The sequence below is a fragment of the Malus domestica genome, chromosome 17 (assembly GCF_042453785.1).
Source record: "Malus domestica chromosome 17, GDT2T_hap1".
NCBI lineage: Eukaryota > Viridiplantae > Streptophyta > Magnoliopsida > Rosales > Rosaceae > Malus > Malus domestica.
The window spans coordinates 5,513,927-5,795,620 of NC_091677.1; the positions used below are offsets into that span (position 1 = coordinate 5,513,927).

Consider the following 281,694-nt stretch of genomic DNA (forward strand, 5'->3'; position numbering starts at 1 on the left):
AACAAAAGAACCAATCAGAGCACATAACATGTAACAATATAGGGATTATCGTGAAATTTGCACTTTGTCACCCTTGTTTTTTGGTCTCAATTTCATATCTAAAATTATGATTTGCTCCCAAAAACTAATCTGACCGTTAAGTTATCTGTTAAAATATGACGTGGCAAACCTTTGGCCCTAATAAAAAAATTAAAATTAATCAAAAATGTCTTTCTATACAAACTGAAAACATAAATATTGAAAAGTTAAAAATTAAATATGAGAAAAAATATTTTTCTCTACCACTCTTATTCTCACACATGCAACCTCATGCAAGTCATCCGCACCACCAAACTCTCCCCCACCCCACACCAACCCGACCCACTCCAAATCTACACCAATGCAACCTCCTTTTATCTTTATCCCGGCGGGTACACCTCTTACCTGCGTCCATCCGCGCAACGAACATGTTTGTAAGGTTCATCTCCGTCGTGTTGTCGAAAACGCTACATTTGGCTTGACACATATTGTAGCCGAGTCTTGGGTACAAATCTAAAGCGGGTATGGATTGATTAGAAATGAGAATTGGATTTGGTAGTGGAATTTGAGAATCGAAGTGACAACGACTTGGTCGTAGCCAGTCCGAAATCGACTTTGGCTCAGTGAGTGCGTGGGGCGAGTATGCCTATAGAGTGAGGTGTTCAGATCGAATGGCGGAGATATTAGCGACTTGAGAACCGAGGATAGATGTTGTGCTTACTTTCTGAAAAAGGCAACGAATGAGAGGAGGGTAAGATTGTAGTGATAGTCAGAAAATACAAGTAAATTTTTTCTATTTTATAGTGTTTTTTGTTTAAATATTTTTTTTTGGATTTATCCACTTTTTTTTTAGGTATTAAACTTTTATTAATAACAAATCATAACTTTAGGTTAGAAAGTGAAGGGAAAGAATTAAGGATAATAAAGTGTAAATTTTACAATAAGTTGTGAAGTGAGAATTAACTAGTGTGTTACTCAGTTCTTAGCAAACTGTTTTCTTCCTTCTTGTGTTACTCCTCATTGATGGACCCAACCCACAAAGACTTTCACTTTCATCTCCCATCTTCCAAAAAGTCACTAGCAAACACTCCTCCTGCTCCCACAAACTTCCCCAACTCTGAGAATTGTGAGTTCTAAAGCAGCTCTGACAGGTTTATTTTTCTGAATTTTGTTCATTTTTCTTGCCGAATTACAAAAATTTATGAGTTTTTCTGTGTTATTGCAATGGTGGTGATAAAGTTAGTGGGTTTTGCTCTGTTGTTTCAGTAGACAAGTGTTTTTGTAGAGAAAAGCATGGCTTCTTGTTTTTCTGTTGTTTCCAATACTGGGTTCTTATCTATTCCCAACAAATTAGAATTTCACGGCGAAAAGTCCAAGTCTTTGGGAAGGTATAGAGGTTTTTGCCGTAGTTCATTTGCTTTTCGTTCCGTGGGATTTCGTAAATTGCGAAACTTTCAACATGGGTTGTTCTCGAACAATGAGCTTAGGCCACTGATGAATGGAAACAGTGGAGTTTGGTTAGAGGGATTGAATAGTTGTTGTAAATCTAGACATGGGTTGTGTTGTTACAATAAAATGGAGCCATTTACGAATGCAAATAGCGCGAATAAGCAGATCCATTTGGGGAAGAAAGGAGACACTAAGTTGAGGTCTTTGAGGAGGAGATTTTCTTTGAGATTGCGCCCGAGGTTGCGGTGGTTAGCTATGAGAGTGAAAAGAGTTACAATTCAGTCAGTGTTGAATGGTGTTGGGACTTTCTTGCGAAAGAACATGAGAAGAGTGACACTTGTTTCTTTGGTTTCTGTGATATTGGGGCTCTGCTATTTGTTTCTGAAGTTAACCGCTGTGCCCTCTCCGAAAATGGTTCCATATTCAGAATTGATAACAACCCTTCAAAATGAGTCTGTTACAAAAGTTCTACTTGAAGAGGGGTCTCGTCGGATATATTATAACACAAATTCTCACGTTGATGGGGGTACTCAATTGTCTGAGGGAGAATTGCCAAGCATTGAAGGTGAGAATGTGGCCGATAAAGTCACAAGTAATGATGGTTCTCGATCTAGTCAAGCACTGAATAGGAATGTTTTGAGAAAATTATCACCGACTCAAGCTTCTACGCCTGACTGGCAGTATTCGACCAGAAAAGTAGATCATGATGAGAAATTTTTACTTAGTTTGATGAGAGAGAAAGGAATTACATATGGCTCGGCTCCTCAATCAGTTTTGATGTCAATGAGGACTACTTTGATAACTATAATATCTCTGTGGATTCCTTTGATGCCACTGATGTGGCTTCTTTATCGTCAACTTTCTGCTGCTAATAGCCCAGCTAGAAAGCGGCGACCTGATAAGCAGTTGGTTGGATTTGAAGATGTTGAGGGAGTTGATGCTGCGAAATTGGAGCTTATGGAGGTACACTTCTCTTCTCTAGAATACATTAGATATGTTGCATGCTTTATTTCTATGCATCGACACTTTTTTGCTTTGCTAACTTGATTATGTAGTTGATAATGAGGTAACTTACTTTTCTTATCACAGTACCGTGGATATCCTTCATTCTGCTTGCTACAATTATGTACTCTGTGAAAGCTTGGAAGCTTTTGGCTTAAACACTTACTGATACAAGTTATAAACACTAGGAAGACATATTTATCAGTTCTTAGATAGAAAGATAGAGCATCACAGCCAAAACAGTGCATCTTTTGCTTGTTGTTGGAGTGTTCTGATCTCTGTGAGCTTGAAACACCAAAGGTTTGAACAAAATATATATACTACGGAGAAAGTTGTGCATTTCTGTTAAATATAAAGGCTGGTTCACATCATGAATCGAAATTTGTATCCAGAACAGTGCTGGGAAGGTATCCCAAGGCTTGCAACAAGTTCGATCACACATGGCGATGAGCCTTTCAGGGTGCATATCTTTTATTGAGATATAATCTTGTGGATGTTTCTCGTTTTATTCAGAGGTGTTAGACAAGTGAATAACATAAGTCTTGTATAACGGGATCTCTTTAAGCTTTATGTCCTTCTAAAGTTTATTATTGCCTCTCAGAACTATGATGTTTGTTACCTTGGTGGATTTTACGACCTGTTTGTATACGTGATTACAAACAAAGGCACTGAAATATATTCTTATTATTTAATTATTTATTCAATTTTCTTCCTTTATTTTCTTGACATCTTTCTTGTTTGTAGATAGTTTTATGCTTGCAAGGAGCTATTAACTACAACAAACTAGGAGCAAAGTTACCCAGAGGTGTATTGCTGGTTGGTCCTCCAGGAACAGGGAAAACATTACTTGCCCGTGCAGTGGCTGGAGAAGCAGGTGTACCATTTTTCAGTGTTTCTGCCAGTGAATTTGTGGAGATGTTTGTTGGAAGAGGAGCAGCTCGCATTAGAGACCTTTTCAATATGGCAAGGAAACATTCACCTTCAATTGTATTCATTGATGAGCTTGATGCAGTTGGAACGAAGCGTGGCAGAAGTTTTAATGATGAGCGTGACCAAACATTGAATCAGGTAATATAAGGTTCAATTCTGGCTTCAATCCTGCATTTCTCACATCCATTCAAAGTTTAAGCGGTCACATTCTGAATGTCTTCTGGAATTGTTAGTATATAATTTCATCTGTGGGCCATTATTTGTATTTCCAAACTTTTTGAAAATTGTCAAATCACTGTAGTTGGGAAGACTCTTTTGTTCTCTCCTGTTTGATTTTGTTTGATGGGAAAATAATATTGGTCCCCTCTAAAATCTTGCCAACTTTTCTTGCTTATTTACTGTGCGTTTAGCTTATACTTTCACCTTCAATCTTAGAACATTGAGTATTTCCTTTAATGTCCTTAGTTTTGTTTTCAATTTTCAAGTCTAAATAGCTATCAAGTATCAACACGTTAAATTAGCTTATTGTTTCGATTCTGCTGTTATGTACAATAGTAGAAGGCAGTATTAAGGATAACCACATTATTGTATCGGTAGATCTTAGATATGGATTTCAGTGAACATCTTGTCAACTGTCATGTATGTTTGAAATTTATTTTAATATCAATTCGATAATGTTTTTTCATTGAATTTTTTTTTTCTGTTCTTGTAGTTGCTGACGGAAATGGATGGATTTGAGTCAGACTCAAAGTTGATTGTTGTTGCAGCAACAAACAGGCCCGAAGTATTGGATTCTGCCCTTTGTAGGCCAGGCCGCTTCTCAAGAAAAATAGTTGTAGGAGAACCAGATGAAGAAGGAAGGAGAAAGATATTGGCTGTACATTTGAGAGGAGTTCCTTTGGAGGAAGACACTAATCTTATTTGCGATCTCATTGCTTCACTGACACCAGGTTTTGTAGGTGCTGATCTTGCAAACATCGTCAATGAAGCTGCTTTACTTGCTGCTCGTAGGGGTATACAGTACATCCAAATGATCTTTTGGTTTTCTGAAATTGTACACAGATCTCAACTTCCTATTAATCTATGGTCTGTTGCAGGTGGTGAAACTGTGGCCAGAGAAGATGTAATGGAAGCAATTGAAAGGGCAAAATTTGGAATTAATGATAAGCAACTTAGGCCGAGTACAATAAGCAAGGAGCTTGGGAAAATGTTCCCGTGGATGCCTTCTCTGATGGGAAAGAACACAAGGCAAGACGGAGTGCAAGGGCCTCTAGGATATCAAACTCTGAGCTGAGTATGTCCATACGTTCTAGTGATAGTGATATGAATGATACAAAACAAATTTTTGACGAGTTAGCAATTTTGATTTATATTCGTTATTATCATCTAATATATAAAGTCAATTAATTTGAAATGGTTAGTTTTTGGTATCCCATATATGAATGCTGAACTTACTCTATATCCGTGCTCTAAACTTTGTTCCGTCATGATCTGGCGAGTTCAGTGTCATCTATATCCATATGAGTGAAAGTTCATAGCTATAGTCATGTCTTGTCTATAGAAGCTCAAGTTCGTACACAGGAAAAATAGTTCACAGGAGCAAATATCAATTTTAGGTTGACATCAATCGATATTTGTATAAATGTCCAGACCTGTAGTTCATGGAAAATCGTCAACTTAAAAGATGTTCGACAGCAGTTCATTCTGAATCAAATCGTCATCCACGCATATCTATTCCAACTTCAGTGGTCACTCTGAAGGCGGAATAAGTAATAGTAACACTAACTTGTCCACATTTTCTTGGTTCCGTTGTTTTCATATTTCTAGAATCATCAGCTGTCTTGATTTTGCAATTTTACATCTTCTGTTCCTTGTACAAGGTTCCATTGTTAAATTGCTCTTTTTTTTAGTGATGATATCAGATTCTGTGACACTTTAAAGATACTGTACATGCATTGATAATTGGCATTTTATCCAAATGGCCCCTCAGATTTAAAACCAATAGAAGTGGTCTCTGAGATTGTCCACCATCAATCCTTTTGGTCATTTCGTGAGAAATCTCCATTAAATCGGAGGTATTTTTGTCAAATCAACTCCTCCCCTTGAACTAGTGGTTTCTTCAATTTAAAGGAGATTTTTCATAGAAGGAACAAAATGATTGACGGTGGACAATCTCAACGACCTCTTCTATCGATTTTAAATCTCAGGGACCAATGTGAGGATTTATGACAATCTCAGGAACCATTTTAAGCTAAAAAGCTTGGATAATTTGATATGTGTACGTAAATCTTGCTTATATCATGGGAATCGTGGAATCCATGAAATGATGGTTGGTGGGATGTCATTTTCCAACTAGGGATGTATTGCTAATCTTGTCAGCAACCTAAACTATGAGCAGGCCTATAGTTTCCCAGTTTATTGGAATAATGTGTGATTTTGAGTTTGACACCCACTAATATGCCATTTTGTCATGATTTTAAGATTCTCTTGGACTCTCTCATGTCTTTCAACTCAATTTTGTTTCTTTTTTTCTATGTGATAGTGAAATGATACCATGACCGTTTCCCAGAAGTCTGAATCTACACGACGAGGCTTCTCAGATGCAGGTCCGGCGCTGTATGAGAAACGATATTACTGCTACGAGTTGGACAGCCGATACAGGATCGTACTTGCACTGTCATGAACTTCGAAGAGGCGATCAGGTATCGAGTAGATTCCCGATGCCAAGATATTTCAAAGCATACCGTGATGGTACACATGAACTATGTTTCCAGGTTAGAGGCAGCATTAGGGTTTTCATTTTTGGATTCACCCGTACCCATAATATTGGTTGAAGCACATTGCTGTATCATTCCAATGTACTAAACTACGATATCTACAGGATTATAATTATTGACAATAAAAAGAAATAAATAAATGGAATATTTTATGGTTTGGAAACTTGAGACCCCCACCGTCCATGCGTTCCCCATGTTGATCTGAGAAAAGATGATGATTGATGACCACCGCAAGGCACTCCATCCCTCCTAAATGGACTCCTCCCGTTCTCATACACTCTCATCCTCTCCTCTTTTGTGCGGTCACAGTTAAGCTATGTCAACATTTTATATTGATTTTTTTATAGAGATAAAAGACAAAATAATCGTAATATAAAATGTTGACGTGATTTAACCGTGACCTCACAAATAAGAGAGAATGAGTGTATAGGAACTAGGAGGGCAGAGAAGCCAGGTCCCTCCTAAATGTCTTTGATTGCAAGTATTTGGGAATTTGAATCAAGGATGTGCTTTTATATTGCAATTTGCAGATTTAGATCAGAACGCCTGACCACATGACCTTTTCGACCACCTTCGCAAAATCATGGGATTCATGTATTTTGTGTATTTTAGTTTTGCTCGACTCCACGCTGGTCTCACCCATGTGAAAAAGGGCAGCCTTACCCAAGTTCCACTTTAGTTACTCCTAGTTATTCAAACGTCATCCAGAGACACATTGAGTAATTTGGAAGCAACATGAACATTTTATTCATATTCCTTCTGTTGAAGGAAGCCACACGATCTTAAACGTGGTCGATAGGGCGCCGGCGATTGTGGTGGATTGCCATGGAAGTAGACCTAGGAAGCAAAAATGGATCTGTTGCCCAGTAGAACAACCTAATGTAATGCGGAAAACAGAACCCAGATTTCCTAATTCCTATATGCACATTTTAATTCAACTAACTTACGAGCAATCCACCACAATTACAGATCATCCTATTTACAAGATTGTTGATGGATCAGCAAGCTTGCTGTTCCACAAAGCCGTTGTTTTCGCGTTAGATGATTGCGGCTTTAAGTCTCCTCATCAGCTCCTCCCTGTATTCAAAGGAAGAGTTCAAACCGGCGTTAGAATAAAACTGATCTTTTACTGACCTTCTACGCTGCGAATATACGAGTTTTTATCCGATTTTGAATTTACCTTGTGAGTAGTCTGTCTTGAGATGAAGCGGATAGGAGTCCCCTGTTCTCTTCAGCCCTCCTTAACAGGTACGGCAGCACCAACTGTATCGGTCCGAATGGCATGTACTTGCTTACTTGAAACCCTGAATTTTTCAGGCCGAAGGAGAGCGATTCTGCCATTCCGTACAGTTGCGCAAATTCGAGCTTCTGGTGCACCTTCCCGACCCCTATTTCATGTGCTTTTGCCATTGCCAGTCTCCCTACATTTGCATTCAACATTTCACGTCAGACATACCACCGATACAAAACTCTAAACCAATGTAGTGGGGCTTTTCTGCAAGTTTTATTTACCTGATTCAACATTATGGGTTGCAAGGACAACTGCATCAGAGCCATTTGCAATCCTCTCGAGCATGAACGAAGCACAGTCGTTGTAGCACGCGTGCGTGTCCTCAATGCAATCGTGGATAGGAGACTTATAGCCCAAGGAAGAAGCTAGTTTTCCTTCACTTGACATATAAGCTCCCCTCACCACTTTGAACCCCATTGAAACACCCATCTTATCTGCAGCCTTTGTTGCCAGCAACAATCTTTCCTTTGCATCTTTCAAGTAAGCTTGAATCGTCCCGTAAACAATTGGGTTATCATCTTTGTTGTAGATGATCGCAGAGGAGTAGGTCAAGTAATCGATGGCCGGTTGAATTGAAGTGTACTCTGCGTCAACGGATAGAGGCACATTGGCTTCTGAACACTTTTGGGACAGTTTTAGTAGTCTCTGGTGGACTAATTCAAGATCACGCTCTTCTTCCGGGGTCAAGGGCTCCGGCTTTTCGAGGGTATGGTAGAGAGGGCTCGATTCCGAGAAAATGGGAAACGTATCGCGCTTCCATGGAAGATTGAAAGACGGATCTTGCTGTTGCCATCTCAGCAAGTCACTCACTCGCCGAAGCAGATTGGTGGGGCAAATTGCAGTAATTTTCACAATGATAAAGCTCACCTGTTACAAGCCAAAACATCACTTTCAGTTTCAGTTACCATCGCAAATAAACTTCACGAGCAAGTGGTGAAGAAAAACAAATCACAACAAGAATTGCTTTGCTTGAAAGTGCTTTTTTGACGAGTCACCGTCAGAATCAAACTCAATTGGCGTACCAAGCTTTCACATGGTTTGCAAATTGCACTAATCAAGATTCAATTAGTGATAATTGCAAAATTAAACACTAATATTAAGAATAGTAAATGGTTGATTGATGTTGGAAGATTTGTCGGCAGCAACTAGGAAGCCAAATCAAATGTAAACAGCCCTAGACCTAGATGGAAGATTCAAGGTTGGCCAAACAACTCGGTGGTGCATGTAAAGAACCAAGTGGCACAAGTAAAAACCAACTTCGTGCTGCATGCAAACAACCAAATGGCATAAGCAAGAAAGTAGGACCCGCAATCCTACATGTCAACGGTATGGATTCAGACTTTTTGATCATATACCATGTCGAAACAATATTAACATTTAGTAACGGAATATTTTAGCCATTAAGTCTTATTATTAATTTTTTTTAATAAACGATATTACATATACTAGGAAGAGAGGGTGAATTAAGCATTACGGTTAATAATAATGCGGTCTAAACTCGTATTTGGTAAGAACTATACCTAATATTTCTTATTTATACATGAAAAAGAATATCATTAGACCATTACTAAATCACCTTAAGTCTTATTTTACATAAGAAAAATTAAACTCTAAGGCCTCGTTTGTTTGACCTCCTTAGCTAGGACTGGACTAGCTAGGACTAATAACCCATGTTTGGTGCAAGCCGGGATTGAGTTTAGTGGGATTAAGTCGGACTCGTGCCGACTAAATCCTTCGTTAGCTGGGCTTAGCGAGAGCCCCCGAAAATGAGGGGATTGCTAGTCCCGTTTCCCTGCTTCCCCTCACTTTGCCTCACCCCACACCTGAGAACTTGCCCTCCCACTGTCTTTCTCCCCACCTCCCTCTCATCTGTCCATAAGATCTCCAAGTCAGAGACCCAGAAAACCCAAAAAAGCCAAAAACCCAGAAAACTCAGAAATCGAAAGCAGATTCAACCCCATCTCCCACCTTCAAGCCACTCATGCATGCATCCCGCCGTCAACTCCTAAATTTTCATTTTCGTTTTTGCTCTTTGGTTTGATTTTAAGATTTGCAGGGGATTTTGTGAGAGGAATAGAAGAGGCAGAGAGAGATTTGCAGTGAAGAGGAAGAGAGGAAAAGAGGCAGAGGGAAGAAAGAGAGGGATTTGGACGGAAAAAAGGAAGAGGGAAGAGAGAGAGAGGGATTTGGACGGAAAAAAGGCAGAGGGAAGAGAGAGAGAGATTTGGACGGAAAAAAGGCTGAGGGAAGAGAGAGGGATTTGGATGGAAAAGGATGCAGTGTGCGGACGAAAACATGAGAGAAGAAGATGATTAAAACTGACCAAAATAATATTTCTAGAAAGGAAAATGATTATTTAATAATAAAATATTAATATATATAAATTAAATTAATGATAAAATATTGTAAATATAAAATTTAATAATATAATATATGAGTCCTGCTTTTTAATCCGACACAGCACCAAACGCTTCACTAAGTTAGTCCAGTTTAGTCTAGTCTAAGCCAGTCCAGCTTAGTCCCTGCAACTAGTCCAGTTCGAGACAGTCCGGTGCAACAAACGTCCCCTAAAGGTTAAAATTTTGACTCAGAACACTGGAATTTTTGGGTATACATCATGCTCTACGAAGGGCCCGCGTCACAGTTTATTGTTATAAACACGCAGTAAATTGGTTAATGAACTTCATTTTTAAGCTAAAAAAACTAACAAAAAATTAAAAAAAAACTTTAATTTTAATGAAAAATGACAAATAAAAGTATAGGAAATAATATCAAAGAAATGTAAAAATATAATTCTTTTTTGTTAAAAATGAATAGTTCCGAAATGTTTCATTAAAATTCCCTAAAAAAAAAGGTTCCGAACGATTAAATCATGAGTCGAACTTTAGAAGAGTTTCTTTAGCATTTTTCTTTTAAAAAAAGAGAAAAGAAAAACAGAATTTCGATATGATCAAAGAAAAGTCAACAAATCGAATCTTAAATCTTTTTATTATGGGGTGATGTGGAGAACTACTTACCGAAGAAGGTGGCAGGGATTTGGTGGATTCAGCGGTGTCTAAGAAGCCTTGCAAGTTCTTGTCACATGCCTCGTTGTCACCGGCGTACTCCAAAGCGTAAACCAGCATCCCTCTCAGCCCCGCCTCGTTTAGCTCCAGCACCGACTTTCCGGCGGCGACGGCATCTTCGCCGGCGCAAAAGTGGTCATAAATCGTGGACCGTATCATCCCCAAGATCACGTCTTTGATCAAGGGAGTCTGCATGAGCTTGGAACGCATGACCCACATTCCAACATCCACCATCGGTTCCACCGCCACCATATGGAGGTTCAGAGCCGCCCTCAACAGCCGTGACGTGGAGACCGAGGCAAAGAGCTTGTCCGCGTCATCAAAGCTGGAAAGGCTGGGGTCGGCGTCGATGGTGGTGGCTGTGGGGTGTGGTGCTTTTTCGGCATAGCCGATTGGCTGGGAAATGGCGGATATGGTGGTGGAGGAGGCGGAGTTAAGTGGCCTGACATTTTTCAGGAGTTTTGATGCTCCTGGGATTACACGGTTTGCCATTCAATGGTGGGTGTGTGTCTCGAGTAATTCACTAATTCTCTGGCTCTCTTGATCCTAAATCTCTCCTCTCTCTCTCTCTAGCACTCCCTCCCCCTCTCTCTAGAATTGTTCTTATACCTGAAGCTTGTTAATTATATAGGCAGTTCAGAGTTTTTACGGTGAGGTGTGACCTGGTGTCGAGTAAATCCTGTCAGATTGGATCATACGTGGCTCCACGGAATCCTCATCTATTTTTATTTTCATTTTATTTTTTGGTAGAATTTTTCTCAGGTGGAAAGTAGGATCTTTGTTTCTCCTTTCCCTATAATTAGGGTCTAAAAAGATAAGTATGATTGACTTGGCTAGTAACTAGTAGGATTACCAAGAACGAATCCGGATCATTTTTTGACGATTTTGAGAATTCATGAATCATATTCATTGTACATTATGTGATCATAAATGATTTTAAATATTTTTATTTAAAATTAAATATAACAATATCTGACAAAAACTAACTGCATGATATACGATGAACAGATTTATGAATCCTCAAGATTCTCACTAAGAGGATCCGGAAATGATATCCTCGCAATTAAGCTAGTCTTAAATGTAGGTGATTATCTCCATGCGAACTTCTTGCAATGTGTAAACCTAACTCCATTTTACCTAAATCATAGGAAAGAGAACTGAAATAACTTAAATACCTAACAGCTTGTTCGGCAACAATTTTCAGTTTTATAGCGGACTGAAAACATAAAACAAAATACGTTTTGGGAAGTTTAGAAGCCGAAAACTTGAATACTAACTATTTTTTTTTGCTAGTTAAAAAGAAACTATAACACGATGTTCACCTCTCTCTCTCTTTCTCTTTCTCTCTCTTTCTTCGAAAAGAGAGAGCCAAGATGAGAGATTTTTCAATGTGACCGATACATGGAGTGGTACATTACGTGTCATTATACAAATGATAAGATATGTGTGTTAAAAAGTTAATAACTTAAAAGATAAATTTTTCTACCACTTACATAAAAACACATGGTATACCACTCGTGTTTCATTCACAATTAAAAATTTCTCAACCGAGAGGAGCGGACAAAGGAGAGGATGTAGAGCGTATTTTAGTTTTGTGTGCTTTAGTTTTACAAAATGATATTTTATACTCATTTAGAGAAAATTGAATTCAAATGCAAAATGATGGATACACTCGCTAGAAAGTCTGAGATTTCTCAAATTTTATCATTTATACATATAGCAAAAATGCATGAGCTGAGTTATGAGAAGTAGAGCGATTAAGCCAACCGGCCTAACTGATTTTTATATTCAATTATTCCTTCTCTTAACCAGGCTGTTCATACTTTGTTCAATTATTGTGCTTCGATGAACTATACGTGATAAACTTCATTGCAGATTTGCTACATAACATGTACGAAATAATTATTCGATGTTGATTGGCCAAAAAGGAAGGGCATCTAAATCTCACCCACTATATTATATATTTGAACAATTCTTGATCATTACTTAACAATGAGTATGAAATTATACTCAAAACTCTTCGTGCTTGAATCATGGACTTTTGTGTATATTATACTACTTAAGGATGAATAGGAAATCCTACTCAAAACTCTTATTGTTTGAATCACAAAGTTTTATGTATATGATAAGAGCCATTCATATTATAAATCATTATGTAAAGATTAAATATGCAAAAATGGAATTAAAATTAAGATGGTTGAGTTAATTTATTGTAGCAAATACATAGACGGTTTGTAATACTTTTACTAATTCTGTTTATCTGTTTTGTACCATTCTATGACTAAGCGACCTTAGTTTTAATTAATTTTTTTTCAGATGCGATCTTTATTAAGTGATTCTAATATGAACAGTTCTAATCCTAAAAACGAAGTCCTATGAATCGATAACGAACAATTTTGAGTAGGAAATCATGCTCATTCTTTAAGTAGCCAAGTATTATATTCTTACCCAAGTTATTGTGCGAAATAATCTCTTCACAACTTAATGGCTGCACGTATAAATGAGAAGTTTCAAGTCTGAGTTTAATTAAAGATGAATTTTGTACCTAATCATTACTAACTTATTATGTAATTTCGCCAAACCACCCCGTGGTCATCCCGAGTACCGTCGTCGTATTAAAATAAAAAATATTATGAACAGCATAACTTGCCTCCTTGCCGTTCATATTATGTGTATATAACAGATTAAAAATTATATCCCAATACAACATAAGAGGAGCCAGCTTCAATTGTCTTTGAATTCTCTGTCAATGCAACTCGGAAAATGACTGCCACTATTTCAGCATACGTTGGAGACTTTTAAATTGTTCTTATGGGGCCATTTGAAACCCTCAAAAGTTGTATTATAATGGTTTTTTCTCCACCTTAAATATTTAAAGATTACTTGTTGTAAATAAATCCCATCATGTATCTATCACAAGAAGCAAGAAAACAAAACCCCACTTAAATATCAAATCAATTTGTTTAAATGTATTTTAACATTTCATCCAACCTCTCGCTTTTCCATATCAATACAATTATTTTTTTAATACAAAATCAAATGTATAAATGTATATAATTATTGTTCTTATGAAGCTGGTATAATAAGTTTCTACTCTTATCCATCCATAATTGATTGTTTAGTGTTGTATAATAGCTAAAGCTGTCGAGCATGACAAACACACTCTAAGAAGTATTTAAGAGATTATTTCAATGTGTTCAAAACAAGAAGCGGAACATCACATGATTATAACGTTGAAAGAAAGTGTTTTATTTTTCGAAGTGTCTTGCTAATATATAATATGTTATATATGCACCTTGTTCGAAAATCTCAACGTATCGTATGTTAGATTAATTAGTGGCTCCTAGATTATTGGGTAATCATCAAACGTCCACGTCAGTGTTTCGTGTCCTCCATCATCTTTCTCTCTCTCGCACGTAATCGGAGAGACTAAGAAAAATGTCCTGAAAATGAAAGTTCCAAAGACAGTCTAATGCACTACTACTCATATTATCTAAGTTAAGCACTTTTACAATTCATTAAGGCCTCGTTTGACACGTAATGTTAAAGTTTCAAAGACAATCTATTAAATCAGCACTCGTACAATTTACTGAAGCCTCATTTTGCATGCTGTATAAAGCATTGAATAAAATTAAGAATATGAAAGCGGTTGTTTGGTGCACTTTTGTACTTAAAAACCACCCGCTTAATTAACAGGTCAATCAAATTTTATATGGCTGATACAAGATAATTAGAACCCCCGAAAAGCTAGTATAATTAGTCTGGGGGCTAACCGAAAACAAGCTTGTTTCTCTCTTTAGTTTCACGCATCTGCTCCTTGACGAATCATCTCCATCTTGATGAGGCAGTAACGACTTCTCAGTCACTCCGTGAAACTACCATCACCTACGTCGTCAAGAACAATAAGGGAGGAACCCACTCCAATGAATCGATCAAGCAAGAATTATTTCATTTCTTTTACCAAAATCACGCAACTTCCATTCGAATTGTAAATTGTGAATTTATCATGCTAGTATGCAACTTTTTTCTCTCCCTCTCTCTAGGCCAAACTATTTGTTAGCACATGTAAGGGCCATTTTCTTATTAATGTGAGATTCATTCTCAATATGCCCCATCACTTGTGGCGAATTTACAAGCCTAAAACGTAGATAACACAACAGAGTGACGTGGAGTGCGTGTGGCCGTTTGACTTCACACGAGGACAATCTATTCTGATACCATGAAAAAAGTTGAGGTTCCACAATAAAACTGTTGACCCTAAAAACTACCAAGCTTACGTGGCGTGTAGGCCGAGTACTTAGTAAGCTAACTACGTCTTTCAGTTATATGCGGGGCGTGCCAACTCGTCGGCTGAGCTCGACCGAGGAGTAAAATTTGTTGATGTTGCGTTGGGTGCGCTGCTAACTTCTCGATCTTGCGACTGCGGCAGAGGAAGGAACACTATCGGCATTCGGGTTCTAGAGCTTGAAGACAAAGCTACTAATTCTGCGAAGTTCACAAATCGTCGGCGTCGGATTTGGTCACTGTGATTATATTCGTGAAAGTATAAGCACGCCGAATCGACACCAGAGTATAGGGATACAAATATTCAAAACGAATATACGTCTTGATTGTGAAAGTGGTTCGACCGTCAGAATGCCGAACTCTAAATCCTACTTGCGAATAACCAATCATAAACGACTCAGCGTTCAATGTATCGAGTACAATAACTTGTAACACCTCGCTTCGCTGAGAAGGCTAACGAGATGACCTCTGCTAATAAGGATTCGAAAATCCTTCTCGACCGAGACTTGGATAGATAATCGGTCGGCCCTGTTGCAGTGCTGTTTATCCAAACTGAAGATGCTCCATGGTGGGCTGATTCTACGGCGACAGTGCTGTTTATCCAAACTGAAGATGTTCGCCGGTTGCCTTCACAATGCTGTTTATTCAAACTGAAGGTATGTCGGCGAAAAGAGGAAAACAAAAAAATCTCAAGGCTGTTGAGAGGTTTCGCGTAGAGCGAGAGAATGCGCAGGGTAATTTATGTGTTGAATTTGAGGGGCTTGTTTCGATGTCTTCCCTCCCTATTTATAGCAGTCAACCTGTATTGAATTCCAATCACTCTCAGATTAGAACTCATTCTCATGATCCAACCTTATCTCGGCCAATCTTATTCCTACTAGGACTTTGAACATAACTCGTTATCAGACCGTATTCAATCTCAGCAGCCTAATCCCGTTGAAACTCCTTCTCATAACAAGATTCGTCCACATTCCCAATTTCTGATAGGATATGGCCAACTTCGACCGCGCGACCCATGGGCTGAATATCTCCCAATGACACCTGTACATGACTTCTGGGTTGGGAAAGAATCTAAACTCGGCCTATCCAACAATGGGCCGAAAAAGATCTAACTCGGCCCAAAATAATATTTTTGGGCCCAAACATTACCCCCTCGCTTTTGACGTCGTCGACCTATACTCCTTAGTTTGAGCCTCGACCTTGAAGAAGTGAAACTGACTCTCGGGAACTGCCACCATGCGCACTTATGAGACGTAATCCCACGATCTCGATTTCCAAATCGTCTTGCCACGTGTCAACCCTCTGGTTACCCTAACAGCCTTTAATCATGATCCTCGAAAGCATACGACCGTCGAAACGTCTCTCTTGCATTAAAACCGCCGTAACACGCCATCGTGCGTCCTCAATCCACGAAAACCTCGATCCTCTCGCCTTGATTTTCTGAACCTGTACAATGATTAGTATCTATCCCGCTTGATTTTACCCTTGATTTTGAAAATCAACCATTTAGCCTTCCGTTCCTAAATGTCTATAAATATTTGGATCTCTTCCATTCGTACCTTACGCTCTCTCAAACCTTTGAAATTTTCTTGCCGTTCTGTTTTTAAAACTTTTAAAAACCAGGGATTCTGAAACTTTCATCTCAGAAATTTCTAACCTTTATTCAATGGCTTCCTTTGTCTCAAAAATGTATTCTGAGTGCAACAAGTGCAAGGATTTCATCGATCAGCACGCTATCAAGACTCTGTGTTTTGAGGGTGAGTCAAACACTACTCACCAAGTTCTGGGCTCACTCTTCAAGGATATGGTGCGCTCATCCATCACCAACCTGTTCAAAAAATACTGTTTGGTAGGTTTGCTGCAAGGATTTGATTGGTCGTTGTGGTGCCAGACACAACCTTAAGGATCCTGGCCTTCGCCCAATGCGAATTGGGTGGCATGGGTCGTTCGAATGGAAAGGTTCTTCGGTGAAGAGTGGAAAACTCTTGGTATTTACAACGCTATCAAGTTCTCGACCATGGAGATTACAATGGATAAAGAGTTCCTCATGGTAGCTTTTAGCCTCTGGTGCTCGGCCACCAACACCATGGTCCTTCCATTCGGTCCAATGACTCCTACCATCATCGACATCTAGGCTATCATTGGGACTTCTCATTCTGGCATCCCGATCGACGCCACTCTTATTGAATACTCCTCTAACCTTGACCTCAAGGCGTTGTTTGACGATCGGGCCGTCGAGACATTGAGCCAAGAAGGTCAAGAGCCTTCAAAAGTTGATGTTCAGAAATTGCACAAAGAATTTTTTGAACTACAACACCCTTATCCTCCATTTTGCTGGTCGATGAGAGGCAAGTCTTTGGAAGGAGGAACACGAGGCCTTCCTGTTTTACTGGTATAACAAATTCATTTGTTGTACCAAGTCAAATAAATGCTTAGTCGAGAATATGCAGGTGGCGGAAAGCCCTGGCTAGTGGCCACTCTCTGGCGCTCAGCCTCGCCATCCTCGCTAACCTTCTTCGTTGCTTGGCAGAGACAACCCTTAACAAGATCAACCCGCACCAGAATGGACCTTTCTGGGTGTTCCAACTCTGGCTGCAGGTTTATTTCTCCACGCTTCGACCAGAAGTCTCCGACCTCTAATCTACTGTAGCGATCAGCCTTCAATTGGCCTCCCGACCAGTGCCCCTTTACTGAGCCGAATAAGTCTTTAAACACCTCTTCGGCCTGGATGTCATTTCTGATGACGAATTTTTAATATGTCTTCGTCAAGAATATCCTCGCTCCATCAGACTTCCCATATCGACTTAGAGTGACAGCGAGGATGCCGTTTTTCATCGAAACTGGGGGTCGTTCATGTTAACTCGCGACCTTCCCCTTGGTTGTGATGCTTATCGAGCAAGGTTGCCCATTGCCTTTACTTTCTTCTCGCTCCTTTCTGACCTGAGGGCACGTCTCTGGTTCTTCATAAAGGAAGTGTAGAGACGCCGAGAAAGAATTTCAGGAACGATGTAGGAAATTTCATCTTCGACCAAATTCTCTTGAATCTCTTTGCACTAATATCTTCAGCGACTGGTAGGAAGAATATATGCACGACTTTTTTGGCACTTCGGTCGAGGAAGTAGTCAATAAAATTTTTGGTGATCGGCCCAAGAAACCCTCCGCCCCTCAATCTAAAGAGGTGCCCCAAGGTATACCCATGATTCTACCTTTATTTTTTAGATATTTGAGTGATTATACTAACAGGATTTCGCTGTCTTTGGTGGTTGGGTACTAAAACAAGTGGACGTGGTCGTCCCGGCAGTGGTCAAGAAAAAATTGGCCCCTTCATCCAAGAAGACCAAAACCACCGCACCAAACCTACTGAGCAAACGGCTTTCCCTGGACACCGAGACAACAGGTGAAACTCCCCGTCCCCCAAAACGCATCAAGAAATTGGCGAAGAAAGGAGCTTGGGAGATTCATGTTATCTCCAGCCACACCACTGGGACGACCACTCAGAGTACCTCCCATCCCGTTCCCGTTACTCAGGCTTCGGCGGATAATCAGCCTTCTTCGACCAGCCCGGAAACCCAAGCTTAACCAATACCTAAGGTCCCTGAGGTCATGGTTGAGCTGGCTGTTGTCCCCTCGATTGACTTGCCTGCAGTTCCAAGGTCAACAAGAGTGCCCGATCTGGGGGAGACGGCCCATTCGATTGGGAATGATCTTTCTAAGAATCCAAAGCATTCGACGATCATTTTAGAAGAGGTACGATCATGGTGTCAAATCCCTTTACTTTTTAAGTAATAAAAAATGATTCACACTTTTTGTTTTAGGATGATGAGAGTGACGAGACTCTGCTGGCGAGTCGCTCTCAACCAACCCAAGCTCTTTCCGTTGATTTTCCCCCCGTAGTTAAGGTAGCCGACCAGGTTGATCCTCCCACGGCCGATCGAGGAAAGAGGCCTATGGTCGAGCCTGAAGCGATGTCAGAAACTCCAATTCACCCTCAGGACCAAGACCTAGGCATCCCTTCTCAAGAAGTGACCTCGACTTTTGTAAGTCTCGAATATTTTCTATTGTCAATTTGTTAGAACAAGTCTGAAACGAGAAAATATTAAATGTCAGGTGCCCAATTATTCATTTCACCAAAAATTTTATACGCCGAAAAGTGTTATCTATATTTCCTGGCCACCTCAGTGGTCATCGAACGTAGATAACCTTCATCGGCCACGTGAATTAAGAAGCAGTCTGAAACATTGGGATCGGCCATTAAGTTATTTAGGTTCGAGCAATGAACCCGAAGACATGGCCGAAGTCTCATCTCGGCAGGTTTAAAACAAAAACCTTCTTGCTATATTCTTTTGTGATCTTCCTTGCGCTTAAACTGTTTTCATGTGCAACCTTCATGGGAAGTCGAGTTTGATGCTCTTCTCTCAAGCACTTCTGGAGCGGCTGGTTCTTCGGCAGCTACGACTGAACCTGCCGAATCAGCTGCTCTTGTTTGGTTGCAAGAAGTTTTGTCTCTCTCAGCTTCACAAGTCTTCGAGCGTAAATGTCTTGATTTGTTGGGTGCATGCCTAAACGACCTTAGAGTTAATGGTCAACTGAGCGCCGAAGCTATCGTTCAGGCTATATCCACCTTGAAACGAACCTGGGAATCATTCAGTATTTTTTAGAACGCTTTTCAGGCTAACGATGACTTGAAAGCTGCAACAGCCTTTCAAGACACTATTCGTCCGAAGATCGACGCTTTAAAGGCGAAAAAGAGGCTCTGGCTAACATTGACCGTCAAATGGCTGAACTTGCAAAACAAAGGTCAGCCATTGCTTCTAAGCTTGTTAGGGACTTTGAGTCGGGCATCAAATCTTGCTTGACCGAATACACGGCGAACGTGAAGCGAGTCGAGCAGCTGAAGATGGACAAGAAGAACCGGATAACTGAGGTCATAATGGGCGAGGTGAGGTGGTTAGAGCTAAAGGCCATTCTTGGAACTCTTCTTCCTTCATCACCCTAGAGTTATTTGATTGTAAACCGACCTATCAATGAAATGAACTTAATGAAATAAAATGAGCTTTTATTCTTGCATCTCCCATGTGACTGGGTAGTATTTCTTTAAAAACTTTCCATTGATTAGCAACTTGTGAATAATACCGGTTCTATCTTTAAGACGGTATGCCCTATTGCCGAGGACTTTATGAATAATGAATGGCCATTCCCAATTCGACGACCATTTGCTGAACCTGGGGTCTTTAGTTCCTACGGGTAGTACGGTTTGCCAAACCAATTCTCCTTCGCCGAACGTTTTTTTTCTAACTCGCTGATTATATGCACGCTCAGCGATTTTCTTTTGAGCTGCTAATAGATTATAAGCATCAAGCTGGGCGTATTCCAAATCTTCTAGTTCTTGTCTCATGGCTTGATTGTATTCGGCACTGAACAAACTACTCTGTTCAATTATTCACAACGAGTTTACACTTAGCTAGACAGGCAGCATTGCGTTGTGTCCGTAAGTCAACGCGTACGGGGTCGTTCCGGTGGTTGTCCATGGAGAGGTTTGATAAGCCCATAATGCTTCGTTTATCCTTAAATGCCACATGCCTGACCTTTCCTTTATCATTTTTTCGAGAATACCAATAAGAACTTTATTACTTGATTCAGCCTGTCCATTCGCCTGCGGGTAGTATGGCATAGATTGCTCGAGTCGAATCTTTAGATTTACCGTATAGTCCTTTAATCTGTCAGATGTAAAAACCGTACCGTTATCTGTTATGATTGTTTCTGGCACGCCGAATCTAGTCACAATGTTTTCTTCAACAAAACTACAAACTTCCTTAGACGTTAGCTCGGCATATGACTTGGCTTCGACCCATTTGGTGAAGTAGTCCGTTGCAACAAGTATCCACACATGTTTGGCTGCACCAGAGGATTGTGTGATTTTACTGATAACATCCATGGCCCATCCTCGGAACGGCCATGGTTTGGTGACCGAATGTAATGATTCGGCCGGTACTCTCTGTATCGGCCCATGGATTTGACACTGTACACAACCTTTTGCGTACTCAATACAATCTTTCAGAATACTCGACCAGAAGTAGTTGTGCCGTCGAAGTAACCAACGCATTTTTCGTCCAGATTGGTGGGCTCCACAAATTCCTTCGTGCACTTCTGCCATTACTTGAGCAGCTTCTTACGGGCCGAGGCACAGTAATAGTAACCCATCCTCACCTTTTCGATACAACTCATTCTGGTATAATATGTAATTTGTGGCATGAACCCTTGTTCGTCGGTCGTGTTTTTCCCTGAGGTTATTAATATATCGCATAATCGTCATTCTCTAATCGTCGGGTGATGCTTCAACGGCACAAACCTCGATAATGTCTTTACGTTCTAACAATGACGGCAAAGACATGACTCGTGTACGAATCATGCCATCGTGTTGGAGAACTTGCCGATTAATCAAGGCTGAATGTTCCTGTCGTAACACAGGTATTTCTCGGCCTAATTTACCCCCCATGAGTTGGGCTCCGGAGGCTATTTGAGCCAGTTCATCGGCGTCAGTGTTATGGACTCGGGAAATGTGTTTAAAAGTTATTCCATCGAAGGATTCAGCCAAATAGCTGGCAACCATGCGGAAAGGCGTCAGAGTACAACTCATGCAATGAAAAGTCTTGTTGAGTTGATTAATGACAAGTTCGGAGTCACCAAGCACAAGGACACGAGTGGCTCGCAAATCGTGCAGCACGTCGAGGCTGATAACAAGGGCTATGTATTCGGCCTGATTATTTGTACAATCGAAATCGAGCTTGAGAGAGAAATATTAACGATTATGAGTGGGGGATTGAATAATGATCCCAACGCCAGCCGAGACTGACGTACTGGACCCATCAAAGTACATCGCCCAATAATTAACCCGTGTTTGTATCAGACTGATGTCAACGTTATTACCTTCTAATTCGTACGGGGAAGGGTGGTAAGCCAAAAAATCGGCTAGGGCTTGACCTTTGACAAATTTCTAGGGTACATATTACAAACTGAATTCGGAAATGGCCATCGTCCATTTGCCGATTCGGCCCTTGACAATCGGCCAAGTGAGCATGTAACGGATGACATCGGTTTGGGCGATGACCTGTGTGATTGACGGGAGCATGTAGTGTCGTAGTTTCGACGCAGCGAAAAATAAAGCCAGGCAGAGCTTATCGACAGCTGAGTAATTAATCTCTGGTGGGTTGAGGTTCCGACTAAGGTAAAAAATAGCCTGTTCTCGCCCGGTGTCATTATCCTGGGCGAGAAGGCAACCAATGGATTCTTTGGCCGCCGAGATATATAGCTTAAGAGGTTGACCCTATCGTGATGAGACAAGGACGGGTGGAGTCGTTAGAGAGACTTTAATTTGCGTGAATGCCTCTTGATGCTCGGCACACCATTCGAAGGTCTCAGATTCCTTGAGTTTCAAAAGCATGGAAAAGGCTTTCATTTTCCTGATCGAGTTAGCAATGAATCATCGGAGAAAGTTGATCTTACCAAGTAACGACTGTAATTATTTCTTGGTCGTCGGTGGTGGAGCATTAATGATTGCACGAGCCTTGTTGTCGTCCACCTCAATCCCACGGTGATGGACGAGGAATCCTAAAAAATTCCCCGCTGATACACCGAAAGCACATTTGGCGGGATTCATTTTCAGATTGTGTCGGTGCATGCGCAAGAATGCCTGACGTAGGTTATCCAAATGCGTCTGTCGTCGTGCTGATTTGACAATTACATCGTCAATATAGACTTCGACGATGGTACCAATTAAATCATGGAAAATACTGTTCATAGCTCGTTGGTATGTAACCATGGCGTTCTTGAGGTCGAAGGGCATGACGACCTATTCGTAAGTGCCGAGTGCCCCGGGACACCAAAAGGTAGTCTTGTGGACATCCGCCTCGGCGATGAAAATCTGGTTATAACCGGCATGCCCATCCATGAAGGATAGAATCTTGTGATGTACTGCGGCATTAATTAACAAATCGAAGATGGGCATCAGGTACTCATCTTTGGGCGTTGCTAGGTTCAGGTTACAAAAATTGATGCAGATACGGAATGTGCCATTTTTCTTTAATACTGGGACGATATTGGCTAGCCACTCGACCTATCGAGCGGTCCGAATAAATCCAGCCTGTAAAAGTCGAACTAGTTCATCCTTTATGTCGAGCTGTACTTCAGTTGAGAACCGGTGATGGGGCTGGCGGAAAGGCTTGCAGCCAGCTTTGATGCGTAGTTCATGTTCAACTAAGGTCCGATTGAGACTTGGCATCTCATGATAACTCCAAGCAAAACAATCTTTAAACTCGTGAAGTAATTGACGGAGTTCAACTTTCATGGTATGGGGTAATAACGCGCTAATAAATAACGGTCGAGGGTCGTTGGTTGTTCCAACGTTTATTTCCTCTAGAGGATCCTTAACTTGGGGCCGACTGTCTTCGAGTTCAGCCGGTGCGACCTGAACTTTATCTAACAATAGTACCGGGCCATTATCTTCCTCGGCCAAAAATTCGATTAACTTGATGCCCGAATGTGGGTGCTTGGAAATAGCATACCAATGGGCCAGCAGACATTTCATCGTAGATGAAATCGTGGCCCGTCGCTTCTCACTTTTGATGTCAGTCATCAGTGGTGGGGAGCAAATTGGCCAAACTGAGTCTCGCCGAATCCTGGTGGACCGTCTCGGCGTCTACCTCGATGGCTTTCTGGACTGAGATTCGAGTCAGCCGTCCATCTTCATTAAAACCCTGTAGGGTAATATAGCCGACGTGATCATCATAATAGCGGGCCTGAATCATGTTGGTTTCAAACGGTTGAGTATCGGCTCAGTGGACCACGACCGGTTTACCATCCAAAAAAATGAGAACTTGGTATAAAGAAGAAGGAATGCAGTTTGTTTGATGAATCCAATCCCTACCAAGCAGAGCATTATATTCGGTCTTGGAGTCGACGATAAAAAATGCGGTCATATGGTTGCGACCTGCAATGTTAACCTCGAGAGGGAGTACTTCTTTGGTCTAAGACTTGTCACCGACAAAGCTGCTCATGGTTATTCTTGAAGGAACGAGTTCGTCGTTGGATCGTCGTAATGCTTTCATGACAGATACAGGCATGATATTGACCGTTACTCCGCAATCGACGAAAATTTTAGAGATTGGGTAGCCTTCAATATGGGCCATGACATACAACAGTTTTAAATGCTGAAGATTAGCAGAGGAAGAACGAGGAAACAAGATGTCCAAGGCTGTTTTGAGTTTATCGTCGCCATTTGCTGACTCATCTTCAGTGGTAGTGATAAAATCAACTTGTGTTGCTTTCTCGGCAACCACATCACCATCCAAGGAACTTGGTTGGTGTGTAGTCAGCTGAAATTCAGCATGTAGAACATGGACCATGCTAATTTCCATATTTTCAAGGACGAAATGGCCCATTGGATCCTAGTCGTCATCTTCCGGGTTGGTGAGGACTATAACATTGTGTGTTAGAGCATTCTCGACCTGATTTCTGTGTGTCTCAACATGCTCTTGCACTTGTGCCATATAATCTGACCTCTGTGTCCTTTTGACTGTCGTCGTCGGGCTTGCATGCATCTGGTGTCTGACTCTGCTCCTGCCGCATCTTACGAACTCGTTCCTCATAGGTGATCCGGGCATTCCTAGTATCCAGGTAGGCGTCCAGACGTGCCACCTGATCTTTCTCATTGGTCGTTAAACCGAATAAGGATACGGCTGAAAAGATTTCGAAGTGATATCGAATGTGTTGAAGGTCTTCAAGAGAAAAAGGGAGTTCGGCTGTGTTAATGTCCGTGTATGGGTCGACCTCGAAGTCGAGAACCCTAGCTTCTCGAATGTGATGGAATCTAGCTTTCATCACTGGATCAGTGGTTTTTTGGATGATCTGCTCAGTATCGGGGCAAGTTAATGCCAGGTTAAGAGCTTCTTGGCATGCCTTGGGCAAACCATACAAATTGTTGGCATAATATTTTTTATGAAACTCTTTCATGTACTCCAAAGATTCGTCGAGGAATGGAGGGTGCAGATTCCGTAGAACTCTGATTAATGGTTCTCTCAAAGGTAACGGGGGTAGTTGGCTTTCGGCCTCTTTCTTAAATTGCTCGAAGCGAGCTTTCATCTCCCCAGGCTTAAGAAGGAGTTTGATACGCTTCTCGGACTCTTCAATGGTAGTTTCGAAGTTACGATTGGTTCCCTTCTACCCCTGTAACTCAGCAATGATTGTTGGGGTTGGCTGATCATCTCCGCTCCCTGCCGTCTTTTTCGGCTGCCATTTAGTGGCCGAAACAAACTGGGCCGCTTACCGTCGAGCCAAGCAATCTATACGCTGACGTTGACGTTTCTAAGATTTGGAAAGCGCGGTATACATGCCGGTGGGAGAATTATAGCTATATCAACGTTGGTCACGCGACCTAAAAGTTTTTGGATTCGCTGATGAGCTTGAGCTACTGGAATTACGAGAATAATAATCCTCGTTATAAAACTGTGCGTCGAAATCAAGGCGTCGTCTGACCGAGGTAGGGTCGTCCGTCCGTTTCTTAGGGCCGAGCTTATCGAATACTTTCTGGCGCTGACCTTCACTAAGTTTCTTTGAAGATGTCGTCGTGGTCATCGATTGTTGTCGTGACGTCGGCGTCTGCGTCTGAGGCAGTTTCTCCTTGGGCTTGGTTAAAACAACGCGTGCCTTACAATTGCTGCACAAAACTATCGGCCCGTCATCTTCTTCTTCGCTGGAGTCTGACATGGATTCAACTATGGCCGGTCCTGAGAGCTCGGTAGGTGGCGCATTGGAAAATAGGTTGATCTTGAGTTGAGGCTTGGAACCTTTCTTTAGGATGTGTTGTACTGGGGCAAACCCAACCTTTTCTTTCCCTTTGCTCTTGGGCAAACGGGCGTCTACTATGCCAACTGTTGCTGAAGGGAATGGATCTGTATCAACCGTCATGCGTTTTTCAGGAAACTTTAACTTGCCTTTGTCAATCCAGCTCTGGATATCATCACGAAATATGACACAATTGTTTGTGGCATGCTTGGTTGAGTTATGATATTTGCAATATGTCTTTCCTTTAAGCTCTTCGACATTGGGAATGTTATGCCCTGGCCGAAGTTTGATGATCTTCGCTGATAGCAATTGATCAAAGATTGCTTCAGCCTTTGTAATATCAAAAGTGTAAACTTTCGATGTTTTCGCTGTTCCTTCCGTGGCCGAGCGGGTTTTGGCATCCTTGGAATTAATTTGAGTCAATGTCTTGCATACGTATGGTTTATCTATTACTATCTCGGCCACGTCCACACTGACATATTGAGACTCCTCGTCTTCGGTCGATGTGTAACTGACCGTGGGGTTTTTGTAAATCGTCCATCAGGATGGGGATTTCGAGATCTTCTCTTCTCGGAGCAAATAATCATATTGCTCGACATGCTGGGCTAGTTCATACATATCCCGAAAGTTTACCCCTAAGAATTTCTTTTTGTATTCTACATCGAGGCCGTTCAGAGCAAGTTTAACAAACTCGACTTCGGGTAAAGGCACTCGGCACCAATTCCTGGCCGATTTAAATCTGGTAAGATAATCCATTGGTGACTCATCAGATGTTTGAGCCATCCTTGCTAATGAAGAAACTGACACTTCCATCCTTGGCCGATAAAACTGCTCGTGAAATTTCTCGACCAACTCCTCCCAACTTTGGACAGAATTAGGTGGGAGGTTGATATACCAGGCAAATGCTGAGCTGGTCAACGAAAAGTTGAACAACCGCAGCTTGTTAAAGTCACTATTAACATCTCCGCATTACGTGGTGAAACGAGCCACATGTTCTAACGAGGATAAGGATGATTCTCCAGCGAAAAGGCTAAAATCTGGAATTTTGAAACCTTTAGGATATTCGAACCTTTCCATATAAGCTGGACACGAATGGATGAATTTAGGGAACTTCGGCCCTTTTTTCATGGCCGAATCGATCATCCGCTGGACCTCGATCATATCGACGGGTGTTGCTTCCATTCTCTGGTCGGATCCATTTGACCTACTACTCGATCCTCCATTTTTTTCTAAGTCAATGGTCTTAGGCCGAGTAAACACCACTTCGGCCTGTAGGGAATTACTTTTAAATGGAAGCTGCGGAGCCTGATCAACAGGTTTCTCTTCGAAGACTTTACTAACTATTAGTTCGAGCAATCGGGTTTAGGTCTCTCCAGTGCTTTGTATTGCTTCAAGCAAACGGTTCATTTTATGGCCTACTGTCTGTTCCACTTGTCGGGATTGCTCATCAAGTTGTCTTCGAAGAAACGACCTAGTCGGAGGATCAGAACATTAGTAAGCTAACTACGTCCTTCGGTTGTATGTGGGGCGTGCCAACTCGTCGGTCGAGGAGTAAAATTTGTTGATGTTGCGTTGGGTGCACTGCTGACTTCTTGATCTTGCGACTGCGGCCGAGGAAAGAACACTTTCGGTATTCGGGTTCTAGAGCTTGAAGACAAAGCTACTAGTTCTGCGAAGTTCACAAATCGTCGGTGCCAGATTCGATCACTGTGATTATATTCATGAGAGTATAAGCATGCCGAATCGACACTAGAGTATAGGGACACAAATATTCAAAACGAATATACGTCTTGATTGTGAAAGTGGTTCGGCCGTCAGAATGCCGAACTCTAAATCCGACTTGCGAATAACCAATCATAAACGACTCGATGTTCAATGTACCGAGTATAATAACTTTTACACCTCGATTCGCCGAGAAGGCTAACGAGATGACCTCTGCCGATAAGGATTCGAAAGTCCTTCTCGACCGAGACTTGGATAGATAACCGGTCGGCCCTGTCGCAGTGCTATTTATCCAAACTGAATATGCTTCACGGTTGGCTGATTCTACGACGACAGTGCTGTTTATCCAAATTGAAGAGTTTGCCGGTTGCCTTCACAATGCTGTTTATCCAAACTGAAGGTGCGTCGACGAAAAGAGGAAAACAAAAAAATCTCAAGGTTGTTGAGAGGTTTCGCGTAGAGCGAGAGAATGCGCAAGGCAATTTGTGTGTTGAATTGAAGGGGCTTGTTTCGATGTCTTCCCTCCCTATTTATAGCAGCCAACCTGTATTGAATTCCAATCACTCTCGGATTAGAACTCCTTCTCATGATCCAACCTTATCTTGGCCAATCCTATTCCTACTAGGACTTTGAACATAACTCGTTATCAGACCGTATTCAATCTCAGCATTCTGATCCCGTCAAAACTCCTTCTCATAATAGGATTCGTCCACATTCCCAATTTCTGATAGGATATGGCCAACTTCGACCGCGCGGCCCATAGGCTGAATATCTCCCAATGACACCTGTACATGACTTCTGGGCTGGAAAAAAAAATCTAAACTCAGCCTATCCAACACTGGGCCGAAAAAGATCTAACTCGGCCCAAAACAATATTTTTTGGCCCAAACAAAAACTAATTGGCAATATGGAAAGTAGCGCAACTACTTATAAGCACATGCAAAGTCTTTTATCTCATCAATGTGAAATTGATTCTCAACAATCAGTACCTCAATATTCTTTTTCGTTTCTACAATTTCTTTGATAAGTATTCTTCTCTCTCTGGGTTGTTTAATTGACTGTATAATTTAGGTTGAATACAAATTAGGCAAGATTTTTTTGCATTTTACGCAAACGTTTTTAATTTATTTTTTCCAGAAACCCTTATGGCAAGTTTTTAGGGATGAAAATTAAATTTGAAATAGAAAATATAAAGAAACACTAGATATGGCTTGTCATGTTGTGTTCATGTGCGTGTTGGCTTGCTGTAATAGCTTCATATTCATGGCAGGCAGTGTGGGTGGGGCCTTTGCTGTGGAAGGAGGTTGTTGCTGGTGTTTATTTATTTATTTTTAAAGTCCAGAGACTCTTGTCCGGACAGTATAAATAATCAACATTTGAATTTACGAAACTTTAACGAAAAACTTTCAGTACTATTTACTTTAATGAAAAATCACATTTTTACCCTAAAAAGTTAAACCACATTTTTATAATAAAAAATCAATCCTTTATTTTGTTCTTATTGTTAAAACTCAGAGTTTTCAAGTCATTTTCATTAGTTTTCTATTTAATCTACTTAATGACTGAAAGAATAGTCATTATAATCCGATGCACATATTATCCTATCCAACTAAAATAGTGAGTATAGTTCAAGCTGTCAAACGAAGCTTAAGTGTTAAGTTTATTACAAAATGTATCGATGCAATCAAAATAGCAAAACCATATAACGTTAAAGAGAATTTAACTTAGGTTTTTGAATCGTGCCTTGGACCTAAAACTAAACTAACTTAACTAACCTGAAATGACACTCTCTCTTGTTTTTGCCATTACTAATTGAATTCTGTATGGAAATGTGACATTTTATTTTACTTTGAAAGCTCCATATGTTCAACTCAACGTCGATAAATTAGCCACAATTTAGCCTGCCAACACAATGCTCTAAATTTGTAACTAATTAGCTTTGTTATGAGAGAATGATTCAAACCTTAATCAAAGCAACCCTGGTCTTTAGGCTTTAACTCCAAACTTTGCTCAACACGTGTCAAGCAATGAATGAAACTGAAGAAGCTATAAAATCCCACTCACTAACTTCCACATTTCATCATCAAAAAAAAGTTGTACGCACTTTTCAGCTGCCTCAAATTTTCTTGTGTGTGTTTGTGTAGAAAGAGAATTACTTCATCAAGATGAACCAATCCCAGAACATGAGCCACCAAGCTGGCCAGGCCAAGGGCCAAGCTCAAGTGAGTCTAGAAGCAGCTGTCTAGAAAAGCAATTTTGGTCAATAGTTTGTTGGTCGTTTTGGTGGTTCATGATCATGTGTTTTTGCAATTTTGATATACAGGAAAAGGCCAGTGGCATGATGGACCAAATGGGCAATGCTGCCCAATCTGCCAAGGAATCAGCCCAAGGGGTTTGAACTTCTTATTCTTTTGTTAATTCCACGTACATTATGTCCCATTTTTGTTAAGGGATGATTTTGTATGAATTACATGTCAATACGTTTTGACATGTTATGTGCAATAACATCAACACCTTGTCGACATTGTATCGACAGTCTGTCCCTTAATAAATTACATACGTCTTTGCTTATTACTCGTTGCATATGCATGTTGTAATTGCATGTGTTTTTGCAGGCTGGTCAGCAAATGATGGAGAAGGCTCAGGGAGCAGCTGACTCCGTCAAGGATGCAGTTGGCGCCAACAAAAGAAGCTGAGATGGGGATCTCATCAGTCCAATTCCTCCAAAATTTCGTGTTCCCGTTTTTGTTTTGTGATTCTTTCTTTTTTGGTCCATCTTTTACTTAAACTTGCTGTTTGAAGCAAGAACAAGTTCTGATCATGCAACCACTTACTGTTCAGAGAACATTTTGCTAATAATCTCAATGATATTGTTTCTCTAGCACCAATGTTTCAGAGTGGTTATTTATTTACTTTTATTCCAAATTGATATCGAGAATCATTTCTACTTAACTGCAAATCACAATGCAACGCATACAAAAAACCAAGGAAAAAAGACATTTGTGTTGAAACCAACTACGTACTGGTTTGGTACTGATGTGCTTTTATAAAAAGTGGGTATAAAAAAAAGCTGAGCTCAAAAATATGTTCGGTAAACACTTAAAAACAGATTATTTTCACAGTTTTGGATGAAAAAAAACTGAAAACGTGAAGCAGAAAAAATAAGTTTATTCTCACATCACAGTAAAAGCAGTTTTTTTTTCAAAGCACAGTAATATCAAACCAGCTTTACATATGGCTTCAAATTTCTTCAAGACGATTAGCAAATAGAGAACCAAAAGCCTCCCTACAATGTTTTTCCAAAACCAAGCCAACCTTAACACCACCATCACCATTCTTGCTCGCTTGATAAGGTATCGCTCCTGTCCCATCTATCGAAACTATCTCGTGCTTCGTCAGTCTTCCCCATCCGAAATCAGCTGCACCATAAAAATCAACGGTGTGAACCGGAAATGGGAATTATTCTATCATTACTACTGGTCTGCAGTGTGTATAAATATATATAATTATTTTTTTAATACAAAATCAAATGTATAAATATATATAATTATTGTTCTTATGAAGCTGGTATAATAAGTTTCTACTCTTATCCATCCATAATTGAGTGTTTAGTGTTGTATAATAGCTAAAGCTGTCGAGCATGACAAACACACTCTATGAAGTATTTGAGAGATTTTTCACTGTGTTCAAAATAGGAGGTGGAACATCACATGATTATAACATTGAAGGAAAGTGTTTTATTTTTCTAAGTGTCTTGCTAATATATAACATGTTATATATGCACCTTGTTCGAAAATCTAAACGTATCGTATGTTAGATTAATTAGTGGCTCCTAGATTATTGGGTAATGATAAAACGTCCACGTCAGTGTTTCGTGTCCTCCATCATCTTTCTCTCTCTCGCACGTAATCGGAGAGACTAAGAAAAATGTCCTGAAAATGAAAGTTCCAAAGACAGTCTAATGCACTACTTATCTAAGTTAAGCACTTTCACAATTCATTAAGGCCTCGTTTGACATGTAATGTTAAAGTTTCAAAGACAATCTATTAAATCAGCACTTTTACAATTTACTAAAGCCTCATTTTGCCTGCTGTATAAAGCATTGAATAAGATTAAGAATACGAAAGCAGTTGTTTGGTGTACTTTCATACTTAAAAACCACCCGCTTAATTAACGGGTCAATCAAATTTTATATGGCTGATACAGGATAATTAGAACCCCCGAAAAGCTAGTATAATTAGTCTGGGGGCTAACCGAAAACAAGCTTGTTTCTCTCTTCGGTTTCACGCATTTGCTCCTTGACAAATCATCTCCATCTTGACGAGGCGGTAACGACTTCTCAGTCACTCCGCGAAACTACCATCACCTACGTCGTCAAGAACAATAAGGGAGGTACACACTCCAATGAATCGATCAAGCAATAATTATTTCATTTCTTTTACCACAATCACGCAACTTCCATTCAAATTGTAGAGTGTGAATTTATCATGCAAGTATGCAACTTTTTTCTCTCCCTCACTCTCTGGGCCAAACTATTTGTAAGCACATTTTCTTATTAATGTGAGATTCATTCTCAATATACCCCCTCACGTGTGGCGAATTTACAAGTCTAACACGTAGATAACACAACATGGTGACGTGAAGTGCGTGTGGCCGTTTGACTTCACACGAAGACAATCTATTCTGATACCATGAAAAAAGTTGAGATTCCACAATAAAACGGATTGACAATATGGAGACTAGCATAACTACTTATAAGCACATGCAATGTCCTTTATCTCATTAATGTGGAATTCATTCTCAACAATCATTACCTCAATTTTCTTTTTCGTTTCTACAATTTCTTTGATTAGTATTCTTCTCTCTCTGGGTTGTTTAATTGACTGTATAATTTAGGTTGAATACAAATTAGGCAAGATTTTTCTGCATTTTACGGCAAACGCTTTTAATTTATTTTTTCCAGAAACCCTTATGGCAAGTTTTTAGGGATGAAAATTAAATTTGAAATAGAAAATATAAAGAAACACTAAATATGGCTTGTCATGTTGTGTTCATGTGCGTGTTGGCTTGCTGTAATAGCTTCATATTCATGGCAGGCAGTGTGGGTAGGGCTTTGCTGTGGAAGGAGGTTGTTGCTGGTGTTCATTTATTTATTTTTTAAGTCCAGAGACTCTTATCCGGACAGTATAAATAATCAGCCTTTTAATCTAGGGAACATTAACGAAAAACTCCTGGTACTGTTTACTTTAACGAAAAATCACATTTTTATCCTAAAAAGTTAAACCACACTTTTACACTAAAAAGTCAATCATGATATTATTCACTTTACCCTTTATTTTGTCTTTATCATTAAAACTCAAAGTTTTCAAGCTATTTTTCATTAGTTTTCCTTTTAATCTACTTAATGACTGAAGGAATAGTCATTATAATCCAATGCACTTATTATCCTATCCAACTAAGTTCGAGCTGTCAAACGAAGCTTAAGTGTTAAGTTTATTACAAAACATATCGATGCAATCAAAATAGCAAAACCATATAACATTTAAGAGAATTTAACTTAGGTTTTTGATGCGGGACATGTTTTAACTAGCAAAAAATAAGAGTGAGACACTTGAGAAGCACAAATAGGACTTCCTTGTAATCTATACAACAACAACAACAACAAAGCCTTTTCCCACTAAGTGGGGTCGGCTATATGAATCCTAGAACGCCATTGCGCTCGGTTTTGTGTCATGTCCTCCGTTAGATCCAAGTACTCAAGTCTTTTCTTAGGGTCTCTTCCAAAGTTTTCCTAGGTCTTCCTCTACCCCTTCGGCCCTGAACCTCTGTCCCGTAGTCACATTTTCGAACCGGAGCGTCAGTAGGCCTTCTTTGCACATGTCCAAACCACCGGAACCGATTTTCTCTCATATTTCCTTCAATTTTGGCTACTCCTACTTTACCTCGGATATCCTCATTCCCAATCTTATCCTTTCTCGTGTGCCCATACATCCCACGAAGCATCCTCATCTCCGCTACACCCATTTTGTGTACGTGTTGATGCTTCACCGCCCAACATTCTGTGCCACACAACATCGCTGGCCTTATTGTCGTCCTATAAAATTTTCCCTTGAGCTTTAGTGGCCTACGACGGTCACACAACACGCCGGATGCACTCTTACACTTCATCCATCCAGCTTGTATTCTATGGTTGAGATCTCCATCTAATTCTCCGTTCTCTTGCAAGATAGATCCTAGGTAGCGAAAACGGTCACTTTTTGTGATCTTCGCTAGATACGGTCATTAGTGTGGATAAGTATATAAATGGATAGAGATAGGAAAGTAAACACAAGATGTACGTGGTTCACCCAGATTGGCTACGTCCACGGAATAGAGGAGTTCTCATTAATTGTGAAGGGTTTACACAAGTACATAGGTTCAAGCTCTCCTTTAGTGAGTACAAGTGAATGATTTAGTACAAATGACATTAAGAAATATTGTGGGAGAATGATCTCGTAACCACGAAACTTCTAAGTACCGGAGTGTGGTATCATCTTGACTTGCCTTATCTGTCTCATAGGTAGATGTGGCATCTTCTCTGGAAGTACTCTTCCTCCATCCAGGGGTGGTATCTGTAACTGGTGGAGATGCACAAGGTAATGTATCAATTTCACTTGAAGCTTACTTGTAGTTTCAGGCTTGGTCAAGCACGATACAAACCATGTAGTAGGAGTCCCCCAAGTCGCCCGGCTAGGGGATCTGCTGAAAGAGGTGACAGACAAGGTAAGCAATCAAAGCTCCGGCTGATTGTTCACATTCTCCCTATCTTGCAGGCAGCATGAAGGATAAAGAGAAGAAAAATGAGAAGAGATGATATGAGATACTTTTGCTTTTGAAGAAGTAACTTTCCACAGGCTTATTCTTGAACCGGGCTGGAGGGTTTTCTGGTTTCCTCCAGAGTATAAGGCCGACTGAAGAATTTGAGGGTCAAAACAAGTCCATCAAATCTAGAGTACGTTCGACCCTGCTGATATGGGATACTTTTGCTTTTGACAGAGTAGTGGATGTATCGGCACGTGTGCTGTTACGCTTGTCTCCACATGTTTCCTTGTATCTTTCTCACTTGCCCTATCTGTTCCTCAGGCAGATGCGGTATCTTCCCTGGAAGCATAAGATGTTGAAGATGAGTACTCGAGAGCAATGTCAGGTAAGTAATCAGGTAAGGGGTTCCAGGCAGTCAGTTCCTGGCTGGAAGCTTGATTCCAAGTGCTGACTGATTGCTCTCTTTCGCCTTGTCTTACAGGTAAGAACAAGGCCAAAGGAAAAGACAGGGAAAAAACATGATATGGGATACTCTTGCTTTTAACCCTGATGATATGAGATATTCTTGCTCTAGTATAGCTTGTTTACAAAGGTATTATCGGGGGGAAAGAAAGCTGAATATTTCGAAAGGCTTCGTTGGGAGTGCCCTCTCAGATAAGAGAAAGGGTTGAGCATTTTTGCAGGTCTGCCTGTCCGTTAGGGATGGAGGTCGACATATATAGGAGTCTCCCTAACATCAAGTAATAATGTTATTCTTTTACCCTGCTTGGTCATAGCACGGTAGTGGGAGCTGCCAGCTTCACATGTTTTAACTCTGTCAGAGCACTTTGAAAAAGTGGTCTGTGGTATCTGGAAAGCTGATGTTGCATGTGAAGATTACAGACAAGCTTTATCCAAGGAGATCTAGCTCCTGAGGTTGGGAAAGTGGTGCCTTTTCGGTTTTCGAACAAGCAATCTTGTCGGGGATCTGGCTCTCGAGATTCGGAGAACGATGCCTCTTCGATTTTTGAGAAAGCAATCCTGCTGGGGGTCTGGCTCTCGAGATTCGGAGAGCGGCGTCTCTTCGATTTTTGAGAAAGTATTCATGTTGGGAGTCTGGCTCTCGAGATTCGGAGGGCGGTGCCTCTTCGATTTTGGAGCAAGCAATCTTGTTGGGAGTGTTTTCTCGAATGTGAGTAAAGGTTGGGCATGTTTACTAGTCTACCTTGCCACGAAGCACAGAGGTTGACACACAGGGACTTTCCAATTATCCAGCAGTGGTACTGTTCCTTTACTTTCTCTTCGATTTTTGAGAAAGTAATCATGTTGGGAGTCTGGCTCTCGAGATTCGGAGGGCGGTGCCTCTTCGATTTTGGAGCAAGCAATCTTGTTGGGAGTGTTTTCTCGAATGTGAGTAAATGTTGGGCATGTTTGCTAGTCTACCTTGCCACGAAGCACAGAGGTTGACACACAGGGACTTTCCAATTATCCAGCAGTGGTACTGTTCCTTTACCCTCTCTTCGATTTTTGAGAAAGTAATCATGTTGGGAGTCTGGCTCTCGAGATTCGGAGGGCGGTGCCTCTTCGATTTTGGAGCAAGCAATCCTGTTGGGAGTGTTTTCTCGAATGTGAGTAAAGGTTGGGCATGTTTGCTAGTCTACCTTGCCACGAAGCACAGAGGTTGACACACCGGGACTTTCCAATTATCCAGCAGTGGTACTGTTCCTTTACCCTTGTGGGTAATAATATGGTAGCTAGACCTTCAAAATTTATGTGTCTAAACTTTGTTAGTGTTGTTTCTTTGCAATTCTTTTACCCTTCTTGGTCAGAGCGATGTAGCGGGAGCTGCAAGCTTCACGTGTCTCAACTTTGTCAGAGAACTTTGGCAAAGTTATCTGTGGTACCCATGAGTTACTGTTGCGTGTGGGAAGTGGGTGATTGAACAGTACGATTCATGTGTTTTCTACTTCGCCAGAAATCTTCGACAAAATGCCCATAATTTCCGCAAAGCTGAGTGTGCGTGTGACAGGTGCTGACAAGGCTGGAAAAGTCTTTGAGCATCCCAGCTTTTGAGAAAGCAAACGCCTCTTCGATTTCTGAGATCGACCCTCGTGGTCTCTGAGCAGCCCAGCTTTTGAGAAAGCAACCGCCTCTTCGATTTCTGAGCAGGCGCCTCTTCGATTTCTGAAGCTTCGTCGAGTGCAGATTTTTATAGGGGCTGACATTAAGTTCCAAAGCACACTTGAATATCCACCAGTAGAAGCTTCATTCTTGCACTTCTAAGATCTTGATTTATCCGACCTCTTCTCTCTTCAACACCTTTGAAAATGTCTGGCCCCTCCGACCGTCGTTTTGACTTGAACCTTGTTGAAGAGGCAGCCCCGCCTTCTCCAGACAACATATGGCGCCCATCATTCGTCTCCCCTACTGGTCCTCTTACCGTTGGAGATTCCGTGATGAAAAATGATATGACCGCTGCGGTAGTGGCCAGGAACCTTCTCACTCCCAAAGATAACAGACTACTTTCCAAACGGTCTGATGAGTTGGCTGTTAAGGATTCTCTGGCTCTCAGTGTTCAGTGTGCAGGTTCTGTGTCTAACATGGCCCAACGCCTATTTGCTCGAACCCGCCAAGTTGAATCATTGGCGGCTGAAGTGATGAGTCTCAAACAGGAGATTAGAGGGCTCAAGCATGAGAATAAACAGTTGCACCGGCTCGCACATGACTATGCTACAAACATGAAGAGGAAGCTTGACCAGATGAAGGAATCTGATGGTCAGGTTTTACTTGATCATCAGAGATTTGTGGGTTTGTTCCAAAGGCATTTATTGCCTTCGTCTTCTGAGGCTGTACCGCGTAATGAAGCTCCAAATGATCAACCTCTGATGCCTCCTCCTTCTAGGGTTTTGTCCACTACTGAGGCTCCGAATGATCCCCCTCCGGTGCCTTCTCTTTCTGGGGCTCTACCAACTACTGAGACTTCTCCTAAGTAACATTTGTGAAGGCTCCCTCTTGTTTGTTTATTTTGACTCAAGTATATGTACATATTTGTAACTTATCGGGGATATCAATAAATAAGTTTTCCTTCATTTCAACGTATTGTGTTAAATACACCAAAGCCTTCTTTGCTAAGTTCTTTGAATTTTCTTTTGTTGAAGCTTGTATGTTGAAGGTTTGTGAGTGGACCATGTAGGTTGAGGTAGTGTTCCCTTAATTTCCCGAGTGAGGAAAACTTCTCGGTTGGAGACTTGGAAAATCCAAGTCACTGGGTGGGATCGGCTATATGAATCTTAGAACGCCATTGTGTTCTGTCCTGTGTCATGTCCTCCGTTAGATCCAAGTACTCTAAGTCTTTTCTTAGGGTCTCTTCCAAAGTTTTCCTAGGTCTACCTCTACCCCTTCGGCCCTGAACCTCTGTCTCATAGTCGCATCTTCTAATCGGAGCGTCAGTAGGCCTTCTTTGCACATGTCCAAACCACCGTAACCGATTTTCTCTCATCTTTCCTTCAATTTCGGCTACTCCTACTTTACCCCGGATATCCTCATTCCTAATCTTATCCTTTCTCGTGTGCCCACACATCCAACGAAGCATCCTCATCTCCGCTACACCCATTTTGTGTACGTGTTGATGCTTCACCGCCCAACATTCTGTGCCATACAGCATCGCCGGCCTTATTGCCGTCCTATAAAATTTTCCCTTGAGCTTCAGTGGCATACGGCGGTCACACAACACGCTGGATGCACTCTTCCACTTCATCCATCCAGCTTGTTTTCTATGGTTGAGATCTCCATCTAATTCTCCGTTCTTTTGCAAGATAGATCCTAGGTAACGAAAACGGTCGCTCTTTGGTATTTCTTGATCTCCGATCCTCACCCCTAACTCGTTTTGGCCTCCATTTGCACTGAACTTGCACTCCATATATTCTGTCTTTGATCGGCTTAGGCGAAGACCTTTAGATTCCAACACTTCTCTCCAAAGGTTAAGCTTTGTATTTACCCTTTCCTGAGTTTCATCTATCAACACTATATCGTATGCGAAAAGCATACACCAAGGAATATCATCTTGAATATGTCCTGTTAACTCATCCATTACCAACGCAAAAAGGTAAGGACTTAAGGATGAGCCTTGATGTAATCCTACAGTTATGGGGAAGCTTTCGGTTTGTCCTTCATGAGTTCTTACAGCAGTCTTTGCTCCTTCATACATATCCTGTATAGCTTGGATATATGTTACTCGTACTCCTTTCTTCTCTAAAATCCTCTAAAGAATGTCTCTTGGGACCTTATCATACGCTTTTTCCAAATCTATAAAGACCATGTGTAAATCCTTTTTCCCATCTCTATATCTTTCCATCAATCTTCGTAAGAGATAGATTGCCTCCATGGTTGAGCGCCCTGGCATGAACCCGAATTGGTTGTCCGAAACCCGTGTCTCTTGCCTCAATCTATGCTCAATGACTCTCTCCCAGAGCTTCATTGTATGACTCATTAGCTTAATACCCCTATAGTTCATGCAATTTTGTACATCACCCTTGTTCTTGTAGATAGGCAGCAAAGTGCTCATTCGCCACTCATTTGGCATCTTCTTCGTTTTCAAAATCCTATTGAAAAGGTCAGTGAGCCATGTTATACATGTCTCTCCCAAAACTTTCCACACTTCGATTGGTATATCGTCTGGGCCTACTGCTTTTCTATGCTTCATCTTCTTCAAAGCTATAACCACTTCTTCCTTCCGGATTCTATGATAAAAAGAGTAGTTTCTACACTCTTCTGAGTTACTCAACTCCCCTAAAGAAGCACTCATTTCATGTCCTTCGTTGAAAAGATTATGAAAATGACTTTTCCATCTATCTTTAACCGCGTTCTCTGTAGCAAGAACCTTTCCATCCTCATCCTTGATGCACCTCACTTGGTTTAGGTCCCTTGTCTTCTTTTCCCTTGCTCTAGCTAGTTTATAAATATCCAACTCTCCTTCTTTGGTATCTAGTCGCTTATACATATCGTCATAAGCCGCTAATTTAGCTTCTCTCACAGCTTTCTTCACCTCTTGCTTCGCTTTTCTATACCTTTCACCATTTTCATCGGTCATATCCTTATATAAGGCTTTATAACATTCCTTCTTAGCCTTCACCTTTATTTGTACCTCCTCATTCCACCACCAAGATTCCCTTTGGTGTGGGGCAAAGCCCTTGGACTCTCCTAATACCTCTTTTGCTACTTTTCGGATACAACTAGCCATGGAATCCCACATTTGGTTAGCTTCCCCCTCTCTATCCCACACACACTGGGTGATTACTTTCTCTTTGAAAATGGCTTGTTTTTCTTCTTTTAGATTCCACCATCTAGTCCTTAGGCACTTCCAAGTCTTGTTCCTTTTTCTCACTCTTTTGATATGTACATCCATCACCAACAAGCGATGTTGATTAGCCACGCTCTCTCCTGGTATAACTTTGCAATCCTTACAAGTTATACGATCCCCTTTCCTCATTAGAAGAAAATCTATTTGTGTTTTTGACGACCCACTCTTGTAGGTGATCACATGTTCTTCTCTCTTCTTAAAGAAGGTGTTGGCTAAGAAGAGATCATATGTCATTACAAAATCCAAGATAGCTTCCCCATCCTCGTTTCTCTCCCCAAAACCATGGCCACCATGAAAACCTCCATAGTTGCATGTTTCCCTGCCCACGTGTCCATTTAAATCTCCTCCTATAAATAACTTCTCCGTCTGAGCAATTCCTTGCACCAAGTCTCCAAGGTCTTCCCAAAATTTCTCCTTCGAACTCGTATCCAACCCTACTTGAGGTGCGTACGCACTAATCACATTGATAAGTTCTTGTCCTATTACAATCTTGATTGCCATGATTCTATCTCCTACCCTCTTGACATCTACAACATCTTGTGTCAAGGTCTTGTCCACGATGATGCCAACACCGTTTCTCGTTCTATTTGTGCCCGAATACCATAGTTTAAACCCTGAGTTTTCTAGATCCTTTGCCTTATGACCAACCCACTTAGTTTCTTGTAGGCACATAATATTTATCCTTCTCCTCACCATAACTTCTACTACTTCCATAGATTTTCCCGTCAAGGTTCCTATATTCCACGTTCCTAAACGCATTTTGCTCTCTTGAACTCTACCCTTCTGTCCTAGCTTCTTCACCATTCCCCGTCTAATAGGATCAAAGTACTTCTTTTGTGTGTCCCGTGTAAAGTTGATAGGAGCATATGCTCCCAAACAACTTTGAGTGGAGTCGTTCGAAAAGAAGTTTCTATAGCCCCCTTGCTCATTTAACACTGCATCCGGGTGCCAATGGAGATACAGCGCCCATTGCTCACTTATCACTGTGCTCGGGCCACACAGCGCTCCACTTACGGGTGACGACCTAGCTTTAGCGCGATTTCGTTCTGGATTCATTTTCATAAGGATTCGACGTGATCATGGAGTGCCGTCTATCGACTACCTGACGCCCTCCCCCTCCTCCTTTATCCGGGCTTGGGACCGGCAATGTAAGATAAACTTACACGGCGGAGTTTTCCTTGTAATCTATGAAGAGACAAAACCATACTCTCCTTCCTTTAAAAAAAAAAAAATTACATATAGAGAGAATCGAGCCTTGGACCTGAAACTAAACTAACTTAACTAATCTAAAATGACGCTCTCTCTTGTTTTTGCCATTACTAATTAAATTCTGCATGGAAATGTGACATTTTATTTTACTTTGAAAGCTCCATATATTCAACTCAACGTCGATAAATTAGCCACAATTTAGCCTGCCAACACAATGCTCTAAATTTGTAACTAATTAGCTTTGTCATGAGAGAATGACTCAAACCTTAATCAAAGCAACCCTGGTCTTTAGGCTTTAACTCCAAACTTTGCTCAACACGTGTCAAGCAATTAATGGAACTGAAGAAGCTATAAAATCCCACCCACTAACTTCAACATTTCATCATAAAAAAAAAAGTTGTACGCACTTTTCAGCTGCCTCAAATTTTCTTGTGTGTGTTTGTGTAGAAAGAGAATTACTTCATCAAGATGAACCAATCCCAGAACATGAGCCACCAAGCTGGCCAGGCCAAGGGCCAAGCTCAAGTGAGTCTAAAAGCAGCTGTCTAGAAAAGCAATTTGGTTAAAAGTTTGTTGGTCATTTTGGTGGTTCATGATCATGTGTTTTGCAATTTTGATATACAGGAAAAGGCCAGTGGCATGATGGACCAAATGAGCAATGCTGCCCAATCTGCCAAGGAATCAGCCCAGGGGGTTTGAACTTCTTATTCTTTTGTTGATTCCACATACATTATGTCCGTTTTTTGTTAAGGGATGATTTTGTATGAATTACATGTCAATACGTTCTGTTATTGACATGTTATGTGCAATAACATCAACACCTTATTGACACTGTATCGACAGTCTGTCCCTTAATAAATTACATACGTCTTTGCTTATTACTCGTTGCATATGCATGTTGTAATTGCATATGTGTTTTTGCAGGCTGGTCAGCAAATGATGGAGAAGGCTCAGGGAGCAGCTGACTCCGTCAAGGATGCAGTTGGCGCCAACAAAAGAAGCTGAGATGGGGATCTCATCCGTCCAATTCCTCCAAAATTTCGAGTTCCCGTTTTTGTTTTGTGATTTTTTCTTTTTTGGTCGATCTTTTACTTAAACTTGCTGTTTGAAGCAAGAACAAGGTCTGATCATGCAATCACTTACTGTTCAGAGAACATTTTGCTAATAATCTCAATGATATTGTTTCTCTAGCACCAATGTTTCAGAGTGGTTATTTATTTATTTTTATTCCAAATTGGTATCGAGAATCATTTCTACTTAACTGCAAATCACAATGCAACACATACAAAAAACCAAGGAAAAAAGACATTTGTGTTGAAACCAACTACATATGGCTTCAAATGTCTTCAAGACGATTAGCAAATAGAGAACCAAAAGCCTCCCTACAATGTTTTTCCAAAACCAAGCCAACCTCAACACAACCATCACCATTCTGGCTCTCTTGAAAAGGTATCGCTCCTGTCCCATCTATCGAAACTATCTCGTGCTTCGTCGGTCTTCCCCATCCGAAATCAGCTGCACCATAAAAATCAAACCGGTGTGAACCAGAAATTGGAATCATTCTATCAGAACTACTGTCTGCAGTGTGTTGAGCATTCTTGAAACCCAAGTCTCTGCCCCATCCAAAAGGGTCTTGTCCAAACTTTTTATCACTTCACTGATTGCTTTCAAGGCCAGAAACAGGCCATCTTCTCCCAATAGGTCCTTTGTTTCCGCATCTGCTCGATGTGCTGCAACACAATTCCCAAAATAGGTAACCCGGAGAGGAGGGTCTAAGCGTGGCCTGCGGTCCATGCTAACGGCAAAGTACTTTATCTGTTTTGGTATCCTGCCCTCACGAAGCAACCCCATGTGTAGGCGCATGTTAGCGAAAATGTTGACAAATGCAATAGTTTCGAATCATGATCAGCTTGTTTCTTCTTCTCCTCCGCCATCATAGCTGCCATCACTGAACGTCTCAGCATTTGGATTTTCGCGCCTGTGAATTCGAATGTGCCTCGAATTGAGTCTCCTGAAATCTCCAAAGGCATTAAGCTTCTATTGTTTGGACCGCCCAATCTTAACCACTCGTTTAAGTAGATTGCTTGGAGCCCTGCAGGGTCCGTGATGACCTTTCTGTCATAACTTGGTGAGGGTGGCGATCCTTCTCCTTCCCCTCCTCCATGTTTGCATGGGTAACCCCATAAGTTAAAAAATGAAAATGCAGATAAGCCATCTAGGACAACATGGTGCGGGCTGATCCAATTGAAAACAGCTATTGGGAAAGACGGTTATTTGCAATGCCAGCACCGCAGCTTTTTCATGAGACACTGCCAATTGGAGTACAAGAGGATGGTACTCTTTGGCTTTAATGTCAAAGTTGTTGCTTGAAGTTAGACGGTGGAAATCAGTATCAGATTCAGCGATTGTGAGCGAAACTGCATCGCCTGTGACACAACTGAGAAGGGGTTTGGAGGAGTCTTGAGGCCAGGTGAGGTTTCCTGCTAGAGGGACAAAGTGTAAGAGTGCGATGGATAGAGAGGTTTTCAGTTTTGGAAGTATGGAATCGAAGAAGTGTGATGTGTCGAATGAAGGTATTTTGTAGAAAGGAGTTGAGGTGGTGGAAACCTTAGCCAGCGGATATCAAAGAAGGTTAGAGGAAGAGACAAATCCTCCGGGGCGGCCGAGTCCGGGGAGCTTGGTATTCGGAGCTATGCTACAAACCTCAACTACTTTGACTGAGGCTGGTTCTGCCATTGGAGATGGAAAGAAGCTTAATTTCGTGTACAACTTAAGTGAGGACCCTAATGGCTATATATACACACTTAGGAGGTGTATTCACTTAGGACTCTTGTAGAGTTTTAAAGACTTAAAGTTTTGAGGTATTCAATAATGAATTTTAAGGGGTGTAAGTATTATATGCTTTTTATAGACTTCGTTTGAGCAACAAGATTTTTATTCAATGTCACATATCACTAAATAATATAGAAAGTGAATAATTGTACTTGAAAATAAAATATTAAACATTATGAAAATTAACCATAAAGGTTAAAGCTAACATTAAATTATAAGTAACATTGAAGTCAAGTAACATACTTTCCTAGTCTTTGCAAGTTTTCAATGATTTTTATACATATTATAGACATGTCTTATAGACATGCATAGAACTTTCTATTGAATTTATTGAACTCTACAAAGCATGCGCTCACACAAAAGTCTAATTTTTTTTAACTCAATAGAAAAGTCTATAAAATTCTATCAAAGTCAGAGTGTATAATAGTCATTGAAACGTTCAAACTTTTCAAAAATATGGATTGAATACGGCCACTTGAACATTACCTTGTGGAGGAAGGAATCTCAAAAAAAAAAAAAAAAAAAAAATTTAAACAAGACAATATTCTCAATTTTAATTTATAAAGAGGGGCATATGACCAACGTGTCATGTCCTCTTATGGGGACTTACTTGTCCCTCCATTTACAATTAACAAATTTTTACTGTTCGTACATCATAATCAAAACCGTTCATTCTTTTTATCTTCATCTAAAAATAACATACGCAAAAAGTTATTCAATTTGAAAATCTTTCATTCATTTGTATACATAAAAACAAATTGATAGTTCATCATGAAAATGCTACTTGTTATTGAAATTGTTGAATGATTTAACATATATGGATGATCACTAAACGATCTTCAAATTGAATGATTTTTTTTGTAGATATAATATTTAGATGATGATCAAAAGAATGAGTGATTACCAATATAATGTTTAGGCAGTAAAAGTTCATTAATCGTAAGTGGAGAACAAATATGTCTTCGTAGAAGGACACAAGCATTATTCTTATATATAATTAAACTTACTTTTTCTATTTTTTTTTTAGGAAAACTAATGAAAAAGGCTTAAAAACTTTGAGTTTTAATGATAAAGACAAAATAAAGGGTAAAGTGAATAGTATCAGAATTGACTTTTTAGTGTAAAAATGTGATTTTTCGTTAAAGTGAACAGTACCGGGAGCTTTTCGTTAAAATTCCCTTCTTTTTTTTTATCAAGATAAACTTTTCTTTATCAAAGGGTTTAGGAGCGGAGTTGTATGCTTGAGGTTTTATTTTTGTGTTTGTTTGTGTCCTCAATAATAAAGTTAACTAAAGGTTTTTTTATTAGAGAAAAGTATTGTAGAAGCTTTTGATTAAAATTCTCTAATTATACGTTTCTTTCTTTGACAAATAATATATAATCTACATTAAATTTATCTAAGTTAAAGAGAGTGAAGTTCGAACTTGGGATGCAGGGAGTTGAAGAAGAAGATCTATCTACTAGAGCAATCCACCACTTACCTCTAATCATCTGTCACTATGCCCCTTAGGGAAAAGACAACGTTATTCAAGAAAGGAACCCGTATCCTATTATCCATGACATGAAGATTTAGAGAAATCATTCATTGAGATATTTTTTGAGGTACTTGGAACACAATGAATACATCATGTGTCATAATATAAGTAGAAAGAAACAAAAAATATATATATAACTACTTTCCGGTTATATCATGATACGTGGTGTACCTGCTTATATTCCGAGTACATAGAAAAACTTCTCTCATTTATATCCCTTAGATTCGCTATTGAATTCCATTTTTTTTTTGTCTATCTAAGTTGTTCCTTACAAATAGTAAGTTACAATCAGATGAAAAAAATGTTGTTTTACATCAACAACGCTTTAAAACACGAGAAGGTAAGTTTAGATGAAAAATATACAATATGTTGTACTGAAATTATTTTTATTTATTTAGTTATATAAACTCAGCAGAGGTCGCACTTGGTGCGATGGCAAGTGCCTTCGCCCATGAGCGGTAGGTCTCGGTTCGAGACTTGGGAACAGCCTTTCCATAAATGGGGGTAAGGCTAGCCGACATTCATCTCTCCCAGACCCTGCGTAAAGCGGGAGCCTTGTGCACTGGGTACGACCTTAGTTATATAAACTCAGCGATACTACTTGTAACAAAAACAAGGAAATATGAACTCATAGAAAACTTCATGACCTACTATGAATCCACCACAAAAGATTACTAAGGGAGTTTCCATCGTCGAAACCAGTCAAGCTCTTAATCTTCTCCAAAGCGCCTGCTTTGTCGTACAACCCTTGTAATGCATACACAAACCCTTTCCAGGCTTCCGTGACTCCGGTTCTACCGAGCGCCGGCAATGCCCAATTCACCAGCTCGCTAGGAAAGCCAGTATCGGAGAACAACACCTCAGTGATTGGTGAAATAGGAATCACTTGAATTCCAAGTCTAATTTCTTTTGCCTCTGCAGCAGCAAACCAAAGTCCGCTGTCTCTCTTGGTCGACCATAGAACTCCCACGACCCGATTTTCTTTTGCAAAATCTTGCTCGTAAGTTTGATTCTCTCCTCCCTCTCTCACATGCCACCACATTTGCGCTGCCTGAATTTCCAATGTGGTAAGCAATGAACCGGTGGCCTCAAGTTGCGGATCATTATACGCTTTCCCCATCAAAGCAGCTGCATAGTAAGCATTGACCGCCTCACTCGTGCTCTCTTGATTCCTCCCATCTGCGAATTCCGTCACTCCTCCTGCCCACGAGTGCAATTTATAAAGATCAAAACATCTCAGACGCGTATAATTTGGATTCGATTGCTTGTCCTTGTTGAGATAATCTGCCAGGAGTGAATAAGCTTGAGGCTTGTACTTCTCCCCCCATGCAGGGTCAATCTTTGCTAGCACTGAAATACCATAAACAAAGTACCCCAGATGGTAATGGTGATCGGAATAAAGACCAAACCCAAAATCGGCACCTTTATCAGTTGATCCTTGTTTGGTAACAAGTCCACCCCACTTTTTATCATACAAAAATCCATTGCCACTAAAAGTACCATCCAGCCACGGCTGGATTTTCTCTGCCAAGAATGTCCTAATCGCCGGGATCACATCGGGACAAGCTACCTCCTCGGCAATCAAAGCCAGCCTTGCTGCTTTAGCAACTAGTTTCCCATAAAAATATGATGCAGCAGATAATTCTGTTGAACTAAGAGCGTCTACATCTCGACGAAGTGCAGAAATGATTTCAGGGAACAAATCTATTTTGACACCTCCAATAGAATTCCAAGTGACCGGAATAGGCTTCGAGTTTAAAACCCACGTATCACCAACAACGCCAACCAAATTTCCATCAATGCTTTTGTATTTAAAATCTTGCAAAACAGTAGCATTTGACAGAAGCATAAGATGGAGAGGATGAGCTAGAATGAGCAAATCTCCACCTGTCTTTTCCCATTTATATGTCAAAGTATTGGAGTTTTCGAGCACAGCTGCACCGGAAGTTGGGTAAGAAGAACTGAATTGGTCAAGAATTGCCTCGGATTTGGGATCAGCATCTGGCATAACAGCAACTCGAATGTTCCCAGAAAAATTGTTAAAAGTTAATGACGATGCGCCGCTGGCAGTTAAATCAGTTGGGGAGGATGTGTATATTAGCCATGTCTGACCGTTTCCAAGCTTGATGATGAACTTGGTGTTTGAGCCACTCGCGGATGATGACGATACAATTGTATGAGAGGTTGATATAGAAACCGGTGTGGGTTGAGAAACAAAGCATGTGAGATAGGGGCTTCCACGGATGAGGAAGAAGCGGAGGTTGGAGGAGGGAAAGTCCAATGTCACACTGAGATCATTGAAGTCGGAGACTACATGGTGGTCGTTGTTTGGATCTGGGATGGTGGTGGTTTTCGAGCCAGATATGGTGAGGTCGGGTTGAAACGGAGTTGTGGATATGACGGTAGAGGTGTAGGAGAAAGACGGGTAAGCGAGAGATAGGGAGGAGTTGGATGATTTGATGGTGTAGGGATGGATATACTCAGGTTGGTCACCATTGTTGAGAACAAAGTTTTGGAAGAAAGAGTTGGTAGGGAGTGGAGATGAGAGGAGGTTTGGGGCGAAGAAGGTTGAAGGGTTGGGGACGATGGTGGATTGAGCTTCCGGGAAGAGGAATGGTTGGGAGGTGGACAGCGGAATCAAGACGGAAAAACAGACTGCATACACAACGAGAGCAAGAGAGCAAATGTTTGCCATGATTTGGTCGTAAAATTGCTGTGAATAAACGCATTTCAATCGGCCCTTTAATCATAGCCTGGTTCGGATGTGTTTCCATTTTTTAAGGGTTTCCATGTTTACGTGGGGAAGTTGAGAAAATCTTGTAAGATTTTTGCTTTTCTGAGCAATAATATCGGTTTTGGTACCTCCTCGTTTTGAAAACATAAGAAACCTTTTAAGGTTGTTTTGATTTCATAATGGAATTTGATACCGATCCTCGGCTTAGTTTTTCTTGGTTCTTCTTGCCTTTTATATTTAGCAGCCACCTTATCTAAATTATATCCAAAGGATAGGAAATTAAATTTTCCCAAATCTGTCTGATATTCTTCCTCATACTTCAAATATCAAACCTTAATTACATGGAAATATTTTGGGAGTGTGATTCTCTCCTCTCCAAATTCTTCTCCCTTCTAATCCCCATTTACTTGAACGATCGTAATTAAGCCACATCAATATCTTTTGTTGACTTTTTTATAGAGAACGAAAGACAAAAAAGAAAGTGATTGAGGGGAATGTAAGTGTCAGAATATAGAAGGGGGAGAATCCCACTCCAATAATTTGGGTCCATACACATTTTTCCGCGCTGTCATGATGCCAATGAATCTTGTTTTGCATAACCATGGCCCCCAGCTTAAATTACAACCGTCCGTTTTAACAAAAAATTGAGTTCTAGTATATATTGTAAAGTAGAAAATGATATATTTTGAAACCTAAGATAAGATTTCTATTTAATTACACCCTCACAAACCCTAATATTTTGTCATCGTTTATCTTCTTCTCCAAAAACGTAGTTCATATTCTTCCCTCAACAAAAAATCTCTATTGGAAATTTTCTCATGGAATTATATAAAAGCTGTCATTTGAAGGAGTAAAGTCTGATCATGTAATCACTTACTGTTTAGAGAACATAAGCTAATGATTTCGCTTGTTTTCTACCATAGCACCAATGTTTCAAGAGTGTTTGATATTTTTCAATCAGAAGAATGGACTTTTTTATGAATGTCTCAATAATAAATAGCACGTCGTTTATTTTTTATATGCAAATGAATTAGAACCCATTACTACTTAATTGCAAATCATATGTGACACATAAAAACAACGAAGACTGTAGACACTCGTCTTCAAGACCCTTAGCAAGTAGAGAAGCAAAAGCCTCCATGTAATGTTTTTTCAGTACCAACCCAACCTCAACACCACCATCACCATTGTTGCTATCCTGAAAAGATATCCTGCATGTCGCATCTGTCGTGGGGATTATTCTTCAACACGGAGCTGCAGTGTATTGAACATTCTTGACACCTGTCTCTGACACCTCCAAAAGGGTTTTCTTAAAAGTTTTTATAACGGCACTAGTTGCATTCAAGGCCACAAACATCCCATCTTCGCCCAATAGGTATTTTGTTTTTGCAACTGTTTGATGTCTTTCGATGAAGTAGGTTGGCGGTAGAGGAGGGTCTAAGCGCGACCGGCAGTCCACATGAATGATGAAAAATACTTTGTTCTGGTCTCCTCACACCTGACTAAGCAAACCCATGTATAGGCGCATGTTAGTGAAAATGTCGACAAATGCAATAGTGTTGAATGATCGGCTTGTTTCTTATTCTTTGCCATCACAGTCTTCATCACTGACCGCCTTAACGTTTCAAATTTTGCGCGAGTGTACTCGAAGGTGCCTCGAATTGAGTCTCCTGGACCTGTAACCCCCAAAGGCATTAAGCTTCTATTGTTTGGACCATCCAATCTCAACCACTCGTTTGAGTAGATTCCTTGGAGTCCGGCAGGGTCCTTAATGACCTTTCTATAGTAATTTGTCAAAGGTGGCGGTCCTCCTCCTTCTCCTCCTCCATGTTTGCATAGGTGACCCCAAATTTGAAAAAAGAGATTGCAGGTAAGCCCTCAAGGACGGCATGGTGCATGGCTAATCTAATCGAAAAACCGCCTTTGGGAAAGGTGGGTATTTGCAATGCCAGCACCAGATTTTTCACACTGCCAGTTGGGGAACAAGAGGGTGGTACTCTTTGGCTTCAATGTCAAAGTTGTTACCTGAAATTAGAAGGTGGAAATCAGAACCAGACTCAGTGATTGTGAGCGAAATTGCGTTGCCTTTGATATAACTGAGAAGGGGTTTGAGGGACACAATGTTGGAGGGTGGCGGAAAGCGAGTTTTTAAGTTTCAGAAGTATGGAACCGAAGAAGTGTGATGTGTCGAATGAAGGCATTTCGTAAAGAAAAGACTTTGAGAGGTGGAAACCTTAGCCAGCGGAGGTCAAAGAAGGTGAGAGGAAGAGACAGATCCTCTGGGTGGGTGGAGTCCGGCTGCGAGCTTGGTTTCGGAACTACACTTCAAACCTCAACTACTTCGACCGAGACTGCTTTTGCCATCGGAGATGGAAAAGAAGCTTAATTTAGTGTGCAGTTTAATTAAGTACACCAATGAAAATTATAATGTTTATTTGATGTTAAAAATGCAACAGCAGTTAATAATTTCAATGATATTTTTTTCTGTAGCGCCAATGTTTCATGGTAAGTTATTCATTTTTTTTATTCCTAGCAGTATCGAAAATAATTTCTACTTAAGCGCAAATCACAATGCAACACATACTAAAAATCAAGGAAAAAGCACACTTGTGCTGAAACCAACTACACAAGGCTTCGCATGTCTTCAAGACCATTAGCAAATAGAGAAGCAAAGGCCTCCATACAACGTTTTTCCAAAACCAAGCCAACCTCAACACCACCATCACCATTCTTGCTCTCTTGCAAAGATATCGCCCCTGACCCATCTATCGAAACTATCTCGTACTTCTTCGGTCTTCCCCATCCGAAATCAGCTGCACCATAAAAGTCTAGCCGGTGTGAACCAGAAATGGGAATTACTCTATCAGTACCACTACTCTGCCGTGTATTGAGCATTCTTGAAACCCAAGTCTCTGCCCCATCCAAAAGGGTCTTGTCCAAACTTTTGATCACTTCACTGATTGCTTTCAAGGCCACAAACAGGCCATCTTCTCCCAATAGGTCCTTTGTTTCCGCAACTGCTCGATGTGCTGCAACACAATTCCCAAAATAGGTTACCGGGAGAGGAGGGTCTAAGCGTGGCCTGCAGTCCACGTTAATGGCAAAAAGTACTTTATCTGTTTTGGTATCCTCTGCCCTGACTAAGCAAACCCATGTATAGGCGCATGTTAGGGAAAATGTTGACAAATGCAATTGTTTCGAATCATGATCAGATTGTTTCTTCTTCTCCTTCGCCATCATAGCTGCCATCACTGAATGTCTTAGCATTTGGATTTTCGCGCTTGTGAATTCAAAGGTGCCTCGAATTGAGTCTCCTGAACCTTTAACCTCCAAAGGCATTAAGCTTCTATTGTTTGGACCGCCCAATCTTAACCACTCGTTTAAGTAGATTGCTTGGAGCCCTGCAGGGTCCTTGATGAGCTTTCTGTCATAACTTGGTGAAGATGGCGACCCTTCTCCCCCCCCTCCTCCATGTTTGCATAGGTAACCCCATAAGTTAAAAAATGAGAATGCAGATAAGCCATCTAGGACAACATGGTGCATCGCTGATCCAATTGAAAAACAGCTATTGGGAAAGACAGTTATTTGCAACGCCAACACCGCAGCTTTTTCATGAGACACTGCCAATTGGGGTACAAGAGGATGGTACTCTTTGGCTTTAATGTCAAAGTTGTTGCTTGAAGTTAGACGATGGAAATCAGCATCAGATTCAGCGACTGTGAGAGAAAGTGTATCGCCTAAAACATAACTGAGAAGGGGTTTGGAGGAGTCTTGAGGCCAGGTGAGGTTTCCTGCTAGAGGTACAAAATGCTGGAGGGTGGCGGAAAGCGAGGTTTTGAGGTTCGGAAGTATGGAATCGAAGAAGTATGATGTGTCGAATGAAGATATTTCGTAGAAGAAAAGGATTTGAGGGGGTGGAAACCTTAGCCAGCGGAGGTCAAAGAAGGTGAGAGGAAGAGACAGATCATCCGGGTGGGCAGAGTCCGGCTGCGAGCTTGGTTTCGGAGCTACACGGCAAACCTCTACTACTTTGACTGAGCCTGGTTTTGCCATTGGAGATGGAAAGAAGCTTATATTGTGTGCAGTTTAAGTAAGGACACTAGTGGCTATAAATATACACTACAGAGGTTATTCAATTTAAGACTTTTCTAGAGTTTTACAGACTTAAGTTGGGTATTCAAGATTGAAAAAATTTTAAAATTCATTATTGAATACCTAACCTTCTTTTTTTTTGTACGTCGATATTTTTACACTAGAGATGGCAAATTCGATACCAAATTAGGTTGCTCATTGTGTGACTTAGCCAAACTCATCATCCCCTAGTGTAAAAATATCAATGTACTAAAAAAAAGAGTTAGGTATTCAATAATGAATTTTAATTTTTTTTTGAAGGTATTTCCATAGAATTGTAGAGTTTTAAAGACTTGGCATCTTGGGAGATGTCAAATTAAGAACATTAAATTTCAATTTGATGGCTGAATTGGCAATTTGACATATTGTTAATATTTTCCTTCCACCCGATATGCCAAAATTTATTGCTTCATTTATGTTTTTTTTAAATAAAAACTAGCATTTGCCTACACACTTTGTGTGTATGAACAAATTTTTTTTAGAAAAATGAGAAGGAGAGAGTAGGCATGGGCATGGGCCGGCCAGGCCAGGGATAGCAAATTCTAATGTAGGAACCGGACCTAACCCGGCCCAATCCACGGGTCCTTGATTTTTGTTTTTTTTGTTTGTTATATATATTAAAAAAAACAAAAAAAGGTAACATTTGCACATCCTAGCCCCAACAGATTCACTCATTCACATTTGCACATTCCCAGCCTCTGCAGATTCACAATCACTCATTCACATTTGCACAAATTCAAATTCATTCCCAAGCCCCAGCAGATTCACATTTGCACAGATTGAAAACCAAATACAAAGTCCAACATTGTTCGATACATTAAATCCGAGACATTCAAAATAACATCCAAGAGACATCTAAAGATCAAATCAACATACAAAATATCCGAGAGTCCAAGACATCCAAATTCCGAAGTCCAAAATCAAATAATCCAAAATAACATAGGGATGACATCCGCAATAAATTCCACATTAACATACGAAACCACATCCAACATCCAAGTTCCAACAACATTCCTCATTGAATATGTAAGGAAAAATAGAATATAGAGTTTATAAACATGACATTTTTAACGTCCAATACATATTATCCTCATTGAATCATTGAAATTTAAAGTTTATTCATTTGAGTTTAAAATATTACCGCAATTCATTTTCCTTTATTCGTTCGAGTTATTTGAGGAGGAGCTTCAATTTCAGGAACACTTGGTGAGATGGTTGAACTTGTAGATATAATATTTTCTCTTCTTCTTTTATATTCTACAACAAAGAACAAAAGAAGCACGTTAATTGTAAAACAATTAATATAAAGTTATAAACCAAACTAAAACAAAATAATTACCTTCTTCATACTCTTGATAAAATTCAAGCTTCGCCGAACTTGTTTTATACTCAATATTGCTAATTTGTTCACTTCTTAACCAGTTTTGGAAACATATCAATGAATGCACTGCTTGAGGAAGGAGAGATGATTTAAAAAGGTCAATTACTCTCTTTCTTGCACTAAATGCACTCTCACTGGCAACTGTTGGCACTTGAATTGGCAACACATCTTTCGTTATCAAAGCAAGTGTGGGATATGTACTCCTCCCTTTCAACTTCCACCATCTCAAAATGTAAAATGGTGAACCATGTTGTGCTTTCTCTAGAGTGTCAAGGAGATACATATCCACCTCTTTTGCAAACGCAATATCCTCAATGTCTTCTATTTCCTTCTCCCAATCATCCATCATTTGACTAAATATCATTGGATTTTCTGTTGGCACACTAGAAGATGATTGTTTTACCCTTGAACAAGTAGTGTCAACAACTAAATCTTCTCTATCTTTTTGTTGTGTTTGTGAACCGAAAGCTTGGTGAGCATATTCATCACACATCGCCTTCAACAATGTTTTCACTTGATTACTTTTCTGTTCAATCTCTTCTTCAAGAAGCTGTAATTGCTTTCTACACAGGTGCATGTAGTGCCTCAATTTGAATCTTGGGTTTAAGACAAGGGCAACTACAAATTTTTTATTCAAGGACTCAATTGAACCAAAATACTTTCGATATTTGGCTCTCATACTCATTGCCATATCACATAGCACCAACTCCACAGTTCTTTCAGTTTGCATATATTCAGGCAAAAAAAATATTTTCAATCTCGTTCTCCACAACAACGACATCATGAACAGCTTGCACTAACTTTCAAAGTTACAAGATAGAAGACCTTCAAAAATTCCACGAACACTTTTGCATCATCCCAATCTTCCTCCTTGGGTGGTCCAACCCTCCCTTTACTCGCCACTTATTCTCCTTCATCATTAAGCACCTTTTCCCTAAAATAGGTGGAGTATATATTGGCTTCATCATCTTCGTACATCCTTTCAAATGCTTTTTAAAACTTCAAGCAAGATTCTAGCATCATGTATGTGCTATTCCACCTAGTAGGCACATCCATAACAACTAGACCCCTACTATCCAACTTCTCATTCTCCACACATTTCTTGAAATAACTAAATCTTCGGGGACTTGATCTCACAAACTGCACGGCATTTCTAAGAGCATCCACACTTGTATCTTATATTTTCAACCCATCTTTCACTACCAAGTTGATAATATGAGCTAAGCACCTCACATGCATAAACTTGTCATTCATAATCATTTTACTATGAGGTCATTTCTGAATTTTACGAACAACATACTCAATTGCCACCTTATTAGTCGATGCATTGTCATATTAAGATACACATCACTTTTTCAATCTCCCAATCAACCAAACATTGCTCAATCAGCTTCCCTATTTCTTTGCTTTCATGACTTGAAATCAAACAAAAGTTTAGAATCCTTTTGTACATATCTATTCATCATCCACAAAATGAGCAGTTAGCACCATATAGTTCAAATTTTGTACACTTGTTCATGTATCAGTAGTCAATCTCACTCTATGCTTGTGTATCTCTTTTTTTAACTGATCTTTCATGGTATCATACATATTGAATAAATTCTTCACAATAGTTCTCCGAGATGGAACATGCAATTTAGGCTAAACTTTGCACATCATCCGCCTAAACCCCTCACTCTCCACACAACTAAAAGCTACATCGTCGATCACAATATACTCAACAATACCTTCCACTACCTCTTCTTGGCTCCATCCTTTAGCAACAAGCATGTTTTTAACGTCCCCAGAAGGTCCAGAACTGCCTAGAACCTTTTGCAACTCATCAATTGGTTTATATGACTTGCAATGTTTATTGATATGTTTAATGTAAGTACTAGTTCCACCCCCACTAGTATCACATACAAAAAGGCAGTTACTATGGTTATACTTAGCCTTCAATACTTGTACCTCCGCCATCTCTTTCTTTCCATCCTTTTCTACTTCTTGTATTTCCGAGACGGTACACTTAGTGACATGATCCGAAACCCAAGATCTCTCAGAAGAAGATCTCTCTAGTGAAGCTAATATAGTCAGTGGCGAAGCTACGTGAGGACGAGGAGTGGCGACCGCCCCTCCCCTCGTCGGAAAATAAGCCTAGGAGTGCTGGTTCAGCCCCTCCACTCTCGTCGGAATTCGTGGCACCTGTAAAAATTGGTTTTGATCGATGCACTGTCTTGGTCGAATTTGCAGAGGAAGAGCAATAATTTGGTTGGATTTGCTGAGGAATGACGAAGACGGAGGGGAGAGGTTGGAGGATGAGGACCCCCCGATTATCTGGGCAGGTTCTGCTGGCTGGGTTTAGTTGCATAGTCAACAGCGACTGGCTACAGCTCGTGAAGAAGAAGAAGAGTTTTGCTTTATCTTTTTCTCTTTTAAAGCTTAACACGCTGTCGTTTAAAGGGCTTGGCTTTAATAAAACGCTGCATTTATTTTTCTTATTATTATTTTTTAATATCTTTTGGGGAAAGGCTGCACGGTTGTTTGTTTTCCTTTTTCACTTCCAAAAGCCCCACAAACTCGTCCCACCCACATGTCTATTATATATAAAACTAGTGCCCTAATAATTTTGTTTTATCCTAAAACCAAAGAAACTCGTATTAATTATAAACGTAGCTGTTATTATATTAAAAACAAAAAATTGTTTGATAATTATTTCGTTTTTACTTTTTTTTATGTTACTGTTTTGAAAACTAAATTTGTTGTACTTTCTGCTTACATTGGCTTTGATATTATTGCTTACAACCGTTTTTGTGGATAAACTATTTTCTACTATGAATATTGACTCAACACTTTGCACTCTCCAATGTGAAAGCAACCACGTCGATTGAACCTTGCACTCTTGAATTTTGCCCCTCCCCTTGGCAAATCCTGGCTTCGCCACTGAATATAGTTGGTTGTTTTGTCTTTGGAATAGGTGGTGCTTTTCTTTTTTTGGAGCAGGAGGGTTTTGGTGGAGGCATTGATGATTTTGACTGTGTGGGTTGTGCTTGTGTTGGTGATTATGGAGGACATGGTGATGTAGCCATATATGATGCTACATTAGTACTAGGGATACTTTGACTTTGAGACATAATGTAGAAAGAAATCTATAAAAATTAAATAATGGAAGTATATTCATTAATCAAATAAAGAGAGAAAAATAGATGACATATATATCATGTTATTTAACACTTCTTTTTACCACCATAACGATACATACATATATAGTTCTATTTATAATTCAGTGCCACACTTGCAGATATTTCAAAAAATAGGGAGAGCACAGATTCAAAACTGCATCGTTTTAGTCCGCAGCTTATTTAGGATATAATATTTGTACATCTTTTAAAGCTAACCTATGACGAAATCACTTCATACGTTAATGACAAAGGAATTAAGCATAATTAAAGTTTTGAAAACAAAAAAGTCAGCTGCAGCCAACTTTTTATATTATTTGCATGATGTTACTTAATTAACTAACAAACTTAATTATGCTAATTTTTTCAAACTTGGACTTGTTCAAACTTGGACTTCACTTCCAGTATTAAACCTAGTTTGGAAGTTACTACATATTTCACGGCTGTAAGTTGCCCTACATTACATTTTGTTTGTTGCCCTACATTACATTTTGTTTGTTGCTTAAGGAGTTTCAAGGTTTTGTTCCCACTTTAATGGCAATGCTAAAGCAAGACTATACTCCAATCAGCAGAAAAAGAAAGAAAAAAAAAACAGACGAAACGGCAATGCTAAAGCTAATACTCCAGTTTTACCCTAGATATACCACAAAGAATTGCATCTCCTGCTCCATATAATTTAATATTTTACTCCAAAATTAATCTCATAAGAAATGGCAATGCTAATACCACTTAGGAGTTTGTCTTACATGCTTGGTAATGGTATCACTCTGAAGGAAGTCCACCAAGTAGGGGTGGGTTCAAAAAACCGAAAACCAAACCGAACCGAAATCGAAAAAAATCGAACCGAAACTGCCAAACCGAACCGAACCGAATTTGGCTGGTTTGATTTCTGTTTTTGAGGTCCGGAAACCGAACCGGACCAAACCAAAAAAAAAATCATATATAAATATTCAAAAAAATGTTGACGTGAGGGTTTGAACCCCTTTCCTCCAAGAAGGGATAGTTGCATAAAGCCTACAAAGGAATTAAGCATAATTAAAGTTTTGAAAACAAAAAAGTCAGCTGCAGCCAACTTTTTATATTATTTGCATGATGTTACTTAATTAACTAACAAACTTAATTATGCTAATTTTTTCAAACTTGGACTTGTTCAAACTTGGACTTCACTTCCAGTATTAAACCTAGTTTGGAAGTTACTACATATTTCACTGCTGTAAGTTGCCCTACATTACATTTTGTTTGTTGCTTAAGGAGTTTCAAGGTTTTGTTCCCACTTTAATGGCAATGCTAAAGCAAGACTATACTCCAATCAGCAGAAAAAGAAAGAAGAAAAAAAAACAGACGAAACGGCAATGCTAAAGCTAATACTCCAGTTTTACCCTAGATATACCACAAAGAATTGCATCTCCTACTCCATATAATTTTAATATTTTACTCCAAAATTAATCTCATAAGAAATGGCAATGCTAATACCACTTAGGAGTTTGTCTTACATGCTTGGTAATGGTATCACTCTGAAGGAAGTCCACCAAGTAGGGGTGGGTTCAAAAAACCGAAAACCGAAAACCAAACCGAACCGAAATCGAAAAAAACCGAACCGAAACTGCCAAACCGAATCGAATCGAATTTGGCTGGTTTGATTTCTGTTTTTGAGGTCCGGAAACCGAACCGGACCAAACCAAAAAAAAAATCATATATAAATATTCAAAAAAATGTTGACGTGAGGGTTTGAACCCCTTTCCTCCAAGAAGGGATAGTTGCATAAAGCCTACTTGGCCGCATACTTTCTATTGTTGTTGTTGTACGTGCAAAGTATTTATAGGTTTCTAATATTTAATGCTTTATAGAATTTCTCAAGTTTACAAACCCTAGCCGTCAATCACTCCAATTTCAGTTTTCATGTTTTCTCACTCTCTCTCCCCCCTCCGTTGTTTTCTTCCTATCTCCCTGCTTCCTTACTCTCTCTCTCTCTCTCTCTCTCTCTCTTCCTCCAAGTCACTCGCTCCAGTCTTCTCATGTCCTCCTCACAAATTCCTTCTTCCAAACCATTAATTTCCCTCGCCCCTTTCGAATCGGAAACAAAGGAGGAAGGCAGAAAACTTCAACTTGGCCCTGCAATGGCCTGTCACTAGCGCATATTGATTTTTTTCATTTTGGTTGATTTTAATTTGGTAATTTAGGTTGAGTTTTCTGATTTTGGTTTCTGAATTAGTTTTTTCTACTATTAGGTTTTTCTTGTTTCAACTCAAGTGCTCCAACCGTGTTTACTACTGTTGGTTTCTGAATTCATTTTGGTTGATTTTAATTTGGTAAGTATTAAGGTGTTGTATAATATTATGTAATGCAGAGATGAATGAAAAACATGAGTTAAGTTGACTTCTCAGTTATAGTTCAAATATGTTGATTAGGGCATGTTGCATGTTGATTTCTCACTGAGGAATGAGGATGCTCAAGGTAGGGAAGCATGTGCTTCAAGCTCCAGATATTAAAAAAAAAATCATGGAAAAAACCGAACCGGACCGAAACCAAACCAAAAAAAAAACCAAAGCCGAAAAAAATTTGAACCAAACCGAACCGAAATTTCGGTTCGGTTTCAATTTTGGGAAAAAACCGAACCTTTTAGAACCGAACCCAGCCCTACCACCATGGACTCTTCCACTGAGAGAATAAACAGTTGCTGCCAAAGTACCTTGAAAGTTGAAACAGCTGCTGCTACACCTGTAGCTACGAGCCTACGAGTATGTAGCCAACAATAAACAATCTGATATGATTGAGTGTGTTTGTTCTCCCTAAAAGAAGGGCAGAAAAACTCAGCTGCCACACCAAAAACGTCTGCACAATGTGGATACGGAGTAAAAGCTGAGAATAGGAATTTCCATGAAATCAAAACACAGGGAGATACTTGAATCAAAACGATGGACATAAGTCTAAAAAACGTAGGGAGACTACTTGAATTAAAACAAGAAGAAAAAAACAAAACTAGAAGGAAAAAAAACCCCAAATCTGAAAAACGCACGCAGTTCTTGTTCTTGATCCAAATTCCAATTAAATTCAAAATTGCCTACTCATATTGAAATCCCGATCCCAATCTCAAATTCCAATCAATAACCAAACACTCCAAATCACAACACAAATCCCAAATCTCAAATCCCAAATCCCACTCCCATCCAAACAGATCCACAATTTCTTCACCCAAATGTTCAAGCATTCATCAAATTACTCCCACCTAAAGATTTAGTCTCTAATCAATCCTATTACTCATGCTACTGATCATCCGCATCAACAAAAATAAAATTTGGAGAAGTAGACAGTAGACTTACAGTAGCCAGCGAAGTAACGGATGTCGTCGAGGTCGGATGATGGCTGGATGGGTGGTGGTAGTGCCGTTGTGCTGGTCACGGCGGCGGTGATGGGCGTTCTCTGGGATGTCGTCAGAGTCGAGGGAGTCAAAGGAGTGACGGTGGAGAGGTAGGCGTGGGAGTGAGAGAGTGAGAGTGAAATTGAAACTGATTTGGAAACCTAGGTTACAAATTAACGATTCATATTGGATGATAAGTTATCATTCAATCTTGACCGTTGATTATAATTAGAAACGGGTCGGTCCGGGGCCCCATTTTTCTAAGGTTTAGGAACTAGCCCGGCCGAGTAAATAACCATGGCCCGTACCAGCCCCGAACTTACATTACCCACCCCGACCCATGGTTCCTCTACCCGTTTGCCCACCCCTAAGAAAGAGGGAGAGAGGGAGAGAGAGAACGTGAGAGGAGTGAGAAGTTTTTGTTTTTGGTTTTTTTTAATTTTAAATATTAGAGATATTTTAACATCACCTGTAGGTGAGGCTTCAATAAAAAACAGTAAAATTTGGACCTGTGAAATTACATTATTGCCCATCATTTTGTGTGTGTGATAGAAGGCTAAGTTATCTTTTCACCATCTTTTGATTAACAAATATGATTTCATTAATTAATAGAAATAATAAAAGTTGGGTTGTTGTTGGTTTAAAAATAAATAAATAAACACTTAAATATGCTAGGCATTTAAGGTGAGGTAAGTTGAATATCTTTGGAAATAACAAAAAGCTTTGTTGATGCACAAAACCGGAAGGTCTTGTAACAACATAAATCCGACTGTGAATCATGCAAACGCCCAAGAACACAAAGATGTATCGTGGTTCACCCCAATGTTTGGGCTACGTCCACACTGATGTTGATTGTATTTCTCTGTATGGATGTATGGATTACAAGTATGAGGGGGAGTCCCCCAGAGAAAGAGAGAGTTTGAGAGAGTTTCTCTGTTTGTGAGCCTTGTGGCTTTTGTATGTGAGGATGAGACCTGAGACCCTTTGGATGTGAGGCTCTGAATGTTGAGTATGAGACCTCTGGATTGTAAGGGTGAGGAGGCTCTTTTATAGACTAAAGGCTCATCCCCCTTTACATAAATCATGGGCTCAATGACTGGAAGCCCAAGTAACAATGCCTAATATAATATGGTACCAACAGTAGTCCCCTAGGTCTTCAGTCAAGAAAGTCTTTTGGCTAAAGACTTCAAATCTAATCCATGTACGGGCCGAAGTGGCTAGATGTCTTGAACCAGTACTCAACCCAAGGTAATGCTCAACATAAAGCAATACTCGACCAGATGTATTACACATTACGAGACTGCTCGGCTGGAGGTGATGCTCGTTGCGAGGTGGCTCGGCTCGTGGTATTCCTCATTGCAAGTATCTACTTTATGTCGACATGCACTCAGTATAAGTTGATTCTCGACATGACTCGGGTCCGCTTGTCGGGTTCACATATTGGGTCTATGTGTTGGATCCACGGATCGGGTCTTTGAGTCGGGGCCATACGTAGGGTCATCGAGTTGGGGTTATCTGTAGGGTCATCGAGTTGGGTCCAGGCGCAGAGGTGTCCTAATAAGCGAATGTCCGAGCAAGTGGGTGTCCGGTCAGATAAGAGATCACCATGAGCATGTGGCTCATCAGTCTATAAGTTAGTAGACTTCTTTAATTAGCAACAATGTTGATCAGTAGAGCTGGTTGCTCAATAATTCCTGATAATAAATGGCAGCATAAATATGACTGTATAATGAATAAATCAAATTGACAAAGTTTGTCAAGGCAAAATATTGTATTATGTGCCTTCTGTGAATAAATGATTTATTCAATTCGTGTGATAAATCATATGTTGTATAAATCAACAATATATTAAGCATAATATATATATATATATACACACACCAAGTGGCAACCCTAAACCCTATATATATACACACACATGGCAGACAATTTTTTTAAGTGGCAGGTAACATGATGGGATATTAAAGGAGAGCATCTTATCTTTTTGTCAGGTCAGTGGGTGATATCAGAACATGGGTTTTTCAGGGAGTGGACTAGTGGATCCCTCTTTTTTGTTTTTCTTTTTCTTTTGGCAGATGGCAGAAAAAGGAATAATAATAGACTTATTATTAAAGAAAGCTTATCTTCTTCCTCTCTACTGTCAGTCTGGTCTTCTTGAACTGATTTTAGGCGACTGCACTGGAGACACTCTCCTATGTCCCACTGAATCATTCACATTCCGCTGCGTTTCGATCGATGACGGTCCTCCTCTCCTACCCGGACTCCTCACGCCGCCCTTGGGCGCAGCCGGACTCCCCCCTTTGGTTTGGCTCCGTACATTCTCCTGCAGGTTGCACCTCGGGCTTACTACCAGCGACACCTCACCGTTCCGGTGAACTCCGGCCCTAGACATGAACCCCGAACTTGGCGACGGTGACTCGTTTCTGAATCTGGCCGCACGGTGAGTCGAGCTCGGTGATCTGGATGGCTTCATTACAACAATCGGCGATTCGAAGCTCCGATCGTAGACGAAGTTGCTGGAATTAATTTGATTTGAAGCTTTCCTGGAGTGCATGAGGCCTTTGAGCTGCATCACTTCGAGGATTTGCTTCAACGTATTTTAATCAGTATCTCCACATCCGGCTTGTCCTCAAAGTGGGTGTTGGTGGTAGTGCAGTACGTGCTTCGCGGGAGACCTCATCGGTACGACGCTAATGCTGAGCCTGGATCTGCTCTGCGATCTACTTGCGGCATTGATTGGGGTAAGAGAGAAGGTGCCATGGCTTCTGATTCAGGTATGAGTGGCTCCACGCCGTGCCTGACTTATTCTTGTAATCAACCTCCCCAACTCATCTCCTCCTCCGCCTCTTTTGTCTGAAAATCTCTTACTCCGCATTATCCGTCTCAAATGAATGGGACGTCGAGAATTGTGGACCGCAGCTGCAGCTGCAATCGTCTCGTCAGTCAGAGGAAAAAGAGAGAGCGAGACAGAGAGAGTGGGACAGAGAGAGATGCTATGTTTTCTTGGATTTCTTTTTGTTTTGGTTTCTGTGTGCGACTAATTGAGAGATGAGAGAGAGATCTAAGAATTGTAAAGCTTGTTCGTAACTGTTGCCGTGACAGGGAGCTGGAGCGGAAGACATGGGTTTTGCAGTGACTGTACAGGTGTTTTGCTTCTTTGGTTTCTGCAGATTCACGGTGGATATTGTGGTGAGGTCTCACAGTGGTGATTTGAAAAAATGAAAGAGAACCGACATAGCTTTTCGTGTCGTTTCCTACCGACCGTGAATCATGCAAACGCCCAAGAACACAAAGATGTATCGTGGTTCACCCCAATGTTTAGGCTACGTCCACACTGATGTTTATTGTATTTCTCTGTATGGATGTATGGATTACAAGTGTGAGGGGAGTCCCCCAAAGAAATAGAGAGTTTGAGAGAGTTTCTCTGTTTATGAGCCTGGCTTATGTATGTAAGGATGAGACCTGAGACTTTTTGGATGTGAGGCTATGAATGTTGAGTATGAGACCTCCGGATTGTGAGGGTGAGAAGGCCCTTTTATAGACTAAGGGCTCCTCCCCTTTTACATAAATCATATGCTCAATGTCTGAAAGCCCAAGTAACGAGGCCCAATATAATATGGTACCAACAAGCTTAATTGACGTTATTGCTTCAGGGCATCAATTTTGACGGCCAAAGCTCAACCTTCTTTTCCATGTCAACTTTGAAATTTTGGTTGGAATAAATGATATGTCATTAGTTACTGTTATATGTCTATATGACATTTATTACATCTCATTTGGAGATGGTCTTAAAGTTAGGTACTTAATAATGAATTTTAAAATTTTTTGAAAGTATTTTTATAGATTTGTTTTTCGAAAACTTTAAACTTGTTTGGTATCTATTTTTAGTCTTCAATAATAAAAAAAATTGAAAACTAAATATCAATAATTGAAAACGGGAGGAAAATTTTGAAAACTTAGGATAGTAGTATTTAATTTTTGTATTTTTTTAATACTGAAAATTGAAAGTAGTTTTCAAAAAAGTAAAAATAAATACTTAAAACAAAATAGTTATCAAATGACTCTCAAATCTAAAAACAAAATGGTTATCAAACAGTTTCGTCGGTGACTAATCTAATAAAATTTATCATTTGACAAAAAAGGGTGTAATCAATCCATACTTTTTATAGACTTCTTTTGAGCAACTTGATTTTTATTCAATGTTACATATCACTAAATAATATAGAAAATAAATGATTGTGCTTGAGAAGAAAAGATCTAACAGCTGTGGAAATCAAATCTAACAGCTAAAGCACACATTGACTTATATGTAGCATTGAAGCCAAGTAACGGAAAAGGATCTGGCAAGGATCCTTTTTCTAGGGATCTTGTGATCCAGACCGTCTATCGTACATCGTACGGTCAGAAATCATTTTAAAATTTAAAATTTAAAATTAAATATAAATAGTACATAACGAAAACAGACCGTATGATGTAGGAAAATGATACGGTGAGGATCCCTAGAAAAATGATCCTCACCGGATCCTTTTCCCCAAGTAACATCTTTCCTAGTCTTTGCAGGTTTTCATTGAGTTTTACAACATTATAGACTTGTATATAACTTTCTATACAATTTCCATCCTTGAAAAAAATATTTCTATAGAATTATTCAACTCTACAAAGCATGACACCTCACACAAAAGTCTTTTTTTTCACGCAATAGAAAAGTCTAATATTCTATTAAATTATAAAAAAAATCAGAGTATTTTGTTCCGAAAATAAAAATTAGAGTATAAAAAGTCATTGGAAACGTTCAATTTAAAAAATATATATATATATGGATTGAATACACTCCCTTAAACGATACCTTGTGGAAGAAGGAATCTAAAATTCTTACTTTTGTTTTGGCTTTTTCGCTAAAATGGTTTATGAGATTGCCATAACTCCTCACTTTCGTCCTTAACAATGAAAATCAATAGAGTGGTTCTTGAGTTTGTCCACTGTAAATCATTTTGGTCATTTCGTAAAAAATATGTCAATATTCTATCTAAATTGTCACATTAGAGACCACATGATCATCATTTAAGGGTATTTTCGTCAAACCAACCTTTCCGCTCAACAAGAATATTGACAGATTTTTCACAGAAAGACAAAAATAATTTACGGTGGACAAACTCAAAGACCACTTATATTAATTTTCATTGTCAAAGACCAAAGGTTAAAAAAACATTTTATTTTTTCCAACAGGATCCTCTCCAGATTCTTTTGGTGAGGATCCTGGGAATCCGTGAATCGTGTCCATTCATTGTACATCGTGCGGTCAATTTTTGTCAAGTACTGTTTATGTTTAATTTTAAATAAAAATATTTAAAATAATTTCTGACCACACAATGTACGATAAACAGACATGATTGATGAATCTCTAGGATTCTCACAGCAAGGATCCGACGAGGATCCGGATTCTTATTTTTTGAACAAGAAGGTATTCTAAACTTTCCTTTTATATGTAATAGAGTCCATATATACAAATTATATATGCTGAACATGATTTTTTTGGTCAAATGCAGAATAGCTTCAAAAGTTTGAAATACTTTAGCAGACAGAAACAAAAAAAATTCTTTTTGATGTTTTTAAAACGGGAAGAGATCCCATCCGGATCTCTCCCACCAAATCCTAAGAATCCGGAGATTTGAACCTTTGAAATTTGATCAAACGGCTACAAACAGGGGGCTCCACTAAAAATTATAAAAATTGTAGCCGTTGAATCAAATTTCAAGGGTCCGGATCTCCGAATCCCTAGGACTTGGGGGGAGAGATCCAGATGGATCTCTTCCCCCCCCCCCCCCCGCCTAATAAACCAACTGTTGAGAAAATTACAAGAAAATTATAATATTCTTCTGAAAAACACTTAGATAATTAGGCTGAGATGCATGTATCTCGCTTTCTATAAGAAGATTCAAGTCCACTGCAGTTATATATCTCTTAACTTGTCCCCTCCATAATACAACAATCTCCACAAACCGGTGCAACAATATATCTCTTAACTTGTCCCCTCCAAAATACAACAATCCAACTGAATAGTTGTGTGACTAAAACCTATCTGCACAAAAAAAGAAAAGTCCAAAGCTCCACCACACAAACACCCTTCTTTGGCCAATAAATAAAAACAGAAAAGATGGAGAATGAAGAATAATTGTTGCAGAGGAAATTGCTAGTGGGATAATAAAAAAGGTTACAGGAGTTACAAAATATGAAAAGCTACTTCATCTTAATTTCCTAGTAACAACAAATAATGACAATCATCTTAATTTTCCGACAACAACAAATAATGACAATTTTAATTAATTTGTTTAATATTAAAAATGCACTAACACCAACTCAAGGGAATGCTAGTATCTTACTCAAAATCAATTGAAAACAGGTGGAGAAATTCAAGATCTTTTAAGCACTTAAAGAAAAAAAATTCTAGATTGGATACTCAAAACAATTCAATTGATATAGTATGTTCCTTTTGTGTTCCCGTTTTTGTTCTGTGATTCTTTCTTTTCTGGTTGATCTTTCTTAAACTTGACATTTGAAGCAAGAACAAGGTCTGATTGTGTAATTACTGGCTGTTCAGAGAATATTATGCTAAAAATTTCAATGATTTTTCTCTAGCACCAAAGTTTCTTCAGAGTGTTTGTTCATTTTTTTATGACAAATGAAACTTTGCAAATCACAGGACGACACATAAATTAAACTGAGAAAAAAAAAGAAACTTGTGTAGAAACAAACTTTAGTAGTATGCTACTACATGCGGCTTAAATTTTCTTCAAGATCTTTAGCAAATAGAGAAGCAAAAACCTCCATGTAATGTTTTTTCAAAACCAACCCAACCTCAACTCCACCATCACCATTCTTGCTCTCTTGAATAGACATCGTCCCTGTCCTGTCTATCGAAACTACCTCATGCTTCGTTGGTCTTCCCCATCCAAAATCAGCTGCATCATAAAACTCAAACCGGGGTGAACCAGCAGCGGGAATTATTCTGTCAGCACTGGGCTGCAGTGTATTGAACATTCTTGATACCCAAGTCTCTGCCCCCTCCAAAAGGGTCTTGTCCAAACTTTTTATCACGTCGCTAATTGCTTTCAAGGCCACAAACATCCCATCTTCTCCCAATAGGTCATTTGTTTCCGCAACTGCTCGATGTCCTGCGATGCAGTTCCCGAAATAAGTTGGCGGTAGAGGAGGGTCTAAGCGTGACCGGCAGTCCACAGGAATGATGAAAAATACTCTCTCTGTTTTGGTCTCCTCAGCCCTGACTAAGCAAACCCATGTATAGGCGCATGTTAGCGAAAATGTCGATAAATGCAATAGTTTTGAATGATCAGCTTGCTCCTTATTCTTTGTCATCATAGTCCTCATCACTGACCGCCTTAAGGTTTCGATTTTCGCGCGTGTGAACTCGAAGGTGCCTCGAATTGAGTCTCCTGGACGTTTAACCTCCAAAGGCAGTAAGCTTCTATTGTTTGGACCACCCAATCTTAACCAGTCGTTTGAGTAGATTTCTTGGAGCCCGGCTGGGTCCTTGATGACCTTTCTATCGTAACTTGGCAAAGGTGGTGGTCCTCCTCCTTCTCCTCCTCCATGTTTGCATAGGTGACCCCAAAATTTGAAAAACAAGAGTGCGGATAAGCCATCGAGGACGGCATGGTGCATAGCTGATCCAATCGAAAAACCGCCATTGGAAAAGACGGTTATTTGCAATGACAGCACCGCAGCTTTTTCATGAGACATTGCCAGTTGGGGTACAAGAGGATGATACTCTTTGGCTTCAATGTCAAAGTTGTTGCTTGAAGTTAGACGGTGGAAATCAGCATCAGACTCGGCGATTGTTAGCATAATTGCGTTGCCTTTGAGATAACTGAGAAGGGGTTCGGGGGAGTCTAGAGGCCAGGTGAGGTTTCCTGCTAGAGGTACAAAATGTTGGAGGGTGGCGGAAAGCGAGGTTTTGAGCTTTGGAAGTATGGAATCGAAGAAGTGTGATGCGTCGAATGAAGGCATTTCGTAGAAGAAAAGGCTTTGAGAGGGTGGAAACCTTAGCCAACGGAGGTCAAAGAAGGTGAGAGGAAGAGACAGATCCTCCGGGTGGGCAGAGTCTGGCCGCGAACTTGGTTTCGGAGCTACACTGCAAGCCTCAACTACTCTGACCGAGCCTGGTTTTGCCATTGGAGATGAAAAAGAAGCTTAATTTTGTGTGCAGTTTAAGTGAGGACATAATGGCTATAAATATACACTTAACACATTGTCTTGTCGGGGAAGGAATCTCAAATTCTTATTATTAATTAGCAACTAACAAAATTATAATTTGGAGAAAATAGAGGTTGTAGTGGACCTCTTTTTTCTTTAAAAGGAGAACAATTTGTGGCAAGTTACGATTATCTACTCTTTCCGGACCGAGAGAGGCTATAGAAAATTTCACCTTCAAATATGATATATATTGGAGGTCATTGTATAATTATATAATATACTTGAAGAATCTTAGAGAAACAACAATCAACAATATTTTAGTATAGACAATTTTAATGTTATTTAACACACATGTTGCCCCTAAATGGAGTGGTTGCTGCCCCTTAATGGAGTGGTTGCTGCCGGAAATATTTTTCTATGACTTAGCACATGAGGAATAAGTGACTAAACCTATATGCTAATTAGTAATTGCATTGATCAAATAAGTGAAAAATAAATGATGACATCAATACCAACCCCTTCATCAGCAAGGAAACGTGATAGACTTGGATAGAAAAAAAATTAAATTTTTCACACCCCCTTAATTTTCTCTTCAAAACCGGGACAAACGACTTAATAGGCTGGAGATTCATGGTGGAAGGCTAGAGGCTTCACAAGTTCGGTTATCCGCCTTTGGATTTCAATTGTCTTGCATCATAGTGCAACGAGGAATCTGCAAGCAATACATCATATATTATTAGAAAACAAAAAAAAAAAAAAAAAAACCAAGAACAAACGAACATGTTTGACAATAAAATACAAGGCCTTAAAAAAAAAGACGAGATTAATAGAATCATGGACTTCAAACGAGAGAAGTATGAAAAATCTCTTGTAGTATCCATGTCGTTCTCTTAACTTTTTCTTTCTCTGAAACTTAAGATTAAGAGCACTATCGTGCTAATAACATGTTGGGATTAAAGTGTAAGAAATATGGGAACAAGAGAGACAAGAGATTTGGAGGCGAAAAGTAGAGTGTCTTCCATTATCATTAGCTCTCTTTATATAGGTCATCAAATACATGAGTGACCACCCAAAGGTTTCTATAGTAACCCAAAAGTCTTTCTATATTAATATGATGTTTTACTCTCCTCATTGAATCTAACATGAATTAATATAGACATGAGAGATTTAAATTCATTCAAAATTAAAATGCGGTGAACTCCTTTTAATTAAATTGTAATTTTTGAAATTTTTGAAAGGCAATTTATGGTATTTTGATATTTTATCATTTTGGTGTGCTACTTAGCATGAGGCATTTTGAGAGCTCATTGGTTTCGGGTTCCGTAGGAACTCCGAAGTTAAGCGAGTTCGCGCAAGAGCATTCCAGGATGGATGATCCATTAGGAAGTTCTCGTGTGAATTCCCAGAAACAAAACCGTGAGGGCGTGGTCAGGACTTAAAGAGGATAATATCGTACTACGGTGGAATCGAGCCCGGGATGTGGTGGGGCATGGGCCAGGATGTGACATACTTTATATAGATGAAATATATAACTTCTATCCCCTCCTGATTGAATTTAACATGAATTAATAAGGAATTTGAGATAATGGATTGGTTTACTCTCATTTATTTATAATCAATAAGCAAATGAAACATGCTTTAATAAAAAATTGAGATTATATGTAACATGCTTTAACAAAAAATTGAGATTATATGTACATGCTTTAATAAAAAAATTGAAATTATAGATTAGTTTAAATGACGAGTGTGTCTATATTATATACACACACATTTCTCTTGTATTGAATAATCCATATATGTAACATGCTTTAATAAAAAATTAAAATTATAGATTAAAAATACGTAATTACAGCTCAAATAACGTGTGTGTCTATATTATATATACACATTTCCCTTGTAGTGAGGGATCCATATATACAAATTATATACGCTGAATATGACTTTTTGGTTTGGTCAAAGGCAAAATAGCTTCAAAGAAACAGAAACTTCTATTTGATGTTTTTAAACCTATCCAACCAATTCAAGGGAATGCTAGCATCTTACTGAAAATCAATTGAAAATAGGTGGAGAAACTCATGATCTTATGGCCTGTTTGGTATCCTATTTGAAATTTTTTATCATTTCTCAAAACATTTCTTAAGAACATTTATCAAAAACAATTTTCTTGAAGACTCAAAAACTTTTGTGATTTAAAAATTTTAAATCTTACGACTTAAACTAGATAAAAAGATCTAAAAATAAGGAGTTGCAAGAGAGGGAGAAAGAGGAGAGATGAAGAAAGAAAGTAATAGATGATTGAAGGAAAGAGAAAAAAGGGAGAGGATCGGACGAGATAGAGAGGAAGATGAGTGAGAGAAAGAACCGAGAGAATGTATATTATAGCCAATTAGATGAGAGAGGAAAAAGGTAAAAAAAAAAAAAGAGGAAAGAGAAAGAAGAAGAAGAAGAGAGAGAGAGAGAGAGAGAGAGAGAGAGAGATTTAGAGGGAGATGGGAGGAGGGAGAGAAAAGAAATGAGTAAATTTAAGTTTAAAAACTCTAAAAACTCACTTTTTGTTGTGGTCTATTTTATCTGACAGAGGGACTAGGGCCGGCGGCAGAGAGAGAGAGGAGAGAGATGTGTGTTTGTAGAATTGTAGGGGAATGTGTGTGTTGTTATCCCTCCTACATTGTGCCTTTATTTATAGTAGTAAAGGGAGAGAAGATATTCCTTCTTCTCCAAGTAATACAAGTTGTAATAGGAAAGGATAACTAGAATCAAATCTTATCTAGGATTTACACAATCATACTTAAACTAGGAATGTTTACAACACTCCCCCTTGAGTGGGTAAATACTCAAGGTAGATTCAGCATCATGCAGAAGTTGAGGAAGTCGACTCGTCGGCATTGATTCCAAGGAACAACGCTTATTCTCAATAAGGTAGGAACTTGCATAAGTAGTAAGTCTCACTAAAAACCCTAAGGCTATGGCAAAAACCCAAGTAGGGACAAAATCCATAGTCTAAGGAAAAATGCGTGAGAAATGCAAAGTCAAAAGAAACGTCTACAGGACGTCATCAGGGATATGACCAGCCCAAGGTGGGTGCCTCGTTAAAACCTAGTTAGGTAGCAAAAACCCAGTGGGAAAAATGCTCCTAATCGTAGGGAAAAAGAGTACATTAAGATCAAGCAAGTATCTAGAAGATACTCCCCCTGAGTTTGACATAATTCCAAAGAGAAATAGCAAAGTTACAACTCAGAAAGTTTACGCATACCAATTCCATGAACAAGCTTCTGAAACGTCGCCTTCGATAGTGATTTGGTGAAGAGGTCGGCCAGATTGTCTTGTGATCGGATTTGCGTGACTTCAATCTTCTGATGCTCTTGTTGTTGATGTGTAAAGAAGAACTTCGGCGCAATATGCTTGGTGTTGTCTCCTTTGATGTAACCCTTCTTGAGCTGTTCGATGCAAGCTGCGTTGTCTTCAAAAATCGTCGTCGGGGCATTAACGGCAGGATGAAGATCACAGGAGCTTCGAATATGGCCCACTACTGCTCTCAACCAAAAGCATTCCCGAGTTGCTTCATGTAAGGCGAGAATTTCAGCATGGTTAGACGAAGTGGCAACTAAGGTCTGTTTAGTTGACCTCCAAGATATTGCGGTGCCTCCAACGGTAAAGACATAACCCGTCTGAGAACGCGCCTTGTGCGGATCAGATAAGTATCCAGCGTCGGCATAACCAACAAGGCGAGAATCAACCCGATGAGCATAGGGTGCGGCATCACTCGAGGATTCGTAGGGATAGAATAAGCCCAAATCCGTAGTACCCCTAAGGTAACGGAAGATGTCTTTCACGCCAGTCCAATGTCTGCGTGTTGGTGCATTGTTGTATCTTGCCAAAAGATTAACAGCGAAGGAGATGTCGGGTCTAGTGCATTGAGCTAAGTACAATAAAGCGCCTATCGCACTTAGATAAGGAACTTCAGGCTCCAAAATCTCTTCATCATCCTCCTTCGGACTGAAGGGATCTCGCTTTGCATCTAGCGTACGAACGACCATAGGAGTACTCGAAGGCTTCGCTTTATCCTCATTAAAACGGCGCAACACCTTCTGGGTGTAGTTCGATTGATGTACTAGGATTCCATCCGAACAATGCTCTATCTCGAGACCGAGACAGTATCGAGTCTTACCTAGATCTTTCATCTCAAATTCCGACTTCAGGTGCGAAGCAGTTCTCGCGAGCTCTTCAGGAGTTCCGATGAGATTCATGTCATCGACATATACTGCAACAATCGCAAATCCGGAATGTGACTTCTTAATGAACACACAAGGGCATAGTTCGTTATTCACATATCCCTGACTAGTCAAATACTCACTTAAACGGTTATACCACATTCTTCCGGATTGTTTCAAACCGTATAGTGAACGCCTCAGCCGAATTGAGAGCGTGTTCCGGGGTTTGGAAATATTTGAACCAGTCAATGTAAGTCCTTCGGGAACTTTCATATAAATTTCCGTATCAAGATCCCCATAGAGATACGCGGTTACTACGTCCATCAGCTGCATATCCAGTTTTTCGGAAACTACCAAACTGATAAGGTATCGAAAAGTAATCACATCCATAACGGGTGAGTAAGTTTCGTCATAGTCAATCCCGGGGCGTTGTGAGAAACCTTGTGCTACAAGACGAGCTTTGTAACGCACAATTTCGTTCTTCTCATTACGCTTCCGAACGAAAACCCACTTGTAGCCAACGGGCTTCACATGTGGAGGAGTAGGAACTACAGGTCCAAACACCTTACGTTTCACAAGTGAATCAAGTTCGACTTGGATTGCTTGTTTCCAGTTTGACCAATCAGCTCTACGTCGACATTCATCAACGGAACGCGGTTCAATGTCATCGCTCAACATGATCTCAGTAGCTACTGCAAATGCTAATGCATCGTCGACAATCATCTCATTTCTACGCCACACATCATCTAAGCTAGCATAATAGACCGAAATCTCACGATTCTCGGGAGGAGGATTCGTCTCTTCAAGGACGCTTCCATAATCTAAAATTTCCTCATGAGTTGGGTAAAATGAGTAAGCGATAGTCGGATTCACGGTAGGCTCTTCAGGACCTTGTGCCGTGGTTTTCCTCTTCCGGGGGTGTGAATCCTTTGAACCAAGGGGTCTGCCACGCTTTTGTGTAGGGGCAGATGATTGGCTAGCCGCTAATGTACGTGGATCACCAGAATTGGCGTCCCGGGCTTCCAGGAGGGTAGTCCGTCGTACATTTGGTACATCCATCTTTGCAGGCGTATTCGCAGCTGGAATATGTGATCTTGTCACGCGCGCTAGATCGGTGAAAGCATCTGGCATGCTCTGAGCTATGCTCTGGAGATCTAATATGCGCTGCACTTCAGCTTCAGACTGAGCGGTGCGGGGATCTAAATGAGACAAAGTGGGAGTCGTCCACGATAATTCGCGTCGTTCATTAGGAACGTTGACGTTCTTATCTCCCCCTAACGACGGGAAGACTGTCTCATAGAAGTGACAATCCGCGAAACGAGCGGTAAACAGATCGCCTGTCAAAGGTTCTAAGTAACGAATAATCGAAGGAGAATCATATCCGACATAGATTCTCATCCTTCGCTGAGGCCCCATTTTTGTACGTAAGGGCGGCGAGATCGGCACATAGACCGCACAACCAAAAACGCGCAGATGCGATATGTCGGGTTCGCATCCGGTGACCAACTGAAGGGCACTAAATGGTTGTGTCGCAACAGGCCTCAGGCGGACCAACTTTGCTGCGTGCAATATTGCATGGCCCCAAGCAGCGATCGGGAGCTTGGTACGTATGACCAACGATCGAGCAATCATTTGTAAACGCTTAATGAAAGCCTATGCCAGGCCGTTCTGGGTGTGAACATGGGGTACAGGATGTTCAACTTCAACCCCAACCGACATGCAATAGTCATCAAAAGTTTTAGATGTGAATTCTCCAGCATTATCCAATCGAATAGATTTGATCGGATAATCAGGATGGTGAGCCCTGAACTTGATAACCTGAGCCAACAGTTTGGAGAATGCAGCGTTCCTTGTGGACAACAAGCACACGTGTGACCAACGTGTAGAAGCGTCAACCAAAACCATAAAATATCTAAATGGTCCGCAGGGAAGTTGAATCGGTCCACAAATGTCCCCCTGAATTCGTTGTAGAAAAATGGGAGGATTCGAACGAATCTTGTCATAAGAAGGCTTAGTAATAAGCTTTCCCATAGAACATGTTTGACATGCAATTTCATGGATCGAACCTAAGCTTCGGGTTAGTGGATGCCCGTGTGAAGTTTTGAGGATACGGCGCATCGCTATTCGTCCAGGATGTCCCAAACGATCATGCCAAAGTGTAATTTCGTGCGCGGTCCCTGTGGTAGGGCCGGCCACATAGTGGCATTCTATGGGGCGTATGGTCGTAGTATATAGACCACTCGGGTTACGCTCCATCTTCTCTAGAATACGCTTCTGGCCATATTCGTAGGAAGTTACGCACAGAAATTCAACTCCGTTTTCTTCGTGGGTTTCAGCGTGGTAATTGTTATCTCTAATGTCCTTGAAACTTAGTAACGTTCTTCCGGAACATGGAGAATAGAGTGCCTCAGCAATGGTCAAGATTGTACCATTGGACAACATTATACGTGCTTGACCGTATCCTTCGATCAGGTTGGATGGGCCTGAGAGGGTTGTCAGAGGTGCATTCTTAGGTACGAAGTTAGTGAAATAGATGCGTTCACGCAAAACAGTATGCGTGGTTGCACTATCTGCCAGACAACTAACTTTCCCACTAGTCATACCTAGAATGAAAAATTAATTTGAATTGGTCACATGCATAAAAGTTTATAAAAACAAGTATCAATTCAAAATAATTTCATTTATTCAAGGAAAAAACTTAATATCCAAAATAAATCGCCAACTAATAATCCAAAAATAAAGGAAAATTGTTCAAAATCAACCAAAGAACAAGGTGGGGTTCGGCCACTAGGTGGAATTCGGCCCCAATTGTCTTATTTTAACTGAAAAATAAGTCTATGTCTAAGATTCTAATCTTCCATAGGAGTGGTATCCTCCTGAAAGTCAGAAACCTCCATCTTTGTAGTCTCCGGTTCGTCCACTTGCAGGAAGTTTGATTCAAACTTCGTACGACGAGAATGATATGCATCCACAACCTTCTTGGGAGCACGGCAAATACGGGACCAATGGTCCTTGGAACCACAACGATAGCACATATCGTCATTCATTGTGGCAGGTGTTTTGCCCTTATTCTTGAAGTTCGGGGCCTTGGGAGCGAGGTTTGGGCGCTTCTGGGCTTTGTTTCCTCCCTTGGATGGGCCTTGGCTCTGTTGACCTTGGTGGGATGGCTTCTGGCCGCCCTTACCACGCCTCTTTTGGCGTTTTGGGTGCTGATTAGTGCTATAATGTGCTTCAGGCACAGCAGTAGCCCCAGTAGGTCGAGCTTGATGATTCTTCATCAACAGCTGGTTCTGCTTTTCAGCAAGAAGTAAAACAGAGATCAAATCCGAGAACTTAGTGAACTTCTGAGCTCTATATTGTTGCTGCAGGACAATATTAGAAGCAGAGAAGGTCGAGTAGGTCTTCTCCAGGAGATCCTCTTCAGTCAAAGTTTCATTGCAAAACTTGAGAAGTGATCGGATTCAACAAACTTCAGAATTATATTCATTCACAGACTTAAAGTCTTGGAAGCGCAAGTGCTGCCAGTCGTGTCTTGCTTCAGGCAAGAATATGTCCTTTTGGTGATTGAAACGATCAGCCAAAGCGACCCATAATGCACGTGGATCCTCCTCAGCAAGGTACTCAGTTTGTAGAGCGTCATGGATATGTCTTCGGATGAAGATCATAGCAGTGGCTTTTTCAGCCTTGCCAACAGGTTTATCTGTTGCTTCTTCAATAGCAGGACGCAAGTTCTTTGCAGTGAGGTGGAGCTTCACATCTTGAACCCACTTGAGGTAGTTCCTTCCAGAAACCTCCAAAGCGGTGAAGTCGAGTTTGTTCAAATTCGACATGTTCCTATCACAAAATGGATGAACAAGATGTGGTTAGTGTAATGGAGAAAAATCAATCCATTCACATAGGAGTAGAACATACAGGTTCTAATAGACATGTATTGGTTTAATTTTGCATGAAAAACTTCGGGTTTTCATGGGTGATATATTTAAGTGAAAACTTCGGGTTTTCTAACAAGGCATGTGTATAAGAAACTTCGGGTTTCAAAGTAATTATGAACTTCAGGTTCATATATTCCTGCAGGCAAACACAAATATATATGCAAACAAATATGCAAAGAATATATGCAGAGATATTGTATAATGATAAGTGAATTAATTTATTTTTGGTCTTCGGGGCCAAATTAAAGTGTGGGTGAAAATATAAAAACCCATATTTAAAAAAAATATTAAATAATAAAATCTCGGGGCCTAAAAGTATAAGCCAAGAACCCTCGGGTGGGATGACAGGCCCACGGGGTGAGAAGAGGGGAATGGGCTGCTGTGTGCAGCCCTAAAAATTTTTTTTTTTTTTTTTTTTTCCGGGCCGTTCCAGGCGAGCCCAGAAAACTTTTTTTTTTTTTTTTTTTTTTTTTAATTTTAATTAGATGCATATATAATTCAATGAATCGCATATTTACTTTGATGCATATGCAAATAATAGTTTCAATGCATGTACATATGTAAGATTCAATTCATGGCAAATATCAAATTCACATAATTGTAGCAATTTTGATGATGAAGCATACACAATTTATGTAGAATCTAAAATACGTAAAACGTAAAGTTGGGTCATGCATCATGGTGAATGTTCATGCTATCAGGGCTTGCAAAATATCGAGTTAAAAGCCGTTGTTTGGAAAGAACCTGATTGCGTGATGATATGGATGAACTGGTTTGATGCAGAAAAAATCTCCAACGTCAGATTCCTAAGCGCAGCGGTAGGAGCGTGCTGATAACGTGTTGTGGTCTATTTTATCTGACAGAGGGACTAGGGTCGGCGGCAGAGAGAGAGAGGAGAGAGATGTGTGTTTGTAGAATTGTAGGGGAATGTGTGTGTTGTTATCCCTCCTACATTGTGCCTTTATTTATAGTAGTAAAGGGAGAGAAGATATTCCTTCTTCTCCAAGTAATACAAGTTGTAATAGGAAAGGATACCTAGAATCAAATCTTATCTAGGATTTACACAATCATACTTAAACTAGGAATGTTTACAACACTTTTTATGTTTTTAGATAATAGACTATATTTTTTAGTTAGTCTTAAGTTTAGTTTTTGAAAATAGTTTTATCAAACAAAATTTTAAGGCCTAAAACTTGAAAATTGTTTTTGAGTTTAAAAAATTGAATTTAAATAGAGTATCAAACAGACCCTTAAACACTTAAAAGCAACAATTTCCTTCTCCCTAATATTGCTTGTATAAAAAACGAAGACTTTGATTTCTAATATTGGATACTCAAAACTGTTAAATTGATCGTATGTTCCCTTTGCACTCCTGTTTTTGTTTTGTGGTTCTTTGTTTTTTTTTTGTTGATCTTTCTTAAACTTGACATTTGAAGCAAGAATGTACAAAGTCTGATTGTGTAACTTAGAGGAAAACCGAATTAAACAAGGATGCAGGGCATACTAACGTAGAACAGATGGCCGAGTGAACTGAAGACGAAATGGACAGAAGGAAGACAAAAAGACGCAATAAGAATTTACAGATTTGGCATCCGAGCTCCATTTTGGACCCATGATACTAAGCGCAACTTCCCAGTTCAAACCCACTGTTTTGCTATGACGTATGATGAGTTTTGGTCATCCAATTTTAGGCTACTAAAACCGCAATTTAAATTTTGTAATAAAAATCGGACCTTTTGAATTTCATCCGACTAATATCGTTTTCATTCCCTAAGACCCTTAGGCTTCCGCAGGATTGTGATCAAGTCTATTCAAGCCGTTTGACTCTCAATGTAATTCATCAATTCAGAATTAATCAATCAAGCTTTTGGATATTCTCACAAACTCTAGTAGATTTCAAAAAACTTGATTCTTCGATTGCATAGGTCTGTAACTCTTTACGTTCGTGCTCTGTCACATAGGCTTTATGGACACGACAGATCTGCACTCAATTTTATTTGGGTAATGCATCCATGCAGGTTAAAAATGTTGTGTTTATGAAGTTTCACAATCCACCCAGAAAATTCATACCCACTTTTTATAGCATCAATCAGAGCCTTTTTCAGCTTTTACCATTATTTTTATTTTTTATACGCTCTTTTTAATTTTTCATGGTCGGATGAAATAAATTGAAGAATATTAAATAATAAAAATTGTTACTTAATGCTATGATCTAGTGTTATTTCTTCTCACTTGTAAGTGAAAGTTTTTATGTTCAATTCTCGCCAAAAAGACGAACATGAACCATATTACTACTAACACATTGTGAAACTAAAGTCAACCCTCCCTCAAGTAGATAATAATGTTTGTTCAAAAACATAAATAAATAAAATAAAATAAAATGATAAAAATTAATAAAAGTAATATAAGCTCACCCTTGGTACATAATTAAGATTTGATTTGTTCAACGCTCTTGATTGTTTCTTTCAAGCCAACTACTACATTTTCCAACAAATTTACAAAGAACAACCAAGTTGGATTACAGCCAGATTCCGTCAAATTATATCACTATTGGTATTGCAGCTGCCCACCTTACAGAAATTACAAGGTTTGCTCCGTTTTATACTTCTTTGATACATTTTATTCAAATTCGTATATTTCGGTAAGAAACAAACTTTTATCTATTCCTTGAGTTAGGCAGAGTTGTAAATATAACTTTCTACATAATGTATGCTGTTTAAAAACCCGCAGCATCGCGCGGGCACCTTTGCTAGTTTGTAACTAGATTCATAATAAATTGTAGCAATGATCTCTCAACTTTAATTCAATTAAAACAATGGTTCTTTAACTAAACATTCATTACCGGTGATCTCTCAACTCATCAAAACGTGCAACTATGGTCATTTTTATCAATTCTGTTAGAACTTTCGACTTTAACTCAATTGAAACAATGGTCCCTCAAATTTAATCCAATTATAACAATAGTCCTTCTAACATAACTCATTTTGACAAAATTCTGACAAAGTTGAAGAAAATGATAAGAACTACACATTTTAATGAGTTGAGGGACCAATAATAATAGATTTTTAGTTAATTGACCATTATTCAAATTTATTAAAATTGAACCACCATTGCTATAATTTACTCTTTGATTCGCTTCCTGTTTCACTAAGCTCCCTTACGTTGCTCTCAAATTCGAACCTTTATCCAGATGGAGGAGAATAAAGTGGCAGAGAAAGTGAGCTAAGCTTCCGCCACAACCAATTTGCTCTGCAAATTTCTCGGCGAAATCCGAACCACAAAAAAAGCTCGAAAGAAATAATCTTTCTCTTGGGCTTCTTTTTCTTCTAGTTAGTGGGGCCAGATCAAAATCGCCATTGAAGCAATCTCAGAGGTAAAACAATTAAATTCTTGTTGGTTTGCATCATTGCATGCACATATTGATTTGTTTCTTGTTTCTGATTCCCTTATTAATTTTATTGTTGATTTATAATTATTTTTTAATTAAGATTAGAGCTTTGGATTGATAGGAAATGGTATTTATACTGCTTGATCAAATTTTGTAAATTTTTGAAGCTCTGGTTGTATCTGGAGCGACGCTAGTTGGGCAACGGGCCACCGATTCCCAATCACCAACTCACCTTTTTCCCAAAAAAAACCCTAAGCTGCTCACTGCAAAAACCATTGCCGCCGTCAGACATATCACCACATCTGCAATTGCAGATCCATACTCTCTCTAGTCTCGTAGACCATCGTCACACCGAGAAGGAGACGGTGAGACTCGGGGAGAGAAGACGGCAAGGCGCAGAGCACCCAGATTGGCTAGCGTCCGCCTGCTTCTGGGTAGACAGTCGTATTTTCCCAGGCCGCCCGGACCGTCCAGCTTACGTCTAGCCCGCCCAGCGTCCGTTTAGCCGCCCAGGCGTCTGCCTTATGCCGCCTAATAGCTTTCCCGATTTATTAAACGATTTTGGGTTAATCGTGGCGGAGCACCATCGTCTAGCGCCTAGAGCATTTTTTAGAACACTGATCTGGAGAGACCAATTTGGAATTGGGTAAATTTTGTGCTCATGTATTATTTTACCAATGCCAACCAGCTTAAAAATGGTTTCTTATTGCATTTCTTTATCTTTAGTTTAGGTTTTGCTAAAATTTCTGTTAAATTGTCATGATTCTGAATATCAAGATTGCTAAAATCTTATTTTGCTTGCCCAAACATTGCCTCGATTTTTTAGAACATTTCTACCACGATGTATTTAGAGCTAACTTGTTAGTAGTGAATACCATACCATTTCCATTTTTTTCAGACACGGTGTAGAAATTTTTGTAATGGTGCTTCTTCTGGTGTATTTGGTTGCAGAGGTGGGAACGTCTAGTGATTCTGGTCTTTAGCGGAATTGGACTGCAACGAAAGCTGGAGGAAATAAACAAATAGAAAGCGGTTTTACTTTGTTCCTTGTACATTGTCAAATCTTTCCCTTTTGTGTAAAATGAGTGTGTAGCATATTATTAGACATGGGTCATTCTCAGCAGCCAAAAAGAAGAGTGGCATTTTTGTTGATTGATGGTGTGGGAGACGTGTCAATACCAAGGTTTGGGTTTAAGACTCCTCTTCAGGCAGCCAAAGTACCCAATTTGGATGCCATTGCATCCGCTGGGGTTAACGGTCTGATGGACCCTGTTGAAGTTGGTTTGGGTTGTGGAAGCGACACAGCTCACCTTTCTCTATTGGGTTACGACCCTAGGGTATATTACCGTGGCCGGGGCGCATTTGAGTCCATGGGTGCTGGTTTGGCAATGTCGCCTGGTGATATTGCATTTAAGGTTAGTATTTTTATGTTTCTTTGTGAAATGGTATCGATGTTATAATTGTTTTCACATCATGATCCCTGATGAACTGCTTTAAAACTTTCAACATTTTCCTTCGGTCCTGTTATTTCTGGAAGACAAGGCTGTTCCCCATATTAATCATTGCTATTTTGTTGATCTTTAGTCTAATTTTGCAACCTTGGATGAAAAAACTGGAATAGTCATCAGTAGGAGGGCTGACAGACACTTTGAGGAGGAAGGGCCCATACTGTGTGCAGCACTTGATGGAATGAAGCTGCCATCTTATCCCGAATATGAAGTCAGAGTCAGGTGCAAATGTTCATTATAAATGCTGTCAGCTTCTTGTTTATGTGCTTCTGTAAACACACCTCCGTTATGAGAAAGTGGATTATTTATCAAAATCGTCCTACAACTTAATTCTTTCTAATGCTTATCCTTGAAATTTTTTAACGCCGTAGGTTCAAACTGACAAAGAATCATTTGCTACAGGTATGCAACAGAACATAGATGCGGAGTGGTTGTAAAAGGACCAAAGCTAAGTGGAAATATATCAGGAACAGATCCATTGAAGGACAACCGTTTACTTTTGCAAGCTGAAGCTCTAGACGGCACTGATGAGGCAAGGCACACAGCTAAAGTTGTTAACGAGTTATCCAAGGAAATATCTCGTATTCTTGTTGCTCATCCGCTGAATGCAAAGCGGGCTGCTGAAGGGAAGAGCATAGCTAATCTTGTCCTATTACGAGGTTGCGGTATTCGGATTGAGGTTTGTTGTCTCAAACCATACTTGATTTATTCAAGGAAATATAACCTTGAGCGTAATAGAAATGTTAGTCTGACAAGACCTCAACCCTTATGCTTACATTTATGTCTATATTTCTTCATTTCTAAATCACATATTTCAGGTTCCTCCCTTTGAGAAAAAACACGGGTTACGACCTTGCATGGTAGCTCCAACAAAAATCATTGCTGGACTGGGCTTATCTCTTGGCATTGATATCCTAGAAGCTCCTGGAGCAACCGGAGACTACCGAACACTTCTAACCTCCAAAGCAACTGCGATAGCTAAGGCACTCTCAGCTCCTCTGCAGTCTTGCCCCAATGTGTTTGTACCAGGGGAAGATGAGCACAAACCAGGCCAACCAGATGGCTATGATTTTGGGTTCCTTCACGTTAAGGTCAATAATGTTCTCAGATTCTTCTACTCTTTGTTTTTTTACCTTGTCACATGCAACTATTGTTCCTGCCTACTGAAGCATTTGCATCATAAATAATTACTTTACTGAAATTACAGGCTAAATTGATGGCAAGAAAATGATTGTTTGTCTGTAATTTTTTAATGTCCGATGGTTTGCTTCTTTAGTTTCTGGTCAGGTAGTTCACTTTCATAAATGGAAAAGGAATTCTCTGTTTTGTTTTGCATGGCAGGCTATTGATGATGCGGGCCACGACAAGGCAACCCTCTTCAAAGTGAAAGCAATGGAAGCCGTAGATCGAGCTATAGGGCAGCTGGCCAGGCTTCTTTGGGAGGTCGAATCAACTGGAAATTTTGAGTACTTTCTTTGCATCACTGGAGACCACTCTACCCCAGTTGAATATGGAGACCACAGCTTTGAGCCGGTTCCATTCACAATATGTTCGTTGAAAGATTTTGTGGGTGTCATAGGTGCAGAAACCATTTTGGGAAGCTCTCTTGATCCATTTCCTCTTCCAACTGTAAAAGATGGTGAACAACTTACCGAAGATGTGAAGATGGAACAAGGGGAGGGAATCAAACAGCCTCAAGCTTACAGTGGCGATTCGGTTTTTGAGTTTAGCGAGATAGCAGCAGCGAGGGGATGTCTTGGGCGTTTCCCGGGTGGAGAGATGATGGGTGTAATAAAGAAGTATCTTGAGCTAAGTGCATGAGCTGCTCTAGTTGGAAAGTTGTACTTCCATATTTAGCACTAATTGTGTGCTCTAGTAAGGTTTATCTTAATTGGAAAATGGTTACCAATTACAGTTTGAATTTGAAAGCTCCTTGTGTTGTTTACGAGAGTAAGTCACAATATACGGTACGGTAATGATTTTCACACTCCATTTTTCTCTTCATGCGTTCGTTTCTGTTTTTCTAGCCTTTGGATTGAAAAAAGAGGGGAGCGGAGAAGAAGAAAACGGGATTGTGAAAATCACGACCCTTAAAATAAGTTGGTGCCAAAGGTTTTCCTTTTTGACTCCTTCCATCTGTGCATGTATTGAAAGCACTAAAATTTGAAGTGAATTGTATGACAAATATGGCACCAAACAACTTCGTTTCTTAATTCATGAGGAAAAAAGTCGATTAAATTTGAAAAGCCACTCATAATTCACAGACACACAAAGATGTATGTGACAAGGCCCTTTTCCACCCTTTCCATTCATCCACCTGATGCTATTACCGATGAAGATGAAGAAGCACACGACGCGTCTTGCTGGGGCTCATGCAAGCGCAGAAAGGTGTTGAAACTGCCGTCCCCACAAGACAAGATACTGACCATCGTTTACACGTCGGAGTTTCAAGAAGCAACGAAGTTTAAGGTCTGGTTCGTCCCGGCTCTCGAGCAATGGTGGGAAGAGATCTACTCTTGTGGGAAGGTCAACCATGAAGGGAACGTTGTGAATGTGAGCGTAGACGTGCAAAGGGAAGTGGCTCTGGTATCGCCGTGCAAGCCGTGAAGGATGATATGAACGGGTGTACCGGGTTCACCTGGTTCAAAGCTCATAACCCATAGAGCAGGAAAGTGGTGAGTGTAGGTTTGAGCTCGGCAATTGTTGAAAATATGAGATGGGTGTTGGAGGCAGGACGGTGGATTAGTGGCGGTGATGAAACGGATGTCAGAGTAGAGAAGGCAGACGAGATCACAAGTGCAAATGGGTGGAGGAAGTTTGGGTGCTATGTGTTGGTGGGGAGCTTCCCCTTGCGGAGAATGGACGGGACTATATTTTATGTCAATGCACGAAAAGTCGGTGGATCGTCGCATGTTCTCTCTTTGCTGTTCGTCTGAAGGATGTAAATTTCTGACGCCAAGAAACTCATTTAGTGGAATTCAAGCAATGGAATCAAGGACAAAGTACAGAGTTACGATATTTTCAAAACCACAAATAGAATTTGTCATACATTCCATAACGACGACACATTACACAGGTACCTGAAAATTATAACAAACCGAAAACACACTGCGCATGTCAAACTTAGATGCGGTAATATGCAAATAACAAGGACTCCGATGATAGACAGGACTGTGCAGAGACTTGAACGAAGCAGCTCAGAAACCGTGAATCTTGATGTGATCCTTCTTCACAATGCCAGCCTATAGAAAAGATAAAAAGAAACTGAGGAACGATACTTATAATAATTAAGCAAGCAGATTAATAACCTGTCGGATAACTATAGAACATTTAACATTATTCTTAAGTGGAGGGTGACTACCTGGACTAGGAAGGCAGATACGTTCTTTCGTTGATCACCTTGAAGTTGAATAACCTGCATATGACCAACAATACGATACTTAGAAAACAATTACAGAACGCTATTAAGACAATATTAAGTTCTCGGTTTAACAATTAAACACGCACCTGCCCTTGCTCTGGATCCTGGACAACTGTACCATTGCAACAAAATTCCTTCTTAAGGTCTTTGAGGATTTTGTTGTAGCTAAATTCCTTCTTCAGTCCCTGCACGGTTGTCAGGCTTTTCCTACCGTTTCTTTGTTGGACACGAATGTGTACATAATCTTTTGTCCCAGCACCTGAATCCTCAGCATTTGCCTCAGCAAACGGATCTAAAACAAATACCAACATTCAAATTAGATTTATTCAGATTTCATAGTGCATAAACCAGACACGTGAACCAATGTCTGATGGCTTCATGGTCATAGAAATAGTAACCAATCCAAATATTTAGTTTTTCAAAACAACCAATTTGGGTTAGTTTGGTTCGGTTTCTTTGGTGGATCAGGCTAGTTGTGCGGTTGAATAGTACTCGTTGACTTAGCCATTGACATGGATAAAAACCAGTGTGCATCCACAAAAGCATTTCGATCACGTTTTACAGTGCAAAAACCAGAAACTGAACCGATGTCCGATCCACTCATGTTCACAAAAATGATAACCTAACCAAACCATTTAGTGTCATAAAACAACCAATTTCGGGTCAGTTTGGCTTGGTTTCTTAAACATCGCATCGAAACTACATCTACCAAATACACCAGCCTAAAAAATTGGGATCTTTAAAACGATCATTATGCATCTATGCATCAAAGTCTTCAATCACTACCATCATTTATACGTCCCATAACTATTAAACCACATAATCTTAAACGAATTTGAATACGGTATCAAGCAAGTGCAGCACGCATACAAACATATACGAATGACTTATACAACGAAAAATTAAACATACCGAAGGCAGTAGGAATTTGTACGTCGAGCTCAGACATGAACCTTGGCTACTGACTAAGAAGGCCTTGCAACCAGAAATCTTATACCTGGATCACACACAATTGAAAATCTCAAATTACCATCCTCGGAAAAACACCTCAAGAATTAAATTTAATTAAAACTCGAATCTTTTTGCAAGTAATTTAATAAAAATGCCTCCTTTTTCCAAATTAATCTGCAAAAATCAATGATTAAATATCCTAAATAACAAATTGGGTTCTTTGTCAGAATCAAACTTTATCTTACGACAATTTCCGTTCAAAAAACAAAAGCCGTAAACTTTGGATCGTAAATATTAAAAAGATTTGAGATTCAATCATCAAAACCCTAAACAAGATGAAAGCAAAATCCCTAAACATCGTCGGAATAGAAGGGCGAATTACCTGATCAGACGATTAGGAATTGGAATTGGGTAGGTGGTGACAGCAAAACCCCTAACTTCAAAGCTGGATAAGGTTTGATTCTCTGTCCGCCTCTCGCTCTCTCTCTTCAATTGAAAGCTGTTTGGGAAGTGGGAACAAAGAAAAGTGAATGGAAAATTGGGGAGGTAAAGGTGGGGCCTACTTTGGGTTGGGTCGGTTGCGCGCTAACTTCACGTTTTTCTCCTTTTCTTTTAGCGTGTACGTTTCGTACGGTGCCGGCTAAATAGCATCTCCAATAAAAGCACCTAAAATTATTTTAAAGAGTTAAATTTGAAACCTTTATCTTCATAAAGAGGAAGAATTGCTTTTAAATTACCAAAAACATTTTTTTGTGAAATTATTTTTAAAATGAATCTTGAGTGAAAATGCAAGTGAAATTTGAAAAAAAAAAAACTTAAAGTGCTTTCTACAAGAAGCATCATTTATGTACTTTTGGAACGCAAAAATATTTTCTCTAAAAGTGTTTTCAATCACTCGCTAAAGTGATACAATGCAACCTAATATGCAACACAAAACAACACAAAGTAAAAAAAAATTAAAAAAATAACTAATCCGATAATGGAACCATCAACCAACAATTCATGGTAAGGACAAAACCACTTCTAGAGAGATTTATGGCAATCATAGGAAGGCAAAACGTCATAGATTAGACCAAGTAAGGCGTCTTAGTCATGATCTTTGGAGTAGCCCACAACTACAGTGGAAAACGAGCAGTAGGATATGGCTTAGACCTACCACAACCATAAATCCTAACCTAAATCACAAATAAAGCAAAAAAATCAAAGGGCATATTGTGGATCTAGGAAGAAGCTCCAACAAAAATTAGAGGGTTGTCAGAAAAAACGGTTTCGGGGTACTTTTGAAAAAGATGAGATGTACATATGGGGTTAGGCGAAGGCACAAGAGACATAGGGGGCAAGTGGGGAAAAAGGGTCACTGGTTAAAGGAGGAGAATGAGATGCAGCAGAAACGTGTGAGTGCAGGGTGAAATTAAAGAAGGAAATGAGGGGAAGAGAAAAGGGGTAGAGGAGGTTGTCGCCGATCCCAAGCTAAAGCAAGGAGCTGGTGACTACAGTGAAAAAGCTAGGGTTTGGGTCTGAGGTGAGAGGATAAGGTCTACACCCTCGTAGGAGTACCCAAGTACGAGCCCTTATATAATGGAGTAGGATTCTCTCCCCTTTTTTTTCCCCTCTCCTTCTCTTCTTTCTTATTTAAACATTTACAGTTAAGTCATGTCAACATCTTATATTAATTTTTTATAGAAAGAGAAAGACAAAATAGAGAATGTGAGAGGAGGGGGTGGAATGTGATGGAAAGATGAGAGGAGAAAATTCTAGTCCTTATATAATAGCTAAGTGAACAATTACTCTTCAAATTTATAGAGTCATTATTCTATTGCTAAATGTTAAAAAATTAATAAAACTTAATGATAGATTTATGAACCAAGGAGAAAAGGAAGAGAAAGAATGTGTTTCTTAAAAAGAGTAATGTTAGAGATACCAATTTTTTAAATAAAATTTTGTAAAGCAAATGATGTGGTTGTTGATAATTAGATTATTAATTAAGTGCTGATTCATATGCTTATTTCCCATTTGTAACACATTATTTGATTTACAAATTTGATATCTCTTACATTATTGTTTTTAAGAATAATACTAAGGAGACCAAATTTTAAAACCAAATGTGTGTGAGTAGGGTAGAATTTCAATGCACCCACATAAAGTCTGAGTGTACTTTTTTTTAACAAACAATATTATTTATACTAAAAAAGAAAGAGGTCAATTTAACTTCACAATAAATCAACAATAATGTGATTCAATTATTTATAATGTATGCAAGTGATCCTTTATTATAGTGGTGGAAAATATTGAACTTTTGCATAACGTTGTGGATTTAAACTTCAGTTGTTTACTAATCTAACAAAATCTAACGTTTCACAAAATAAAATAAAATAAAGCCTATTCACTACGTATTGGAAAATTAAAAATGGAACTTTAACGAAAAGCTCCTGGTACTATTCATTTTAACGAAAAATCATATTTTTACACTAAAAAGTCAATCATGATACTATTCACTTTATCTTTTATTTTATCTTTACGGTTAAAACTCAAAAATTTCAAATTATTTTCATTATTTTTTCTAATTAAAAAAGGTGGCCTTTTCTTACAAGATGCCGGGTGGCGCCTTTAATTCATGTTATTATTAAATTCTTCCACACTCTCCACCACCTGCAAATAAAATAAAAAATAAAAAAATTGGAGTTAATGTTCTTCAATCTCCTGAATTTCTGAGTCAAAACCCTAATCTCAGTCCTCCTAATGTTCGCACTACTTTTACTTCAGTGTTTGCATAGCTAAGATTCCTGAGCTTCCAAGAAAGCATGGCCACTCAAAGTCTCTTCACTGCAAATTCACTTCACACTAAACCTTCATCATCCCCACACGCTAAAGGTAAGTTCTTGAGCATTTTTGGTTTCTGGGATTCGAATTTCAGCTGATTTTCAACTACTTGATTGATAAACAAAAGTTATGGCTGCTAAAAATTAATCTGAAGTTATGTTGCTGCTGAAAATATGGAATCTTTGCATGGATTTGTGGAAAAATGACATATTGGATCGGTGATTCGACTGTATGAATACTTATTTTTTGTAGAAGCGATTTTCGACTTTTGACTAATCTAAACTGCGGGGAGAGGGATTCGAACTTATTTTTTTATAGAAGCGATATTCGACTTTTAACAACCCATTCTGCAGATTTTTGCAGAATTTAGTACAGAAACCAATTGCTCAGGTTTCGAAAAGGGTATGTTCTGTATCCACCTCTGAAAAATCACTGTGAAGTTGCTTAAATAATGATCATATAGGGTAAAATGAGGTCAAGAAGAAGTTGGAATGAATTCTTACCAGTTAAAGATAAAACTTGTGCATGTGTTGATTGTGGAAACAATTCGACTCTCTCGGGTTTTGAATTGTAAAGTGTATTTGTAAATTTTGTATAGTAACATTTGCAAGAGCTCATAATTCTGAAACATTCCCATCTTAGCTTTTCTACTACGCATGATTCTTCTTTATCTTTTGAAACTTTGAGACGGAATGGAAGACTAGGATTCATATGGTTAACCCCGGAGGGAAAAGGCTCTGTTGCTGTTTTGATATCTGCCATACATTCTCCTGTTTCTAGTAATACATTGTTGGAATTAGAGGTCTGCCAATAGATGCAGTTAGATGCTATCAACAGAATGATGGACTAATGACAAGGGTACGCCCTATACGGGGTGCTTCTACTGAAGTGGTTTATGCTTATACAATGCACACTTTATGACTAATAAAACATAAAAATGGAATGAGCTAAATTTCCTCGACCTTTCAGCGGTTGAGTTATCTCTAGTGTTATTAACAATGTTTCAGTATTGCTTTCTTGGTATTTCCTCTAACTACTTGTATTTCTTCAGTTGAGAAGAAATGGCATGGATTTATTGCACTTGATAGAAAGCCTATGCATCTGAGGCTTTCAAATGGCTGTAGAGCAAGAGCATCTCTCAATGCCGATTCAAAGTCAATTGAAATCCCTCGACAGTGGTATAACTTGATTGCAGACCTTCCTGTAAAACCACCTCCTCCATTGCATCCCAAGACTTTTGAACCGATTAAACCTGAAGATTTGTCTCCTCTATTTCCCGATGAGTTGATTAAGCAGGAGGCAAGCAACGAAAGATTCATAGATATCCCAGATGAGGTTCGTGATGTATACAAGCTTTGGCGCCCATCACCTCTCATTAGGTTTGTTGAGCTAGCATGCCTGACAACTTCGTTTTTTCTGTAACTTATTCTTCCTGTTAAATTGTTGGAAGTGTCTTATCATTTCAGTTGTATATAGGGCCAAGAGGTTGGAGAAGCTTCTTGACACACCTGCCAGAATTTACTACAAGTATGAAGGTGTCAGCCCGGCTGGATCACACAAGCCCAACTCTGCAGTTCCACAAGTGTGGTATAATGCACAAGAAGGAATCAAGAAGGTCGTGACAGAAACGGGAGCTGGCCAATGGGGAAGTGCATTGGCTTTTGCTTGCACCTTATTTGATGTTGAGTGTGAGGTAACAAAACCTTAACCTTTAAATTGCCTACGTGCATACTCACAAACTGAAGCACGCATATGAATTTTATGGTGCCACTCACATTATTCTTGCCTGGCGTCAAAATTGGTTCAAGCAATACATATTGAGTTATGCCATACTTCTCTTCCAAAACATTAGTTTTCATCATTATAATTCATGCATGTCTCACTTATTCTAAGTATTTATAGGTGTGGCAAGTGCGTGCATCTTTTGATCAGAAACCATATCGCAGATTGATGATGCAAACTTGGGGTGCAAAGGTATACCCATCTCCATCCACCCTAACCGAAGCAGGTAGAAAAATCCTTCAAATGGATCCATCCAGCCCTGGAAGTTTGGGAATAGCTATTTCTGAAGCCGTGGAGATTGCAGCTATGAATGGTGATACTAAATACTGTCTAGGAAGTGTTCTCAACCATGTTTTGCTTCACCAGACAGTAATAGGAGAGGAGTGTCTAAAACAAATGGAGGCGATAGGTGAAGTACCGGATGTTATCATAGGATGTACTGGTGGAGGATCCAATTTTGCAGGGCTCAGTTTCCCATTCATCAGGGAGAAGCTGAAAGGGAAAATGAACCCTGTAATTAGAGCAGTTGAACCTGCAGCATGTCCTTCGTTAACTAAAGGGGTATACGCATATGATTATGGCGATACAGCGGGGCTGACTCCACTAATGAAGATGCATACGCTTGGGCACGACTTCATCCCTGACCCAATTCATGCTGGTAATTACTTACTGGCTCTTTCAGAGCTTTATTAACTCATTGAAATTTACTTCTTCATGTTCAACATTGCCCTATTTATTAAACAGGAGGATTGCGCTACCATGGTATGTCACCGTTAATTTCACACGTCTACGAACTGGGTTACATGGAAGCAATTTCAATTCCCCAGATTGAGTGCTTTCAAGGTAATTTAACTTTACTTTCCATGGTATAAGAACTAACATTGGAGCTATGAAAGTGATTGTTGCACACCCTTTTCTCCTCACGTAACTCCTTGGTATTTATTACGTTCGGATTGAATATTGAAGAACAACAAAGGGACATGGATGTTTAAAAGGAGAAAAATATTGTGCGGAAATCACTTCCCATGAATATATGCTTGGCGTGTGGTAGTGAAGTTATAGAATTGGATTATGGTTCTAACTTTTGTGTGTTCCATTGCAGGTGCTATAAAATTTGCTAGAACCGAAGGATTGATACCAGCGCCAGAGCCAACACATGCCATAGCTGCCACCATCAGGGAAGCTCAGAAATGTCGAGAGACCGGAGAAGCCAAAGTGATTCTCACAGCAATGTGTGGGCATGGACATTTTGATTTGCCAGCTTATGAGAATTATCTGCGAGGAAATCTGGTGGATTTGTCATTTGAAGAGGAGAAGATTCAAGCATCATTGGCTAGTGTTCCTAAAGTAGGTGGCTGAGGCTGCTAACAAGTACAAATCCTGCATTGGATGTAATTTGGCATGCATCGAATGTTGTTAACGAGGGAACTTCAAACTTTTTTTATTATTGAAAAGAAGGATAACTTGTCAAGTACAATATATGTATCAGATCTCATCAAACTGGAGGATATTCGAACGTCAAACTTCTTCCAGTATTTTTTTCATTATCAATACTAGATCTGATCAAACTTGACGATACAATATTTTAAACTACTCTAACTTATGGTCGTACCCAGTGCACAAGGCTCCCGCTTTACGCAGGGTCTGGGAGAGGTGAATGTCGGCTAGCCTTACCCCATTTATGGAGAGGCTGCTTCCAAGAAACTACTCTAACTTATAAATTAAGAAATTTGCTCTTCAATGCAATGAGTGTACATTGGCTTAATCAACTGATCGACTCCACATGAGGACTTAAATTTTATAGTGGGAATCATTTAAAGCCCATTGGACTATCTAACAATTTTGGGAAGAATAATTTGGCCCTTCAAATTTAGGGCAGGTTTTTTATTTTAATTTTTTGTTGATCAAGTGTCCTAGAAAAATAGAGAAGGGTTCTCTCCCGTCACATATATTATTTTTAATCTTATTATTTTTGTAAAAAAATCAATATAAGATATTAACGTGGTTAAATTAAAACCGTTTAAATAAGACGGAAAGAATGAGAAGAGAGATTAGGAGAGGAGAGAATTCTCCTCCTGAAAAAATACGATGCTTTTCACAGGTATTTTTACTTTGCACATAATCTTGTTAACTTTTAAGTATTGTTTTTGCTCTAATTTATTCTATTCGAGGGACAAAAATTGAAGAATAAAAAATGCTGTGAAAAGTAAAAAGGGTGCCAAAAAAAAGTTGCACCGGAGGTGATATTGTTTGCTTGCTTGGTGTAATCATTCTCTCTACTCTCTCACTAGGGCAGAGCAACAGAGCACGAAGGGCACTTCAATTTTCGACACAGAAGAACAAATTTTCTGCCAACCATTCATCAAGTAAGTATCACTTTCCCACTGGTTAATTTTTTTCTTTCCCCAAATTTTCTCGAAAACCAAACACTTTTAGGTCTGAATCGGAAACTTCACTTTGGGCGTGAGATTGGACGGATTCGAAATCAAGATCGATAACAGAAAGAAACCCCGATTGTTGAAAGCAAACCAATTTTATAAATTCAAAGCAAAATGTTTGCGATTCTCATTGTGTGGTTTTGATTGTGCAGAAAAGTTTGTAATTTGTTAGGAAAGTTAGGGTGAATTCGGGAAAAATGGGAAGCAAAGGTCGAATTCCGCCTTCTCACATGCGTCGGCCGCTCTCCGGACCGGACCCATTTGGCCCGGGGATGCGGCCGCCCCATGGCGCCTATCCTCCGTTTGATATGTTGCCTCCTCCGCAAGTTATGGAGCAGAAGCTGGCTGCACAACATGTGGAGATGCAGAGGCTTGTGGTGGAGAACCAGAGGCTCGCCGCCACCCACGGAAGCCTGAGGCAAGAGCTGGCGGGTGCTCAACATGAGTTGCAGATATTACATGCCCAGATAGGAGCTATCAAGTCTGAGAGAGAACAGCAGATGAGTAGCCTTGTGGATAGTATAGCTAAGATGGAAGCTGACCTGAAGTCGGCTGAGCCTGTTAAGGCGGAGCTACATAAGGCTCGAGCTGAGGCCCAGAGCTTGGTTGTTTCGAGGCAAGAACTCATCACCAATGTGCAACAACTGGGGCAGGATCTTCAGAGGACTCATGCAGATGTGCAGCAGATTCCGGCTTTGGTTGCACAGCTTGATGGACTGAGGCAGGAATATCAGCTATGCAGGTTCGTGCTTATGTTCTATTTTTTTGTAACTTCAAACTATAATGCTTGTTGTGTATTTTCCGTTATGAAAAACGGATTGTCATTTTCTGTTGGTTGGAATTGTGCAGGGATACATATGACTATGAAAAGAGATTATACAGCAGCCACCTTGAATCACTTCAGGTCATGGAGAAGAACTATGTTACCATGGCTAGGGAGGTGGAAAAGCTCCGAGCAGAGTTACTGAATAATTCTAATGTTGATCGTAGAACTGGTAAATTTACTTCCTTTCGTATTCGAGGTCATTTGGATACCCTTGTTTTTTGTTTACCTTGATCTTTAAATGCATCGTGGATGGCTTGTCTGTGGCAATGAAATGTAGGGGCCCCATATTATGGAACCCCGGGAAATAATGAGAACGAGGCTACTGGGCAGGCTGTAGGACAAAATGCGTTTGAAGATAGCTACGGGGTTCAACAGGTATGCGATCTTCCACATCTTGACTTTTGTTAGCTGTTCATCTTATTATTTTACTTTATCCCTTCAAATTCTAGAATTATGTACCATGCTGTGTCGTTGAAGTCCCAGTTGTTTCAACTGGGATTGGCTGTTTGCAATAGTATAGTGTGTGTTGGTGACATCAATGACTTATTCGTCCACACGCTATTAACACAAGACTATTGCTTGCTTATCAAAATAGATTATCATTTTGTCAATACAACTGAAGCTGAAAATACTTTGAGCTTGGTTTTTTATTTTATGAATCATTAGTGCATGGATGCTAGAAATTGTTACGGTGGTTGTCGAAAACCTTTTATTTTTGCTTGCATCTCGCCAAGGTTGTTCCTTGCCAGAAAGTAAATTAGAGTTAAAAGTATCTTTAGGAAAAGAATACACAGGTGACAATCATACTGTGTTTTATCACTCCCTTACTATTGGAACACCAAGACAACTTCAAATTAGTAATGAGGGTATCCAAGATAAAGTAGGAGTAGCTGAAATTGAAGGAAAGATGAGAGAAAATCGGTTAGGGTGGTTTGGACATGTGAAACGAAGGCCTATTGACGCTCCGGTTAGAAGATGCGATTACGGGACAGAGGTTTAGAGCTGAAGAGGTAAAGGAAGACCTAGAAAGACCTTGTAAGAGTCTCTAAGAAAAAACTTAGAGTGCTTGGATCTAAAGGAAGACGTGACACAGAATCCGAGTGCAATGACATTTTAAGATTCATATAGCCGACGCCACTTAGTGGGAAAAGGCTTTGTTGTTGTTGTTGTACATCCATAGCCTACGCTGTCTCAAAGCCAATTGATAATAATTATGGTTAGGTATCTCGGTTGCACGGAACTTGAGTAAAATTAGTACTATAGTAGGTGATTTGAAAAATAATCAAGAAGGTATGGCCTGTAAAACCTTGTTGAATATGGGTGCTGATAAACTCTTAAGAAGTGCTGTCCTGCTCAAATCATGTTTTTAGGTGGAACATATTTTTCTCACTGCCTCTAGAGTGATGCAAATGAAAACTTATACATTGTTACACTGTATAATGTATATCAGGGACGTGCCCCCTTCCCTCCGGCTACAGCTGCGCCTGTTGCTGCTGGCGTTGGCGGTGCTGCTGCCACCGGGACTCCTCCATTAGTTGGAGCTCAATCTGGACCTCCTGGAAGGACTGGTTATGACGCACCAAGAGGGCCTGGTTATGATCCTTCAGGACCTGCTCATGATGCACAGAGAGGACCTGCTTATGATTCACAGAGAGGGCCTGCTTATGATCCACAGAGAGGACCCGCTTATGACGCACAGAGACCTGGATATGATGTACAGAGACCGGGTTACGAAGTGCAAAGAGTGCCTGGTTATGATCCAACCCGGGGTGTCAACTATGATGCACAGTCTAGAGCTGCTGGTGGTGGTCCTCAAGGACATGTGCCCACAGGCAATGTGCATTATGGTTCTGCAACAACACCAACGGCTCGTGGTGGGAGTGGGTATGAGGCACCACCACCTCGAGGACCAGGAGGGGGAAACCCTGTTCGAAGATGAGCTCAAGTCATCGAACCAAAAAATTCTCGCAGAAATACGGTAGCAGTTAGGATATCCAAAATTTCTCAAAACTTCCTCTGAATCTCCAATCATCTGCTACCTTGAATAATATGTATTTTTGGGGGCCTTTTCTGGTCTTCGGCTTTTTTTCTTCGATTTTTTGTTTAACCGGGGTATTCTGGTATTAGTTGGGACACAGGCAACCGGATTCAAATGAGAAGAAAGATGTTGCAGTCACACTCTAGTCTTTCCAGTTTCTACAATCATTCATGTTTGAGAAACTAAATTGGACCCAAAAGAGAAGGGGAGCACAGATACTGCATAAAATAAAATGTACGTTAATGCCAAAAAGGGAAGTCAAATGTATAACAGAACTCTGTTTTTCCAAGTCGTATAGCTTCCGGCTATTGATGGCCGGCGACATGGTTAATTTCTTAAAGCTTAAAAAACACTAAGATCCATCAAAATTCTTCACTTTTTTAAATAATTTAAAATCAAATCTTAGTGAAATACACATAGTTATGTTCTACTATAAAATCTTGAATAAATACAACTAAATTTACATGCAGTTTTATAAACTTTTCAAAAATTTTAATTGAATACTCATGAACTTCTTAAAAATGTTGATTAAATACTTCATAATTTAAAAACTCTTTGAAAGGCTTTCTTTTTTTTATTAGCACCCCATATAATGTTGAATGCATCCTGCATTAGAATTTAATATTAAATGGTTTGTGTACCTTTCTATGCAATGACAATTTTGACCTTATTAGGTTTTAAATAAATAAATTTCTAAATACACCATAAATCACTTTTAACGTATTATTTATCTTCTCAACTATCAAAACTCCTTCCACCTAGCATTGTTGAGCAAAACCTTAACTAATGAAACTACAAACATTTTGATTGAGAAGAATTATTTTTCACGAATAAAACATGAAATCGATGTTTCGGAAGCTCCACATGAGGTAAACCAAGAGGGTGCGACATGCAAGCATCATTTAGAGAATGCATCCCAAAGAAAGACAATTATTGGCGGATATGACATATTGAAATAGAACCAAAGAATATAGTGTTTTCCAGCCATATATACTATTAAATTGGTAACACAATGGCACAATAACACACCTAAAAAGATGACAAAAGAAGAAGAAGAAGAAAGATTTCCAATCAAAATTACAAAATGTTTATTAATACAAAAATGTTGATTGAGAAAATCTTTCAAATATAGCATAAAAACCACTTAAATAGACCTAAATACCCTCAAAATTAAAACCAAATAACAAAACCCTATTGAATTATAATTTTAAGAAAATGAGAGACCACTATGTTAGAGGGTTCTCAGTCAATACCAATGAAATCAACGATCTCAGTATAACTGAAATCTTAAAGGCTACTGACAATTTCATTGGTATTGGCTGTTGGCTGATTTCATTGGTATTGGCCCTATGAAATAATGTTCTCTCATTTTTCCTAAATTCTGACTCAATAGGGTTTTGTTATTTGGTTTTAATTTTGAGGGTATTTAGGTCTATTTAAGTGGTTTTTCTGCTACATTTAAAAGTTTTTATAAAAAAATGACATTTATGAAATTAGGTGTTAAATTTTGGCTACTATTGATAAATCCTCAAATAACACACAAGCTTAGAAAGATGAAAATGGATGCACTCCATAGAAGGTTCCTCCCTCATGGACAAAGAGGCTTTAAGACATTTATAGGTCCATACTCCTTATAATTTACCTACAAATTTGGAGATACAATTCAATCTCATGGACAGAAAGCAGCAACTCTGCAAAATTTTCAGTTCGAAAAAGAAAACGAAATGAGATAAAAACCAGTGATTGTAAATGTGAGTTAAATGGTGATTAGTGACAAACCTTGGCACCGTCATTGGAACCCTGCTTCCTTGCATCGTTGTAAGTCGGCTAAGACGGAGTACCTGGTAAGTTTATGATAAAAGTTATAATCTCTATTAATTAACGAAACCTTCTTTGTCAACCAAAATATGGTGAAAAGACTACTTAGTCTTCTATCACACAAAAAAAAAAAAATGATGGGCAATAATGTAATTCCATAGGTTCAAATTTTATTGTTTTTTATTGAAATCTTACCTACAGATGATATTAAAAGACCTTCAATATTTAAAAAATAAAAAAAAATAATCTCATACTCTCCCATGTTCTCTCTCTCCCTCTCTCCTTCTCATTTTCTAAAAAAATGTATTCTTACACACAAAGTGTGTAGGCAAATGCTAGTATTAATTATTCTTATAAGATTAAGTTCATCCAAACTGACAGGATAATGATTTTGATTCGTTTGAGTAATTAGCCTCAAAGTGATAATTATTACTACTAATCATTATCCTAGAAGTAATTAACCTAGGAACAGCTGGGTAGCTAGATTCATTTTACCAAAATTAAAAATAAGTACAATAAGATTTGAAGAATGTGGGGTGTATAAAAAATGTAGGGTGTATGCATAAAAGGTAAGGTATATGTTTAAAATGTGGGATGTGAGAGGAAATATGTGGGGATGTATGAAGATAATTTTTAATTGAAAAAGCAAAAGTGAGGTGTATTAAGTATGCGGAGGTTTATTCAACAATATGTGGAGTGTTAATATAATAAATCATTTTAAAATTTTATACTCTTTTTTTTTTTTTAAACAAACAATAGTATCTACACTAAGGGGAGGGGGTAGACTTAGTCTTACAATGAACTAGTAATAATGTAGTATTCCTCTTCACTTGTAAGTGAGAGGTCTTAGGTTTGAATCTCGTGGATAATTAATTCGATACCAAATTAGACTGCCCATTGTGTGGCTTAGTTGAATTCCCCCTCCCTTTATTAATTAGGGTCATTTTACTTTTACTATTTTTTTTAGTGCATCGATATTTTTACACTAAAGAAAGGGGGTTCGGCTAAACCACACAATGGGCAGCCTAATTTGGTATTAAATTCGCCGTCCACGAGATTCGAACCAAAGACCTCTCACTTTCAAGTAAAGAGGAATACCAAAAGACTGTAATATTTTTACTAATTTGTTTGTATTTTAATTTTTGTTTTGAAGAAAAAAACAAAATAAATTATTGGACAGGAGCCATTCTTTTGAGTGGCCCATCTAAGTAAAAGGCAGGGCCGTCATCCGCGGCATTCATAAACGCTTCGCTGCTGCCGAAATTTCAAAATTTTCGAGTTGCCCGCCAAATCATTTTCAATGGCAGAACAACGCCACCCGCTTCGCCTCCCCCAATCTCCCGGTCAATCTCTCTCTCTCTCTCTCTCTCTCTCTCACTCTCAACTTCAATTAAGCTTAATTCGAAGCATATTAGTAATGATCATACCATTAGGATTCTTCTGAAGCTTCGTCAAGATCTAGTAATTATAAAACCGGTAGATTTGGCTCGAAACTGTGTCGTTTTAAAAAGACCCAGTTTTTGAAGTGGTTGTTTGTTTGTGTATTTGCAGAGGCCATGGGGTCACCGATTCAGGGCATGGAATCCGTGATCGCGACCGTAAGCGGGTACCACGGCTCGGAGCGGTTCAGCCTCATCAAGCTCATTTCTCGCGCCGGTGCGAGCTATGTCGGCGCGATGTCTCGATCGACCACTCACTTGGTTGGTTTTCTTCGAACCTGTTTCGATGCATTTTCTGTTCTAATTAGGCAATGTGACTGTATTTTGTGTTTATGGAGGTGTGTTGTTAAAATTTGGCGATTAGGTGTGTTGGAAATTCGAAGGAAGGAAATACGAACTAGCTAACAAGTTCGACGCGAAAGTTGTCAACCACCGGTGGATTGAGGAGTGCATAAAGCAAGGAAAACGAGTACCTGAGCGTCCTTACACTTTGAGATGGTATGGAAAAATTGCTTGACTTCCCCTTTTTTTACATAATAATATGTAAGATTACATCTGGGTTGTTAGTATTTTTTAAGTTTAAGGTGTAAAAATGATTGCTTTCTTTGAAATTGAGACTGAATGGTGACGTGGTAGCTTCAGTGAACTAATTAGGTGTCAACATTTCTTGGTTTGGGAACTCTTAGGTGTTAGCAATTAGGTGATTAAATCTGGGATTTAGCTGTTTGATAAATTGAGGTATTACTCTCGGATTAGTCCAACTTGTTGCTTGCCGCTGCCTAATTTATATTTTTGACTTACAAATTAGATTTGTAATCAGGGACATACACTTCTTGGGTTTTTTATTTGCAGTGGACAGGAAGTCGGACCCTTACTCTTACAACCTCCACCTGTTGTTACAGTGGGTGAATCATCGAAAAAATGGAATGCGCTTTCGGACAAATCAAATGGTTATAATGACTCGGTAAAAATTATTGATTCGCAGTCTGGAGCTTCTCGCCGTCATCTTTTGGCTGAATCACGTCTTTTGGATGAGGTAGCTTCTGTAAAAATCTGTCTTTATCCCTCACACTTACTCTTATTATATGATAATGTTGTCTTGCATGTTTGCCGCAGAATTCCTTTGTTGAAGCATTTCAGTTTTTCTCAGTTTGACAGACATGGAGGATCTGACTGTGCTTTTTCTATGTGAATTCTCTGTAGAATTTGTTTCCTGCGTTTAAAGAAAACAGCAGTTCTCATAAGGCAAAGCAGAAACATGTTGGAAGGAATTCGAAGCAAGAACTGCGATCAAGTAGCAGGCACTGTCTTGAAGATCCTCCTCTAACTAGATCACTTAGAAGGGAGGTAATTGATTCAACTGAATTTTTACGTCCCTTTTTTTACTTTTATTTTTCCGTTCTTTTGCCTCTGGTGGTCTTCCCTTGTATATGTTTGTGGATAAGTTTTTTGTATATAGAAAATTAAGCTTCACTTTTCTAAGTAATGTTCCATAAGCGTTTCAATTTTCAATATCAGATAATTGTGATTAATCGCTGCCATGATGCAATCTTAACGTCATTGTGTCTTGTTCTCGTAGGAGAAGGTTCAAGAGTCTTCCACCCATTTGGTGAGAGCTAAAAGAAACATTTTCAGTGGTAAGGAAAGCAGCATGGCTGAAACTTCACGTAAAGGGAGGAAGCTTATAAAAAGTAATATTGGTAGACGTATGGTCGAATCAGAACTCTCAGAGTCTGATCAAGAGTGCCACCCAATCAGATTTCAGAGTACACGTAATGATGTAATCACAGTCCTTTCTGACCATTCAGATGAAGAAAGAAATGATAATATACTGGAAACTGAAAGAGATACTGATAATGGGTTGTATATTGGAAGAAGAATCAGAAATGGTCTGAAAGGTGTTGAGGAGGCTGATCGGAATCACCCATCTTCTTCCAAGCATCCAAATATTTCAGTTGAGGATGAACCCACTGCTCTGGAGGAAACTCCCCAAGATGAATGGTTTGAAGTTGAGAACTCAAAAGAGGAATGTGAAGGCAGATTTGAGACTGAAGCTGCCACCAAAATTCCTTCGATGGAGTTATCATGTGTAATATGCTGGACAGAATATAGTTCAATTCGAGGAATTTTGCCATGTGGTCATCGATTCTGTTATTCATGCATTGAAAACTGGGCTGGTCATATGGTACGTATTCTTGTTCACTAACAATTGTATAATTTCTGATTGTTCAAAAGTTTTAAATATTCTCTGCGTTTACCCAAATTGAAATACTTTTCTTTATTCTGGTTTCAAAGATTGTCGACCTTCCCATGAACTCGCCTTGATTTAGTGTTTTTCTCTTCTTTATTGATATTATTTGAGGACACCGAATTCATAAGTTGTTTATGGTGTGTGGCAGAGTTCAAGGAGAAAGAATTCAACTTGCCCTTTATGCAAGGCTAGTTTTACCTGCATTACCAAGGTTGATGATGCAGACATGATTGATCAGAAAATATACTCCCAAACCATTCCATCTGCCCCAAAAATGGACATACCAGTGCCTACTTACCGAGGACCACCCAATTTTTCTGCTCCGGTATGTAAACCTCATTGTTTTACTGTTAAAACTTTATATTGGACATTGTCTGAGTGCTAGTTGTAAAGTGCACATTTTAGGCCTGCCTACAATGCTTATTTGTGTATGAGATTTCAATCTGTTCAATTTAATGCCTTTCCAGAAGAATTCATTCTCCATTCTTCAATATCAGGCATTTTTAAGAGATCAATGTTTGTAAATGGATCTTTGTAATCTGCCTTTTGGCCTATTTTTGTTTTAAATGAACTGATGTTTTTGACTGAAATGAAAAGGCGTTTATGATGCATTTTTATAATAACATGCTTTGAGGATTTTAAGCTATCTTAATTTAAACATGGACGAAGAGTGCAAAAACACACTAGTACGATCATGTTGACATGAAAAATCAAAGGAAAAGATTACAAGGATCTGGAAAGTTCATAAGATCTTAATTTTCTACCTTACCAAATGACAATATCTATCTCCCAACTTACTTAAAATTTTCTTTCTCCTCTGTTTGGACATGTCTCCTCTTGAAGTTGAAAGAAAAGTCATTCCTTACATTTCCGATAGCTGTGCAAACATTATGTGTCTCCAAATTAGAAATTCTATCTGGATAATCTGGAAATGTGTGGGGTGTGCAAGACCTGCTTGGATTGTCAAAGAAATGTATGTGCAATTGTTTGCCTTTAGAGCTCTTTTGCATTTACTCTTCCACTGCTTACTCTTGCTAAAACTTTTCAAGTGTTCGCTCTCGTCATTGTATGATTAAATCTTTTGCTGATTTGGTTGTCTGGGTGCTTAATCGAGCCTTTTCTTTTTATTCTCTTCTGGTGATAAACAGTCCATATCAGCAACTGCTTGTTCTGTATGTCGTCAGCGGGAACCTGTAGATCTTCTGTTCAGTTGTGACGTCTGCTGCATTCGGTGCATCCATAACTTCTGCCTGGACCCTCCTTTGTTTCCCTGGACATGCATTCACTGCAAGGACCTCCGACGGCTCTACCTTCACAGCTATTGATATGCATCTCCGAAAATATAAAACATCAAGAAGGCCTCAAACCTTAACGAGTTATGAAAATGCTGATGTTGTGCTTGTGACCTAGTATTTTCACAGGGGGCTTAAAAAGTCATCAGAATTGGTAGCGAGTGTTGTTCTTTATATCTACAATTCTAATAGTCTATACTCTTTCGCCGAGCATTCGACATTAACTGTCGATAGGCGATAAAATCTTTTTATCTTTTCATAGTTTGAATTTTAATGTGTTTTTAATTGACATTAACCGTTGTCAGAAAAGCGACGCTAATTTTTCTATTTTATTTTTAACACCTTCAATGGCCAAAAAAACATGAAAGAAAAGCAAAAGGTAGCACCTCATGTATTATTTAATACACCCCACATAAAAATTTATTGTTAACACTGCAAATTGTTAACTGCACCTCAAAGCATATTCAATGTGTATTGTATTTTTCTTTAAAGCTCTGCTTCTTCTTAGAGGTTGTCTAGTCAATGTTATCCGTGTTCGTTTGATGTTTGAAGACAGAAACCTCGCGTTTGTGGAATATCAAATGAAATCTCACGTTTGTCAGGAATATTCATGTGTTTTTGTCATTTGCCAGAAATTTATTGTGGGAGAAAACAACATTCATGATGTTTGAGTCGTGTGAATTTGTCATGAATATTCATGTGTTTCACATTTATATGTGGTCCAATATCACCTATGATTCATTCATTCACCTATTAGGAAAAAAAAAAGAAGAAAATCTTTTTAGAGCCTATCTCTCTGTAATATTTTGTGTGGACAACATTTGCCCTATACTTAGTGAGAAAATAAGGGTAATGCTACACTTATTATATTTTGTAGGCTTTTTAGTCAAAATGGTTTTTGGGATTTGCATAACTATCACTTTAGTCTATGAGATTTAAAATCGATAAAAGTAGTCCCTGAGGTTGTCCATCATCCATCATTTTGGTCATTCCGTTAAAAAACTCCGTTAAGCTTGAGGGTATTTTTGTAATATCAAATTCTCCACTTGTTTTTTCACCCTTTTTTACTTATCTCTCTCGTCTTTTCTACCATAGTCCTCATGTCTCTCGTCAATTCGTCCTTGGCAGTCACAAAGAAAAAGGAAAAAGTGATTAGGGTTTTTGAATTGGGGCTTTGGGTGACAGAGATTCGTTTGGTGTAAAACTAAGATTGAAAATCAGAAATCAGTAAGGAATCTTTGAACCATCCATTTCATTATATTCAAGTGTGCATACTGTACAATTTTTTTCCAAAAATTAACGAAAGGGAAAAGATCAAGTACCGTTTGCGATGATTTACTTGAGTTTGACGTCAAATTGTTTTTAATAATAGTTGAAGAGTTGATTTCACTGTCAAAATTAGCAACATAGGAGTATTTTTTTTTGAGAGAAATGTGAGAAAACGGTGAAAAATCATGTGGAGAATTTGATTTGACAAAAATATCCTCAACTTAACGGAGTTTTTTAACAGAATGACCAAAATGATAGATGATGGACAATCTCATGGACCACTTCTATTGATTTTAAATCTCAGGGACCAAAGTGATGCGTTATGCAAATCTCAGGGATCATTTTGGCTAAAAAGACTATTTTGTATAGAGTAGTACTGTATTTACCATTTATTTGTACCTTCATTTGTATCATCTCTCTAATAGAGGTAGGACTCACCAACACACATGAGTTATATCACTGTTAGAGAGATGATACAAAATAGATGGGTTCTGTCACTATTAGAGAGATGCTACAATATAGATGGTAAGAATATTATTTTTGTTTTTTATCATATTTGTACTACTTATCTAATAGAGATAGGGTTCACCAGCACATGTGAGTTCTATTTCTATTAAACGTATGATACAAATGTGGTATGAAAAAATGTGGTAGGAGTATTATTTTTTAGAAAGGCGTCATTGAAAATATCAAGTAACTTTTCAAAAATGTGATACAAATATGGTATGAAAAATATAATAAAAATCATATTTTTGGAAAAAATAATGTGGAGTTGATCTTCAAAGAATAATAATGTTGGGCGCCATTGAAATTGTACAGTGCATGATGTCGCCCATCAAATTAATTAAAACCTTCATTTTTCATAGGCAAACAATTTGCCACGCCAAGACCACTTTTACTTTCGGTCTCTTTGTCTTCTATCATTCGTCTCATTCCGCGACCTAATTCTGTTGTGTTCTTCTTAATCTTAATCACAACAACTTATATATGTAGAAAAGAGAATGAACAAAATTACCCAAACTTAACCAATCACCAATGCTTTTTATCATGTGGCTCCATGTTGGAGGTGATGTAATAACATGGCATTTCTTCCGCATTGTGTTGTGTAGTGCACATATATAGGAGTACAAATCATCTCCGGATCTAAAGAAACGAAGCTTAAGGATCAAATGATCCGGACCGATGAAATTTGATCAAACAACTACAATTATTATAACTTTTAGAGGGTTCCCCTGTTTGTAGCCGTTGGATCAAATTTTAACGACCCGAATCATTTGATTCTTAGGTTCCCTTTTTTTAGATCCAGAGAGGATTTGTAATCCATATATAGTAGTGGGTTGTAGAAGAAGATGCACATAATGCATGAGGATAAAAAAAGCAAAAATGCTATTTTTATTATCTATTTATATCATTATCTGTATCATCTCTCTAATAGAGACGAGACTCACGTGTGTTAGTGGGTGCTACCTCTATTAGAAAGATGGTACAAATGATGATACAAGTAGATGGTAAGTGTAACGTTACTCTAAAAAATGCCCTTACAAAATGCATGGAAGGAAATTGCTCAATTTTAACTACCCTTTCCTACATCATCCCACAATTGAAATTTAGAAGGGATAAATTAAAAACCATGCTGATTTTGACATGAATTTTTACTTTTATTTATTGTTTTTCATGAAAACTGATAGATTTGGGTGTAAGCAAGTTGACTAAATATTTTAGCTTCATCCATGTTGCACTTTGTCACTCACAGTACCGATCTAGGTTCAGTGTTTGTTACTGAATCCATAGAAAGGGAAAGAGAAACTTAAATTGGAGACTTAATTACCCACCAGAAAAAGAAAAAAAATAATTGTCTAGGATAATACTTGCATTCCTCCTGCCCCCTTCCTCTTTTAGGGGGATGAGCTCATTCTCGCACTTGCAAATAACATATTTATATTGTGAAAATTTTATAATCGGAACTGTTTAATCTCTTAATCTTTATTTGAAGATCCTGTTTACAAAAAACTATTCGACTTTGAAATTGTTTAGTCATCTAAATGTATCAAAATAAATCAGCAATGTAAGTATCAAGTAGCATATTTATGACAAACCGTTGATTTATCTGATACATTTGGATGACTAAAAAATCTTCAATTCAAATGAATTTTTTTTAATGGATGATCTTCAAAGGGAGATTAAGAGATTGAATGATTCCGATTATAAAGTTTTTACAATGAAGATACGTTATTTGCAAGTGGAGAGAATGAGCTCATCGCCTAAGGAGAGAATGCAAGTATTATCCAATTGTCTATTAATAAGTAATAAAGACTTTTTGACATCTATAATCAATCAATTGTCTATTAATAAGTAATAAAGACTTTTTGATATCTATAATCAATAACCAAACAATGCTTAGTTGCTTAAGACATATACAGAAAGGAAAAGAACAAAATAGAGGGCAATGAACAACCTCTCTCCAAAAATTGTAATCTTGGTAAAATTCACACCTTGTATTCTTGATATGGCAATATTGTGTATATGGTTGTGAGTGATTGTGTGTGTGTGTGTGTGAGGAGTGAGGAGTGAGGAAGAGAGAGATATACTGTAAGAACTAAGAAGAGAAGACCCCAAATTCATCACCTTTTATTCTATTGAACGAAGAGGGTAAGTTACCCAACACAAGGAGGAAATCATTAGCTTTGGTATTTTTTTATGTCTAAAACATATACAATCAAAAAGCAAAAGTTTTGGACTTGGGAGAATCTGCAACTTTCATAGTCTTTTCAATGAGCTTTCTGGCCTTCTTGCTCCTGATTTCAACTCTCATGCTCTCACTCTTTTCGATCTTGTCGTAAGGCTTCTTATTCACCTTCAAAGACCTCAACTTGGATTTCAAGTTCACCACCAACCTCTCCAATCCCAACATCACCATGTCTCGGCTAAACCTGCAGATTTCGAACCCAATTCCGGCTAGAACCCAGCAAAACTAGGGAATCGAAATCGAAATACGGAGACCTGTTTTTTTTTTCTGGCAAAGGAAGAGCTTGAGAGGTTGAGACTTGAGGGTGAAAATTTAAAGGAAAGTTTGAGGCCTTGGGAGAAAGTTAGAGAGACCTACCAAAGAGAGGAGTTGAAGAAGAGAGTTTTCATGGAGGGAGTTTGGAAAGAACCAAGTGAGAGAGAAAATATGAATGAATCAAAACGGTTGGAAGACACACAGCGTAATATCGTTTATAGAGTACTTGGAAGGCTTACCACGCAAAACTTACGAACCTTAAGTGTTTATAGTTTATACCGCTCCTGACTTATCTCAAAGTAGGGCCTACCTTTTGGATATAATCTTAGTAGATACGGAAAAATTATCATGTGGTACTCAAATACGGTCACGTGATATAATCCATTTATGTCTTATAACATGAATGGATAGTACAACAAATATCTACTCACATTATAACATATGAACATCATACTTTCGCATCAAGCTAATTACTCGTATGTATACAATTGGTTGTATATTTGTGTACAACTATCTTATATTGCAATGTTACGTACAATTTGATCGATACATAAATTCTTTTCCACTTTTCGGTTGGTATTTAAATATGTTTACTTGGTTTCTAAACTTTATATTGTTTATTTCATTTTTGGGGACGTTTAAGCTTAATTGGATTCACTTTAAAATGTTTACAAGAACAACTTGGTTCTCTGTAATCCCGAGGGGTCGTTTCTCTTTTCGTTTTCTTATTTTGTAAGGAAGTTGTATATATTTATATTTTGTACTTATTTTTGTTGTTGTGTTCTTTTCAGTCTTTATAATATAAAGATTGAAGCTAGGCAACTAAATTCTGACTTTCCTATTAAATTCGTTGAGAAATGATAATTTATTAAAAGTGAGACTCTTTATGGATTTTTTATCATATCATGTTTTTTACACAATATTTTATAATATTAGTACGAAAATTAACATTAAAATATGAAGTGACAAATAGTTCATGAAGAATCTCACTTTAAGAAACTCTTCTTAGTATTTCTCAATTTAGTTTTACATATAACATATGCTCGAAGGTGGCATAAATCATAGAAGGGAAAATATGAATCTTCCAAGAAACAAATTGAAACAAATTGGATTTGCTAGTAGTTTTACTATTATACTTTAGCTTTATCAATTACCAATTATTGGTAGCAAGATAAGGCCATAAAAGCAGCCACAAGTTTACAATCTTAATCCTTTTTCAAACATGCAGAATTTATTCTTAATCTATTACTATTGTGCTCTATGTAATTTGAGGCGCAGGGTTTCATTCCAAAATGAATTTATCGGTGATACTCCAAAAATTTCATTTTATATTCTAATTTTTTTTATAATTAAAAAGAAAAATATAGTTGTAAGAAGTGCATAATTAAACTTTTAAAGTGTTAAATAATAGTTATCCTTCAAAAAAAGGAAAGAGAATTATGAAATGAATAACTCTACACACATATCAAATTTCTTCTCCGAACTTTATTTTTTTACACAAAACGAATATACAAATTTAGACAACGGCATCCTGAATTAATTTAAGGGATTCTCAAACAAAAAGAGTTCTGAAACAAAAATTAAGGTCAACTTGACCAATTTAACTGTCATCATATTACTGTCCCTCAGAATAATGTGTTTATTCAATCCAAGGCCTCACTCCGAATTTCATCGATTTGTAACGAGTATAACACTCTCATGAGTGTACAAACACATTATTTGATAAATAAACTTGATAAAAAAAAGTTTGTGCCTTTATTATTACTGTTATATAAAAAAATAGAAGATATTTTGTTGGCCAAACAACACGAATTAAAGGGAGTGGTTTAGATTTGTCCTTAAAGAATAAGATACAGTACTAGCTATATATATTGTCTCTAAGCAAAATGGGACTGTAGGATAATGACAAGAGTGTGAGGTGGTACATTCCTTAAATCCAATATTTAAATTAAGCTAATTATTATATTGTTTTATTAGTGATGGATGGTGTATATACCGAACGAGGTTCTTCTTCGGATTCTTTTTGTGAATATTTTGAGAATTTTCAAATCGTGTTTGTTCCTCGTATATCGTGCAGTCAAAAATTATTTTTATTTAAAATTAAACATGAACATTACTTGACAAAAACTGATTGCACAATATACGATAAACGGACACGATTTGAGAATTCCCGAGATCCTTACAAAGAGGATCCGAAGAGGATCCTCGTTCGTATATACCTAGTTAGAGGTTGACATGCAGTGTAACATCTCATATCGACCAACGGAGAGGGGGTGATGTGCCTTATATGTACATGTCCATCTTCATATAGCACGAGGCCTTTTGGGGACTCACTGGCTTCGGATTCTATTGGAACTCTGAAGTTAGGCGAGTTCGGGCCGAAAACATTTTCAGGATGGGTGACCCCCTGGAAAGTTCTCGTGTGAGTTCCCAGAAATAAAACTGTGAAGGTGTGATCGAGACCCAAAGTTGACAATATCGTGCTACGACGAAATCGAGACTGGGACGTGACATGCAGTGCCAAGGGGACCTCAAATTTTGAGATAGCCATGTAACCACGTAATGCAGAGAGGCATTAGCCATGCATATCTATCTTTCTTTCTCATAAACAAGGACCAAACGAAGCCATTTTTTCCTAGGGTTGCTTTTTACGTTTAAATTCCCTTGAAAATCACCATATTATCTTGGGAGTTGATATGGGATGATTGCATTGCATATATAAAAAAAGGCACGAGTATTTTCGAAAAATATTATCCACACATTATTTTTTATCTCTCACATAATTTTGTTAATTTTTTAATCATTGATATTTTTCAATTCATTTGATTTGACGAACGAAAATTGAGAAAGATGTGTGAAAGGTGAAAATATGTGTGTGGATAGCACCAAGGTTCTAAAAGACATTAGTCAGGCGGCGGACAGGGACCTAGCCTAGGCTTCTAGGTGGGGGCTTAGACGGTTTCTTTAATTTTAATTAAATTTCTTATATAACATATAAATAAATATCTACTTATATTTAAAAAAAAATACATCATTGTATTGGGATACAAAAATTGAAAAATAGAATGACATATAGATTATAAAGTATTAGAACATATTGAAAACATGAGGAACAAATATATAGTGAGTGTTCATCCAAGTATCAAACAAGTCTCTTACAATTGATTGAAAAAATAAAATGAAAAACAAAAAGCTTTCTATTATATGTCTAAGTGAGATTCGCAACTTAGGTGGGTACTTAAGCGAGTCTAAGTGGATTAGAAGGGTGCCTAGATGGGCTAGGCGGGCACCTAAGCAAGTCTAAATGGGTATCTAGGTTGTTCTAAGTGAGCACCTAGGTAGGTCTAAACAGGTTAGGAGGGCACCTAGGTGGGCTACGAGAACGCTTAACAGGTCTAGAGATTAATCGGAATAGTGGTCAGCAACCTAGCACCTAAAAACAACTTAAGCGGCACTAAATAGAGATTTTTAGAACATTGGATAACACTACCCTTTTTTTCCGCCATGGAAATTAATATCAATTATCAAACGGTAGATGTTATCATATAGGTCATGACAGAGGCCGAGCCACAGTGGGGTCAATGGGGTCGCACGACCCCTTGGAAGCCATGGAAATAACCTTAGAGGTCCCTTGGAGCTGCTGGTGCGACCTCTTGGAGCTGCACACCACGTGTTCGATGAAATGTCTGAAAGAAGAAAAAGACTTCGGTTGCAGGTTGAAGAAGAAGGAACGGAGAACAGCAGCCATGGCTGCCGATGCACTGCTCCTTCTGTTGCAGAATGAGAAAGAAGACGACCTGTTTTAAAATGACTTGGCCAAACACACCGTTTTGAGCCAAGCCAATAAAAAAAGTTTTAAAAGCACTCCCGACTGCTTTTCTCATATGATTGGACATCCTTTAGACTCCATGTGATTGGTTTTTGATCAATTCCCAAGCAATTTAGAGATTTTAATAAAAAGGAGAGAGTAAATTATTAAGTGGGTCCCAATCTCATTCAAGTAAACATTTCGTTTTACCTTTGGCATTTTGCCTTTTGCAATGCACCTTTGCCATTTGGTTGCTGGCAAGAAGAAGAGACAATTCTGGTCGGATTTTCTTTGTGAGGATTCTGAAGATTTTTTTTAATCACATTCGTTTATTATAATTCGTGCAGATAGAAATTATTGTAATTTTTTTATTTAAAATTGAATATAAATAACGATATGAATATAATTATTGTAATTTTTTTTAATCACATTCGTTTAAAATTGAATATAATTCGCGCTATCCTACCAAGACCCGATGAAATGACGATATGCATGCCATTTCTGTTAAAAAAAAATTTCGCGCTGCGCGCGCTATCCTTATTGACCCCCCAAACATTATTTCCTGGATCCGCCACTGGGTCATGAGTTAGTTAAAGTGTACAATAACTTCTGCTTCTTATGGATCTCAATAATCAACCCGACCAGCATAGTGCAAGTTGTGTGAATCCTCATAAAATCTCATACGCTAAAATCCAGAATTACACGACTAGAACTAGTTTTGTGTACTTTATGTCGCTCGGATTTCATATTCTATATGAACACTTTTGTTTCATTCCAATTTTTATATTCGATTGATCTGGGAGTTGAACAAAAGTTATGAATATACCTCTAGATTTGATTTCACTTGATTGAAGTTTTTAATTTTCTTATGTGTTATTGTTTTTATGTAGTGTGGAGCATTAGAACCGGTATTGATCACATGTCAATGCTTATGCAATATGTAGGATCCATGTGTATGGAGAAAGCATCTTATCGGTATGTTGTAATGTGTTGGAAGATGGTTTTTGAGAAAGCCTAATCTGCTTTATACTATTTTTCGATCTTAATTTCTTCACAATAAGATGTTAAAGGCAATCGTCTATAAATAAATGATTAATTGCAAAAACGTGATTCATCAATTATAAACACTACACGAACGTTCATCAACATTTAGAATTTGCTCATGCGTACACATCCATCGATCAATAAGTTGTGTGGCTACAAACCTACAACCCTTAGACCAAACCGATACAAATCATATAGAAATCCTTGGTTAATATCAACTTTGGAGAGCTAAGTGGGCCTCTTGAAACCAACTAGGTATGTAGCCAATAGTAATTAGCAATTGCAAATGTTGGTTTGGAGGCAGTTCTAATGGAGAAATAGTACACGAAATAAGCCCAATAAGTTTTAAAACTTTCAAACTTATGTAGGTATCGAACCTTGTCCATCACCTTAATAAACCTACGAGTTACGGCCACTTGATTTTTAACTAAACAATTATTTAAGGGAACTGTTATTAGCAGTGGCGAAGCCATGTGAGGGCGAGGAGTGGCGGCCGCCACTCCCCTCGCCGGAAAACACAGCCCCAGCGCAGGTTCAGCCCCTCCCCTCTCGGAAACCCAGCCCCTCCGCTCCGCAGCTCCGCTCCGTCTGTTCTGTTCTTCGGATGAATTGGTTCTCTGCAACTAGATTCTTTTTTCTTTTCTTTTTTTAAATCCAGGCCAAAATGACGTCGTTTTGGTCCTGGTAAAAAAAATTTTAAAAACTGACACCAAACGACGTCGTTTCATCTGTTTTGAAAAAATATATATATATATGGTGCCGGGGGGGGGGGGTAACGTGTCCCCCATTCAACCTTCTTTACTCTCTCTCAGCTCTCAGGCCCCTTACGACCAATTACAGACAGAGAGAGCAGCAAAGCTGCCCCCCCTAAATCCCGGCCCTCTCACTTCCGTCGAACTTTGCTCCGTCAATCACATACCCATTCCTTCTTCCTACCTCCCGCAACGTCAAATCCAACCCAGATTTTCCCATCAATCTCTCTCCTCCGTCGACCTCATCCCAATCCTCTCCTCCAAGACAATGAATACAGTGATTATGAAGATTGGATTTTGATGATTTCAAAAATTGATCTTTGGCTTTTTTGATTAATAATCTTTACAGTTAATGATTTTAAAAAAAATAAATGGGGAAGAGAAGGGCTGGAGGTGAATCTCCAGAGAAAATAGGACTAGAAGCGGGTCTCCGGAGAAGAGAGGGATTTCAGGGTGAGGTCGCCCAGAGAAGAGAGGGACTGGAGGTGGGTCTCTGGAGAAGAGAGGTTTGGGGCTGAAGAATAAGCCCTGGGATGGAAGTATTTGACAGACTTGTTGGAGTTGGAGAAGGAAGACCGAGTGTGTTTGGTCACATGTTTAAAAGAAGAGTCGATTGTTTGGTTACAAAGAATAGAAGAGTGCTTGGAGAAACTTTAAAGTTTAAAGGACAGGTGTTGTAAAATGGTTTCTCCACATAAGAAGTCAGTGAAATTGGGTACTCACTGTTGATTACCCAAGTATTATCCTGGGAAAATATTAAATAGACAGGTGTTATAATGTTATTAGGCCACCTGTCATAGTGAGTAAATTGACTACTGATTAGTCAGTATTCAAGTATTGTTCTTTTTTTTTCTTCTGACCCCACCTTTTTTTTGTGATTTGTTAACCCATTTCGCTCTTTTTTTTTTTTATAATAATTCTTGTATGTATTTTTTCCCTCCTTTTAAGACCCCAGCGTATTTATTTTAAACTCTCACATTATCTATTACTATTGTATTAATTTTTTAAGAAATAATGTAAATATTGCTTAATGCTTATTTTACGATAAAAGAAATTTATTTAAATCCATCTAGGCTCCTACCTAAATCTCGCCTAGACGCCTAGCTGCTAGGCCCCAGTCCGTTGCCTGATTAGCGCCTAACGTTTTTTAGAATCTAATTCTAACCAATTTAAGCTTCTTACATGACTTTGATATTACCACTTACAACACTTTTGGTAAAGAGACTCTTTTCTGTTATGAATATTGACTCAAAACTTTGTACTCTCTAATGTGAAGGCAACCGTTTCGATGAACATTGCACTCTTTTGAATTTCGCCCCTCCCCTCGGGAAATCCTGGCTTCGCCACTGGTTATTAGCACTCTAAAAATTTCATTCTACACTCCTCATAAGTGTAATTTTCTTTCTAATTATAGAAAGTTTGGAGTGCAAAATGAGATTTTTGGAGTGCTATTTAAAGTCAATTAGCAAAACATCCTAATCATGTTTAGTCAAACATTGATGATGACATGGCAGATATATGTAACAACCACAATAAAAATAAAGACATAAGAGAAGTTAAGGGAACTCTATTAAAAATGTTTATTTCTTATGGACTTTCTGTCATCTTATATTTTTGTATAATATTGATAGTGACGTTAAGCTGTGAGGTAGCATAGAATCCATAGAAAGTCAGACTTTAAAAGAGTCACCGTAGCATTTCTCAAGAAAGAAAAGAGGAACGTATTAGAAGGATAATAATGTAGGAATTATGATGGTGAGCAAAAAGAAAAATTCACATAAATAATTAAGAGGCATGTCTATGATAAAGTAGTACCACCATACACGTATATGATAAATAAGTATATACCATACACATATATGATAAATTAGTACCACCATACACATATATGATAAATTAGTATATACCATACACATATATGATAAATTAGTACCACCATACACATTTATGAAAAATTCATTGATGTACCAATCACAAAGTCTTGCAGAAGACGTCACCGTGGTTATGATAAATTAGTACCACCATACACATATATGATAAATTAGTATATACCATATAGCACCACGTTAATACAAAGTAATGGACAGATCAAGTATATATATTGACGATGGTAATGTAATACCAGACAAACATTATTTCCTGGATCCGCCACTGGGTCATGAGTTAGTTAAAGTGTACAATAACTTCTGCTTCTTATGGATCTCAATAATCAACCCGACCAGCATAGTGCAAGTTGTGTGAATCCTCATAAAATCTCATACGCTAAAATCCAGAATTACACGACTAGAACTAGTTTTGTGTACTTTATGTCGCTCGGATTTCATATTCTATATGAACACTTTTGTTTCATTCCAATTTTTATATTCGATTGATCTGGGAGTTGAACAAAAGTTATGAATATACCTCTAGATTTGATTTCACTTGATTGAAGTTTTTAATTTTCTTATGTGTTATTGTTTTTATGTAGTGTGGAGCATTAGAACCGGTATTGATCACATGTCAATGCTTATGCAATATGTAGGATCCATGTGTATGGAGAAAGCATCTTATCGGTATGTTGTAATGTGTTGGAAGATGGTTTTTGAGAAAGCCTAATCTGCTTTATACTATTTTTCGATCTTAATTTCTTCACAATAAGATGTTAAAGGCAATCGTCTATAAATAAATGATTAATTGCAAAAACGTGATTCATCAATTATAAACACTACACGAACGTTCATCAACATTTAGAATTTGCTCATGCGTACACATCCATCGATCAATAAGTTGTGTGGCTACAAACCTACAACCCTTAGACCAAACCGATACAAATCATATAGAAATCCTTGGTTAATATCAACTTTGGAGAGCTAAGTGGGCCTCTTGAAACCAACTAGGTATGTAGCCAATAGTAATTAGCAATTGCAAATGTTGGTTTGGAGGCAGTTCTAATGGAGAAATAGTACACGAAATAAGCCCAATAAGTTTTAAAACTTTCAAACTTATGTAGGTATCGAACCTTGTCCATCACCTTAATAAACCTACGAGTTACGGCCACTTGATTTTTAACTAAACAATTATTTAAGGGAACTGTTATTAGCAGTGGCGAAGCCATGTGAGGGCGAGGAGTGGCGGCCGCCACTCCCCTCGCCGGAAAACACAGCCCCAGCGCAGGTTCAGCCCCTCCCCTCTCGGAAACCCAGCCCCTCCGCTCCGCAGCTCCGCTCCGTCTGTTCTGTTCTTCGGATGAATTGGTTCTCTGCAACTAGATTCTTTTTTCTTTTCTTTTTTTAAATCCAGGCCAAAATGACGTCGTTTTGGTCCTGGTAAAAAAAATTTTAAAAACTGACACCAAACGACGTCGTTTCATCTGTTTTGAAAAAATATATATATATATGGTGCCGGGGGGGGGGGGTAACGTGTCCCCCATTCAACCTTCTTTACTCTCTCTCAGCTCTCAGGCCCCTTACGACCAATTACAGACAGAGAGAGCAGCAAAGCTGCCCCCCCTAAATCCCGGCCCTCTCACTTCCGTCGAACTTTGCTCCGTCAATCACATACCCATTCCTTCTTCCTACCTCCCGCAACGTCAAATCCAACCCAGATTTTCCCATCAATCTCTCTCCTCCGTCGACCTCATCCCAATCCTCTCCTCCAAGACAATGAATACAGTGATTATGAAGATTGGATTTTGATGATTTCAAAAATTGATCTTTGGCTTTTTTGATTAATAATCTTTACAGTTAATGATTTTAAAAAAAATAAATGGGGAAGAGAAGGGCTGGAGGTGAATCTCCAGAGAAAATAGGACTAGAAGCGGGTCTCCGGAGAAGAGAGGGATTTCAGGGTGAGGTCGCCCAGAGAAGAGAGGGACTGGAGGTGGGTCTCTGGAGAAGAGAGGTTTGGGGCTGAAGAATAAGCCCTGGGATGGAAGTATTTGACAGACTTGTTGGAGTTGGAGAAGGAAGACCGAGTGTGTTTGGTCACATGTTTAAAAGAAGAGTCGATTGTTTGGTTACAAAGAATAGAAGAGTGCTTGGAGAAACTTTAAAGTTTAAAGGACAGGTGTTGTAAAATGGTTTCTCCACATAAGAAGTCAGTGAAATTGGGTACTCACTGTTGATTACCCAAGTATTATCCTGGGAAAATATTAAATAGACAGGTGTTATAATGTTATTAGGCCACCTGTCATAGTGAGTAAATTGACTACTGATTAGTCAGTATTCAAGTATTGTTCTTTTTTTTTCTTCTGACCCCACCTTTTTTTTGTGATTTGTTAACCCATTTCGCTCTTTTTTTTTTTTATAATAATTCTTGTATGTATTTTTTCCCTCCTTTTAAGACCCCAGCGTATTTATTTTAAACTCTCACATTATCTATTACTATTGTATTAATTTTTTAAGAAATAATGTAAATATTGCTTAATGCTTATTTTACGATAAAAGAAATTTATTTAAATCCATCTAGGCTCCTACCTAAATCTCGCCTAGACGCCTAGCTGCTAGGCCCCAGTCCGTTGCCTGATTAGCGCCTAACGTTTTTTAGAATCTAATTCTAACCAATTTAAGCTTCTTACATGACTTTGATATTACCACTTACAACACTTTTGGTAAAGAGACTCTTTTCTGTTATGAATATTGACTCAAAACTTTGTACTCTCTAATGTGAAGGCAACCGTTTCGATGAACATTGCACTCTTTTGAATTTCGCCCCTCCCCTCGGGAAATCCTGGCTTCGCCACTGGTTATTAGCACTCTAAAAATTTCATTCTACACTCCTCATAAGTGTAATTTTCTTTCTAATTATAGAAAGTTTGGAGTGCAAAATGAGATTTTTGGAGTGCTATTTAAAGTCAATTAGCAAAACATCCTAATCATGTTTAGTCAAACATTGATGATGACATGGCAGATATATGTAACAACCACAATAAAAATAAAGACATAAGAGAAGTTAAGGGAACTCTATTAAAAATGTTTATTTCTTATGGACTTTCTGTCATCTTATATTTTTGTATAATATTGATAGTGACGTTAAGCTGTGAGGTAGCATAGAATCCATAGAAAGTCAGACTTTAAAAGAGTCACCGTAGCATTTCTCAAGAAAGAAAAGAGGAACGTATTAGAAGGATAATAATGTAGGAATTATGATGGTGAGCAAAAAGAAAAATTCACATAAATAATTAAGAGGCATGTCTATGATAAAGTAGTACCACCATACACGTATATGATAAATAAGTATATACCATACACATATATGATAAATTAGTACCACCATACACATATATGATAAATTAGTATATACCATACACATATATGATAAATTAGTACCACCATACACATTTATGAAAAATTCATTGATGTACCAATCACAAAGTCTTGCAGAAGACGTCACCGTGGTTATGATAAATTAGTACCACCATACACATATATGATAAATTAGTATATACCATATAGCACCACGTTAATACAAAGTAATGGACAGATCAAGTATATATATTGACGATGGTAATGTAATACCAGACAAATTATACGTGTCTTTTTTGTATTGCATTTAAGCACACAATCCATAATTGTATAATTAGGCAACCTATTTGTGTACATCAATGACGAAATCAATCATGAGAAATGTTAAAGGAGATTTTTTTCAAAATTGGACTTTTTATAAATTATCTGTCATCTCACAATTTAACGTTAATTTTTGTACCAACATTATAAAATATTGTGCAAAAAAAATGAGGTGACATATAGTCTCACTTTTGAGAGTCTCATTCACATTTGTCATCGATGATATCATATAAATTTCTCTATTTGGCTGAATTAAATGATGGCTTTCATAGGTGAAATGTCCTTATTAAAATAAATAAATGCACCTTATGTTTAATGATCGAAATTAGTTCCATGTGATAATGATTACCTTAATAATATTTTGATTTCATTTAATGTCCACATTTTCCACTTCAATTTTTTTTTAACAAATAATATTATCTACACTAAAAGGATGATGTGCTTAGTCTCACAATTGGGCTAACAGTAATATAATTCAAATTTGCCTTCAGCGAGAATCGTACCTAAGACCTTTCACTTACAAGTCAAAAGGAATACCACTACACCGTAGTACTAAGTGACATTTCCATTTCAATTTTATCTAACCATTTTTTTCACATTCTAGATGACGGAGTAGTTTTGGGTTAATTTAAATGATATCTTACTATTTTTTTTTTCGGTCAGAAAAATGATATTTTACTAGGATATTTGATTAAAGACACCCTACAATAACATAACAAATTCTATGTATGTATGTTTGTGTAACTTAATTAAAATGTTTTCCTTTTGTTGTTGTAATAAACTTGATTAGGATGGTGAGTTGAGTAGACATGAAAATTTCAAGTCAAATAATTTATTTTTAATGATGTTTGAACCCAATATGTGACTGTGAGAATGCCGGGGGGACAATGATCATCTCGGGCATGCGCAATAGGACAACTTTTCAATGATGCTAAAAAACAACCACATCATCTCTTTCTTTTTTTTCTTTTTTCTTTTTTGTTACAAAGGGGGCTTAAAGGCCAAGCAAAGTTGCTAAATAAAGAAAGACATCAGCTCAAGGGATTTACACAAACGGCTCTGAGTTCTAGCAACCTCAGAAATATCATTTAGTAGTAAATCAACAATTCAAGGAGGAAGGTTATCCAATATAATAAAACCTAGATCTAAAGAAAAAAAAAATCAGTTTTGCCAAACCATCAGTCATTACGTTCCCTTCACTATAAATATGACTTATATCACATTGATCAAATCGAGAAATCAAGTGATGGCATCCATGTAACAAAGAAGTCAAGCGATGCAAATCATGCACAACACATTTGAAGAGTGAAAATAAAATAGCAGAGTCCATTTCGCAAGCAACCCCCTAGCACCTTTATCTAAAGCCATTTTCAAACCCAAAAAGAGACTCCACTACTCAGCTTCAAGGACTTCTCATACTCCTATATTAGCTGAAAAGCCCCCAATCCAAGAACCAATAACATTGTTTTACCCTTGGCGAGAACAGTCAATATTCAATTTCATCTCTGGTCATTTGGGTTTTAACATTCCGGTATAAAATTGGCAAAAATGTCAATTTTGTATATATAAAAAAAGTACACAAACCATATTAATTATATTAGATACACTGAAGTTAATAGCTTCTTAAACAACTGGATTTTGGATTAGGGATCACATGAGCTACAATTAACATTAATAGTATTAATTTTCATGACCAAATAATTAATGCTATTTCATGTCTTGAAATGTGGACTAATTTGTACTTTAGCATCGACACAAAGATTAAAACATGACACTAAAATAATAACCATCCATCACAAAGATTTTAATAATTTGTATAATGCACACACACACTCACCCACACACACATATACACTTTTTCCACTAAATTACAACTACATCCTGAGGAGATTCTCAAAGATGTGAAGCTATTACATGTATTTTCTCGATGGTTCTCTTGAAACGTGCTAGGGTCATATACTTCGAATGAAAAAGGACGGTAGATAGAAGAGATCTATCTGGTTAAGGGTAGCATCATGCTCATTGTAACACAGCCACAACGACATAATATAAAATAGTTCAACAATAATAATCACTAACCACCCTCCCTCCTTGTGAACTTTGAAACATTCCACACCCATATGTTTTAGTACTCTCTCATCATTTCCCACTGCCTTTAGAAAAAACCAGATCTCTCTTTCTCTCTCTCTCTCTCTCTCTCTCTCTCTCTCTCTCTCATGATCGTCAATGGAGCACCAAGCCATAGATGAGCTTCCCACTGGGAAAATATGCCCACAAAAGCCACCCAAAGATTTTGTACTGCTAGTCTCTGTCCTACTTCTTCTTACAATCGTCCAACTCTATCACCCGTCAATATTCCGCTCTTTATTTTTGTCAAAAACTATTGATTCCAACCCACAAGTGCCTTCTACATCATCGTCGTCGTCGTCAGACCATTCAAATGTTCAGGAGGATGATTTGCCTTCTATTACTAGCAACTTAAATTGTGACATATTTACCGGAGAATGGGTTCCAAATCCAGAGGCTCCCTACTACACAAACACAACATGTTGGGCAATCCATGAGCACCAAAACTGCATGAAGTATGGAAGACCAGACGCTGAGTTCATGAAGTGGAAGTGGAAACCAGATGAATGTGAGCTACCCGTTTTCAACCCGGCGCAGTTCCTCGAATTAGTTAGAGGGAAGTCCATGGCATTTGTTGGAGACTCTGTGGGTAGAAACCAAATGCAGTCCTTGATATGCCTCCTTTCAAGGGTACGTATGCCGCCCTCTATTCTCTAGTGCCCCTCTACCATCAAATAAATTATTTATTATTTAATGTCCCCATAATTTTGTCTTCTTGTTTTTTGGGTAAATCAACCTATATACTTAATTACTAGCAAAGAAATGACAATTACACTCGTTTTCTCTTTTTACACGTTCATGTTTAATTATTATGTTAGCCATTTTTCTTTGATTTACTGATCAACCTGATGGTTAACTTGATCATAGCGACGTTGATTTGATTAGAAAGTAGAATGTTTTATGAATTTTTTTTAATAGTCCAGACTACTCAGCAGTACGAAAAATGAGTGGTTATAATTGAATTGAGAATTTTTTTTTCTTACTTACTAATCTAATAGATAAAAAGCTGAATTACTCAATAATTTAGATGAATATAGGTTTTTTTATGACCTAATGATTGTATAGATATAATATATCTCTAATTCTCTCTATATATACACTGAAGAAATCTGTATTTATTTATTTATTTTTTTGTTAAAAGAAATTTAGGGGGAGGGAAAGTTCATCCTAAGATTATCACAAGCTTTTTTAACAACTTACAGCGAAAAACTGAGTTTTAGCCAAAAAAATCTGTATTTTTTTATAAAAGCATACATATGTCACAGACTCACAGCCAAGATTTTTCTGATGAAAGCTTTTTGTGGTCCCTTCGATGAACATGCATAGTAATTAAGTTAGCGACTTCGAAAGTTGAAGACTAAAAGGAAAAGGAGAAGAAGGTGAGAAAAAAAATATATTTTGGATTGAATCTTGAAATATAATATATAAATTCCTATAGCAACTGGTGCTGTCACTTCTAGATTAGTTAAATAATTTTGTCCTAATATGCATGAGACCTAGATCTTCAAGGTTAGTTGACCTAAGCCCCTTATGTTAATGAAGGGTAAAGGGGATTAGGTAAAAATAATGCGGGCAATATGGTGTCTTTGTCATTTGCACTGGATTTCTCTTTCTTTTATATTAAAATAGTTCAGATTATCGCTTTATTTATGAGATTACAAACCCAAATGCTTTACTTCCCAAATTCATAGTAAATTGAAAGGAGTCTACAGCTTAAACGGCGTAAAACATATGTTCATGTACACAACATCTTGTTCAATTCTCTCCCTCGAATATCATTGCTTCTATTAAAAGAAAAAAAAACCTCAGTTGAAAGCAAGAATACAAGCAAAATGCTTTTCAGTATCTAAGATAATTCTAATTGTCTATGGCGGACCCCCTTGACATATATTCGATGATCAGATCTAGCTTCCCATGTGCTACTGTCCATTACTGTGTCTTAATTATTATATGGCACTCGACTTCCGAATACATAACACAAATGATTAACCCTCCACGTCTGTAGAATAAAGCTTTGGGTCTCAAAATATACTTTTAACAAATATTAAGTGAATTAGGGTGTAAGCAATTCAAACTTACAATTTCAGTAAACATGATTAACTTCAGAACTATTGGATTTGGTTGGTTGGAACCCAAATATGAGCACTCAATTAAGGGCACATTTAAGAATTTTCTGTAAAAGTGATTCAACTTATTAATCATTATTGTATTATATATATTTTTTTTCACTCGTAAGTAACATAACTTAAATTCGAATCTCGTGAATAAGGAGTTCGATACAAATTTATTCTCATTTCTAATGTAATTATCAATGTATAAAAAAATGGTACTTGCCATGCGATGTTTTATTCTCACTATAGCACTTCTAAATTTTGCTAAACTCTACAGAAGTTATTTTTTGCTAAACACAAATCTGTACAAATAAATGCTCGTTGGTATTTAATTTAGGTGGAATATCCAATAGTAGTTTCAAGTACCGAAGATCAGAGATTCATACGCTGGAAGTACACATCCTACAACTTCACTTTGGCCGCATTTTGGACGCCATATTTGATCAAATCCAAGCAAGTAACATACACGGAGGGTCCAACCAAGAACGGCCTTTTTGAGCTCTACCTCGACGAATTTGATGAGGCATGGACAACCCAGATTGATGAATTCGACTACATTATACTTTCTGCAGGGCATTGGTTCTTCCGTTCGATGGTGTACTACGAAAATCAAACGATTTCTGGGTGCAACTATTGCCTCATAGACAATGTGACTGACATAGGCAAACAGTATGCATATAGAAAGGCTTTTAGGACAGCTTTTAAGGCCATCAACAGCTTAGAAAATTTTAAGGGCATAACATATGTGAGGACTTTTGCTCCATCACATTTCGAAAATGGAATGTGGAACGAAGGAGGAAATTGTTTGCGAACGAAGCCGTATAGGAGCAATGAGACACGTTTGGAGGGTATAGATTTGGAGCTTTACAAGATCCAAATTGAGGAGTACAGGAAAGGTGAAAGGGAAGGGAGAAAGAAGGGGTTGAAATACAGGCTATTGGACACAACACAAGCAATGTTATTAAGGCCAGATGGTCATCCTAGTAGATATGGGCACTGGCCAAATGCAAATGTGACTTTGTATAACGACTGTGTGCACTGGTGCTTGCCGGGACCGATCGATACATGGAGCGATTTCTTGCTGGAGATGTTGAAGATGGAAGGTATGAGATCAGCTGAGGAGAAAAAGCTCCGGATTACAAACGACACGACATTGAATTGATGAATGTAATTACTCGAAGTTGATACGTATTTGATCAATGGATTATTCATTTGTTTCAGAGTTTTTTTGGAGTTAAGGTAATATTGAATTACTTGCGACTTTCGTATATAAATGAGATAAAATTATATAGAGACAAATCGGACAGTTTAATATAAGTCCAGTGATTTTCTGTGGACGTGAGAAAGGAATTTGCAAATATTTAATTTCAAGTCTTGCAATGTCCACTGCGATGATCCCCCTAACTTTTGTACTATAGCATCGACATAAGCTACAGCAGTAAATCACAAAGATTTTAACAATTTTTATATACATATATTTCACTAATTTACAAATAAATTCTAATGATATTCTCAAGAGTAAATTGTAGTAATGATCCCTCAATTTTAACTCAATTGGAGCAATAGTCCATCAACTAAAAATTCATTAACATTGGTCCCTCAACTAAAAATTCATTATCATTGGTCCTTCAACTCATCAAAACGTGCAACTATGGTCCCTCAACTAAAAATTTATTATATTAATGGTCTCTCAACTTTAATCAAATTGGAGAAATGGTCCCTCAATTTTAACCCAATTGGAGAAATAACCCTTCAACTTTAACTCAATTGTAGCAATGGTCTTTACAACATAACTCATTTTGACAAAATTCTAACGAAGTTGACAAAAATTACCATAGCTACATGTTTTGATGAGTTGAGAGATCAATGAAAATAAATTTTTAGTTAAGGAACTATTGCTCTAATTTGATTAAAATTGACGGATTATTATTACAATTTACTATATTATCAAATATAAGAGTAGGGGTATGATTTTTTTGATTCGTGGATCCAGACTGTATTACTCGGCCCAATGTGCCACTCAGATTATCGGAGAAATTCCTCGAACAGCCCAGCAAGCAGCTCACATGGCTACATCTCTGTCCAACTAGAGGGTGAGCAACTTTTCATGGGCACCAACGCCTTCCCTCACTAGTTATGGTACTTTCTCGTGACGGGCTGCCATGCCCACCCGCAGTTCTCCAATTGAGGTCTTATAGTCTCTCTGTTCTATCAGCCTCACTTCTCTTTTGGTCACCGTTAGAGTGCTAGTAGCGGTGCGTTGATTTCTAAGTGACTTTTCAGTTGCCTAGAGTGTATCGACTTCCCCTATCCTTTCGTCTCGGCTTGATCTGCGCTTTCTTGTTCTTGCTGGCCCTGTTGGGTTTTTTTCAAAACAAACACAGGAAAAAAAAATGTAGAACGATTCGGATTTTACATCACTATGTTCCCTCTTGAGCCAAGTGGAATCCGGTTTTAGAATATTTGGAGGATCGACTTGGGCCAATAACCAAGGCTTTGACGATCGACAATTGCCAATAGTAAGTTTGCTCCTTTCGTTTTATCTTAAATATATCTGCCTCTCATTTTATATACAATTTCGTCTGCATATTACAGTATCGAAACATGTCACCAGCCAGTAGACATGTACGAAATTGCCACATGTAGATCTCTTTACTTACTGGCCAAGTGCTCACTTGCTTGTACCTAATTGGATGAAGAGCTTCAAAGTATTTTAATTGCACGAAGAATGGCTGGTGGGTTTGCTATATTTTAGGAGTAGGATTCTCACAAACCCCTCCTCTCAACACTTTTTTCTTTGTATTTCTCTTTCTAAAAGTGAGACAACTAGTGGAAGTCACGGTTATCCATTCTTTCTTAGCCTGGAAATACTATGAGAAATTTCATCTTGTCCGTTGCCACAGTCAAGCAGACTTACCAGCTCGGAACATCGAACTTGAAACCTTCCACATTTTTTTGTTTATTAAGGAACCGCAGTCCGTATCCTTACCACTGGATTGTCACTATTGGAAAGGATTAGTACATCCTTGTTTTTTTTAATTCTATTTTAATTTTTTCTGGATATATAGTGTGTGGTCAAGCCATTAGTGGTAGGTCCGATAGTGACCAAAATATAGCAAACCCGCCAGCCATTCTTCATGCAATTAAAATATTTTGAAATTCTTCATTCAATTAGGTACAAGCTACTGATCAGCACTTCGCCAGCTCTAAGTACAGAGATCTGTTTGGGCAATTTCATACATTTCTACTGGCTGCAGGTGACATGTTTTGATATTATAATATGCAAACGAAATTGTATATAATACGATAGGCAGATATACTTGATAATCGGTGTCTTTTGGCCTTCAACCACGAATATATTTGTTCTCAAGTTATTGGTCTCATTTGTCTGTCATTTTGTATACAGATGGATATTCTTCAAAGTTTCAGATTGTTTGTAATTTGGAAAGCATCAAATGGCTGTCATTGTCCTTTTCCTTTGCGAGCTTCCACACATCTCTACTGACATAGTTGCTTATATGGTAAAAACGTTATTCTCAGGACTAGATCATGCTGATTCTTTATTAAAGGACATAATATGGATATGGTGTCGATAAACCGTCAATAATAGTTGAACAACTGTTTTTTGGGTGACAGGATGATAATGGACTAGGGAACTACATATTTCATTATATAGCAAAACATATCAACTTGTTATATCAACACTTTATGGCATTATCGCAAGGATGGACGTCTTACACAACTGGTAAAGCTGTGCAAAAATAATTTTGTTACACTATTACAGTAAAAACATCTATATAATCATAATGTTGGGACCAAACCAATTTTATAACTTTAGGGTGGTTATTGGTTTCCAGATGTATAGCTAAAAAATATTATTTTTTTGACTTAGTTATCCTTAACGAAAATTGTATGAATACAAAGATGTAATGTTGAAAAAAGAAAGACTTCCAATCTTTAAAATCTAGTGCATATATATTGGAATGCTCTCTTTAATGCTTCTCTATAAACATGGTTGAGAAGGTAGAAAAATTATGGCTCGCCAAGCAGCCGTCCGTGTTGACGAGGTACCACGTACCCGCAAGCTCAAAGGTGTGGTATGAACTCTAAAGATATATTGTCCCAGTAACAATTATAGAGAAATATTTAGCTCATCTTAAACTGTTATTTATGACCTTGCCTATTTTTGTACTTGTTAACTATTATTAGTATATGGAGACAAGTTTCCAAACAAGGCCAGAAAAAATTATAACTTATTACAATATTAACTACCCAAGTTAAGATCAAAATTCTTTATAACTATGAAGTGGTTATTCCCATACTAGAGTACTATAAAAAGATTTTACCGTGTAAATTTCATATAACAACATTACTAGATTACCTTGTTTACCTTGTTTGCCTGTCTACAGTGACTACCCCTTTTAATTGGTAGTCTCAATCACTTCAGAAACGGTTTGGACAGCCTGCTTGCCAAGGTAAAAGTGATAGCAACCAAGCAACTGTTTGAAAGTGGTGGCATATATGATAGTAACTCAATCTTTAGTGCCATCTATCAGTCACTAAAGACTGAAAGCGACCACCATTTTTTTCTTATTTTTCATATGTTAATGGTAAAACATATATTTGAAACGAAATCACATTTCTACTAAATATGTTAACGGAACAAAACACGGTGACCACAAGGATGTGATTTCGGGTTAGTGTTTACCCTTCAATAAACTACCCGCACTATTTTGTGCATTATTTTGTTCCCAGTGATAAGTAAAGTCCGCAGATGCGTAGCCAAAGTCGCACTATTACATTCCACTATCAATCCATACACTGACGATATGAACAGTGAAGGCCATGAGCCTAATCTGAGAACTCTTCACTTTACAATCATTTCTGACTTCACTCTTAAGCCACTCCAGACCCAAACACTTCTGGTATAAAATACCTGATGACTATCCGTATGAAATGAGTCAAAGTATATATGCACTCAATTATTGTTGGCTAGATTTTATCCCAAGAAAGAATAAATCAAGTTCATTTTGGCCAATTCTGAGCCAGAAGTTAAGCCAGTTGATCAAGATAGTGTACTAGCTCTCGGCATCAGAATTTGAAAAATTTGCAAATTGCGCTTTACCACAATAATGGAAAGCATGATGCATGTGCACTAGTTTGATCCCCCACCTCCCCTTCCCCCTAACAACTAACAATTTAACTCACTAATGTTATCGTTTGTCAAAAAAAAAAAAAAAAACCTAGTGCACATGTAACTGTTTTAGAAGGTAATTATCCCCAAATAATGTGTATGCAATTATATGTAAGGTGGCTTTACTACTTTTTGTCCAAAGTTGTTATTAATTATGAAAAAGGATGCCTCAACAAGAAAAGTGGCATCATAATTTGGGTGGTAACCATAACAAACAAGTTGCTAATTTTCCTCAATTATCACATTATTATTGGACCTATATATAAATATATTTCATGAATCCAATAATCTCTTTCTAGCCTCACAATTCTCCACCATGAAGTTTCAAGCCATTGGTCTGCCTAATGCAAAATACACACAACCAAACATCACCTACAAAAAAGGTATTCTTCTAGCCCTCACCTTACTTCTGCTCACCACAATCCCTCTCTGTATAAACAACAGCACAACTTCTCCATTGCCATCTCCTAACAGCAACATTACCAGTGGATTAAAAACCCTACAAGATGAAGACCAATGCCAAATATTTAGTGGGAGTTGGATTCCATATCCAGATGGACCTGCTTACTACACAAATGAAACTTGCAATTTGATCCTTGATCAGCAGAACTGCTTGAAGTTCGGGAGGCCCGACACGGAGTTCATGAAGTGGAGGTGGAAGCCCCAAGATTGCGAGTTGCCATTGTTCGATGCAGCTCAGTTCTTGGAGCTTGTTAGAGGGAAGTCATTAGCATTTCTTGGTGATTCTGTTGGAAGGAATCAAATGCAGTCCTTGCTGTGCCTTTTGTCCAATGTAAGCATTCAATTACTATTAGATAGTCCGGCTATGGAAATGACGTCTGTTCTTTTTTTTTTTTTTACAAATCACCACAAAGATTTTGAAAAATTCCAAGATAGTCCTGCTATGAAACTGACGTCCGTTCTATCTTTCAGGTGACTTATCCTGAGGATGTTTCTCACAAGTATTCAACAAACACAGATTACTTCAAGCGCTACGTATACCATGACTACAACTTCACTATGGCAACTCTCTGGGCACCCTACTTGGTTAAATCTAGAGATGCCGACCCGAATGGCCACGGCATCAACAGCCTCATGAGCCTCTACTTAGACGAGCCCGACGAGGGATGGGAAACTGAGGTTGAAAATTTCGATTATGTCATCGTCTCAGCAGGGCAATGGTTCTTCCGGCCGCTGATATACTACGAAAATGGTCGCGTCATAGGGTGTCACAAGTGCGGACGAGACGACATGAAATCTTTTCTCACGTACTACGGTTACAAAAAAGCATTCCGAACAGTGTTTAGGACCCTTCGGAATCTCAAAAACTACAAAGGGGTGACGTTTTTGAGGACGTTTTCTCCGTCACACTTCGAAAACGGGGCGTGGAACGAGGGAGGGAATTGTCCGAGGACGAGGCCTTTCAGCAAGGAAGAAATGAAGCTAGATGGGTACATTTTGGAGATGCATTTGACACAAGTAGAGGAGCTAAAAGCAGCAGAAAAGAAAGGTATGAAAAGAGGCCTTGAATTTAGGTTAATGGATACAACTGAAGCTATGTTGCTGAGGCCTGATGGACATCCAAACTTCTACGGACAGTCACCTCACCGGAACATGACTATTGCTGACTGTGTCCACTGGTGCTTGCCTGGCCCCATTGATACGTGGAATGAGATTTTGCTGTATATGTTGAAATCCGGGCACAAACCATCCTGACGCGAAGAAGAAGCTTCGTTCCGTGCACTTGGGATGGGATGTTACTCTTGCAATATTAAAATACCGACACGATACCCGCATGGTTGGCTTGACATATTGTCATTGCAACAACCTAGAGTACATTATAAAATATACTTGATGAAACGTTATATGTACACATTGTTTACACTTTATACACATTTATATTTTGTGTATTTCAAAGTAAATATAATATATATATATATATATATATATATATAATTAATCACACAAACAAAGGTTCTTGATGCATGTGGTAGAAAGAGTTATTTATTTGGGTCAGTTGTGGTGGATACATAGATTTGAGTTATGCTCAGAAGAATCATGATTATGCTAGCATTATCTTGGTGAGAAAGACAACGTACTTGCAAAAATTTGATCTTGTTTGCTGGCTACTTGTATATTTTTATATAAAATTAGGTGAGTTGTTTACTTCGTAATATTACGACTGCTTATGGCCCAACTGAAGACGACAACAGCGAAATTTCGTTGTTCGTTACCGTGTAGTTTCGGTGCATTTGATTCTCAAATGCTCCACTGTTCTTATTGAGACAAAGTAGGTTATTAATTCACGTTTTATGAGATTAGTATATGAGCGTTGATGTATATTTCATGATCATAATATAAACTACATGTGTACGGCCAAATCTGGGGGTTTAGATTGGACGAACTGACCGAAGCAAAGTCTAAAACTTAGATGAAGGTTTTAGCCTCACAATGGGCTAGTAATAATATGGTTAAAATTCGGTTTTGACGAGAATCAAACCTAAGACCTTTCACTTACAAGTGAAGATGAATATCATTAGACCGTAGTACTAAGCGTCAACGTTATAGCAAGTTAGGGCAAATATTTTTAACCCACATGTTGAATAATCCCTTAAGACAAAGACAGCCTTCCAAACTAATAAAAGAATATTTATCCCTTAAGGCCAATGTAAAATAATTTCTTAGCACGTTTGTTGATATAAAAAAGGTCGTACCCAGTGCACAAGGCTCCCGCTTTACGCAGGGTCTGGGAAAGATGAATGTCCGTTAGCCTTACCCCCATTTATGGAGATGCTGCTCCCAAGTCTCGAACCCGAGATCTACCGCTCATGGGCGAAGGCACTTAGCACGTTTGTTGATATAATATAAGATTAAAAAAAAAAGTAATTTTCTTTATTTGTATACGTTCAATATTTGAAACCAAGTATATTTCATACAACAAAGTTCTTCACACCCCCTCTCCTCTTGTGTTCTAAATTTCTCATTCCCTCCATCTTTTACAATACAAGATATATTAGGTTTAGCATACAAACAGAATTTGGAAATATCGATAGCGTCTTCATGGAACACTCTTCAAAACGATCTTGACGAAGAGCAATATGTTCAAAAGCTAAAATGTAGAGCAATCAAGATAAAATTCAAACAGAATACAACATCTTTCCAGCAATCAAGATAAAATTCAAAAATACAAACCAGCATTTGCAATGGAGAAGATGAAACTATTGTAAGATCAAAAGGAAAGATGCAACTGACCAAGTCTTTTTTCCTCTCCTCTAACTTTTCAAGTATAGCCTTCTTTGAAGCTTCTATGTCATTTTCTGTTTCAACTGTCGTATTTGGGTCACCAGTGGATTCATCTGATTGGCCAGATCGACTGGCATCCAATGCGGTTTCTGCATTTTCAAGTTCATCTCTCAAATTCCTTTCACTCTCGTCCATCTCCTGATAACCGTAATCACAGAATTTCAGAAAGGGTGTGACTTTCCATTAACTAAAGTTCGATGTCCTCAACATCATCAAATAAAGATCAAGATACAAGTGTGGGACAACAATACATGATGAATAAGAGCATCATGCAAAAATAAGTTGTGGGAAACGTAAGGCTCACTGTGAGCTTCCTCTTAAGCAAATCTGCTTCTTGAATTCTCTCCTGTATTTTACTTTCACAATTGGATACAGCGCTTTCATATGCAGCATTCTCTTCCTGCAATGCCTGTCCACAAGTACAAATGGGAACTACTAAGAAATAAAATCAATCAACAATGAAAAACATGGCCTTTTTTGAACTAGACAAGTCCATAGCAAAAAATCAACATTCACATAAACCAGAATAGAAAGGTTCAAAATTTGAGGAAAATGTTCAACAATTCAAAGTTGAAAACAAGAATTACAATCCAAACAAAAAAACCAGATAGAAAACGACCGAATTCGAATCAGAACATCCCAATTCAACAACAATCGCACAACGACCCAGATAAGAAAAATCAATCGAAATTCAGACAAACCGAACCTGTTCGCGGGTGGTGGAATGGGAGTTCAACTGGAGAGCAAGGGCGGCGTTGGAAGCGAGGGAGTGGGCGTGGAGATCAGGGAGGCGCTGAGAGATGTCGGAAGGAGGGAGTCTGAGCCGGAGGTCATGGATCGAACGGCCGAGAGAAGATGCTTTGTGATCCAAGTCCAGGACACACTTCTGCTACTCCTGAGTGAATATCAGCGGGATGCCTTGTTCGTTGTCTTGCCCGCCACCTCCTCCCACTACGTCTGCTGCCCATGCTAGCAGTCCCGCCATCCCTCCCGCTCTCTCACTGTGTGGATGGCCAGGCAAGGCAGTGTCGCGGTTTCAGAATCGACCCGGAAACGAAGCGGGTTGAGAGCAATCCGGGCCCTCGTGGCCTTTATGAAAAATGAGATCCAGTTTGTTTGAACAACTTGAGGCCCATTGGGCTTGAGAAAGTTCAATTGAGTGGACGAGGTTTCTGGCTCGGATGCTAAATTACTTAAGAATTGACAAACGTATTTATTCTTATTAGTAACACATCATTTAGTTTTCAAAATTTTGTCGTCAAATTTTGTGGTTAGCATCTAAAAATTTTGTTATAAAAAGAAATAAAAAAAATTAAACAAGAGAATAATTAACTATTACTTTATTTAGCTGTCCCCGTTGTCCGTTGATCAGCGACGCCTTTCATATCAACGGTGGATATTGCATGAGCTCCTTTAAGTAAGTCAAGTCAATGGAAAATGTACGGTTCTCACTTTCACTTTGTCATTCATTCAGGATGAGCTGCTTGTTCGAACGATCGATCGATCCATCTGAAATTTTTTATGAACACAACTAGTTAGTAATGGCTCTTCTGAGATCAGCAGCTTTTAAAGATTCCAATTCTTCGTCTCAACGTTGTTGTTATCACGTGTTCTTGAGTTTCAGAGGGGAAGACACACGCAAGACTTTTACGGACCACCTCTACACAGCCTTGGTCAATGCAGGATTCCAAACGTTCCGTGACAACGATGAGCTCGAGAGGGGAGAAGACATCAAGCCGGAACTGGAGAAAGCGATCCGGCAGTCACAAACTTGTGTAATTGTGTTTTCCAAAGAATACGCATCTTCCAGATATTGCCTTGACGAGCTTTTGATCATCCTCGAGCGCAAGAGGACTAACAGAGAGTTTGTAGTTCTACCTGTCTTCTACGACGTCGATCCATCCCATCTGAGGAAGCAGACGGGAAGTTTTGCAGAAGCATTTTCCAGGCACCAAAGTGCTCAGTCTTCCAGCAAGGTCAGCAGATGGAGGGCGGCACTTGCACAAGTTGCAGATTTAGCTGGCATGGTGTTACCAAATCAAGCTGACGGGTAAAGTTTAATAATTTTTTCATATTATTTCATGTGAAAATACATAATTTAATTATAACATGACTACAAGTTAGATTTAATGATTTTGTTTGAACTGTAAATTTTAGGTATGAGCAGTGGCGAAGCCATGTGAGGGCGAGGAGTGGCGGCCGCCACTCCCCTCGCCGGAAAACACAGCCCCAGCGCAGGTTCAGCCCCTCCCCTCCGCAGCTCCGCTCCGTCTGTTCTGTTCTTCGGATGAACTGGTTCTCTGCAACTAGATTCTTTTTTCTTTTCTTTTTTTAAATCCAGGCCAAAACGACGTCGTTTTGGTCCTGGTAAAAAAAATTTTAAAAACTGACACCAAACGGCGTCGTTTCATCTGTTTTGAAAAAAAATATATATATGGTGCCGGGGGGGGTAACGTGTCCCCCATTCAACCTTCTTTACTCTCTCTCAGCTCTCAGGCCCCTCACGACCAATTACAGACAGAGAGAGCAGCAAAGCTGCCCCCCCTAAATCCCGGCCCTCTCACTTCCGTCGAACTTTGCTCCGTCAATCACATACCCATTCCTTCTTCCTACCTCCCGCAACGTCAAATCCAACCCAGATTTTCCCATCAATCTCTCTCCTCCGTCGACCTCATCCCAATCTCTCTCTTCCCAGAACGACCTCACGCTGAATCCCTCTTTTCTCCGTCGACCTCATCCCAATCCTCTCCTCCAAGACAATGAATACAGTGATTATGAAGATTGGATTTTGATGATTTCAAAAATTGATCTTTGGCTTTTTTGATTAATAATCTTTACAGTTAATGATTTTAAAAAAAATAAATGGGGAAGAGAAGGACTGGAGGTGAATCTCCAGAGAAAAGAGGACTAGAAGCGGGTCTCCGGAGAAGAGAGGGATTTCAGGGTGAGGTCGCCCAGAGAAGAGAGGGACTGGAGGTGGGTCTCTGGAGAAGAGAGGTTTGGGGCTGAAGAATAAGCCCTGGGATGGAAGTATTTGACAGACTTGTTGGAGTTGGAGAAGGAAGACCGAGTGTGTTTGGTCACATGTTTAAAAGAAGAGTCGATTGTTTGGTTACAAAGAATAGCAGAGTGCTTGGAGAAACTTTAAAGTTTAAAGGACAAGTGTTGTAAAATGGTTTCTCCACATAAGAAGTCAGTGAAATTGGGTACTCACTGTTGATTACCCAAGTATTATCCTGGGAAAATATTAAATAGACAGGTGTTATAATGTTATTAGGCCACCTGTCATAGTGAGTAAATTGACTACTGATTAGTCAGTATTCAAGTATTGTTCTTTTTTTTTTTCTTCTGACCCCACCTTTTTTTTGTGATTTGTTAACCCATTTCGCTCTTTTTTTTTTTATAATTATTCTTGTATGTATTTTTTCCCTCCTTTTAAGACCCCAGCGTATTTATTTTAAACTCTCACATTATCTATTACTATTGTATTAATTTTTTAAGAAATAATGTAAATATTGCTTAATGCTTATTTTACGATAAAAGAAATTTATTTAAATCCATCTAGGCTCCTACCTAAATCTCGCCTAGAAGCCTAGCTGCTAGGCCCCAGTCCGCTGCCTGATTAGCGCCTAACGTTTTTTAGAATCTAATTCTAACCAATTTAAGCTTCTTACATGACTTTGATATTACCACTTACAACACTTTTGGTAAAGAGACTCTTTTCTGTTATGAATATTGACTCAAAACTTTGTACTCTCTAATGTGAAGGCAACCGTTTCGATGAACATTGCACTCTTTTGAATTTCGCCCCTCCCCTCGGGAAATCCTGGCTTCGCCACTGATGAGTCGAAGTTTATCAAAAAGATTGTTAAAGTCATAGAAGGAAAACTAAGGCGGGTCACACCCTTAAGTGTTTCCCCTAAGTTGATTGGAATTCAATCTCGAGCGAAAAGAATCGATTCCTGGTTAAAAGATGGATCGACTGATGTTGGCGTACTTGTACTTTATGGGATCAGTGGAGTTGGCAAGACGACCATTGCGAAATCTGTTTATAATTCAAACTTTAGAAGATTTGAAGGAAGAAGTTTTGTTGAAAATATCCGAGAACTTTCGGAACAACCAAATGGCTTGGTACAAATACAAAAACATCTTCTTTCTGATATTTTGAATGGGAGAAATGTGGAAATACACAGCGTTAGCGAGGGAGTATCTAAGGTTGAAGATGCCATCAGATCGAAGAGGGTTCTTCTTATCCTCGATGATGTGGATCATACGAACCAATTGGATGCGGTATTTAGGATGAAACATTGTTTTTATCCGGGAAGTAAGATCATCATAACAACTAGGCGTGCAAAGTTGTTAAAGCCTCAACAAGTTTCTGAGGTGCATAATGTTGAACCTTTGAGTTACAATGAATCTATGGAACTCTTCAGTTGGCATGCTTTTGAACAAGATCATCCCGTTGATGGTTTCATGAAACATTCAGAAGAGGTGGTAGATCACTGTGGAGGACTTCCATTAGCTCTTCGAGTTTTGGGTTCTTCTCTAATGGGGGAAAGTATAACTGTATGGCAAAGTACGTTAGAGAAATTAAAGGCTATTCCAGATGGTCAAATCATGAAGAAACTCAGATCAAGCTACGACTCTTTACAAGACAATCATGATCGAGATTTATTTCTCCATATTGCTTGTTTCTTTGTTGGAAAGGACAAAGATTGCGTTGTTTGGATTTTGGATGACTGTCAGTTCTACACTGTTGTTGGAATTCAAAATCTCGTCGACAGGTGCTTAGTGACAATTCATCAATGTGAGTGGCACAAATATTGCAAGATTCAGATGCATGACTTAGTTCGTGACATGGGCAGAGAAATTGTTCGCTCAGAATCAGAGGAGCCGGAGAAGCGTAGTAGATTATGGCATCATAAAGATTCTTTCAAAGTATTGAGAGAAAAAAATGTAAGAATCATGCTTGGGTTGTATGTATGTTTTTCCTATTTTGTGTAGCTTTTACTAATTTCTTTTCCTTTTTCTTTACATTAGGGTACCCAAACAATTTGCGGTCTTGTCCTGAATATGTTTCCTGCAGACACCACTTCAATGAATTCGGATGAGATGGTCTTCGAAACCGAGGCATTTACAAGGATGCACAAACTCAAATTACTCCATCTCAGTCATGTACAATTGAATGGATCGTATGCAGAATTTCCGACAGAATTGAGATGGTTGTGTTGGCATGAATTTTCTTTGAATTCCATACCCATCAATTTTCCGTTGGAGAATCTGGTTGTTCTTGAAATGCATCATAGCTGCTTGAGACAAGTTTGGAAGGGAACAAAGGTATGTTACGCTATACTTTTCCTCATCCTTTTCTTTAAGGGTTCTCATTTTGAACATTCAATATTGTGCATATGTAAGAATGAATTAACGTTTCGTCTCTCCTCTTTTGTTTTCTTAATTTCATTACTTTTTTTCAACAGTGCCTTCCATCGTTAAAGATCCTTGATCTTAGTCATTCTCATGACCTTAGAGAAAGTGTTGCTGACTTCTCACTTTTCCCCAATTTAGAAAAACTGATTCTTGTAGATTGTCGGAATCTGATTGATGTCCATGAATCCATTGAAAGCCTAGAGAAGCTTGTTTACTTGAATATGAAGGATTGCAAAAGTATTAGGATGTTGAACAAGAACATTGGTAAGCTCAAGTTACTCAAAACACTCATTATATCTGGTTGTTCGAATCTTAACGAGTCTTCAGTGGACATGATGAGGAACATGGAGTCTCTGAAAGTGCTTGAAGCAGATGAAATTCCAGTGAATCAAGTACTTACTGCTGGTGGGCAGTTGATTGAATCTTGGCCTGCGAGAAGTTCATATATTTTTTGGACCTCTTTACCATGTTCTTTAGTATCTTTAAGTCTTAGCGGGCGCAATCTCTCGAATGAAGATTTTCCAATGGAACTTGGTAACCTATCTTCCTTGGAAAAATTAAATCTACAGTCCACTTCAGTTTGTAGCCTACCAAGTTGCATCAAAGGGCTAAAGAAGCTTTGTGAACTCAACTTTGGCGGGTGCAAGAGTCTTAAAGAACTTGTAGGGCTACCAAAAGTGAAGCATGTGTTTGTGACTGATTGCACATCATTGGAAAAGGTAACATATGAATCATTTTCATCCTACAAAAATAGTTTAATCTTGTTTCGTCACAACCGCAGCCTAGTTGAGGCGGAGTATATGTTCAGACTAGAACCCATTGGAAAAGTTGATACAGAAATGATCAACCTGTTGGAATTGCGCAATTATTTGGAATCCACGGCAACCATTAAGATGCACGTCCCATTTTCATATGGAAAGATTTCGCAAGACTATGAGTCTCGTCCCATCCAGGTAAACCTCTCTCTCTCTCTCTCTCCCCCCCTCTCTAGATTTGTCTCATATCCTATAAAAGTTAAATAGTAATGATTTCCATGGCATTCGTATATAGGGACTCTATGAATATGGTATATTCAGCACATTTCTTCAAGGGAATCAGGTTCCAGGTCGATTTGACCATAGAAGTAGTGATGCAGGGACCTCAATATCCTGTAGAGTGCCTTCACTGCCTCCAAATTATGTAATTCGAGGCTTGAACATCTTTGCTGTCTATGCACTTTCCGAACATTCTTCTTTTTATGCATTCGATAATCCATTATTTAAGAAAGTATGGAATAAGAGCAAGAGTCTAAAGTGGATTTATAACCCGCAAGTGTACGGGATTCCCAGGGAGGGAGAAGACATGGTATGGTTAAGCCATTGGAAGTTGGAAGGTGAGTTATTAGGTGGCAATGAAGTTGTTGTTTCAGTGTTTATGCAACCAGGTGTGTTTCACTTGAAGGAGTTTGGCGTCCAGCTTGTGTGTGAAAAACACGAAAATAATATTACGAGTAAGCAACACAACACGTGGACGGATCCTTATTATCCACGTGTCATCAGAGGAGATTTGTCATCACGTGAGGCGACAGAAGGAACGTATTGGCTCTGCTGGAGACCACACTCACCTGAAGCTATTGCTTGGTTCGATTACCTCGATAGGGACTTTGATGATCATGAATTAGATACAGGTATGTGTGTTGTTTTAATGGTAAAGCATTTGTATTGATGTACGTTATCAAAAAAGGCCTCGTTTGGTGTCAATGTATCTTGAAGGAAGAAACTAAGGTTAACCTCCACTTCTTCCTACAAGATACGTTGACTATAACGAGTTATCATATTCAATCCAATCGTAGATACCAAATAAGGAGGCCGACAGTACTAATTAATCAGCATGTATCACAAGTTCATATATTTTTGCAATCCTAGTGACGCAACTTGGAGAAGAGCAAGAGGAAGAGGAAGAGGAAGAAGAAGAAAAGCAACTGCAGGATGATCCCATGCTTCTTCCAGCAGCAACAGGCAGACTTACCTCAGATTCAGAAGATGAAAATAATGGCTCAAAGAACGACATAGAAATATCCGAGAGTTCAAAGAAGGGATCTCAAGGTAATGATAACGATGTTCAATCAGCTGCAAAAGATGTTGCAGATGAAGAATTGATGCAATGCTTGGAAATTTTGAACAACATGGAGGAACTTGACGATGATACTTATTCAAAAGCTTTGAAGCTTTTCCATGACGATGCAACTTGGAGAAAGCTATTTGTGAGCATGCCTGATAAAAGGAAGAAACCTTTCATCCTCAGGCTTGGTTCACGTAAAGATTGAGCAGGTATGTGTGTTTATGTTTAGCAGAGCGCAATTTAGTCCTAGGAGTCCAAGGTTTTTTTTTTTTTTTTTTTTTGTTGTTGACCTAAGCTTATTTATTTCTTTCTTAGTACGTTTGTTGATAGTATGCTTGCTGCAGCAACGGAAACAACTCATTTGGTGGTCTCAGAGGCTGGAATGTGTTCATGTTGGCTTCGGCTGCCTTCTTTCTCTTTCGCTCTCAATCCGCTCGCTCTCAGCTTCCTCGGCTATGAAAGAAGACTCGTCTAACAATCAACAACGTCAAAATGAATTTGTTGTATTACCGGACTAATATCTTATCTATACTCAAATTGGTTTTTATAAAATTTGCTGAATACTGTATTAAGATTAGCAGATTAATATGCCTCAATAAGGGTTCTACTGCTCTACGTGTTTTTCCGGTGACTGGTGTCTGCTAGAAAAATGAATGGAGTTAACGGAAAGGATCAAATGCCATGCGAGAGTGAGTTTGAGGACCACGGAAAGCAAAACAAAAAGTTGAGGGACGAAAATGAAACACGGTGGAAATACTCTCATCACACCAACAGTTGCAAGGTATTTAGTAAAAAAAAAAGGTAATTTTCTTTATTTCTATACGTTCAATATTTGAGACAAAGATTATGTCATACAACAAAGTTCTTAAAACCCCCTCTCCAATTGTGTTCTCTCATTCCCTCCATCTTTTAAAATACAAGATATATTAGGTTTAGCATACAAACAGATTTTGGAAACATCGATAGGGCTTCATGGAACACTCTTCAAAACGAGATCTTGATGAAGACCAAGATGTTCAAAGCTAAAATGTAGAGCACAAAACCCGACCTCAGCAGCATGAGCCTCTGCTGATTCTCTGCTCGGCCATCGGCATTTCTATGATGAGCGTCAAGGATATAATCAGACGAAGCAGATCCATTTCCTGATGCGCTTCGTCCAAACCTATTTCTAGCAGTATTCATTTCTATGTTGCTACTTTCAAGATTCCTCCACAACACATTCAATCTTTCCAGCTCCGTCGCTTTCAAATGAATTTCATTGACCAGGCCTTCTGCTTGTGCCTATAAACATTTGAGATAACCACGAACAAATTTTTTACCATATACAACTGACATCAGAGAAGTAAAACAATTCAAATATTACTGAAAAGTTACGGAGATACCTGTTTTGCTTCTAGCTGCTCAATTACGCTGTGAAGTTGTTTATCCAAAATCTTCTCTCTTTGCACTGCACAAAATAAATTCCTTACAAATTAGTCGTACAAACTAGAATGACTGACATTATGCTCACAAGGGGTTTCAACTAACAATTGCAAAATTCAGCCGAGAAGCAGTTTATTAGTTTATAGAATAGCCACATGCTCCACCATATGCACCACTGTGATTCCAAAAGGCAATACCACACTAGGCGCTAGCCATGCGGTACACACAACTAAGTTCGACATTTTTATACCCCACCAAAAAGCAGAAGTAAAGAACTCGACTGTAACCATAAATTTCTTCATCATAAGTGACTTGATTTGAAAACCCGCTACCCCATTTTCTGGTTCAAAATTTTCTGTTTCCAATTTTGGGTAAACCTTATTTTCTTGAATGTTCTTAAGACCCATAATATATATATATATATATATATATATATATATATATATATATATATATATATATATATATATATTGTTTGTACCATACTTGATCAATCCCGAAACTACTGAGCACCGGTCAACGTTATACCGTCAAGGACCCAGAAGAGCTTCCCTTCAACCAGGAGGCCAATCACAATGCGACACGTGTCGACATCAGAAGCCTATCACAACGCGACACGTGTCAACATCAGAAGCCAATCACAACACGACACGTGTCAATGTCAGAACAAAACTAAAAACTCTCTTCTATAAACAGGGATCATTCTCCCACAATAATCTCTAATGTCATTTTGTACTAAACTATTAACTAGAACTCACAAAAGGAGAGCTTGAACCTATGTATTTGTGTAAACCCTTCACAATTAATGAGAACTCCTTTACTCCGTGGACGTAGCCAATCTGGGTGAACCACGTATATCTTGTGTTTGCTTCTCTGTCTCTATTCATTTACATATTTATCTTCACTAGTGACCGAAGCAACCAAGCGAAGGTCACAAAACCTGACACTTTCTGTTGTACCAAAGTCCTCACTGATTTTGTGCATCAACATTTGGCGCCGTCTGTGGGAACGACACTTATTCCCACTCTCTTCAGCTTTGTCAAGCTGGTTTCCACCGCTCGTACACTTTCTTTTGGCCAAGCATCTCTCTCCGACATGGGGAGCAAAAGAAGCCATAGCACACAGAATAACACCCCCCTTGGACCTAGTATGAAGCAACGAAAGCAGGAAGGAAATAGAGTTACTCTTCAAGCTAAAGTCGATGAGCTAGAGGTTCAGAACAACAAGATAGCGATGAAGAATGAGGTCCTTCAGGAACAATATGAAAAACTTTTCGAGATGCTTCACGAGGCTAGGCATGCTCAAACACACAAGCTCGTCGCCCCTGTTGAGGTCAACAATCATCTGAATGCCCCCCAACACGGAGGGTCACCGATATCCAACACGGACATCCTTGATAGGGATCGAGCTACACATCAATGTGATAATCAACATGAGACTTCTCTCAATCCAGCTGCTTCAACTCGAAGCAGAAGAAGTACAGGAAAGCACCTCCTCACAGAGGGAGTGGAAGGATCAAAAGCCGTCTATCGCGATTGTCGAGACTTCCTAAAGCAACGTCGAGAGAATCTCATCCACATAAGCACGAAGATCAATGACCCAATAGTTTCTGAAAGAGTCGGTCCTCTTCCACGACCCAGGCCAGCTTCCAATCTAGGGAATGGGCAACAGGTCCCAGAAGAACATGAAGGTACATGGGACTCGAAAATATTCCGACATACTCACTCTAGGAGTCAGTGTGGCGAGTCCAAGGAAAAATCACGTTATCTTGATCAAACTTTCCTACTTCCAAGAGGCGATGGGGACTTACGGAAGAAAACTTCAATGGTGCACGACTCCACTCAGGACCCCCTTGTCCTACAGCTCCTGGAGGAAGTAAACAAGTTGAAGGCTGAACGTCAAGCCGAGATACCTGACTGGAACCAACCCAGGCCTGGCCCCCTCACAAGAAGGATCCTTAACACCCCCCTCCAAGCGAAGACAAAGCAGAAGCTTGACTTACAACTCTATACTGGAAGGGAAGACCCGATTGAACACCTTAACCTCTTTGAGTCCACCATGGTATACCGGAGACACACCGACGAAGAACGGTGCCTTCTCTTCCTCTCCACCCTCTCTGGCGGAGCTTTAAACTGGTATTGCCGTCTTCCACCTGAGACAGTAGACTCATTTGAAGAGTTGAGGAAGCTGTTTGTCTCTCAACACATCTTCCAGACCAATCGCTTGCATTCCGCATATGACTTGTACACTATTCGCCAGAAGCCGGACGAGTCATTACGAAAGTATGCTGGCCGCTTCAGCCATGAGTATTCTCGCTGCGCTGAGGCAGATGACAAGACCGCCCTCAAGGCCTTCACGGCAGGCTTACGTGACTGTTTCTTCAAGTACATGATCAATGCCAACACTTGGAAAACTTACTCTGAGGTGATGGCACAAGCTTACAACCATGCCTCCGCCGAGGCAAGGACATATCAAAGGAAACCCCCTACAGTCACCCCTTATCAGCAAGTAGGGAGTGGAGGCCAAATCCAACCAAATGAGAAGACATCAACCTTCCAAACGATAGTAGCACACCCCCTGCCTCATTTAATGCTTCACCAAGTCAGCAGACATATCAATCCCAGGGCAAAAGGAAAGATTTCCATCCTCACCAATCTCATTTTAATAAAAAGAATAAGGGGCAATATCGCGATAACTCAGGATATCGTCACAATAACGCCCGTCCCCAGGCAGTCAACGCAGTGGGCCAATCACGTGTCAAGACAAGCCCTACCCCGAGGTATGAGACATACACACCTTTGAACGCTACATGCGCGGCCATCTACCCTAGTATAGCTCACCTGATACCAAAGCCAAAGCCAAGACAACCAGATTACAAGTCCACGAAGAACATGGGCATGTTTTGTTGCTACCACGAGTATAATGGCCATGATGGCGAAAAGTGCATCATCCTCCGTGATCATATTGAAGATTTGGCACGTGAAGGAAAAATTGATCAGTTCCTCTTTCACCCTCCAAGGGATAACCGTAACCAACGCCAGGTCAATGTGATATATTCCATAAGCGGCGGCACACCCATGTCTGAATCTTCCAATACGACCATGAAAAACAGTGAACGAACTTTGAGACCTGGCCATCAAGTATTTCACGTGGAAGACATCAGGGGAGGCGAGTATCAAAAGTCTAACTGGGATCCAATATGTTTCTACCCTGAGGAAGAAAGAGGTATCATCTACCCTCACAACGACCCGCTGATCGTGGAGGCTCACATAGCAAATTTTGATGTAAAACGAATCCTGATAGACACAGGTGCTTCAGTCAATATTATGTTTGCTGAAGCTTTTAAGGCACTTAATGTAGCTGAACACTTGCTCGATCGTTCGATTTCTCCTCTGATAAGCTTCTCTGGCGATATCGTACAACCTTTAGGGAGTATACACTTACCCCTCACCATTGGTACAAGCCCCTACATAGCTACTATTACTACTAACTTCCTAGTGGTCAATTGCTCGACAGCATACAATGTCATCTTTGGACGCACAGGCATCAATGATCTCAAGGCCATGATATCCACACATATGTTGTTGATGAAGTTTCCAACCCCTTTCGGCAATGGATACATCAAGGGAGATCAACTTAGTGCTCGATCATGTTACAACACTTCAGTTAAGCAACAACACCTGCCTGTCCCCAAGGAGACCCTCTCTATACATAACCAAGTAGTAAAGACCAGTCCAGATGAAGCCAACTCGGATCTTCATGATGGCAACAGTCAACCCGACGACCCTCGATATGATTCTTTCACCCAGCAAGCACAACCCGCTGAAGAGTTAGAGAATGTCTCTATCTCCAAAGACCATCCATATCGCATGGTGAAGATTGGCACCACTTTGTTACCACCCATTCGGTTGTCGCTGATCTCTTTTTTGCAAGAGAACGCCGAGGTCTTCGTTTGGTCATATAAAGATATGTCGGGCATCTCTCCCGATATCATCTGTCACCACTTGAGTATTAATCCCAAGACCAAACCAGTAAAACAGAAGCGAAGATCTTATGATGTTGAACGATACGAGGCGATGAAAGCAGTAGTTGAAAAACTCAAGGACATAGGCTTCGTCCGTGAAGTTAATTACACAACATGGGTAGCAAATGTTGTCTTTGTTAAGAACAATCCGACCAAGGAAAGTCTCCTGCTTCAAAAGGTCTTGTGGAGAATGTGTGTCGACTACACCGACCAAAACAAAGAATGCCCGAAAGATAGTTTCCCCCTTCCTTTCATTGATAGACTTATAGACTCTACAGCAGGGTGTGAACTCTTGAGCTTCATGGATGCTTATTCAGGATACAACCAAATCCTCATAAACCCCTCAGACCAAGAACACACAGCCTTCACTACTGACAGGGGACTATATTGCTACAAAGTCATGCCCTTCGGTCTAAATAATGTAGGGGCAACTTATCAGAGGCTAGTTAATTCAATGTTTACCGAACAAATCGGGAAGAACATGGAAGTTTATGTTGACGATATGTTAGTCAAGAGCAAACATGCCGACCAACATATCACCAACCTATATGAAACCTTCACCATTCTGAAGAGGTATCGAATGAGGTTGAACCCCAACAAATGTGCTTTCGGCGTGGGCTCTGGCAAATTCTTAGGCTTCATGATTAGCCAACGAGGCATTGAAGCTAACCCCGAAAAGATCAAAGCAATCCTCGACATGAAAGAGCCAGTAACTTCAAAAGACATCCAAAGCCTTACTGGCAATGTGGCAACCTTAACCAGATTCATTTCTAAGGCCACAGACAGATGTGCTCCTTTCTTCAAAGCACTCAAGGGAAATAAGAAGTACATTACATGGACAGAGGAATGTGCCAAGGCATTCAGGAACCTCAAAGAGTACATGAGTAAAGCCCCTCTGCTCTTCAAACCAGAAGTTGGTGACACTTTCATTATCTATCTATCGGTTTCGGCTTCAGCAGTCAGTTCTGTTCTTATTTGAAAGGACAGTGGTGTCAAACAGCCCGTTTACTACGCTAGCAAGGCCCTACAAGATGCGGAGACACGATACTCCAACATTGAGAAATTAGCTCTAGCATTGGTCATGTTTGCTCAAAAACTTCGCCTTTATTTCCAAGCACACGCCATCATCGTGCTTACCAATCACCCTCTTCGACAGATACTCTAGAGTCCTGACACGTCTGGGCGAATGATCAAATGGGCGATAGCATTGGGTGAGTTTGACATCTCCTACCAACCAAAACCAGCCGAAAAGGGTCAAGCAGTAGCAGATTTCATCGCTGACTTCACATATCCTGTTGACATTGCTTCTACACCTGAAGCAGTAGCTTCATTACCATCGGAAGCTCAGAAGATAAAATCAACAACCCCAGCATGAAGTCTATATGTTGATCGCTCATCCAACCAACAGGGATGCGGAGCAGGATTAGTCCTCACTACCCCCGATAAAGTGGCGATAGAATACGCTCTTCGTTTCAATTCAAGGCATCGAACAACGAGGCCGAATACGAAGTCCTTCTAGCAGGCTTACGTTTGGCCAAGCACCTTGGGGTTAAACAAATTGATATCTTCAGTGACTCCCAATTAGTGGTCAACCAAGTCACGAACAACTTTGATAATAAGGATAGCTTCATGGCAACATATCTTGCGCAAACACGACTTTTGCTCAAACACTTCCACTACCAGATCACCCAAGTTCCTCGAGCGGCAAACAGTCATGCAGACGCTTTGGCTCGCCTCGCCTCGGCAGTGGAAGACAAGATTGGGAGAAAAATTCATGTCGAATTGTTGGCAGCACCAAGCACCATGGTCGCGGAAGTGTGCAATTTACAACGAAGAGATAGTTGGATCACCCCAATTTATAAATTCCTTGCTCATGGCACCCTCCCAAATGACAAAGTCCAAACTAAGCAGATTCGATACAAGTCTGCCCGCTACCTGATCATTAATGACCAACTCTACAAGCGCGGTTTTACCCTGCCATACCTAAGATGCCTTACACCTACGGAGGCGGAAATTGTCTTTCGGGAAATACATGAAGGAGTCTGCGGAGATCATGCTGGGTCTCGATCCCTAGCACACAAGACTTTTCGCCAAATAATACTATTGGCCAACACTCCACCAAGATGCCATCAGAATATCTCGCTCATGTGATAAGTGTCAACGCTACGCAACTATCCCTCACTCCCCTCCCGAGCTGCTCACTCCTATGATCAGCCCTTGGCCCAATGGGGACTTGATTTGATCGGCCCAATGCCTGCAGGGAAGGGCAAGGTCCGCTATGCAATCGTTGCAGTTGACTACTTCACAAAGTGGGCTGAAGTAGAACCCTTGGCAACCATTACTGAGACAAAAATAGAAGACTTCGTATGGAAGAACATCCTCTGCAGATTCGGCATTCCCAATGCGATAGTCACGGACAATGGGCGGCAGTTCGACAACAAGAAGTTCAGAATGTTCTGCTCTAAGTTCAACATCAACTTCTGTTTTGCCTCTCCAGCCCATCCCCAGTCTAATGGACAAGTCGAGGCCGTTAACAAAATAATCAAGCGCACTCTGAAAACTAGCTTGGACAAAGCTAAAGGTTGTTTGCCAGAATTCGTACCCCAAGTTCTTTGGTCATACCGCACTTCATATCGGACTTCCACAGGAGAAACTCCATTCTCACTTGCTTTTGGTATAGAAGTAGTTGTCCCGGTCGAGCTTGAGCAAGCAACATACCGAATTCAGAACTACATGCAGAGTGAGAACGACAAACAACTCACCCTCAACCTGGATCTAGTCGAGGAACACAGAAATCAGGCTCACCTGAGGAATGTTGCCTACAAGCAGCGCATCTCCAACTACTACGACTCAATAGTCAAACCTCGCTCTTTCAAAGTGGGAGACTGGGTACTGAAGAAAAGATTACTCTGTGATAGAGTCCCGAGTGAAGGAACACTCAGTCCTAACTGGGATGAACCGTTCGAGGTCGTCGGCATCAGCCGCCCTGGCTTCTACAAGCTCAGAAGCTCCGACGGCAAGACCCTTGGCCATCCATGGAATGCTGACCACTTGAAGTACTATTACAAATAGACTCACATTGTACAAGTGTTAAGCTACAACCGTTCGGCATCCTATGTAACAAAGACCATTTGGTATGAATTCAATAAAGAGGTGATTTAGCCAACTCGACCCTAAACTCTTTTACATTCTGAGCAATGAAACACTCAAGTGTTGAAGCTTCAACGCAAATGTTTCCAATACAAAATAAAATCTAAGTATGTGTCAACAAGACTATACAAATGATCTATGCAAACATAGTCAAACATTCATCAATAATAGGGCAAACACTTGAAGCTTGATAATACAAACACTTGCTTGATAATGTAAACACTCATAAACATGCAAAACAAAAAAAAAAACTCTCAGGCTTATAACATGGCACATGCCATACAAACAACAAACTAGTGCAGGTAGAGTACATGCAGAAAGTGAAAACACCTCTAGTCACCCTCATCTGAGGTTGAACCCCTGATCATATCACTCTGAGTCCTATCGCCATTTTTTGCATCTCCAAACTCATCATCACCCTGATGACTCTGCTCATCAGCACTAGCCTCATCGCCAGACTCATCCGCACTGCTAGAATAAACTGCAAGGTCGAAGGTTTCACCTTTTCGATGATGCTCATCTATTTCTTCACGGTATTTTCGAAGAACGCTTCCATCATCATAACGATCAAGGACAGTCATCCACTTCCTTTTTTCAAAGTGAACTTCCCGGGTACAGCGAGGTCTAAGGACATGGAGAAAGGCCTGGGAACCCAAGAACTCCTTCACAGCAACTTCCTTCTCAGTCGGGATACTACTCTTCAGCTCAGAAACCTCAACCAAGGCACTATCCAACTCCCCTTTAACCTTGGAAACCTCGAGCATAGTTGTCTCCAATTGTTTCTTAGTCACCTCTAACTGTACCTTGAGTCTCAAGTTCTCATCATTCCGCCTCTTCAAACTCTCAAAATGTTGATCCTTGACTTGGATGGCCTCAGCCAAAGCTTTGCTCGTCTTCCTGGCATCATTCACAAGTTGCTTATTCTCTTTCAATTTCACCTTGCACCGCTTAGTCTCTCGCAGTCTGTCGTGACACTCAGTCATGACCTGCATGACAAGACGATCATCGCTAACAAAACAATGCTAATAAAGAGGAGAAAACAAGGAAATGACAAAGTAACACTCACATATGAAGACAGCTTCAACATCCGGTCGCAATCCGATTCATCTTTAGCTAAGGGCTCTCCGAGCTCATTGAAAGTGAATCGACGCCCTGCCAGGCAATTGTTGATATACCCAAAGTCCTTTAGCCGCATGGCAACCTTCAAATCCTTCCAATGGACACTGTCAACCTCTTCCTTATCTTTACCCTCGATGCTAGAACTAGGATCACCTTTCTGCCCAATGTGCTCCCTAACTGGAGGAAAGATAGGATTGATAGTAGGAAGATGAGGCAGCAATCACCTATCTTCCCCGGCAACTATGGCAGCAGCACATCCAATGGCGATTGCTGCCTCCTTTTTTTTTTTTTCTTTTTTTTTTTAATCTAGTGTCTCCGGGTCTTTGACCCGACTACTCACTAGGCCACCCACCTGACCCCACAACATTTGGTAGACAAGAAACTCTAGCAATTGCTAGGTGGGTACCTTGAGAGGTGTCGAACCCCATACCTCTTGGTAACAAACCAAGGGCCTCCTCTTCTTACTATCAATCATATATTTCCTCCAGTTAGGGAGCACATTGGGCAGAAAGGTGATCCTAGTTCTAACAACGAGGGTAAAGATAAGGAAGAGGTTGGCAGTGTCTCTTGGAAGGATTTGAAGGTTGCCATGCGGCCAAAGGACTTTGGGTATATCAACAATTGCCTGGCAGGGCGTCGATTCACTTTCGATGAGCTCGGATAGCCCTTAGCTAAAGATGAATCGGATTGCGACCGGATGTTGAAGTTGTCTTCATATGTGAGTGTTACTTTGTCATTTCCTTGTTTTCTCCTCTTTATTAGCATTGTTTTGGTAGCAATGATCGTCTTGTCATGCAGGTCATGACTGAGTATCACGACAGACTGCGAGAGGCTAAGCGGTGCAAGGTGAAATTGAAAGAGAATAAGCAGCTTGTGAATGATGCCAGGAAGACGAGCAAAGCTTTGGCTGAGGCCATCCAAGTCAAGGATCAACATTTTGAGAGTTTGAAGAGGCGGAATGGTGAGAACTTGAGACTCAAGGTACAGTTAGAGGCGACTAAGAAACAGTTGGAGACAACTATGCTTGAGGTTTCCAAGGTTAAAGGGGAGTTGGATAGTGCCTTGGTTGAGGTTTCTGAGCTGAAGAGTAGTATCCCGACTGAGAAGGAAGCTGCTGTGAAGGAGTTCTTGGGTTCCCAGGCCTTTCCCATGTCCTTAGACCTCGCTGTACCCGGGAAGTTCACTTTGAAAAAATGAAGTGGATGGCTGTGCTTGATCGTTATGATGATGGAAGCGTTCTTCGAAAATACCGTGAAGAAATAGATGAGCATCATCGAAAAGGTGAAACCTTCGACCTTGCAGTTTATTCTAGCAGTGCAGATGAGTCTGGCGATGAGGCTAGTGCTGATGAGCAGAGTCATCAGGGTAATGATGAGTTTGGAGATGCAAAAAATGGCGATAGGACTCAGAGTGATATGATCAGGGGTTCAACCTCAGATGAGGGTGACTAGAGGTGTTTTCACTTTCTGCATGTACTCTACCTGCACTAGTTTGTTGTTTGTATGGCATGTGCCATGTTATAAGCCTGAGAGTTTATTTTTTGTTTTGCATGTTTATGAGTGTTTGCATTATCAAGCAAGTGTTTGTATTATCAAGCTTCAAGTGTTTGCATTATCAAGCTTCAAGTGTTTGCCCTATTATTTATGAATGTTTGGCTATGTTTGCATAGATCCTTTGTATAGTCTTGTTGACACATACTTAGATTTTATTTTGTATTGGAAACATTTGCGTTGAAGCTTCAACACTTGAGTGTTTCATTGCTCAGAATGTAAAAGAGTTTAGGGTCGAGTTGGCTAAATCACCTCTTTATTGAATTCATACCAAATGGGCTTTGTTACATAGGATGCCGAACGGTTGTAGCTTAACACTTGTACAATGTGAGTCTATTTGTAATAGTACTTCAAGTGGTCAGCATTCCATGGATGGCCAAGGGTCTTGCCGTCGGAGCTTCTGAGCTTGTAGAAGCCAGGGCGGCTGATGCCAACGACCTCGAACGGTTCGTCCCAGTTAAGACTGAGTGTTCCTTCACTCGGGACTCTTATCACAGAGTAATCTTTTCTTCAGTACCCAGTCTCCCACTTTGAAAGAGCGAGGTTTGACTATTGAGTCGTAGTAGTTGGAGATGCGCTGCTTGTAGGCAACATTCCTCAGGTGAGCCTGATTTCTGTGTTCCTCGACTAGATCCAGGTTGAGGGTGAGTTGTTTGTCGTTCTCACTCTGCATGTAGTTCTGAATTCAGTATGTTGCTTGCTCAAGCTTGACCGGGACAACTGCTTCTATACCAAAAGCAAGTGAGAATGGAGTTTCTCCTGTGGAAGTCCGATATGAAGTGCGGTATGACCAAAGAACTTGGGGTACGAATTCTGGCAAACAACCTTTAGCTTTGTCCAAGCTAGTTTTCAGAGTGCGCTTGATTATTTTGTTAACGGCCTCGACTTGTCCATTAGACTGGGGATGGGCTGGAGAGGCAAAACAGAAGTTGATGTTGAACTTAAAGCAGAACATTCTGAACTTCTTGTTGTCGAACTGCCGCCCATTGTCCGTGACTATCGCATTGGGAATGCCGAATCTACAGAGGATGTTCTTCCATACGAAGTCTTCTATTTTTGTCTCAGTAATGGTTGCCAAGGGTTCTACTTCAGCCCACTTTGTGAAGTAGTCAACTGCAACGATTGCATAGCGGACCTTGCCCTTCCCTGCAGGCATTGGGCCGATCAAATCAAGTCCCCATTGGGCCAAGGGCCAAGGGCTGATCATAGGAGTGAGCAGCTCGGGAGGGGAGTGAGGGATAGTTGCGTAGCGTTGACACTTATCACATGAGCGAGATATTCTGATGGCATCTTGGTGGAGTGTTGGCCAATAGTATTATTTGGCGAAAAGTCTTGTGTGCTAGGGATCGAGACCCAGCATGATCTCCGCAGACTCCTTCATGTATTTCCCGAAGGACAATTTTCGCCTCCGTAGGTGTAAGGCATCTTAGGTATGGCAGGGTAAAACCGCGCTTGTAGAGTTGGTCATTAATGATCAGGTAGCGGGCAGACTTGTATCGAATCTGCTTAGCTTGGACTTTGTCATTTGGGAGGGTGCCATGAGCAAGGAATTTATAAATTGGGGTGATCCAACTATCTCTTCGTTGTAAATTGCACACTTCCGCGACCATGGTGCTTGGTGCTGCCAACAATTCGACATGAATTTTTCTCCCAATCTTGTCTTCCACTGCCGAGGCGAGGCGAGCCAAAGCGTCTGCATGACTGTTTGCCGCTCGAGGAACTTGGGTGATCTGGTAGTGGAAGTGTTTGAGCAAAAGTCGGCACCGCTTTCCGAATCTCGAGAGCCAGATCCCCGACGGGATTGCTTGTTCGAAAAAGGAACAGGCACATCTCTCAGAACTTTGAGAGCCAGATTTCCTTAGATAAAGCTTGTCTGTAATCTTCACACGCAAAATCAGCTTTCCAGATACTACATACCACTTTTTCAAAGTGCTCTGACAAAGTTAAAACACGTGAAGCTGGCAGCTCCCACTACATTGCTGTGACCAAGAAGGGTAAAGGAATAGCATTACTACTTGCTATTGGGAAATCCCTATATATGTCGACCTCCCTCCTCCACAGATAGGCAAACCTGCAAAAATGTTTAACCCTTTTTCGCATTCGAGAAGGCACCCTCAACATAACCTCTCGAAATACTCAGCTTTATTTCCCCTCGATAATACCTCAGCAAATAAGCCACACCAAGAACAAGAGTATCTCATATCATCAGGGTCGAAAGCAAGAATATCTCATATCATGCTTTCTCCCTGTCCTTGTTTTTGTCCTTGTCCACACCTACAGGACAAGGAGAAAGAGAGCAGTCAGTCGGAACCTGAAATCAAACCTCCAATCTGGAACTGACCTGGGACCTTTGCCTGGTTGTTTACTTAGCATTGCTCTCGAGTACTCATCCTCAACTGCTGTCAAGGTCATGAATTCCTCCGGCAAATACCTCATGACAGTTGATCAGATATTTGCTCTTTACACTGAAGCTGCCAAGCGTGGATGAATCACTATGAAGGAATGTTCTGAATGACCATTTAAATGCAAAGGTTGCACACCACTTCTGCCATGCAAAAGATTGAAGCAGAAGGTTCAACGATGAGCTGAAACAGATCACTACAGCACGACACCTTTCCATACCACATTCACTATTTTGTCAACAGCAAGAGTATCCCATATTATCAGGGTTGATCATACTCTAGATTTGATGGACTTGTTTTGACCCTCAAATTCTTGAGTCGACTCACTAAGGCGTCATGAACTGCACGTGCCGATGCACCACTCTTGAATCAAATCCTTAAAGATCAAGCCACCAACGGTCCTTGAAGATATCACAAGCCCGATTCATGATCAAGTGTCCACTATCCTGAATCAAATCCAGTTCAAGAATAAACCTATGGAAAGTTACTTCTTCAAAAGCAAAAGTATCTCATATCATCTCTTCTCATTTTTCTTCCTTTTATCCTTCATGATGCCTGCAAGATAGGAAGAATGAGAACAATCAGCCGGAACTCGAAATCACATATCTGATCTGGGACTGATTGCTTGGAGCTCTGATTGCTTACCTTGTCTGTCACCTCTTTCGGCAGATCTCCTAGCTCGACGACTTGGGGGACTTCTACTACATGGTTTGTATCGCGTTTGACCAAGCCTAAAACTACAAGTAAGCTTCAAGTGAAAATGATACATTACCTTGTGCATCTCCACCGGTTAAAGACACCACCCCTGAATGGAGGAAGCGTACTTCCAGAGAAGATGCCACATCTACCTATGAGAAAGATAAGGCAAGTGAAGACGATACCACACCTCGGTACTTAGAAGTTTCGTGATTACTCAGCGGTTTGGATCTTGCAAGTCCCCAACTGAGGAGCTTCCCTCACTCGGGAACTTAGGGGAGCACTGTTTGTACCATACTTGACCAATCCCGAAACTACTGAGCACCGGTCAACGTTATACCGTCAAAGACCCAGAAGAGCTTCCCTTCAACCAGGAGGCCAATCACAATGCGACACGTGTCGACATCAGAAGCCAATCACAACGCGACACGTGTCAACATCAGAAGCCAATCACAACACGACACGTGTCAATGTCAAAACAAAACTAGAAACTCTCTTCTATAAATAAGAATCATTCTCCCACAATAATCTCTAATGTCATTTTGTACTAAACTATTCACTAGAACTCACAAAATGAGAGCTTGAACCTATGTATTTGTGTAAACCCTTCACAATTAATGAGAACTCCTCTACTCCGTGGACGTAGCCAATCTAGGTGAACCACGTATATCTTGTGTTTGCTGCTCTGTCTCTATTCATTTACATACTTATCCTCACTAGTGACCAAAGCAACCAAGCGAAGGTCACAAAATCTGACACTTTCTGTTGTACCAAAGTCTTCACTGATTTTGTGCATCAACATATATAAACAAAAACAACTAAATGGTGTAAATTGTAAGTACAAATGCATTCAAAGAGCAAGCAAACACCATATAGAAAATAAATAGGATAAGTTATGTACGATATCTACCTGGCAAAGGCTGACTCAATGCACTTTCTTGACTTTTTGCCCATCTTTCCTCTAAATCATTCACTACTGCTTCCATTGAACTCTAACAGAATACAAAATCTTTCCAGCAATCAAGATAAATTTCAAAAATACAAACAAGCATTTGCAATGGAAGAAGAGGAAACAACTGTAAGATCAAAAGGAAAGATGCAACTGACCAATTCATTATGCCTCTCCTCTAACTTTTCAAGTATAGCCTTATTTGAAGCTTCTACATCATTTTCAGTTTCAACTGTCGTATTTGGGTCACCAGTGGATTCATCTGATTGGCCAGATCGACTGGCATCCAATGCGGTTTCTGCATTTTCAAGCTCATCTCTCAAATTCCTTTCACTCTCGTCCATCTCCTGATAACAGTAATCACCGAATTTCAGAAATGGTGTGGCTTCCATTAACTAAGTTCGATATCCCCAACATCATCAAATAAAGATTAAGATACAAGTGTAGAACTACAATACATGATGAATAAGAGCATCATGCAAAAATAAGTTGTGGGAAACGTAAGGCTCACCATTAGCTTCCTCTGAAGCAAATCCGCTTCTTGAATTTTCTCCTGTATTTTACTTTCACAATTGGATATAGCCCTTTCATATGCAGCATTCTCTTCCTGCAATGTCACCTCTCTCAACTGTGCCTGTCCACAAGTACAAAAATGGGAACTACTAAGAAAGAAAATCAATCAAAGATGAAAAACATCGCCTTTTCGATTACTCAAAATTTGAACCATACAATTCCATAGCAAAAAATCTACATTCACCTAAACCCAGAATAGAAAGGTTCAAAATTTGAAGAAAGTGTTCAACAATTCAAAGTTGTACACAAGAATTACAATCCAAACAAAAAACCCAGATAGAAAACGACCAAATTCAAATCAGAACATCCCAATTCAACAACAATCGCAACAAAATCAACGACCCAGAAAAGAAAAATCAATCGAAATTCAGACCGAACCGAACCTGTTCGCGGGTGGTGGAATGGGAGTTCAATTGGAGAGCAAGGGCGGCGTTGGAAGCGAGGGAGTGGGCGTGGAGATCAGGGAGGCGCTGGGAGATGTCGGAAGGAGGGAGTCTGAGCCGGAGGTCTTGGATCGAACGGCCGAGAGAAGATGCTTTGTGATCCAAGTCCAGGACATACCTCTGCTGCTCCTGAGTGAATATCAGTGGGATGTCTTGTTCGTTGTCTTGCCCACCACCTCCTCCCACTACGTCTGCTGCCCATGCTAGCAGTCCCGCCATCTCCCTTCCTCTCTCTCACTGTATGGATGGCAAGCCAAAGGCAGTGTCGCGGTTTCAGAATCGACCCGGAAACGAAGCGGGTTGGGAGCAATCCGGGTCCTCATGTTGCGTTATGAATACGAGATCCAGTTTGTTAGAACAACTTGAGGCCCATTGGGCTTGAGAAGCCCAATTGAGTGGACGAGGGCGAACGGGTTTCTAGCTCGGAGACTAGATTTAAGTAAATGAAGCGACCACACTGCCGTGACTAATAGATGTAATCTCAAGCAGAAAAGATTTGGATTGAACCAACCAGCTAACAAACTCTTAAGTATTTGAATTCGTCGGTCGAAATAAAGTCATATTTTGAAATAATTTTTTATAGAAAATTTGATGTTAACCAACGTCATAAGCAACTTTCGAGAAATATGAATTGTATGTTCTTTGCTCATATTTTTTGTTGGTTGATGCTTTGATATTGTCAGCTTATCTTGCATGGATGCTTGTGTGGCTTCTTATGTCGATTTGGGCATCTTGTGCAAGTGTGTTTATTAAAGAAGGGTTTTACTTGATATTATTAGAGATGTGAAATAAAATAGGTCATCCTAATTTTCAACTGCTTACTATCGTCTTAAAGTTTTAGCAACAGCTTCTTACAATTGCAAAAAATCTTTTATGTCCCCACCTATTTCATTCCCCCATTTGCTGTGGCCCAGCCGTTTCAAAAACCATTTTTTGCAACAGCAACTCACGGACCCAAAAGCAATTTTGAATCCATATTTTACCTTAACCAAGTAAGGTATTTAAAATCAAAATAGCCTCAAATATACAAAAAATTGATAATAAGACATAGCTTTATGATCAACTCATGTCATAATTACAAATATAGGCTCAAACACTAAGCATCATTTTTCCCCCCAAACACCTAGATCATGAGTGATTAAAGATAAGGAAGGACATCCTGGAACTGTCAATGCACAAGAAAATCATGTTAATGGAAAAAATATTGGGCAGAGTCATTTGTTAAAACTTCCTTACCATTGACCAAAAAGATTTGGAGAATACTTTGATGAATTACTAAGTCAACTGAGAAGTGATATGACAACTTTGCAGGGCTTTCACTCATAGTAACAGTTGAATTTGGTATTTACGAATCTCTTTAGGCTCTTTAATTGTTCATTTTTTTTATCGGTTGTGATTGGTTGGCTGGATCTAATTTAATCACTGTAACACTATCAACTATTGTGCCTTTGACATTCCTCACAACACTAACGACGATCTGAGTATCGGGCAATTCAAGAAACAAAACAATAAAAGAATACTCAAAACACCCCAAGATATTGAAAATATGCGCATTTAGAAAATTGCAATAGAGCAAGAACAAATCATCGACTATAATCACACCACCGTCAATAACCCATTTGAGGTCGTTTGTTAATGCCTATGGTTTTAGTCCGAATGGACATATATATTTGATATGTAAGGTGTGTGAAAGGAAGATTATTGTCGGAGTAACTACATATGAATAGATTATATTAGTTTCCTCCGATATCTTAATTCATTCTAATTGTAAAATTTGTAAAACATTTGTAACCATGTACTAGGATAAACTCCAACATATATATGTGCTCCAAAACCCTAGACCTCAACTACTACTCCAAATGTATGTTTCATGTTGTTCCTGTTTTCGTCATAGAAAATGTGATCTCAACATCACGCATATGATATGATGTTCAAATGAAATATAGGTTTCATGTTGTTACTGTTTTTACACAATTTTTTATACACATTTTGTAGGGCACATTGTGTAATGTATTTTAACAATCTGAACCGTCTCTCTTTTACTTAAGATTGTGGTTGGATGAAAATCATATTATTACTTTAGTTGAGTGTTTACTTGTTAAAGATTATGAAATATTGCTAGAATATTATTCGTCGGGAATATTATGTGATATATGAGAACAATGAAATGAAATTATTTGTGAATCATTCATGATGTGTCATGTGGTTGGAGTTTCCGGTGTTGAAAAATGAATTATGAAAATGAGGGTAATTGAAAGGATCTTTTGTGTCTTTGAGCCAAATTCTTAGTAAGTATCATATCTCATGTGAGCTCACAAGTTTGTTTTAGGGTAATTCGGGTTTGGGGACGAGGAGTTTAGGCAAGATGACTAACAAAAAAGGAAATTAGGTCGCCAACAAGAGGGATACCGGTCTTTGGTTTGGTATGACGGACTAGACAGATTGTAGGCTTGGAATTCAAGTCCTGCCCGTATTGCCGATCACTGAAGCCTTGTTCTTTGATGTTGGCTATGTTAAGGAGCTTGTGAAATGGACATCGCCGGCATTGCTTATCGAAAAATGGAAAGGGTTTGTGTATGCCTTGGAAGGGATTTACGACAAAGAAAACGCAGTGAAAAAGATTTGCAAGTTTGAAGGTTTTGATGATGGGAACTCCCTCACTAATCTCTTATGATGGATTCATAGCAGAGGTGATGGAAAATGAGAGTATCGCGGACATAGAAATTAAGAGTCTTATGTATAAAAGAAGAGAGTTCTTTTTATCTAACTCATAATCTTAGTGATGTTACTTGTCCAATGAGTATTTGATACGTGTTTAAAAACAGAATTACTTATTCAATAGATGTTTGTAACATGGTGTGTTTTTTACACTCTTGTAAGAAAGGTTTCTGGACCTGTGTGTTTTGAGAACTGAACCGGAAACAAACCGGGTTGGGACTAATTTACCAATTTTAGGATGGCTTCAAATTTGGGCTATCAAGATGAGATCGGGTATGTGAGACACTTGTGAATTCGTAAGTTTTACTGGGCTAGCCCAAACCAGCAGTTTTCAAGTCAATGTTTGACCCATTTTTCTGATTTTTATTAATGAGTAAATTACACAAAATTACATTAATTATTGATTGAACTACAATCATATACCTCATATTTTGGACATTGCAATGTCATACCTTAACTTATGAATTCATTGCAATGTCAGACTTTTGTTAAATTTTCTGTTAATTTGGTTGTTGAATGATGATGTGGCAATAGGAGGATCCACTCATTCTCCAACTAAAATAAAAAAACTAATTAATTATTAATATTTATTAATTTTTGTATGAGAATTGTTATTAGCACTCCAAAAATCTCATTCTACACTCCAAACTTTCTATATTATAAAAAAAATACACTTGTAAGAAGTGTAGAATGATATTTTTTAAGTGTCAATAACACTTCCTTTTTTTTATTACAATTAAAGTTAATTTAAAAATAAAAAAAATAAAAAAACTATTTCCCCACCCAGTCACTCTCACTCTCTCTCATCTCAATTGTCTCCCTCACCGACTCATCAATTTTCAGGTCAATGTGTTTTAAATACCTTATCTTTCTTTTTTAAGTCGCCACACTTGAAATTATGAGTCTAATGACTATGCTACTCATTAGTTTAGTTCTAATTTTCTTTTCAGTGGCAAAAAGAATTCTATATTTCTACTCTAACTGATAAAATAAAACTGATTTCTGCACATTATTTTTCTATATTAGATATATTTTCTCATACTTCTACTCCTAGAGTACATTTTGATTTGTTTAATTTGATTGTTAAAAAAAAAACGAGTACGTTAAAGGTTAAAAAAAGTGTGCACAAATTAATTTCCTAAAAAAAATGATTGTCGTGTATAATATTCTTAATCTAACTAAGCAGTTGAGGACTGGTGTATTCTTATTCACCGTACACTCATGCAAGAGTCGTGCACTTAATCATCTATTCTGTGAGTCGACATAAGAGCACATTTAGCTACGATAAATAACTATGTTAAAGGGTAGATATATTTTTACGAGCTCTTTATTGGAAAAGGATTTTCTTCGGATTCTTAGTTAAAGGGTAGATATATTTTTACAAGCTCTTTATTGGAAAAGGATTTTCTTCGGATCCTTTTTCTAAGAATCCGAATATCCTATAATTGTAATTGTTCATCGTACATCGTGCAATCATAAATTATTTTATATTTAAATTTTAAAATTAAATATAAATACTACATAACGAAAACTAATTGCATAATGTACGATGAACGGTCACGATCATGGTATCCTCAGGAAAATGATCATTTTGGTGCGGTTTTGAGTGAAACCAAAAGCAAAACGGCAAGTTTTCGCGATTTGGTTCGGTGCAGATTTGAGGCTAAAACCGAATTGAAACCAAACTATTTGGTTCGGTTCGGTTTGGTTTTAAATGGTTTTGGTGCGGTTTTATTGTTTGAAAAATGTATTATGGTTACCTAGTTGTATCTCATTTCATTTTCTTTTGATATACACTTCAATTCTCTTCCACGGTAGAACTTTTCTTTTATAGTTTACTTGAAATTTCTGCACAAACAAGAGTAACCATGTCTAGAAAATCTTTCACAATAACAAACAGCTGAAATGGTGCAGCTCCTTTGTCTCTCGAAGCTCCTGCTTGGTAGTACTCGGTTGTTTCCCTCACAAGCTCCATAACCCTAGTTTGCTCTTCTCTCACCACCGTGATCTCCGCCTCACATTCCTCCAAAAACCCCTTCATTTCTCTTGCAAACCCTCCTCTATCGGCATTGCCACTCTCTGCCAAAAGCTTCTTGATTTCGCTGACACGGTTGCTTAGAGCAGAGCACATGTGGATGAAGTTGTCATACTCTATGGATGCTGCTAGTTGAATGCTCAATCCTTCTAGCTTCGACGACCCTTGGATTAAGTATTCTTTTCTTCGCTCTTCAGTGGTTAGATTATTTGAATTCAGTGTACTAGTTTGGCTTCTTTGACTAGTGTTTCTTCTAAAGATACGGTTTTGATTTATCACGAAACATTTTCCCGCAGATTTAACTAAATATATGAACTCAATGAAATAATCAATTAGAATTTAACATTTAATAAATTTATGCGGTTTCGGTTTCGGTTCGGTTTCAGATGGCCGGAATCAAAACCAAACCGTTTTTCTTTCATTCGGTTTGGTTTCAAACCAAAACCGTTTTGAAACCGCAAAACCGTTTTGAAACCGCAAAACCAAACCGTTAAGTGCAGTTAGATTTGATTCGTGTTTCGGTTTTGGTTTTCAGGTTCAAGTGCTCACTCCTAGTTTACAATAAAACAAGAGTCAAGACCACACCATAAGTCATATGTTTGCTTGTCTTTGAAGCATTCTAAAATCCCCACCTTGTCACTGGTATCCCTTCCTTCAAATCCAAGTACTTTTGGATATCTTGCAAGGAGTCATGTGGGGATTCCAAATTTCCCACATATATAAACCAGAGTTCTTCCTCCTTGTTTGCTAACTGACCGCTAAAAAACGCCCACCATTTCCTCCTGGCTTCCCCTCTTAACTAACTTATTGTCATTACCAAATCCAATGTTGAAAAAGGTGAGAAGAAAAGTCAAAACCTTAATCACCAAGAGTTTCAAAAAACGCAAGAAAGATCCCTATAAACCGGCACCCCCTCCTCCATCTTCATTTCCATCACCACCCCCTCCCGAAGAACCCCAAACTATGTCGCCACCGCCGCAGCAAACTCTCAGGCCACCCGCCACCGCCGGCCCATTCCTTTTCCCCCAAACCCAATCCACCGTGCTCCCCGACCCTTCCAACTTCTTCTCCCCAAACCTCCTCTCCTCCCCTCTCCCCACCAACTCCTTCTTCCAAAACTTCGCCCTCAAAAACGGCGAGCAATCGGAATACTTCCACCCCTACGCCGTTAAATCCTCCTCCGCCGCCCTAACCATCTGCTACCCATCTCGCTTCTCCACCTCCGCCTTCATATATCAAGTCTTCATCGCCGATCTCGCCATCTCCGCGGCCCAAAAGCCCGATTCCCCACAACCCCACAAAATCTCCTCCTTCAACGACCTCAGCATCACATTGGATTTCCCCTCCTCCAACCTCCGCTTCTTCCTCGTCCGCGGCAGCCCATTCATCACCTGCTCTGTTTCCAACTCAACCTCTCTTTCAATCTCCACCATCCACGCAATCCTCTCGTGTGAATCAAACGGCTCAAAGACCAAATACACCATCAAGCTCAACAGCAACCAGACATGGCTCGTATACACTTCCTCCCCGATCGATTTGACAACCAGCGGCCTTTCGTTGATCACCTCCAATGGGTTTTCTGGGATTGTTCGGATTGCGATATTGCCGGATTCGAACCCGAAATTCGAGGCGAGCCTTGACCGGTTCAGTTCTTGCTACCCTGTTTCCGGAGAAGCGGTTTTCACAAAGCCGTTTGTTTTGGAGTACAGATGGGAGAAGAAAGGATGGGGCGATTTGCTTATGCTTGCTCATCCTCTGCACCTCCAGCTTCTCTCCGGCGAGGATTCTCACGTCACTGTTTTGGAGGATTTCAAGTTCAAGAGCATTGATGGGGACCTTGTTGGTGTTGTTGGCGATTCGTGGGCGCTGAAACCCGACCCTGTTTCGATCACCTGGCATTCGAGTCAAGGAGTTAGGGAACATTCGTATGAGGAAATTGTTTCTGCGCTTGTTAAAGATGTTGGGGATCTGAATTCGAGTGGGATAGCTACAACGTCTTCGTATTTTTATGGGAAATTGATCGCGAGGGCGGCGAGGCTGGCTTTGATTGCTGAGGAGGTGGCTTATCTGGATGTGATTCCGGCGATTAGGAAGTTCTTGAAGGAAACGATTGAGCCGTGGTTGGACGGAACTTTCCCGGGAAATGGTTTCTTGTATGATAAGATTTGGGGTGGCATTGTCACGAAACAAGGGGCAACTGATTCGGGTGCAGATTTCGGGTTTGGAGTGTACAATGATCACCATTATCATCTGGGCTACTTTGTTTATGGGATTTCAGTGCTTGCGAAAATTGATCCTGCTTGGGGGAGGAAGTATCGGGCTAAAGCGTATTCGCTCGCTTTTGATTATATGACGGTAGGCAGGCGATCACATTCGCATTATCCGCGCTTGAGGTGCTTTGATTTTTACAAATTGCACTCGTGGGCAGGCGGGTTAACTGAGTTTGCGGATGGTCGTAATCAGGAGAGCACGAGTGAGGCAGTGAATGCCTACTATTCAGCTGCTTTGTTGGGATTAGCTTATGGAGACACGCATCTTGTGGCCACTGGATCACTGCTTGCAGCTTTGGAGATTCAGGCGGCGCAAATGTGGTGGCACGTAAAAGAGGGAGGTAACATGTACGAGGAGGATTTCACAAGGGAAAATCGTGTGGTTGGAATGGTATGGAATAACAAGAGGGACAGCGGACTTTGGTTCGCTCCCCCGGAGTGGAAAGAGTGCAGGCTTGGAATTCAGTTGCTACCGCTATTGCCGATCACCGAGGCCTTGTTTTCAGATGTTGGCTTTGTTAAGGATCTTGTGAAATGGACACTACCGGCTTTGAGTAGGGAGGGAGTTGGGGAAGGATGGAAAGGATTTGTCTATTCCTTGGAAGGGATTTACGACAAAGAACTCGCTTTGGGGAAGATAAGGAATTTGAATGGTTACGATGATGGTAACTCGCTTACTAATCTTCTGTGGTGGATCCACAGCAGAGGAGAGGCAGGAGCGGAATTCGGACTTGGACACAACGTTTGTTGGTCTAGGCACTATCATTAAATTTCGTTGCACTATACTTTACGATTGTGATTTCGTTCTCCGTTGTATTTACTGTCATGTTTTGATTGACGTAGATTTGTCTTTCTACAGAATTGCGAGCTTTCTATCTATTTCGATCCGTTGTATTTACCTGTTATTGTTGAAACCATCTGCTTTTCTGAAATATATCACATTTTATATGACTCTCACGTCGAAAAAACATTGACACAACGAGGGGAGGTCTCGAATTCTGAAATTTTAAACGTTCACAACAACGTTTTATTTCACAGCATGAACAGAACCGAAGCGGAATGCCATTGGAAACTCACTGAGCCTGAACAAGGTCTCGGATGAGAAATCGCCCTACAAACGCCACACTAACCAATTCTTCGCCGTTACGCACTTGATTACATAGTTGAGCAGTAAGGTCACACAAACGCCTGACGAGAATCAAGACCTGACTACGATAAAAAATGCAGACCAGAATAAGAACATAATAATAAAAAAGAACCAGAATTCTTCATTGAGTGAGAAGTCATCTTCCGAATCCTGGTCATCTTCCGAATCCGAGTCATCTTCTGAACCTTGGTCATCCTCCATGCCTCCTAACACTGCTCTAGCTCCATCCCTTGGCTCCTGAAGTTGGGCTATTTGTTCTTCAACTTGGCGAATGAAAGCAATCAGTGCTCTGCGCACTTCAAGACTCAATGGTAAGTCATCTTCCGAAGCTCGGCATCGACACATTTTGATTATTTCTGGTGGCTCCTGGCATGATATAAAATGTTTATGAGAAAGCAGACGGTATCGCCATCCATCGTACAATATATGTCAAAAACAACTACTGAAAACTGTAGATTTAACGCGAAATGATGTCGGAAGAGGAGGCATTCCATTGAATCGCTCATCCATCTCGCACACACATACATATATATATATATATATATGTTCATTTTTCCCTCTGGTGGACTGCATTGTTCATATTTTGGGCTCATTTTTTCCTTGGGACATTTTCTCAGCAACCAAGCAAACAGAACACCGCGAACGTAAATTTGACATTCAACGAAAACAAACGAGAAACCGTATATCAAATTCGAAAGCAGATTACATAAAATGAGGTCGAAATTAGTGAATTAGATGACGGAGGAAGAAGAAGGGCGTACCTCAGCTGAGAAATCGGAGTTGGATTTGGAGAGAGGGAGAGGGAGGGGGAGAGGAAGAAATTTGAAGTGCGCGCGTTTACGGACGCGGTTTGTGCCGTTGGGAATGGGATTCCGCAGCCATTTGGGTCATTAGCTGCGGGTTTATTTGAAACAAAATATGTTTGTGAAGATGGCCCAAAACGATAATTGGGTTACAAATTTGTTGGAGCCTAGGAGGAGTCCAATACTGCTAAAGCCCATTTTTCCATTAGGGGAAATTTCTCCTTATTAGTTAATTTTATAGTGTTCTCGAGAGTATATTTAAGTTAAGTCAAACAATGATTAACCATATTCAAATATTGAACTCGTCGTTTATAAACCGAACCTGAGACCTCCCTAAAGAATGGAATACCATTAATAGGTAGTGCTAGTTGTAGAAAGCTTTTGAAAATGTCATATTCCAATGTTTCTATTATTCTATTACGAGAAAAATCTGTCTTTAATTTTGAGATGAACTTTGACACTAGAGATTTTTGAAAACTTCATATTTTCCTTTTCTTATATGAGCGATAACGGGAGAGGAGAGTTCGAATGCATGACCTTATGCAAGAGTAAATGTTTTATTAACTAATTAAGTTTACATACATATCCCTGACAACATATCTCTAACATCATCTAAATATATTGTTATTTTTGCATATGGGGTTAGACAAGTTGGTTTGGGTAGAATATGTCTCTCGTGCACTCCAGTTTAAAATCATTTTCATGAATAATAGTAGTATAGAATATCACACTATCCCAAAAAAAAAAATCATTAGATCCTAAAATAGTTAGAATCTTAAAAGGCTAGTGTCACCGTCTCACCGTCTCACCCTCAAATACTTTCACAATTATTTTTAAAATAAACGTATCCAAAAACATTATTTTAAAAATAAATGCAGCCACTCAGCTTTAGAATTATCGTCACCTTACAACCACCATCGTTCAAATTAACAATTAACACTCATCATTATCACTATATTTACACTCAACGAATTTCATGGTTGAATATCATAGTCATAGTCATAACCATAAAGTAAGAGTATCAATTCATAAATTCTAATCAAAACTCTAAATCATATCCTTTTCCTTGGCTAAAAAAAAATATCACATCCCTATTGGTTTCCAAATCTCAAGTGCCATATTCAAATGCTAGTTTATATGTTTTTCACATACTACGCATATTCATAGCAAGGCCTTTGTTGCAATATTTTTAGGTCAATGCCCTTGTTACACTATAGGACAAAGCAAAAGCCACATTAAGTTGTACACCAACATAAAATTATTAGAGAGGGATTTGGATCCTCTCATGAGCTAATGGAGAGGATCATCTTGACCAAGCATTGTGGACCATTAATTTTCATCAAACGACTATAATTATTATACCTTTAAATGAACCCTTCCTATTTGTAGCCGTTGGATAAAAATCAATGGCCCACAATGCTTGGTTAGGAGGATCCTCTCCATTAGCTCAGGAGAAGATCCAAATCCATTAGAGAGAGCTTGCATGCCATATATTCTAAGGAAAACTAATGAAAAGGGTTTGAAAACTTTGAGTTTTAATGATAAGGACAAAATAAAGGGTAAAGTGAATAGTACCAGGATTGACTTTTTAGTGTAAAAATGTGGTTTTTCGTTAAAGTGAACAGTACCGGGTGCTTTTCGTTAAAGTTCCCTATATTCTATCATTACCTCACCCGACAAACCTCTCATTCAATCAAAGCCTTTGAGTTGAAGAATTCAAGATTATGAGATGGATTTACATTAATTAATGAATTAATTAAACAACCTTATAAAACAACTCAAAAGACAAAAGCCCTCCTCCTCCTTCGTAACTTCGAGAGCACCTTATATATAGCAGGTTTATCATAATACAATTGTATTATCACAGTTAGTGTACTAGACTGTGCTTTCGACATCCAAAAAATCTCTCCTTGCTTACTTGTAGTTGGAGAGCAAATGAAACAAATAAAACAAGTTAAAAGTTGGGTTTGTTACTCAGTACTATAGTCCGGTGATATTCATCTTAACTTGGAAGTAAGAAGTTTTATGTTCGAATCTCGTGGATGTTGAATTCGATACCAAATTAGACTGTCCATTGTGTGGCTTAACCGAACTCATTTTCTCCTTAATGTGAAAATATCGATGATGTATTAAAGAAAAAGCTGTATTTTGTAGAATTGTTTATTGCCGTTTGATCAACATGCTCACATTCGGAGATCATGGCCGTTGGGAGACTGTGCTGGCAGTGAGAGAATGAGATCTCACAGTATTTCAGTATTTGTTTATTAATTGATTTCAAAGTCCTCCGCGGCCTCGTTATTTGACTATTTATTTTTTTTGGGAACTTTAACGAAAAGCATCCGGTACTGTTCACTTTAACGAAAAACCATATTTTTACACTAAAAAGTCAATTCTGGTACTATTCACTTTACCCTTTATTTTGTCCTTATCATTAAAACTCAAAGTTTTCAAGCCCTTTTCATTAGTTTTCCTTTTTTTTTTCTTTTTTTTTTCATACAAAAACTTTGTTTAGTCACCTCCCCTTGATGCAAAATTAACACAACTACGCAGTACTTCAACGGCAAAAGTTTTTAACCTAACAGAGTGAAAGCCTTGTCGGTCAAGCAATGCAAGTCTTTTTATATGTTAGGCGTGAGCACCATCTCAATAAGATTTTTCATTTTGCTTTTAGCTTATTAGGTATTAGCCACCGTTGCCAGCTGTTGTTTCCACATACGGAACATGTTCAAGAATGAAACTCAAAAGAATTGACGGGAGCACACACAAGCGGTGAATCATGCGATTTAATTCGATGCAAAGCAAAGAAACTTACTAGGGCTTAACATGCTAGGTAACATCTCACATCGTCCAGGGTAGTGAATCTTGTAAGTCTTATATGTATATTCACATCTCTACCTAACATGAGGTCTTTTGGGAATTCACTGGTTTCAGGTTATATCGGAAATCCGAAGTTAAGTGAGTTTGTGCGAGAGCAATTCTAGGATGGATGACCCACTAGGAAGTTCTTGTGTGAGTTCCTATAAATAAAACCGTGAGGGCGTGGTTGGGGCCCAAAGTGAACAATATCGTGATACGGCAGAGTTAAACCCGAGATGTGGTGGGGCCCAAGCTGGGATGTGACATGCTAAGAATCCTCTTGAAAGGGAGGGGCGCCTTTGGCAACGCAAACACAAATAGTGTACACAATAAGTTTTACCTAAAATCAAGTTTACAGCTTGGAACGGTTTCTATGGAAAACAACTTGAAAGGGTTGTTCTTTAATATAATTAAAAAAATTGTGGTTAGTTGCCCTCAAATTTTTACTTTTGCTTGAAAACAAAGAAAATATACATTGAATATAAGTTATTTTTAATTTTAACACATATGATAATACGTGGGGAAATTGAACATAAAACATTAAATGTAGAAGTAAACTTGCACATCAAATAAGAGTTTGAATAATATCTTTGAAAAAAAAAAGAGTATGAATAATATCTGTTGAGAACATTACTAAATTTCAATTAGGAGAAAAAAACAAGAAGTAAAAATTCAAAACAAAAAGATACACAGGAAGGAACAGCTAAGAGCCAGGCGTTACATATGCTAAGCATAAAATTTGTGATCATCCTGTGAAGTAATTTTGCAATCATTGTTTTTTGGCAACTCTGCATGTGTAGTCTCTCACTGGTTACTGGAGAGATAGAGAGAGACAGACAGGCTACTTCCGAAGTCGCCCCCACGTTAACTAGCGTGTTTTGTGGAGTTGCAACTTTTTTTCCTCCCGCTCTCTACCTTTTTTCACGAAAATATCAAACTTTCTCGGGAACCATTGCGGCATTCGAAGATTCAATCATTTACGAGATAGGTACGAATTTGTTCGAGCATTTAGTTTCTGGGTTTTGTTTTTGAACTGTTTTAAAGATCTGGGTTGCTGCATTTGCCCAGTAAAGTTATGAACTTTGTAGTGTAGATCTGGGTTTTAAAGCTTGAAGCTTGCCGATGGAGGGTTTTTTTGATCTGATTTGTGCTCAAATTTTGGGGTTTTGGTTGTTAAATTTGTTCTTTCGGTGGTTCTGTGAACTGGGTAGTGCTTAGATTCTGTGAATTTTGGTTGATCTGAAACTTTCCGGGGTTTTGGGAAACAGTGAAGGAGTTAGAAGAAGACATTGGATTTTGCCTGGAAATTTTGAATTAGGACATTTGGGGATTGTATTTTTGTGATGTAATGGCATCTGTTGTATAATCATCAGTGAAAGTCACTATTGTTGTCATTGAATTTGGAAAGTTTGGTGATGGAATTGATATAATAAGCCAAAAAATAAGCAAAATTTAGCATTCAATTCCACACAAACATGTCTTCAACAACCTCACCTTCTCCAAATTCTTCCCCTTATGCGGTCCCACCAACTTCACCTGATACCTCGTCACCACCCCCATCAAATTCTTCAACTACCCCAACTACCACTGCAACCCCTTCTGACGCTTCACCTCCCCGTGCCCAATCTCCTCCTCCAGCATCACCAGCTGCTCCCACTCCAAAATCGTCACCACCGCCGTCAACTCCGCCACCAACTTCACCACCGCCTTCCACGCCTCAGGCTCCACCACCTTCCACGCCTCAGGCTCCACCGCCTTCCACACCGCAGGTTCCACCGCCTTCCACTCCTCAGGCTCCACCACCATCCCCTCCACAGTCTCCACCCCCATCATCTCCGGCATCATCCCCGCCATCACCTCCTCCAGCATCACCACCACCTTCTCCACCAGCTGCCTCTCCTCCGGCTACGTCTGAATCCCCACCACCTGCATCAAAGGGTTCTCCCCCTCCCAAATCTTCCCCACGTCCAGCACAAGCCTCACCTCCACCTAAGTCCACAGAGTCACCACCTCCTCCAGCTGATGTCCCGCCACCTTCGTCCGCTTCTCCACCACCACCACAAGGAGAAGCACCAAAAAAATCTCCTCCATCCCCCACTGTCACACCTCCTCCATCTGGCTCCAAATCTGCTCCTCCACCAGCTGATAAATCTCCCCCTGCACCCACGGTGCAATCATTACCTCCTTCGGTCGCTTCATCTTCTTCACCTCCTGTTACTTCTCCTACCCTGCCTAGTAGTAATTCGTCAAGTCCCCCTCCCTTACCACAGAAGCCAACTGCAAGGTCAACCACTGGTGCCAATGTGACATCAAATGCCACATCTGGAAAGAAAGGAGGGTTAAACACTGGAGGAGCTGTGGCAATTGGAGTTGTAGTTGGATTCCTGGTGCTCAGTCTTGTTGTCATGGCGGTGTGGTACAGAAAGAAGCAGAAGAAAAGAAGAGCTGGAGAAAATTTTGCGTACAACATGCCTTCCCCCTTTGCTTCATCCCAGAATTCAGGTAACTCATTGAGCATGCACTACTTGAATGATATCATTTTCATTTTTTTGTTCGCTGACACTTTTTCAAACTTGCTTCATTGACAAGGAACTGTAGCAGCTGTTTTATACGAATTGGATGAGCTTGCTTATTAAAAATTGCTTTATTTTCTTGTTGGTTTCTGCCATTCTACTTTCTTTTAGCACCATTAGTTCTTATACGACCTTTAGGCTTTAACATTGTAGAAAATCATATTAGAAGTAAGCTTTTGAGTTAGCTAGCAAGCTTTAGTTGAATGTGCGATGAGGTAATTGGATTCAAACTAATGAACTTTTTTCTGCTCTCCAGATTCGGTATTTCTTAAGCCTTATTCTCCAGCTCCCCTCATAGGAAATAGTTCTGGCAGTGATTTGATATATGCACAATCAGATGGTGGCGTAAACAATTCAAAGTCATGGTTCACATACGAAGAACTAAGCAAAGCCACAAATGGGTTTTCAAAACAGAACCTTTTGGGCGAAGGTGGATTTGGTTGTGTATACAAAGGTGTTTTGGAAGACGAAAGAGAAGTTGCTGTAAAACAGCTCAAAATTGGTGGGGGACAAGGGGAACGTGAGTTTAAAGCTGAAGTTGAAATTATTAGTCGAGTTCACCATCGCCATTTGGTTTCCCTGGTTGGTTATTGTATATCTGAGCATCAAAGGTTGCTTGTCTACGACTTCGTTCCAAATGATACACTTCATTACCATCTTCATGGTGAGTCTTCTGATTTTGAAAGCAAGACCAATCTAATATGTTCAGGAACAAAATTAGGGGGCTTGTGTTATATCCTGTTGGGTTTGATATAGATATCTTTTAATTGAATTATTAACTAGTATTCTTATAAGTGATGGCTACGTTAACCTGTGCCAAATAACTTGCTAATGCTGCAAATGGTGCTTGGTAATTTATGCTTCAAAGTCAATGCATGTAGTTCTCTTGTCTACATGGGGTAAATGTGAAGCATAATTTTGAAGTGTAATTCTCGTTTGTCTGTAAGCATCTTGTGAAAAATTGTACCTCTTTTAACTTCCCTCTATTGAAAACTGCAGGTGAGGGCATGCCGGTTCTGGATTGGGCAACCAGAGTCAAGGTTGCTGCTGGTGCAGCTCGTGGAATAGCTTACTTACATGAAGATTGTGAGTTTATTCTTCTGTTCTCGACCTCCCAATTTCAGATTTGACTTTTCTAGACCTTGGTTTGTTTGAGTACAAACACTGGCAACTGTTCTATTATTTGTTAATTCAATGAACAGTATCCTTTCCTTTTGCCATAAATTTCCATTCGGTACAAACAGTGATTGATTCTATGCAACAGCCATTAGTCAATAATCATACAGAAACTAAGTGTAAGCGAGGGCCCTGTACATGAGAGTTTATGGTTCACACTAATTTCCAAGGCCTTCAACTCTCCGAGTAATATTAACAATTGGGAAAGAATTTCTTTGCTGTCAACACAATGACATCTTTCATACAAACAAGCTTCATTTCTGAATTTAATTGTGCTCTATGCTTTAAAGTTTTTATTTCCAATATGGTAACCCAACGGCTAGTTATATACAACAACAACAAAGCCTTTTCCCACTAAGTGGGGTCGGCTATATGAATCCTAGAACGCCATTGCGCTCGGTTTTGTGTCATGTCCTCCGTTAGATCCAAGTACTCTAAGTCTTTTCTTAGAGTCTCTTCCAAAGTTGTCCTAGGTCTTCCTCTACCCCTTCGGCCCTGAACCTCTGTCCCGTAGTCACATCTTCTAACCGGAGCGTCAGTCGGCCTTCTTTGCACATGTTCAAAATCACCGGAGCCGATTTTCTCTCATCTTTCCTACAATTTCGGCTACTCCTACTTTACCTCGGATATCCTCATTCCCAATCTTATCCTTTCTCGTGTGCCCACACATCCCACGAAGCATCCTCATCTCCGCTACACCCATTTTGTGTACGTGTTGATGCTTCACCACCCAACATTCTGTGCCATACAACATCGCTAGCCTTATTGCCGTCCTATAAAATTTTCCCTTGAGCTTCAGTGGCCTACGACGGTCACACAACACGCCGGATGCACTCTTTCCATCCAGCTCGTATTCTATGGTTGAGATCTCCATCTAATTCTCCGTTCTCTTGCAAGATAGATCCTAGGTAGCGAAAACGATCGCTTTTTGTGATCTTCGCTAGATTGCTCCAGTCATTAGTGTGGATAAGTATATAAATGGATAGAGATAGGAAAGCAAACACAAGATGTACGTGGTTCACCCAGATTGGCTACGTCCACGGAATAGAAGAGTTCTCATTAATTGTGAAGGGTTTACACAAGTACATAGGTTCAAGCTCTCATTTAGTGAGTACAAGTGAATGATTTAGTACAAATGACATTAGGAAATATTGTGGGAGAATGATCTCGTAATCACGAAACTTCTAAGTATCGGAGTGTGGTGTCGTCTTGACTTGCCTTATCTGTCTCATAGGTAGATGTGGCATCTTCTCTGGAAGTACTCTTCCTCCATCCAGGGGTGGTATCTTTAACTGGTGGAGATGCACAAGGTAATGTATCAATTTCACTTGAAGCTTACTTGTAGTTTCAGGCTTGGTCAAGCGCGATACAAACCATGTAGTAGGAGTCCCCCAAGTCGCCGAGCTAGGGGGTCTGCTGAAAGAGGTGACAGACAAGGTAAGCAATCAGAGCTCCGACTGATTGTTCACCTTCTCCCCATCTTGCAGCAGCATGAAGGATAAAGAGAAGAAAAATGAGAAGAGATGATATGAGATACTTTTGCTTTTGAAGAAGTAACTTTCCACAGGCTTATTCTTGAACTGAGCTGGAGGGTTTTCTGGTTTCCTCCAGAGTATAAGGCCGACTGAAGAATTTGAGGGTCAAAACAAGTCCATCAAATCTAGAGTACGTTCCACCCTGCTGATATGGGATACTTTTGCTTTTGACAGAGTAATGAATGTATCGGCACGTGTGCTGTTACGCTTGTCTCCACATGCTTCCTTGTATCCTTCGCACTTGCCCTATCTGTTCCTCAAGCAGATGCGGAATCTTCCCTGGAAACATAAGATGTTGAAGATGAGTACTCGAGAGCAATGCCAGGTAAGTAATCAGGTAAGGGGTTCCAGGCAGTCAGTTCCTGGCTGGAAGCTTGATTCCAAGTGCTGACTAATTGCTCTCTTTCTCCTTGTCTTGCAGGTAAAAACAAGGCCAAAAGAAAAGACAGGGAAAAAGCATGATATGGGATACTCTTGCTTTTAACCCTGATGATATGAGATATTCTTGCTCTAGTATAGCTTGTTTGCAGAGGTATTATCGGGGGGAAAGAAAGCTGAATATTTCGAAAGGCTTCGTTGGGAGTGCCCTCTCAGATATGATGAAGGGTTGAGCATTTTTGCAGGTCTGCCTGTCCGTTGGGGATGGAGGTCGACATATATAGGAGTCTCCCTAACAACAAGTAGTAATGCTATTCCTTTACCCTGCTTGGTCATAGCACGGTAGTGGGAGCTGCCAGTTTCACATGTTTTAACTCTGTCAGAGCACTTTGAAAAAGTGGTCTGTGGTATCTGGCTCTCGAGATTCGGAGAACGATGCCTCTTCGATTTTTGAGAAAGCAATCATGCTGGGGGTATGACTCTCGAGATTCGGAGAGCAGTGTCTCTTCGATTTTTGAGGAAGTAATCATGTTGGGAGTCTGGCTCTCGAGATTCGGAGGGTAGTGCCTCTTCGATTTTGGAGCAAGCAATCTTGTTGGGAGTGTTGTCTCGAATGTGAGTAAAGGTTGGGCATGTTTGCTAGTCTACCTTGCCACGAAGCACAAAGGTTGACACACAGGGACTTTCCAATTATCCAGCAATGGTACTGTTCCTTTACCCTCTCTTCGATTTTGAGAAAGTAGTCATGTTGGGAGTCTGGCTCTCGAGATTCGGAGGACGGTGCCTCTTCGATTTTGGAGCAAGCAATCTTATTGGGAGTGTTTTCTCGAATGTGAGTAAAGGTTGGGCATGTTTGCTAGTCTACCTTGCCACGAAGCACAGAGGTTGACACACCGGGACTTTCCAATTATCCAGCAGTGGTACTGTTCCTTTACAGTTGTGGGTAATAATATGGTAGCTAGACCTTCAAAATTTATGTGTCTAAACTTTTGTTAGTGCTGTTTCTTTGCTATTCTTTTACCTTTCTTGGTCAGAGCGATGTAGTGGGAGCTGCAAGCTTCACGTGCTCAACTTTGGCAGAGAACTTTGGCAAAGTTATTTGTGGTACCCATGAGCTATTGTTGCGTGTGGGAAGTGGGTGATTGAACAGTAAGATTCATGTGCTTTCTACTTCAACAGAAGTCTTCGACAGAATGCCCATAATTTCTGCAAAGCTGAGTGTGCGTGTGACAGGTGTTGACAAGGCTAGAAAAGTAGGTGCCTCTTCGATTTCTGAGATCGGCCCTCGTGGTCTCTGAGCAGCCCAGCTTTTGAGAAAGCGAGCGCCTCTTCGATTGATTCGGAGAACGATGCCTCATCGATTTTTGAGAAAGCAATCATGCTGGGGGTCTGGCTCTCGAGATTCGGGGAGCAGTGTCTCTTCGATTTTTGAGAAAGTAATCATGTTGGGAGTCTGGCTCTCGAGATTCGGAGGGCGGTGCCTCTTCGATTTTGGAGCAAGCAATCTTGTTGGGAGTGTTTTCTCGAATGTGAGTAAAGGTTGGGCATGTTTGCTAGTCTACCTTGCCACGAAGCACAGAGGTTGACACACAGGGACTTTCCAATTATCCAGCAATGGTACTGTTCCTTTACCCTCTCTTCGATTTTTAAGAAAGTAGTCATGTTGGGAGTCTGGCTCTCGAGATTCGGAGGACGGTGCCTCTTCGATTTTGGAGCAAGCAATCTTATTGGGAGTGTTTTCTTGAATGTGAGTAAAGGTTGGGCATGTTTGCTAGTCTACCTTGCCACGAAGCACAGAGGTTGACACACAGGGACTTTCCAATTATCCAGCAGTGGTACTGTTCCTTTACCCTTGTGGGTAATAATATGGTAGCTAGACCTTCAAAATTTATGGGTCTAAACTTTGTTAGTGCTGTTTCTTTGCTATTCTTTTACCCTTCTTGGTCAGAGCGATGTAGTGGGAGCTGCAAGCTTCACGTGCTCAACTTTGGCAGAGAACTTTGGCAAAGTTATCTGTGGTACCCATGAGCTATTGTTGCGTGTAGGAAGTGGGTGATTGAACAGTAAGATTCATGTGTTTTCTACTTCCCCAGAAGTCTTTGACAGAATGCCCATAATTTCCGCAAAACTGAGTGTGCGTGTGACAGGTGCTGACAAGGCTGGAAAAGGTTGGAAAAGTAGGTGCCTCTTCGATTTCTGATATCGGCCCTCGTGGTCTCTAGGGAGCCCAGCTTTTGAGAAAGCGAGCGCCTCTTCGATTTTTGAGATTGGCCTTCGTGGTCTTTGAGCAGCCCAACTTTTGAGAAAGCAAACGCCTCTTCGATTTCTGAGATCAACCCTCGTGATCTCTAAGCAGCCCAGCTTTTGAGAAAGCAAACGCCTCTTCGATTTCTGAGCAGGCGCCTCTTCGATTTCTGAAGCTTCGTCGAGTGCAGATTTTTATAGGGGCTGGCATTAAGTTCCAAAGCACACTTAAATCTCCACCAGTAGAAGCTTCATTCTTGCACTTCTAAGATCTTGATTTGTCCGACCTCTTCTCTCTTCAACACCTTTGAAAATGTCTGGCCCCTCCGACCGTCGTTTTGACTTGAACCTTGTTGAAGAGGCAGCCCCGCCTTCTCCAGACAACATATGGCGCCCATCCTTCGTCTCCCCTACTGGTCCTCTTACCGTTGGGGATTCCGTGATGAAGAATGATATGACCGCTGCGGTGGTGGCCAGGAGCCTTCTCACTCCCAAAGATAACAGACTACTTTCCAAACGGTCTGATGAGTTAGCTGTTAAGGATTCGCTGGCTCTCAGTGTTCAGTGTGCAGGTTCTGTGTCTAATATGGCCCAACGCCTATTTGCTCGAACCCGCCAAGTTGAATCATTGGCGGCTGAAGTGATGAGTCTCAAACAGGAGATTAGAGGGCTCAAGCATGAGAATAAACAGTTGCACCGGCTCGCACATGACTATGCTACAAACATGAAGAGGAAGCTTGACCAGATGAAGGAAACTGATGGTCAGGTTTTACTTGATCATCAGAGATTTGTGGGTTTGTTCCAAAGGCATTTATTGCCTTCGTCTTCTGGGGCTGTACCGCGTAATGAAGCTCCAAATGATCAACCTCTGATGCCTCCTCCTTCTAGGGTTCTGTCCAGTACTGAGGCTCCAAATGATACCCCTCCGGTGCCTTCTCTTTCTGGGGCTCTACCGACTGCTGAGACTTCTCCTAAGCAACCTTTGTGAAGGCTCCCTCTTGTGTGCTTATTTTGACTCATGTATATGTACATATTTGTAGCTTATCGGGGATATCAATAAATAAGCTTTCCTTCATTTCAACGTATTGTGTTAAATACACCAAAGCCTTCTTCGCTAAGTTCTTTGAATTTTCTTTTGTTAAAGCTTGTATGTTGAAGCTTTCTGAGTGGAGCATGTAGGTTGGGGTAGTGTTCTCTTAATTTCCCGAATGAGGAAAACTTCTCGGTTGGAGACTTGGAAAATACAAGTCACTGAGTGGGATCGGCTATATGAATCTTAGAACGCCATTGTGCTCGATCCTGTGTCATGTCCTTCGTTAGATCCAAGTACTCTAAGTCTTTTCTTAGAGTCTCTTCCAAAGTTTTCCTAGGTCTTCCTCTACCCCTTCGGCCCTGAACCTCTGTCCCATAGTCGCATCTTCTAATCGGAACGTCAGTAGGCCTTCTTTGCACATGTCCAAACCACCGTAACCGATTTTCTCTCATCTTTCCTTCAATTTCGGCTACTCCTACTTTACCCCGGATATCCTCATTCCTAATCTTATCCTTTCTCGTGTGCCCACACATCCAACGAAGCATCCTCATCTCCGCTACACCCATTTTGTGTACGTGTTGATGTTTCACCGCCCAACATTCTGTGCCATACAGCATCGCCGGCCTTATTGCCGTCCTATAAAATTTTCCCTTGAGCTTCAGTGGCATACGGCGGTCACACAACACGCCGGATGCACTCTTCCACTTCATCCATCCAGCTTGTATTCTATGGTTGAGATCTCCATCTAATTCTCCGTTCTTTTGCAAGATAGATCCTAGGTAACGAAAACGGTCGCTCTTTGGTATTTCTTGATCTCCGATCCTCACCCCTAACTCGTTTTGGCCTCCATTTGCACTGAACTTGCACTCCATATATTCTGTCTTTGATCGGCTTAGGCGAAGACCTTTAGATTCCAACACTTCTCTCCAAAGGTTAAGCTTTGCATTTACCCCTTCCTGAGTTTCATCTATCAACACTATATCGTCTGCGAAAAGCATACACCAAGGAATATCATCTTGAATATGTCGTGTTAACTCATCCATTACCAACGCAAAAAGGTAAGGACTTAAGGATGAGCCTTGATGTAATCCTACAGTTATGGGAAAGCTTTCGGTTTGTCCTTCATGAGTTCTTACGGCAGTCTTTGCTCCTTCATACATATCCTTTATAGCTTGGATATATGCTACTCGTACTCCTTTCTTCTCTAAAATCCTCCAAAGAATGTCTCTTGGGACCCTATCATACGCTTTTTCCAAATCTATAAAGACCATGTGTAAATCCTTTTTCCCATCTCTATATCTTTCCATCAATCTTCGTAAGAGATAGATTGCCTCCATGGTTGAGCGCCCTGGCATGAACCCGAATTGGTTGTCCGAAACCCGTGTCTCTTGCCTCAATCTATGCTCAATGACTCTCTCCCAGAGCTTCATTGTATGACTCATTAGCTTAATACCCCTATAGTTCATGCAATTTTGTACGTCGCCCTTATTCTTGTAGATAGGCACCAAAGTGCTCATTCGCCACTCATTTGGCATCTTCTTCGTTTTCAAAATCCTATTGAAAAGGTCAGTGAGCCATGTTATACCTGTCTCTCCCAAAAGTTTCCACACTTCGATTGGTATATCGTCTGGGCCTATTGCTTTTTTATGCTTCATCTTCTTCAAAGCTACAACCACTTCTTCCTTCCGGATTCGACGATAAAAGGAGTAGTTTCTACACTCTTCTGAGTTACTCAACTCCCCTAAAGAAGCACTCATTTCATGTCCTTCATTGAAAAGATTATGAAAATAACCTCTCCATCTGTCTTTAACCGCGTTCTCTGTAGCAAGAACCTTTCCATCCTCATCCTTGATGCACCTCACTTGGTTTAGGTCCCTTGTCTTCTTTTCCCTTGCTCTAGATAGTTTATAGATATCCAACTCTCCTTCTTTGGTATCTAGTCGTTTATACATATCGTCGTAAGCCGCTAACTTAGCTTCTCTGACAGCTTTCTTCGCCTCTTGCTTCGCTTTTCTATACATTTCACCATTTTCATCAGTCCTCTCCTTGTATAAGGCTTTACAACATTCCTTCTTAGCCTTCACCTTTGTTTGTACCTCCTCATTCCACCACCAAGATTCCTTTTGGTGTGGGGCAAAGCCCTTGGACTCTCCTAATACCTCTTTTGCTACTTTTCGGATACAACTAGCCATGGAATCCCACATTTGGCTAGCTTCCCCCTCTCTATCCCACACACATTGGGTGATTACCTTCTCTTTGAAAATTGCTTGTTTTTCTTCTTTTAGATTCCACCATCTAGTCCTTGGGCACTTCCAAGTCTTGTTCTTTTGTCTTACTCTTTTGATATGTACATCCATCACCAACAAGCGATGTTGATTAGCCACGCTCTCTCCTGGTATAACTTTGCAATCCTTACAAGTTATACGATCCCCTTTCCTCATTAGAAGAAAATCTATTTGTGTTTTTGACGACCCACTCTTGTAGGTGATCACATGTTCTTCTCTCTTCTTAAAGAAGGTGTTGGCTAAGAAGAGATCATATGCCATTGCAAAATCCAAGATAGCTTCCCCATCCTCATTTCTCTCCCCAAAACCATGGCCACCATGAAAACCTCCATAGTTGCCTGTCTCCCTGCCCACGTGTCCATTTAAATCTCCTCCTATAAATAACTTCTCCGTCTGAGCAATTCCTTGCACCAAGTCTCCAAGATCTTCCCAAAATTTCTCCTTCGAACTCGTATCCAACCCTACTTGAGGTGCGTACGCACTAATCACATTGATAAGTTCTTGTCCTATTACAATCTTGATTGCCATGATTCTATCTCCTACCCTCTTGACATCTACAACATCTTGTACCAAGGTCTTGTCCACGATGATGCCAACACCGTTTCTCGTTCTATTTGTGCCCGAATACCAAAGTTTAAACCCTGAGTTTTCTAGATCCTTTGCCTTACTACCAACCCACTTAGTTTCTTGTAGGCACATAATATTTATCCTTCTCCTCACCATAACTTCCACTACTTCCATAGATTTTCCCGTTAAGGTTCCTATATTCCACGTTCCTAAACGCATTTTGCTCTCTTGAACTCTACCCTTCTGTCCTAGCTTCTTCACCCTCCCCCGTCTAATAGGATCAAAGTACTTCTTTTGTGTGTCCCGGGTAAAGTTGATAGGAGCATATGCTCCCAAACAACTTTGAGTGGAGTCGTTCGAAAAGAAGTTTCTATGGCCCCCTTGCTCATTTAACACTGCATCCGGGTGCCGATGGAGATACAGCGACCCTTGCTCACTTATCACTGTGCTCAGGCCACACAGCGCGCCACTTACGGGTGACGCCCTAGCTTTAGCGCGATTTTGTTCTGGATTCATTTTCATAAGGATTCGACGTGATCATGGAGTGCCGGCTGTCGACTACCTGACGCCCTCCCCCTCCTCCTTTATCCGGGCTTGGGACCGGCCATGTAAGACATAGGCGGAGTTACCCAACGGCTAGTTATATAAATGAAATAAATCTTTATACATATAAAAGTAGCTATTTTCACTCAAAGTTGTGCAAAGTTTGTTTATCCATCGCTGTATTTATTGTCAGGCCTTTGAGCATCTTATTCTCTCTTTCTCATTATTTTGTTTTAATGTGTTTATCAGGTCATCCTCGCATTATTCACAGAGATATTAAGTCGTCAAACATCCTTTTGGATAGCAACTTTGAAGCTCAGGTATGTCTGTTTATATAACCATAATTTTCATGAAAAAAAGCTTGTATCAGGTTATAGTGGTTGCTTGTAGTGCTTGTAACACGAACCCATTTCCATCTACTTCTAAGCAAGAGCCGTTTAGTAGCCTGATAATCATATTCTCCTCTTACAGTAACTGACAGCCAGAGCTTGGTTTTGCTGTTTCCGATTGCTAGTCATTTGATAGCAATTAATGTTCTAAAGATGAATTTTCTCTTACTAACAGGTTGCAGATTTTGGGCTTGCAAAGCTAACGTTGGATTCAAATACTCATGTGACCACAAGAGTAATGGGAACATTTGGGTAGATTTCTTCACTTTATTGGATTAGGATCCTCCCCATTTCTTCAATCTTTCTATTCATGGCATCACTTACGTTCTGATGAATGGAATTGTGTGATTTTTAGATACATGGCACCAGAATATGCAACAAGTGGAAAGTTGACGGACAAGTCTGATGTTTACTCTTATGGTGTTGTGCTATTGGAGCTAATTACAGGTCGCAAACCGGTGGATTCTTCTCAGCCATTGGGTGATGAGAGCCTAGTTGAATGGGTAAATTCATAAACATTGTTGCTATCTCCCTGTAGGTGGTGGGAGTTAATTCTTTTCAAAAGTGCGTCTATGCAAATCCTTGCGATACTATTTTTTGCCAAATTCCGTATTTTTCTTTTTCCATCAATTACGGAGGGGTTGAATTGTGTTTAGAATTTTAAAAGCATCAAGTCCAAAATTTTTATTCTCAGTTATGCATGTCATTACTGAGAATTCTCAAATGGCTCAAGTCAAAAGTTGTTAGTCTTGTAATTCTCAAATGGCGCGTTTAGATTACTGCTTTCCGTTGGGCATGTTTGCCGTGGAGATTTTACGTGTATTATGCTTACACTTTGATGGATTGTTGTGGTTCAAACTGGCATGGTTAAGTCCTAGATTATAATAGCTAATTTTTCTTCCAGGCTCGACCTTTGCTTAGTCAAGCACTTGAAAGTGAAGACTTCGAAGGGCTGGCAGATTCAAGGCTGGGAAAGAATTACATCGAGAATGAAATGTTCCGAATGATTGAAGCAGCTTCAGCTTGTGTGCGTCATTCAGCTGCGAAAAGGCCACGGATGAGACAGGTATTTACAAAATATTGCATGACACTCACCCACATTTACATGTACAGAAGATAACTAATAATCGTCGTTACTTTCCTAGGTGGTAAGGGCTTTCGACTCCTTAGATGAATTATCAGATCTCAGTAACGGAATGAAACCTGGCCAGAGCGAAATATTTGATTCTGCAGAACACTCTGCACAAATTAGAATGTTTCAGAGGATGGCATTCGGTAGTCAAGACAACAGTACGAGTTTTTTCAATCAAAGTCAGAGTAGCTGGAAAAGTAGAGACTCCCGAGAGCAAGGGTACCAGAATCAGAGAAGCTGGGCGAGTAGAGACTCTCGGGAGCACGGGGATCAAACTCAGAGCAGCTGGAGTCGAGACCAGAGAGACCCGAGAAACCCGAGTGCTTCGATATCCATAGATAGATCTGGGATATGGAACAACTGAGAGTTCAACCAACTGTTTGAGCCAGGCTAAGCTGTGTTGTGCTGCTCATTTCTTGTAAATCCTACACATATCTTATCATTTTTCCATTTATTTTTTGTATTCTCTGCTAACATGATTTTGTTGCCAGGATCCCAATTTCTGTATTCTTTTTGTAATTTAGATTCATTGATGCAGTATATTGTATCTGTATTTGTTGTTTTAATAGAAGTATATAATTTTATTATTCTGAATTATCTTCTCTCCAAATTACTATGCATTAAAGTTTTTCCCGCCCTTAGAAAAGTAGCACGCCTCTATACCCTTCTCGGCCATGTGACTAAGATTAAGATAATCTGTATCTCCTAGTTGTAGATGACCGACACTTATATACCTTTCTCCACCTTTTAGTTAAGATCAAAATAAGATGCAACTGTGTGGGCTGTATATGCAACCGGTTAATCTTAACTTTTCTTGAATCAAAAGCAAAAACGAAAGGCAAACATGTCAACCACAAACTAATAAGGGTCTTTTCATTCCAAGTATAAAGGGATGGTTGGTCCGAATCCTCATTCAAAATGAAGGTACCTACTAGAATACGGTTCTCACAGAGTTCCCGAAATTCCATTTTTGGTCACCGTATTTAATTGTTTATCAAACTATGTGTTATGGGCAGTGGATTTTGAGGACATGAAGAAGCTAATGAGAGATGAAGAAATAAGCCAATTGGAGTGAGTGGTTGTTGCAAAGATGGGTGATTTGGATGGTCTTTGTGATGCTTTTAGAGGATGCCATGCAATTTTTCACACCTCCTCCTTTATTGATTCACATGGTATCTTCAGTTATTCGATGATTTTGATTGTTCGCTTGCACCAGAGTTTGATACTCCTTCAAGTGGATGGACTAGTTTAGAATAATTTTCTAAAATTTTGTGCATGTATATGAAACTCGGGAACAAATGACATTTCTTGAAACTGAAGGGGCAAGAAATGTTATTGAAGTAGTCATTTCCTCTCTTCTTGCTGCCATTTGGACTTGAAGAAGCGACTATGAAGACAAGAATATCATTTTGATGAGTTCAGCTGAACCAATTAGGAATCATGCAAAGAAAACAAGGTATACAAATATAAATATATAAATATTTGAGGCCTTGGAGTGAATTTTGTATTTGATAATTATTCACACCAAATAAGATTTTAACAAATTCATAATTTTATTGTCATCGCCATTCTAAGGAAGGTATCTTGCAATCCAAATATAATTTTTTTTTTATAGAATTAATGCATGATGAATTTTTTGGAGTGCCGAGAACGGCTTCCAATAAATAATCAGGACAAGGGGAAAGAAAATATTCAAAACAAATTGGTAAAATTGAGTAAATCTAGAAATAATTGGGCTTTCACTTTTGTTTTTCTGAGATCAAAAAATTATTGGACCTAATTGAAAAACATCAAACCCAAAAGGCCAACTTACCTAACTGAATTAAGAAAACGTCCTCCGAACGACGTCGTCGGGCGTCGAAAGAAAGGAATAGGAGAGTGTGGAGAGTTCGGTTGCGCCGCAAGAAAACTAACCAGTACAAAACGACTCTCTATCTCTCTTTGTGATCGGAAGAACTAACGAACGGAATCAAACCAATCAATCAAGCGATCGAGAAATCAAGAAGTGAAGAAATGGGGGAAGAGAGAGAGGACCCACAGCAGCTGAAGAGAGTGGCGGCGGCGGCCTACGACTACGAGAACGACCCCAGATGGGCCGAGTACTGGTCCAACATCCTCATCCCTTCTCACATGTCCTCCCGCAGCGACGTGATCGACCATTTCAAGCGCAAGTTCTATCAACGCTACATCGTCCGTTCTCTCTCTCTCTCTCTCTCTCTCTCTCTCTCTCTCTCTATCTCTCTCTCTCTCTTCTTTATGCAGTTTCTTTAATCTAAGTGATTACCCTGTATCGATTGGTTGTTAATTAGCATTTATTTCTTCGGAATTTGGACTCTGAACACTTGAATCTCAATTGGGTTTCTTCTGTTTTGTGCAATTCGGGTCGGTTTTCCAATTGGGTAATTGTGGGTTTTGTACTCTGTTTCTTTGTTTGATGATAATTTGGGTTATTGGTTTTGCTTTCTCCGAGTCCTCGATCTTTACTACTGGGGTTTTTCTTTGCAAGATTTTACGTTTTGGGAATTCGAATTGGAGGTGCTTGAATGCATGCTGGCCCGCTATAGAACCTCATTCGAATGTAGGGGTTCGATTTTGGAAAGTTTATGCAGGATTCAGTAGCTCTTTCAATTGTTGATTCAGTTGATTTCTTTTCTTTTAGATTTCTGAGTATAAGTGAGATCTTGCTACCTTGTTTCCAAAGGAATAGTTTTTGACACATGAGTGCAACTTTAAAGTCAACATTTGGTTGAAGAATTATGCTTTAGGGAATTCTGTTTGTAGTTTTATCATAGATTAAGAGTGCCTTGTTGGTAGATGTTTTGGGGGAATGTAATTTGGTCGGAGATGCATGGATTTTGTTAGATTTTTGTTAATTCCGTGCATCTTAACAAAGTTTGTACTTGGATTTTGTGAATAGGATCCTGAGCTTATGGTAGACGCGATATCATCAGGCAGTTCTTCTCAGCCAAAGAGACCATCTGCATCGTCCCGGACAACAAATGACCAAACTCAGCCCCGTAGCGCAGGTTGGAATGCTTTAATTTTTTGGGTACAAAAGTTAGATTTGCCTAAATTGCTGTTTCCCTTAGAAGAAATGAAATTTATCTTAAAAGAAAACTCTAGTTGCTTTCAGTAGCCTGGAATTTGTTGATTATAGTGAATTGACCTTGAATTGGTGCTTGTAGGTTCAACTCCCAGAACTCCAGGGACAGCAGCAGCAGCTCCTCCAACTTCTCTGCGTTGGGATCGAAAAACCATTGAGTTTTCTGTAAACGCTTGGGTACAATCAAGTCTACTCATGCATTGATAGATAGACACGAGTAACCTATATAAACACGCGTTTATATCCACATATATGCACAGAGAATCAGCTTTCTTTTATTTTCTTATCTATCTGTCAAACTATTTCCTTATAAGGCGTATGATGTTTATAAATCAGCCTGATTTTGAAGAAATATCATATGACTTATCGTAGGTTTTTTTGTTTGTTATTGACCATTCACAGTGTATCTTGTTCCCTTGCAACCATGTTGTCTATTGACAGTCTCATAAACAGTTTTCTGTGGAGTTTACGTTTTACTTTTTATTAACTGCTTATTCACTTCTCTGAGCCTGAATTATTCTATCTTTTGACTCTATGGTTTTTCAAATGCAAAGAAACTGCTGTAATGTCATTCTGGTTCAGTTGGGCAAGGGTCTTTCTTTATGACAACTATGTATGCCTCTTTTGAATCCAAAACTTACTTTACCAATTTAGAGAAAAAAGTTCAAACTATTCATAATTTAGGTGTTAAAATTGGCCTCTTGCTAAGTTCTGCTTAGAGTTTAATAAGTCTCTGTTGTTATTGGTTCAGTTTGTTTGTCTTTCTTCCCCGCAGGTGTTTCTTGTGGCTGTGCTTGCAATTTTCCCACTGGTGCCTAAAAACCTTTCAGATAGGGCATATCGGCTTTCCTTTATGGGCACTGCATGTTCGTCTCTGTATTCCTTGTACTCACTGTATGGGGTAGATATACTTTCTCATATTCACTTGCTTCTTACTTCATTAATTTGGATGTGCTGCCCTTGTTCATAATTTATTAACGCACCCTTTACTTTTCAGAAACCAAGGGCTTGGAACTTGCAGGCTTTGCAAGTTTACTTTCAGTCAATAATCACGACTAAGGATTTTATCTACTTGATATACTGCATTACCTTTGTCACATCACATCTTTGCCTAAAATGTGAGCATTCCTTAAATCCTCAAGTTTCCTTCTCTATTTTCTTCTTTCTATGTTTTCAACCTAAGTTAGCCTCATTTTCTTGTTATGTCTAGTTTAATGGTGCGATCTTTATTTCAGTTGCACTGATTCCCATTCTCTGTCGGGCTCTTGAACATGTTGCCAAGTTCCTTAGGCGCAATTTTAGTCGATCCTCATTGTACAGGTAGAAGAGTTGATGTTTAACAATGTTGCTTGATATTTTCTTGTGGTGTTTGAATCCAAGTTTTATTAAGTTGAGAATTGGTAATTCTGAGTGCTGGGCATGAGGATTGTTTTCAGGATTCTTGTAGTGCTTTTACTTTTGGTTTGATGTTCAGTCCAGTCTTACTAAATAATACCTTACTGACGATGAGTTGAAATCTACTTGTGTTCTTTACTAAGCAATCGATTTCTCTTTCTGTCATGGTGAACAGGAAGTACCTGGAAGAGCCTTGTGTTTGGGTGGAGTCTAATACAACTACCCTCAGCATACTCTCTTCACATGCTGAGGTCGGAGTTGGCTTCCTTCTGATTATATCATTGTTCTCGTGAGTTGCTTGGAACCATTTTCTCTGCTGCTTTTTTACCAGTCACAGATGTGTTCTTATTCCATTGTTATTATGCTTTTGACTTCTAACATTTCGTAATTTGTGATGTATATTTGTAGGTGGCAGCGCAACATTGTACAGGCATTCATGTACTGGCAGGTGCGTGTGTTTCCGTTCTTTTCTTCATAATTATGGTTATGGAATGGTATCTTTGTTCCTGAAGCTAAATTGTTTCGATTATATTGAACACACACACACACACACACACCCCACAAACACACAAATGGATACAAGCACATGAAAGTATGCACCGAGTTAGTGCCCCTTGCATCACATTTCAAACGTTGTTCTTCTGATATCTCAACCTTATATCAGAGCCTAATGAATTTCCTCCCTCCTTGCCTCCTTGGAACACATTTTACAGCTATTGAAGCTCATGTATCATGCCCCAGCGACTGCTGACTACCATCTGAGCGTGTGGACTAAGATCGGAAGGACAGTTCATCCCCTCATCCACCGCTATGCTCGGTTCCTGGAAACTCCTCTTTCTGCTGTTCAGAGATGGTGGTTGAGGTAGAGAGTACTCGGAGACTCGGAAGAAGAGGATGAGATTTGAGGGGAAGGACGTCGATGGAAATTACCTTGAAATCCTGTAAACGAAAAACTGACGTCTGATATACTGAATTTGTCGAAACTGTCATTTGGATTCTAGATGGATAAAGAGTATATCTACCGAGGTGGTGTCGATTCTGTAGTTTTACTTCGAATTAGGGTTCTCAGTTCTCCCTACAAATTTTATAATGCTCCGGAATATACGATGCTCTGGGATTATTAATCATTAAATATTGTTTTTCGTGTGTGTTTAACTAAAATTTTAACCATGGAAGGGTTTAAGCGGGCGCGGAGATGCTCTCATGATCGTCCACATAAAAAGAAACGATTCTTTGACCTAATTATTTTTTTTTCTTTTTATAAATATTATCTTGTATGTTAAATAAATATATTTTATTCAATTGAAATAAATGAAGTGGAAAATGAAATAATTGAGCAGCAAACTTGATTATTTCTTACGCGAATCGTTAGATCGACAAAAAACGATACAAAATAATAGATTTTCGGGTTAACTGTAAATAAGTAGGATTGTTATTGGGTTTTAACGAGTCAACTTGTTATTAGATCATCCGTTAAGAATATGATAAGATAACGTTGTCCAATCTAGACACCAGGCATGACAATTTTTTGCATGACGTGTTTATCCAACATGAAACAATACAACTTGTTAACAAATCAGATATTTAACGAATTGCTTGTTAGAACCCGTTAAGATAACGAGTTTGACACGTCACGTCCAGTTAAAATAATGTGTATGACACAAAAACGACACTAAACAAGACAAACACTTTTGCCACATAAGAGCATCTCCAAAGGAGATGCCAAAATATACACATCAACTATAACAGTAAAAAAAGACCACACTAATATTCTCCAACCGAAATGCCAAATCCTATTGTGACGATGACATGGATTGGCAGCAAAATAGGTTGTTGTCAAATTTGACAGCAGCTTCAAATGTTTTTTTCTTAATTATTAAATGTATTTGATTAATTTTTAATTAGTTCAATTATTTATTATAATTAATGTTGAGTTGATCTGACACACCCCATCCCGAAGGAGGGCATGCTGGCCGTCACGTGAGAGTGACGTAACCATTTGCACAGTACGGAAGCTTTAATTATACAACTTCAAAGTTGATACACTCGAAGGTGAGTCCTAATTTTGTCCACTCTGTCAGAACACCGTCGAATTCCTCGTAGTCACCACACCTTTGTGATTCCTGAACCTGGAGGGGCGCAAAACCAAAATTGAGTGGGTCAGTAAAACAATTCTTTTTCCAAATCCAAACATTTCTCAATACGTTGTAACCCCTCTCCGTAAAACCTGTATACTTTCCCAGAAATGTAAAATATAAATATACATATATATTCTCAACATTTTTCTTTATCAATCATGCCATGCCATGTCTAATTCAACAGTTAAGTATGGATGCATCAACAATAATCATATCAGGTGCAAGAAAGTAATCAACCGGAGGCCCTCTAATAGTCCTGTACGGTTGAATCTAGAGCTCAAAATCTATCACTATCACTCTGCCGGAGTCACCTCTGTGACCTGTCCGGCCTTCTGCACACAAGTTACGCTCTAGTGCTTCTCTCATCAATCATCTGTGCACATAATCTAAGGTCACCCACCAGTCAAAATCTCACTAACACTCTTCGACTGGCCCGTCGCACCCACTCCGCGTGGACTGTGCGACCAGCATCTACTTGGATCCAAGGCGAGCGTGCGATGCGGTGAATACTATAAGCACTAAACCATGGTGCAGGATATGAGCTCAATATATATCATCATCATCATAACAGTAATTAAATACTCACCTGATACTCACCTGTGCGTCCGCCGCACCAATTCATACATATGCATCATATATCAATTCATATCATTTGATTCATATCATTTCATGCATGGCAATTCGATTTACATTTCCATATATATTTCATATACTTCTATGCATGACCTTTCAATTCACGTTTTCATATAATTCTATATACCTTTCGTTTAAAACATAATTTCATTCTAATTCAATTTCTGGGAAAACGTCAAGTATATATATATATACGGAAAACAAAATTGCCCACTCACAGATTACATCGACGTCTCGTAAGTCCCTGAGCATCCCTTGGCCATGCCCGATGCCCGCATAAACCTCACCTATACAAAAGTAACCATTTTGACGTTATTTAACGCCTAACCCAAATCTTAGTTAATAAATCCTTATATATTGCTCAAATTGGGTATATGAATATACCACCGTGACCTACACAACCTCAGGATCATCCCCATATTTTTAAAATAATTTTTGGAGGTCTCACGCGCCCCCACGCGCCTGACGTGGCACGGACCTACGCGCCCCCCACGCGCGGCCACGTGACATGCACACTGACGGCTACAGTGAACGGCGTTAGGGAATATTCCGTCAAATCCTAGTATATTCCGTTAAAAACTAACGGTTTCCGTTAAAACTGACTAACGGCGTCAGAATATTCCGTCAAACTTGACGGAATATTCCGTCACCTTCAACCTTCAGCTCCGGCGACCGTCGCCGGCGCCGGAAACTGGGTAATTTTTCAAATTCACTAATCTCCTTCGTTTTTCGTCCAATTTCTTCGAATTTTACACCAAAATGAAGCATTTAACATGTACTATCACGTTGGAAGGTTTTTAAACCTTAAAAACAACAAGATCATACCTTCCAAAATTCCTCAAATTCGGCCAAACTCGAAACCAGTGATCCCGATATCCATTTTGTTCAAACGAGGCACTCCGAGCCTCCTCGTGACCTCCTTAAGCTCACTGTGAGCTTGTTTTAGCCTAAAACATAGTCATTTAGAAGGTCATGAATAGTGCCATTTCACGGGGTCTTTAGAAACTAGGGTTTTTGAAATGGAACTCACCTGAATTTGGTATCCCCGAGCTCGTGAAGTTCCCAAGATCACGATGGCGATCTTAGATTGGACGTTCGTGTAGAATTGTGGTTGTTCTTGGTGTTTGCCGTGAGTTCGAGAGTAAGAGAGAGAGTGAGAGAGAGTCTGAAATGAAAGAAGAAGAGAGAAGAAAGATTACGGGTTTTAGGGAGTGTTTTGAGGGTAGGAGGTCCTACCTAAGTCCAAATATAATTTAACACATACAAATATAAATCTAACCCTAGTTTAGGATCTTAAAGTAAAACAAACACCAAAATTACGCACCTTAATCCCGTTTAGGGGCGTTTTTGTAATTTCACGTCCTCGGTATTTAGTAATTCTGGGACGGGCTGTGACATGATCGATGCAATTATCATACTTTTTTCTTCTTTTCAATCAAGGAAGGTGAACAGATTACTGATTAATCTTTAAATGTCCTTTATTAAATTTTAATTAGTTTAATAATTTATTTTATAAAATAATAATTTAATTTGACATATTAGTTAGAGAACAAAACTTTAAAAGATGTTAAAGTACCATATAAACTGTCAAAATTTAAATTTTATGTTCAAAATTACACAACTGTAAATTGTGGGCCTGAATATTTATTTCATTGTTACTTTTTTATACATCTTTAATTTTTATTTTCTTGTACCTTTCAGGTTCCAACGGTTCGAGGCTTCCAGTTGTCAACCGCGAGCTTCAAAATTAACGGTTTAACGGTAACTTAGTGAAAATATTGCCAACCGGAATTAGCAACCAATGACCAAAAAATCCTAAAAAACAATTTCAGATCCATTTCTTTTACTAAATACTGGAGCTATCATCCAGCTATATATCCAGCAGCTATGGCGTCGGAAACCGATCGTCTTCTCCGGCATTCTTTCACTTCCGAGGCAGACGTCATGGCGGAAGATGCGGACGCAGCGACGCCCTTCCTTTCTAGGTTTTTGAGCTATCCTATTGCTAATACCAATACATCGAGCCACAAGAGGCGTCGCAGGCTCGCCAAGAAACAAGCCTCCGCCTCGCCTTGGCCTCACCGGCAGCAGTCGTTCAGCCACGACATTGGCCACGCTGCCAAAGAGACTTACTTGATTACTAGCCTCAGCTTCACGCTCCTTCAATGCCTCGGGTACCTGTTCTTCTTCTTCTCCTTCTTCTTTAGCTCCTCCTAGCTTCACTTTGCTCAATTATTGGATTTAAGCTCTGTTTGGTTGCCAAGAAAATTGTAGGAAACCGAAAGAAAATTGAAATGTAGGACCAAAAATTAACCAGTCTAGCAAATTTGTGAATTATATTTAAGTTTTGTGTTCGATTATTTCTAATCATTTATTTTCTTTCAGGCTAGGCTATCTGTGGATCACAAAGTTACTTGCTCTTGGTTGTTATGCTATGTTACTTATGCCCGGATTTCTTCAAGGTGTGTGTGTTTATGTAACTTCTTGCTATTACATATTCATTGCCCGTATAAATTGTTCCCCTTTTCGTTATCCGTTTTGAATTTCGTCAAATAATAGTATCTACTGATCAAACTTATAAGAAAATTGTCGGTTATCCTGCTTAAAATAAAAAAGCATCCGCTTGGATGCTACCACATTTGATGAGCTTCACTATCATGATTTGTTTGGTTTGTTGCTAATCGATGAAACAACTTGCCACCTGGATGGGATTTTGGACCATCGAGATCATCTTTCAGAAAAGCTCCAAGTTTGATTACTGTTGTTGATGTATTTCAATATTCTCATCTCTAAGACTTCAGTAGACTCATCTCCGTTGATTTCACACTACCGTGCCATGATATTCTTTGACGTGACCTACTTCCTGAACGTAGATTTGTCTGCTTAACATGATTAGAGTTTCTGTTTTTATTTGTTTTGTTCTTTTAATGTAGTGAGTAGTGAGCTGTGCATTTGACCGGAATATAACTTGTTTGTTGATTTTTCTTCAGTTGCTATATGTTATTTCTTTTCAAGCCAGGTCCGGCGTAGTATTGTGTATGGAGATCAACCAAGAAATAGGTAGGTTGAGTTTGTGAAGGGAAATTAAACAGTTGATTGTGATTTTGTCAACTTCTGTGCACTCATTTATGTCATGTATCATTTACAGGTTGGATCTATATTTACCTGCAAATGGTGATGGAAAAAAACCGGTAGTAGTATTTGTAACTGGTGGGGCCTGGATTATTGGGTGAGTGATTTTAAATAGATGTTAGCTGTTAGCTCATCAATTCTTATAAGTTTTGTTCTTGAATTAGTACAACGGCCTGGAGATGATATTCTCTTCGTTTTTTGGGGTATCATGCAAAACATCTTTAGGTGAAGCTTCTGGTTATATATATGTGGTCATTTATTTAGTTGTTTGACATTAAGTTTCTATAGTTTCATGCTGGTTTAGGTATAAAGCTTGGGGTTCTCTTTTAGGTCTGCAATTGGCAGAAAGGGATATCATCGTGGCATGCGTTGATTACAGGTAATTTGTTTTAGTTAAAGCAGTACAAATTGTAATGCACGATTTCATTAACTTGCATATGGTGATCTATATGAAGTATTTGAAAGAAAAAAAATCTTTGGCAGTGAATCATTGATAGGCTTGCAAACACCATGTTCACTGTGTCTGATTATTAGACCGATACATTAGCACATTAAAGTATTCTTTTCCTACATTAGCACATTAAAGTATTCTTTTCCGTTCAACCAAGCTGATCAAGCATGGCTAATTGGTTAATTTATGCCTTATTTTCTGTTTCCCATATAAAGAACCAGTCGCTGAAGCTTGAGCATGTTCCATGATCTAAAAGTAAAATGAACCTTTGGTTTTTTATAGTTCGTTGTGTACACATTGAAGACTTGAATCATGTTACTCAAACGAACAGTTTACACATCCGTTATGTCCTTTACCCTGTAAGTGTTGATATGCAATATATGATTCTTGCAGAAACTTTCCCCAGGGTACCATCAGTGATATGGTGAAAGATGCATCTCTGGGGATCTCATATGTCTTCAACAATATAGCAGATTATGGAGGTGACACTAACAGGTGACAGTCTAATATTTGTTCTTTCCTTCCCTATACATCTCAAAACCGGTTGAGAATATACATTTATTTATATGTTTTGGTCCTTTTGTGGTTGTTTTGAGTAGAATCTATCTAATGGGACAATCTGCCGGTGCACATATTTCTGCTTGTGCTCTCTTGGATCAAGCAATCAAAGAATCTAAGGGAGAGAGCATTTCTTGGAGCGCCTCCTAGATAAAGGCTTATTTTGGTTTATCCGGCGGGTAAGGTTTATTTGTTGCATTATCATGAATCAAGTGAAACTTTAATGAATATAGTTCGAATAAACTCAAATTCTAGAAACATGGATATTGGTAAGCATTGGATATGATAGTAGAAAGAAATCTTCCCATCAGATCATGTACTTTTCCGTATAAACACTACAATCTGCGCTACACGCACAGCTCGTTGTAGCATCGAGCTGCAGAGACTGATGACCAGTCATTACTTTAGTACCATGTTGATAGATCTGTTGATTGACGGCAATGGATGGGTACACTAATTTTCTTATGTGCTCCTCACAGGTACAATTTGTTCAATTTAGTTGACCATTTCGATAGTCGTGGACTATATCGTTCCATCTTTTTGAGGTACTTATGTTAGTGTAACTTGATTTCAATGAGAGTTTTGATGAAGATGGAGCTGTACAGAAAACACACGATGAACAAAGGTTGGAGAAAGCGAACGGTTTCTTGTTCTTTTCTCTGCAGAAACTTTTCAGAGGAATATTGCTTCTCATTTCAGAAATGAGCACTCTCGTGCTTTACATTAACTGAAGGTCCTTAACTTGGGACCACATAAACTACTACATTTCATCCTAGACACACATCTCTCTAATTTCATGGATCTACCAACACATGGCACTCATGGCCTTTTTACAAAACTAGACATTTACACTTTGCCTCATTCTGCACAAGTGGATTCACCAATTTAAACAAAACTTATTCTAAAACATTTCAGCTCAAATACTTATAGTTCAACACTCCCTTTAAGTTTTGAGCTGATTTCACACCAAGCATATCTCGAAGATAGTTGAATCGATCCTTAGACAAAGCCTTAGTAAATATGTCTGCCACCTGCTCATTTGTTGGACAGTACACCAAATCGATTATCCCTTCCTGGAGTGCATTCTTGATAAAATGATACCTTCTGTCAATGTGCTTGGTTTTCTGATGGAAAACAGGATTTTTAGTAATTGCAATTGCTGCTGTATTATCACAGTGTACTGGAGTTGCTTCAGTTTGCATCTCACCAAAATCTTCAAGAACAAATCTAAGCCAAATGGCTTGAGCAGTTGCTTCAGAGGCACTGATGTACTCTGCTTCTGCTGTAGAGAGTGCTACACAATTCTGCTTCACTGAGGCCCATGAGAACACTCCACTGCCAAAGGAAAATGCATAACCAGAAGTACTCTTGCTATCATCAACAGATCCTCCCCAATCACTATCACAGAATCCGATTAGCATTGCATTCTTTCCCTTTACATACTCTAAACCATAATCTAAAGTTCCCTTGATGTACCTAAGCACTCTTTTGGCTGTTCCAAGATGTTTATTTGTAGGACAGTGCATGAATCGAGCTAGAAGGCTTGCAGCATACATTATATCTGGTCGAGTTGCTGTGAGATACAACAAACTTCCAACAATTCTTCGATATTGTTCCTCACTTGCTGAACCACTGCCATCATCTTTGCATAGCTTCTCTGATGAAACCAGTGGTGTAAACACAGATTTACACTCATTCAAACCAAACTTATCTAACAAAGAACCAGCATACTTCCTTTGATGGATAAATATGCTTGTGTGAGTTTGAATCACTCCCATACCAAGGAAATGGTGAAGGAGCCCCAAATCTGTCATCTCATATTTTGTCATCATGTCTTCCTTGAACTCCTTCAACATCTCAGTGCTATTCCCAGTATACACTATATCATCCACATAGATTGAAACAATCAGAATTTCTTCTCCCCTTACTTTGATGTAAAGAGTAGCTTCACTCTGACTTTTCACAAACCCACAGTGAGCAAAATAGGTATCAATTTCACTATACCAGGCTCTTGGTGCCTGTTTTAGACCATACAAAGCTTTATAAAGCTTGTACACCTTGTCTTCACTCCCCTTGATCACAAAACCATCTGGTTGTTCTACATAAACTTCTTCTTCGAGTACTCCATTCAGAAAAGCAGATTTCACATCTAGTTGGTATAATTTCCAACTTTTCTGAGCTGCCAAAGCAATAAGAGTCCGAATTGTATCCAGTCTAACTACAGGTGCAAACGTTTCATTGTAATCCACACCTGGTTTCTGAGCATATCCTTTGGCTACCAATCTTGCCTTATGCTTTTGCACTGTCCCATCGAGATTAAGCTTGGTCTTGAACACCCACTTAACCCCAATTATGGGTTTATCACTTGGTCTGTTCACCAGATCCCATGTTGCATTCTTCTCAATCATTGACAGTTCATCTTTCATAGCCTTCATCCATGCTTCATCTTTGGCTGCCTCTTCAAATTTTTCAGGTTCCATAATACAAAGATTGCATTGTGCCAAGACATCATCTAGATTCCTCCATTTCAATGGAGTGTGATCAAAGGCTTGAGTCATTTTCATGCTGCTGTCCACATCACTTACAGATTCATGAGAAAATGCCAGATTTGGTGACAAAACATAATCATTTTCCTCTGGAGTTGTCTCTGATGAGATACATTTAGGCAGCACAGATAACTCACTAGGATTAAACACAGTTACGTAGTTCTCAGGAGCTGTCTTCCATTCCCAGGCTGCATTTTCATCAAACACAACATCCCTTGAGAGTATAAGCTTTTTACTAAGAGGATCATACACTCTGTACCCCTTTTCACAGGTTGCATAACCTACAAATATGCCCTTGACACTCTTTGCATCTAGTTTCTGTCTCAACTCATTTGGTGTGTGTACATAACACAGACAACCAAAGATTCTAAGATGTGCAATTCCAGGTTTTCGACCACTGAATGCTTCAAATGGAGTTACTTCTCCAAGAGCTCTTGTAGGACACCTGTTCAATATATAGACAGCTGTGAGTACAGATTCTGCCCATAAGTAGTATGGTAGTCCTTTGTCATGAAGCATAGCTTTTGCCATCTCAACCACAGCTCGGTTCTTCCTCTCTACCACTCCATTCTGTTGTGGAGTATAGGCCATAGATAACTGTCTTTGAATCCCTGCATCTTCACACAGTTTGTTGAATTCACAAGATGTGAATTCACCCCCTCTGTCACTCCTCAAACATTTTATCTTAAAACCACTTTGTAATTCCACCATGGACTTGAATTTTCTAAAACAGATCAATGCATCTGACTTGTATTTCAGAAAATAAACCCACATCATTCTTGTACAGTCATCTACAAGAAGCATGAAATATTTGTTGCCCGCAAGAGAATCATTCTGCATAGGACCACACAGATCTACATGCACCAGTTCTAGAGGTTTACTTGCTCTCCACGCTTGATTCTTTGGAAACCACTCTCTATGCTGTTTCCCAAACTGACAACCTTCACAAACTTCATCCATTTCTTCTAAAACTGGGAGACCATGCACCATTTCTTTGTTCTTAAGCTGTTGAAGACCTCTAAAATGCAGATGGCCTAGTCTCTTGTGCCATATCCAAGTAGACTTAGAAATACCTGCTCTCAGTACAACCTGATCATTTTGTATCAGTGTCAAAGGATAACATCTGTTCTTTTTCATTTCAACTTTGAGTACAAGACAATCCAATGAAGGTCCATCAAAGATACTACACATCTTTCCCCCAAATAACAGGTAGTAACCGTGTTCATCCATCTGCCCCACACTTAACAGATTTTCCTTCAATCCAGGTAGGTACATTACTTCTTTGACATATTTTCTGCCTTTGCTAGTGTCTATCACAAGTGTACCAAAACCTGCCACATTCATGAGTTCCCCTGTGGGCATTTGAACCTTGCCAACCACATTTGTCTTCATGTCTATCAACAACTTAGAATCCCCTGTCATATGGTTGCTACAACCACTGTCTACATACCATTCTCCATTCACTTTTGATTCAGTGATTGTGCTATTTGCATAAAACAGGTTCCCTGTCACCTCTACCTGATTAGCACTATTTGCCTTTTGCACTAATTTACCTACTGTGCACTCTCTAGCCCAGTGACCAAACTTTTCACAGTTATAGCATTTAGGTTTCCCTTTATACCTACACTCTCCAAAGTGAAACTTAGAACATACCCTGCACTGTGGTTTTGTACCTATCTGCCCCATTGACTGTGCATTATGTGCAGGATTAGCAGGAAATTTCTGCTGAAACTTAGGTTTTGAACCCCATTTCTTGCCCTTGTTATTCCAATTTTTCTGGAACCGAGATGAACCAGATTGACCTTCACCCCTATCCTGCTCTTTTGAACTCACTGAGAAAGATGAGAATGCTTTCCCAGTAGTATCAACAGTATGCAGATCAAACCGTTGTTCTTGACTTTTTAAGATTGCAACTACTTCCTGCAACTCTACAGTCTCTAGACACTTTGTGTTTTCTATAACCAAACAGATAGAATCATAAGGTTTACTAAGACTAATCAAAACCTTTTGCACCAGTCTCTCATTCGACAGAGATTCACCAAATGTTCTCATTTGATTAATTAGCTCATTCAGCCGTGTAAGATAGCTAGATAAAGACTCATCATCTCTCATCCTAGCATATTCAAACTCTCTCCTAAGATTCTGCAATTTCACAGATCGTACCTGATCACCACCGTGATACTCCCCGTACAACAAATCCCATGCCATCTTAGCTGACTCGGCATTGGCGATTCGTGGGAAGATCTGATCCGAGACTGCATTCTGAATGATTCCCAAAGCCTTTGCGTCTTTCATCAGAACAGCTACCATTTCTTCATCATCCTTCGATGCTTCTCCAGCTTCCTTCTTCTTCGGATTGGAGGTTTCAATCCCCTTCTCTACCAGGTTCCATAACCCAAGGGATTTGAATATCGTTGCCATTTTAATTCTCCAGAACTCGTAGTTCTCACCGGAGAAAACTGGAGTCCTCACTTCCGAGCCTCCAGATCCAGACATGTTTTGATCTGAATCGACAACGTTCACGGAGCTTCAAGAGAGCTTCGATTGAGCTCAAAAATAGCTTCACAGATTTACGCCCAGATTGTTAGACCCAATCTGGCTCTGAGGCCATGTTAGTGTAACTTGATTTCAATGAGAGTTTTGATGAAGATGGAGCTGTACAGAAAACACACGATGAACAAAGGTTGGAGAAAGCGAACGATTTCTTGTTCTTTTCTCTGCAGAAACTTTTCAGAGGAATATTGCTTCTCATTTCAGAAATGAGCACTCTCGTGCTTTACATTAACTGAAGGTCCTTAACTTGGGACCACATAAACTACTACATTTCATCCTAGACACACATCTCTCTAATTTCATGGATCTACCAACACATGGCACTCATGGCCTTTTTACAAAACTAGACATTTACACTTTGCCTCATTCTGCACAAGTGGATTCACCAATTTAAACAAAACTTATTCTAAAACATTTCAGCTCAAATACTTATAGTTCAACACTTACCAAATGACATTTTGCTAGCCACTCTTTGGTCTACTCCTATCAATTATATTGTACTTTTTCCTGTTTGTTACTTCATGATGCTATTGTGGTGATGTGTCATGCAGCATTATGGAAGGTGAAGAATCCTTGCATCAATTTTCAACTGAAGTTAAAGTAAAGGACCCAAGCAATAGGAGTGCCGTTTCTCTCTTGCCTCCTATCACCCTTTTCCATGGAACTGATGATTATTCGATACCATCAGACGCTAGGTTAGAATCCCTTAATGTACATTAATATGGGATTTTGATGTGTACAATACTAGTTTAGGCCTCGAAGTACAGACATCTGAATACGACTTCAACTTCTCCACAGAATATATCATGGTGTGATATTTTCAGAAACTGATGCGTCTTTATATGCAGTAAAGTTTTCGTAGACGTGCTTCAAAAGGCAGGAGCTCGAGCTGACTTAATACTATATGAAGGAAAGACTCATACAGATTTGTTTCTTCAAGTAAGTGATATTTCTGATGCAAGCCTTTTACAATTGTGACTGTTAAAAACTTACGGCCTCCATTTAGTACTCGTATTTTAGTGCACCGATGCTTGTTAAAGGTTCAAATTCTTGTAAGGAGATCTGAAGTGGGATATCACAAGTTCATTTCGGGGCATCTGACTCTTGGAAGCACTTTGCAGGATCCTCTAAGAGGCGGTAAAGACGAATTGTTTGACCATCTAGTTTCCGTGATACATGCTGGTGATAAAGACGCTCTTGAGCAAGATGCTATGGCACCTCCGAGAAGGCGGCTTGTTCCAGAGCTCTTGTTGAAGTTGGCACGCAGCATTAGCCCCTTTTAGGCCTTGTACACTTGTCAGTATTGATCACCAATTACGTCCATGCAAAGGAGAGGCTTCGATCAGCTCGCGGAGATCTATTTTTCAAAACACATTACGACATGTTTCTATTTCGACATTATTACAGTCACCTACGACATGTTTGGATTCAATTCTCATCCGTAGAAAGCCCCAATCAATCTCTTGAAGGGCACGTACGCGATCCTGAGTCTTGCGAAGCCTTCTCCATCGGTAGGCACTGCAGAAACCAGCAGCAGATTGGGGACTTGTGGGTTGCTGCAATTGTTCTCCCTTTTCCTCAGTTGCCATTCCTCAATCTTCACACACAATCGAAGCCACTGCAACAATATGCATAGAACAGAGAGCCATCTACATCACAACACCATGATACACGAATATCTTTGAGAAATATGCACAAATACAACCGGTTACAAACTCCGAATCAAAAGTAGAAACACCAAACCAATAATAAGTCGTATATAAACCACAATTTGGTGCCACTTGATTGACTTCTCAGTGACACTCAAGTTCTATTTTTCATTGAACTTCGGGTTCCATTCGTGCTTATTTCCCATTACATTTCTAAACAAGTCCAAAACCAAAATAAAGATAACATTTTGGTACTCAGAAAATTACCAAATCGAATACTTGAGCGTAAAACAACCCACCAATTAGCTTCCAAGAATCGAAAAATTGAAGTTTGCAGATAGATACCCAAATGAAGAAATCCAATGAAAATGACTGACTCATATAACATGCACATATGACTTGCAAATATGACTTTATGTATTCTCTGTCACTTTATTTTTTTAGCACAATATTTATAATTCTGGTAGGGAAATTGACGCTAAAAATGTGAGCTGACAAAGAGTTCATAAAGAGTCTCACTTTGAGAGAGTCCCCTTAGCATATCTCATTCATATTTGGGTGAAATTGTGCTAGATTAATCACTAATTTTAGGCAAAATCATACTCGGTAATACATGTGATATAATAATTGTGATACCAAATTAACCATCTTGAATTTTTACCTTATAATTTTACTTAGAAGTGAGGGATTGAGGTACAAATTGAAATTTTGGATTTAATATCAAAATATCTCATGTGAAAGACTAAGCAAGAGTCTTGCAAGTCATTAATCTCTTATCTAAACAAGGTAAGAAAATAAAATAAAAAAATAAAAAACAAAAGTCAATGATTTCTCCACACTAGAAATATAGCCACAAATAGCTGCGGCGGCGAGTCCGCGTTGTTCCGTACGCCGCAGCACACCAATCATCTTCTCTCTCTCTCTCTCTCTCTCTCTCTCTCACACACTCGGAATCCGAGGCGTCGCAGGACTTCGATTGAAGCTGCGCAACGCCGCAGCACACCCAATCATCTTCTCTCTCTTTCTCTCTCACACTCGGAATCCGAGGCGTCGCAGGACTTCGATTGAAGCTGCGGTGCTTCTATACAGAAACCCTAATCTCACTCAACTCAAGGTAATTGCACTCTTCAAATCCCTAATTTCGAGCCCTTTTCTATCAAGTTTCTCTTTTCCGTTTGGTTGCCGAGAAACCCTGGAATTTAGGTAAGGAAGTAAATTAGCTTGAAATGGAGCTTGAATCCGTTCACAATCTTGTGTCATTGCCTACTTGTTTCCATTTCAATTAAAAGTTGTTCACAATCTTGTGTCATTGCCTACTTGTTTCCTTTTCAGTTAAAAAATTTCTTACTTTTTTGTGAAATTAGTACTAATAGATTGTGGTTTATGCTTCAACATTGGATTTTTGAGTTGTGGGGGTCTGGATATCTGGTTAATTTGAATTTTTTTGTATAATTACTGTATTTTGATGGTGTTCCTGACTCTTGAAGCTCCAATTTTTTGTCGTAATCCTGGACATTTCAACTTAAATATCGAATTTTTGAAATATATTTATATACAATATACATGAGTGTATTTATGTGTTGTGTTTAATTTACTAAGTAGCAGTATTTGAGTTCAGTATCGTACTTGGTTGGTTTTCTGATCTACCAATGATTTTTTATGTATTGCAGAGTACTTTCTGGGTGGTCTCTTACAAAAGAAGTTGCTTCTTCGTAAATATGGAATCCCAGAATTTTATCGGTCTCCTTGCTTCTGGTGATTCTGTCATCGAGAATGTGGGGCACGAAAGTGATGTTCAATATGAAGTTAAAGAAAATGGGGCGGATCTGGGGCAGGAAAGGGATGTTCAATGTGAAGTTCAAGCTAACAGTGAGAACCTGAGGCATGAAAGTGATGTTCAATATGAAGTTAGCCATTGCATGCTAGAATCAAACCTTGAAAAAGAATTGGTTGAAGGTGATTCAGATATGGAAATTGAGGACATAAACAACCTCCCTGCCTTGGACAGTTCTCGTTCGGCAAATGTTGAAATCAAATTAGGGGGTAACAAGGACGGGGATGCTCATTGTATACTGTCTGAAACTGTTACAGTTGCAGGAAAGTCAAATGTTTTGTTCCCGAAGGTGCATGAAAATGGTTGCCTTCCGGTCCAAGATTCAAGTACCTTTAAAGTCCCCAAAAAGGGCGGCACTTGTATCCTTCTTCTACATTTGTTTTTTCTTAAGGTTTTCTCCTTGTTCATTTTCAAGCACTTTCCAACTGTGTAACTTTGTGGCATGTGCAAATAGGTTTACTTCTTCAACCATATAATGCAGTATGTTAAAATTAAGAATACTGAAATGTAGGTTCTCTTCATTGATACCATGATCTTTGAATTTTTGTTATCCGTAATTCAACATTGCTAGCTGTATCAGGTGTTAAGAGAGCTAGAATGACAGTTGATGAACATAAAGCTTCAGTGCGTGTGACATATGAGTCGTTGACAAGGTGGGGTTGGATTATGCTGTCAATTTAATTACTTTTATTTTTCATATGCACTTAAGCATATATCAGTTATTTTTCATATGCACTTAAATGGGGTTGCATAATGTTTTCATATGCACTTAAGCAAAAAATACAAAGTATTTAGATTATGGAGTATATTTCCAATTGCAGTTTTCCATTTCTCAATTTCTTAACGAATTGTCATAATTTTTTTAGAGCTAGTAAACAAAAGCTTGAAGAACTATTACAGCAGTGGTCAGAGTGGCATGCAAAGCATTCTTCTTCATCTCAAGTAAGACTCCTCGTTTAGTTGGCTCATCATATTGAATACTTTATCTTGTGATGTCACTTTCCATGGGATGGATCATCCAAAGTGTTAAGTTTTAAAGAAAGATTAAGTTCCACTTTCTGTTTGAATGAAGACTCGCTCAAAATTCGGGGTGGGTTGAGTTTAACAATCCTGGGTTTTGGAAGCAATTTTGAACATTTGGCACAGAGAGGTGGCTTCGGCTTGTGAAATGCAGTAAACTTTGAAGAATGATTTTTGTTGTTATAATTCTGGTTATATGGCATGAAAGCAAGAGTATCTTAGAGAATGAGAGGTCTTCAATTGGTAGAGTCCAATCAATAAACTCGCTATTACCCTGTTTTGATTTGTTGACTAAAATTATAATGATGTGTTTTCTTGCCTTATTTTTATTTTTCTTTTGACTGCTGGGTTTATGATTACTTGTATCATGTGATCTTTCAGGATTCTATTGAAGTAGTGGAATCAGGCGAAGAGACCTTCTTTCCAGCTCTTCATGTTGGCATAGAGAGGACGTCTGCGGTGGTATGGTCCTGTTATTGTGTCTACTTTTCTCTATATGCATTTTGTGTGCTTGAGTTTGGGTGCTTTTCTGATTACTTATAAAAAATCTTGTATTATACTTAGCTGCTAAAGTTGTGCAGCCACTAGTTGTTATACTTGGTGACATCTCCTGATTTAGCTTTCTTCAATTTGTTAATTTTTCTGTTTGTCACAAAAACTAGAAAAAGGAATGTTTTATATAAGTTTCATTGTTTGGTACCATTTGTTAGTTTTCTGAAGTATTCTTTCATGTTCAGTCTTTTTGGATGGACAACCAAACACGGAAGGCAGATAACAACGAATCCAATATTTTGGATAACAATGATGTGCCCCTGTATGATCGGGGTTACGCCTTAGGTTTGACTTTGGCGGGTGGCTCAAGTAATGCAGAGGGGTAAACATTTTTATCAGTATTTTCAATATCGTAGGATCGTGTTATTGGTTTTATGTTTTATGATGATGGTATTACTATATTTGTTGAAGGTTTTGTAGTTGGTTCCTCATTTTTCATGTTTTGATTTAATCCTTCTGATAGACATGTTTATGTCCTTGATCTTCTTGAGGGAGAAACCACCAGATAATTAAAAATGAATAATGAGTATCAAGAGTGAAGGGTGATTGGGCTCTGAATATTGTTAGGTGTCTAAGTAGAGGTCTTCATTTAATCCTTAATCTCATCATGACATGACAATCAGGAGGCTTTGTATGGTAATCTGGTGGTGAAATGTTTGAATCCATTTCATGGTTGTCTTCAGCCTGACTTCTACGTATAAGCAAAAAGTTGTTTTGCAGATGTTTGATATCTTTCTTTCTTATTTTTATTTTTTGTTTCAGAGGCTTGGAGATTATAGATGATGCAAGCCGTTGTTTCAATTGTGGCTCTTATAGTCATTCGTTGAAAAATTGTCCAAAGCCTCGTAACAATGCAGCTGTCAACAGTGCCCGTAAACAGCTCAAGTCCAAACGTAATCAGAATGCTAGTTCTCGCAATCCAACACGATACTATCAGAATTCTCCAGCTGGAAAGTATGATGGTTTAAGGCCTGGTGCCCTCGATGCTGAGACACGGAAGCTTTTGGGTCTTGGGGTAAGTGATCACTCATTGTGTTTAATACAGAACACTTGTTATTGTCTACTGGTGTTCCTTAGAATTAAGAGGCAAATACTGTTAGTTGAACGTTAAGCTCCTATTCCAGATTGTATTATTATAGAAGCTTAATGATGTGCTTGCGGTCACATGAGTCTAGAATATTAGCACGGAAGCTTTTGGGTCTTGGGGTAAGTGATCACTCATTGTGTTTAATACAGAACACTTGTTATTGTCTACTGGTGTTCCTTAGAATTATGAGGCAAATACTGTTAGTTGAATGTTAAGCTCCTATTCCAGATTGTATTATAATAGAAGCTTAATGATGTGCTTGCGGTCACATGAGTCTAGAATATTAAGAACCGATTTATTTATTAATTAATTAATTTATTTGCTTGTGTGCAGGAGCTTGATCCACCACCTTGGCTTAACAGAATGCGAGAAATTGGTTACCCACCAGGATATCTAGGTATTTGAATATATTTTACTGAATTGGCAGTCACTTAAAGCAACCGATTATAAATAATTGTAGTTCTATCACAGAAGTACCAAAAAGGCAAAAAAAAAAAAAAAAAAAAAAAACTTGGTGAAGTGTTTTCAAATTTACATTCCATTTTGCCAATGACCAACCAAAAGGGGAAAGAAAGTAGTTAGGTTTTTAGCAGGGAATTGATCTGGCCCTTGTGTCCTCCGGCTTCATTTATTTTGTCAAATTTTTATTAGGCAGAAAAAAAGCTTGTGGGTCTGATTTGATGCATAATCAATGGAAAGTTGCTGAAGCTCTGATTAAATGGTTCATATGGTTGAAATGTTATATGCGGGATTAGGCTGTGCATTTGAAACATATTCGAATAGTACATGTTGAAAAGTTCAGAACTATTATTGCAATTTAATACTTGATTCTGGAACTGCATTGTTTGTGGCTGTGCAATGTGCATTTTGAAGAGATTACCCAGCATTAGCAAACGTTTGAGGTTTTTTGCTTTGTGATGTGTGGGATTTTCATATGCTCAGTTTATGGAGAGTACAACAACAACAACAACAAAGCCTTTTCCCACTAAGCTCAGTTTATGGAGAGTGATGTGCTAAAATCCTGGATAGCACCCTTGACCGTCCTGTTTTCTAGAAATATCAAACCTAGGTTTCAAAAAACTATTTTTTAGTCGTACTTTTAATTTATTGTACTTCCCTTTTCCTTTTAGATTTAAATTCTGTTTTGAAGTCGTAACACCTTGTCTTGGCATTTTTAGATGTAGATGATGAAGATCAGCCATCAGGGATAATAATATATGCTGATGGGGAAATTAAGGAAGAACAGGAGGACGGGGAAATTATTGAGACAGACTTTGCTGATCCAGCGAGGAAGAAGACGGTCAAATTTCCAGGAGTAAATGCACCAATCCCAGAAAATGCTGATGAGAGACTTTGGGCTCCTGGACATTCATTTGAAGATCTCTCTAGGAACCGTTCACACAGCAGAGTGAGCCATCATTCAGAACCTGTCAGCAGAGGGCATCCCCGCGAGCAAAGGTGGTCCAGGGATTGTAGAGACGATGGGCCTCCTGGCGTTGATCCAGGTTTTGCGCCATCTAGTTACCCTCCAAGATACGGTAGCTATGATTACGGTTACAACTCTCACGGTTCAAGTAGTGCTTCAGCACCAAGAAGTCCTACCTTCGGAAGGTCCCAGTCAGACAGAGTTAGAAGAATCCCGTCATTCAATGAAGGTTCTTTTCCATACTCCAATTCTCGTCATTCACCAAAGAATTATGACTCGGGCAGTACTGAAAGTTGGAACGATGGAAGCAGGAATGACTACGACCTTGATCTTTCAACTTATAGTAGGGATAGGCTAGACAGGCATCGCCATCACCGCAGGAGGTAATGGCAATGACATGTAGCCAGTAGAGATGCTTACTGTGATGGATATAGGGATAGTTTAATCCAAGGAGGCAGTTGTACAAAGAACTAGATGTGATGAGTTTAGATGGCTCTGTGATCATCAGCTGCTGTTGTTGTATGTTATTCTCTAATTTAATGTACTCGAAGATTCCAAGTTCGAAAACTTTGTCGCTTTCGGGCCTCATCAACATTTAAATAAAAATAAGAATTTATGGTAGAGTGAAGTTAAGGTGCAGGGAGTTAGGGTTTTGTCAAGAACTACTATTTGTTTATTTAAAAAAAAAAAACCTTTTATAAGGGTTTTGTCATTAAATTCGTAGAAACTAAGGGTTTCCCTTTTCAATTATATGCCCATATTTCTATTCTAAAAAAATTACAGATAAACGCTTCAAACCCGATACTTTAGAAAAATATCTTTTAGAATTCTCAACTAAGAGCTAATTAAAACATGACAAGTGATTGGTTGATCAAATGACCGATTCATTTTGAGCGCTATTGCGCAATTTATAATTCCAATGGCTGAGTTTTTTTTTAATAGCAATAAATGAAATAACTTCACTCATCTGCTTCTAATTCAACTATACAAATTATTTGATGTGCAGAAAATGGCGCGGATATGAGTAGCACTCAACAAATGGATAGTGGTGAGACTTTTTTTTCCACAATTTTTTCTCTTGAAGTGTTTTTTCTAATTCTCTGACTTTTGGTGGGTGTAAATCACCTTTAATCTAAAATATATGAGTGCTAGAAAAAAAAAACAAAATTAGAGAAAAAAAAACATAATTATGTTGTAAACATTCCTAATTTAAGTGTGATTGTGTAAATCCTACGTTAGATTTGATTCTAGTTATCATTTCCTATTACAACTTGTATTACTTGGGGAAGAAGGAATATCTTCTCTAGGAGAGATAACAACACACATTCCCCTACAATTCTACAAACACATATCTCTCTACCGCCGACCCCCTTAACCTTGTCAGATAAAATAGGCTACAACACGTTATTAGCAAGCTCCTACCGCTGAGCTTAGGAATCTGACGTTGAAGAATTTTTTTCTGCATCAAACCAGTTCATCCATATCATCACGCAATCAGGTTATTTCACAATGGTTTTTATCTCGATATTTTTGCAACCTTGATAGCATAAACATTCACTATAATGCATGACCTAACTTTACGTTTTTCAAATTTTAGATTCTACATAAATTGTGTATGCATTATATTCATAATTATTGAATTATGTGAATTTGATATTTTCCATGAATTGCATCAAATACATGTACATGCATTATATTATTGAATTGCATATGCTTTGAATTGAAAAAAAACAAAAAACAAAAAGGGGAAACCAAATCAATCGGTGCCGCTATGGTTCTTCGAACCCCCTGATCTTGCCCCACCAGGCTTGTAACCGGAGCCATCGGCTTCTGGCCTGACCCCAAGCAACTGGGCTTGGCCCTTTACTGGCATCCTGCTCCAGCTCGTTAGGCTTTGGAGCTTCCCCGGCCTAAAAAAAGAATTTTTTTTGGGCTCGCCTAAAGCGGCCCGCGTGAAAAAATAAATTTTTTAGCCTTTGGGTCTGCCTGTAGTAGCCCATTCCCTCGGCCGGTCCTCCCCATGAGCCTGCAGTCCTACCCAAGACCCCCCCCCAACCCAATTTTTGGGCCTAGGTCACACATATCACATTTTCTTAAGCCACCCGTGGGCTTATTATTTTTTTTGGGCCATGAGTTTTATTTACCTAATTATTTTATGCCTAATGTGTTTTATATTTTTTTCACCCATACTTTAATTTGGCCCGAAGTCCAAATAATTAATTCAATTATAATTATCGTCCTAAAGTTATATTTTTGCATATTCTTGTTGCATATTTCTGCGTATATATTTGTGTTTGCCTGCAGGAATATATGAACCTGAAGTTCATAATTATTTTGAAACCTAAAGTTTCTTATAACATGCCTTGTTTGAAAACCTGAAGTTTTTCACTTAAAAACATCACCCATGAAAACCCGAAGTTTTTCATGCAAAATTAAACCAATACATGTCTATTAGAACCTGTATGTTCTACTCCTATGTGAATGGATTGATTTTTCTCCATTACACTAACCACATCTTGTCTATCTATTTTGTGATAGGAACATGTCGAATTTGAACAAACTCGACTTCACCACTTTGGAGGTCTCTGGAAGGAACTACCTCAAGTAGGTCCAAGATGTGAAGCTCCACCTAACTGCCAAGAACTTGCGTCCCGCTATTGAATAAGAGATGGACAACCCTGTTGGCAAAGCTGAAAAAGCCACCACTATGATCTTCATTCGAAGACATATCCATGATGCTCTGCAAACTGAATATCTTGTTGAGGAGGATCCACGTGCACTATGGGTCACTTTGGCTCGTTTTGATCACCAAAAAGACATATTCTTGCCTGAAACAAGACACGATTGGCAGCATTTGCACTTCCAAGACTTTAAGTCTCTGAATGAATATAATTCTGAAGTTTTTCGAATATGATCACTTATCAAGTTTTGCAACGAAACTTTGACTGAAGAGGATCTTCTGGAGAAGACTTATTCGACCTTATCTGCTTCTAATACTGTTATGCGGCAACAATATAGAGCTCAGAAGTTTACTAAGATCTTGGATTTGATCTTTGTTTTACTTTTCGCTGAAAAGCATAACCAACTGTTGATGAAGAATCATCAAGCTCGACCTACTGGGGTGACCGTTGTGCCTGAAGTACATTATAGCACAAACCAACGCCCAAAATGCCAAAAGAGGCATGGTAGGGCCGGCCAGATGCCACCCCACCAAGGTCAACTGAGTCAATGCCCATCCAAGGGAGGAAATAAAGTTCAGAAGCGCCCAAACCTCACTCCCAAGGCCCCAAACTTCAAGAATAAGGGCGAAGCACCTAAAACCATGGATGTGGATATGTGATATCGCTGTGGTTTAAATGACCATTGGTCCCGTGTTTGTCGAGCTCCCAAGAAGGTTGCAAATGAATATTGTTGATGCACAAAACCGGAGGTCTTGGAACAACGTAAATCCGACTGTGAATTTGCAAGTAATGTAAATAACACAAGATGTATCGTGGTTCACCCCAATGTTTGGGCTACGTCCACACTGATTATTGTATTTATCTAAGAGGTGAGGGAGAGAACCTCTGAATATGAGAGGGGATATGAGAGGGGTGAGAAGGCTTCAGAAATGGCCTCCCCTAATTGTGAGGGTGATGAGTCCTTTTATAGAATAAGGGCTCCTCACTTATTACATATTTGCCCCTTCCTTTATTACATAATTACATTTAAGTCCCCCAAGTATTTGTACGAGATCTAAATACAGAGGCCCTAAATATGGTATAAACAAATATCATTCTCATCGTAACAAGTTTGAATCAAACTTCGTGTAAGTGGACGAACTAGAGACTAGAAAGATGGATGTTTTTTATTTTTAAGAGGATACTACCTCTATAGAATATTAGAATCTTAGACATAGACTTATTTTTTAGTTGAAATAAGACAATGGGGCCGAATTCCACCTAGTGGCCGAACCTCTCCTTTGTTTTGGTTGATTTTTGAACAATTTTCCTTTATGTTTGGATTATTTGTTGGTGATTTGTTTTTTGATATTAAGTTTTAATTAGTTACCATCCTTGAATAAATGAAATTATTTTGAATTGATATTTGTTTTTAAAGCTTTTATGCACGTGATGGATTCAAATTAATTTTTCATTCTAGGTATGACTAGTGGGAAAGTTAGTTGTCTAGCAGATAGTGCAACCACACACACAGTTTTGAGTGAATGCATCTATTTCACTAACTTTATACCTAAAAATGCACATCTGACAACCCTCTTAGGCCCATCCAACCTAATTGAAAGATATGGTAAGGCACGTATAATATTGTCCAATGGTACAATCTTGACCATTTCTGAGGCACTTTTTTCTCCACGTTCCGGAAGAACGTTTTTAAGTTTCAAGGACATTAGAGATAACAATTACCACACTGAAACCCACGTAGGAAACAGAGTTAAATTTCTGTGCATAACTTCATATGAATATGGCTAGAAGTGTATTCTATAGAAGATGGAGCGTATCTCGAGTGGTCTGTTTACTACAACCATATGCCCCATAGAATTCCACTATGTGGCCGACCCTACTACTGGGACCGCACACGAAATTACATTTTGGTATTATCATTTGGGACATTATGGACGGATAGCGATGCACTGTATCCTCAAATTTTCACACGGGCATCCACTAACCTGAAATTTAGGTTCGATCCAAGGAAACACATGTCAAACATGTTCAATGGGAAAGCTTATTACAAAGCCTTCTTATGACAAGATTCGTTCGAATCTTCCCATTTTTCTACAACGGATTCAGGGGGATATTTATGGACTGATTCACTATCCCTGTGGACCATTTAGATACTTTATGATTTTGGTTGACACTTCCACACGTTGGTAACACGTGTGCTTGTTGTCCACAAGGAACGTTGCATTCTCCAAACTATTGGCTCAGGTTATCAAGCTTAAGGCTCACCACCCTGATTATTTGATCAAATTTATTCAATTGGATAATGTTGGAGAATTCTCATCTAAAACTTTTTATAACTATTGCATGTCGGTTGGGATTGAAGTTGAACATCATGTACCCCATGTTCACACCCAGAACGACCTGGTAGAGGCTTTCATTAAGCGCTTACAAATGATAGCTCGATCGTTGATCATACGTACCAAGCTCCCAATCGCTGCTTGGGGCTATGCAATATTGCACGCAACAAAGTTGGTCCGCTTGAGGCCTGTTGTGACACAACTATTTAGCGCCCTTAAGTTGGTTACCAGATACGAACCTGAAATATCGTATATGCGTGTATTGTGCGGTATATGTGCCGATCTCGCCGCCCTTACGTACAAAAATGAGGCATCAGCGAAAGATGTGAATCCATGTCGAATATGATTCTTCTTCGATTATTCGTTACTTAAAACCTTTAACATGCGATATGTTTACGGCTCATTTCGCGGATTGTCACTTCTATGAGACAATTTTCTCGTCGTTAGGGGGAGATAAGAACGAATTATCATGGACGAGTCCCACTTTGTCTCATTTAGATCGCCGCACTGCTCAGTCTGAAACTGAAGTGCAGTGCATATTAGATCTCCAGAGCATGCCAGATGCTTTCATCTATCTAGCGCACGTGACAATATCACATATTCCAGCTATGAATATGCCTGCAAAGATGGATGTACCTAATGTACGATGGACTTCCCTCTTGGAGGCCCATGACGCTAATATTGGTGATCCATGTACATTAGTGGCTAGCCAATCATCTGCTCCTACATAAAAACATGGCAGACCCCTTGGTTTAAAGGATTCACACCCTCAAAAGAGGAAATCCACATCACAAGGTCTTGAAGAGCCTACCGTGAATCTGATTATCGCTTACTTATTCTATCCAACTCATGAGGAAATTCTAGATTACGGAATCGTCCTTGAAGAGACGAATCCTCATCCCAAGAATCGTGAGATTTCGGTCTATTATGCTAGCTTAGATGATGTGTGGCGTAGAAATGAGATAATTGTCGACGTTGCATTATCATTTGCAGTAGCTACTGAGATTATGTTAAGTGATGACATTGAACCGCGTTTCGTTGATGAATGTCGATGTAGAACTGATTGATCAAACTGGAAACAAGCAATCCAAGTTGAACTCGATTCGCTTGCGAAACGTAAGGTGTTTAGACTTGTAGCTCCTACTCCTCCACATGTGAAGCCCGTTTGCTATAAATGGGTTTTCGTTCGGAAGCGTAACGAGAAGAATGAAATTGTGCATTAAAAAACTCGTCTTGTTGCACAAGGCTTCTCACAACGCCCCAATATTGACTATAACAAAACTTATTCACCAGTTATGGATGTGATTACTTTTTGCTACCTTGTCAGTTTGGTAGTTTCCGAAAAACTGGATATGTAGCTGATGGACGTAGTAACCGCGTATCTCTATAGGGATCTTGATATGGAAATCTATATGAAAGTTCCTGAATGACTTACATTGACTGGTTCAAATATTTCTAAACCCCGAAACATGCTCTTAATTCGGCCGAAGTGTTCACTCTACGGTTTGAAACAATCAAGAAGAATGTGGTGTAACCGTCTAAGTGAGTATTTGACTAGTCAGGGATATGTGAACAACGAACTATACCCTTGTGTGTTCATTAAGAAGTCACATTCTGGATTTGTGATTGTTGCAATATATGTCAATGACATGAATCTTATCGAAACTCCTGAAGAGCTCGCAAGAATTGTCATGCACCTGAAGTTAGAATTTAAGATGAAAGATCTAGGTAAAACTTGATATTGTCTCGGTCTCGAGATAGAGCATTGTTTGGATGTAATCCTAGTATATCAATCGAACTACACCCAAAATGTGTTGTGCCGTTTTAATGAGGATGAAGCGAAGCATTCGAGTACTCCTATGGTCGTTCGATCGCTAGATGCAAAACGAGATCCCTTCCGTTCGAATGAGGATGATAAAGAGATTTTGGAGCCTGAAGTTCCTTATCTAGGTGCGATAAGCACTTTATTGTACTTAGCTCAATGCACAAGACCCGACATCTCATTTGTTGTTAATCTTTTGGCAAGATACAGTAATGCACCAACATGTAGACATTGGATTGGCGTGAAAGACATCTTCTATTACCTTAAGGGTACTACAGATTTGGGCTTGTTTTATCCTTATGGATCCTCGAGTGATGCCACACCTTTTGATTCTTGTGTCGATTCTCGCCTTGGTGGTTATGCTGACGCAGGATACTTATCTGATCCGTACAATGCGCGTTCTCAAACCGGTTATGTCTTTACCATTGGAGGCACCATAATCTCTTGGAGGTCAACTAAACAGACCTTAGTTGCCCATTTGTCTAACCGTGCTGAAATTCTTGCCTTACATGAAGCAACTCAGGAATGCTTTTGGTTGAGAGCAGTTGTGGGCCATATTCGAAGCTCTTGGAATCTTTATCCCGCCGTTGATGTCCTGACGACGATATTTGAAGATAATGCAACACATATCGAACAACTTAATAAGGGTTGCATCAAAGGAGACAACACCAAGCACATTACGTTGAAGTTCTTCTTTTCACATCAACAACAAGAGCATTAGAAGATTGAAGTCGCGCAAATTTTTTCACAAGATAGTCTGGTCGATCTTTTTCACCAAATCATTACCGAAGACGACGTTTCAGAAGTTTGTTCATGGAATTGGTATGCGTAAACTTTCCGAGTTGTAACTTTGCTATTTCTCTTTGGAATTGTGTCAAACTCAGGGAGAGTATCCTAAAGATACTTGCTTGATCTTAATGTACTCTTTTTCCTTACGATTATGAGCATTTATCCCTACTAAATTTTTGCTACCTAACTAGGTTTTAACAAGGCACCCACCTTGGGCTGGTCATATCCCTGAAGACATCTCGTAGACGTTTTTTTTTACTTTGCATTTCTCATACATTTTTCCTTAGACTATGAATTTTGTCACTACTCGGGTTTTTGCCATAGCCTTAGGGTTTTTTTTAGTGAGACTTACTACTTATGCAAGTTTCTACCTTATTGAGAATAAACGTTGTTCCTTAGAATCAGTGCCGATGAGTCGACTTCCTCAACTTCTGCATGATATTAAATCTACCTTGAGTATTTACACACTCAAGGGGGAGTGCTGTAAACATTCCTAGTTTAAGTGTGATTGTGTAAATCCTAAATTAGATTTGATTCTAGTTATCTTTTCCTATTACAACTTGTATTACTTGGGGAAGAAGGAATATCTTCTCTCCCTTTACTACTATAAATAAAGGCACAATGCAGGATGGATAACAACACACAATCCCCTACAATTCTACGAACTCATCTCTCTCAATCTCTCTTCACCGCTGCCCCCCCCCCCTTAATCTTGTCAGATAAAATAGACTACAACAAATTAATATATATTGTAATTTTTGGAACTAAATTATTTTGAAAATAACTTCTTCTTCAAACTTCTTCACTTATAAGATTTTATTTTTTGTCATCAATCCCTATAAAATATTTCAAACCAAAGAGAAATATTGGGCTTTGTTTTAGCAAAAAAAAAAAAGAAATACTTGGGCTTTTGAGCTTGGGTTTCCCTTTCTACTTTATTAGGGATTTCCTACCAAAACGATGGTGAAAAAAAGAGTTTACCTTACTATTTAAAATTCGATACTTGAGACACACAGTATTTTGGTCTGGTGGTATTCTTCTTTATTTAGAAGTGAGAGTCTTGTGTTCGAATCTAGTGGATAATGAATTCGATACCAAATTAGGCTGCTCATAGTGTGACTTAGCTGAACTCCCCTCCCTTTAGTGTAAAAATATCGATGTACTCGAAAAAAAATTTCGATACTTAAGGGTCAAACTTATAAAAATTGTGTTTTTACTTATTGATAAAGGGAACCCCAATGCAAATTCATGTTTGGGCAACTTAAGCACAACTGGAATCGAATATTTACTTGTTTACACTTTTTTCGCGTGACATTTAGACAGACAGAGTTAAAAATGAGAATTTGGGAATACACACATCACCAATCTTCTGCCTTAAAAGGTTTTTCTGTAAATGTAGCCAGAGCTAGATATTTATCCGCCTATTATGCATCTCTTCACTCGTGTAGCGCATCAAGACTGAGCTAGATATTATTGGCGTATCCAGACGAACGGAGGTGAAAAGTGGCGTGCGGGTAATTTGGTAATATAAAACACCCTTCTCCTTGCGTGGGGAGTAAAACCTAGGTTTTTTCTTGGATATTATATAAGTATTTCGACTGACCGCTCCTGCTTAGTATTTGTCTCTCTCAAACATTCACTTAAACTATTCAATAAAAAGCTTCAGTGGGCCACCACCGATGGTAACGTCGAGGACGCAAACTTCAGCTTCAAGCCAATAAAGAAAAAGAGGAAATTACAGGTCTTTTTCCTTAAACCCTATCCCTCTTTATTTTTTCCAATTAGGGTTTTTCTCGATTTCCCTCCTCTTTGCTTCCTGCTGATTTTTTTAGGGGTTTCTGACTTCGTTGCTGATTGCAATTCGGCCGTGGCCGGCGGCGTTAAATCCCAATTCTTGTTTCCGACTCGCCGTTGATCGCAATTTTGTTGCGTAATTTGATGACTTATAATTTTTTTTAAAAATTTAATTGAATGGTTTTTTTAGTGGGATAATTTGAGCAGCGAATTGCTGAATTTTGGATTTGGGGGATTAGGGATTTTAGCTCTCGGCGAGGTAAAGATTTGTAATTTGTTGAAAAAATTGGGGGATTGATAATTGTGTTTGCAAATTGGCGATTTGAGCGAATTGATGAATTTGATTATTTTAATAGGATTTTGAAATTTAATTTAGTATAATGTGATGGTTTCGCGTGGAAAATCATGATTGAAACGTGGTAATTGGTAAATGTTATCAACCAGCAGCTGCATTGTTATCGAGATTATTATTTTGTGGATGAAACTTTAATAATTTCCTGCAGTGTTGATGCACACTCAAACATTCTGTTTGTAATTTTTCATACTAAATGTTTGGTAATTTACAGTTTCAGCATGAATGAAGTCTCATAAAATCAGCAAGATGGATGTACAAATATACAATTCAGAACAAACTCTTGGCCATATGCCAAACAACCCGGGGCTGAATTCGAGTCCTTTTTTGCCGGGAGGGGATAGTTTACGCCGTCAAGCATTAAAATGCCCAGTAGGTTACTTGAGGGATTGGCGCAAAGGTCCTAAAGTTATCCGCTTTCGTAATTTCGTTAGGAAACTACTGTAAGTCTCTTACAGCTCGTATTTCAACATAAGCAGATATATTAAACTACGCTTGCCTAGTCTTAAGAATTTGTTTTATTTGTTCTGACTTTTGAAATTCTTCCACAGTAATGAATACTTCTTAATACGTACCAATTACGGGTGTGGAGAGATGGCATCTGATTATGCGGCTGTGGTGGAGAACCAGCTATTTATGGAGGCTATTTCTGAGGTCTGCATTCACATTAAATTGAATTTAGCTTGATAAGTTTGTTATTTTATCTTTGTTTTTGCTACTAAATGGGAAAAACTTAATAGCCAATCGTGGCCATGCTATTGGAAATACCTTTTGTATTCTGATGCTTAATAATTAGTCCTTGTAACATGTTTTTGAGTAACTCGGTGACCTCATCAACTAGCTTCAAATTCTTTTAAGAAAAAAACTTGTTACTTGAATCGTGTAGGATATATTTTGCTATCTCGTCTGCCTGAAACTTTATGAATATGTGTTAGTTATCCTGAATTTTTCAAATTTTGATATATTTTAGGAGGAGTATGTGAATGTGGAAACATTATCTCATCGGCTGCAAAAATTACTCAACCTATATGATGCAAACTCCAGTCAACCAGCAGTTTCTGCAGAAACACCTTTCAACTGCTTGGGTGGTGCTAGTAGATCTGACTCCGTTTGTAATAATGCATTCATAGCTAACAATGCTGACGATGTTAACCTCATAAAAGGTGGGCCATTTGAACCGTCCATCATAAACATAATTAACAATTGGTTAGTTTTGGACATATTTATCTAATAGCATAATTAATTTCTCTTGCAGGGTTCCCTTTTAATGGTGATAAGCAGGGAGATACTAAAAGATTCATTACTTCCGATGAACTGGACATGCCTTGCCTGACAGGCCTAAGACAGGCTTCTTCTGAGACTGTTGTTCCTTTTGAGGATGCTTCAACATCAGTCGCTGCATACTCCAATGCCAATCAAGGATATCTGAATTACATTTCTGGCATATCATCTGATTGTCAGGTTCAACAGCAACATCTTGGCCATGGTATGGGTTTGTTTTTGGTCCCCAAATCATATAATCTGAATTACATTCCTGGAGATGTAATTCTTGATTCCATATTTAGCTACAGGCTATAACTTAGTATCTAAATGACATACTCCTTTGAGATTTTTGATGACTTTATTAAGATGTCTTGGTTTTGCTCTGAATTACTGTAGAAGTAGCATTATTGTGTTCTTATTATGAAACAACATAGTTGGATCCAAGGCCATATTGCTCATGCTCCCCAAGTTCTCCCATTTTACATTTGATAAACTTGCTTGCTATATTGTATGTTCACTGATCCAATATGTTCTCAAGCAGACTATTTGCATCTGTTTATCAACAGGCGTGCACTTATTTAGAGTTGTAAATTATGTTATTAGAGAATTTATATTTCTAGAAGTAAATATATTATATAGGAAAAGTGTAAAACATACTTGAGTTTAACTAGTCTATCCGCTCAAACATCTTCACTAAACCCTTTATGCTGTTTGCCTGCTTCTAACAAGTTTTTTTTTTTTTTTTTTGGTAAAGTTGGATCCTCTAAATTCGAAGGTCGTTTGGGGAGTAACCAGAATGCTCAATCGGTTGTTTTTCCATCCACAGAGGGAGAGTTTTCAGTGTTTTCCTCTTCTAACTTGCTGATCCCTCAACATGTTCCAACGGATGTTCCTGTAATCTCCAGAGAGATCTCAACTCTTGAGGATATATTGCAATCTTGCTCCCAGATGATAAAGTGTCAACATAACCGGAAACGATCCCTTCATCCATTAATGTGGTCTCAGGTTCCTCCAGTACAGTCACATGGTGCTCACCAGTATGCTTCAGATGGACCCAGTGCAGGAAACATTGAAGATATGCTGCCTTCATCAAAAAGGTTGAAGATGGGTAACAAATATGGAAGTAATCATCTATTGGCTCCTTCAGTTGTTCAACATTGTGTTCCTGGAGGACTTTCATATCTGCAGCAAGAGTCTAAATCTCCTACATCCATTAATTCTGAGGACATAGTGCAATCTTGTTCTCAGACGATAAAGTGTCACCATAACCAAAAACAATCCTCTCATCCATTGAAGCGGCCTCAGGCTCCTCCAGAACAGTCACATGGTGCTCAACAGTATGCTTCAGATGGACCCAGTTCAGGAGGCATCAAAGATTTGCTGCCCTTGTCAAACATGTTGAAGACGGATAATAAAAAAGAAAGTTCTCATGTATTGGCTCCTTCAGTTGTTCAAATTTGTCTTCCTGGAGGACTTTCAGATCTGCATCAACAGTCTGAATCTCCTGTATCTATAAGTTCTGAGGATATAGTGCAATCTTGCTCCCAGAAGATAAAGGCTCAGCATAACCGAAAACGACCCTTTCATCCATATTTGCAGCCTCAGTTTCCTCCTGAACAGTCACATGGTGATCAACAGTATGCTTTAAATGGACCCAGTTCAGGAGATATTGAAGATATGTTGCCATCGTCAAAAAAGTTGAAGATGGAGAACAAAAATGAAAATTACCATATATTGGCTCCTTCAGTCATTCAACCTTGTGCTCCTGAAGGACCTTCATATCTGCAGCAACAATCTGAATCTCCTGTATCTATTAACTCTGAAGTAACACATGTGGAGATGGAACCAGTAAATAATTCCATACAAGAATCAATGAGGATCAATGACGTTACAAAATGTGATTCTGACAATATCCTTAAACTGAACTCTGAGAGTGTGCCCATTCCTTCTGGGGAAGGATCTGCTTGTCATCAGAGGGAACAGATAGACCTTACTAGCAGTAGTGAGATTATAGACAATGTGAAAGAATTTTCTGGAAGAATGGGGTCGAATAGTTTCCATTTTTTCTCAGAAGAGCTTAAAGAGGGAACTGTGAGGACTGAGTTCATCCAGACAGAGCCAGAACCAGACTCTGATTTTGAGGAAGTAATAAAGCCACAGAATCCAGAAACAAATAGTGTCCTATTGACGGAACTATTTAAACAAGAGAAAATCAAGGAACATTTATCGAATCTTGGGCAGAGCATTGATAAGGTAATAATTTTATATTCATCATTACTACTGCTCCAAGAGTTTCAACTGTTTTTAATTGCCAAGGTTTTCATTCACTTAGCATGAAGGGTAATATTCTCATGCATGTTGTTTAAAACAGAGTATCTTGATGGAAGACAGAGAAAACAGTGAGAAAGTGTGTCAGTTGTGCGCATTAGGAAAGCTGTTTTTTGCCCCTGCACAAATATATTGCTCATGCTGTGGTCTCCGTATCAAGCGCGGTGTAAACTATTACTGCACACTAGACGAGCATAGTTCACGATATTGTTTTTGTAACTTGTGCTATAAGGGGTCTCGAAGAGGAAATATCTCATTTCATGGGATCCGTATCTCAAAGGCAACACTTGGTAGAAAGAAGAACGATGAGGAAACTGAAGAACCGGTAAGTAAAGTCATACTGACTTCTTATCTTCTGAGATCGTGAAAGTAATTACTTAATTACTGAGGCTTTTTATGTGCTTGCAGTGGGTTCAATGTGATAAATGCAAGGGCTGGCAACATCAGATATGTGCTGTCTTGAATGATAAAAGTGCTTTGGGAGGCCAAGCTGAGAACACATGTCTCAAATGCTTGTTAAAAGAAACAGAATGTGGGGAGCTCAAGAACTTACCAAAGAGTTCTGTTTTCAGTGCAAAAGATCTGCCAACTACCATGCTTAGTGACCATATAGAACAAAGACTCTTTAGGCGCCTCAAGCAAGAGAGAGAAGAGAGAGCAAAGGTCGAAGGAAAAGAGTTTTTTGAGGTAAGAAGTAATCTTCGATTTGGAATATAGTACTTTCAGCTTATCTGATTTATTTTTCATTCTACTGAGAATTTTATTTGTTTTGAGATTTGCGCAATTTTGATCACTGGATAGATGTCGTGAGATGAATGCCTAGCGATTAGGAATAATCAATTTAATCATGGGCGGCTTGATCTTTATTTTCTACCTAATGAAGTTGCTTGTTTTGGATAATCGTGTGTGTATCACCATACAGAAACGTTCATAATCTGAAGTCCTTTGAAGCTGCTTGTTTGTTATGTTTTATCTTAATGGGTTGTTAGGTCCCAGGAACAGCGGGCTCTGTTGTCTAAATGGTTTGTTCTGTTGAAAGTGTAAAAAGAATACATCCAATCTAATGAGAATAAATATTCTGCCTTTAAGTCACATGCTAATCAACTCAATCACGCCGGTTCAATGTAAATTAAATTTTGATTTGAAAGTCCTGTTTTGATATTCTCAAAGAATGTATCTACGGTATACAATCCTTTCTGTCTACTTATTGTTTATGTTTTGTTTGATGGGTTGTTAGGTTCCAGGAGCAGAAGATCTTGTTGTGAGAGTAGTGTTATCTGTTCAAAAAACACTAAAAGTTAAGCAGAGATTTTTGGATCTCTTTCATGATGAGAATTACCCTGCTGAATTCCCATACAAATCAAAGGTGAGACAGCTTTTACAATCCATAGACTTCTTTGTCCCACTGAATCTCCTCTCTTTCAGTATAATTGCTTGTTTGTTACAACTTTAGGAAAACCTAATTGGACTTTTTTCTTTTTGCATCCAGGTTATTCTTTTGTTTCAGAAGATTGAAGGAGTAGATGTATGCCTTTTTGGATTGTATGTGCAGGAGTTTGGCTCAGAATGTAGTCACCCGAATAAGCGTTGTGTTTATATCTCATATCTGGATTCTATTAAGTACTTCAGGCCAGAGATAAAAACCGTGACTGGAGAAGCTCTTCGTACGTTTGTTTATCATGAAATACTGGTAGTTACCTCTTTTCCCTATCATTATTTAGTCCCATGTTATTGCTATGTAAATCGACATATGTTTACTTTCATGTTCTGTTTTGCTATTTTTCTACAGATAGCTTACCTTGAGTTTTGCAAGAAACGAGGTTTTGTTACCTCCTACATATGGGCGTGTGCCCCTTTAAAGGGTGAAGATTATATATTACACTGCCATCCAGAAATGCAGAATATGCCCAAGCCTGAGAAGCTGCGGCAATGGTCTCCCTCTCACTCTGTCTCTCTCATATGTGTGTTTGTTTGTCCTTGTGTATGCATTTCTGCATATTTTCCTTCTCTGATTTTAACTAAGTCCCTTGTGCAGGTATCAGTCAATGATAAAAAAAGCAGCTGAAGAAAAAATTGTGGTCAGTCACACTAATTTATATGATCGGTTTTTTATCCCCACTGGGGAATGTAACTCCAAGGTAACAGCAACTCGTTTGCCATATTTTGATGGTGACTATTGGTCTGGTGCTACCGAGGATGCAATCAGGGCGATTGAACAAGGGATGGCAGATACACAGAAGAAATCAAAGAAAACAATAACAAAGAGAACTTTGAAAGCCATGGGGCATACAAATCCTTCTGATGGCTCTACCAAAGATATTCTTCTGATGCAGAGAGTAAGTATTCTAAACCTTTTCCTTTCTATTTCTTCCTACTAAATTGGTGGCTTAAAAGCTATCTTCTAATTATCTTATTCTTCACTTTGCATACTCTAGATGAAGCAACCTTGGTGGCTTAAAATATACCCTATCTAGTCAAGTGAGACCAGTGTGCGAACTCTGATAGATATGGGTACAAACAGAGCACAAACTAATGCTTGATTAATACGATCGCCTTCATTTTGATCTCCTACTTCCCTAGGGTGTAAGGAGGGCAATATATTATCTAGATTCTGTGGTTTTCTGGGAATATCTATTCCTTGATCACAATATCAATATTTGAGTGTGAGTGTTAGCCTTAAATTTCAACAATGATAACAGTCAATAGGTCTTCGGAAGAAATAAAATATTTACACGAGCATTGTCAATTGCGTTAATGCTATTAATAGATTTACCCTCTTTTTCTACCTGTTATTATCTCTCAATCTTATTTTGTTGCGTCTTCCTTTTTAGATGGGTCAAACCATTTTACAGAGTAAGGAGGACTTTATAATTGTCGACATGCAGTATGTTTGCACACACTGTCATGAAGCAATATTATCTGGACGACGCTGGTCTTGTGGTCAGTGCAAAAGTTTTCACCTCTGTGGAAGGTAATGAATCACTCTGAAGTCTCTCCTTCTCTTCCAAACTTTTTATGTCTCCTTTAATAAGAATGTTCTCATTGAAATGTAGTATTGTTCATCCTTCTTAGTTACCTGATATCTTATTTCCCAACAAGGAATGAGTGGGATGAGCACTACTACATAATTGATGTGTACCGTTTTATCTCTATTTACTTTTTGAATGTATATGTTGCAGATGCCATGACGCTGAGCGCAAAAATTGTGGACAGGACATTCACATCTCCATTAACATGGAACGACATGTGCTTTCTCAGGTGAACTTTAAACCTTATGAGCTCTATGGTATTCTTGTCCCTGTAGCAATGCATATCTGCAGACATGATTAGCCTTCCCAGTAGATAACTAAGCGAGTGGCAAAGGAAACATAAAAGTTTATACCAGTCAACTAGTGTTAACATCTACCAAGCTTAAAATAATATGAACTGGCCTAGGTACCAGTTTTACCAAATGCATTGTAGATTTAAATATATGCTCCTGTTAATGATTAGAGTGACATATTTGTACTTATAACAATTAAATCTGATTAATTCGTATGACTTTTGCTCTTTTCCAGGTTGTGGTGGAGGATATGCTTTCTGACACTAAGGACGAAGATGTTATTTCAAACAACAATTTACTTGAGAATAGGCATAGTTTCTTGAGCTTGTGTGAGAAAAAACATTATCAGTTTGGCACACTTCGTCGGGCCAAGTATTCCTCAAAAATGATTCTGCATCATCTCCATAATGCTACTGCGCTAACTTCTGGGAACACATGCAGTCTTTGCCATAAGGATGCTGTGATTGATCAGAGATGGGTGTGTGAAATGTGCCCAGAGTTTGATGCTTGTGCAACATGCTATCGAGAGAAAGGAAGCTCTTGTCATATTCATAAGTTGACTGAAAGTTCTCCCTCAGCTAGCCATAGCCGTACGACAGAGAGTCAACAGGCACCGAAAAAAGGATTTCTGGTATAAAAGTTATAATTTTTAATATTTCAACATTTCTTCGGATTTGCATGTAGTAGTTTTCATTTTTTCTCATGATAATAATATTATTAAAAATAATGATAAAGATAATATTCATCATTCCTTCTTTGCAAATAGTAATTTTAGTTAGCCAAAGGAAAAGTTGCACTGTGCGTGCGTGTGTACATGTTTTTGGAGATGTTCAGTTTCTTTCTCAGGTCATTATGCTTTGATTAGACTTATAGCGTAAACATGTGGTGCAGATAAGGGAACTGCTGGATGTTTTACAGCATGCAACTACATGTTACCCAACCAAGAGTCAGCCTTGCTTTTACCCAAACTGCCTCCAAATGAAGAAGCTAATCTACCATGCAGTCAAGTGCACAGTTCGGGCTTCAGGAGGTTGTCAGTTCTGTAAGAAGGCATGGTCTGGATTGATTTTGCATTCGATAAACTGTAGAAAACCAAATTGTACCACACCGCGTTGCATGTGAGTAATCTTTGCATTTAGCCACCACCCCCTCCACACAAAAAGGGGTCTTGCTTTTTTCGTTTTCATTATCTGCATTACCATAATTGCTCTATTTTTTGGCTGAAGGGATCTGAGGAAGTATGCAGAAGAGCGTCGGCTGAAGAATTAGTCAGGTAGTGAGCAGTGAAGGTTGCTAAGAGTTGATAGTCTAAAGTGTACAGAATAGGGCAGGATTGTCAACAGCAGCAGCCTAATGTATAGAAAGTTGAGCAGCAGGACAACTTCCAGCGTTAAGTATTGCAGCGCTCAACGATGTTGTCAAATAAAAACACAGTAAAATCTGAGTCTAGTACCAACCCCATGTATACAAACTTTGTGGCATTCCTTCAGACGGGTTGTGATTCGAGGGGTTGGTACGGTTCCAATACAAAATAGGCTTAGAAAAGGTATGCTTTTGATAACTGGTTAAGGCTCTTTCTGCAGTCCTTACCCCTTCCCTGAACAGAGTAGTTTTCGTGGACGTCGGTAGACGAGCACATGTTTAGAATTGGTAAATCAGAACCTCTAGTTTGAGGCAATGACAGTTTTTATGTGTTCTTCTCGTTCTTTAGGTTTCTGATGTAATCTTCCGGTGACTTGATCATTTATGTACTTGCACATGTAAATTCAATGTCGTTTATTAGTTTTACCAGAAAGAGCTTTGTTGTGATGTGTCTTCTCTGTGCTGTAGTTTTTTTAAGGAGGATTTGAGCTTGGAATCTCTTGTTTGTCAATCAGCCAATACTTCTGCGAGAATGACTCGAAAACAAGATAATTTTTCATTAAACTGTTGAGCGTCGAGCAATGTATTAGAAGGCCGAGGCGTGGATGAGGCATCCGAGGGGTAGCCTCATCTTAAATTTTTTTAATGTATATGTTTTATATATTATACATATAATTGTATAAAAAATAATATTTTGTATAATAAACATCCATTCTCAATTTACCATTCTCTACTTTGTACCTATTTGTAGCTGTATCTATTGTTAGTGTGCTTTTGCTCTTGAAATGCATTGCTACTTTAATGTGTTGTATGGTCTGAATATGCTTCCTATTTTTGGTACTGATTGCCATCTGCTGCTCGGTGAAGTCGAAAATGCAAAGCAGTACATGGTGTTTATGTAGTTTTGTGTTCCGAATTAGTAAAGGTGTATGTTTTATGTCATAATGTTACAATGTTGTTTATATAGTTTTATATATTTTAGTATTATATTGATCATAACCTTTGTATCTACCTTAAGAGCAGTTCCACCGTGGGAAAGCCCCCCCCCAGGGCTATCCATTTTGTAATCTACCTAGTGAACAGTAATTGCCTTTAATGAACAATAATTATCTTTTGCATCTTCACCCTTACACTTGAATAGCCCTGGCAATAGGTAAATAAAATAATAGTACTTTTTGCATCTTGCTTGGAATTTCCTGTGCACTCTCCACTCCCTCATGTCACTCCCTCTCTTTCCACTCATCTTTCTCACTTCTCTCTATTTTTCTGAAGTTCCTCTCTCTCTCTCTCTCTCTCTCTAAGCTCTCGACACTCTCGCTCTCTCTAGAGCTCTGAGAGCTCTCACCCACTTTCCTCTTCGAAAATTAAACAAATCAAACCCCAAAACCATGAAACCTTAATCTTTGGGACTAAATGATCCTAGCTATACCGTTGCATGCATCATCAGACCATCACGGTGTAAACCACCATTAAAGCCGAGAGCTTCAAGATCTAAAACTCGAACCCATGTGAGGTTCTCTATGCAAATCTTGTTTCATTATGTCTTAATGTTGCTTGGGACAAGATTTGTGATATTTTTCCAGTTCGAAACCAGAGGTTTAACCCCCTGCAATTTCTCTGAAACCTTGCCTAGTTTTTGGTCACCTCCTCGAAGCAAACTCCGGCAAGTTTGTGGGTTCTGGAGCTCTTCCTCAGTTTGAATCCATTCCATGTACTTACATGCCTCTTTGCATGTGAAAATTAGTTGGAAATTACTAAGGTTTGACATGCATGCATACTGTTTTTCCCCATTTCCAGAATCCGGCAAAGAAACCCAGCCCTTGCAGGCCATTTTCCGGCAATAAAAAAGTGGCTGACGTCTGGGCGACGGCAACCTTACGTCACGTTGCCTTCGGGCTCTCGGGCTGGCAACTTATGTCGGGCCTCTCCCTTGGCCCTGCTTGGGCTCCATCGCTAGCACACGCTGGGCTTACTTGCTCGGGCTCTCTGCCATTGTTCCCAGGCCTGTCCCTCGGGCTCCAGCACACGCTGGAGCTGCTCTATCCAATATTAAGTATTCGCCAGTAAGATCATCACACACAAACTATATAAAAAAATAAAATACAAAAAAATCAAAAAATAAAAATCGCAGAAACCCTAACCTTTAAAATTGTGATTTTTTTTAATAAAAAAAAAAAAGACAAACAAGGTGCCTGGATGCCTTGAGGTGCGCCTCCGTCGCCTCGGTGTCTATGGCGAAGCCTTCCATCCATTCCCTCAAAACAAAGTGGCGGGAGCATTGACGACCAACCTTAGAGGACGCTTAGGCGAGCCCTGAGGCGAGCCTTCTAAAACACTGGCGTTAAGATATAAACGTTGGTTGTGACTAGAAGCTCCCGAACAATAATCTTAGTCTATAATTCGTGAAAAAATTTAGTTAAATAAAAATAAAAATGACAAAGAATATCCTGAAATTTTGTCAAATTATTTCGGCTCGTTGTTTATCAAATCGGGGTATTTTGATATTTTTTTTTTCTTTTAACGGAAGTTTTTCACATAACTCCGCCTATGTAAGTTTATCTTACATTGCCGGTCCCAAGCCCGGGTAAAGGAGGAGGGGGAGGGCGTCAGGTAGTCGACAGCCGGCACTCCACAGTTACGTCGAATCTTTATGAAAATGAATTCAGAACGAAATCGCGCTAAAGCTAGGGCGTCACCCGTAAGTGGCGCGCTGTGTGGCCCGAGCACAGTGATAAGTGAGCAAGGGTAGTTGTATCTCCATAGGCACTCAGATGCAGTGTTAAATGAGCAAGGGGGCCATAAAAAACTTCTTTTCGAACGACTCCACTCAAAGTTGTTTGGGAGCATATGCACCTATCAACTTTACACGGGACACACAAAAGAAGTACTTTGATTCCATTGGACGGGGGAGGGTGAAGAAGCTAGGACAGAAGGGTAGAGTTCAGGAGAGTAGAATGCGTTTAGGAACATGGAATATAGGAACCTTAACGGGAAAATCTATGGAAGTAGTGGAAGTTATGGTGAGGAGAAGGATAAATATTATGTGCCTACAAGAAACTAAGTGGGTTGGTCTTAAGGCAAAGGATCTAGAAAACTCAAGGTTTAAACTTTGGTACTCAGGCACAAATAGAACGAGAAACGGTGTTGGCATCATCGTGGACAAGACCTTGACACAAGATGTTGTAGATGTCAAGAGGGTAGGAGATAGAATCATGGCAATCAAGATTGTAATAGGACAAGAACTTATCAATGTGAGGAATGTTGTAAAGCCTTATACAAGGATAGGACCGATGAAAATGGTGAAAGGTATAGAAAAGCGAAGAAAGAGGCGAAGAAAGCTGTGAGAGAAGCTAAGTTAGCGGCTTATGACAATATGTATAAGCGACTAGATACCAAAGAAGGAGAGTTGGATATCTATAAACTAGCTAGAGCAAGGGAAAAGAAGACAAGGGACCTAAACCAAGTGAGGTGCATCAAGGATGAGGATGGAAAGGTTCTTGCTACAGAGAACGCGGTTAAAGATAGATGGAAAGGTTATTTTCATAATCTTTTCAATGAAGGACATGAAATGAGTGCTTCTTTAGGGGAGTTGAGTAACTCAGAAGAGTGTAGAAACTACTCTTTTTATCGTCGAATCCGGAAGGAAGAAGTGGTTGTAGCTTTGAAGAAGATGAAGCATAGAAAAGCAGTAGGCCCAGACGATATACCAATCGAAGTGTGGAAAGTTTTGGGAGAGACAGGTATAACATGGCTTACTGACCTTTTCAATAGGATTTTGAAAACGAAGAAGATGCCAAATGAGTGGCGAACGAGCACTTTGGTGCCTATCTACAAGAATAAGGGCGACGTACAAAATTGCATGAACTATAGGGGTATTAAGCTAATGAGTCATACAATGAAGCTCTGGGAGAGAGTCATTGAGCATAGATTAAGGCAAGAGACACGGGTTTCAGACAACCAATTCGGGTTCATGCCAAGGCGCTCAACCATGGAGGTAATCTATCTCTTACGAAGATTGATGGAAAGATATAGAGATGGGAAAAAGGATTTACACATGGTCTTTATAGATTTGGAAAAAGCGTATGATAGGGTCCCAAGAGACATTCTTTGGAGGATTTTAGAGAAGAAAGGAGTACGAGTAGCATATATCCAAGCTATAAAGGATATGTATGAAGGAGCAAAGACTGCCGTAAGAACTCATGAAGGACAAACCGAAAGCTTTCCCATAACTGTAGGATTACATCAAGGCTCATCCTTAAGTCCTTACCTTTTTGCCTTGGTAATGGATGAGTTAACAGGACATATTCAAGATGATATTCCTTAGTGTATGCTTTTCGCAGACGATATAGTGTTGATAGATGAAACTCAGGAAGGGGTAAATGCAAAGCTTAACCTTTGGAGAGAAGTGTTGGAATCTAAAGGTCTTCGCCTAAGCCGATCAAAGACAGAATATATGGAGTGCAAGTTCAGTGCAAATGAAACCAAAACGAGTTAGGGGTGAGGATCAGAGATCAAGAAATACCAAAGAGCGATCGTTTTCGTTACCTAGGATCTATCTTGCAAAAGAACGGAGAATTAGATGGAGATCTCAACCATAGAATACAAACTGGATGGATGAAGTGGAAGAGTGCATCCGGCGTGTTGTGTGACCGCCGTATGCCACTGAAGCTCAAGGGAAAATTTTATAGGACGACAATAAGGCCGGCGATGCTGTATGGCACAGAATGTTGGGCGGTGAAGCATCAACACGTACACAAAATGGGTGTAGCGGAGATGAGGATGCTTCATTGGATGTGTGGGCACACAAGAAAGGATAAGATTAGGAATGAGGATATCTGGGGTAAAGTAGGAGTAGCCGAAATTGAAGGAAAGATGAGAGAAAATCGGTTACGGTGGTTTGGACATGTGCAAAGAAGGCCTACTGACGCTCCGATTAGAAGATGCGACTATGGGACAGAGGTTCAGGGTCGAAGGGGTAGAGGAAGACCTAGGAAAACTTTGGAAGAGACCCTAAGAAAAGACTTAGAGTACTTGGATCTAACGGAGGACATGACACAGGACCGAGCACAATGGCGTTCAAAGATTCATATAGCCGATCCCACTCAGTGACTTGGATTTTCCAAGTCTCCAACCGAGAAGTTTTCCTCACTCGGAAAATTAAGGGAATACTACCTCAACCTACATGCTCCACTCACAAAGCTTCAACATACAAGCTTCAACAAAAGAAAATTCAGAGAACTTAGCGAAGAAGGCTTTGGTGTATTTAACACAATACGTTGAAATGAAGGAAAGCTATTTATTGATATCCCCGATAAGTCACAAATATGTACATATACATGAGTCAAAATAAACAAACAAGAGGGAGCCTTCACAAAGGTTGCTTAGGAGAAGTCTCAGCAGTCGGTAGAGCCCCAGAAAGAGCAGGCACTGGAGGGGGATCATTTGGAGCCTCAGTACTGGACAGAACCCTAGAAGGAGGAGGCAGCAGAGGTTGATCATTTGGAGCTTCATTACGCGGTACAGCCTCAGAAGACGAAGGCAATAAATGCCTTTGGAACAAACCCACAAATCTCTGATGATCAAGTAAAACCTGACCATCAGATTCCTTCATCTGGTCAAGCTTCCTCTTCATGTTTGTAGCATAGTCATGTGCGAGCCGGTGCAACTGTTTATTCTCATGTTTGAGCCCTCTAATCTCCTGTTTGAGACTCATCACTTCAGCCACCAATGATTCAACTTGGCGGGTTCGAGCAAATAGGCGTTGGGCCATGTTAGACACAGAACCTGCACACTGAACACTAAGAGCCAGAGAATCCTTAACAGCCAACTCATCAGACCGTTTGGAAAGTAGTCTGTTATCTTTTGGAGTGAGAAGGTTCCTGGCCACTACCGCAGCGGTCATATCATTCTTCATCACAGAATCCCCAACGGTAAGAGGACCAGTAGGGGAGACGAAGGATGGGCGCCATATGTTGTCTCGAGAAGGCGTGGCTGCCTCTTCAACAAGGTTCAAGTCAAAACGACGGTCGGAGGGGCCAGACATTTTCAAAGGTGTTGAAGAGAGAAGAGGTCGGACAAATCAAGATCTTAGAAGTGCAAGAATAGAGCTTCTATTGGTGGAGATTCAAGTGTGCTTTGGAACTTAATGCCAGCCTCTATAAAAATCTGCACTCGACGGAGCTTCAGAAATCGAAGAGGCGTTTGCTTTCTCAAAAGCTAGGCTGCTCAGAGACCACGAGACGTTTGCTTTCTCAAAAGTTGGGCTGCTCAAAGACCACGAAGGCCGATCTCAGAAATCGAAGAGGTGCTTGCTTTCTCAAAAGCTGGGCTGCTCAGAGACCACGAGGGCCGATCTCAGAAATCGAAGAGGCACCTACTTTTCCAGCCTTGTCAGCACCTGTCAGCTTTGCGGAAATTATGGGCATTATGTCGAAGATTTCTGGTGAAGTAGAAAGCACATGAATCTTACTGTTCAATCACCTACTTCCCACACGCAACATTAGCTCATGGGTACCACAGATAACTTTGCCAAAGTTCTCTGACAAAGTTGAGACACGTGAAGCTTGCAGCTCCCACTACACCGCTCTGACCAAGAAGGGTAAAAGAATAGCAAAGAAACAGCACTAACAAAGTTTAGACACATAAATTTTGAAGGTCTAGCTACCATATTATTACCCACAAGGGTAAATGAACAGTACCACTGCTGGATAAGTCAACCTGTGCTTCGTGGCAAGATAGACTAGCAAACATGCCCAACCTTTTCTCACATTCGAGAAAACACTCCCAACAAGATTGCTTGCTCCAAAATCGAAGAGGCACCGCCCTCCGAATCTCGAAAGCCAGACTCCCAACATGATTACTTTCTCAAAAATCGAAGAGACACCGCTCTCCGAATCTCAAGAGCCAGACCCCTAGCAGGATTGCTTTCTCAAAAATCGAAAAGGCATCGTTCTCCGAATATCGAGAGCCAGATCTCCGACAGGATTGCTTGTTCGAAAACCGAAGAGGCACCACTTTCCCAACTTCAAGAGCCGGATCTCCTTGGATAAAGCTTGTCTGTAATCTTTACACGCAACATCAGCTTTCCAGATACCACAGACCACTTTTTCAAAGTGCTCTGACAGAGTTAAAACATGTGAAGCTGACAGCTCCCACTACCGTGTTATGACCAAGCAGGGTAAAGGAATAACATTACTACTTGTTGTTAGGGAGACTCCTATATATGTTGACCTCCATCCCCAACAAACAGGCAGACCTGCAAAAATGCTCAACCCTTCCTCATATCTGAGAGGGCACTCCCAAAAAAGCCTTTCGAAATATTCAGCTTTCTTTCCCCCCGATAATACCTCTGCAAACAAGCTATACTAGAGCAAGAATATCTCATATCATCAGGGTTAAAAGCAAGAGTATCCCATATCATGTTTTTTCCCTGTCTTTTCCTTTGGCCTTGTTCTTACCTGCAAGACAAGGAGAAAGAGAGCAATCAGTCAACACTTGGAATCAAGCTTCCAGTCAGGAACCGCTTACTTGATTACTTACCTGGCATTGCTCTCGAGTACTCATCTTCAACATCTTATGCTTCCAGGGAAGATACCGCATCTGCCTGAGGAACATATAGGGCAAGTGAGAAGGATACAAGGAAGCATGTGGAGACAAGCGTAACAGCACACGTGCCGATACATCCACTACTCTGTCAAAAGCAAAAGTATCCCATATCAGCAGGGTCGAACGTACTATAGATTTGATGGGCTTGTTTTGACCTTCAAATTCTTCAGTCGGCCTTATACTCTGGAGGAAACCAGAAAACCCTCCAGCCCAGTTCAAGAATAAGCCTGTGGAAAGTTACTTCTTCAAAAGCAAAAGTATCCCATATCATATCTTCTCATTTTTCTTCTCTTTATCCTTCATGCTGCTTGCAAGATAGGGAGAATGTGAACAATCAGCCGGAACTCGAAATCAAAGTTCTGATCTGGGACTGATTGCTTGGAGCTCTGATTGCTTACCTTGTCTGTCACCTCTTTCAGCAGATCCCCTAGCTCGGCGACTTGGAGGACTTCTACTACATGGTTTGTATCGCGCTTGACCAAGCCTGAAACTACAAGTAAGCTTCAAGTGAAATTGATACATTACCTTGTGCATCTCCACCAGTTAAAGATATCACCCCTGGATGGAGGAAGAGTACTTCCAGAGAAGATGCCACATCTACCTACGAGACAGATAAGGCAAGTCAAGACGATACCACACTCCGGAACTTAGAAGTTTCGTGATTACAAGATCATTCTCCCACAATATTTTCTAATGGCATTTGTATTAAATCATTCACTTGTACTCACTAAAAGAGAGCTTGAACCTATGTACTTGTGTAAACCCTTCACAATTAATGAAAACTCCTCTATTTCGTGGACGTAGCCAATATGGGTGAACCACGTACATCTGGTGTTTGCTTTCCTATCTCTATCCATTTATATACTTATCCACACTAATGACCGGAGCAATCTAGCGAAGATCACAAAAAGCGACCGTTCTCGCTATCTAGGATCTATCTTGCAAGAGAACGGAGAATTAGATGGAGATCTCAACCATAGAATACAAGCTGGATGGATGAAGTGTAATAGTGCATCCGGCGTGTTGTGTGACCGTCGTAGGTCACTGAAGCTCAAGGGAAAATTTTATAGGACGACAATAAGGCCAGCGATGTTGTATGGCACAGAATATTGGGCGGTGAAGCATCAACACGTATACAAAATGGGTGTAGCGGAGATAAGGATGCTTCGTGGGATGTGTGGGCACACGAGAAAGGATAAGATTGTGAATGAGGATATCCGAGGTAAAGTAGAAGTAGCCGAAGTTGAAGGAAATATGAGAGAAAATCGGTTACGGTGGTTTGGACATGTGCAAAGAAGGCCTACTGACGCTCCGGTTCGAAGATGTGACTACGGAACAGAGGTTCGAGGCCGCAGGGGTAGAGGAAGACCTAGGAAAACTTTGGAATAGACCCTAAGAAAAGACTTAGAGTACTTGGATCTAACGGAGGACATGACACAAAACCGAGCGCAATGGCGTTCTAGGATTCATATAGCTGACCCCACTTAGTGGGAAAAGGCTTTGTTGTTGTTGTTGTTGTTGTACGGAAGTTTTTCACAAAAGTACAAAAAAATGATTGAGGTGGACAAATTCAGCGACCACTTCTATCGATTTCAAGTCTTAGGGATAAAAGTGAGAAATTATGTAAATCTCAGACACTATTTTAACTAAAATGCCATAACAAAATGAATACACATAGTAGGAGAGCAGTATGGTCAGAATCGGATCCCTTATGGACCCAAAGGAACTGAGCCCACTTATTAAATGATCCGGGCCATTGAAATTTGATCCAACGGCTACAAATAAAGGGCCCTTCTAAAAATTATGATAATTGTAGCTGTTGGATAAAATTTCAATGGTCCGGATCAATTGATCATTGGGCTCAATTCCTTTGAGTCCGGAGGGGATCCGGTTCCAGTATGGTCAACATGCCAAAAAATTCAATAAAGAAGAATGGTCCTACGTGAACTAAAGCTGACGTGTCATATCTCAGTTGAAAGAAAGCCTGAAGGTCATTCGACCGCCACCACCTTCGTCGGTCCGCGCAGGAAACAGATCCAAAAATCGAAATCCCCAAAATAAATCCCCCTTCTTTCCCTGTCAAAACCCTAAATTCTCCATCCCTGAAAAACTTAAGAGCTAAAGGAAGAAGAAGAAGAAATGGCGGCGGTTCCGGTCGTCCGGTTCCCGATCTTGAGTGCAGTGAGGGTTATAGGAGTGATAGTGGCGACTCTGGTGCTCACGTGGAACGTTCATTTCCGCGGTGGATTGGCTCTCATCTCCGATGACAAAAGTCTTATTTTCAATGCACGTCTCTGCCCAAATCCTCATTTTCTCTCATTCTCTTCTTCTTAAAGTTCTAATCTTGATTTTTCATAATTTTTTTATATTAATCTGTTGGGAAATTAATTTCGAATTTTGTTTAATGGCTGATGGGTTTGCTTAGTTGACTTGTCCTGGGTACTGGGTTTATCATGTAATTTGTTTTAAAGCTTAATAGTTGTCAATTTATGCAATACTATGTTTCTCTTCTTTGCTTATATCTTAAGCTAGTTCCGTGTGATCCCCGCTCCACTCAAGTTCGAATCTTCATTCTCGTAGTTTGGATTAGATTATGATATCGTCCCGATCAAAGAAAGCTCATTCTATTAAATTTTTATAGTTCACTATCATCTTGAGCTGGAAATTGATGCTTCTTTGGCCAATTTCCTGGTTGTTTGATCTAGGAGAAATTTCTCTTTGTAAATTAAGCATTTGGTGCATTCCCATTGCTCTCTCTCTCTCTCTCTCTCTCAAATTTATATGTTTGTTGTGTGTCTTGTAGGTGCATCCAGTATTAATGGTGATTGGGTTGATACTGCTCAATGGAGAAGGTAAAGTTTCTGTTCTTAGGGCACTTGGTCCGGCATCTAGTTACGGATTTCTCAATGATGCGTCTCTCTCTCTCTCTCTCTCTCTCTCTCTCTCTCTCTCTGTAATCTTGCCTTAAAGTTATTGTGTTTACCTTGGGTGATTGTGTCCCAATACAATGAGTTCCTAGAGCATGCCAAGGATGATAATGATGAGTTTGATGTGTTTGTGGAAATATAATCGTATCGTATGTTTAAAATGTTCTTGATGGATTTTCGATGTACACGGATACTTTTCTTTTTCCTCCCTTTCGCAGAGTTGTGAGAGAGCAATAAGTATATTTTTTGTTCGTCTTGTGTTTCAATTACAGGTGGTTTTATTTCCTTTGCTTTAAAATGTGAAATAATTCTATAGGGGATTCTATGGAATCTGTGAAGTTATCGACTACCTGTATGTTTACCAAAAATTGCAATGAATTTGAACCATCCCATGTTTCTACGATGCAGCCATGCTAGCATACAAGACAGTTTCAGGAACAAAAAACTTGAAAAAACTAGTTCATCTTACACTACAATTCCTTGCCTTTTGCGTAAGCATCATCGGCGTATGGGCTGCTTTGAAGTTCCACAACGATAAGGGCATTGACAACTTCTACAGTCTGCATTCCTGGTTGGGTCTAGCTTGCCTATTCCTCTTCACCCTCCAGGTACCTTTATAGTTACTGTTTTTCTTTGCCTGAGAAGATAGCTTGTACTACTTTTTTTTAGCCAGTTTTCACCGAGGTTTTCTTTTTCCCAGTGGGCTGCTGGATTTGTAACGTATTGGTTCCCAGGAGGCTCGAAACACAGCAGAGCTAACTTGCTGCCATGGCATGTATTTTTCGGTGTATATACTTACGCCCTTGCTGTTGTTACAGTAACTACTGGTATTTTAGAAAAAGTCACCTTCCTCCAAACCCACCAAGTAATCTCACGCTATTCGACCGAGGCTTTGCTCGTGAACTCTCTCGGAATATTGGTCATTGTTCTGGGAGGTTTTGTTATCCTTGCCGTTATTACTCCGATGAATGATAATAGAGGTGATGTTCTCAGAGGACCAATAGAGTAATCACAAGCTGCTCAACTGTACTGACTTTAGTTCACAAAGAGGGCAGAATTTTACCCTAATATATGGATTACAAGATTTTGTTACTGTCAAAAGATGAGTGTATTAAAGTAACAACTCCTTTGTTTCTTCCTTTCTCATCTGTTATTTGTTTATTTATTTTTGCAAAATGGTTATCATTATTGGTTCTTTGCAAAGCAAGGGTAAGGTTGTGTGCGATATAAGTTCCTCCCCTCACCCTCGTAAAGCAGGAAGCCTTATTGACTTGGTCTCCCTTTTTGGTTATGAGTATTCATGTCTTGGTTTATTGGTGGCATGATATGGCATTTGGAGGTTCTATTTAGGATAATAGGGTGGCAATTTCAGACACGACTCAAAATCTTCGTTGGTTTGGGACGTTGCGCTTTCGTTTTTAAATAATGATCTGGATTTGTAAAAGAAGAAAATTGTATAATCATCCAGTTGAGTTCTTCAGATGTAAACTGTAATCAATGGCAAGAGACTTGTAACAGAAGTGTTACAAGAGCTTTCATATTTACGCCTGAGGTCCTCTGCTTGATTCTCTTCCTACTCATATAGCTTTGTATAAAATTAGCCGATCCCACTTAGTGGGAAAAGGCTTTGTTGTTGTTGTTGTTATAATTATTAAGGTGAGAAGGAGAGTTCAAAACTAATACAATAATTTAGAAGATGACAGAGTTTCGAACATGTGACGCATTGGTGAAACTCAACTCTCCATTGGCCAGTATATTGGACCACATGCAGAGCCCGGTCATTAAAACAGACCAATACCACAACTTCTTGTGTAACATAAAATTGAAACATCTGACTTCTGTCTCAATCTATGGCCACGAAAAAGCCGAAACTTGTGTCTCAATGACTCAATCCACAGACGGACACAGACAAGAGTGAGTGAGATCAAAGGCTAACAAAAAAAAAGGAGGAACTTCTGGCTCTGGTCTTCTTGTTTGCTAAAGGCTGCTAACTCCGAATCCACAGATTTCAGCATGCACATATAATTTTGAAGAAAACTCGCGAACCATAAGACCATTTCCGAGAGGGGAGTTTAAAATGATCACATCCACGAGTGTTCTCTTCTGTATTCGCGCACAATGACGGGCACGCTTGTGGGCGGAACCTAACAGAAGCACAAAAACATACGCGTCATCAGTCTTTTTCCTAATGAGAATGAACAGAAGTAATCTCATGAGCCATGAGTCGTCGTGATGACTTGCAAGTTCAGAATTTGTTGCAACAAGAAGAAAAGGACTTACCATGCCATAATCCGTGATTATCATTGAAATGTAATCTGATGGCAGTGCATCATAACTGCCAATGACAAATTAAAACAGGAGTGCACGGTTACTATGGGGAGATTAAAGCTGAGAATCGCGTTTAGTGCACAACACAACAGAATAATAAACACTTTACGAACATCAGATTCAGCGGTTGAAGATTTTCACAATTCGCGTGACCATCCAAAGGATTGACTTCCTCCCTCCCAGGAACCTTTAAAATGACATCTGGATCACCTGCAAGAAGAACAATTACCTGAGTAACCAAGGAAGCACTTCTTATAAAAACTTTTCAGAATGACCAAAGCTCTATGCCACGAGTGCATACCGAGCTCGTTAGAGCATATCGAATCAAGCTGTACCCTTTCATGAAACTTATATGCCTCACAACATACCAATACAGGTACACGGAATGCATGAGCTACCATAGCAACACAAGCAGTCCCAACCCTTGAGTAAACTGTTCCATTAGACAGCACTGAAGAAGCGCCTAGAAACACTCGAGTAACTTCATGCATGATATAGGAAGCAGCATTTATATGAGTGTAAGTGCAGCTGAGGCCCTTTCCCACCAACCTACGAAGTAAACGCTGTCCTTCAAGCTTCGGACGAGCGTCTACCACCACAACGCGAAACTGTTTGCCAAGCTCATGGGCATGCAATAGCAACATTTCAACTGCAGAGGATGACCCGTACGTTAGAAGAACATCACCATCCCTGATTTTGCTAACTGCATGCTTGACTATCACGTTATCAGCAAGTATAATCTTCTCGGCTATGAACCGATCAATATCTGACTGGAGAGATGCTTTTGCTTCTGACTCGGACATAGTTAAAGGTAACTTGGCAATTCGGCTCTTCAGAAACCGAATTGCATTCCCCATGGTGATTGAAAGTGGCCTGCACTCACTGAAAAATGAAACGTAACTACTTATTTTTGCTGTCAAATCCCTACTCAGGTTTTTCTCTGGTGGCGTCGAATAGTCTTTAATGGCCTCCTGAAGTGCTAGAAGCATGGCAATACAACGAGCATTACCACCCGATATATCTCCTGATAAATACTGTAACCCAACCTGACATTCGTACAAAAAGCTACAATTAGATAGAACCATAATCTCTTTTATAGTCACATTAACCTCTCGACATCATCAAGCGAAAGGCTCAAACCATAACGAGCTGACGTAATCATCTAAATACCTTATAAACAGCAGGATGCACAGGGTCAAGTTGGAAAAACTTGGACTCGAGATCAGGAAGCTGAGTTCCATGCTCGTATTGAGGCAAATGCCTGAACAACTCAACCCTGTTCCTGGCCTCAGTTTGCTTAACCACTGACCGCCTTTTCGCCTTCTCCACACGACTCTTATCATCATATTGCATTCGCGGATGAGGAACTTCTTTCTTCCTCTCTTTCTCCGGCGGACGTTCACTGCCACCACCTCCGCCACCGCCCTTCTTCTCAGATACCGCCATAGATGATTGTGACACAAGTTTCGTGGCCTTAGGCGGCTTCACAATTGCTGCTGCCGAAGCAGAAGCAGCAACAGAAGGTGTTTTACCTCCATCAGCTAATAACACAACGCAAGGAACAAATTCATAATCAACATACGAAATTCGAATTCTTTGAATACAATTACATTTCTATTAAAAACCACTTGTGAATTAGTAAAAGCTGGAAAAACATACCTTTGGCAGCAGCCTTAGCTGCTCGTTGAGCTTCCTGAAGGGCCCGCCTTTCGGCTTTCGTGGTTTTCTCTTTAAGTGGCTTCGAATTCCCAGCTCGCTCGCCTTGCACTTCCGTTGATGCATCAACATCTTTCTCTGCAAAAGCTTCAATCTTTGTTTCTTCAAGCTTAGCAATCACAATATGCCTGAGCTAAATTAAAATCCCAAATCAAATCAAAGTAATCGAACAGCAATCAGTAATTACCAGAAATCCCAGAAGGCATCTTGACCACGGAGACAGTCATCAACCCACTCGCGGGGACGCTACTCGCCTTCACGGCAGCCGTCAGATCGAACCCTCCACTAGGAAACGAAGAAGACGTTGTCAAACCCCCAGCTGCTCTTACTCTTCTGAATGTTCGACCCGGCGACATGACGACGTCGTTCAGGAACTCACCATTTCCCATCACAATTCCATACGACGACGACGCAGTAGGAGGCGAGGCGGGGAAGAGCTCAGAGGAGTTGTTGTAACTCTCGACGAGTACAGACTCTCGGCGGGCCGGTGAGGCAGGAACCGCAGGAAAAAGAACCGGACGGCTGGTATCGGAGGAGTGACGTGGCGGGGGGATCATTACCGGAGAGAGGGAGTTACCGGAGGGGGAGTTGGAGACGGGAGGCGAGGAGGAGGCGATGGGGTCGGGCGAGGCGAAGAACCCGACTTGTCGGACCTTGGGGTCGCTGACTGCGCGGGGAGGCCGGCGAGGGTCCATTTGGGAATTTGTGGGTGTGGAGTGAGGGTTTTGGGGGGTGGGGAGAGTGGGTTTTAGGGTGCGGAGAGAAAAGTTTGGGGGGTTTGGATCGTTGGATTTGATCGGAGAGGGGAGGGAGAAGACGGGAAGAGCAGAGAAATGCAGAGCGCGTGAAAAAGAAGTGGGAAATTTCCCTTGCGTAACTGTTGTTTGACGTTTTTTTTTTACATTATCGTTTGAAAGTAGGAACAAAAATTGTGATGGCTTCTGCCATTGAGCATTATGCACAGGGCCGTTGACGATGACATCACAAGATGCTAAAAAGATTCTTCTACTTTTTCAAATTTTGTTACTTATGTGAGTAACAAAATAATCCACATCTAAAAAAGTCTAGATCACTGGACTGTAACGCTTGTGATATAAAAAAAGCAGAGTTAAGAATGACTTTTGTAGTTTGTATGGCCTGCACAAATGACATTCATATAAAAGACTCTTTTTAAGACTAGCTTGCGTGAATAGGGACGGTTTTTGTTAAAATTGTTTTTACTGTAAACTCGTTGAATTTTTATTCAAAATGATTTTTGTAAAAACGTTTGAAAGTTCTCTCTGAAGAAGCATTTGATACGTGCTTCTCCACAAAATGCTTTTTATGAGCCAAAGCTCTAGTGTTCATCCTTGCATTTGAGATCATGTGTTTGTTTTCTTCTTCCTCTAATATCGCACTTGTATCAAGCGAAAAAGTGTACACATGCAATCTGACGTTCATATTGTACCCATTCACCAATGGGAGCAATGCAGAAGGATAAAATGGGAGTGGAAATCACTATATCGTTTTAAGAATGTTTTGATGAGCAACATTTAGTAATCAAAATCCGAAGCAACGTGAATGGAATAGATATATAAGGATTCTGATAGAAACACACATGGCCACAGTCAACATAAAAGAGGGGAGCTAAATTTTCAAAAATAAATTGAAGTGCCAAATAGAGGAACTGTTACTGGATAGAAGATACCCAATACTACTACAGAGTACATGTAACACGACAACATCAATGCCTGGACCTTTCTACTCACAGTGCGACAGACAATCAAATTTTAAGAAACAACGTTGGCATCGAAGTATAAACCCATGCATGACAACCGCATTGTTACAATCCTCTTCTTTTGGGAAGGAAGTCTACGAGGATCACATAAAGCTTGGGGCGACTGGACCCTTTGAAAGTCCAAGGCGAACTTCCATTGCATGATGTGTGTCCACAGGCCGGAAGGTTTCTGATTCCCGGGGGTCTGCAAATAGCACAATGAAACATACAAGAAACCAAAACACACAAAAAAACATCAGTATGCGTTTCACTCGCTAAAACGGCTCCATAATACAGCTAACCAACCAGGCAGACCAGACTTTTCTGGGGAATGACTCAAGAAAAGGTGATTGATTTAAGGAAAATTGGATAATCTGGACTTCCTCGGTTTTACTAAGATCGACTGACCTTCTTAGAAGCTTCGGCTTCTATAAGTATGCAAGTTCCAAAATATAAGCATACTAACTGCATTTCAGGGATCAGCATGCAATTAAAACACCATAAGCCATCTAGGGGGATAAAACTTCACTAGTTTAGAGCAAAAAGTGATATTTCCACTCAAGAAGAAGTTTCAACTCATTACTTACTGATCCCTAATTGTTATATTTAGCATCTTGAAGATGTATAGAAATTAAAAGAAAAATCAAATTACAGAACGCAAACTCATAATGACATCAACACTACTTAAAAACGAATTGATCAGAACAAAAAAAGCTGCATGTTTCTAACTCATGGGGCTTACTACGGATGTTTAAACGAGGCAACAAGAGGACCCTGGTTGGTGACCTATTTACAAAGAGGAATTAATAAGGCTCCAATTGATCATAAACATTGAAGGAGTTCAAACAAATAGTTCAAAGAGAAAACCAGGAACAGTTAAAGCTTCAGATAGCAAGATTATTTACTAGGTATAAGAAGAGTATTTTCTTACCATTCAGGTAATCCTCAAAGCCAAAATCATCCAATCTTCCAGTCATAGCCTCCAAACCCAACATTGAAGAAGGAATTGGTCCAGCAGGCCTCTGGAATCTGCAGTTGTTTCAAAGAATAGAGTACAAATGGTGACTCGGAATTAACTCCAATTTTACACATTTATGCAGTACCCAAACTAGCATGCATTGGTGTATACAAACTAAAGCAAATAAACATTTGGTGTTTTAAGCTCCATCACATACAATTACATCCACCAATAATATACAGACTTTAGAGGAAAATCGGACTTCAAAACAAGATTCTGTAAGCTCTTTCTTACACTCATACTCAGTATGGATATTTGATAAAAATAAAAGCACCTCAAATTGATAGGGAGCTGGTGTTATAATCAACTCAATATAGAAGATACGAAAGAACATAAGAACACAAATTTCCATCATCTTATTCCTAATTGAATCAGTTTTTTCATCAATGAGTGAGAGATAACGACCCAAACTGGACACAACCTAAGAGCACAAACTGTACAAAGAGATTAACACCTACACAGACAGAACCACCAACAAAGCTCTAATGCAAAAGTTTCATACTGAAAAACCCTTACGATACATAAACAACAATCCCACAACGATTCCAAACAAAATACGTAACAGGGTTTCGCATAAAAAGGCGGCGTATATACAAATACAACAAAAGAAAAAAACCCTAACTTTTCAACATAGCAACACATGTATACTTCCACTCAATCATATAAAATAAGAGGAACCCATTACAACAATTCACAAACACAAGTCAGAATTCGACAAAAACAAAAGAATCGCATACCGAGAAAGGATTTGCCTTTCAAGATCCATCTTCAGTGGAAACGCACTTCCATAAGTGTACCCCAAGATTTTCCTATTTATCTGCTCCTGAGTTACCTTCGCCTAAAACCCAACAAGTAAATTAACCCAAATCAACAAAATTTAATCACACATCTTCAATTCCAAACAAACAGCAACGCAAATCAAGAGACATAAGAAAGCAAGAGAGAGAGAGAGAGAGAGAGAGAGAGAGAGAGAGAAAGAGAGAGAGGGAAAATACCGATTCCAAAGCAGATTCGAGAGGGTGAGCGCCGACGAGGTCGCTCTTGACGCCGTGAAGTCCGAACCGAAGGGCATCGTTCTGGATTCCTCCGATTTGGTGCTCGATCGTCTTCGGTGCCTCCATTTTGCTCTCTCTGGTTCTTCCTTTACTTCCTTCTTTTTCAGCAAGCAATGTATTTTGTATAGCCTTCGTTGCCAGATATAGGGGGACTGTTTACTTCCGTCAATTGGGTTTTTAGCTACGAGCCCATGTAGGCTTGATTCAGGCCCATCATTTTTACTGAGTTGGGCCAAACGGTAGTTGTCGGGCGTTATGTGCAACGTAGAGAATCGAATTTTAATTTAAGAAAAATTAATGAAAAATGCTTGAAAACTTTGAGTTTTAACGATAAGGACAAAATAAAGGGAAAGTGATTTGACTTTTTAGTGTAAAAATGTGGTTTTTCGTAAAAATGAACAGTGCCGTGGACTTTTCGTTAAAATTCCCTTTATTTTATTCTTCGCATTTGTATTTGTGAATAGACTAAATGAATGACAACCTAATTGTCACCTTAAAAGATAGTTCAAGCTCTTCTCTACATCACGCTAATCACGCTGTAAAGTGAAGTTTTTTGCACTCGAGATATGAACAAAGGAATCATGCAGACACCAATTTGATATAAAAATCACTAAATCTAAATAACTAATGTTGACAATGTACCATACAAATTAGTAAGCAAGTCAAGAAACTACCATTGAGAATAAAAAGATTCCACTTTTATCTTCCAACATTCTGAAAACCTATAAAATAGAAGATAAATTTTCAAAATTGTTAGGAATACAAACTCCCAAAACCTGTACATGCTGATTGAACCACCAACTCACTCAAAATATTTGATTCTGATCGAATTTGGATCCTGATTTCTTCCTGGTTTCAAAAAGACGAATTAACATAATCAAACCATATCAATGGTGTTCATACTTCAAAGATGCCTGTGCAATACAATAGCATTAGGAAATCACACTTCAACACAAATCAACTGAACAAATTATAAACTGCGCAAGCTTTTCATCAAAATCACAAAAATCCAATGCAAATCATTTATGCACATATGATATTTGCATTTTAGGACTTTCACCTTTAGCATTGCTAATATCACTTGTTATTTTTGGGTAGCAATATCACAAAACATCAATTTTTGCATCCAAAATATAATTTCCTACATGAAAACAGCAAGAAGAAAATTTAGTCCTACTATTTTGTTTTTATTATTTTCAGCTAGTTGTAGATTTTTTTGTTTGAAGGGTTTTATAGTCTAATTATTTTTTGTGAAAACCTTAAGACACACCAAATTTGACTTCTGACTTTCTAATATTATAGATTAGAGATTTTGACAAAAAAATAAGGGTAAAAGACTATTTACTACCCTCATGTTTCGTGGTTTTCAACATTTAGTACATCAAGTTTTTTTCGTCTCAGATTCATACCTAAAGTGTAAATTTTGGGACAGTCTCATACATCCGTTAGTCAAACTGTTAAGTCTCCCGTTAACTGTGATGTGGCGCACTGACTGGGCGCCACGTGTCATCCACATTTTTTTTTCTTTCTTTTTTCTTTCTTTTCTTTTCTTCTTCTTCTTCCTCCGACTACAACTTTTTTTTTTTTTTCTTCCTCCTTCTCCTTCTTCCTTCCTCCTTCCTTCCCTTTCTTCCCCTTCTTCCTTCTTCTTCCTTCTCATTCTCCTTCTTCTTCCTCCGAATATGGGGAAGCTTTTTTTTTTCTTCTTCTTCTTCTTCCTTCTCTTTCCTCCTTCTTCCTTCTTCTTCTTCTTCTTCTTCCGACGAATCTACGCAGATTCAGTTTTTTCTGTTTTTTTTTCTTCTTTCTTCTTCTTCTTCCTTATTCCTTCTTCTTCTTCTTCTTCTTCCTCTGAATCTGCCCAGATTCAGTTTTTTTTTTTCTTCCTCCTTCTCCTTCCTCCTTCCTTCCCCTTCTTCGTTCTTCTTCTTCCTCCGAATCTGGGGGAAGATGAAGGTTTTTTTTTTTTTTTTTTTTTTTTTGAGGAAGAAGAAGAAGAAGGAGGAAGGAAGGAGGAGGAAGAAGGGGAAGGAAGAAGGAGAAGAAGGAGGAAGAAGAAAAAAAAGAAGTTGCAGTCGGAGGAAGAAAGAACAAAAAAAAAAAAAATCTTCCCCAGATTTCGGAGGAAGAAGAAGAAGAAGAAGGAGAAGGAGAAGGAAGAAGAAGGAAGAAGGGGAAGGAAGAAGGGGAAGGAAGAAGGAGGAAGGAAGAAGAAGGAGGAAGAAAAAAAAAGTTGCGGTCAGAGGAAGAAGAAGAAGAAGAAGGAAGAAGAAAAGAAAAGAAAAGAAAAGAAAAAAAAAAAAACGTGGATGACATGTGGTGCCCAGTCAGTGCGCCACGTCACAGTTAACGGGAGACTTAACAGTTTGACTAACGGATGTATGAGATTGTCCCAAAATTTACATTTTAGGTATGAATCTGAGACGAAAAAAACTTAATGTACTAAATGTTGAAAACCACAAAACATGAGGGTAGTAAACAGTCTTTTACCCAAAAATAAAAAAGCATTATGTTGATTTCTCCTATGGACAATATTTAATTCATTACTAGTTTAGATTTTAGACTTGTTTAAAAGTGTTTTTTTAAACCACTTCAGTAAAGAAGTGCTTCTAATAAAAGTGTTTTTATTAGAAGCCAGTTAATCTTTTTAATAAAAATGTAAGTACTTTTGAACACAAATAGTTAGAAGAGTTTTTAGTGATCTAAAGTAGCTAGTGTCATCTATATTTCCTTACGCATTGACATAGATAAGTAGTATTATAATACATGTCAATTTTTTTATAGGAAAACTAATGAAAATGGTTTAAAAAGTTTGAGTTTTAATGATAAGAACAAAATAAAGGGTAAAATAAATAGTATCAGAATTAACTTTTTAGTATAAAAATGTGGTTTTTCGTTAAAGTTTTTTTTTTTTTGGATAATAATTGCACTCCTCAATGGGGGAATGTGCGGATCCCAATTTTTAAAATAATCCTCACAATATAAATTTTATAATAGAATCGCTCATCTTGAGAATCTTCATTTGAAGATCATTCTTACAAAAAAAATTTGAATCCGAGATCGTTTAGTCATCCAAGTATGGAACAAATCGACGATTTGAGTCCCAAGTAACATATTCATGATAAACCGTCATCAAGGTTCTAAAAAACGCTAGACGCTAGTCGGGCGGCTGGTGGGCGCCTAGGCGGATGTAGGTAAATTTCTTGTATATCTTGTAAATAAGTTCATATTGACACCTAAAAAAAACTATACTTGTATGAATAATAAAATAATGATAAAATGCAAATTAGGTACACTATTTCCATAAGTATTGGATGAACTTGTAGTAAATCCATCATTTGCAAATTAGATACACCATTTCCATAAGTATACCACCATGAAACCAAAAAAGAAAAAAGCACGCAATTAATAATAAATAATAAATAAAAAAACCTCCTAGGACCGCCTAGCCCACCTAGCCTGCCTAGTCGCCCAGCCCGCCTAGGCCCAACCTGATTTTTTCGCCCGATTTGCCCAAAAACGCCTCGGTTGCTAGGCGGCCGCCTAGGGCGTTTTTTAGAACACTGACCGTCATTTAATTGATATATTTGAATGACTAAACGATTTCCGATTCAAATAAATTTTTGTAGGAATTTTCAAATGAAGCTTAAGTAGCTGAGCAGAGATTATAGAGTTTATAGAATGAACATATGTTATTTGCCAAAGGTAGAATATGTGCATTCCCTCGGGGAGAGAACACAAGTATTATTCTTTTTAACGCTCAGTGTATTGAGTTTGTCATTTTTTATGAGTGCGAAAAATGTTCAAAATTTAAAATAAAAAAGGATACATGTTGTGATACCATTAGTCCATCTCACTGGATAAAAAAATTGGATCATGATGAAATAGTGATGCCCTCAAATATTACTTTTACTAATGTGTCAAATTACTTAATTATAAATAATTAGTTTAAATCCCTTCACAATTGATAATATTTGCGAGAAACACTTAAAGAAATTACGAAAACTCAGTCACCGAAAGTGCAAAAACAGTTTAGTTCAAGAATGTTTTTCTTTTATCTCTATAAAACCAAGTTTGAAGAGTGTTGAGGTGCAAAAGAAATGAAGAACACATAAATCCTTAAATAGTTCTTAAAAGTTTATTGTAAAATATAATACTCCATTGTAACTAATTCTTCACGACTCAAAAGTTACCCTAAATGCAAGATTTGGGTCTTCAAATCATTTAACACCAAAACCAATCACTCATTCGTCACTATGGTAGATAAAAGAATCAAAAGAGTTGATCTGAAGGAAAGGCTGTTAAATGTAAACCCTAAACAACATTATACTCCAGAAAAGAAAACTAAACATTTACTTTTGTAGTGGGAAAGGAGCACCAAAGAAATTTCATAATTAAGATCATAAAAAGTGAATGGATGAGTTTTTCTCCAATTGAGCTTGTATGTAATTGTCAGGGTATTTTTTTTTCTTCTGATTTTCTGGGAAAGGAGTAAATTAGTTGCATCAGTTCAATGATTTCAATCAAATCAAACTTTCGGTGGGATTCCAATGTGAACTTTCACATGCAAACCCTAAACCCTAAAACCAGGATGGAAGAAATATAATCTTTCCATGAAGAATTTAACTAGTGACCATGATGAAAATGAAAGCGAACTAGTAGCTTTTCTTTTGGTCACATAACTAGTAGCTATAGTATATGTTTCCCAGATCTCTTACCCACCTAGCTTCTATATGTTAGAGCAACTCCACCCATAGAGCCCTCCCCCTGGCAATCCACTATTCAATCCATCATATTGAACATTAACTGCCTTTAATGAATAGTAACTGTCATTAATGAACAGTAAATTGCAATTTGCATCTCCACCCTTGGAGCCCTCCCCCCTGGCAATAGGCAATAAAATATTAGTTTTTTTTTGTTTGTTTAAATAATACAAAATAAAATTATTTGTAATTTCGGATAAGAATTTTTAAATCGTTCTCGTTGTGCCTCGTGTCATTGTGGTGTAAGGTAGATGGATAAGAAGTGGTATTTATAGAAAAGTAAAAAGAATTTTTTACAAATTTTTTTTAGAATTTTTTTTTCAGATTTTTTACAATTTTTTCGGATTTTTTACATTTTTTTTAAATTTTTATTCAAATAATTAATCTTTGCTGTTGGATTTAAAAAAAATTGAATTCCAACACTCCAGATTGTGCCACGTGTCACAACGGTAACTTTTCTTAATTTTAAAACTATTTTTTCTTTTTATTACCCTTACATCGGACGACTGGTATTTAAACCTTTTGGGATCGAACGGACCGTGGGAAGCCACGTGGCTTCCCATCGGTCACTGGGCATCTCTGCGCGCGTGGGCCCTGGCGCCTGATTTCCGATTGGGCGACGCGCTCCCACTCGTGAGTGAGGGGCACGCGCCTGACACAAAAAAAATCAAATAAGGCTAGCCCGTCGATTCCCCCCCCCCCCCCCCCCCCCCCCCGGCCCTCGGGCTCCCACCCTCACTCGAGCTCTCCAAGGCTGGAGCATTGTCCACGGGGCCTCGGGCCCTTTCCTCTCCCCTGTCCCCCGAGCAATGTCCATGGGTGGACTTGCTCTTAGCTGTAGCTTGGGGGTGCACCATCCTCCCATATTTCAAAATTTGAATATTGCTGTTAGGGTTTTTTAATTTGGTTTTATATGGTTTGTTTAAAAGAAGCAGATTCTGCTGGGTATTATATTAGATACGGGGTACGGTACTATGTACACTCGGTGAAAAGTTAGCAATTATAATATTAGATTTTGATATAAATCAGTCGCTTTTCATTTGATATATGCAGAGAAATCGATAAGGTCTTAGCTCTCTGGTACCATAACCCTCTGTCTCCAGTCCTAGTACGTAGGGTTTTTTATGTTGAACTACCAGTACTGCCAGTGTGTATTTACGTACGTATTGCCACGCCCAACGAATTGAAACCACGCCTCGAGCCTTGAGGCTTCAATCCGTGACCCTTTTTAATCACTGTTTGTCAGACACAGAGAAAATATGCGAACAAACATAGAAGATAAATAGAGAGAGATAGAAAGAAACTAAAAGGGGGAAGAAGTACTTCAGTTCATCGCCGGCCGACACCTGCGCTATTCTATGTACCTCACTCTCGAACTCCAATAACTGTTCATGCAGGAATCATACGAAGGCTCTCTCAGTTTCAGGTATCTTGCCACATATATATATATATTCTTTTTTTTGTGAATTTGTTCTGTTTTTCTTTACAACCAAGATTTGAACTGAACTTGGTTCTATCTTTTTCTGTTATCTCTACCCAATTACCTCAATACAACGTTTCATGATTTAACGAGGCAAGCTATATCATACTGTGTTTTTTATTTGTAATTTTGATGATTTCAAATCATGGCCTCATACGATCTGTTTGGTCTCTGTTGACAAGATTTGATTTCCAGTGCTTCCACAGAGAGATGTGGTGGGAGAGAAAAGTAGAAATAAAAATAAAATTTTGAGAGTGAAAAAAATTTAAAGTGGTTTTTGGTTTTTTATTTTGTGTTTTTTCTTCTAATTTCTTCTACATCTCTCACACATTACTTCCTCCATTTGTTTACCTCCCATTTCTCGCATAGACACCTAATCTAACACAAAAATAAAACCAATTACAAAATTGAAATGGTTATTAACAGAAACAGACACTCAGTTTTTTGTTTTTAATTTTCACTGAAAACTTGTTTGGTAATTGTTCTTATACAAATTGAAAAACCAAAATCAAGCCAAATTGTGAGCTTTTAGATTTTTGAAGGCTGACAAAAGTAGTTTTAGTTTTTAGAAAACTAAAAACAATTCCTGAACAAGTTTTCGGTTAAAATAAAAGGCTAAATAGCCAAAATGATTCATCAGATTTGCATAACTCATCACTTTCGTCTCTAACATTTTAAATCAATAAAAGTGGTCCCTGAGAATGTCCACCATCCATCATTTTGGTCATTCAATTAAAAACTCTGTTAAGTGTCCCGGAGCTCTTGGCCGGAAGTTTTGGCAAATTTTAAAGCTTCGTAACTCAATTGTTTCTTAATCAAATTCGACCCATAATATATCAAAATGAAGATAGGAGATTGTAGAATAAGATTATACTATTTGGAAGCCCAATGTTTGCCAAAAATGGCCAGAAAATAGCCTCAAAGTTGACTGGTCTGAGGGAAAACTGGAAAACTCGCCGGAAACTGGGTAACCTTTAAATGTTCATAACTTCTTCAATACTCAACGAAATCAAGTGATTCAAAAATGAAAATCATACTTCTCAACGAGACAAAGAGTGATAATTTTTTAGATGGCTAACTTGCCGTGGTTTGGCCTTAAAACGACTCGAAATTGGCTGTCCACGGCCACTTCGAGCAGTTTTCCGGCAAAACCACAGTGAGTTAGCTGCTGAAAAATATACCATTCTCTTTGTCTTGTCGAGAAGTATAATTTTTGTTTTGAATCACTTGATTTCGTTGAGTATTGAAGAAGTTATGAACGTTTAAAGTTTACCCAGTTTTCGGCGAGTTTTCCAGTTTTCCCTCAGACCAGTCAACTTTGAAGCTATTTTCTGGCCATTTTTGGCAAACATTGGGCTTCCAAATAGGTATAATCTTATTCTACACTTTCCTATCTTCATTTTGATATATTATGGGTCGAATTTGGTTAAGAAACGATTAAGTTACGAAGCTTTAAAAATTGCCCAAACTTCCGGCCAAGAGCTCCGGGACACTTAACGGAAGGACCAAAATGATGGATGGTGGACAATCTCAAGGACCACGTTTATTGATTTGAAAAATTAGGGACCAAAGTGATGAGTCATGCAAATCTCAGGGACCATTTTGGCTATTTAGCCAAAATTAAATAATTATCAAATAACCCCTTAAATTTAGGGGTGTGCTATCCACACACCCCAAATTACTTCTCACACACCCTTGTTAATTTCTATCCGTTGATCTTCTTCAATTCATCCGATCCGACGGCCGAAAATTAGAAGGGTGTGTGAGAAGTAAAATGGGGTGTGTGGATATCACACCCCTAAATATACTAGTGGCGAAACTGAAAGACACTCGAACATAGACATGTATTAACTAGAGAGTTGGTTAGGTTCTCTTTTGAAAGCAGCGACCATGGTCGATAATAATTTTAAATACATATATAATAAATGAGTAATTCTACGGAAACCACATATTTATACTATATTGGTGTGGTAAGTGATGCATACAACAAACATCCAATGAGATAAACTCATTAATTGACATGTACACATCATTTGTTACATAAAATAGTAAACAAATGTGATACAAAAATATGGCCTCCATAATATTTTCCAAAATGAATAATATCTGTTCTTTTCTTCTAAACAAAGATATTGAGAGTCGAGATTTGGCCGAAGTCATACAATGAGTTAACAATAATTAGATTTTGAACTAGTCATTTATGAGTCAAACCTAAAACATTTCATTCACTAGTGAACCAAAAGACCACTAAACTGTAAAATTTGTGACAACTACTCTTTTACTTCTTAGAAGTGCTATCCAGTGACTCACTGTAGACAGTTAGATTGAAAATGAATAATTAGATGACATACTTCCTAAATATCTAGGGCTAGCTTGAGAAAGGGGAGGAGGGCCGGGGGAAGGTAGGGTTGATGGTAAGATAGATACATGCATGCTTAAACGAATTTCATGATCCTCTGTCTACACTTCTTTTCAGTTTCTCTAGGAATATAACTTCTAGCTAAGCTAGTACGTGCTAAGATTAGGTTGTGTTCCCATATCAAGATACAGATCAAACTTCAAAATCTCTTGGAAAATCTCTAACTGCATGTGATATTGCTAGTGTATATATCAACATGTATGCATGTCCGTGTGTATGTGTATGAGAAAGAAGAGAAAATTGTAGCAATGGTCATTTATCTTTAACCTAATTGGAGCAATGGTCATCAACTAAAAATCTATGACCATTGGTTCCTTAACTCATCAAAACGTGTAGTTATATGGTTATTTTCATCAACTATGTTAAAACTTTTGATGACTTTCATCAAAATGAGTCACATAGTCAGAATTAAGGGGAAAATATTGAAAACTAAATGAAAAAATTGTAGAATTAATGGTTGCCCAACTTTAACCCAATTGTAGCAATGATCCATCAACTTTAACCCAATTGGAGTAATGGTCCCTTAATTTTAACTCAATTATAACAATGATTCTTCCAACACGACTCGTTTGGACAGAGTTGACGAAAATGATTATAGCTGCACATTTTGAGGAGTTAAGAGAACATTAGTTATGAATTTTTAGTTGAGAGACCGTTACTCCAATTATGTTAAATTAAGGGATCATTGCTACAATTTCCTAGAGAGAGAGAAACACATAATTACAGCTTTAGCAATTTTCTTACGGAGCGATTAAATAGAGGGCCATGAATTTATTGAATTTGACCCATTGAAATATTATATTTACATTATAACTTGAAAACATAAATATTGTACTAATATGTGTAGTTTGATGCATTTCACAAATGAAAATATAGACAAGATAACCAGCTTTAGGAAGAGAAAACAAGAAACATCGTCAATCTTCAAAATAAATGAATTATTAGGAAGAACAATATCTAATTTCTCCACAAAGGATCGATTTAAATTTAAGTCGCTATAATTTTTTTTTCTTATGTGCAAATTAAAGAAGTGAAAAAATTAGGGGTTACCTTGTGTATAGGGGTACATACTCGCTACAAGTAAAGCTATAGGTTATAAAAGTTTGTTTGGAAGTTCTTTTAAATTGACCGAAAACGCTTTTGGTTAAAATATTTTTAGAACCAATCCTTAGTAAAAACACAAATGAACCATGAAAAAGCATACTTGAAGTGTTTTATGGAAGAAACACCAGTTATGTGCTTATTCCAAGAAGCACCTTAAATACTTTTGGAATCCAAAACATTTTCTCTAAACCGCTTTCAATCATTTAAAAAACACTTTCAAACGTGCCCTAACTAAAAATTGTGTGTTTGAACTATTACAACATCAAAGATTTTCCAGCCAAAGAAAAAGAAAACTATTGCCAGAGCCACCGTTTTTGCCATTTGGTCATTACAATTTGAACTATTACTACACATGCGATCAGTATATCTTGAATAAATAAAATCTTTTCATACCATTCATAATTAACATAATTCGGTGAGTGCAACATTATCCTTGATCATATTGTTTACTAAGATTTGTTTGATTATTCTTCCAAAAACTTCTTAATCAAAGCATAAACATGTTCATATATCACACATCTAATGCAACAAGTAGTTCATCTGGTTAGCTGTTGAATACAAATACATCCGATATCAATTCGACAAGAAAGCCTTATATTCCTGTGAAATTCAAGATATTGAAATTAGCCAAGAAAGTGCATGCAAATCTGCACAGCTAACCTAGCAGCAAGCATTAACTATTTCTATGGCAATCTAGCTTACCTTTATGAGATAGCTATTATATTATGTATAACAACCTTAAATCCTTCAATCGCTATATTTTTTTTAACAGTAATATTAACAAAGTCGCTTAAATATTTCCAAGGAGCCTGTAGCATAACAAGAAATTAAACAAGCAACATTTCCAATCATTAAGAAATTGAAACAAAGGGGAATAGAAATTTCACATCCTTAAGCTTATCAATCAGGTGATTAATTTTATCAAACAGGGAACAACTATTTGTCATGGATAGTCTCACTACTGCAAGCATAAACCCTGTTCATCAAGCATCTTCTGGCACTGATCCTTTTCTTTGGTGATATCACTAAGTTAAATCAGATGCTAATTGTCAGAGCAGGAATATACACCTATGTGGTGTGTTTTGATTGTTTAATTATAGCATATTTATACCTGCTTAAATGGTACCTTATATTAAATTCGAATAGAAATGTTTACAGCATAAGCTAAACTATTAAACAAAAAAAGGCATTACAACTAACAAATACCTCATCAATGTCATTTGATGTTTTCATAAGGGACGTGGTTTTAACATAAAGAAATGCATACTTGTAGGGGTCTATATAAAATTCTGATCAAGTACTGGTTATGCGTTGCTAAGGAAAACCATCTCCAATTGGATCATGTTTTGTAACTCTTGGGGAGCTGTAAAACAGTGGATAATCTAATGAGCATTCAAAGAAATACATGAACAAAATATAGCTTACTTCTTCGATCGAAGTTAATAAATTGGAAGATAATCGATGTATTTGCCAGTTAATTCCGCAATTAACCCTCCCAAGATTTCAGTTCCTGCAGATGGACATCTTAATCAATAAATGTGGAATTGTAAATTAAACAAATAAAGAGAAGGGCATGCCTTTATGTACTATATATACATATGTGTACATGCATACCAGTGGAAATTAAAATTTATGGTGGCAGTGGCACAATTAATGCTCGGGCATGGGGAACGAGCCATTGATGTCCCAATATTGAGATGAATTGGTAAATTGGAGGTAGCTGCTGCTGGAACTCTGATCAGTAGTATTATAATTTGAAACTACCGATAACTTCATTTTGTTTCTTTTGATCAAAGCAGATTGATCCTCCTCCTGACAATGATGATGATGAGCTTGATTATCCAAGAGGGATCCCAGTTCTTGATTCACATGATGATCTCCAAAATTAACCTTCGATGAGGATGAGATGTTTGTTTCATGATCATTAAGCTGCTCATTGAATAAGTTCATTTGGTTCAAGATCTGATGAGGCCTCCTACTAGTAATGCACACCTTTTTTGCTCTTGTCCTTTCCCTTGCCCTTGCTCTTGCCTTTGCCCTCGATTCCTTCGCAACATAAGCCCCGGCAGATTCAGATTCTTTCAACTTCATCATCACCATCTCTTTTTCTTTGCTGACTACATGATTATCCACCTCGTTTATGTCCGGAACAACATCCTTGCACTCGGAAGTGGAAGACAAACTCTTGGACCACTCAGAACTGCAGCTCAAGTTATTCTTCCGTGTTCCGAGATCCCTGATGGCCTTTCTGGACTTGTTTAGTAGCCACTCTAGGGTTTTACTTGCCGTGTCAAACCCTAGCCGGTCTTGGAGGTCAAAGAACTGACGGGAAACGTCGATGGACAGCCTTACCCTCCGGTCCCTCAAGCCCTGAGCGGTGAAGATCTTGCTGTGCCGGTCTTTCTTCGCCGGTGCTACTACTACATCTTGCCTAGTGGAATGAAGAAAATAAGGAGTAATATTATCACTACCAATGCGACCATAGTTACTGTACTGATGATGATGATGATCTCCACAAGATGCGGGGGCATTTATACTAGGAGGAACAGTGTTTGATGAAACTCCCAAATGGGTTAGGGTTTGATGAGCAGAGGGGCCCATTAAAGAAATATTTTGGTGTGAAAATTGACCACAGAGGGAATCATGAATGTGGTGAAACAAAATCTCTCCAGTGCAGGTTACTAGGTTAACACAAGGAGAAGGAGGAGGAGGAGGAGGAGGAGGAGGAGGAGGATTTGTAGAAGGAAAGGGAAAGTTAGGTTGAAAAGGACTTACAGTATTGCTATTACAACAGGAAGATGAAAACATGATATCTTTTTCCTCAGGCAGTCCTTATACAATATAATACCTTTGTTAAGAGAGCCTCCCCTTCTTTTTAAACACTAGAAGAGATTATCCTAATTTCAAACAGGTCAAATTAAGAGAGCTTCTTCATACTCATAAACTTCTCATGACTTCGCTTTTCAGACTCACTTTCTCAGTGCAACTTCAGATCCATCTGTGTTCTAAAAAAGAAGATCAAGGGGAGTGAGCTTTACAGTGATAGATGGTATCATTTGATATAGACACAAAAGCACTAATGAGTGGGGGATTGTTTGTGTTAGAGACAGCTGAAAGATGGGTTTTTGGCTGGCTCTGTTTTTCTTCTTTTCTCTCGTTTTTGTTTTTTCCGGTGAGTCTTTCGTGGGTAGTATAGTTATCCTCAGGGCAAAATCTTGAAGGTACAATGGTGAGCACAAAAATATTACTGGACATGGAAAGCGCAAAATGTGGGTTTGTGCCATTTACTGTGGAAACACCATAACCTAACCAAAGACTGATGGGAAATTTTAACAACCCAACTTTTAGACCCGTTAAAATTTCCAGAAAAGGGAGAACATACTGAATTAATTAACTAGGGTTAGGTTAGGCAACACCTTAGCCTAGATAATAATTTCCACGCGCATCTTCTCACTTTAAAAAATGATGTGATATCCACACACCATTTTTTTATTTCTCACACATTCTTTTAATATTTAGCCGTTGGATCTGATGAATTGAAGAAGATCAAATGATAGAAATTAACAAGGGGTGTGAGAAAAGTAAAAAGAGGTGTGTGGATAGCACACCCCCTTTCAATAATGTTATTCTTACCATCTAGTTATACCACTTTTTGTATCATGTCTCTAATAGAGATGATATCCACATACGTTGGTGGGTCTTACCTCTATTAGACAATCTCAAACTCTTGAGTTAAAACCTAAATTTTTTAACCTAGAAAATTTAGGTTTTAACTCAAAAAAAAGTTTTCTGCTCAAACCTTTCTATGTTAAATTTTTAGGGCGGGGTTATTAAAGAATGAATTTAGAATCATTTTTTTCTTAAAGTAACTTAAAAAATTATGTAGACTATATCCCAAAGTGGACAATATCTAGCTACGGCGGAGTTGAGTTCAGGATGTGGTGAGGGCCCGAGCCAGGATATGACATCTTAGTCGTTAGATTCAATGAAATTATAAATATAAAACAAAAAAAAATACACATATATGGGAGGCCAGCCCCAATAACTCAGGGGGGGGGAATCCTGGCCTAAATTTGCCCTAGAAATAAGTTATAGGTTAAAATTCATATTTGTCCCAAGGGTTGGTGCAAGTTCGGGTGAATTTAAAACCTAAAATTTAAGTTTTACTCTAAAAAATAGAGTAGGTCTTAAAAAGATGGTACAAGTGATGGTATAATTAGATTGTAAGTGTAGCACTATACAGTACTCATTTTATTCACTAAGCTATGTGATGGTCTAATAGAGATATATAACATCTGTCATTTGAAATTCTCTCCCACACCCTTTAATATTAGTAACCAAACAGCCTCAAACATTTCAACCTTAACCAAGCACTCATCTTTTCTTATTCCTTTCTTCCCATGGCCGATCTACCAATAATAATCTTCTTCCCATGGCAGATGTAAACCAAACTGATAAAATTCAAGAAGTGGGGGTTCCAGACAGAAAAAAAAAAAAAAAAAAACACGAATGTTTCAGTTGAACTAAGCTTTCTCGATCGATCCTACCCACAATCACTCTTCCAACCGTCCGACTCCACACTGCAGTGAATGCCACCGACTTCTGCAGCGGTGAGGATGACGAGTTGGGGGTTCTCGCTCGGTGGTGAACAAGGACTCGACGCCGGCTTTGCAACTGAGGTCAAGACCGTCGCGGGTGCGAGGTTGGTGAATCCTGGAATATGGAGCTTGCAGATAATGGCAGAACTGATGAGGCCGCAGTCAAGGACAGAGGCAACTAAGGCCCACTGGGGTAGCTGCTCCACTGATATTTTGTGCACAAAGGAAAAATTACAGGATGCTTAAAGAACTTGAATTTATTATACTTAAGTACTTTAATTAATTAGTTGAAACTGTCAAATAATATGTATAACAAGTTATCATTTGTGAAAAAATATCTCGGGCTCAATGAAATTTTAGAAGACAAAAAAAGCAATTAATGAAATTATATAAGAAAATTCTACTATCTTTATTTTTATTTTTATTTATTTTATTTTATTTTTTTTGCTTCTCAAGTATAATTGGAGGTTAAGGTTTACCCTCCTAATTAAGGAAAGTTTTATGAGTATCGTCGTTGATTTGTTAGGGCGGAAGGAAGACGAAGGGGAGAAGAAGATTTAAGTTTGGTAATAGTTTTAAGAAAAACTAACGAAAATGGTTTGAAAACTTTGAGTTTTAATGATAAGGACAAAATAAAGGGTAAAGTGAACAGTACCAGGTTTGACTTTTTAGTGTAAAAATATGATTTTTCGTTAAAGTGAACAGTACCGTGGACTTTTCGTTAAAACTCCCATAGTTTTAAGGGTGAGATTGTGTTTGGTCACAAAGATGGAAAAGGGTAGGGAGATGACAAATGTTATATTTCTATGAGTGGTGATATTTCCACCCCGGTGTCTTATTTCCCCACCCACCATTTAATGAAAATGTTAATAACATATTTATCCTTTTAAAAGAAGACTCTTAAACCCCTATTTCATTCAATACTAAAATTTTGAAAAGACAAAAAATAATTTAAAATAATAAATAAATAATGGTGGGTGGGGTGTGATATCTTTGGGGGAAAGAGGTTTGGAAATGGTTAGAATCGACGGAAAGGTTGGTGGAAGGAATGAACGTGTACTGGACGAAGGCGATAAACTTCAATGGAGAAAAAAGAGAATTGAGTGTGAGATCTGCGGTTTTGACAAAAAAATGAGGAAGAAGAGTGGTTTGGGGGTCCGGGGTCTCTGTAGGGCGGCGATAGGTGTGAATGATATGATAAATGTCTAGGTCTTAGGTCTTGCATTTTCTTTCATTTTTTCTATTTTTATTTATTTAATTATAATATTATTTAAAGATATATTAGAGTTATTTAAAAATATATTATGGTTATTTTGGGAATAATGGTGGGTGGGGAAATAACATTTTACTTTTTTAATTTTTTATGGTGGGTGAGATTATCATGTGGGTGGGAAAATAGGACACTGGGGTGGGTCTAGTAGCACTCATTTCTATTAGGTCATATAGATTGGTTTGTTAAATGGGTACTGATAATTGGGTGCATTTTTGCTCACCCATATTAACTTTGGTGTATGCTCACCATACACTTATATGCCTGCCATCTATCTCAGTCCCTAATCATAGTTAACTTTTTTATTAAAATACTTTTTCAATTTTTAAAAGTAATTTAAAATACTGATTAAACAAAAACAAAAATAAATACAAACCCACCCCACTCAGCCAACCCAACCCAGACATACACCACTCACGCCGTCGTCTCCGATGACCATCTTTCAACCCCAATTCCTTATTTACCCATCCCTTAAAGCCACTCCACTCCACATGCATCGATGGAAAACCCTTTCTCTTTTATTTCCCTATGGGTCCAAAAATCCCAAGCCGAATAACTCAACCTAAATCCAAAAATCCCAAACCCTTCTCTTTCAACCGAAGAACTCAACCTAAATCCATTTTTCTCACAAACCCAATTGAAAAACTTCCAAGCCTTCACGGGTCTTTATCCAATTTCTTCAAAACATAGATTACTGCTACATCGGTGGTAAGTGATGGGTATTAGGACTTGGATAACTAGTTCTCCAACTCACTAGACCACCGGTTGGCCAAAATGAGTTGCAGAACCTAAAAAGGCAAGAGAAATAGAAAGAGAGATGAGACAGGAGGAGAAGGGTGAAGAAGAGAAAGGGAGACCGCGAACAGATGGTTTATCCGGCCACCAGACGGAGAGGTGGTCACGACGGCGGAGTTATATGGGTGTGTAATTTGAAGTGCAATGGGATTGTTTTTATTTTTGTTTAATCTCAGTGTTTTAAATTAGAAAAAGAATATTTAACAATGGAATTAACTATAGTTAGGAGACAAGACAGATGGCAAGCATATAGGTGTATGGTGAGCATACACCAAGGTTACTGTGGGTGAACAAAAATGCACCCCTGATAATTTTTGTCTTGATTTTTCTTTGATTATTCAATTTAAAAGCCAATAAAAGAATGTATAAATGAAAAAAACATGAGGGTATAAAAATCATTTCCCAAACTAGATAATGTCTCTCATAGGATTGGAAAATTGGAAACTAAACAACTGTATTGGCGTAAGCTGTTTATTATAAGTGGATTACACTTCTTTTTTTCTCTTTTGTTTTTCAATTAAGCAACATCGTGTGACATGATGAAATGGTATTATAAATAACGTATGTTAATTTCTATATAACATGTTAGTATATACAACATTACAAGTGTAAACGTTGTCATCCATTATGTCATAACCTAGACGAATCGTGTATATATAAAAGTTTTTCTCTTGTTATCTTTTGCCCTCAAACAACATATACTTTTGGGTACGTACTTCTTAAAAGGGAACCTAATTCATTATGACTGTTACAAACAGATTCTGTATTTGTCATACAAATATGAACCATGCAAAAGATCAAACCTTTCTATTTGCTTGGAAAATGAAAAATTAAGGAACCTTTAGGTTTTCCAAAGGCCGTGAGTTGTAGATTGTGGCTTTGTATGTGGATTTGCTAGGCTTGCACATCCTTTTGTCTTCTACCCAGCCATAGTGGACGGAGAGGTAGCAACTAGCAAGTAGTGTTGTCGAGGAAGGTAATGCTTTTTTACTACTCCATTTAGCTAGGGTCTCTTTCACGAAAGGTTCTTCTGTCCTGGACAAAGCTTCTATTAGAGAGAGATGGAATCAAAATTTGGAAAATGGTGGCCTGACAAATTAGGGGGTGGGATATAGGGTTTTTTTTTTGTTAAGTGGACTGTAATAAGAGACACGTGGTTCGTCTCCCTACTCTAGAATTTCTCAGCTTTTACCCTCTTTTGGCATGTGACAGTATATAGGATAATACTATTCAAACACTCATTTTTAACTTCTACACATTCTTATTAATTTTTTGTCATTGGTCTTCTTCAATTCATTCGATCCGTCGACAGTAAAAAATCGAGAGAAGTGTATAAGAATTAAAAATGAGTATGTGTGGATAACACTATCCTAGTATATAAAATGGAAATTACAGGAAGGTTCGGTGGAAAAACAAGTAGAGTTCATTTGGGGTGTTGTCCTAGTGTGTTAATTAACTTACCTAAACCATCACGCATGGATTTCATTTGAAATTAAAAGCGCCATTGGGCATTTTTCATTACTTGGTGTGGCAATAGCTTATCAAAGCAACGCAGAAAATGATGAAAAGTATGAAAATAAGGATGTCGATGGGTTCTAAAATTTTGTGAAACTCCAATAAATAGAACATACATGAATCTGAATTCTCTATTAATAATTTTTCTTTTGCGTCGATCTCGTGTATATGTCTAAAACAGTATCGTTATAAACTTCTATATAGCTAATCATTAGATAAACAGATGCACAACCTGCATTGCAAGGATATCATTATGTGAATTTGAACGAGTTTAGGTTGACACATGAGTCACTGACCAAACTTGATATATGTGGATGCAAATTTTTTCCTCCTCGATCTTGGACGATTTTGCACCTACAAAACAATTAACACCTTAGGTTAAGGCCAAGAGCCTCACGCGCCCACGATGAATGGGGGGGGGCTTTGGCCGAAGAACCTCCGATGCCAAAGTTAGAATTTAGAGAGAAAGAGTGTTTCGAGAATTTTGGGATTTTTGCTAAAGTGTTGGAATGGGTTTTTGGTGGAAATGGGAGCATATATATAGGGATAGGAGGTGGCTTAATTTAGCAATTAATATATTAATTAAGAATAATATATTAATTAGTTAATTATCAATATAAAGGGAATGTTTTTATGACTTTCATGGCATGATCAGCTAATCAATCAAATAATGGTTGAAAAGATTAGCTAACCAATGTAAAAAAGGCAAATTGTGGTAGAAAATCAAAGGGAATGGCCGGCCCCCATTTTGGAGAAGGACCAACGGCTTTTAGGGTGATTTTTGGCTTTTAATTGATAATTTAATTGAAAATTAATGAGTTTATTAGGTAATAATCCCATTAATTTGTCAATTAACTCAATTTATGTGGAATATTTGGTAGGTTATAGAATGGTTATTTAATTATTTGGCTAGGAAGGAAAGTGAGGTAAAAATATATGAAATGAGATAGGTTTTGAATTGTTACCTCTTTTGGAGCATTTTTTAATTGGTTGAGGATGATTACCCACTACTTGCGCGTAGGAATCCCGTTATACCTCAAGGGTATTTTTGTCTTCTTTTGTCCCAAAGTCCACGTGTCACTTAGTGAATATTTTTGGCTCCACAATATAGGTTAGAAATTTGGCTTTTTGAGATGTAATTAAATTAAAAGACGTAAGTGATTTTCGATACAGAAGAGTGGTTGGATAACTAGTAATTCACAATTAACAAAATTTTAGTACGGCGTGTCACTTTTAAGCCCTTAATATATGAATTCCAAAAAATTTGTTGCTAAAATGCAACAACCGAGTCAGAATCTAGCAGAATAATCCTACTTAATTAAACAAAATCAGGTTTTTAGAAACATTCTATTATTTTTAATTAAAAGTAACAACCTATTATAATGTGTTTACTTTTTTAGTAAATTACATTTTACCACCTCAACTTCAGACTACATAACAAATTTATACCGATCATCTTTTGGGCATTGCAATGTCATACATAAACTTACGAATTCGTTACAATGTCATACATATGTTAGTCAATCTATTAATTTGACCGTTAAATGATAATGTGTCAACTGTAAGCCTACATTTTTACTAATGTGATGTCAAATAATTTGTGCTACGTGGGACAAACAACTAATTAGAATAGTATGAAATTATGAAAATCGTATGGCAGGGCAGCAACGAGTTTCGTGATTTGGTCCGGCGAAGCAGCAGGTCTGGCGTTAGATTGGACTTCTGTTGTTTCATAAAGATGGAATCCAGGTCTGGTGGTGTAGTGGCAGCTTCAGTGGCTTTCAGGCGGGCGACAGATGGTGATGGTCTAGTGACACATGGTGGGATAAAATAATGGTAGTGGCAGGGTAGGAGCTGTTTGTCCGGAGGAATTTCCGAAGGGGACGTTTCCTGGCCGACGAGCACACAGCTCCCCAAGAGGTTGGCGCCGGTTGATATTGTCTCTCGGCCTTCTGCTTATTAGTGGGTTGTAAGAGAAGGACATAGTTAATTCTAAAATGTGCCTTTGTGGGGCCTTAGGTGTAGGCCTTGAGACTCACAATCAAAATTTACTTTAGGTGTTCAAGCGTGTCACTGCCATCTTTAGTATGACAGATGTAAAACAGATGTTTAGTTTAATTGTATATGCCCAAGAGACCAAGTTAGCTATGAAAGGTGCCTTTGTAGGGCCTTAGGTGTAGGCCTTGAGGCTCACAATAAAAAATAACCAAGTACTCGAACATATAGTGGGTGGTTCATTGTTGCAGAAATATTACAACTGTTATACTTTCATCACCTGAGCTCGAATAATAGAACGAACCCAGATAGGTGCCTTTGTAGGGCCTTAGGTATAGGCCTTGAGGCTTCCCATCATAATTAATTCTATTCTCAAGCGTTCTGTGACAATCATAATATAACAGAAGTAAAACTAAGAAATAGGCTGATTACTTGCACCCCAAGTAACTTCGGACTTCTTGTTATCAAGGATTGTTGTGGATTGGTTAAGTCCACATAAAGTTATTTTTTTTGCCTTGAGATCAAGGACTTTTGATTGATAAATCTTGTATGCCCGAAAGGTTAAAACTTAGATCTGGTCACGCTATGAGTACGGATTCCAACTTTATCTTTTGCATGGTTGGGCACCATTAAACCGACCAGATCCAAAAACCAAGAAGCCTTTTAATCATAAACTTGCTAGAAATAACATGGATACAGATGGAAGTATACATTATATTACTAGATTTATGAATGAAAAGACAGAACAAAGAGGGTCGGGCAAGGTTTCACCTTGTCGGGCAAGGCTGATCATCTTGCAACTTCCTCTCTTTGTAATTTACAAAGGGTTTGAGTGCTAGAAGGGGAGATTGGGAGATGAGTTTACAGGAGGGAATCGATACTATAGCAAGATTCAGACAAGGTAGCAGAGCTTTTACAAAGGCTTTTGGTGAAGGTTGATCCTGAAAAGGATGAAGGCTTGATGCTGACTACAGCTTCGTATGCAAATCTGGCTTGAGCAGAGTTTGTGTATTTGTTTGTTTGATTGAGTGTCCTTATCTCTTATTTCTCTTTCCCTTTTTATAGATGATTTGGCTTAGCTGCCTGCAGCATCGATCTTGCCCGAATGCAGCTGAATGGTAGTGACTTATCATCTTTTTACTTGTACTGCCATTGTAAAGTACTTTTGGGCTGAGTAGCTGGCTAGTCTACACCATTTGACTTCTAGGTAGGTGAGCAAGTGGCTCAAGTGATCTGCACTTAGTCGAGAAAAGAGCTTCTTCCGCGTTCTGGGCATCGGCTGAGCTTTGGGCTTCCTTCCTTCTAGACCTTCTTCTGGGCTGACTTCCTTTTGAGCCCAAAGTTCTAGTTTTAACCCAAACAATACCCTCTTCAATTAATATTCAGGCTGGAATTCCAGGCGCCAATATTAATTGAATAGCTGCCCCTCATACCCACGTCTTCACTTGGGACTTGCACTTTTTTTCAAAAATAACCGTCACTTACCTACGATATTTCCACTAACCTACGTATCATCAGTTATCCCTAGTACGAAATCCCCACCTTTTAAAATTTCTTACCTTCCCATATATTTTACTTCTTTCAAATTTTCAGACTCCTTTTTGCTCTTTGCCCAATATCTTCTGCCCTTATCATCTTTTTGTCGTGCCTCTTCCAAACTTACCAAATGGCTTCAGGATCCGGTCAAGTCCAGCTATTATACGAATCTGGTGAAGGCATCGTTACTTTACGCCGCTTACTCAACGGATTGTATCGCCCTCGGGCATGTTTGTGTTCTGAACTTTTCTTTGAAGCACACGGGGTACAATCGTTGGGTCCTGCATGGATTTCTCGCATCCCTGCAGTGATAGAGAGTAATATGCCCAGAGGTAACTGGTTTACCCCAAATCCTTTCTTGGCCAAGTCGGGCATCTCTTCATCTAAGTGGTCATCATATCGTTGTGGCTTTCCTTTAATGAACGACCCAGCTTGGGCTTGGTGGGTTGATGAACTAGAGCCAACCTTCAAGAAGAAGTGGATGAACAATGGTATCTATGAACTAATAATGCTTTCAAAGACTACCATTATTGCCAAGCCCGAACTACTTGCTACTTCTCTTCTTTTTTGGAACTCAAGCACAAATACTTTTGATTTTTGCATGGGTCCCAGGTCTCTAACTGTTCTAGATATGGCCCAAATCTTCGGGCTAAGACCATCGGGCAGGATTGTAGATGTTACCTAAGACTGAGTTCCTTCTTCCTCTTCAATTGCTGAAAGCTCCGGTTCCTCCGCCTCTTTTCTTCGATTGGAATATAATTCTGCGACCTTTAAGAGTTATGGGACTTCTTCAAGGGATTCATCCCTTTTGTAAAGGAGAATTTTGGTGCAGATTCCTCTTATGCCAATAAAGACCAAGAACACATGTACTTCCTTTTATACTGGCTCAACAAGTATGTTTTTCCATATAAATCTAAATGGATGAAGGTTGAATGGAACCCTTAGTGGAAGCCCTTCACAACTTAGATGATGTAGCCACAGATCCATTTCTTCTTTCTCATCTTTATTATCTCCTCTTTGAAATGACTCTAAGCAAGCCATTTGAAACCAATCTGAATGGACCCATATGGATGATCCAAATATGGCTCCAATGGTATTTCCCAGAATTTCGGGCTGTTAACTTAGAGTTCCCAGAAGGTGTGGCCCCTGCCCGAATCTTAGCTAAAGCCGTTCCTACAGATCATTTTACTTTTGCCTGTTTTTATTTCTTCAAAGTTTGTAGAACCTGATCATACTTGGAGTGGGGCGCTTCAGTTTTGAGGAGATATCCTTGGTTCTCTGACTAAGCCTTCCAAGAAGCTCCTGGGGAAGATGCCACCTCATTTTGCAGGGACATCAGTTCGTAGCAACCGCTATGATCGTGGGTTGGAAGTGTATCGCCCTAATTTTTGTAGCAGGCAATTAGGCTTTAGGCAAGCCATTCCTATCCCATTCTTTGATTTTGTCCACTGTGGCACTTCCTTCCGGTTACCATCCCCTTCAGATGTGACCTTTCGAGCTGCCCGATTAAGTCTGGAAGTTATGAATCATGCTGCCCGAAAGTCCATAGTTCTTAACTTCGAATGTATTCCACTATTCTCCACCTGGTGAGAAGGCAAATGGACCAAGAAATATAGAGGAGATTTACGAGAAACTCATGACCGTCTCTTTAACCAACTTTCCCTCAAGTCATACCTAAGTTCGGGCGAACTTGAAAACTAGAAGAAAATGGTTCAGCAGAAGAACCGATTACTTTTGATAGGTATTTCTCTTCCCGACTTGACTCTGTCTTCCTTTGAAGTTCTTTAATTCTTATTTTTCTTGATCCTGCAGCTCAAGTAGATGTTGAAACGGCATCCATTGAATTAGAGAATGATTCAGCTGATGCAACAGTTCTTCATGGAACCGCAGTAGAGGCTCAAAGATGAGAAGCTGGAGAAGGCGGAGATGTTTCAGAATCTTTTGGAGATTCGGAGGTTGAAGAAATACCTGAAGCGAACATCAAAGCGCCTAAGCGGAGAAAAGGTCGAGACCTCAGAATCTGAGCATGCATCACCACCCAAACCTATACGGCCAATTCCTACCAGAAAGAGTAAGAGAGCGAGGACCATCCAAGCTTCCAAGTCTTCAGCCTCATCGGCTCCATTTTCTGAGGCAGGCATAAAGAAGCAAAAGTCTTCAAGTAAGTTTTTTTTTTCTTTTATTAGACTGCCACCCTTCTTCCTTATCTAATTGTCCCTGTTTTCTTTGAAATCAGGGCCTCAGGCCTCCAAGAAACCAATTATTGCATCCAGGGAGGATTCACTGGGAGCTTAAATGCATCAAAAAGCTGAAGATCTGCAGAATGTCACCTTCAGGGAGCTTAAGGTATTTGCTTGTATTTTTACCTGCATGATCTTCCTTGCTTTTATTAAACTCTGAACATGATTGCTTGATTTAGGTCGTAAAAGGAGGAAAAGATTCTTCTGCCCAAGGCCTCTTGATCATTTGCCCGAGAAACAAGCGTCTCTCCTCCTTGGGTTAATCCTTCAGAGGTGCATTTCCCTCATTCTTGAATCTTTATAGTCTCTAGAACAGATGACCGAACTTTTCTCTTCCTCTCTTTTTATCTAAGCTGGGGTATCTGCCCCCTTGCCTAGTCAAGGTTCACCTTCAAGGTCTTCTATTTCTCCTTCTGCCCTAGAGGCAACTCTAGCTTCTTAATTCAATCCAGCAACATGAGTCATGTTGCATTTTGTGGATGAGGATAGTAGTTTGGTGAGCAGTTATCCTGATATTGAACTTTTATACACTGTGTCCATATTAACTTTCTATTTACATTTTCTCCAGTCATCTCCAATACATGAATCACAACGACCATCAGTGATGACACTTGAAGAACCCATAACCTCTGAGATTCATGTGACCCCAAGGGTAGCTATTTTGCAGGTGCTTCCTTGCCCAATAGCTACTACCGATGAACCTCATTCTTCTCCTCAGGGTCACACTCAGGTATGGAGGCATCTTTTCTTTCTGTTTTCTTCTCATAACCTGTTTACTAACAACTGCTGCAATCCCTGGATGCTCCTAGGGCATTAGTGAAGGTTCGGGCACAACCTTTTCTAATCCCTTTGGTGGTAGTGATTCTTTTCTTCAAACAGGAGCTGATATTCTTCCTTTTAAAGCCCCAAGGCCCATCAGGCATATTTCTTCTTCCCAAAGCTTCTCTCTACCTTAAACTGTCTTTCTTGCCTTAATCTGGTCTTCTTTGGTTCTTGCAGCAGGCCCTAGGAGAGGCTTCGGGCAAATCTCCTTCATGTTTGGTATGTAAGATGGAGTTCCCCCGGCCTCCTTCAACTTCTGGAGGTACAGGGATTTCCTTCCCTGGAATTGAGAAGATCGGGACCGAAACTGGAGATTTGGCCTCATCAGTGGTTACTACTCCATCAGAAGAAACTGGAGTACGAACCCCTCCCCCTTCTTTTTCATGTTCAATGATTGCTGACTTGCCCGAGCTTTTTGAAGAATTCGGGCAACTTAAGACAAGGCTGAAATCTTTAAAGAGTTCTTTTGAACCTTCCGGCTTTCAAGAGCAACGCCGAGCTTTCCAAGAATGGGTGAGGAATGACTTCTCAACTTCGTTTCGCCTCAAGGCTCTTCATGACATAGAAAAGGTTACGATAAAGCTTTTCAAAGCCGGCCAGCTATCCAAAACCCAACATGGTTCTTTTCTCTCTTACTTCGAGAACCTGAGGGCTCTCAGGGATCAACATCAGATAGTTGAGAGATAAGCCAATTGTGTGAGATGCTTCAAGGAGAAAGAATCAAGCACATCTGCTCAGGTCGAACAGTTGATAGATGAGGGCTTGCTGACAAAAGAAAGGATTGGAGTGGTAACTTCTGAAATCCAGAAGCTGGAAGAATAACTTGTTGCTCTTAAAGCTGAGCAAACAACTCTTTTTGGCACCCTTAAACATCAAATTGAAGAAGTGAAGAAGTCAAACTTAGAGCTAAAGCATACTAGGTCTTAACTTGTTAATAGTAACACTGTTCTGACCGAACCTAGTAGAATTTTTGCAATCATGCAGACTTATCATTCCCGAATAATTACTCTGAGTGAAGATGTAAATCTGTTAGACTATGATCACTTGTAACCCTTCTTTTTATCATAATGAACATGTGTTTTGCCTCTGCTTGCCTCTTCACTAGGATCACTTGTAACACCTCATGAGTTGGGCAATCAAACTTTTGAAAAAAAATCCCATGTTATATATCCGAGCAACTCTCTGCCCCCTTTTTATTTTCTTTTCTGCTTCCCCTACTAATACCAATTTCAGGACCTTATCATGATCACTTGGTCTTTCTTTTGGTGTTATTGTTATTGACGTGGGGGTATTGGGGTAACATGGGATCTATCTCTCTTCTTTTGCAATGAATGATGACCCCGGCTTCTCCACCCAAATCAGGTTGATTGTATTAATAGGGGCTTCCAGGAAAGGTTTTGTATCAACCATCATACTGGCTTGGGGTTTGTCAAGAAATAGATTTCCCTTCACTATAAGGTCTAGTATCCAATCTCTGAACTGGACACAATTGTCTATGGAATGGTTGAAGGTATAGTGCAGCTTGCAATACTTCTTCCCCCTTAGCTCTTCTGGCTTCGGCATCTTTTTAGTATTGTAGGGCAAAATTACTCTTGCCCGCACAAGTTCTTCATAGATCTCAGGTGCTTTGGCCAAATCAAATGAATAACTCTTGTACTTGGGAGGTTTCATAGAGACGAACCATTCATCGTTCATTACGATTTTTTGGTCTTTGATGGGTTGAACCAACCCTTTCACCATCAATGGTTTGAAAGGCGTGATCATTTCAGCAGCACAAACATCAATTTCCTCTCTATCATGGCCATCTTCATGCTCTGGCCTTGCTTCTTCTACCTTCATACGATGAATTGCAACTTTGTTTTTGTAAAAATGATGAGCCTTGAAAGTATGCTTCACTTGTTGTTCTTCCAGCAGCAACCTTTCATACTTTATGGCGGCGATTACCAACTTCTGTAACTCGTTAAATTGTGTATCATAAAACCTTTTCCTCAGAGGTAATCTCAAAGCCCTATGAGCAATTGATATGAGCTGAGCTTGGTTAACAGGGAATTTGCATCTCATTCTTGTCTTTCTGAACCTCATTATGAAATCCTCTGTAGACTCATGGTCGTATTGTTTGACTTCAACCAGGTCATTGATAGTTACTTCTGGTTCTATTTTGTAAAACAGTTCATGGATGGCCATCTCCATCTGCCCCCAGTTGGCAATAGAGTTAGGGGGCAATAGAGAGTACCACTAAGATGCTAGCCCCGCCAATGAATTTCCAAACAACCTCAACTTGTAGTTCGGGTTGTCTTCATACGCCACATAATAATTGGAGAATTTGAAAATGTGATCTCTGGATGACACACTGCCATCTTCTCCTGTGAATGTTGGGAATGCGAGCATTTTGAAGTTGAGAGGAAATGGGTTTTGCTCATCAATGTATTCAGGATAAGGTTTTTGATAGGTAGCCCTGAATACTGGACGACCTCGTGGTTGAGCATTATGAGCCACCGTCCTCCTTAATTCAGCCAACTCCTCCCTCAGCTGGTGAGTGACTGTATTATTATTATGGAAGATAAGAGCATACTCATTCTTTGGGCTTCGGTCATTGTCCGCACCTGCTTCCTTCTTTGATTCGGGCTTTCTCCAGTTGGCTCCTCCTCCCTTATTAGCCAGCGGGGGTGGCCTATACAGATGAGGCTTATCTGAGGTTGCGAAACCTTCCTTTCCACTAGATTCTCCGGTCATTATGGGCATCCCATACTTCGTTCTTTCTTGTTCGCTCTGCTTCCTATTATTAAATGATAATAATGGGAAGCTAGGGAATTCTTTCTCTAGAACCGGTTCAATCATGGGTTGACTTCCTTCAAGAACTCCATTTTTCTTTCCCCTATCATTTTCTTCTTCAAATAACGGAAATAGAGGAATAACTGGTTTACTTCCGGAGGTAGCCTGGCTTATCACACCTCTTTGAGCACCTTTTGGGGTAGAGAATTCCAGATCTAGTCTTCTCTGTTGATTCCATGTTAGGGTACAAAGTCTACTTACTTCTCCCTTGGTTTCCAAAGAAATCATTTCCATGCTCTTCAATACTTGTATCATCGTAGCCTGCAGTTCTTCATTAGTTCCTTTTCCTTCAGACCTTCCAAATGAAGTCGGGCTTTCCAGGACCGTCTGTCCTGATAGAGAAGAAGGATTTCCTTGTTGATCTGTCATCTTTAGCAAAGGTTGAGATGATTCGTACTTTGTGCTCCATCTGAAAGTTTTATGGCTTCTCTTCTTTGACATACGAGATTGAAAAGTAATCCCATCGAGCGTGCCAAAACTATGTTCGTTTGGAGGAATTTTCGATAAGGACGTTTCCTAGCCGACGAGCACACAACTCCCCAAGAGGTTAACGCCGGTTGATATTGTATGTCGGGCTTCTGCTTATTGGCGGGCTGTAAGAGAATGATAAAGTTAATTCTAAAAGGTGCCTTTGTGGGGCCTTATGTGTAGGCCTTGAGGCTCACAATCAAAATTAACTTTAGGTGTTCAGGCATGCCACTGCCATCTTTAGCATGACAGATGTAAAATAGATGTTTAGTTTAATTGTATATGCCTGAGAGACCAACTTAGCTATGAAAGGTGCCTTTGTAGGGCCTTAGGTGTAGGCCTTGAGGCTCGCAATCAAAACTAACCAAGTACTCAAACATATAGTGGTTCGTTCATTGTTGCAGAAGTATTACAACTGTTATACTTTCATCACCCGAGCCCAAAGAGCAGAACGAACCCAGATAGGTGCTTTTGTAGGGCCTTAGGTATAGGCTTCCCATTAGAAATAATTATATACTCAAGCGTTCTGTGGCAATCATAATATAACATAAGTAAAACTAAGAAATAGGCTAATTACTTGCGCCCCAAGTAACTTCGGACTTCTTATTATCAAGGATTGTCTTGGATAGGTTAAGTCTACATAAAGTTCTTTTTTATGCCTTGAGACCAAGGACTTTTGATTGATAAATCTTGTATGCCCGAAAGGTTAGAACTTAGATCTGGTCACGCTATGAGTGCGGATTCCAACTTTATCTTTTGCATGGTTGGGCACCATTAAACCGACCAGATTCAAAAAACAAGAAGCCTTTTAATCATAAACTTGCTAGAAATAACTTGGATACAGATGGAAGTATACATCATATTACTAGATTTATGAATGAAAAGACAGAACAAAGAGGGTCGGGCAAGGACTGATCGTCTTGCAACTTTCTCTCTTTGTGATTTACAAAGGGTTTGAGTGCTAGAATGGGAGATTGGGAGATGAGTTTACAGGAGGGAATTGATACTACAGCAAGATTCAGACAAGGTAGCAGAGCTTTTACAAAGGCTTTTGGTAAAGGTTGATCCTGAAAAGGATGAAGGCTTGGTGCTGACTACAGCTTCATATGCAAATCTGGCTTGAGCAGAGTTTGTGTATTTGTTTGTTTGATTGAGTGTCCTTATCTCTGATTTCTCTTTCCCTTTTTATAGATGATTTGGCTTGGCTGCCTGCAGCATTGATCTTGCCTGAATGCGGCTGAAGGGTAGTGACTCATCGGCTTTTTACTTGTACTGCCATTGTAAAGTACTTTTGGGCTGATTAGCTGGCTAGTCTACACCACTTGACTTCTAGGTAGGTGAGCAAGTGACTCAAGTGATCTGCACTTAGTCGGGAAAAGGGCTTCTTCCGCGTTCTGGGCTTCGGCTGAGCCTTGGGCTTCCTTCCTTCTAGACCTTTTTCTGGGCTGACTTTCTTTTGAGCCTAAGGTTCATGTTTTAACCCAAACAGGAGCAAACGGATTTGGGTTAAGCATATTACGGGTTAGGATCTCGTGAGTCTAGCGGCGAGTCAGTGGTGCAGGGGGCAGAGGTGCAACGGAAGAACGATGATGCGGGGTGGATGATTTTGTGGTACGAGCTGGTTGGTGCGGTTGCAAGCTGATGCTCACAATAGTTTTTTCTTTAACAAAACATTAACAAATTTCATACCAATCAACTGAATTTGGCCCCAAATGATATGATTTAATCTGCTTGGGTGAAAGGAGAGAAAGGAAAGTTGGAGATAGAGAGAAGGGGAAGGGTTACCGTCGCCGGGGTTAGGGTTTTTTTATTTAATTTAAAGATTGTATTTTATTTCATAATTTCATATAATTTTAATTTGTTGTTTGTCTACGTGGGATAAATTTGACATCACAACAGTAAAATGTGGGACCCACAGTTGACGCATCATCATTTAACGGCCAAATTAGTGGAATTACTAACAGAGATCTAACATTGCAACAAATTCATAAATTGATATATGACATTGTAATGTTTAAAAAATAAGGTATGAGTTTGTTATGTAACCCAAAGTTTATGATACAAAATGTGATTTACTCTTACCTTTTAGGGTAGGATAATCTTTGTAGTGGACGAGTGTGAGAATGGAAGTATCATTCTATTCTGAAAACATCTAGGTGTCTACAAATAAGGGTTTATGCTTTTTTATTTAAGTCACCTTATGTAATTTAATTTATAAGTTTACTCATACTATATTAATATAAAGTTAGGAGAAAAACGTAATGGATTTCAGTTTGTGTTTACATCAATTTGTGTTCTTTCATCTAAACGTTTTGTTAATCCCTCCATCGTATATTTCACCGCATCGGAAACTCCCTTCAGCCCTATTAATTAATTTGATCAGATTGATAAATCATAATTCTCAATTCGTGCTTTTTTGTTTAATCTATTCTTAGGATCTTAGGAATCCGGATCCTCTTTGTAAGAATCCCAGGTATCCATGAATAGGGGTGGGTTCGGTACGGTTACCGTACCAAAACTCTCGTACCAATTACCGTACCAAACTTTCGGTATACCGAAGTTCGGTATTGCCAAATGTTCGGTTGGCATTGTATGGCAATGGTAATTGCCACTTTGTTTTGGGACAAAATTTGTTTTTGCTTTTTTAACCCAATTCAAGGGCAAAACTTTTTTATTGTACCTTTATCTCATACATTGTAGCCTAAATTCATCTATTATTCATCATTTACAATTCACACACACAATAATTCAAATGATGCATCAAGATTCATGATGAAAATTAAGCTTACAATCCAAATAGAAGTTACGAACCAAAACAAATAGAAGTTTCCCCCATGCTAAAGATCTTCTCTATCCTCCATTGGTTCAAACACACCTCTAGAACTTTCCCAATGTCTTCTCCCTTATGACCCGTGATCTTTATGAAGTTTATGATCCGTTTGTGCAACTTTCATTCACTATCCATGAAGTGAGCGGTAACTACCATGTAGTTAATGTTTTGTACCGATGTCCAAGTATCGGTTGTGATACTTACCTTTTGATTATGCATTGCTTCAAATAACTTAAACTTCTCCAACACATATAAATCCCACACATTGGCCGCAACCTTCTTCCTATTTGGAATCTTGAACCGAGGTTGAGCCTCTTTCATCATATCAAATTATTAGAATATTATAAATATGTGTTATATAATTATATATTATATAATTTATAAATTATATATTATATTATATGTTCGGTACGGTAAGGTAATACCGTGGCAATGATATCCATTACCAATACCGTACCAAGAAATTTCGGTACGGTACAATACCGTACCATTACCGATTGGCACAAAAAATTTGGCACAAAATCGGTATGGCACGGTTGGTAATTCGGTTGGCACGGCAATTTGGCAAAAAAATCCACCCCTATCCATGAATCGTGTTTGATCATTGTACATCGTATGATTAGAAATCATTTTAAATATTTTTATTTAAAATTAAATATAAACAGTACCTGATAAAAACTGATCGTACGATGATGTAAAGATGAACGGACACGATTCACGAATTCCTAAAATCCTCACCAAAAGGATCAAGAGAGGATCCTATTGGGGATCTTAGTTCAGTAGGTTGAACGCATGACGTAGATATGAATTCCAATTACAAAAGTATTACCACTTTCTTCAAATTAAGATAGACATTGAGGGTCATAAACTTAAATCACATTAGATCACTGTTGTAAACTTCTACCAGGATTTTCCTCTATGAGCAGTATAAAATTATCTATCATTGTTATTTATAATCACAATAACTGTTTAAATATCAGTGTTTATTATTTAAGTATTGATCAACGTATTTATTTTTTTATTAATGACATATTATTTAATTTGCAAATTTAATCTCCCTCTTTATCCATATATATATATATGTATTGTGTACACCCTGTACCAGGCACCCATATATATACTGTGTACACCCCGTCTGAGGCACCCACAGACGAGTCATAGGTTTCTATAAAAAAAAGAAAGAAAGAGATAGGAGCATGACATTGACGACTATATACATAAGATGGCCAAAAGACATGAAAACTTGATTTAAGCCGTCAAGGGGTTAGGTTTTTTTTTAAGGAAAACTAATGAAAATGGCTTGAAAACTTTGAGTTTTAATGATAAGGACAAAATAAAGGGTAAAGTGAATAGTACCATGATTGACTTTTTAGTGTAAAAATGTGGTTTTTCGTTAAAGTGAACAGTACCGGGTACTTTTCGTTAAAGTTCCCTTTTTTCTATGGTTGTTTCTAGGACAAGCGATTAGATATCTTCGTACGAATGGAAGATAATGATCTGCTCTCACAATTGGTGCATGAGATTGGTGCCGATGGTGAAAATAGCGTCCCATGTGTACAGAATCAATTAACGAAAAAGGCTCACTTCTTTTGCTTTGTCCTGTAGAGAGATGGACAGAGACCGACCTTGTTCACGTCAAATAATAGTGTGGATCATTTCCTCTTCAATTCCGCTACGAATGTTCATATATAGACAATGGTACATGCATCGTCAGTGTTCAGTCATGCTTATTACATGATGTCCTTTTCTATTACAATTATAACACTAGGGTTTCTCTGATTATATGTAAGTGACCAAGAATAATGCTAGAGAAATCAAATTTTGTAAACTAAATGATATGGTTGTTAATAATTGAATTATTATTAAATGTTGATTAACGTACTCATTTTCTATTGGTGACTCATAATTTGATTTGCGAATTTAGTTTAAAATTTTAATCTACCTAGCATTACTCTTTTTATAAACCCTAGCTAGCTTGGTTAGGGCAAAGTTAAAACGTAGCTATATCTGCCATGAGCATGACCAACCACATATATATGTTTTATGTTTTCCCGTGATTAGGTCATTTTTAATAATTAAATTGATATAGTTGCATGTTCCAATATCATTTCAGATAGAGTGTTGGGTTTACATCATGCGTTTTGGGTTCGAAACTTCTTTTCGCCAAAATTATTGTAATAGTTTTGGACTTCCATCCAACACCTAATACTAGTAAAATTTAAAATAAAATAAAATTTTGATATACACTGTTGATTTATTTTTTTGGCTAAAATTAATCTATAACATGACTATTAATATCAGAAATAAGTAGTAGATATTTTTTTATGTCAAACGATACATTTGTTAGATTATAGGGAGCCAACGGAGTTTAAACACGCATAGTGGTGCAAGGGCAACACTCCTCTCTACCAATGTGGTAGAAGGTTACTTGCATTAAAATCAGAAATATCATTGCTCATATTCTAAATTGAAATTCAAATCCTGGAAGAGTAGTTGAAAATGAGAATGGGTCATCATAAATTAGCATTTATACTAAAATTACCTTCCCTCTTTCTTCATGGTATTATATGAAAATTAATGTCCTCAAACATTCTAAGCCGAAAAATCTACAAATTAATCTTTATCAGAAATAAGTAGTAGATATTTTTTTATGTCAAACGATACATTTGTTAGATTATAGGGAGCCAACGGAGTTTAAACACGCATAGTGGTGCAAGGGCAACACTCCTCTCTACCAATGTGGTAGAAGGTTACTTGCATTAAAATCAGAAATATCATTGCTCATATTCTAAATTGAAATTCAAATCCTGGAAGAGTAGTTGAAAATGAGAATGGGTCATCATAAATTAGCATTTATACTAAAATTACCTTCCCTCTTTCTTCATGGTATTATATGAAAATTAAGGTCCTCAAACATTCTAAGCCGAAAAATCTACAAATTAATCTTTTTTTTTTAGTACATCGATATTTTTATACTAAAGGGAGGGGGAGTTCGGCAAAGTCATATAATTGGCAGTCTAATTTGGTATCAAATTTGTCATCCACGAGATTCGAACCTAAGACCTCTCACTTCCAAATGAAAAAGAATACCACCAGACCGTAGTACTGAGTGATACGAATTAATTTAAATACTCTTTATCTTGCTAGTACGTAGGTATCCAACAACCGATCTTTTCTAAAGTACTTCATCATTCAAACCTCAAATAATTGAAACCTCCGTAAAACTACTCTATTTAGTTAGGTGTATGGTCTTTTCATATTAACTAGTAGGGTTATGTGCCGTGTCAAGAATATTGTATATTGACATTGGTGAAGGTTAAATCAACTTACCATTGGCTATATATAGCTTAGCTAGTAGCTATATAGTCAAAACTTAAAAAAAAATGGTAAAAGTGTATGTAGCTAGATACGTCTTCTGGTATAATTATGAACCAACTGTTAAATGTGAGTTAATTGATTTGAACAATGTTTCAAATCTCGTCCACTCAAATTTGAAATTTTCTTTTGTATCTTGTAATTCAGAATAAATCCTTATTAAAAATAATTGATAAAGAAAAGGCAAAATAGTGAAGATTTTCATTTTCTTTCACCCAACTTGACGGAAGGGCCTGGTGGACTTGATGGAAATGATCCGGAGAGAATCATTTCCCCTTGGTATTGTCAATCAGTATTAACAACTACAGCAAATGAAAAGCTCAATTTCCGGTATATATCGTACTCATTGTGGCTGATGGATTTAGTACTTGGTATAGTTGCATGCATGAGTACAAACAATGCCCTGCGTATTGAGCCTCTCAAAGGTGGATATATACTAGGGGTGGGTTCAAATAACCGAAAACCGAAAAAAACCGAAAACCAAACCGAACCGAGGCCGAAAAAAACTGAACCGAAAAAAAACCGAACCGAACCGAATCTGGCTGGTTCGGTTTCGGTTTTTAAGGTTCGGAAACCGAACCAAACCGAACCGAACCGAACAGATATATATATTTAATTTGTTTTCAATATTATAAATAATTTAGTAATACAATCATAACAAGACATAACCTGTTACCAAGTTGGTTTGCTTGAAACTTTTCAAGGCCCTGCGCATGGGTTCGAATCCTCATGCCTCCAGGGTTTCAGAAAAGTTTTTTAGTTTTTTTGAGCAATCAACAACCTTTTAACTTAAAATTAAATATAAATACTTAAAACCTGCTGCTGTGAGGAATCGAACCCCTTCCGTCCAGGGGGGATAATTCCTTCAAGCCAACTTGACTGTAGGCTTTGTGTTGTTATAATTGTACCAGTAATATATTTATAGGTTTCTAATATTTAATGCTTTATAAAATTTCTTAAGATTAAAAACCCTAGCCGTCACTCTCCCAATCCCATTTCGGTTTTCCCTTTTCTCAAGCACTCTCTCCCCTCCGCTATTTCCTCTCTCTCTCTCTCTCTCTCTCTCTTTCTCTCCCCTTCCTCTCTTCCTCCAAATCACTATCTCTCTTTGTGGATTTCGACGGTAGCAAAGAGGAGAGCCAAACCACAGTGGCAGTGGAGCAGTCCAGTGGCACAACATGGGACTGATGGGCAGTTGACGGCGGACGAGGGCAGTCATTAATCGTTGCAGATCCATGGATAATTTTTCAAGTTTTGTTGAGAGTATTTACTTTTTAAGTTTTGTTGCGTCTGTTGAATGGATAAGTTTTAAGCTTATATATTTTGGTGTTCTGGTATCTCATTATCTTCTATTCGTATTTTTAGTATTGCTGATTCACTTTAAGTTTGTTTACTTGCTGAGATAATGCAATCTGAGTTGGGATTTAATATAGCTTCTTAAAAAGTACTTGATCTGAAAGCAATATGAGCAAGTCGATACAACCTAATCCCTGAACTCGGTTAGTCGGTTGTGTTACTCGATTTTTTAATTTTTTCAATGTTCGAACAGGGGTTCGTTGCAGATCCATGGCCAATCGTCCCAGTTCGTATTTATTTGATGCAGAAATTTCTGCATCTTCAATGCTCTAACTATTGCAGATTTGTTTCAGATTTAAAAAAAAAAATCATGGAAAAAACCGAAAAAAAACCGAAACCGAACCGAAAAAAACCGAAAAAAAAATGGACCGAACCGAACCGAAATTTCGGTTTGGTTTCGGTTTTAGCAAAAAACCGAACCGTTTCAAACCGAACCCAGCCCTAATATATACACACACGTTTTTACACACATTTTGATATATGATTTTGTGGGACTCCACTTTATTATGTATTTCAATGATCTAACCGACTATCTTTTATTTCTTACCTTCAAAATCATGTCTATAAAAAATACCCAAATCCGAAATCATATGATCATTGAATTAAATTTACCATTTCTTTGTATAATTGTATTCATCTATTTTCTTCACTACAAATGAATGCCTTAATGATTTTGAATTTGTCTAACTTTTTGGGATGACTTATGAATACAACAACAACCAAACCTTATCCCACTAAGTGAGGACGACTGTATGAATTCTAGAACGAATTGTGCTCGGTTTTACACCACCTCTTCTGTTACAATTTCGTTTAGGATATAAATCATAAGGATTCAACATGAAGAAAGTGTTGGCTATCATAAGGATACAACAACAACCAAGCCTTATCCCACTAAGTGAAGACTTTACACATGCGGAATGAGCCCTATAAAATAGGTGTCAAAATGTGTATAAAAAACGTATGCAAAAATACTACTTTTACCACATTTTTCATACCACAATTGTCTCATCTCTCTAATAAAAAAGGGACCCACATGTATTTGTGGGCCCTACCTTTATTAGAGCAACTCCAGCGGGATGAATCGTTGGAGGAACAGGGCTGGATCGCCCGAGGGAGCAAAGCCAGCGTTGGCTGGCGAGGGAGCTGGAGGGACATCGGGCACCAGGCCCGTGGATTGGTGCCGGCCCTTGAGCCCGATATGGGTTTGACGTCAGCTGACGTCAGACCCCTTTATTAAATTTTTTTCTGTTAGGCACGTGCCATTCAAGCGCGCGTGGGCGCACGTTAGGAGACACAAAATTAGAAAACGGGCCGGCGGCGCAGATTTTTTTTGTTACCGTTGGGGAGCCACATGGCTTCCCCACGACCGTTGGATTTCAACGGATATAAATTGTGAACCGTTGGATTTCCAACGGTAAAAAAAAAAATCATTTAATATCACCCGTTAGATCTGAGATCAACGGTTCACATTATTAGACTTTAAAATTTAAAAAAAAAAGAAAAAACAGTTAAAAATCAGAAATATTACTGTTGGGCCACGTGGCACAATCTGGAGTGTTGGAATTCAAATTGGTTTATATCCAACGGTATAGATTAATTAGGTGAATAAAAAAAAATTTAAAATGTAAAAAATTATTAAAAATCCGAAAAAAAAAATGAAAAATTAAAAAAAAAATTGATTTTACTTTTCTATAAATACCTTCTCATTATCTTCTACCTTACACTACAATTTCATATCTTCTCAAAGTTTTAATCCAATTTCATATATTGTCAAGTTTGAATCCAATTTCATAGTTTTGTATATTTACTTTTCTATAAATTCAACATATATTGTCAAGTTTGAATTCAATTTCATAGTTTTATATATTTACTTTTCTATAAATTCAACATATATTGTCAAGTTTGAATTCAATTTCATACTTTTATATATTTACTTTTCTATAAATCTAATTTCATATATTGTCAAGTTTCAATCCAATTTCATAGTTTTATATATTTACTTTTCTATAAATTCAACATATATTGTCAAGTTTGAATTCAATTTCATACTTTTATATATTTACTTTTCTATAAATCTAATTTCATATATTGTCAAGTTTCAATCCAATTTCATACCTATCTTTCTTAAATACCTACCTTTTCTATAATCTCCTTTTCTATCTTTCTATAAATCTAATTTTATATATTTGCTTTTTCTTAAATACCTATCTTTCTCTCAAAGCTTCAATCCAATTTTTTCCCAAGAAAATGACTAATGATGCAAGTACAAATTGGACGCTTACTGAAGATGTTACGTTGTGTACTAGCTGGGTTGAAGTTACTCATGATCCGATTTCAGGTAATGAGATGCAGTTGAAGTTACTCAAGAATGGTTGATTTTCCCATCATCGCTATCTCGTCCACTTAGTCTGCAGATGCTCTATACGCAAGCATTTGCAAGGCATCAGTAATTTTTTGCTCAAGCAGGAGACCCATAGCACCAAAAGCATCCGGCTTTTGCACAAAGTAAGAATCATGGTTGCAAACAGCGCCCATGATTTTGTTAAACAAATGACGTTCCATTCTAAAACGACGTCTAAAGTACGTATCAGGGAATGCACTGTTACGGACAAAATAATCGTCCAAGAGATACTCACCTCGTCGTTGCCTGTCTCTATCAATGTTTACAGCACGGCTGGGCTTACAGATCTGAGCCATAGCTTGGATAACTCGACGGGAATGTGAGGCTCTTGCCATTCTTGATTCGTCGTCTCTCCTTGTACGCTCCTCATCCTCTTCTCTCTGATTTTGGGCCGCCTGGCGTTTGAACATTCCTTCTTATTGGTTAAACAATTCTTCCTCTTGCTGATTGATTTCCCACATCATCCTTGAGGAAGAAGAAGACATTGTAAGAAGGAAGCAAAAACTATGAATAATGATAGAGATTTAGGTGAATAAGGAATCAGAAACTATGAATAATGATAGAGATCTTGAGAAAATTGGTGTGAGATTTCTGAGGATGGATGATGGATTATATAGAGGATTCAGAAAGGATTAGGTTGTAGATAATGCCACGTGGCATGTTGTCATTCGTTAAAAATCTGGTGGAAATCTATCATCAAAGATTGTAAACAGATTGTAACACGTGGCGCGACGTGATTGGTTAAAAATCTTATCAGAAATCCATCACCAATAATTGTCTTTTCGGATAATGACACATGGCGCAACGAGAACGATTAAAAATCTTATAGGAAATCCATCACCAATAATTGTGTTTTCGGATAATGACACGTGGCGCAACAAGAACGATTAAAAATCTTATCCGAAATTACGAAAAAATTCTAATATTTTATTGCTATATTCTTTTCGATTAATGACACGGGGCTCAACGAGAACAATTAAAAATCTTATCCGAAATTACAAATAAAATTATTTTGTATTATTTTATAAATTAAAAAAATATTAATATTTTATTGCCAATTGCCAGGGCTATTGAGTGCAAGGGTGGAGATGCAAAAGGCGATTACTGTTCATTAAGGGCAATTACTGTTCATTGGGTGGATAGCATAGTGGATTGCCCTAAGGACAATGGACCACGTTGGAACTGCTCTTAGAAAGGTGGTACAAATGTGGTATAAAAATGTAATAAGTCCTGAATCCTAATAACCATACACACACACACGCGCACGCACGCGCGCACACACACACACATTTACATATCTATACAACCATTTTTACAAATATTTTTACACACCTTTCTAGTCATTAGATTTCATAACATCTCAAAGGTCCTAATAAAAAATGATGTGAATACTTTTAATCATTAAATGACATGAATGATGACTATATTATAGCTAATAGAAGCTACATAAAAATTTTGTGTTATGAGTAATGCTACACTTACCAAATTTTTTTATACCACATTTGTATCATCTCTCTAATAGAGGCAATACAATGTGGTATGAAAAATATGGTAAAAGTAACATTTTTGTTAGACAATTTTTTTTTAAATAAACAAATAGAAGCTATCTAAAAGTTTTCATCATGGTTAAAGGTAAATAACACCAGTTGACAAAAAAAGGTAAATAACACCAAGCAATAAAACGGTAATGTTAACATTTTCATGCACAAAATCAGTATCTCTCACACTATCTCCAACCCTTGAGTTAAAACTTAAAATTTTTAACCCAAAAAATTTAGGTTTTAATTTAGAAACTGTTTTTTTCCTTCAACCCTTCTGGGTTAAATTTTTAGCCTGAGATTATTAAAGAATGAATTAAGGATAATTCTTTTCTTAAAGTAACTTTTTTAAAAGAATATGAAACACATAAAAGATTTTTTTTAATTACTTTAGCCATTAGATTTAAATTTGGACCGATAGATCTTTTTTTTACCGTTGGATTTGATCATATTAGATCTTAGCTATTTGATTGAATGAATTTATAAATATAAAAAGAAAATAAGTACACATATATGGTGGGTCAACCCTACTAACCTGGGGAATCCTGGGCTAAATTTACTCCAGAAATGAGTTTTGGGTTAAAAATCATATTTACCTCAAGAGTTAAAACTCATATTTACCACAAAAGTTAGAGTAAGTTGGAATAAGTTTAGAACATAAAATTTGAGTTTTACTTTAAAAATTAGAGTAGGTCTCAAACTCATAAGCCACTCAAAACCTAAACCCTCTTTTATCTTTCACACGCGCACCTACGCACGCAGACGTTTTTTGTATGCCGAATCGTAGCGTGTAACGTAAACATTTCTGATGAGCACGGAGCTTCGATCATTCCACACGTTTCACTACTGTCAAATCTGTCTGCAGTTTTCCTATTCAGCGGGCAAATAACTTTCTGATGATCAGGTAATTCTAATGAAATATATAATTATTGCGTTGTTCACTTTATTGTCACCCTAGATCAATATATAGTATATAAATTTTGTTTCTGTTTGTTTGAATTAAAACAAATTTCCGGGAAAAAAGGTTTCTGCGAAAAGAAATTAGCTTGATCATCATGAACTTAAATTATATAAGGGTGTTTGGGTTGAAACTTAAACTTTGGGCTTAGAAGGGAGTTGACCCAAAAAGAGAAGGAAAAGCCCGAATCTCAGCCCAGACCTAGAAAGCAGAAAGGGCCTTTCCCGACTAGGTGCAGATCATTTGCACCACTTGCTCATCTACCCAAGGGCCAAGTGGTATAGACCAGCCAGCTAATCAGCCCAAAAGTACTTTATGATGGTAGTACAAGTAAATAGCTAATGAGTCATTATCCTTCAAATTGCATTCGGGCAAGATTATTGCTACAGGAGGCCAAGCCAAAGTGGCTATAAAAGGAGAAAGAGAAGTCAGAATCGAGGACACTCAAACAAACAAACAAAAGCACAAACTCTACTCAAAGCCAGATTTTCCTTCAAAACGAAGCTGTAGTCAGCCCAAGCCTTCATCCCTTTCGGGACAAACCCTTTGTAATAGCTCTACTACCTTGTTCAAACGCTTGCTGTAGTATCGATTTTCTTTCTGCAAACTCACCTCCCAACCCCTTTTCTAAGCTTTCAAACCTTCTGTTAAACCACAAAGATAGGAAGTTACAAGACGATCAGCCTTGCCCGACAAAGTTAAACCTTGCCCGACCTTCTTTGTTTTTGTCTTTTCATTCATTAGCCTAGCAATATGTTGTATACTTCAAGTTGTATCCAAGTTATTTCTAGTAATATGGCTATTAAAAGACTCTCTCAGCGCTTGAATCCAATTTGAATATGTCTTCACAGTTCAAGCCAGATCTAAGTTCTAGGCCCTCGGGCATATAAGATTTGATCACCCTAAAAAGTCATTGACCTCAAGGCATAAAAAAGAACCTGATGTGGACTTAACCCATCCACGACAAGCTTTGATAAACAAGAAGTCCGAAGTTACTTGG

The 281,694-nt window shown here is 39.0% G+C and overlaps 29 protein-coding genes, 4 long non-coding RNA genes and 2 pseudogenes across 43 annotated transcripts; 20 read left to right on the forward strand and 15 right to left on the reverse strand.

The window, feature by feature from the left end:
• The first annotated feature begins 1,052 nt into the window (after positions 1–1,052).
• LOC114822516 (probable inactive ATP-dependent zinc metalloprotease FTSHI 3, chloroplastic) lies at positions 1,053–6,339 on the forward strand. The gene is made up of 6 exons (XM_029096915.2): positions 1,053–1,169; positions 1,285–2,430; positions 3,214–3,537; positions 4,112–4,412; positions 4,497–4,693; positions 5,942–6,339. Exons 2-5 carry the CDS (start codon positions 1,312–1,314, stop codon positions 4,691–4,693), a joined length of 1,941 nt encoding a protein of 646 aa, XP_028952748.2. The 5' UTR covers positions 1,053–1,169; positions 1,285–1,311; the 3' UTR covers positions 5,942–6,339.
• Positions 6,340–6,896: 557 nt separating this feature from the next.
• LOC103404681 (proline dehydrogenase 2, mitochondrial-like) lies at positions 6,897–11,138 on the reverse strand. The gene is made up of 4 exons (XM_008343617.4): positions 10,485–11,138; positions 7,689–8,334; positions 7,357–7,597; positions 6,897–7,253 (listed from the first exon to the last, which is right to left on the reverse strand). The coding sequence occupies exons 1-4, from the start codon at positions 11,022–11,024 to the stop codon at positions 7,214–7,216; spliced, it is 1,467 nt and encodes a 488-aa protein (XP_008341839.3). The 5' UTR covers positions 11,025–11,138; the 3' UTR covers positions 6,897–7,213.
• Positions 11,139–19,872: 8,734 nt separating this feature from the next.
• LOC139193299 (uncharacterized) lies at positions 19,873–20,751 on the reverse strand. The gene is made up of 2 exons (XM_070816283.1): positions 20,518–20,751; positions 19,873–20,244 (listed from the first exon to the last, which is right to left on the reverse strand). Exons 1-2 carry the CDS (start codon positions 20,749–20,751, stop codon positions 19,873–19,875), a joined length of 606 nt encoding a protein of 201 aa, XP_070672384.1.
• Positions 20,752–29,461: 8,710 nt separating this feature from the next.
• On the forward strand, positions 29,462–30,265 carry LOC103408438 (stress-induced protein KIN2-like). The gene is made up of 3 exons (XM_008347290.3): positions 29,462–29,599; positions 29,701–29,769; positions 29,993–30,265. Exons 1-3 carry the CDS (start codon positions 29,543–29,545, stop codon positions 30,071–30,073), a joined length of 207 nt encoding a protein of 68 aa, XP_008345512.1. The 5' UTR covers positions 29,462–29,542; the 3' UTR covers positions 30,074–30,265.
• A 10,846-nt stretch (positions 30,266–41,111) lies between these two features.
• On the forward strand, positions 41,112–41,918 carry LOC139193286 (stress-induced protein KIN2-like). The gene is made up of 3 exons (XM_070816275.1): positions 41,112–41,250; positions 41,350–41,418; positions 41,650–41,918. Exons 1-3 carry the CDS (start codon positions 41,194–41,196, stop codon positions 41,728–41,730), a joined length of 207 nt encoding a protein of 68 aa, XP_070672376.1. The 5' UTR covers positions 41,112–41,193; the 3' UTR covers positions 41,731–41,918.
• Positions 41,919–41,971: 53 nt separating this feature from the next.
• On the reverse strand, positions 41,972–43,461 carry LOC139193285 (malonyl-CoA:anthocyanidin 5-O-glucoside-6''-O-malonyltransferase-like; annotated as a pseudogene).
• Positions 43,462–45,511: 2,050 nt separating this feature from the next.
• Positions 45,512–47,787, reverse strand: LOC103427628 (glucan endo-1,3-beta-D-glucosidase-like). Its single transcript, XM_008365696.4, has one exon. The coding sequence runs from the start codon at positions 47,785–47,787 to the stop codon at positions 45,733–45,735; it is 2,055 nt and encodes a 684-aa protein (XP_008363918.3). The 3' UTR covers positions 45,512–45,732.
• A 1,832-nt stretch (positions 47,788–49,619) lies between these two features.
• Positions 49,620–50,190, reverse strand: LOC139193300 (phenolic glucoside malonyltransferase 2-like; annotated as a pseudogene).
• A 134-nt stretch (positions 50,191–50,324) lies between these two features.
• Positions 50,325–51,883, reverse strand: LOC103427627 (phenolic glucoside malonyltransferase 1-like). The gene has a single exon (XM_008365695.3). It carries the CDS (start codon positions 51,877–51,879, stop codon positions 50,449–50,451), a length of 1,431 nt encoding a protein of 476 aa, XP_008363917.3. The 5' UTR covers positions 51,880–51,883; the 3' UTR covers positions 50,325–50,448.
• Positions 51,884–61,907: 10,024 nt separating this feature from the next.
• LOC139193682 (uncharacterized) lies at positions 61,908–63,328 on the forward strand. The gene is made up of 2 exons (XR_011578055.1): positions 61,908–62,625; positions 62,954–63,328. It is a non-coding gene; the product is annotated as an uncharacterized lncRNA (long non-coding RNA).
• Positions 63,329–66,604: 3,276 nt separating this feature from the next.
• Positions 66,605–68,053, reverse strand: LOC103404877 (phenolic glucoside malonyltransferase 2-like). The gene has a single exon (XM_008343843.4). The coding sequence runs from the start codon at positions 68,039–68,041 to the stop codon at positions 66,620–66,622; it is 1,422 nt and encodes a 473-aa protein (XP_008342065.3). The 5' UTR covers positions 68,042–68,053; the 3' UTR covers positions 66,605–66,619.
• Positions 68,054–79,304: 11,251 nt separating this feature from the next.
• Positions 79,305–83,046, forward strand: LOC103404682 (uncharacterized). Of its 2 annotated transcripts, XM_070817287.1 has the most exons (7): positions 79,329–79,578; positions 79,761–80,239; positions 80,545–81,008; positions 81,178–81,323; positions 81,504–81,780; positions 81,920–82,192; positions 82,443–83,046. In XM_070817287.1, the coding sequence occupies exons 3-7, from the start codon at positions 80,700–80,702 to the stop codon at positions 82,920–82,922; spliced, it is 1,485 nt and encodes a 494-aa protein (XP_070673388.1). In that variant the 5' UTR covers positions 79,329–79,578; positions 79,761–80,239; positions 80,545–80,699; the 3' UTR covers positions 82,923–83,046. The 2 variants fall into 2 exon arrangements, with proteins under 2 accessions (XP_008341840.3, XP_070673388.1); XM_008343618.4 differs by lacking the exon at positions 79,761–80,239 and having other exon boundaries at positions 79,305–79,578.
• Positions 83,047–84,101: 1,055 nt separating this feature from the next.
• On the reverse strand, positions 84,102–86,137 carry LOC103404683 (protein translation factor SUI1 homolog). The gene is made up of 5 exons (XM_008343620.3): positions 85,856–86,137; positions 85,435–85,519; positions 84,609–84,814; positions 84,463–84,516; positions 84,102–84,343 (listed from the first exon to the last, which is right to left on the reverse strand). Exons 2-5 carry the CDS (start codon positions 85,469–85,471, stop codon positions 84,299–84,301), a joined length of 342 nt encoding a protein of 113 aa, XP_008341842.1. The 5' UTR covers positions 85,472–85,519; positions 85,856–86,137; the 3' UTR covers positions 84,102–84,298.
• Positions 86,138–88,066: 1,929 nt separating this feature from the next.
• Positions 88,067–91,598, forward strand: LOC103425912 (uncharacterized). Of its 2 annotated transcripts, XM_017329719.3 has the most exons (7): positions 88,179–88,344; positions 88,647–88,695; positions 89,345–89,672; positions 89,770–89,986; positions 90,196–90,733; positions 90,820–90,918; positions 91,178–91,598. In XM_017329719.3, exons 3-7 carry the CDS (start codon positions 89,389–89,391, stop codon positions 91,432–91,434), a joined length of 1,395 nt encoding a protein of 464 aa, XP_017185208.3. In that variant the 5' UTR covers positions 88,179–88,344; positions 88,647–88,695; positions 89,345–89,388; the 3' UTR covers positions 91,435–91,598. The 2 variants fall into 2 exon arrangements, with proteins under 2 accessions (XP_070673389.1, XP_017185208.3); XM_070817288.1 differs by lacking the exon at positions 88,647–88,695 and having other exon boundaries at positions 88,067–88,344.
• Positions 91,599–92,260: 662 nt separating this feature from the next.
• LOC103425911 (protein FLX-like 2) lies at positions 92,261–95,515 on the forward strand. Its single transcript, XM_008364011.4, has 5 exons — positions 92,261–92,441; positions 92,666–93,255; positions 93,363–93,508; positions 93,617–93,714; positions 94,790–95,515. The coding sequence occupies exons 2-5, from the start codon at positions 92,711–92,713 to the stop codon at positions 95,276–95,278; spliced, it is 1,278 nt and encodes a 425-aa protein (XP_008362233.3). The 5' UTR covers positions 92,261–92,441; positions 92,666–92,710; the 3' UTR covers positions 95,279–95,515.
• A 2,865-nt stretch (positions 95,516–98,380) lies between these two features.
• On the forward strand, positions 98,381–102,509 carry LOC103404692 (uncharacterized). Of its 2 annotated transcripts, none has more exons than XM_008343626.4 (8): positions 98,381–98,538; positions 98,747–98,895; positions 98,999–99,132; positions 99,487–99,670; positions 99,838–99,981; positions 100,214–100,819; positions 101,034–101,210; positions 102,034–102,509. In XM_008343626.4, the coding sequence occupies exons 1-8, from the start codon at positions 98,496–98,498 to the stop codon at positions 102,208–102,210; spliced, it is 1,614 nt and encodes a 537-aa protein (XP_008341848.3). In that variant the 5' UTR covers positions 98,381–98,495; the 3' UTR covers positions 102,211–102,509. The 2 variants fall into 2 exon arrangements, with proteins under 2 accessions (XP_008341848.3, XP_070673484.1); XM_070817383.1 differs by lacking the exon at positions 98,381–98,538 and adding an exon at positions 98,567–98,656.
• A 3,544-nt stretch (positions 102,510–106,053) lies between these two features.
• Positions 106,054–106,731, reverse strand: LOC139193713 (uncharacterized). The gene is made up of 2 exons (XR_011578160.1): positions 106,550–106,731; positions 106,054–106,376 (listed from the first exon to the last, which is right to left on the reverse strand). It is a non-coding gene; the product is annotated as an uncharacterized lncRNA (long non-coding RNA).
• Positions 106,732–119,532: 12,801 nt separating this feature from the next.
• On the forward strand, positions 119,533–123,052 carry LOC103404690 (protein trichome birefringence-like 19). The gene is made up of 2 exons (XM_008343624.4): positions 119,533–120,351; positions 122,170–123,052. Exons 1-2 carry the CDS (start codon positions 119,821–119,823, stop codon positions 122,992–122,994), a joined length of 1,356 nt encoding a protein of 451 aa, XP_008341846.1. The 5' UTR covers positions 119,533–119,820; the 3' UTR covers positions 122,995–123,052.
• Positions 123,053–124,919: 1,867 nt separating this feature from the next.
• Positions 124,920–128,936, forward strand: LOC103404689 (protein trichome birefringence-like 19). Its single transcript, XM_008343623.4, has 4 exons — positions 124,920–125,089; positions 125,239–125,353; positions 125,469–127,819; positions 127,960–128,936. The coding sequence occupies exons 3-4, from the start codon at positions 127,343–127,345 to the stop codon at positions 128,740–128,742; spliced, it is 1,260 nt and encodes a 419-aa protein (XP_008341845.3). The 5' UTR covers positions 124,920–125,089; positions 125,239–125,353; positions 125,469–127,342; the 3' UTR covers positions 128,743–128,936.
• Positions 128,937–130,125: 1,189 nt separating this feature from the next.
• LOC103404688 (uncharacterized) lies at positions 130,126–131,359 on the reverse strand. Of its 2 annotated transcripts, none has more exons than XR_011577774.1 (3): positions 131,036–131,359; positions 130,634–130,738; positions 130,126–130,467 (listed from the first exon to the last, which is right to left on the reverse strand). It is a non-coding gene; the product is annotated as an uncharacterized lncRNA (long non-coding RNA). The 2 variants fall into 2 exon arrangements; XR_011577775.1 differs by having other exon boundaries at positions 130,581–130,738; positions 131,036–131,321.
• A 428-nt stretch (positions 131,360–131,787) lies between these two features.
• LOC103417092 (disease resistance protein RPV1-like) lies at positions 131,788–138,471 on the forward strand. Its single transcript, XM_070816748.1, has 7 exons — positions 131,788–132,381; positions 134,171–135,285; positions 135,370–135,666; positions 135,807–136,709; positions 136,807–137,422; positions 137,661–138,065; positions 138,201–138,471. The coding sequence occupies exons 1-6, from the start codon at positions 131,871–131,873 to the stop codon at positions 138,059–138,061; spliced, it is 3,843 nt and encodes a 1,280-aa protein (XP_070672849.1). The 5' UTR covers positions 131,788–131,870; the 3' UTR covers positions 138,062–138,065; positions 138,201–138,471.
• A 169-nt stretch (positions 138,472–138,640) lies between these two features.
• LOC103432121 (uncharacterized) lies at positions 138,641–154,484 on the reverse strand. Its single transcript, XM_029097477.2, has 6 exons — positions 154,125–154,484; positions 153,680–153,802; positions 153,327–153,515; positions 153,130–153,211; positions 139,239–139,303; positions 138,641–139,137 (listed from the first exon to the last, which is right to left on the reverse strand). Exons 1-6 carry the CDS (start codon positions 154,401–154,403, stop codon positions 138,841–138,843), a joined length of 1,035 nt encoding a protein of 344 aa, XP_028953310.2. The 5' UTR covers positions 154,404–154,484; the 3' UTR covers positions 138,641–138,840.
• A 5,081-nt stretch (positions 154,485–159,565) lies between these two features.
• On the forward strand, positions 159,566–162,158 carry LOC103425953 (glucan endo-1,3-beta-D-glucosidase-like). Its single transcript, XM_008364050.3, has one exon. It carries the CDS (start codon positions 159,763–159,765, stop codon positions 161,974–161,976), a length of 2,214 nt encoding a protein of 737 aa, XP_008362272.3. The 5' UTR covers positions 159,566–159,762; the 3' UTR covers positions 161,977–162,158.
• Positions 162,159–162,177: 19 nt separating this feature from the next.
• LOC139193586 (uncharacterized) lies at positions 162,178–163,234 on the reverse strand. The gene is made up of 2 exons (XR_011577889.1): positions 163,116–163,234; positions 162,178–162,720 (listed from the first exon to the last, which is right to left on the reverse strand). It is a non-coding gene; the product is annotated as an uncharacterized lncRNA (long non-coding RNA).
• A 3,526-nt stretch (positions 163,235–166,760) lies between these two features.
• LOC103404696 (proline-rich receptor-like protein kinase PERK8) lies at positions 166,761–180,462 on the forward strand. Its single transcript, XM_008343631.4, has 8 exons — positions 166,761–168,515; positions 168,843–169,250; positions 169,586–169,672; positions 178,597–178,667; positions 178,912–178,988; positions 179,092–179,239; positions 179,641–179,802; positions 179,882–180,462. Exons 1-8 carry the CDS (start codon positions 167,489–167,491, stop codon positions 180,230–180,232), a joined length of 2,331 nt encoding a protein of 776 aa, XP_008341853.3. The 5' UTR covers positions 166,761–167,488; the 3' UTR covers positions 180,233–180,462.
• Positions 180,463–181,669: 1,207 nt separating this feature from the next.
• Positions 181,670–185,508, forward strand: LOC103404697 (uncharacterized). The gene is made up of 9 exons (XM_008343632.4): positions 181,670–182,058; positions 182,786–182,894; positions 183,054–183,148; positions 183,747–183,872; positions 183,969–184,089; positions 184,207–184,291; positions 184,542–184,655; positions 184,775–184,814; positions 185,080–185,508. Exons 1-9 carry the CDS (start codon positions 181,882–181,884, stop codon positions 185,230–185,232), a joined length of 1,020 nt encoding a protein of 339 aa, XP_008341854.3. The 5' UTR covers positions 181,670–181,881; the 3' UTR covers positions 185,233–185,508.
• Positions 185,509–188,808: 3,300 nt separating this feature from the next.
• Positions 188,809–197,832, forward strand: LOC103404698 (probable isoprenylcysteine alpha-carbonyl methylesterase ICMEL2). 2 transcript variants are annotated; one of them, XM_029097050.2, is made up of 11 exons: positions 188,809–189,311; positions 189,523–189,599; positions 190,128–190,197; positions 190,286–190,366; positions 190,574–190,648; positions 191,114–191,215; positions 191,320–191,457; positions 191,758–191,823; positions 196,929–197,072; positions 197,226–197,316; positions 197,499–197,832. In XM_029097050.2, exons 1-7 carry the CDS (start codon positions 189,025–189,027, stop codon positions 191,426–191,428), a joined length of 801 nt encoding a protein of 266 aa, XP_028952883.2. In that variant the 5' UTR covers positions 188,809–189,024; the 3' UTR covers positions 191,429–191,457; positions 191,758–191,823; positions 196,929–197,072; positions 197,226–197,316; positions 197,499–197,832. The 2 variants fall into 2 exon arrangements, with proteins under 2 accessions (XP_028952883.2, XP_028952884.2); XM_029097051.2 differs by lacking the exon at positions 191,758–191,823.
• Positions 196,474–197,660, forward strand: LOC139193301 (isoprenylcysteine alpha-carbonyl methylesterase ICME-like). The gene is made up of 4 exons (XM_070816284.1): positions 196,474–196,481; positions 196,929–197,072; positions 197,226–197,316; positions 197,418–197,660. The coding sequence occupies exons 1-4, from the start codon at positions 196,474–196,476 to the stop codon at positions 197,658–197,660; spliced, it is 486 nt and encodes a 161-aa protein (XP_070672385.1).
• Positions 197,833–197,968: 136 nt separating the features above from the next.
• Positions 197,969–204,573, forward strand: LOC103417132 (uncharacterized). Of its 2 annotated transcripts, none has more exons than XM_029097048.2 (9): positions 197,969–199,140; positions 199,697–200,219; positions 200,432–200,513; positions 200,727–200,802; positions 201,262–201,342; positions 201,618–201,754; positions 202,195–202,447; positions 202,853–202,916; positions 203,698–204,573. In XM_029097048.2, the coding sequence occupies exons 2-9, from the start codon at positions 199,745–199,747 to the stop codon at positions 204,330–204,332; spliced, it is 1,803 nt and encodes a 600-aa protein (XP_028952881.2). In that variant the 5' UTR covers positions 197,969–199,140; positions 199,697–199,744; the 3' UTR covers positions 204,333–204,573. The 2 variants fall into 2 exon arrangements, with proteins under 2 accessions (XP_028952881.2, XP_028952882.2); XM_029097049.2 differs by having other exon boundaries at positions 198,879–199,229.
• A 6,248-nt stretch (positions 204,574–210,821) lies between these two features.
• Positions 210,822–211,505, forward strand: LOC139193302 (secreted RxLR effector protein 161-like). The gene has a single exon (XM_070816285.1). It carries the CDS (start codon positions 210,822–210,824, stop codon positions 211,503–211,505), a length of 684 nt encoding a protein of 227 aa, XP_070672386.1.
• A 1,483-nt stretch (positions 211,506–212,988) lies between these two features.
• On the forward strand, positions 212,989–222,427 carry LOC103404880 (histone acetyltransferase HAC12). Of its 4 annotated transcripts, none has more exons than XM_029097578.2 (17): positions 212,989–213,314; positions 213,934–214,162; positions 214,271–214,373; positions 214,690–214,882; positions 214,975–215,205; positions 215,737–217,235; positions 217,354–217,635; positions 217,719–217,997; positions 218,548–218,676; positions 218,800–219,000; positions 219,100–219,242; positions 219,346–219,646; positions 220,142–220,281; positions 220,490–220,568; positions 220,868–221,263; positions 221,524–221,750; positions 221,859–222,427. In XM_029097578.2, the coding sequence occupies exons 2-17, from the start codon at positions 213,945–213,947 to the stop codon at positions 221,899–221,901; spliced, it is 4,464 nt and encodes a 1,487-aa protein (XP_028953411.2). In that variant the 5' UTR covers positions 212,989–213,314; positions 213,934–213,944; the 3' UTR covers positions 221,902–222,427. The 4 variants fall into 4 exon arrangements, with proteins under 4 accessions (XP_028953411.2, XP_028953410.2, XP_070673380.1 ...); XM_070817279.1 differs by lacking the exon at positions 212,989–213,314 and adding an exon at positions 213,375–213,498; XM_070817278.1 differs by lacking the exon at positions 212,989–213,314 and adding an exon at positions 213,483–213,626.
• A 9,123-nt stretch (positions 222,428–231,550) lies between these two features.
• LOC103404702 (transmembrane ascorbate ferrireductase 2-like) lies at positions 231,551–233,665 on the forward strand. The gene is made up of 4 exons (XM_008343639.4): positions 231,551–231,885; positions 232,403–232,451; positions 232,935–233,134; positions 233,227–233,665. The coding sequence occupies exons 1-4, from the start codon at positions 231,739–231,741 to the stop codon at positions 233,533–233,535; spliced, it is 705 nt and encodes a 234-aa protein (XP_008341861.1). The 5' UTR covers positions 231,551–231,738; the 3' UTR covers positions 233,536–233,665.
• Positions 233,666–234,195: 530 nt separating this feature from the next.
• LOC103404701 (uncharacterized) lies at positions 234,196–237,494 on the reverse strand. Of its 2 annotated transcripts, none has more exons than XM_008343637.4 (7): positions 236,758–237,494; positions 236,514–236,657; positions 236,025–236,395; positions 235,156–235,900; positions 234,968–235,064; positions 234,807–234,861; positions 234,196–234,670 (listed from the first exon to the last, which is right to left on the reverse strand). In XM_008343637.4, exons 1-7 carry the CDS (start codon positions 237,263–237,265, stop codon positions 234,608–234,610), a joined length of 1,983 nt encoding a protein of 660 aa, XP_008341859.1. In that variant the 5' UTR covers positions 237,266–237,494; the 3' UTR covers positions 234,196–234,607. The 2 variants fall into 2 exon arrangements, with proteins under 2 accessions (XP_008341859.1, XP_008341860.1); XM_008343638.4 differs by having other exon boundaries at positions 236,514–236,648; positions 236,758–237,493.
• Positions 237,495–238,177: 683 nt separating this feature from the next.
• Positions 238,178–240,574, reverse strand: LOC103404700 (cyclin-B1-2-like). The gene is made up of 4 exons (XM_008343635.4): positions 240,340–240,574; positions 240,082–240,182; positions 239,258–239,355; positions 238,178–238,531 (listed from the first exon to the last, which is right to left on the reverse strand). The coding sequence occupies exons 1-4, from the start codon at positions 240,463–240,465 to the stop codon at positions 238,431–238,433; spliced, it is 426 nt and encodes a 141-aa protein (XP_008341857.1). The 5' UTR covers positions 240,466–240,574; the 3' UTR covers positions 238,178–238,430.
• Positions 240,575–251,269: 10,695 nt separating this feature from the next.
• On the reverse strand, positions 251,270–253,378 carry LOC103404881 (transcription factor CYCLOIDEA-like). The gene is made up of 2 exons (XM_008343846.4): positions 251,780–253,378; positions 251,270–251,675 (listed from the first exon to the last, which is right to left on the reverse strand). Exon 1 carries the CDS (start codon positions 252,971–252,973, stop codon positions 251,816–251,818), a length of 1,158 nt encoding a protein of 385 aa, XP_008342068.2. The 5' UTR covers positions 252,974–253,378; the 3' UTR covers positions 251,270–251,675; positions 251,780–251,815.
• Between the last annotated feature and the right edge of the window lie 28,316 nt (positions 253,379–281,694).

Coding starts and splice junctions, on each gene's coding strand:
- LOC103408438 (XM_008347290.3), top strand. CDS start 29,543: ATGAACCAATCCCAGAACATGAGCCACCAAGCTGGCCAGGCCAAGGGC. Junction 29,600..29,700: donor AGGCCAAGGGCCAAGCTCAA/GTGAGTCTAGAA, acceptor TTTGATATACAG/GAAAAGGCCAGTGGCATGAT. Junction 29,770..29,992: donor CCAAGGAATCAGCCCAAGGG/GTTTGAACTTCT, acceptor GTGTTTTTGCAG/GCTGGTCAGCAAATGATGGA.
- LOC103404682 (XM_008343618.4), top strand. CDS start 80,700: ATGGGTCATTCTCAGCAGCCAAAAAGAAGAGTGGCATTTTTGTTGATT. Junction 81,781..81,919: donor GTTGCGGTATTCGGATTGAG/GTTTGTTGTCTC, acceptor CACATATTTCAG/GTTCCTCCCTTTGAGAAAAA. Junction 82,193..82,442: donor TTGGGTTCCTTCACGTTAAG/GTCAATAATGTT, acceptor TTTGCATGGCAG/GCTATTGATGATGCGGGCCA.
- LOC103404700 (XM_008343635.4), bottom strand. CDS start 240,465: ATGGAGGCACCGAAGACGATCGAGCACCAAATCGGAGGAATCCAGAAC. Junction 239,356..240,081: donor GAAAGGCAAATCCTTTCTCG/GTATGCGATTCT, acceptor AAACAACTGCAG/ATTCCAGAGGCCTGCTGGAC. Junction 238,532..239,257: donor CTTTGAGGATTACCTGAATG/GTAAGAAAATAC, acceptor TGCTATTTGCAG/ACCCCCGGGAATCAGAAACC.
- LOC103404683 (XM_008343620.3), bottom strand. CDS start 85,471: ATGTCTGAGCTCGACGTACAAATTCCTACTGCCTTCG. Junction 84,815..85,434: donor ACAAATTCCTACTGCCTTCG/GTATGTTTAATT, acceptor TATTTGTTTTAG/ATCCGTTTGCTGAGGCAAAT. Junction 84,517..84,608: donor AGGATCCAGAGCAAGGGCAG/GTGCGTGTTTAA, acceptor GGTCATATGCAG/GTTATTCAACTTCAAGGTGA.
- LOC103417132 (XM_029097048.2), top strand. CDS start 199,745: ATGGAATCCCAGAATTTTATCGGTCTCCTTGCTTCTGGTGATTCTGTC. Junction 200,514..200,726: donor ACATATGAGTCGTTGACAAG/GTGGGGTTGGAT, acceptor TAATTTTTTTAG/AGCTAGTAAACAAAAGCTTG. Junction 202,448..202,852: donor GGAAGCTTTTGGGTCTTGGG/GTAAGTGATCAC, acceptor GCTTGTGTGCAG/GAGCTTGATCCACCACCTTG.
- LOC103404698 (XM_029097050.2), top strand. CDS start 189,025: ATGGCGTCGGAAACCGATCGTCTTCTCCGGCATTCTTTCACTTCCGAG. Junction 190,198..190,285: donor GGAGATCAACCAAGAAATAG/GTAGGTTGAGTT, acceptor TATCATTTACAG/GTTGGATCTATATTTACCTG. Junction 190,367..190,573: donor GGTGGGGCCTGGATTATTGG/GTGAGTGATTTT, acceptor ATGCTGGTTTAG/GTATAAAGCTTGGGGTTCTC.
- LOC103427628 (XM_008365696.4), bottom strand. CDS start 47,787: ATGGCAAACATTTGCTCTCTTGCTCTCGTTGTGTATGCAGTCTGTTTT.
- LOC103404880 (XM_029097578.2), top strand. CDS start 213,945: ATGAAGTCTCATAAAATCAGCAAGATGGATGTACAAATATACAATTCA. Junction 214,374..214,689: donor TTATGGAGGCTATTTCTGAG/GTCTGCATTCAC, acceptor GATATATTTTAG/GAGGAGTATGTGAATGTGGA. Junction 219,001..219,099: donor TTGTTTATCATGAAATACTG/GTAGTTACCTCT, acceptor ATTTTTCTACAG/ATAGCTTACCTTGAGTTTTG.
- LOC103404696 (XM_008343631.4), top strand. CDS start 167,489: ATGTCTTCAACAACCTCACCTTCTCCAAATTCTTCCCCTTATGCGGTC. Junction 178,668..178,911: donor ATAGCAACTTTGAAGCTCAG/GTATGTCTGTTT, acceptor TCTTACTAACAG/GTTGCAGATTTTGGGCTTGC. Junction 178,989..179,091: donor AGAGTAATGGGAACATTTGG/GTAGATTTCTTC, acceptor TGTGATTTTTAG/ATACATGGCACCAGAATATG.
- LOC139193302 (XM_070816285.1), top strand. CDS start 210,822: ATGGTCGTTCGATCGCTAGATGCAAAACGAGATCCCTTCCGTTCGAAT.
- LOC103425911 (XM_008364011.4), top strand. CDS start 92,711: ATGGGAAGCAAAGGTCGAATTCCGCCTTCTCACATGCGTCGGCCGCTC. Junction 93,256..93,362: donor CAGGAATATCAGCTATGCAG/GTTCGTGCTTAT, acceptor GGAATTGTGCAG/GGATACATATGACTATGAAA. Junction 93,509..93,616: donor TAATGTTGATCGTAGAACTG/GTAAATTTACTT, acceptor AATGAAATGTAG/GGGCCCCATATTATGGAACC.
- LOC103425953 (XM_008364050.3), top strand. CDS start 159,763: ATGTTGAAAAAGGTGAGAAGAAAAGTCAAAACCTTAATCACCAAGAGT.
- LOC103404692 (XM_008343626.4), top strand. CDS start 98,496: ATGGCAGAACAACGCCACCCGCTTCGCCTCCCCCAATCTCCCG. Junction 99,671..99,837: donor AATCACGTCTTTTGGATGAG/GTAGCTTCTGTA, acceptor AATTCTCTGTAG/AATTTGTTTCCTGCGTTTAA. Junction 100,820..101,033: donor AAAACTGGGCTGGTCATATG/GTACGTATTCTT, acceptor GGTGTGTGGCAG/AGTTCAAGGAGAAAGAATTC.
- LOC103427627 (XM_008365695.3), bottom strand. CDS start 51,879: ATGGCAAAACCAGGCTCAGTCAAAGTAGTAGAGGTTTGCCGTGTAGCT.
- LOC103417092 (XM_070816748.1), top strand. CDS start 131,871: ATGGCTCTTCTGAGATCAGCAGCTTTTAAAGATTCCAATTCTTCGTCT. Junction 135,286..135,369: donor AAGTATTGAGAGAAAAAAAT/GTAAGAATCATG, acceptor TCTTTACATTAG/GGTACCCAAACAATTTGCGG. Junction 135,667..135,806: donor AAGTTTGGAAGGGAACAAAG/GTATGTTACGCT, acceptor TTTTTTCAACAG/TGCCTTCCATCGTTAAAGAT.
- LOC103404689 (XM_008343623.4), top strand. CDS start 127,343: ATGAAGTTTCAAGCCATTGGTCTGCCTAATGCAAAATACACACAACCA. Junction 127,820..127,959: donor TGCTGTGCCTTTTGTCCAAT/GTAAGCATTCAA, acceptor TCTATCTTTCAG/GTGACTTATCCTGAGGATGT.
- LOC139193286 (XM_070816275.1), top strand. CDS start 41,194: ATGAACCAATCCCAGAACATGAGCCACCAAGCTGGCCAGGCCAAGGGC. Junction 41,251..41,349: donor AGGCCAAGGGCCAAGCTCAA/GTGAGTCTAAAA, acceptor TTTGATATACAG/GAAAAGGCCAGTGGCATGAT. Junction 41,419..41,649: donor CCAAGGAATCAGCCCAGGGG/GTTTGAACTTCT, acceptor GTGTTTTTGCAG/GCTGGTCAGCAAATGATGGA.
- LOC103404702 (XM_008343639.4), top strand. CDS start 231,739: ATGGCGGCGGTTCCGGTCGTCCGGTTCCCGATCTTGAGTGCAGTGAGG. Junction 231,886..232,402: donor ACAAAAGTCTTATTTTCAAT/GCACGTCTCTGC, acceptor TGTGTCTTGTAG/GTGCATCCAGTATTAATGGT. Junction 232,452..232,934: donor GATACTGCTCAATGGAGAAG/GTAAAGTTTCTG, acceptor TCTACGATGCAG/CCATGCTAGCATACAAGACA.
- LOC103404701 (XM_008343637.4), bottom strand. CDS start 237,265: ATGGACCCTCGCCGGCCTCCCCGCGCAGTCAGCGACCCCAAGGTCCGA. Junction 234,862..234,967: donor CTTCAACCGCTGAATCTGAT/GTTCGTAAAGTG, acceptor TGTCATTGGCAG/TTATGATGCACTGCCATCAG. Junction 234,671..234,806: donor TAATCACGGATTATGGCATG/GTAAGTCCTTTT, acceptor TGCTTCTGTTAG/GTTCCGCCCACAAGCGTGCC.
- LOC103425912 (XM_070817288.1), top strand. CDS start 88,275: ATGGCCACTCAAAGTCTCTTCACTGCAAATTCACTTCACACTAAACCT. Junction 89,987..90,195: donor TATTTGATGTTGAGTGTGAG/GTAACAAAACCT, acceptor AAGTATTTATAG/GTGTGGCAAGTGCGTGCATC. Junction 90,734..90,819: donor CCCTGACCCAATTCATGCTG/GTAATTACTTAC, acceptor TTTATTAAACAG/GAGGATTGCGCTACCATGGT.
- LOC103404690 (XM_008343624.4), top strand. CDS start 119,821: ATGGAGCACCAAGCCATAGATGAGCTTCCCACTGGGAAAATATGCCCA. Junction 120,352..122,169: donor TGATATGCCTCCTTTCAAGG/GTACGTATGCCG, acceptor TATTTAATTTAG/GTGGAATATCCAATAGTAGT.
- LOC103404877 (XM_008343843.4), bottom strand. CDS start 68,041: ATGGCAAAACCAGGCTCGGTCAGAGTAGTTGAGGCTTGCAGTGTAGCT.
- LOC103404881 (XM_008343846.4), bottom strand. CDS start 252,973: ATGTTTTCATCTTCCTGTTGTAATAGCAATACTGTAAGTCCTTTTCAA.
- LOC103404681 (XM_008343617.4), bottom strand. CDS start 11,024: ATGGCAAACCGTGTAATCCCAGGAGCATCAAAACTCCTGAAAAATGTC. Junction 7,598..7,688: donor AACCCATAATGTTGAATCAG/GTAAATAAAACT, acceptor ATGCAAATGTAG/GGAGACTGGCAATGGCAAAA. Junction 7,254..7,356: donor CAAGACAGACTACTCACAAG/GTAAATTCAAAA, acceptor CTTTGAATACAG/GGAGGAGCTGATGAGGAGAC.
- LOC114822516 (XM_029096915.2), top strand. CDS start 1,312: ATGGCTTCTTGTTTTTCTGTTGTTTCCAATACTGGGTTCTTATCTATT. Junction 2,431..3,213: donor CGAAATTGGAGCTTATGGAG/GTACACTTCTCT, acceptor TCTTGTTTGTAG/ATAGTTTTATGCTTGCAAGG. Junction 3,538..4,111: donor GTGACCAAACATTGAATCAG/GTAATATAAGGT, acceptor CTGTTCTTGTAG/TTGCTGACGGAAATGGATGG.
- LOC139193299 (XM_070816283.1), bottom strand. CDS start 20,751: ATGGATGTTATCAGTAAAATCACACAATCCTCTGGTGCAGCCAAACAT. Junction 20,245..20,517: donor ACAGATTAAAGGACTATACG/GTAAATCTAAAG, acceptor ATAATTGAACAG/AGTAGTTTGTTCAGTGCCGA.
- LOC103432121 (XM_029097477.2), bottom strand. CDS start 154,403: ATGGCGGGACTGCTAGCATGGGCAGCAGACGTAGTGGGAGGAGGTGGT. Junction 153,212..153,326: donor AGGAGAGGCATAATGAATTG/GTCAGTTGCATC, acceptor GTATTCTGTTAG/AGTTCAATGGAAGCAGTAGT. Junction 139,304..153,129: donor ATTGAGTCAGCCTTTGCCAG/GTAGATATCGTA, acceptor TATTTTGTGCAG/TGCAAAGAGAGAAGATTTTG.
- LOC139193301 (XM_070816284.1), top strand. Junction 197,073..197,225: donor TCGATACCATCAGACGCTAG/GTTAGAATCCCT, acceptor CTTTATATGCAG/TAAAGTTTTCGTAGACGTGC. Junction 197,317..197,417: donor ATACAGATTTGTTTCTTCAA/GTAAGTGATATT, acceptor TGCTTGTTAAAG/GTTCAAATTCTTGTAAGGAG.
- LOC103404697 (XM_008343632.4), top strand. CDS start 181,882: ATGGGGGAAGAGAGAGAGGACCCACAGCAGCTGAAGAGAGTGGCGGCG. Junction 184,090..184,206: donor ATCACATCTTTGCCTAAAAT/GTGAGCATTCCT, acceptor TCTTTATTTCAG/TTGCACTGATTCCCATTCTC. Junction 184,656..184,774: donor CTGATTATATCATTGTTCTC/GTGAGTTGCTTG, acceptor GTATATTTGTAG/GTGGCAGCGCAACATTGTAC.